At 35.0% G+C, this 208,789-nt stretch overlaps 31 protein-coding genes, 4 non-coding genes and 1 pseudogene across 52 annotated transcripts; 19 read left to right on the plus strand and 17 right to left on the minus strand.

The window, feature by feature from the left end:
• The first annotated feature begins 859 nt into the window (after positions 1–859).
• Positions 860–4,217, plus strand: IBR5 (indole-3-butyric acid response 5). The gene is made up of 5 exons (XM_022292282.2): positions 860–1,729; positions 2,466–2,565; positions 2,848–2,905; positions 3,086–3,192; positions 3,646–4,217. The coding sequence occupies exons 1-5, from the start codon at positions 1,493–1,495 to the stop codon at positions 3,960–3,962; spliced, it is 819 nt and encodes a 272-aa protein (XP_022147974.1). The 5' UTR covers positions 860–1,492; the 3' UTR covers positions 3,963–4,217.
• A 6,354-nt stretch (positions 4,218–10,571) lies between these two features.
• Positions 10,572–14,010, plus strand: LOC111016676 (GDSL esterase/lipase At2g42990). Of its 3 annotated transcripts, none has more exons than XR_002602205.2 (4): positions 10,572–11,317; positions 12,053–12,542; positions 13,471–13,577; positions 13,675–13,813. XR_002602205.2 is itself a non-coding variant. In XM_022292141.2 (4 exons), exons 1-3 carry the CDS (start codon positions 10,946–10,948, stop codon positions 13,479–13,481), a joined length of 873 nt encoding a protein of 290 aa, XP_022147833.1. In that variant the 5' UTR covers positions 10,572–10,945; the 3' UTR covers positions 13,482–13,519; positions 13,675–13,811. The 3 variants fall into 3 exon arrangements, 2 of the variants coding, with proteins under 2 accessions (XP_022147833.1, XP_022147832.1); XM_022292141.2 differs by having other exon boundaries at positions 13,471–13,519; positions 13,675–13,811; XM_022292140.2 differs by lacking the exon at positions 13,471–13,577 and having other exon boundaries at positions 10,575–11,317; positions 13,675–14,010.
• A 2,894-nt stretch (positions 14,011–16,904) lies between these two features.
• LOC111016682 (GDSL esterase/lipase At2g04570) lies at positions 16,905–19,202 on the plus strand. The gene is made up of 3 exons (XM_022292148.2): positions 16,905–17,326; positions 17,919–18,408; positions 18,500–19,202. The coding sequence occupies exons 1-3, from the start codon at positions 16,952–16,954 to the stop codon at positions 18,691–18,693; spliced, it is 1,059 nt and encodes a 352-aa protein (XP_022147840.1). The 5' UTR covers positions 16,905–16,951; the 3' UTR covers positions 18,694–19,202.
• Positions 19,203–21,035: 1,833 nt separating this feature from the next.
• Positions 21,036–22,098, minus strand: LOC148211606 (ethylene-responsive transcription factor 3-like). Its single transcript, XM_088123499.1, has one exon. It carries the CDS (start codon positions 21,826–21,828, stop codon positions 21,190–21,192), a length of 639 nt encoding a protein of 212 aa, XP_087979625.1. The 5' UTR covers positions 21,829–22,098; the 3' UTR covers positions 21,036–21,189.
• A 7,861-nt stretch (positions 22,099–29,959) lies between these two features.
• Positions 29,960–36,463, plus strand: AGO6 (Argonaute family protein). 2 transcript variants are annotated; one of them, XM_088123507.1, is made up of 24 exons: positions 29,960–30,151; positions 30,273–30,303; positions 30,640–30,878; positions 30,987–31,192; positions 31,278–31,499; positions 31,587–31,723; positions 31,826–31,923; positions 32,022–32,119; positions 32,214–32,379; positions 32,480–32,596; positions 32,675–32,782; positions 32,884–32,946; positions 33,063–33,176; positions 33,325–33,493; positions 33,735–33,847; positions 33,936–34,073; positions 34,160–34,290; positions 34,554–34,619; positions 34,716–34,779; positions 35,125–35,236; positions 35,317–35,390; positions 35,562–35,656; positions 35,758–35,789; positions 35,893–36,463. In XM_088123507.1, the coding sequence occupies exons 3-24, from the start codon at positions 30,660–30,662 to the stop codon at positions 36,066–36,068; spliced, it is 2,718 nt and encodes a 905-aa protein (XP_087979633.1). In that variant the 5' UTR covers positions 29,960–30,151; positions 30,273–30,303; positions 30,640–30,659; the 3' UTR covers positions 36,069–36,463. The 2 variants fall into 2 exon arrangements, with proteins under 2 accessions (XP_087979633.1, XP_022147942.1); XM_022292250.2 differs by lacking the exon at positions 30,273–30,303 and having other exon boundaries at positions 29,962–30,151.
• A 5,567-nt stretch (positions 36,464–42,030) lies between these two features.
• Positions 42,031–44,701, plus strand: LOC111016668 (inositol diphosphatase DSP4). Of its 2 annotated transcripts, XM_022292131.2 has the most exons (6): positions 42,031–42,491; positions 42,592–42,685; positions 43,239–43,328; positions 43,934–43,991; positions 44,098–44,141; positions 44,230–44,701. In XM_022292131.2, the coding sequence occupies exons 1-6, from the start codon at positions 42,235–42,237 to the stop codon at positions 44,413–44,415; spliced, it is 729 nt and encodes a 242-aa protein (XP_022147823.2). In that variant the 5' UTR covers positions 42,031–42,234; the 3' UTR covers positions 44,416–44,701. The 2 variants fall into 2 exon arrangements, with proteins under 2 accessions (XP_022147823.2, XP_087979634.1); XM_088123508.1 differs by lacking the exon at positions 43,239–43,328.
• Positions 44,702–44,954: 253 nt separating this feature from the next.
• LOC111016812 (1-aminocyclopropane-1-carboxylate oxidase 1) lies at positions 44,955–46,543 on the minus strand. The gene is made up of 4 exons (XM_022292332.2): positions 46,367–46,543; positions 46,023–46,249; positions 45,585–45,918; positions 44,955–45,470 (listed from the first exon to the last, which is right to left on the minus strand). The coding sequence occupies exons 1-4, from the start codon at positions 46,469–46,471 to the stop codon at positions 45,183–45,185; spliced, it is 954 nt and encodes a 317-aa protein (XP_022148024.1). The 5' UTR covers positions 46,472–46,543; the 3' UTR covers positions 44,955–45,182.
• Positions 46,544–52,952: 6,409 nt separating this feature from the next.
• LOC111016686 (uncharacterized) lies at positions 52,953–53,850 on the minus strand. The gene is made up of 2 exons (XM_088123076.1): positions 53,710–53,850; positions 52,953–53,591 (listed from the first exon to the last, which is right to left on the minus strand). Exon 2 carries the CDS (start codon positions 53,519–53,521, stop codon positions 53,021–53,023), a length of 501 nt encoding a protein of 166 aa, XP_087979202.1. The 5' UTR covers positions 53,522–53,591; positions 53,710–53,850; the 3' UTR covers positions 52,953–53,020.
• Positions 53,730–63,236, minus strand: LOC111016816 (uncharacterized). Of its 6 annotated transcripts, none has more exons than XM_088123073.1 (14): positions 62,989–63,235; positions 62,279–62,916; positions 61,731–61,894; positions 61,276–61,336; positions 60,066–60,131; positions 59,708–59,796; positions 59,218–59,281; positions 58,648–58,860; positions 58,039–58,104; positions 57,447–57,526; positions 57,241–57,368; positions 55,420–55,462; positions 54,662–55,178; positions 53,730–53,867 (listed from the first exon to the last, which is right to left on the minus strand). In XM_088123073.1, the coding sequence occupies exons 1-11, from the start codon at positions 63,128–63,130 to the stop codon at positions 57,254–57,256; spliced, it is 1,698 nt and encodes a 565-aa protein (XP_087979199.1). In that variant the 5' UTR covers positions 63,131–63,235; the 3' UTR covers positions 53,730–53,867; positions 54,662–55,178; positions 55,420–55,462; positions 57,241–57,253. The 6 variants fall into 6 exon arrangements, with proteins under 6 accessions (XP_087979199.1, XP_087979198.1, XP_087979197.1 ...); XM_088123072.1 differs by having other exon boundaries at positions 53,746–53,883; XM_088123071.1 differs by lacking the exon at positions 53,730–53,867 and adding an exon at positions 54,003–54,139.
• A 2,289-nt stretch (positions 63,237–65,525) lies between these two features.
• On the plus strand, positions 65,526–68,514 carry LOC111016837 (ARM repeat superfamily protein). Its single transcript, XM_022292375.2, has 2 exons — positions 65,526–67,707; positions 68,064–68,514. Exon 1 carries the CDS (start codon positions 65,965–65,967, stop codon positions 67,675–67,677), a length of 1,713 nt encoding a protein of 570 aa, XP_022148067.1. The 5' UTR covers positions 65,526–65,964; the 3' UTR covers positions 67,678–67,707; positions 68,064–68,514.
• Positions 68,515–70,810: 2,296 nt separating this feature from the next.
• On the minus strand, positions 70,811–73,081 carry LOC111016670 (ENTH/ANTH/VHS superfamily protein). Its single transcript, XM_022292133.2, has one exon. It carries the CDS (start codon positions 72,968–72,970, stop codon positions 71,102–71,104), a length of 1,869 nt encoding a protein of 622 aa, XP_022147825.2. The 5' UTR covers positions 72,971–73,081; the 3' UTR covers positions 70,811–71,101.
• Positions 73,082–76,520: 3,439 nt separating this feature from the next.
• Positions 76,521–78,835, minus strand: LOC148211607 (O-Glycosyl hydrolases family 17 protein). Its single transcript, XM_088123068.1, has 3 exons — positions 78,632–78,835; positions 77,212–78,543; positions 76,521–76,691 (listed from the first exon to the last, which is right to left on the minus strand). The coding sequence occupies exons 1-3, from the start codon at positions 78,690–78,692 to the stop codon at positions 76,657–76,659; spliced, it is 1,428 nt and encodes a 475-aa protein (XP_087979194.1). The 5' UTR covers positions 78,693–78,835; the 3' UTR covers positions 76,521–76,656.
• A 178-nt stretch (positions 78,836–79,013) lies between these two features.
• On the plus strand, positions 79,014–82,696 carry LOC111016840 (small ubiquitin-related modifier 1). 2 transcript variants are annotated; one of them, XM_088123069.1, is made up of 4 exons: positions 79,014–80,033; positions 81,290–81,409; positions 81,493–81,642; positions 81,727–82,696. In XM_088123069.1, the coding sequence occupies exons 2-4, from the start codon at positions 81,329–81,331 to the stop codon at positions 81,805–81,807; spliced, it is 312 nt and encodes a 103-aa protein (XP_087979195.1). In that variant the 5' UTR covers positions 79,014–80,033; positions 81,290–81,328; the 3' UTR covers positions 81,808–82,696. The 2 variants fall into 2 exon arrangements, with proteins under 2 accessions (XP_087979195.1, XP_022148070.1); XM_022292378.2 differs by lacking the exon at positions 79,014–80,033 and having other exon boundaries at positions 80,762–81,409.
• On the plus strand, positions 82,239–82,306 carry LOC148211608 (small nucleolar RNA U49). The gene has a single exon (XR_015790615.1). It is a non-coding gene; the product is annotated as a small nucleolar RNA U49 (small nucleolar RNA).
• LOC148211609 (small nucleolar RNA snoR2/U65) lies at positions 82,500–82,640 on the plus strand. Its single transcript, XR_015790614.1, has one exon. It is a non-coding gene; the product is annotated as a small nucleolar RNA snoR2/U65 (small nucleolar RNA).
• A 65-nt stretch (positions 82,697–82,761) lies between the features above and the next one.
• Positions 82,762–82,847, plus strand: LOC148211610 (small nucleolar RNA snoR77Y). Its single transcript, XR_015790632.1, has one exon. It is a non-coding gene; the product is annotated as a small nucleolar RNA snoR77Y (small nucleolar RNA).
• A 1,067-nt stretch (positions 82,848–83,914) lies between these two features.
• LOC111016817 (Nodulin MtN21 /EamA-like transporter family protein) lies at positions 83,915–89,066 on the minus strand. The gene is made up of 10 exons (XM_022292337.2): positions 88,771–89,066; positions 88,015–88,168; positions 87,628–87,802; positions 86,791–86,906; positions 86,086–86,145; positions 85,499–85,646; positions 84,850–84,916; positions 84,495–84,566; positions 84,357–84,422; positions 83,915–84,271 (listed from the first exon to the last, which is right to left on the minus strand). Exons 1-10 carry the CDS (start codon positions 88,948–88,950, stop codon positions 84,140–84,142), a joined length of 1,170 nt encoding a protein of 389 aa, XP_022148029.1. The 5' UTR covers positions 88,951–89,066; the 3' UTR covers positions 83,915–84,139.
• A 7,822-nt stretch (positions 89,067–96,888) lies between these two features.
• GH9B8 (glycosyl hydrolase 9B8) lies at positions 96,889–100,186 on the plus strand. The gene is made up of 5 exons (XM_022292376.2): positions 96,889–97,296; positions 97,387–97,599; positions 97,700–97,900; positions 97,990–98,244; positions 99,224–100,186. Exons 1-5 carry the CDS (start codon positions 97,033–97,035, stop codon positions 99,896–99,898), a joined length of 1,608 nt encoding a protein of 535 aa, XP_022148068.1. The 5' UTR covers positions 96,889–97,032; the 3' UTR covers positions 99,899–100,186.
• A 144-nt stretch (positions 100,187–100,330) lies between these two features.
• On the plus strand, positions 100,331–102,127 carry LOC111016774 (PLASMODESMATA CALLOSE-BINDING PROTEIN 5). The gene is made up of 3 exons (XM_022292288.2): positions 100,331–101,540; positions 101,644–101,671; positions 101,835–102,127. The coding sequence occupies exons 1-3, from the start codon at positions 101,204–101,206 to the stop codon at positions 101,998–102,000; spliced, it is 531 nt and encodes a 176-aa protein (XP_022147980.1). The 5' UTR covers positions 100,331–101,203; the 3' UTR covers positions 102,001–102,127.
• Positions 102,128–103,212: 1,085 nt separating this feature from the next.
• On the minus strand, positions 103,213–104,261 carry LOC111016798 (E3 ubiquitin-protein ligase ATL41-like). Its single transcript, XM_022292319.2, has one exon. It carries the CDS (start codon positions 104,025–104,027, stop codon positions 103,332–103,334), a length of 696 nt encoding a protein of 231 aa, XP_022148011.1. The 5' UTR covers positions 104,028–104,261; the 3' UTR covers positions 103,213–103,331.
• Positions 104,262–107,669: 3,408 nt separating this feature from the next.
• Positions 107,670–107,820, minus strand: LOC148211611 (U4 spliceosomal RNA). The gene has a single exon (XR_015790610.1). It is a non-coding gene; the product is annotated as a U4 spliceosomal RNA (small nuclear RNA).
• Positions 107,821–108,592: 772 nt separating this feature from the next.
• LOC111016780 (transcription factor TCP10-like) lies at positions 108,593–109,719 on the minus strand. Its single transcript, XM_022292293.2, has one exon. It carries the CDS (start codon positions 109,401–109,403, stop codon positions 108,723–108,725), a length of 681 nt encoding a protein of 226 aa, XP_022147985.1. The 5' UTR covers positions 109,404–109,719; the 3' UTR covers positions 108,593–108,722.
• Positions 109,720–125,744: 16,025 nt separating this feature from the next.
• On the plus strand, positions 125,745–130,146 carry LOC111016699 (transcription factor GTE4). Of its 2 annotated transcripts, XM_022292171.2 has the most exons (6): positions 125,749–125,904; positions 125,993–128,165; positions 128,252–128,297; positions 128,391–128,498; positions 128,628–128,698; positions 129,455–130,146. In XM_022292171.2, the coding sequence occupies exons 2-5, from the start codon at positions 126,243–126,245 to the stop codon at positions 128,675–128,677; spliced, it is 2,127 nt and encodes a 708-aa protein (XP_022147863.1). In that variant the 5' UTR covers positions 125,749–125,904; positions 125,993–126,242; the 3' UTR covers positions 128,678–128,698; positions 129,455–130,146. The 2 variants fall into 2 exon arrangements, with proteins under 2 accessions (XP_022147862.1, XP_022147863.1); XM_022292170.2 differs by having other exon boundaries at positions 125,745–128,165.
• A 66-nt stretch (positions 130,147–130,212) lies between these two features.
• On the plus strand, positions 130,213–133,947 carry LOC111016701 (diiron containing four-helix bundle family ferritin protein, putative (Protein of unknown function DUF455)). Of its 3 annotated transcripts, none has more exons than XM_088123287.1 (7): positions 130,213–130,633; positions 130,823–131,064; positions 131,142–131,238; positions 132,787–132,970; positions 133,137–133,296; positions 133,423–133,492; positions 133,590–133,947. In XM_088123287.1, the coding sequence occupies exons 1-7, from the start codon at positions 130,214–130,216 to the stop codon at positions 133,653–133,655; spliced, it is 1,239 nt and encodes a 412-aa protein (XP_087979413.1). In that variant the 5' UTR covers position 130,213; the 3' UTR covers positions 133,656–133,947. The 3 variants fall into 3 exon arrangements, 2 of the variants coding, with proteins under 2 accessions (XP_087979413.1, XP_022147864.1); XM_022292172.2 differs by having other exon boundaries at positions 133,215–133,296; XR_015790479.1 differs by lacking the exon at positions 133,590–133,947 and having other exon boundaries at positions 133,133–133,296; positions 133,423–133,490.
• Positions 133,948–135,133: 1,186 nt separating this feature from the next.
• Positions 135,134–135,932, plus strand: LOC111016720 (signaling peptide TAXIMIN 1). The gene is made up of 2 exons (XM_022292203.2): positions 135,134–135,427; positions 135,570–135,932. Exons 1-2 carry the CDS (start codon positions 135,321–135,323, stop codon positions 135,691–135,693), a joined length of 231 nt encoding a protein of 76 aa, XP_022147895.1. The 5' UTR covers positions 135,134–135,320; the 3' UTR covers positions 135,694–135,932.
• A 117-nt stretch (positions 135,933–136,049) lies between these two features.
• Positions 136,050–137,331, minus strand: LOC111016719 (phospholipase A1-IIgamma). The gene is made up of 2 exons (XM_022292202.2): positions 136,747–137,331; positions 136,050–136,667 (listed from the first exon to the last, which is right to left on the minus strand). Exons 1-2 carry the CDS (start codon positions 137,329–137,331, stop codon positions 136,050–136,052), a joined length of 1,203 nt encoding a protein of 400 aa, XP_022147894.1.
• On the plus strand, positions 136,572–140,227 carry LOC111016718 (protein trichome birefringence-like 42). Of its 2 annotated transcripts, none has more exons than XM_088123286.1 (4): positions 136,572–138,939; positions 139,076–139,253; positions 139,340–139,524; positions 139,683–140,227. In XM_088123286.1, exons 1-4 carry the CDS (start codon positions 138,512–138,514, stop codon positions 140,161–140,163), a joined length of 1,272 nt encoding a protein of 423 aa, XP_087979412.1. In that variant the 5' UTR covers positions 136,572–138,511; the 3' UTR covers positions 140,164–140,227. The 2 variants fall into 2 exon arrangements, with proteins under 2 accessions (XP_087979412.1, XP_022147893.1); XM_022292201.2 differs by having other exon boundaries at positions 139,076–139,250.
• A 276-nt stretch (positions 140,228–140,503) lies between these two features.
• Positions 140,504–143,577, plus strand: LOC111016717 (ABC transporter G family member 10 pseudogene; annotated as a pseudogene).
• Positions 143,578–145,553: 1,976 nt separating this feature from the next.
• On the plus strand, positions 145,554–150,446 carry LOC111016733 (ketol-acid reductoisomerase). Its single transcript, XM_022292229.2, has 10 exons — positions 145,554–145,874; positions 146,127–146,219; positions 147,764–147,829; positions 147,992–148,132; positions 148,452–148,679; positions 148,753–148,870; positions 148,957–149,096; positions 149,178–149,345; positions 149,527–149,682; positions 149,792–150,446. Exons 1-10 carry the CDS (start codon positions 145,587–145,589, stop codon positions 150,158–150,160), a joined length of 1,767 nt encoding a protein of 588 aa, XP_022147921.1. The 5' UTR covers positions 145,554–145,586; the 3' UTR covers positions 150,161–150,446.
• Positions 150,447–155,461: 5,015 nt separating this feature from the next.
• LOC111016672 (inactive TPR repeat-containing thioredoxin TTL3) lies at positions 155,462–159,420 on the plus strand. The gene is made up of 7 exons (XM_088122768.1): positions 155,462–156,925; positions 157,462–157,654; positions 157,735–157,916; positions 158,001–158,334; positions 158,436–158,640; positions 158,787–158,890; positions 159,018–159,420. The coding sequence occupies exons 1-7, from the start codon at positions 155,940–155,942 to the stop codon at positions 159,216–159,218; spliced, it is 2,205 nt and encodes a 734-aa protein (XP_087978894.1). The 5' UTR covers positions 155,462–155,939; the 3' UTR covers positions 159,219–159,420.
• Positions 159,421–161,447: 2,027 nt separating this feature from the next.
• Positions 161,448–169,008, minus strand: LOC111016659 (bifunctional riboflavin kinase/FMN phosphatase). Of its 3 annotated transcripts, none has more exons than XM_088122769.1 (11): positions 168,846–168,986; positions 166,092–166,668; positions 165,813–166,002; positions 165,609–165,739; positions 164,687–164,756; positions 163,987–164,052; positions 163,218–163,369; positions 163,045–163,122; positions 162,552–162,691; positions 162,335–162,427; positions 161,448–161,887 (listed from the first exon to the last, which is right to left on the minus strand). In XM_088122769.1, exons 2-11 carry the CDS (start codon positions 166,165–166,167, stop codon positions 161,753–161,755), a joined length of 1,131 nt encoding a protein of 376 aa, XP_087978895.1. In that variant the 5' UTR covers positions 166,168–166,668; positions 168,846–168,986; the 3' UTR covers positions 161,448–161,752. The 3 variants fall into 3 exon arrangements, with proteins under 3 accessions (XP_087978895.1, XP_022147813.1, XP_022147812.1); XM_022292121.2 differs by having other exon boundaries at positions 166,092–166,679; positions 168,846–168,980; XM_022292120.2 differs by lacking the exon at positions 166,092–166,668 and having other exon boundaries at positions 168,846–169,008.
• Positions 168,975–172,287, minus strand: LOC111016660 (general regulatory factor 9). Of its 2 annotated transcripts, none has more exons than XM_022292123.2 (7): positions 172,092–172,287; positions 171,192–171,498; positions 171,021–171,108; positions 170,354–170,463; positions 170,108–170,256; positions 169,449–169,501; positions 168,975–169,372 (listed from the first exon to the last, which is right to left on the minus strand). In XM_022292123.2, exons 1-7 carry the CDS (start codon positions 172,162–172,164, stop codon positions 169,370–169,372), a joined length of 783 nt encoding a protein of 260 aa, XP_022147815.1. In that variant the 5' UTR covers positions 172,165–172,287; the 3' UTR covers positions 168,975–169,369. The 2 variants fall into 2 exon arrangements, with proteins under 2 accessions (XP_022147815.1, XP_022147814.1); XM_022292122.2 differs by having other exon boundaries at positions 169,449–169,504; positions 172,092–172,286.
• Positions 172,288–174,458: 2,171 nt separating this feature from the next.
• Positions 174,459–175,986, minus strand: LOC111016803 (Heavy metal transport/detoxification superfamily protein). The gene is made up of 3 exons (XM_022292325.2): positions 175,739–175,986; positions 175,584–175,659; positions 174,459–174,911 (listed from the first exon to the last, which is right to left on the minus strand). The coding sequence occupies exons 1-3, from the start codon at positions 175,742–175,744 to the stop codon at positions 174,553–174,555; spliced, it is 441 nt and encodes a 146-aa protein (XP_022148017.1). The 5' UTR covers positions 175,745–175,986; the 3' UTR covers positions 174,459–174,552.
• Positions 175,987–176,448: 462 nt separating this feature from the next.
• On the minus strand, positions 176,449–181,664 carry LOC111016801 (phosphoenolpyruvate carboxylase 2). The gene is made up of 11 exons (XM_088122770.1): positions 181,445–181,664; positions 181,095–181,286; positions 180,503–180,891; positions 180,308–180,392; positions 179,955–180,177; positions 179,685–179,788; positions 179,400–179,487; positions 179,040–179,194; positions 177,627–178,625; positions 177,032–177,418; positions 176,449–176,945 (listed from the first exon to the last, which is right to left on the minus strand). The coding sequence occupies exons 2-11, from the start codon at positions 181,263–181,265 to the stop codon at positions 176,649–176,651; spliced, it is 2,898 nt and encodes a 965-aa protein (XP_087978896.1). The 5' UTR covers positions 181,266–181,286; positions 181,445–181,664; the 3' UTR covers positions 176,449–176,648.
• A 3,694-nt stretch (positions 181,665–185,358) lies between these two features.
• LOC148211612 (phosphoenolpyruvate carboxylase 2-like) lies at positions 185,359–190,866 on the minus strand. The gene is made up of 11 exons (XM_088122771.1): positions 190,646–190,866; positions 190,301–190,492; positions 189,708–190,096; positions 189,513–189,597; positions 189,148–189,370; positions 188,890–188,993; positions 188,607–188,694; positions 188,247–188,401; positions 186,902–187,900; positions 186,309–186,695; positions 185,359–186,221 (listed from the first exon to the last, which is right to left on the minus strand). Exons 2-11 carry the CDS (start codon positions 190,469–190,471, stop codon positions 185,925–185,927), a joined length of 2,898 nt encoding a protein of 965 aa, XP_087978897.1. The 5' UTR covers positions 190,472–190,492; positions 190,646–190,866; the 3' UTR covers positions 185,359–185,924.
• A 3,561-nt stretch (positions 190,867–194,427) lies between these two features.
• On the minus strand, positions 194,428–199,805 carry LOC111016802 (phosphoenolpyruvate carboxylase 2-like). The gene is made up of 11 exons (XM_088122839.1): positions 199,589–199,805; positions 199,216–199,407; positions 198,624–199,012; positions 198,373–198,457; positions 198,023–198,245; positions 197,798–197,901; positions 197,512–197,599; positions 197,152–197,306; positions 195,733–196,731; positions 195,140–195,526; positions 194,428–195,052 (listed from the first exon to the last, which is right to left on the minus strand). The coding sequence occupies exons 2-11, from the start codon at positions 199,384–199,386 to the stop codon at positions 194,756–194,758; spliced, it is 2,898 nt and encodes a 965-aa protein (XP_087978965.1). The 5' UTR covers positions 199,387–199,407; positions 199,589–199,805; the 3' UTR covers positions 194,428–194,755.
• Positions 199,806–208,789: the final 8,984 nt, after the last annotated feature.

Raw genomic sequence — 208,789 nt, forward strand, 5'->3', positions numbered from 1 at the left:
TCGATTTCCAATCATTTCCGACCCCTATTTAATTCTCCATTCTTGTGAAATTGATCAGGGAAGAGATTCCTCACAGGGGATTCGCAGGATCGGGTTTCATGGATAATTTTTTCTCATTTATTTTTTTAATTTTTAAAACTATTTCTCAATTAAATAATTTTTTAAAAATAATTTTCTTATTGATTGCTTAATTTTTCAGGATAAAACTTCATTTACCTGGTTTAATCATTTCTCACACACATCCAGATTACCATTTAGGTAATGGAAAAAATTTGTATTTTTCTACTTAGTATATATATAAATATATATTTAAAAAAAATTGTGATGGAGTGAGGAATGGTGAACGGGAAATAGGAAATGCATTTTCCATCCCCGTTCCTGTTAAGGCCACCTCATGGGGATTCTTCATCCTATTTAGGACGGTCCTAGCGGGACCGTTGCGACGGGAAAATGAAATGAGAATGACAGACGGGAAAATGAAATGAGAATGACATAAATCTCGAACTTGGATAAGTAACTTTTTTCTATCTAATTCTCTTGGCCGGAAGTTCATCCAACAGTTGCTCTTCAGATTCCCCAACTTTTAGATGAATCTCAGACGTCTTTTTTTTTTTCCTTTTGGGTTCAAATAAATGGAATATTTATTTAAACTATGAAGCTTCCAAAATTGACACAAATGAACAGCCTAGAAAGAACAATCACCACAGGCGTATAAATGACGTTTCAAAAAAATAATAATAATAATCATCACTACAGCGGGGCCCATCGACGTGGAACAACATGATTGGTAACTCATCACACGTAAAAGTTGGATAAACCTCACCGCTATTGCAAGGAAAAGATTAGCCAAAAAGACGATTTTTTTCCTTCCAATTACGCAAATCCAAGCTTCGGTTAATCCGTATTATTATCTATCAGATCAACATGAAAGAATAATGTTTTTATTAAGATTATGAGCAGTGAAGAAAAAAAGGGTTTGTTTTTAATTTTATGGAGTTATCAGTTATCACATGTCCAACCCATCTGGGGGAATCTTTGAAGAAACCCTGCGTTTTGTGATGTCATAAGTGTTCTGCATCTGGCGATTTATATATACTAGCTGTAGCTGTTAATCCCCCCTTCGGACTATGGCTTTTGGTTGCAAGAACCGCGGTGTCAGAGCCAGAAAAACACAGGCATCCACCAGAGCCAGATACCCAATTTCTCTCACGCAAGAAGCTTCCCGGTAACGCCCTTCTGCAATCGGCGCCTCTCTCTGCTCTGCCTGCGCAACCGCTTTCTCTTTTTCCCTTTTCTTTTTTTACCCACATAACCCATCACTGAGCCGCTTTATTTTGTCTCTATTTCGCTGGGAATTGGTTTGGGATTTTTGTCCGATTGTGATTGTGTTCTGGGTTGGGGGCTTTCTGTTTCATCGCCCGTGTGTGTCTCTTTTTTGGTGATTTGGAAGGTTTTTCTCATCTGGGTCAGAGCTCAATCGCGGCCCTAGGCTATGAGGAAGAGGGAAAGAGAGAACCCTTGTGGGGTTTGTGGACACTATCACAAATACGAAGAAGGGGAAGTCTGTGGGATTTGTGGTCATCGGGTTCCCGCTACATCCGAGAAAACGTCGTTGCAAGTCAGCGCGTTTCCTTCTGAGATCCTGCCAGAATTTCTTTATTTGGGAAGCTATGATAACGCTTCACGCTCTGAACTTTTGAAGACTCAGGGAATCTCCCGCGTTCTTAACGTATGCTTATTTCTTCCTTCTCTGTCTCTTCAGATTTTTGCCCCCCTTTTTGAATCATGAAACTATAATTGATCCAGACTTAGTAGTTCGCTACTACTTTAACTCCCTTTCCAGTTGAAAGATTTAAGCGTTTTGGATTGTTCTGTAATCTGGATGTTTAATATCTATTCAACTAAAACTGCGGACATATATTTATCAAGTAAACTCTGCCGAGTTTGGGGGTTTGGGAGCGACAATCGGCCTTCGGATTGCTTGTTCTTGTTCTTTTCTAACTGAATTTCTCATTTGGATCTTATGGGGCAGTTGACCATTGAAGTAAAACATTTTTGCAGGACTGTTGTCTGCTTCATTTTTTTCTAATTGTTTTAGCTTCATTGTGTAGTTTATTTTTGTTTATGGTGGTACAGTTCCTGTTGAAAATTCTTTGATGGGCATAGGTTTTTTTCGATTGATGTAGCAATCTTTTGCGTTGAATAAATCTCAACTCCATGATGAAGAAGCTTTTCTATACATGTCAATTTGTTGAAATAGGATTGCTTTTCTTTACTAGACCTCAAATGGAGAATATATATCAAGTGCCACTCCCACGGTTATTGCTTTCTTATTTCGTGGAAGTCTGGCTCATTACTTATACGAACTATTAAGTATTATACATCGATATCACTTGCATTGAAATGTATTAGGTGCTGTGGAAGTATATGTCTGACATTCGGTTTTCCCCTCTCTATGTTTGCAGACTGTGCCTGCTTGTCAAAATCTCTACAAGAACTCCTTCACTTATCACTGCCTCCAATATGATAAGACCTTACCTTTTGATGACGCAGTCGAATTTCTAGGTGCCTTTTCTATATCTTCTCTAAAATGAAAATTTGCTAATTCATTTTTTAGGTTAGTCCATGTCTTGCAATGGTTTTGTCCAGTTGTGGTTTTTTGTATGGAAAGGTGGATGCTGAAAATAGTCTTCTAATAGCTGGATTATAGGTTATTACTTTAATGTAATGTGATATTGCTCATCCAATGAACAAATTTGCTTTTAGTTAAGAACTTGATATTAGAAGATTTCTGTCATTCACTGAGTGCAGAAGTGTAACCTGCTCGATGTTGCTTATGATTTGCAGAGCAATGCGAAAGGGACAAGGCTCGTGTTCTGGTGCATTGCATGTCAGGAAAGAACAGGTTTGAGTTATTCACATTTGTTATCCTCTCCCCCTGTCATAGATAAAGCTGGGTCTCTGCAATTGTCTACGTAAGCAATGGACATGGGATCAAAGAACAAAAAATGGTCATATGAGAGAAGTGTACCGTTCAGGAACTGTTTAACTATCCTCTCTGATAGATTAAACTTATTTCTCATAGGTCTCCAGCTATTGTAATAGCATTCTTGATGAAATGCAAGGGTTGGAGACTTGCTCAGAGTTACCAGTGGGTGAAAGAGCGGAGGCCACCCGTTGACTTAACTGAGGGTATGTATATCATGCATTATCCAGAAGTTCCTTTGTCTGCTTTTCAAATAAGATAACATCGCTTTGTCATCAATTCTTAAGGCATGCGTTTACACTTTCTACTTAAGGCTGAAAGTGCTCATTTGCTATACATTTTTACCAAATGGGTTGGAAGAAAATGAACCACATAGCCATTTCTTCAGGTCTGTTCATCTCATAATATGATTTGTTCATGAAATAATGAATACGCACATCATTTGGGGTTTTCTTGGAAGCCATATCCATCTTTTGGCCAAATAACTTGTTTGAACTGATTAATTCTCCTCTCCGTTTCATTCAAATTTGTTCGATTGGTTGGTATAATCTCCTCGATGATACATTCTTTTTGTATTTTAATATGTTGTGGTTTGTTTGGGAATGTTTTCATCCGCAAATAATGTATTCTGACTTGACATTTCTTGCCGGTAAAAATAGCCGTGTATCAGCAGTTGCAAGAGTATGAACAGAAGGTCTTTGGATCAACAGAAAATTGCATCCCAAACTTGCCAATTTTCCCTCCTGTTGGTCTGCCTTCTTTTAGCTTCGGCTTCCCAAAGAGCAGCGACCCAGTTCCCATAACTCCATTCAACAGCATCGGTGCCACATCGATCTTTTCCCGCCCTACCGTAGACGTACCTTCCCACGAGTTCACGTTCGGAGCTGGCCAGACTCAAAACAGTTTCTCTGGAAGCCCTTTCAGCGCCAATCCAAGGAACTCGACAAGCAGCAACATCCAAATGGACAGTGCTTAACGTAAAAACTCCCAAGCGGTCACCATCTCAATAGTTTTGCAAGATCCATCCATAGTTTTTTTTTCCCTAAAAAATTGCCAACAAGTTTGTGAGTTGTGATGAGTCTTACTGAATTTGAGGGGTGAAAGTGTGAAACTGTAGGTCTGTATGATTAATGGGTGTGGGTTTACATTACTCTTTGGGTTTGTACCTCAAGTGCAGTGAGATATTGCTGGACTCATCACTGATCTTATACAATGTCACAAAATATCAGCAGCTCTCTCTCTCTCTCTCTTACCATTTTTAGATGATTGTTTTGTGGTTGTCTTTTTGCCATGATGGGTATTTGTTTGATTTAGAGAAGAGAGAGAAGAGAGAGACAGGTGATGCAGTTGTTAGAATTGCTTTATACAGAATGTGGAAACAGAACACAGAACAGGGCCTTCTTTTGCAACTGCAACTTCAAGTTGTGTTCTATTCTGTTATCACTTTTTATTTATGGGAATGTTCAGAACTCTTCCTCTCTGCTTACATTCTTGCAGCCTTTTCTACACTGCAACTTCAAGTTCTGGTCTATTCTGAAAGCTTTTGCACGCCCAAGGCTGTGGCTCTGGCCCTGGCTGTGGAGCCAATAAATCTCTTTAAACTTCCTAGTTTTTGGTAGGTTAGAGTTACAATTTTTATCTCTGGATTTTTAGAGTGTCACTAAATTTTTAAACGTGTGTCTTTAAATTTTAAATTTTGGAGTGTCTAATAGGTCATTTATTTATATTTTTTTAAATAAAATGTCTAACTTATTAGACATAGAATTGAAAGTTGAAAGATCTACTCAACAACTTTCATAGGATTCTATTAGCACATAATTGAATACTAAGTTTAGAAATTGTTAAAATGTTATTTTGATCCATGTATTTTCAACTGTGATTTATTTTAGTTGTACTTTTAAAATATTTGTTTTGGTCTATGTGATTATTTTGGTCGTTATTTTCGAAATTTTAACACGAATTTTACATAAAACAAAAATATTTTAATATAAAATTATGTGTACATTTCAAGAAATATATTAGGAGTAGTGTTGTATTGAAATTGTGATAGAGAAAAATGAGATTAAAAATAAAATTAAAAAACCAAAATAGTCACTTTTTAAAAGTATAAAGATCAAAACAGTACAGGAATTAAAATGAACTAAAATTGAGAATACATAGACCAAAATGAATATTTTAAAAGTACATGATCAAAATAAACTTAAGTTTGTAGATGGATTAAAATAGTGCTTCAACCTTTAGAGATCTATTGAACTTATTAAACTTTTTGTATGGTGGAGATATTTATTAGACATAATGCTAAAAATTATAGATAAAAACTTAGAGAATCAAATTTTGACTCTTGCTTAGAAAAAATAATAGCCTCTTGTGCACGCCTTCTCTTATTTTTGTTGGGGCTTGTTTGGTATTTTCTTTCTTTCTTTTTTCTTTTTCAATGGTCTAAAGTTTCCATTTCTCTCACAATTTCAAAATTCTTTCGCAAAAGAGAATCTTTTTTATCTCTCTCTCTCTCTCTCTCTTTTTTTTTTTTTAGAAATGGTTCTAAATTCAATGAATGCTTAAAGGGTACGTTTGGTTTGACAGTATTCTTCTTTATTATTATTATCTTTTTAGAATTGTACTTATGCAGTTTTTTTTTTCTTTTTTAAAATTTAGTTAAAGAAATTGTTGGTAATGAATTGGGGCTTAAATTATATAATTTTTTTTTTATAGCAAAGCCTTATTTATGCTCTTCAAATGTTGAATTATGATCCAAAACAAAAGATATTTATGTTAAAAACATTTTATTATTAAAAAAAAATAAATAATGTATTTATGTTTGAGAATGAGAAGTTACCAGAATTGTGAGGTGACAAGTCCAGATTATGAAATGTGATATGACATTAAAAACATATTCCACGTGGAGAAATTGTTGAAAATGAGTCAATGACTTTGGTCGATCTCAATTAACTTTATTGAGAAATTTTCACTCTTACCTTATCCAAGGAGCTATACCAAATCAATTTATTATAAAAGATTAATTCAACTAATCTAACAATCATATAATTAAAAACATCATATTCCACCTCACTTTTTTTAAATTAAAAAAACTGAATTTATCCTAAATTGTTTTTAATGAATTAAGATTCTTATTTCTATATATATATATAGCTTACAATTAGGAGGTGCTGATTCAACAAGCGACTTTGAGTCCTTATCAAGAAGCTGCTATTTTTAAGGAAGATTAAAAAAACCAAATTTAAAAATTTTTGTGCTGAGACTTAATATTATCCTAGAACATGAGTTTAAGGGTCTATTTGATAACGTAGTTTTTTCTTTGTATTTTATGTTTTTAGTGTTGTGTTTCTAAAAAAATTGAAAATGTATATTAGAGAGAGAAATTTACGTAGAGTTGAGATGAAAGTTAGTAATTTAAGGTTCGGTAACATTACTATTTTCTTTCTTATTTTTTAAGAAACTTTGTTTCTTGTTCCCTTTTTTGGAACATTTTATATAGAACTTTTTGAAACAATCCAAACTAATTTTTCTTTTCTTATTTCCATTTTCAATTTGTTCCAAAATATAAATAAAATGATTATTTTATAAAGTTGCAAACATGCAATATATTTTCCTTCAAATTAAAAAAAGAAATAGGAACATTTTCAAACAGAGCCTTAATATTTCCGACAAGGGAAGGGAAGGATCGGCTGTGTCTTTTGAGACTATGTAATCGATTTCAAAATTGAAAACTATAATGTGGATATGTGAACTCAACTAAGACATGAAGGGAGGTTTGTTGAAGCAATGTTTGATAGTAGAATACAAGCTGAGGAAAAGAAAGTTGAATTTGGGGCCAGAAATCGGCAGAAAACAGAGAGATTTAAATCAATGGCCTAAGATTGTGACTTTGCTGGAAATGGGTTCTTCGGGAGTGAGATTATTCTGCATTCCCATAGTGACGGCATCGGCCTCCGCCGCCACCGTGGACTCCGACTGCGACAGCGACATCGACATCGACAGTCTGTCGACGGCGGTGGCGGCGGGTTTGAAGGTGTCGTCGAAGTCGTCGTTGAAGAAGGCCACGTGGTCTATGTGGTTGCAGTGGTCCCCTCTGTCGGAGTACCCGCCGGGGCAGAACGGCTCCACCGCATGCCCCACCGCGTGGATCCCGAAGTGCTCGGAATCCGCCCGGCCCACGGTGGCCGAGCATGTCAATACCAAAATCGTCGCCGCCCACAGGAATCTCCGAATTGCCATGCCCGCCGATTCGATTCAGATTTCAGATTGGGGAATCACAAATTGGGAAGCAGTTTTTAAAACTGGTTTCTGTGTTTTCTGTTTTGCTATTAATGGGGAGTGAAGGCCTGGTCTTAAGCCCCAATCCCCAATGCTACCCCATATTTAGTGTTTCCTTGTTTACCATTTTGGTCTTTGATTTTAGACCCTAATTAATTAAAGTTGAAAGTATCCTACCCAAGATAATATTTAAACCTAAGAATTATTAGTTCAAAAATCTCAAACTGAAATATTCTATTGGTAATAACCCTCCAACATAACAATGCATGATTTGTACTTTGGAGTTAAATGGCGGCTGCGAGGTTCGATCTCCAATCCTCATATTCGTTGTACTTAAAAAATGTTTGTTTGTTTCACTGTCATTTAAAAAAAAATAATATTTCATGCTTAATTTTCGACATGCATAGTGATAAAAATAATAATCCACTTTTTTCTATCATACATAGAATTGTCATTTTCTTCCCTTTTGAAACCCCTTTAGTTACAGTCATAAGACAAATTTTTTGTATCCTATATCATTGGAATTAATTTAGTAATTAATTCAGATGTGCCTAACAAATTAAATAGCAGTTATATACTTGGGTCATTTAATAAGTATATAAGTGGTTTTGATTACGAGTCTGCTAATCAATAGAAACCAAACCATTAATCTTAAGAAATTATAGAAACCTATGATTAACATATAAATATATAGTTATGGTCCCTAATACTCAATGTCATTTAGGACCATAACTTCTTGCATATCATACTCAATCTATCTAATGATTTAAGGTAATTTTAATATATATATATATATATATATGTATATATATTTTGATTTTCTTCTCTACAGATCAATTGTTTTGATTATTCTTGAATTGTGTACAGTCCTTTATTTTAGAATGACTATTCACATGCTATTTGAATAGCCTTCGATTTTCAACCAATAATACTAATAATACTAACAACATATAATGTGGATTAACCATTCAACTATAAAGTCAATGCCAAAAACCTAATTATGTTGCCAATTTATTAGGCCACGCTCTACAAAATGATGAATACCAAACGAAACATTAATATTAAATACCTAACTACAACTACAACTACAACTACAACATATTTTTTATATTTTTTTATCACAATAAATAAATTTTCTAAACATGTGATTGTGATCCCTACCTAGCTGAACTGAATCTCCATTAATTAAGCCACAATACTTTCTTCTTTTTTTTTACCATTTTAGTTTGTATTTTTGTTAATATATTTTAATTTCATTTTCATCTCTGTATTTTTAAATAAGTTATTTATTGTCTTTGTTTTTTCTTTATTAAAGTTTACAATTGTCCCATCATTTTTTTTTTTGAGAGGCGAGCAAGTTTTACCATTAATAGAATAAAATAATATTTATGATGGTAGGTAAATAAAAGAACAATATTTTTTATTAATAGGGCCAACCTAGCTTGAGCCTAACTAATTGTTAAAGGCATGAATCCTGTGTGTTTGAAGTCCAACTTTCATTCTATACGGTGTCGTACTAAAACAAATATTTTTAATACGAGAATTTTAGTGCAACAGAAATAATTCTATGGGATCGATTCCAGGTAAGATCGGTTCAGGATCATGGGATCCTTTTCTATCGGATAGGAAGGGCTGTTGCACAAAATGTACTTCTAAGTAATTGTTCTATAGATCAATTATCGAGATATATGAAGAAAAGAAATTATGTAACGAAGGGGGTTCGAACTTGGAACAAGTCTAAAAAAATAATATCACTATCGGCAGTGGACAATATTTTTTAATATTTCACTCTTTTTCTTTTCGTGACCAATTTTGAAAATAAATAAAATGTTTAAATACTATTTTGATTTTTTTGCTTTCCACTTAGTTCAAAATGGACAATATAATCATGGGCGGCAAAGTGAAATATTGTTTAATATTTCAATTTTTTTCTTTTCCAGACCAATTTTGAAAATAAATAAAATTTTTAAATACTATTTGATTTTTGTACTTCCGACTACTTTCAAAATATCTATTTTTGTATCTATAGTTTCAACTTTTGTTTATTTAGCGCATGTACTCTCGTCAAACCATCTACTTTGGTCTATGTACTTTTAAAAAGGGATTATTCGATTTCCTATTTACAAAATTATAACATAAATGTGATACACAATATAAATCTTTTTTAATATAAATTTATTACTATATTTCAAGAAATTGAATGAGTCAAAGTGTCATATACGAATTTTAATCTATATAAATTAGATAAATATGAAAATGAAAAAAATCAAAACAATCATTTTTAAAAATACAAAAACGACTCAAATTAACGTTTCAAAACTAAGGGACTGGCATTTGATAGTATATGCACTAAACCCAAAATATAGTATTTAAAAGTTTAAAAGAAATAAATGTAGTTCACTAGGTTCTAGAAGTTGATTGCTTACCCAATTGAGAAGTCACAAACTTTTTTTTCCTTACCTTTTCTTAAGATTACCTTTCTTTGTTGTGCACATAATAATGTCTATGATTTTTTAGGCATATTTACTATTCCAACAAACATGACCAAAGAAGAGGACCAAAAAATTACACGTGTACTGATTTCTTTGCCCCTCTTAAATGAGATTTGGGACTCTTTTCGAGGTTGGAAAAGTAGGTTGTTTCATAAGAAGCTTTTTAAAATAATTATTCCAAAAATCTAATTTTATCCAATATTTTCTCATAAAAAACCAAATGTGTATTAAATGAAGGGGTTTGGCCGTATCTAAAACTTTTTATTATAGTAATTACACCCAAGTCAAGTTATGATGGGTACAGTTCAATTGTAAATTTTTTTTTAAGTTTATAAAATAATTATTCATATCGTTAATTTGTGATTTTCTTTTTTTCTTTTTTTTTTCAAAACGAGTATAATTTAGTGGTAATTGTGATATATATCTCCAATTAAGAGAGTGTAAGTTCAATCCCCTATCCTCGCATGTTCTGTTAAAAAAATTATTGGATCATTTTTCCAACTAAATATATGATCATCCACCTAAAAAATGGAAAAATTATTTGACAGGGCACGAAATAATGCGGCTAATAATTTTGCATATTAACGAGAGAGAATTTAACTATAACTTTGAACTTTTATCTCGTGTAGATATAGATTTTGAACATAAATCTAATCTGGAGGGAAAACCCAAAAATTAATGGAATCATATAAACACAAAAATTAACGTAATTCCCACCAAACAATAACCCCTTGCCTATGTACGAGTATAGGAATAGTGTCTATACGCCCAAAGATGGAAAGATTGGAAATATCGAAGGACCGTCGACACCTAAAAAAAATTGACTCCCATCATAAATCCAATCCAACAAAATCATATATTTTTTTCTCCTCCCACTTTGTTGCTTTATTCATAATTCCGGCCGCCGTCGCCGGCGGCGGTGGTCATAACTGAAAAAGCCACCACATGGCTAACCAACCCTGAACCAAAGTGTATAATAACATTGGCCTTTGCATGTAAATTTGTTGGACCAACCGCCATCAAAATGCTCATTGAATTCCCACCAAACCACGCATCGATCTCTCCACAATTTATATCAAAATTTAACCCCAATTCATCTCACAATTTTTGCTTTACTCTCTCCATCCTCTTCCATTTTCTCTAAATATCATTTTTTTTTCCCAAGAACTGTCCTTTTTTTATAATTTAAATAATGGGTTCCTTCCATTTCCTCGTTAACCCATTATTGGTTATTCTAATCTTCACATTGGCATCCAAAACCGGAGCAAAAGTTCCGGCCATTATTGTGTTTGGAGACTCCTCTGTGGATTCCGGCAATAACAATGTGGTTAAGACGGTGTTGAAAAGCAATTTCAGGCCTTATGGCCGGGACTTCGTCGGTGGTCAGGCCACCGGAAGGTTCTCCAACGGCCGCGTTCCGCCGGACTTTATTTCTGAAGCTTTTGGTCTAAAATCAACCATACCGGCTTACTTGGACCCCGGTTATACCATTGCCGACTTCGCCACCGGAGTTTGCTTCGCCTCCGCCGGAACTGGCTTCGACAACTCCACTTCCGATGTTTTAGTAAGTCTGTTTAATTTCTAAACTTTCAAGCCAATAAACTTGAAATTTTGTTGATATTTAAAATATGAAAATACTTAAACTTTTGAATAATTTTGTTTCATTGTTTGATATCTAAAAGAGAAAAATACTAAAATAAATATTTTTTATAAAATTAATATCAATTTTCTAACCGTGATAAGGACAATATTTAATCCAAGAGTCAAATATTTTCCTTTAAAATATATTATTGCTTGAAGAAGAATTTGTGGTTTTGGACGAGTTCAAGTATTTGACAGTGCAAGTGTTAAAATGATAGAGATAGTGTGAACTATTAGATGCCTATTAGATATAATATTTAAATTAATATCTTTGTTAAGTTAAATTTTAAGAGTATATTTAATAGATCGAACGTTTAATAGATCTTTGAACTCTTAATATCAATCTTTTATCAAAATTTCTCATTAATTTAACAGTTTTTTAAATTTTCAATTTTATGTCTAATAGCTAGCTTCTTGACTTATTAAATACCTTTAAAGTATATAAATCTATTAAACACAAAATTCAAAAATCTCATGATTGTGCATCTTTTGAGCTCACCCATTTTGACTTGATCTCATATTGACGTTCGTTTGAGCTTTTGGGCTTTGACATATATCAATATTTATGGGTTCCATCTCAATCATCTTTTAATACGTGATCGAGAATTCAATAATGTTGATGTATAACGAGGATTCTGTTATTTATGAAACCGAGCAGAATGTGATACCTCTATGGAGGGAAGTGGAGTTTTTCAAGGACTATCAAAACAAGCTAAGAGCCTATATGGGCAATGAGAAAGCAAATGAAGTGATAAGAGAAGCTCTATATTTGGTAAGTTTAGGAACAAACGACTTCTTGGAAAATTACTACACAATTCCTCGGCGGAGACTCCAATTTACGATCCAACAGTACGAGGATTTCCTGCTCGAACTGGCCGGGAAGTTCATCGGAGAACTTTACGGGCTCGGCGCGAGAAAAATATCGTTTACCGGGCTTCCTCCGATGGGGTGTTTGCCGCTGGAGAGAGCAACCAATGTCATGGGAAATTTTGGGTGCGTAGAGAAATACAACGCTGTGGCTTTGGAATTCAATAGGAAGTTGGAGGGATTCGTGGGGGCATTGAATATGCAGCTCCCAGGCCTTACAATGCTCTTTGCAAATCCTTTTCCCATTTTTTATCAGATCATCAGCCAGCCTTACTTATACGGTATGAAATTAAACATCTTATCTTTCAGCTTTGTGCTTCTTTTTTTCATTTTTGCGTTTAAATTTTCTCCGTTCTTGATTTCTTTTAAATAAATCATTTATGGTTCTATATCAAAATAAATTGAGAATGAGAAGAAGTAACACCATGTAGTTTACAAACAAGATCAGAGATGTTCGTTTAAATTTGTTAGACTCTAAATATATCTTATCAATATTCGTTTAGTGACATATCCTCTCAATAAACCAAGGCTTAGGAACATTGTTAAATTACGTCCCTTGATCTTTTTAATGTGGGATATTTAAAAAAAAAAAAAGATGAGGTTTCACCCACTTTTAGCATAGTAGACCCCATTTCCTATATTTTTGAGTTCTAGATAATAATTTTGTTAAGGATCACACGTAATAAGAGGCCTAACCAGTTTATAATATAAGTGAGATACTTCTCTAATTGTCAATTAGTTTTGAGTTGGAACTCATAAATATTAATATGATATCATAACCCAAAAGTTCAAACTCGAAAAAATGAGATCTGGGACAAGATTGGTGGATCCAAAAGAGGCAACTATCTTAAGGAGCATGTTAAGGATCGAAAGATAAAGTACCTAACAAGGATTTAAAATATAAGTAGACTGGTCCGTCGAAAATATTTAGATGTTGGCGACTCATGAGGATAGTACAAAAAATATGTGAAAGTTGGTTGGGTAGGAGAACCAAACGGTAGGTGTCTGGGGCTTTGGTTGTCTGCATTCTGTGCGTAGTTAGCTCATTGAAGGTTTGGTCATAATCATTAATATATCTCTACGCCATCTTTAAGACACTGCCAACCCTCCCCATCTTTCTCTCTCTACATTTTTTACTCTTTTTAGAGTAAAAGTTCTAAAAAGTTCTGGATTGTTTCTCAAAAAGGTTTTGATTTTGTTTCTTACCAGGTGAATATTAAAATTGACCCAGGAATTTTTTGGGTAACATAATACTCAGGTGAATTGGCAAAATTTTGAACCAGAAATTTGGGGCACTAAAAGATAAAATGTTTGGGGTAGAAATTTCAATATTTCATCTCTCGAGGGATTAATATTAAAATATAAAGGACTAAAACATATATTTAACTAATATCGGACACGATAAATGGGCAGGATTTGAAGTGGCTGGAAAGGCATGCTGTGCAACTGGGACATTTGAGATGAGCTATCTGTGCAACCAAGAAAACCCATTTACTTGCATGGATGCAAACAAATATGTGTTTTGGGATGCCTTTCATCCCACTCAGAAGACCAACCAAATTATTGTCAATGATTTGCTTAGAATTCTTCTCCCTATGTTTCGATGAACGTTCGAATCTCCACTATGTCGTATTCTAGAAAAAATTACGCACTGTATTTATTTTGAATCTTTGATTCTCCCACCTCTTTTGCTTTTTTGCCTGTATTTTGTCATTAATAATTTATCTTATTCTTTTGTTGTTTGTTTCACCATTTGAGAAATCATTGGAAGTTATTGTTAAGATATAAATTAATGTTAGATATATGTGAGCTTGAAAAGAGTATTTATATCCGTGTAATTGTGTTATTAAATATCCGTTGGCGTGTTGATATTTTCATCAACATTTCCATCTATCTATAGCTTCGACATTAATACGACGAGGTAAATTGACATTTCTATAATATTACAAAAAATTGATAAAATATGAAAAATATCAATAAAATATCACTAATATAAATAGAATATTAATATTAATCATTTTAAACTTATTTAGAAGGGTGAAATATTTATTTGTTTATTTATATATTTTTTACAATATTTTTAATTTTTATAATTTTTTAAAAAATATATCCATCAACAACAAATTTATCCATATTTCCATCAATATTTTCATAAAATTGAGATCTCGATATTTAAGACCTTGTTTATTTTTAAGAATATTTCTGTCTTATATACATGGAAACATTCCACTTAATTTAAATACTATTGCTTTTGTATTATATGTCATCTTTATTTAAAATTGCTAGTATCGTTTAAAAGTCTAATTTGTTATGGCGGTCCTTGTGGGTGTTGTTGTTAGATGTGTGTAACGGGGAATAATATCGATCAACAAGAAAGAAATTGAGTTCAAAGTAAATGTTCCATGTTACCTAGGATATGTTCTAGTCTTGCACTAGTGTCTTCACCGTGTAAGTGTGAAGATGTCTTTCGAGTTAAAATTCTTTCACTGCCATGACAAATATGTAGGTACAGATGACGATCATTTCTATAATTATTTATTAGTTAGATATGTGATTGAACGATAGAAATATGTCTTTCAAACTTTTTTTGGTACAACATGTGAAAATGAAGATTCGAACTCATCATCTTTTAATAAGAGACCAAATTGACTTTTAAATTATAAAGTAGTTGCAACGATATAATCATTCCGACTAAAATCACTGTTAGATGTTAATTATTGCTGAGTTAAACTAATGTGGGCCGATGGTACCAATTTGGAAGTAATATTTGGGATGATTAATTTTAACAAAGAAATGAGCTGTGAAAGAATATGAGGGAGCTAAAAGTGGGTTCATTAAATTAAATGGCCGCAAATTTTAGGTCAACAATAAAAGCTGCCCTTGTGAGGGAAAGTGAACCCTCTGCAGAGGCACCCTACCCTTAAAAGTTTGGGCCACACCCTATTGCCATGCTATAGTATCAAAGCCCATTTAGCAAATTTCATTATATTACTCAATAATTTTTAAATAATTATTCATGTCATTGCAAATAACGTACTTCCAATAATAATATTTGCATGTGATTTAAATGATTATAACAACACATTGTTCATAAATCATGTCCAATCATAAACCCATCAAATCCCTAATAAAATAAAATGTCACTCTATGACTTAAATAGTTTTTTAAACTCGAACCAATTAAAATTTATCTGTTACAGTTCAAGAACGTTTTTATTATCGAAGGGATAATATTTTTTCATTAATACGAGACTTTTCCGGTGAAACTCAGAAGTTTACCGAAGTGCTGGGAGGATATTTTTGTTAGTAGTGTAAAAGGATAGTGATGGGGGTAATAAAGGAAAGCAATCACGGAGGGCGATATGATCTCCACCTCCTTTTCTGTTGATGTCCGACATCCATAATATTGTCGTTGTCTTGGGCGGTTCCAACCACATAAAATTAACTCCCCAGATTTCTTCTTATGTTTCATTACGACGTGTCGAATTAGGTGGGTGGGAAGGCAAATGAAAGTGATGCTCTGTTTTTAGTTTTAGTTTTGCCAACCTTCATAAAATCAAGCCTTTATTAGGGCTTTTGGTTTTCTAGAAACCCACCTACATAATGCCTTTTCCTCAACTCTTTGGGCTAAAAAAAATAAATAAATAAAAAATTGAAAAATCATATCCACCTACTCAAATAATGATTCACATTTTAATTCCGTGGGAATTAAGTGCTGTAATTAATATTTTTTTCAAAATTAAATTATAATTTTTGGATAACTAACCAATAAATCATACAAGGTTGAATTTAAGAAATTAACTAAAATCATGTCATGTCAAACTCAACTATAGAAATAGTTTGACACTTGCTACAAAATGAAAGTTCAAATTTAACAACACAAAAGGTCGTCCGGTGTAATTGGAAGAATCAATACGTTCAAAAGTAGTCTCATTCAAACCATCTTCAAACAAATGAATACTTCTTTTTTTTTAGTTCAAATAGAGCTACTAACGATGACAACGGTGGCGATGGCGACGTTGGAGCTAGCGGAAAAATCGAAAGGAAGAGAGAAGAAGTGCCTACGGAAAAATTGAAGAAAGAAAGAAAATGAGGAGGAAGAATCGAGGGGTTGTGAAATTAGGGCAACTTTTCTCGACGTACGTATCTCATCGACATAGTTTCTAAAATGCATCGTTTCATTTTTGTCGAAAATTTTAATGGTCAAAATCTCGCTTTTCTACGAACTTTTGGTGACGATAGAAGGAATCGTCGCTAAATGTTGCGTCGCCAAAAATTCCATAAAAAAAAAAATGTAGTGTTATAGTTTGAGCTATGTTGATGTCAGTAAAACTTGTCTAATTTAAAGTATCAATTTCACTACTTATTCAAACGTAGAGTTCAAATTGTACCATTTATTCCCGTATAGAGTCTAAATCTACAAAATTAAAAATTTGGCTTAAATGAAATTAGAGAAAATTTACGAAGTCAATCAAGAATACAAATATAAAGTCCTTGAATGTGTATGATCCCATTAAATGTTTGTTAGAAGCAATTAAAACTCCCCCAACAACTTCTCTAGCTTCACTTCAAACTCTCATTTATTTTTCCCCAACCACATTTATTTATTGCATTGCCACTGCCTCCCCTCCTCTGCTTAAATCCTCTGTTTTTTGACTCACAAAATCACATAACCAAAGTTAAGTTAAGTTATGGCATACATGTTCTTCCTATGCATTCTTACAACTCACCTTCTCTTGGCACCGGAGGTGGTGGTGGGAGCGGAGGCGAAGGTTTCGGCGATCATCGTCTTCGGGGACTCGTCAGTGGATGCTGGGAACAACAACTTCATCCCGACGATAGCCCGAAGCAACTTCCAGCCGTACGGGCGCGACTTCACCGGCGGGAAGGCGACGGGGAGATTCTCCAATGGGAGAATTCCTACAGACTTCATTTCTGAGGCATTTGGGCTGAAGCCAATTGTGCCTGCTTATTTGGACCCTTCTTATAACATCTCAGATTTGGCGACAGGGGTCACTTTTGCTTCTGCTGGAACTGGCTATGATAATGCCACTTCAGATGTTCTGGTAAACTTTATTTTATGTCTCTGTTTCAGATCCTTAATTTGGTCCACTTTGACCACTCAGCTTTCAAAATAATGGTTTCCCCTCCCTTTCGCTTTTAGTTTTATGTTTTAAAAAACGATGTTTGTTCATAATTTTTTCGGTATATTTTTACATTAGCTGACTTAGTAACTTTTAATTTGGTCGAGGACAACGGAACTTCTCCCTAATAGCTTTACTTTTGGTTTCAACCAGAAAGTCTGATTCAATAGAGATGTCTCTCTAACATTTATATCGGTGATTTTTTTTCATTTTAACTTTGGTCGCGTTACAACACAGTTTATACTTTTTTGAAAAAAAAATAATCATTCTCATCTTACTATTAGTTTTGTCTCCTAATATTTTACTTTAGAAAAAATTTATACTGTAATATGTATATCCACTCTCATTTATTATTTATTATCTAAGAGTTCAACAATATGAAAAAATTATTTATGGTAGAAAATTTATAGAACAAAGGAAATACGTATTATGAGAGTGTTATAAATTTTCTCTAACACAAGCACTCTTAATATAGAAGTCTAATATGAGATGGAAACATTATGTAATGTTGCAGTCTGTGATACCATTATGGAAACAACTTGAAAATTACAAAGAGTATCAAACGAAGCTCAGGGAATATCAAGGCCCGACTAAAGCAAACGAGACTATAACAGAAGCTCTATATGTGATGAGTTTAGGAACCAACGACTTTTTGGAGAATTACTACACAATGCCAGGTCGTTCCTCACAGTACAACCTCCAACAATACGAGGACTTTCTCACCGGGATTGCGGGCGGGTTTATCGAGAAGCTCCACAGCCTCGGCGCTCGGAAAATCTCCCTCGGCGGGTTGCCGCCTATGGGGTGCTTGCCGTTGGAAAGAGCAACAAATGTTTTTAGAGGCGATAACTGTGTGGAGAGCTACAACATTTTGGCTGTTGAATTCAATAACAAACTTAAGGCCTTGACGGAGAAACTCAACGGGGAGCTTCCTGGGATCAAGTTGGTGTTTTCGAATCCGTATTACATTCTTATGCACATGATCAGAAAGCCTTCAGTCTACGGTAATAAACTTAAAGTTGATAATCTTATATCATTGTTCTTGACAAGAAAGAATTTGAAATTGGAAAATGGGGTTTTTTGGGCTTGTGACAGGGTTTGAGGTGACGTCCACGGCGTGTTGCGCAACAGGGATGTTTGAGATGGGTTATGCCTGCAATCGGGATAGCTTGTTCACTTGCTCTGACGCAAACAAGTACATCTTTTGGGACTCATTTCATCCGACTCAAAAGACGAACCAAATCGTCTCTAGTTATGTGGTCAAGAATGCACTCGCGTCGTTTCTTTGATTCATCCATTTATCAAAGTCTTAAGCATCGACCTCTTTTTGGATAAAGTTTCGGAGGTTTTGGAAACTTATTAGAAAAATAAAAGATGATTTGAAACTTATTCAAATGATGGTTGTAGAAAGGTAAATAAAAGAAGTCATTTTAAGAGACATATTTGATCATAATTAACTAAGACTTTGATCAAATGTGTATTTTAAAGATATGATTTTTATATCTTTCTAACATAATAATTCTATCATTGAATAAGTTTCAAAAGACTTATATTGTTCTAATAAATTTCGAAAGCTACCAATATTTACCAAAAATCACCTCTCTAGAATAGTAACTTATCAAATAGTATAAGTTTGTACTATATATATTATAATAAGTTAATATTTTATATATATATATATAAGCTGTTTAGCTAAAAGCTAGCCCAAGAGCTTGATTGGATTTGTTTATCAATCCTTCACCCATTGGGCTCAAGAATTTTGATTAGTAATAAATTCCAAGCCTTGATATTTATGATATGGATGTGAGGACTTATTTGTTCATCTATTAATATTTTGAATATTAAAAAAGAACAACAAAGTTGAAAGCAAAAAATAAATTGACAATGTTTTTTCTTTTTCTTTTTCTTTTTTTTTTTTGTAAAATATTGGTTTTGTTTTATAACACAAGACAACTAAAGGTGAAAGGCAAAACCAATAATTTTTAGGTCGGGGAGAAATTTCAATTTGTGATTATATTTAAAATATATTAAATTTGAAGTGACTTGTACTCATATTTAAGTCAACGAACGCAAAACAAAACAGAGAGAAAAAGATAAGGAAAAAAATATATTATTCATACTCGTTCTCAACGTGGTTTAATGGTTTCAAACGATCATACATAAGAGTGATACATACGTTATTCGCTTTTGTACATGATCATTTGCTATAGATAAACTTAACTTCAAGATAATATTATTAATAATTAATTAATGCAAAAATGTAAAATAAACCTTCCCTTTAAATGCAATAAATATAACCATTGATTACTTGATTGTTACAACAATTAATCACCTATCACCTCTAAGTAATCAAGTTCGAAAATGAATATCTTCAAATTGGTCTATCTTCAATTAAACGGTTAGTCGACCTAATCTAATTTAATTATTTTAATGAATATTTCTAATCAAGCTATATAAGAGTAAAATACCAAGATTTTATAAAATAATTACAACGTAAAATTAGATCATATTTTTGTACCAAGGGAAGAATAATATCCAGACAATAACTTCTTTCCATAGGTACTTCCTTTATCAAAGGAAAATTATTAAACTGAAAAAAAAATAATAAAAAAGGGCAATATGATTTAATTTGAATTTGAATTTCAAAACTGAGGATCATACTTTTTTACCACAACTTCTTCAATCGATCAATAATAATTATTTTGAAAATATTTTACCAAATTTGGTTTTAGAGCCAAAACAAAATGCTAAACATAATCATCTTACAACAACCCAATTAGAAATTTTGAACACTCGAAGCCAACATGTTTCCAAAACTGATCAAGAAAAATGAATAATTAAGGAATTTTAAGATTGAAAACTAATCTTAATGCTCAAAAAACATCCAACTTGGAAGACCCAAATTCAAAAGGTAAACAAAAACATGAAAGGTAAAAGTAATATATTCTCCTCCTTTTTTGGGCGGCTTTAGAGCAACCCCATATGAAGAACAATTTGAATTGGGCTGAAAAATCCACTTGATCTGCTTCCTTCTAAATTCGTACAGACATTTGAAGAAATCTAAAAAATTATGATCATCTGTATCCAGTCCAATCGAAATGGTGGCCATGCTTAATAGGGCATTTGATTTCTGGTAAAGTTTGAACATGAAATGATGATTAATTAATGCCTCTAACATGCGCCAAAGTGATAAAAGTTGACTACGACTACCATAATTATGTACCTTGGAAGCAATAATCCCATGGAGGAAAACGGGTTACAGAGAGATCTATAGAGAAAAGTCGTGTAGAACAAGAGAATCCAAGGGAAGTTTGGAAGAAGAACTTTAATTTTGTAGACTCCCAAAGTAGAGAGGAATTTGAAATCACTCATTAATTCAAAGCCCTATGAGTTAATTGAATATGGTGAAGTGAAGAATGGATTTTCGTAATAGGATTTGATTGAAGAGATGAGAGATTATGAGTTGTTTTTCTAATGCAATGAACAGTTATTTCATATGGTTAAGCAGAGAATCAGATCAAAATGGAAAACCCTTCCCCTTTTTTCTTTAACAACACAGAAACACAAAGTAAGATTCAGAGCTCCGTGTTGGCAAAATTCAGATGCTACTCTACCACCATAAACTAAGAAATTAAGGAGTGGAGAAGCAAATTTTCTCATTCAACAAGCAGGTTGAGACAAAGTTTCCATTTAATTCTGCTCAGTCGAGAAAATAAGATAGATAATGGAAGAGGCGTGGGAGAAAAATAACCCGTTTGATATTTGTGATTAGAAGCAGAACATTATCAGAAACACAGAGCAGTGGCTTGAAGATCATCACCGGATAAATCGACGTCGTGCGGCGGCAGTGGAGGAGGTAGGTTCAGATCGAACGGCAACACTCTGCGGATTGAAGAGGTTCGTGCATATTCCTCACTGTCATCAACAACCGAGGACGATGAATCACAGTCGCTGTGGCAATCGTCGGGGGAGACCGGCGGCAGGGACTTCCGATGGAGCTTTGGAACGGACGGAGCCGGAATGGAAACCCTAGGCCCGCTGAAAGACTCCACGGTGGAACTCAAACTGCTCGATGTAGGTCTATTGACCGAAATGTTGCTAATCTTGCAGAGTCCGCCGGAGTCGTGAAACTCCTGCGAGAATGGGATTTGGTGATGAACAGAGATCGCCGATGGATGCAGAGGGAAGTTCGTTTTAGCCTTCGGGCCGCGGAGAGAGAGAGCGGCAGCGTCGTAAGCTCGGGCGGCATCCTCCGCCGTATCGAAGGTGCCGAGCCAGACGCGAGTCTTCTTCCAGGGATCTCTAATCTCGGCGGCGTACCGGCCCCATGGCCGCTTCCGAACGCCTCTGAATCGCACTTCTTTAACTGGTCCATGAGTCGTCTGCCCAGCCGTCGGTGGATCTGTGGCCCTGCCCCGCCGCATGGATGAAGAAGACGAAGAGGAAAACGGTGGTGTTTGGGGAAAAGAATCTTTGAGATTTTCGGAGATGGTAGACAAATGCAAGGGATTTTTGCAGAGTTTGATTATTTCAGCTACCACCTCCTCCGGGAGAATTGTTACCGCCGGCGCCGGAGCTCCATTTCCGTGCGGGAGGAATTTTCTTCTCTGCTCTCAACGGCTTCCCGATTCCTCTTTCTTCTTCCTCCCTCTCAGATTCGCTTGAGGTCCGTTTCCTTGCCTTGCTTTTTTATTATTAATTGTTTTTTTTTTTTTGGATAAGAGCTACCGGAAGAAATTCGAGAAAATACCAGAATACCCTTCACCTTTCCCTTTTTCTCCCTCTTATCCGATCAAAAGGTCTACAATTTTCAATTTTTATGTGCATTTTAAACCATTGGGATTATTTCAAAAGAGAGAAAAAAAAAACATTGAGATGAAGAAATAAATATTAAAATATAAGTTTCAACCTAAACCCTAAAATTATGAGTTTGATTTAAATTTTTTTTATTTAGTCCATTTGTGCTTGAAGTTGTTAGATATACTTCTTAATTTTTCAAGTCGGTCAATTCTTAAAAATTTAAAAATTACGTGGTAGGTTTGGCTTAGGTATTAACTAACATCATTCATTAAAATGACTTATTATACATAAAATTGTAAATTTGTCCGTCTATTCTAATATTTTTAATGTGTTAAAATTTTCCAGACAAAATTAATTTTGCAGGCTATCAAATAAATGTTTACAAAATTTGAGGATTAAACTTATAATTTGATCAACATAAATGAGTTAATGGGAAATTTTGATAACTAAAATAATCAATGACCTAAATTTAATTATATTTGAAATTCCATTCCATGTCATTCCAGTGCTATTCCTATTATTGGTTTTCCTTTTTTTGTTAATTATGAAACTACTTAATAATTTTTAATAATTAATAATAATTGAAGAGTTCTTAATATTATAATTTAAATAATTATGTTGAATATGATTCAATGGCTCTTGAATATATTTTTATATAATATATGTCAAACAATAATCATATTAAACTACTAATTAGTTTAATTGTTTATTTATTTTTTAATGCAATGAGAGAGTATTTACCTAAACTAGTAACTTCTGTATTTGCTATCAAAATAAATATTTAGTTCCATGCTTTATTGCTGTGGATTCATTTTGATTAAATATGGTTCAATAATAATTTAATATTTTGTTGAATATGACTCAATAACTATAATGTTATATTTATAAAGTTTTTTAAAAATGCTATACTTTATAAAATTTTAAAAAGCTTTTTTAATATAATATTAAACACTTAATGACAATTAAAGTTGTATTGTTAATTAGGAATTAATGTGTGGAAATTTCATTTTTTATTGGTGGGGTTTGCAATCATGTTTTGCCTTTAATGATGCGATTAGTTGCATAATGTGATTATTGTTTTTGTCAATTCAAAATCATTCATACCCTTTGGCAAATAGTTTTGTGAAAACCCTTTTTTCCATTTTACATATATATAATTTTTACAAGTTTTGTCTACTTTCGGAATATTCTTGGGTATATGACTTGGATCTCATAATTAAAAAAATAGAATTAATTATCCTACTTAAAAAATATAGTGAAATGTATCCTTTTAAATGTTACTACGCTTGTATTCAACTCTCGATTGTATTTGTTGTTATATACCATCATGGGCTTATTATAGGATATTAAATTTTCATCGACAAATTAATTAACACATTTCCATCTACATTTTAATATGTCATGAATTCGACATCTACATACAAGGTAAATCAACATTTCCACATTATAAAAAAAAAAGGTAAATATTCAAATACCAACAAAATATCACTAATATAGATATAATATTAATATTAATAATTTATAACTTATATATAAATGGTGAAGGCTTATTTATAAATTTTTGTATTTTTATAACATGTCCATTGACTTCAACATTTTATCGATTTTCCATAAAATTGAGACAACAACTTCGACATTTAAATGCTTAATAAACGTGGAAAATCTATTGTCGAACGGATATAATCATACTACCTCTGCCAATATACAATAAGTTACCACAAGTTAAAATGTTTAATTATAAGTTGGTTTATGAACTTTATAATCATGACTATGAAGTCCATAAACTTGAAAAAGTTCAACTAACACGTTAATAAACTTTCAATGTTATGTCTATTGTCTACTAAGTCAATATCATTAACTCCAATTTTATATAGAATATGGTAATTGTATTTATTAAGGATTATGAAATGTGACATGACAAATGCGACAAATGCGAATGAATTTCTAGTATGTAAGTTTAGATGAAATTAAGAATTAAATTATCTTTATTTTTTTAGTACAATAAATGTGGGTGGAGATTTGAACTCGTGACTTATTAATTAGAGACATGTGTCGATTTTAAACTATGAAATTTTTAATACCAAGATATTCTAAAAAGAGCAAATTATATTTTATGAATTAAATTCACAGCTAATCTTTTTATAATGCTTTGTAAAGCACAATAGAGAATAAATTATCTTTTTTTGGGGGGAAAATAATAAAATGATTTAACTACTTTGGTCAAATATTACCTTTATTTTTTTCCCCACTGTTGCGAATGGGGCCACGTGCCCATCAGTCAGCTGACAGCTACGTAGCAGGTCAGGAGGGTGACAGCCAATGCAAAATCAACACGTCACCAGTGGCCTAAACCCAGCCTTTCGAGTGGGCAGCAGCACTAAACTTTTATGCCCCCTCGCCACCTTTTCTTTTGAAAACAATGAATCATACGCCAACGCCCCTAGATAATGTGAATACCTAATTTGGATAAATAATTTTAACTTTCAACCCGAGATGGGAGAGATATATGTCAATTACAATTATGCTCGTTTTGACAAATAATTTTAATTATTTATCGTGCAACGTTCCATGTACTACTTTTAATTAAAGCAGATTTGATATTTAATTTTTCTTTTTTTCCTTTTTTTTTTTTTTTGAAAAAAACATGGTAGCATTTTGTTGGTTCTTTTTGTTATCTTCATTTATTAAAAACTCAGATTTACACGAAGATATTATTTTAAAAATTGTTGTGCAATTTTTTATATGTGATATTTAGGGAAAATATACATTTTTACTCTAAACTTGCGGGTGGATCAATTTTAACTTTAAGATTTTAATTTCACCAACGTGTCTCTTAAACTTATATAAGTATTGTCATCTTTATTTTAATCAGTTTGAATAAATGTCGTAATTTTTAGCTTCTTATAAACTTTTGTTAGAATTGTTTAAAAAATATTCTCAAGTTTGTTGAATAAACTATATAAAACACATGTTGGGATAGAAAATTGATAAGAATTCAAAGAAAAACGACATTAGAACTACTCTTTAATTTTATTTTTTTTAGATTTGTGAGTTTTGAGAGAGTTATTTAGTTATAAAAATATTCGGATGCATTAATTATATTTATTTTGTGCAAAACTCAAATTTTATTGAAATTCTACAAATTTTGTGAGATTTTACATTATTTTTTGTGTTAAAATTGGTTGTGAATTAGCGTGTGAACGGTTGAATGAAAATTGATATACCTTGTAAAGTTGATGGATAAAAATTGGTATTTATCCTAAATGTTTTGAACTTATACAATGATGTTTCATTTGCATTTCTTAAATTGAAAGACTTATATTATCGCTTTCAAAACATATATACAATTTCGTAAACATATCAATAAGAATAATATACGAGAAATAAAAAAACAAGTATTAAACACTCGCCTTTATTACAAATTGAGAACAAAATATCATGAAGCGAGAATGGTAAAATTAAACCCTCTAATTAAATATAGGTATGTAGATGTGGAATAATTTGCATAGTTATTTGGAGACTATATAGTAAAAGGAATGGGAATTTTTGAAGCATGTTCATGTTCATTGCATTTGTTGATGGGAGGTTAGAGATGGGTCGCGTATTGGCCAATTTTAATTTGTTAGTTATTTTTCATACCGCAACACGAACATGAACCTCTGCATGTGACTTTGCACATCATCTTTTCAATCGCACTCACATTCTGATTCTCAAATTCTCTGCCAAGTGTCAAATTACAGCCCTCTAATAATTTCAAATCAAAATATCACAAGTTTTAAATTTCCTAGAAATTTATAAGATTAATTGAGCTCTTTGAGGGAAGAGATTTAAGAATCATTGGTTTTCCAAAATCACCGTCCAAATAATTTTTTTATCATAGTTGGTAAATTAGAAAATTGATTTTAGAAATGTTTAAAATCACTTTAAATTGATTTTTAAGGGTTGATTTTGGAAAATCAATTAACTTAAATCTCTTTTTTCAAAATAGTAATTTTATATTTTCGTAAAATTAATTTTTTAATTTGCCAAACATGATTAAAAAAAATTGGAGTGATTTTGACAATGACAAGAGTATTTTTGACATGCTAAAATCACTCTAAGGTGTGTTTGGAAGTGACAGTAGAATTAGTGATTTAAGAATGATCGATTTCTCCAAAATCACCCCCTCGTGATATCTTAAAAATCAATCTGATGTGATTTTATGTTTTCCTAAAATCAATTTAAAAAGATTTTAAATTTTCTTAAAACAAATTTTTTAATTTGTCAAACATGAAAAATGAAACGTTAAAGCTTTCAAGTCAATAAACAAGGGGAGTGTTAAAATCAAAATTTACCCATTGACTTCTTGATAAGGTGTATACTTGTTTTTACACGAACTTCCAATTTTATCAAGTTGTACCTTGATCTTGGACATATGTTGTGATATTTACTGGAGTGTTTTAATATTTACCTTAAATTTTAATAATTATTACAACTTTTACCATTTGATAGATTTTAGGTTTGGAAAACCATTAAAAACGATTCAATTAATTCCAAAATATATGGCAAGTATGAAATTGATTGAATTTAAGAAAAAACAACATCATAGTTGTTTTTGGTGTTGTTAATTAAATTTATGAGTTCCTATAAAGTTAATCTATGCTTAATTAGGTTGGTTTCCATTGAAATTTGTGAGTTTTTTTATGTTGTTATTTTGTTAATTAAAATTAATAGATGAATTATAATCGAAGATAAAGATAAAATTGTAATACTCGTCTAAGATCCAATGTAATGAAACTGAAAAAATCCAGATGAAAATCAATTCCTTACAAAATTTATTTGTTTTTTCCCCAATATTTTGCATGGGTGTGACTCTTATTCAACCTAATAATTAAAAAAATAGGCTTAAAATTATATCTTACTTTTATTCATAAATTCCAACCATTATTTTAATTTAGTTTACGAATTTTCAAATGTTATATTTTAAACGTTGCACATAATTTTATTTTTTACAAAGGACACACAATTTTATTTTATTCACTCTTATATATATGCATATATATTATATAGAACCTAGTAGTTTAATATATATATATATATATATATAATAAACTAGTCTAAAGAATTTAATAGGTAACAATTTACTTAAAATTTAAAATAGTTGCAACAATTGAGTGTATTGTGTGAAAAACGCATTTGATATGTAGTTAGATGTTTGACGTGTATGATTATATGAATCACATGTGTACAAAGATAAAAGGTCATGGAAATGTAAATGAGATGGCGGGCTGATGGAATCGATGCAATCATGTCAAAATTTAAGACACAATAGAATCGATGCAATCATGTCAAATATACGTTGTTGTGTTAAATACTATAGTGTCATACGTGTTAAAATATGTGAACTAAATCATTATAAGTTAAGGTTTAGAGATTAATTGTTACAAAATTTCAACTACAACGATTAAGTCAACATACAAAGTTCATAGACTAAATGTTACAAAATTCAAAGTGTGGTGCCAAAATTCAAGTTGCATACATATCCAAATGAGGTTGACGAATGTGATTCTTCCAAGCATGATAGACCTATGAAATGGAGCTAAATACCGATGTGGTGCTCAACCAAATGCACTTTAAAATTTAGGTCATAACTCATTTTGCGAAAGCTAAGTGGAGAGCAAGTAGTTGATGCAAGAAATTTGCATACATCTGTGAAGGAGTTCACTCCTCCTTTTAGAGGGGAGCGACCTACTATGCTTCCAATGGATTCTAGACGAGCGGTCGGACAGGTGATTCTTAGTTGACTTTGAGGATATTATGCAGTGCTATACCACAGGTGTTGCTTGCTAGCTGTCATGCCCATTGTTTGCCACGTGGCCTTCTTCCCCTAGCAAGCCCACATATCCTCCGTGGGGTTCGTTCACGTGTATGCTCTATTTTCACCCGTAACATAGAGAATAAAGAATATTAAATGATCATTACAATATATAAACGATAAACTATGACAATTGAATAAATATATACTGATATTCAAGTACTAAATTGTTATAAATCTTAGATAGGGATGACAACAGGGCACGACGAGGTCGAGGGCCATTCCCATCTCCGCCTCGTCCGTGAAATTTTGAGGGTGGGGATTCTCCGATATATATTTTCTAAATTTTATTTTTATTTTTATTGTTCGGAGAAAGATTTATAAATATTTAAAATTTTTAAAAGATATAATTTTTTTTAATAGAATAGTGTAAAATTTAATTAAATACCATTACAATGATTTAAAAATTATAAAAATATTTATAAAAAGTGATATATATAAGCATTATCATATATAAAAATATAAAAGTTAATAAAATATTATACGGGGTGGGACGGGATGGGGATTGGGGCTGGGAGATCTCACCATTGTCGTTCCGTATTCAGTCAACTCGTAGATTCTTTGACTCAATCAGATCGAATACCCGTAGAAATTACATATTTTTTTTACCAACCCTATTTAGATTATAAGAACTAAATCAAGTTTATGGACCACGACATTATTCGAACAAAAATACAACTACCAAGTACCAACTATGTTTTTATTATTGCTTTTAAGTAAATCATTTAACTTATGCATGCCACCGATACGTTGTTGTTTGTTTATTGGTGAAGAAACATTTGGACGAATAGTTCTTTAAAATTAAATTACATGCATTAGTTACGGCGTTAGTTTTCAAGCAAATTATTTTATTTTATTATTCTTTTTTATTCAATAATCAAATTACGATAAAACTTAAAAATAGTATAAAGTTTATTTAAAACAAAATTAAAATGATCACATGATAATTGCTCTGCACCTTCCATAACTGGTGCGCCGTCGCGTTTGCCTCACATCGGGTGAAGACAAATTTTAGTAAGATCAGCATTTTCTTCCTTCAATAGGCTTGCAACCTCAAGGGAATCCGTTTCAAGATAAATCTCAAATCCATTTGCATTATGCAAATTCCAAAGTCCGCCTTAGATTGTCACTATTTAGTTGTCATGTAAAGTTCTAAATAATTAAGAAAGTTGATTTCCATAAATATGTGAGTTATTAATGAAAATTTACGTAAATGAGTTTCGTTATTAAACTAGGAGATTATATGGTAAAATAATCATATTAAGAAAAGAGCATGAGATTAGATGTGAAAATGAGAATTGACCGGTTGATATTTGAAGTGGGTTCTCTTTGTATTCTTAAATTTATAGCAAATTACGTGAAAGATGTTTTGGGTCCTGGACAATATTCTTCGAGAGACGAAGACGATTCTTTGGCTCGAAAGCTCGATTGATTTTGATGAGTAAAAATGGGTGAATTTGGTTCAAAAAATGACCCAATGATTTAGGCTAAAAACAACTAAAATCGTATAAATAAATATCAATACAACATTTGTACGAAAACTGTGAACTCAAATAGAAAATCTAAAAATTAACATTTATGGAAAAAAAAATACCAACATTATGAATTAAAATTTAAATATTTGAAAGTTTAGATATTGATAGATAGAATAAGTTAGAAAATTTTCGCCCAAATTTTGTTTTGGGTACAACAAAAGTAATCCTACACAGGGACTACAGAAACACGAAAATCATCACCGTTGGATCATTTTACCGTGAAGCCCAAAGCGTAAATCCATCCGTTAAAAGGGCATCAGAGTCATAGCCCTTCAGATATACGGTGATGATGCGCATCAAATCCGTAGCATACGGAAATATCCGATCTGCGCGAGCGTAGACTGCTGCTCCTCCGATTCACAGCATTTGGAAAATATAAATCAAAAAAGGCTCCAAAATCTTTTTCCTTTCATAAAAAACACAGACTGTTTCCTTTTCCCTCTCACTCGCGCGCTTCCTCCTCTGACGCCACAGGCAGAGGACAGCGCCGGGCCATTCTGCTCATCTCTCGCCCAATTTTCTCTCTGAAAACCCTAAACGAAGCCCCGCTTTCTTCAGGTTACTCTGCTTCCTCTATTTTTTGTTTTTTTGATTGCTCTGTCTTCTCTGTTACTGCTATGGCATGCTTCTGTTTGACTTTGTTTTGACGCTTTTCTTTGCCTGCCGGTCTTCGTATTAGGCGGTAGCGATCCAGCTGCGGAGTTTCAGTGGTTTGTTCTTTGTGTATTTTGCTGCATTGTTCTCGAATGCGAAGGATATGTCCTTTTTTCATGCAGTACAGGACTGCGATTGTGTTTTTTTTTTTTTTTGTTTCTTTTCTGGTCGAATGTTTTGGTTTGTTAGATGGCTCTTTTGTTGTTGTATCGATTGATCAAACTCGGTTATCGCCATAGCGAGTTCTATTTCGTTTGAAACGCCCTAAAATTTGTTTGACTCGAGATGTTATAGCATTGTGAAGTTTAACAAGGCCATTGTGCGTACTCTATAAGTTATCGTACATTCATCCACTTGATTTTATTTAAATCCCTGTGCGTTTACTGCTCCAGGTTTCTTTTACATATAAAAGATGGTTAACATTACTAATGCCGGAGGGAATAGCGAGGCCTCACCTTTGCCTCTGGGGCCACCAGTACCTCCTAATATGAAGCTAGAAAAAGCTGTGCCTCCCAAGTATTCCATAATGAGTAGACGTGGTGTTGGAAGTAAAGGGAGACGCATACCTTTGCTCACTAACCACTTTAAAGTATCTGTTAATGCTCCGGATTTGATTTTCTACCAATATAGTGTATGCATTTTTACGATTTTTTTTCTTATTACATGCCTTATATTTTTTTGCCGCCACTCAGTTGGGCTTCACTTGGTGTTGTAGACTTAATATTGACTTTGGCTATAGGTTTCAATTAGTTATGAAGATAACAGACCTGTTGAAGGAAAGGGGATTGGGCGGAAACTGATGGATCAGCTCTATCAAACTTACTCTGCTGAACTTGCTAATAGAAGGTTTGCGTATGATGGAGAAAAAACTCTTTTCTCCATAGGTCCGCTGCCTCAAAACAAACTTGAGTTCACAGTGGTGCTTGAGGGATCATATGCAAAACTGTATGTCCATGTATCATTTCATATTCCTACTAAATACTTGTATTCTTTTCCTGCGTGGTATGACTTATAGTTACTTATATGACAGAGAGACTGGAAGCTCTGGTGGCAATGGGAGTCCAAATGGGATTGGGAAGAGGTCGAAGCGTAGTTTTCAGTTGAAGACTTTTAAGGTTGAGCTAAGTTTTGCTACAAAAATTCCGATGAAATCCATTTTTACTGCCCTAAAGGGATCAGAGGTTGATAATGGTAGCACTCAGGATGCATTGAGAGTGCTTGACATTATCCTGAGGCAGCAAGCAGCAAACCGGTAATTGGTGTCTACTGTGTCCCAACCCCTAACTCATATCTTCTGTTTGTTAACTATTATCTTGACAAAGTCCCGTTGATTATGCAGGGGATGTCTTTTGGTAAGGCAGTCATTCTTTCATGATGACTCAAGGAACTTTGTTGATGTTGGAGGTGGGGTCACTGGGGTACGAGGATTCCATTCCAGCTTCCGATTGGCACAGGATGGATTATCTTTGAATATGGGTAATATTTTAAATTTGTTTTTGTTAGTCTTTCGATTTATATTAGTCTTTGTATGTTATATACCATTCATCACCAATATGGCATCCTTTATATCATTTGCAGATGTTTCTACCACAATGATCCTGAAACCTGGACCGGTGATTGACTTCCTAATAGCCAATCAGAATGTACGTGAACCACGTTATATTGATTGGGCGAAGGTACATAACTGACAAGTACATTATTCAGTTTTTTATTTTGGTGCTGCACCTATTTTCTCTCTGACATCTCTTTTATCATTGTTTCTGGTATTCTTCAGGCCAAAAGAATGTTGAAAAATTTGAGGGTCAAGGCAAGACATCGGAACATGGAATTTAAAATCATTGGTTTAAGTGAAAAGCCTTGTAACCAACAATTGTATGTCATTGCTGCACGAAACAATTTTGAAGGAGAATTTCTACTACCTTTTGTTATTGATAGCTTCTAACCTTCATGTTTGCTTTTGTCCTAGCTTTTCCATGAAACTGAAGAATAACAGCAGTACAGACGAACAGATGGTTGATATTACTGTGCATGAGTATTTTGTTAGACATTGCGGCATCGAATTGACTTATTCTGCTTATCTGCCCTGTCTAGATGTTGGGAAACCTAAACGGCCGAATTATTTGCCCTTAGAGGTTCGGAAAAAATGTTGTGCTTAAAAGTAATTATTGCTCTTTCATGATGATTGTATTTTAAAGGCTTTTAACGTTATTTCTTCTTTTTGGGCTCTTTTAGTTGTGTTCTCTTGTTTCACTTCAACGGTACACAAAAGCTTTGTCTTCAATACAAAGAGCATCATTGGTAGAGAAATCAAGGCAGAAGCCTCAGGAAAAAATAAGAATTGTCACCGATGTAAGTTTTACTCAAAATCTGAATTCATATAAGCTTAATTTTTAATACGCGTTGATTTACAAAGATGTTATCTGGTAGGCTTTGAAAAATTATCGATATGATGAGGATCCAGTGCTAGCTCAATGTGTGCTAAAGATAGATAAACAACTGACACAGCTTGAAGGACGTGTACTTGAATCTCCAAAGGTGACTAATTGACTATGCTTTGGTGGATGAGAGATTTTCAGGGTCATCCTTGTTTCAACAATCTTTTGTTCTGCCTTAATGACTTCAGTTCTGATTTTCAGTTGAAGGTTGGTAAAAGTGATGATTGTATCCCTCGTAATGGACGATGGAACTTTAATAACAAGGTAAACCTGTGTAATTATAGACAGAAATGCGATATTATTAGAAGTACATGAATTACTTTCATTAATCTTATGGTTGTTTTCGTATTTGATGTAGCACAATTTCTTTCCTTTTGCAGACACTTCTGAACCCCACTCGCATTGACCGCTGGGTTGTGGTCAATTTCTCTGCACGCTGTGATACTAGCTTCATATCACGTGAACTTATCAATTGTGGAAGAAATAAAGGCATTGTAGGTTTAGTACACCATGCATTATGTTATTGCATCAAATATCGATCGTTTATATTGCTCTTATATATGCATATACTGCATGCCTTGACCAAATAATTCTTTTTATGGCTTTGTCTTATTGGACTCTCGTACATGTGTATATTTGCAGCATATTGAAAGACCATGTACATTGATCGAGGAAGACCAGCATTCTAGAAGGGCCAGCCCTGTTGATAGGGTCGAGAATATGTTCGAACAGATTATAACAAAGCTGCCTGACAAACCACCATCTTTTATTCTTTGTGTTCTCCCAGAAAAGAAAAATTCAAATATTTATGGTCTGCATTTTCTTTCCCACTCCCTAACTATTTAATTTCTTCACATTCTTCACATTCTTCACATTCATTCATTATGTTTTCATTTAGGCTGTTACATTGGAAAAGGAACCTGGAAGAAGTGTCCATGTGACTTGGGCACTGCTAACTCTGCATTTTGCGCTCATTTAATTTTTTAAGTTATATTTTGTTAGATTGTTCTTGCTTAAGCAATTCATCCTCTCTTTGTTTTGCATTGTAAAAGGACCTTGGAAGAAGAAGTGTCTATGTGACTTTGGGATCGCTACACAGTGCATTTCTCCAACTAAAATTAATGATCAGTATATTACTAATGTACTTCTTAAGATTAACTCTAAGGTAAAAGTTAAATTTTATGCAGTCTCTATTCAGAGAATGATTTTTTATGTTAGGTTCCTTTTGCTTATGCATTTTACTTTATTTTTAGCTCGGTGGTATAAACTCATTGTTGGCTATAGAGCATGCATCTTGTGTTCCATTGATCAAAGATACTCCAACGTTGATCTTGGGAATGGATGTCTCCCATGGGTCTCCTGGACGATCAGATGTTCCATCAATTGCTGCAGTAACAAAACTTTTTGTTTCTTGTTATCTGATGTTAACTTATTTAGCTGGACAATTGGTGGTTAGTATTGATTTTGGATCTCTTAGGTTGTTGGATCCAGATCCTGGCCTTTAATATCACGGTACAGAGCAGCAGTAAGGACCCAGTCGCCTAAGGTGGAAATGATTGATGGATTATTTAAGCCTCTGGAAGGTGACCAGGATGATGGTATCATTAGGTATTTGTCATTTACAATTAACAACTTTCAGCTGGAAGACTTTCAATGTTCTTTTTGTTTACTGAATTTGCACCATACCTTATTTTTGTAACTTAAAGTATCTTAGAATTTTCAATCATAAATCTCAGAGAGGTCTACTGAATTTTTTGGTTAAATTTATCATACTGTTTTGTCTTAGTTTCTGTAATAATACCCCTTATACAAGTTCTAGGTATAGTGGGAAATATTTTACTAATAAGATACTCTCGTCTCTTCTGATTCAGGGAATTGCTTTTGGATTTCTATAGTACTAGCAATGGGCGCAAGCCAACTCAGATCATTTTATTTAGGTAAAACCTTGATGGTTGAATTGTTAGTTGATAATCACGTCTGTCCATTTCGTTTTTTGACTCCCACCCTTACTGTGATTTTAATTTTATTCTCAGAGACGGTGTTAGTGAATCCCAATTTAATCAAGTTTTGAACATTGAGTTGGATCAAATAGTCAAGGTACTTCAAACCTTCAGCTATATTCCCTAATACCTCTGAACTTCACCGTCTATTATATTTATAATTTAATCAAGGTATGGCCCATCATGCTTTTTGTTTATGCATCTTATCATGTTACTAAGATGATCTACGGAAGAAATATTTTCTATAGTTTTTAAACTCATAGTTCTTTTAATGACATTATCTTAAGTGCGCTGAAAAGTGAAAACTTCCAAGAACATTGATGACATTTTAGTCACTGTTTGAAGTTAGCAACCTTTTCACCATGGGCATGTAATGAATTTGGTTATCCTTGGATTAATTGTCATGGTAATTCCAGATAATGAGATGATCATTCCACTGCAGGCTTATCAACATCTTGGTGAGGCTAATGTTCCCAAGTTCACAGTTATTGTGGGGCAAAAAAATCACCATACAAAGTTTTTTCAAGCTGGTGCCCCTGAAAATGTTCCACCTGGTCTGTTACTATTATTCGCTTTTTAATTTGTTCATTAACATTCACTTCATTCCAGTGGTGCTGATGCGCTATTTCTCTAGGAACGGTTGTTGACACCAAAGTTGTACATCCAAGAAATTATGACTTCTACATGTGTGCTCATGCAGGAATGATCGTAAGTTTTTCATTATCAGTAGTAATATGTTGCAATATGTAAATAACAATAACCCCTACTCATTATATGGTTTGTTCTTTATAAGTGAAGGCGTTCCCGCAAGTAGCTAAGGTAAGCAAAGCTCTGCTATTTTATTTTTATTTCTAATTTTGGCTGTTGTACTAATAACAGGGCACATCAAGGCCGGCACACTATCATGTCTTGGTCGATGAAATCGGTTTTTCTCCTGATGATCTTCAAAATCTTATTCATTCGCTATCATATGTGTAAGTATAAAATTCTTAGTATTTTACCATCGCTTTTATAAAATTTCTCATTGCAAGTCATTAATATAGTGTATTTTTACGGATCTTGATATTTTCTACAGGTATCAAAGGAGCACAACTGCACTCTCAATCGGTAATTTGGTTATTCGTGATTTATTTTTTGAAATTCTCAACTCAATCTAACCTTTACTCCCCTTTCGTGATCCAACTGTTACTCATTCCCATTCATTTTTCAGTTGCACCAATATGTTATGCGCACCTTGCTGCGTCGCAGATGAGCCAGTTTATTAAGTTTGAGGATCTATCAGAAACCTCTTCAGAACGAGGAACCGTTACCTCCGCAGGAAGTCTTTCGATTCCAGAGCTTCCACGGTTGGACAAAAAAGTTGCTGGTTCTATGTTTTTCTGCTGAGGCGGTGTTTATTCTCAACTTCAGGTACATATGGCTTATTTTTTAGTAGCCTAGGATATTTTGTGTAGACACAGCAGCAAATCAGGAGCAAATATATATAGGAAACCAACTTAGAAGCTGGTAGCACGATGAGATAGAGATAGGTCAATAGAGAAACGTATATAGCAGTAATCTTCCAAATCTGAATTTTGTGGACAAGATGCTCACTGACGTTGCTGGGTAGCATTCTTGTCCCGTTAGATTAGTCACATAGATTATTATCTTAATTTTGACTATAATAGCACACTTGTTTTCCTGGGTAGGCCTATTTTTTGAGTTGACTTGTGTATTTGAGAACCCGCTCTGCTACTTACAATCCTAATTTTACTTCTTTTTAAAGCAATTTTCTGCTAGAATTCATAAGTTGCATTTTTCTCTTTTTTTTGGGAGTTCAACACCATGTGGGAGTGAGAATTCGAACTTTTGATTTTTTAGTCATGTCATAACCAGTCAAGTTATGCTCATGCTGGCAATTTTCATAGCCTTTTAGATGTCTTATGGGTTTGCTTTCAGATTTTAATAGCCCACAAAATTCAACTATATAGAAGGTTTTAAAATTCAACAAACTAGCTATTTTATGGGGTATTTGGCTGGAAATGAATCATAGATAGTTTAGGGGTGGAAAAGTCTGTGGACTATGTTCGGGATATCGTTAGATTTAATACTTCGTTATGTGGCTTGATTTCTAAGCCCCTTTGTAATTATCATTCTTTTGGATTGAAGTCTTTTTCTTTAGGGGGCGTTCTATATGCTCTTTCTGCAGGCTGTTTTTGTAGTTATTGTATCTTTTTTCATTATTCTCAATGAAAGTGTCGTTTCTTGTAAAAAAAATCAACAAACTATTCATGATTTGAGTTTTGGTAAGAGCCTGAGGCAACAATTTCTGTTGGGCAATTTGTTTGTCCAAATAATGGTCAATTGGGAAGCGTAAATTATTGGTTTCTTGACTAACATTTGCCTCCACCACAATTTTCCTGGTATGTCTGCAACCACCTCCAAGTCGCCATCTGCTTGTATGTACGGAGAATGGCGTGATGAGCATTCAATTGCCATTCTCCATATAATTTTGATTAGGCTTCTGTACAAGCTGTCTACTTGAGATTCTTCAATTTTTTTAGGGCGTTACATCCCAAGTATTGTTTTCCATTTATATATATTTTTAAGAGAGTTTGAAATGCTATAACTATTGAACTAAGTTGGAATTGATTAGGTTTACTAATTACTATAGTGCTTATAATTTTAAAATGTCATTTTATCATTTCTTTAGGTCCTTAAAAAGGATGTCTTTGCCATTCGCCAAATTTGTATAGTTGTAACGAAAGTCTAACTTGATTCTCGAGAGCGTTGAAGCTTTACATAATAAGGTATAGGATGATTTTGGGTCTTAGGAAAAGATCTGAACTTGGTAAGATGTATCATTTTTTACCTTTTAAATTTATTGAATTTCACTTTAAACTTTGATAAGTTGTGTATTTTTTACCTCGAATTTTAATAAGTGTAGCAATTTTAACTCTCTAATAAAGTTTTCATTTGAAAATTTGTTGAAAAATGTAGTTACATACATGCCAAATTAATTATGAAACATATAGGTTTGAATTGATGAGATTAAGATCTAATGTTTCATTTTTGTTTTGTTGAAATTTGTAAGTTTTGCTAGTCTTATTCCATGATTAATTTTGTGCAAGATATGATTTTTATTAAATTGGTAAGTTTTTAGAGTTTTTTACATTAGTTTCTTTCTTTGGGATCAAAATTAGTGAGGGAATTAGTGGAAATTGAATAGAAGTTAAAAATTACAATATTTTTCTAAGTTTAAGTTTAATCGGATGAAATTGAAAGTATAGAGATAAAAAACGATTTTTTCTAAAATTTTTGTACAACTTTGTTACCTTTTTGGTGGAGTTTCTATTCTATAGAAGCGATTTCTTGAAACGATTCCAACGGGGTTAAAATTGTACTTATCAATTTCTTGTGTTTCTTTAACTTTAACTTTAACCTCTGATCAAAGATGTTTTTAAGGTTAATAGTGTGTGATAAAAAGTACCTTTTTTTTTTTTTGTTTTTATCATACTTTGAATTCAGTCCAAATTATGTGTTGAACATTTGATAAAGATTCTGAATGATGGTTGTAAAGCTGGACACGAGGAGTTGGTTATTTTCTTTAAAAACCCTCTTTAAATTCTCAAACCAATGCATCTTAGTAGCCTTAGTCGTACGTTTTTCTTAACACGGATGAGATTCGCCCAAACTATTGCCATTTTTACTCGACTTTGAGAAGAAAAAAGGGTTAAATTTATAAATTTGATTTCCAGGTTGAAGTTTAAGTTTCAATTTGGTTTTTATAATTTTAAAAGTTTTAATCTATTGGTTCGAGCCAAATTAGAAACTTTGGATTCATTGTTGGATAAATTAATGATGGAGAGACTAAATTGATATTAAACCAGCTAATCTGACATATAATTCAAGAGGTTGTGAGTTTCAATGTTTCGGTCTCTACATGTTGTTATATATAAAAAAATTAAATTTAGACTGATAACGATTAAATCAAAGACCAACTTGAATTATATGATCAAATTATAATTTAATCAAATATGTTGTTGAACGGTTGCTCATTTGCTTTGACTATTATATGCTCAAGAAAACCTTATCCATTTATTTAATGAGACTCCCATTGACGTTGGGGGAGATGAAAAAACTTATAATTTGAAGTCCAAATCCAATTTCAAACTTACCGGCTGGCAAAACTCAATTTGGTTAAAAAGTCATATTTTGGCCAAATATCTTGATTTGTCTATGAACACAAAAACGTAAAGAACTCTCTAATCTCTGTACAAAACTTGCAAGCAAATACATTTTCACATCAATACATATTGTAATCGTGCTACAGTAGTGATAATTATAATAACAATCTGCTTCCACCTAAAAAGTTTGACCTTTTACCTCACTTTCAATAGTTTCAATGGGTTTGATTTTGTAACTGTGGATTAAGTCATCTATTTTTTCTCTAATTTAGATAATGGATACCTGCTAATTTTAACTTATAGGTCACGGAGTTTGAGTACAATATTGTGGGAGTGGGGGTTCGAATTCGTGACCTTTTGCTCAGAGATAAGTGCCTTAACCATTTGAGCTATATTTGATTTGGTTACATGATATGCACCATGGTTACATAATAGACTTAGACGAATCGTGGCGTATATGTTAAATTGGGGTAAATGATAATATTAGACACAATTGAAAGTTTAGAAATCTTTTTAAAGTAGGAAAATTAAATAGAGGAATATATTAAAATTATTTTAAATTATATTAACTAAATAAACACATGAATATAAAGTTCTGGTATCAAACTTATAATTCAACATCTAGTTCTTTTCTTTGAATTACAAAACACTAATATTATATAAGTTCATCCTAACAATTCAAAGATATTTTTTCTAAAATGAATTAGTTATATAGTCAATTATTGTTGGCACTTTAATTTCCAACCAACAATTTTGACCATCTTTTTCCATATTCTCTCTTTCAAACCTTGTTAGAGAGAGAAGAGAGAGTGTTTAAAAAATTATAAATCTTTAAAGTCCAAAATTACCATCTTATGATATATATGTTTAAATAAAAAATTAACATTAATTTTCTAGGTTTAGTTGTTCTATTTTGTTCACATAGATTAATAGTTTTATGAACATATTAGATTTTGAGACATGCTCGAATAAAACCAGACAGACAAAGTTCAAGCTAGTACTAGGTGTACTACTCCATTTACGACAATATAAACATTGAATGCGACATGTCGGACTACAACCCCTATTATACATAGATAAAATAAGATCTAAAAAGAGAAAAATTAAAGAGGGTAAATAGGTAATGTGCAAATTCCAACCTCATTTTCGTACCCACCCTTCCTAGATGTAGAAATATAAGAAGGAAATGCCTTCTCCATCGAAAGAAGTGATATTTTTCGTTGATACAACATAAAAAATTTACCAGATTTACTTATGTAGAGGCAATCAGGAAAGCCGCATAAATAAATATATAACCTACAAAAAAGTGGGCCAATCCAACCAATCTTGGACAATGGAAAGAGCCACAAGTTTATATCTCCATCGAATCAAATTAGCCGAAGGTGTGCGTTCGGATTTGAACTCCACTAGCCAAACCTTCCTTGAAATATCAAAAAGTAAAATCATGCAAATTTAGGTCTAAGATTAAAATAGATTTTTTTTGTCGCGGTGTGTTTTTAATCATGTGACCTTTGTACTCTTAAAAAGTAACATTTTTAGTCCTTGTATGTTTAGTCCTAACAAAAAAATTATGTACGCAATGAAAAGTGAAATAAACTGATACTTTTTTTTGGCAAAACTAACGAACATGTATTATTAAAGATAAAAATAATATAATATTATTTAATATTATCACGTCATTAAAAACCAATAATCTTAAAATGGTTTTGAATGATTCAATTGTTTAAAAATGTACCTAAGTTAAGTTGGTCCAAACACCCACCGTTAATTTTTTATTTAAAAAAAAGTGAAAAAATTCAGACCAAACAGATTCTTTCTTCCACAAATCACAACATTGGATGCTTTTAAAATAAAAATAAAAAAGTGGGTGCATGCAATAATAATAATAATATAAAATAAATAAAAATATGTCCTTTTCCAATATAAACCACATCTTCAACTGACAAATCAGAATCAGAGAATTATAATTATAATTATAATCTGCATACCAATTATTTTATCACAAAATGTTGAAGAAAAAGACACATTTATAATTTAAACAAAACCAAAGACGAGGCGCAAAGCCCTCGCACTCTCATCATTAAGCGACAACGTACTGCCACTTTTTTGTCTCAGCATATTCCTGAGAATGTCCATTTCCAACTATTCCCCAAACTTCATTTCTCAAACCCTAAAACCCATCCCCTTCTTTTATTAACTTTTTCGGTTTGGATTTTTCCTTTTCACGAGTCAAGATCGAAACGTCAATAAATATTCTGTAGATGATGATTCAAAGGAGCCGTTGAAATAATCTCAAACCTCATAATTTCTCAACTCACTCCAATATCTGCACGATACCTCTATAGACAGTAGAGTTGAACAAATCTAAATTCAACTCGATGATGTCCAGTAAACATGATAGAAGATATGTTTTTTTTTTATTGGATGAATAACTGGTGGGGTTTCCACTATTGTTTATAATTGGTCCAACTATGATTATACCATTGAAAAATTACACATAAATAGAATTTTTTTTTTCTTGCAATTCTTTATTTTGTATCGCATCAATATATTTAGGAATGCTTTAGAAAAACCTTTAGAGGATTCTAATTAAATTAATTTGTCATGTTTTATATATATTATATTACTTGTTAATCTCTAACTATAATAATCTACGAGAGTTGTTTTATCAACTCAATGATAATTGGTACATACTATTTTCTTCGAGGTCAGAGATTCGATTCCCATATCCTAAATTGTTGTATTAAAAAAAACAATTAAAATATCAACAACTTTTCATATAGGTTAAATGTTGGAATTTCCACTCTCCTAGGTTTTAATGTTAATATATAAATATATGGTCGGTAAATCTAGCTCAATATTATTTTATGTATTTTTTCTAACACAACATGTGGAGTGGGAGATCGAACTTACAATCCTAGAGATATATGTCAATTACCATTGAATTATGCTCTTTTGGTATACTTTATGTATTTTTCTCTCCTACACTTTTTTTTTCCTTTTTGACGGATTCTCATACGCATTGAAACTTTAATAGTGGTTCGTGAAAGATGATTACGGATCAGTCAATACCTAAATATTATTTATTATAAAGTTTATATATATATAAAAATTTGATGAATATTATTTTTAAAATTTGAAAAAGATGAGAGTTTTGCAGTATAAAAAGAGGGGTTAAGAAGTGGCAATTCCCGATATAACCACCTTACTTGGTCCACCCATTCGCTCTTTTTCAACTGTCGAAAGAGTTTCCGAATAAAGTGAAATAAAAAGTGTTGCCGGAATCGGAAGAACAAACCCGAATCCCACCGCCGCCGCCGCCCCAATCTCTCCTCCGATTCCGATCTCCATTCTTCCACTTCACTTTATTCCTCTTTCACTCCGCCATGACACTCGACCACCTCTCCGTCTCCGGCCAGATATGCAGTTCCATCGAAGCCGATGATTCCGACCACCGCCATCCTTCTATTCCTCCGGCGCCTCTCGGTGACGTCGTCAATGGAGGCGACTGCGACGACGCTGGAGACGACCTCTTCGTTCCTCCCCTCAACTTCGCCGTCGTTGACAATGGCATTTTCCGCTCCGGCTTCCCCGACTCTTCCAACTTCTCCTTCTTGCACACCTTAGGCCTCCGTTCTATCATGTAAACAGTTTCTACTTAATCGCTGTTTGTTTGCTTTCGTTGTTCTGTTTCTCTGTCGATGATTTTAGGTGAACTGATTGTTTCTTGACGGATATTGTAGATGTCTTTGTCCGGAGCCGTATCCTGAGGACAGCATGGATTTCCTCAAGTCCAACGGGATCCGATTGTTTCAATTCGGAATTGAAGGTACTAAGGTTTGTTCTCTTGTTCTCATTTTCAACCTAATTTCATGGAAGTTTTACATCACCTACGTATCGTTGTTGGAGAGATATAGTTTTTGTCTGTATGTCTATGACTCTGATTTCTTAATGAAGGCTAACGCTCTTCTATCCTCTCGACGGATTTTCTGTTTCTTACTCTTGATTTGTTGTTTTGTGATGCTTCCTACCGTTTCTTCAGTGATTTTTATTCTTGGCGTGTTATGTCAAATGTCAATTCTCAATTCTCAGGGGACGCTTCTTTTAAAGTGATTTTGAGATTGTGCTTTAATTTGTAAGCATATGGACTTACATGTGGTTCGATTTTGGTAAATTTGTATATAAGTGAAAATAATTAATATGCAAGCATTTGATGCTGAGACTCCCACTGATTATGGCCATTCCATGTTCTTTGAGCCATAGTTTCATCCGCACTCCAAAGGACTTTAAGATTACTTTACTTCTTAGTTTGACTGATTTGACCGTTTCTTTGCCTATGGCAACTATTTGGGGCTTTAGCTAACAAAATCTAGTTCTGTAAATTGTCTAGGCCGGTTCAGACAAGGCTGATGCATATGTAAACTTGATTCTCGAGTGTATGAGGAATTTGGATATGAGCGCTGAGCATATGTACTATTTGGTATGAAATTTGATCTGACTAGTATTATCCCAGTATTACTCAAATGGCTCAATACTTACTAGTGGTTCTAATATTAGATTTTCTCAACGTATTGAACTCAAATTTGTTTAACTCAATTAAACAATGGCCAATAGCACATATGAACACACACAAACGAAAGGAGAAGAATAAAAACAGAGAAGGAGAAAAGATTTGGTTGTTTGATTATCATCGCCATGGGCTACTACTCATGCGGTGGTAAGTAACTAGACAAGTACATATTTTGAAGAAGTAATTTCTTTTCTGGGAACAACACTTGATCATGAACTTCTACATTTCGTAGCTCCCATGTTCATTTGACTGAGAAGTAGGATGAAATTGCTTTCTTTTTCTGACTTCCCATATTCAATTCTCAATTGAATGCTTATCGTTGACTAACTCCCATAGAAAACATAACATTTTGGATATTTAATCAAAGTTGAATATTTTACATAAATTTAGAATCAACTGCCTGGTGGCAATTATCATGTAGCTGATTGTCAAACACTGTAACAAGAGCAGAATTCAATTGATTGATAGTACTCTAAAAGAACACTGATCACTTCTGTTGTTGAAATTAAATGCAGGAGCCTTTTGTGAACATTCCAGACGATTCAATTCGTGAAGCACTTAAAGTTATTCTTGGTACCGACTATACTTCACAGTTTACATCTTCAATAAGGCCGAATTAGATCTTTAAATTGAATACTTTCGATTGAGCTCACTCGGGCTTTATTTTCTCACCTTGTAGATGTGAGGAATCGTCCAGTTTTAATCCATTGCAAACGAGGGAAGGTATGTATATAATACAAACATGTCCTCTTCTACCATGCCTATGCTTTTACCGAGCTTCTATCTACTCAACTTGTTCCTCACTCTTCAGCATCGAACTGGTTGCGTTGTGGGATGCTTCAGAAAGTTGCAGAAATGGTGCCTAACGTCAGTCTTTGACGAGTACCAGCGATTCGCCGCTGCCAAGGCAAGAATTTCAGATCAGAGGTTCATTGAACGATTCGATGTTTCTGGCCTGAAGCATCTGCCATCATCATTTTCATGTTCCAAAAGGTAATTGCCTGTCCTGTATGGCTGCTGCGAACTCCGAGGATGTTCATTAATGGAAGAAGATGCCCAATAAACTCGAGCAGATGATGAATGATTCTGAAATTGTTTTCAGTGGTCAATTAGTTGCCATTTATTAGGCCTCACATTTCTTTCAAGTGATTACTCCCCTCTTGTATTTGTATATTTACTACTCTCAAACTCATAAATCCACCAGCTGGGATTCACCACAATCATATGTATTAGATTTCAAGAAGATGAAAGTTGTTCAAAGTTATAATCCTTTTTTAGCTTTATTTCTGGTCCTAAAGAAGTTTTATGTGCAATTGTATATTAGATCTGATAAAAAAGAAGAAAGAAAGATTTGCCTTTTTAAACATCTTCAAAAGAAAAGAAAAGCATTCCATTATGCTTAATTTTTTACTCCATTTCCCACTTGTTAGAAAAAAGGGCCAATCTAAAAGCTATATCCAACTTCTGGCTACAAAATTTTCTTTTTGGAGAAAATATAGTAAAGTAAGTAAACTATAGATCACTACTGAAACTCCATTGGACCCTTGAAACTGAAAGTGAATTTAATTATATAGAGAAAATGGAAACACATCACTTTTGCTACAAACATATTCTACTTCTGCAAACTTGCTTTTTAACTTATCATTAAATTAATAACATTAACCTATAGTTCAGTCACTCACAACCCACTTAAAAAGGCAACCAAACCTTTCAATATATTTATTTGTTAAAAAAAGTGGGTGTCTTTATTTTGGTTTCTCTATTTTATGCTGTTGCCATTGGACCCAAATTGGCATTGGCTTTCATGGCTTCAAATCTTGGCTCCTTGGCCTCAAACTTGACGCCTAAGTACAGCTTCATGTAATCTTCAAACACAAACTTGGGATACACTCCATTCTTCTCCTCAGCCTCTTTCTCCACCAGCGCTGGCGCCGGGAAGATCACGGCGTCGCTCCCGGGATTGTAGAACGAAGCTATCGACATTCGGCCGGTTCCGTTCGCTTGAGTTATGACTCTATGCATCACACTTTTGTATCTTCCGTTTGTGATCACCTGCAAAGTTTTACGTTTCAACTTTTTTGTATAATATAATCTTTCCATTTTGAAAATTTAGGAAGTTAAGAGTACTCCTCTACTGGGTTGATTTGGTTTTGATGATGTACTTACCTCAAGCTGATCCCCAAGGTTGACTACGATGGCATGGCGCATTGGGGGCACGTCGATCCAGTTGCCATCTTTGAGGAGCTGTAGGCCACTGACCTTGTCGTCTTGGAAGAGGAGGATGATGCCACCGGCGTCGGTGTGGGCTCGGAGACCTTTGATCAGCTCCGGCTTCGGACACGGTGGGTAATTGCTCACCTTTGTGCCAAATGTTGGACCTTGTGATCCATAGAAAGCCTTCTTCAGATAGCCTTTCTCCAACCCAAGATTCTCGCATAGCATGTCCAATAGCTCCTCAGCAAGTTTCTCCAACAACTTGGCAAATTCCTTCATAACTTTCCTGCACATATCATGCACAAGACATTAGTAAAGAGTGACACGCGACACCTCATGTCTAAAATAGATAATATCATCGTAGAAATATGAAGAGGTTCGTTGTCTTACCTGTACTCGTCGTCGAGATCGGGGATCTCGGAGATGTTTGATTGAGGAAGATGGCGCAAGAAAAAGGTACTCTCCCAATCCATATCATTAACTTCAGCCTGTGCAGCCTCTAAGCCCTTGCTTGCCACCGTCTCCTTGAACCTCTCTTCCATACATTTCTTGTAGTGATCTCTCGTCATCTTCTCCACTCTGTCCAAAAACTCATGTGGGATCCCATGGTTCACCACCTGCAATCAAATCAAACCCACGAACCCAAATTAAACCTCCCATCACAATCAATTACGCGGCTTCGACATCAAACATCTCTAATATTTGTTCTAAAAGTTGTAAGTTCGAATCTTCACCTCAAAAAAACCCCAGTTTCGACATGCGTCTTCAATTTGCTCCAAAATCTTGGGCCTAGCATCGCCATTGATGCTGTCCAAGTTGATGACTGGAAAAATGGCCATTTTTTTTTTTTGGAGATATGGGGAAAGAAAGTACTTTGCTTTGGTTTTTTGGTGGGTGGGTGTGTTGGATCAAGTATAATGGAGGGGTATTTATAGGGAAGAGTTTTGGATTTAAGGAGTGGAAGGAGGGAAGAAATTGATGATTTTTATTTTATTTTATTTATTTATTTTTATATATTTATGAAAAAAGTGATAAATAATGGCATGGGGCCCATTTGGTCTTGGCTTTAGCTGGTCGAAGAGTGTACTAAATTCCTCTTTGGTGGGGAAGGGCCCACTTTGATGGCTTTTTCATCTCTTTTGTTAGACCAAAAATGGAGGGTATGGCTGCTGCCCTCCCAATGCCAATGCCTCCCATGCCCTCATTCCTTGCATCTTCCATTTATTCCATCAAATAAAAATGCCACCTTTTTTTTAAATACATTACTTCCACATTTCTCATACGAAACCTCAATATTTTTCCTTTTCTTTTTTCCTTCGTCTTTAGGATGTTTCGTGTCGAATGAGATGACGAAGACTCAACTTATGATCTAGAGGGATATAATTATCTAACTACTTGAATCTTGAGTCGCGTGTAGATTAATCTATTTTAATTATATTTAAGATATGTTTTCTTGAATAAAGGGGTTTTTTTGGATTTTGATTATACTTTTGAGTTAGGTTCGTTGGAAGGATAAGTGAGGATGCTTTTTTTTAATACAATAAATTGGGATATGAGGGATTCGAACCTCCAACCTCAAGGGAATGAATAAATGACAATTATCGCTGAGTTTTGCTCATTGTTGATGGATGAAATATGCTTTTGATGTGAAATCTTACCTTAATCCTATGTTTGTTTGTTTTGGAATATCATATCACAATTATAAGAGTGAGTGAGGATTCGAACCTAGCTACCACTGCTTAATATAGAAGAGGTAAAAATGTCCTAACCACTAAATAATACTTATGTTGACCTAGATCTTTAATACCATGAGAGTGGCCAAATAATTGTACACTTGTGCCTTTTTTAAAATTGAAGGTGGAATCTCTCACCCGATATTGTTAAATTGACAAAAAAAAAAAAGGGTGTCATCAGAATGAGTTTGACAACATTCTTCTTGTTGGGTTTCGGCAAAATATTAAAATTGAATTTTGCCACACATCGGAAAGATACAAGTAGAGAGTGTACTCACCAAGTAGTAGAAGTTATCCCACATCGGAAAGATACAAGGAGGAGGTATGTTCTAACTACTATAAAAGGAGCTCATGAGTTTGAGTTTAATCTTTAATCATGGTATACTAACTCTAGTTAACTGAGCAGTATTTGCTTTAAAAAGGTTTTTTTTTGGTATAATTGGGGTTAAGAAGAGAAATTTGTGTGATTCTCGGATTTGGAGTTTTCTACGTATTTTACCAACTTCATCATAGAATGGAGAATGAAATCCATTCTCATCCTCAAATTTAGGTACATCCCATCACAAAAATTTTATTTTCTTTCAACTTATTTTGTGGGTCTCACAACAATTTTTACTTGATTGATCTCTAGTAGTTCATGAACAAACATAAATATATGCATGTGTTTTCTCTTCATACATCATTACAATAAGACTTCTGTTTCCAAACTTATTTTCTTTGGCGTGATCATTTAGGAGTCTTAAATGTCAGCGTTTCTATTTTGGCAATGGAATGTTTGTTAGTCCAATATATCATACCGCTTATGGATATCAAACATGTCTTATCACTTCCAAAAACATCTGAAAAAAAGTGAGCCTTTCTTCTCAAATTACTTATAATTATTCCACACCCAAGACTCAACACAATGCCACATCTCCTTTAGATGAAAAATTTACTTCATTTTCACCCGTCTCCGACCTCTACGTAGCTTAGTCGTTCGAACACTTGTACTTTCTCTGAGTTGAAATACTATTCTGATTCTTGTACTTTCCGCTTTCGCTCATTTCGGTCTTTGTACGCTCCCAACGTCCATTTTAGCCTCTTAACTTTATGCTTCTGTCTAGTTTATCCCCTGTTCATTTTGGTCTTTTAAAAAAATGATCATTTTGTTCAAAAATCTATTAATTAGACACAATTCAAAAAATTCATAGACTAAACTTGTAATTTAACAAACAAAAAATACAAATCAGTCGCCCACATCTAATTCTCTTACAAACAACAACTCAACTAAAAATTACATTTTTAAACATTACAAGGTCAATTACATCATTACAGTAATAGTAAAACGAGTAATTTTGAAAAAATAGATTTAAGTAAATTGATTTTCTAAAATCACAGTACAAATGAAACCTAAAAAATCAATTTAAAGTGATAAATACTATTATTTTTACAATGGTAAAAGTGATTTTTTGATCGTGCTAAAATCACTCTCAAACACACCTTACGTGATATATACTATTATTTTTCATGAGATCGAAAGTTGAAGTCCGATAGTAATGGGATGAAACTCAATGAAAGGAAAGTGAAAAGATAATAGAGGCATTATTAAACCTTTACAAGTATATATGGTCTAGCCATGGTGCGGCAGCTGGGCCACGCCCTGAGGCCTTCTGAGTGCGGTTCTCGTCATCACGCATGCCAAATCTTTGATCCCAACTCCCTACAAAACCCTTACATTTATACACCATTCTTCTTTTTCCAAACATTCTCTCTCTCTCTCTCTCAACCTTTTCTATTTTCAAAATCCTTCAAGATTTTGTGGCATTTTGTCTTTAAACTTGTTCTTTGATCCAAAAAACCCGTCATCAAAGATAGTTAAATGGCTAATCAACTCGTCAAGACATTACTTAACTTCGAAGAAGGAATAGTAATTCAATAACATCTTATCTTAAAACTTTAATCAAATAGTTATTGATTTTATTTGGGTTAAAATACTATTTTGGTCTCTGTACTTCCAACCTTGGTTCATTTTAGTCTCCGTACTTTGAAAATGTTTATTTTGGATCATGTATTTCAAACTTTGCCTCATTTTAGTCCCTGTATTTTTAAAATGTTCATTTTGGTCCTCATACTTTCAAAAAGTGATCGTTTTAGTCCCTATTTGCAAACTTTTAACACAAATTTTACACCTAACGAAAATTATCTAGTATAAAGTAATATTTACATTTTAAGAAATATATTGATTTTAGTGTCTTGTTGAAATTGTGATAGAAAAAATGAGATAGAATAAAATTAACGGACCAAAATGAACCAAAGCTAACCTTTTATTTGTTATCTTAATGGATAGATTTTATAATTTTGTTGCAAATTTTTTTGGGTCTTTCCAACAAACTAAAAAGAAACTAGCTTTGATATTGATAAAGACACTATTGTTTATGAAATTGAAAAAGTTTCCTATTGCATCATTGTTGATTAGTAGGTTGATTAGCAGGTGATAAATGTGATTCTGCAGTATAATATATAGTTTGGAAGGATGAAATGTATCTAAAGTTTCTTATTATTAAATTCCCTTTTCATAACTATTTATCCACATTGATCTCACCGTTGACATTCAACATATGAAAAATTGGTTTTTTCCCAGAGATTCAATGCTTCTGAGTTTGGTTAATCAAATTTAATGTATTATCATATCCTCAAATAGTTTTGATTTCTAATGGCTGCTGATGGCCAAAGTCTAATTTTATATGAAATTTTTCTTGGCTATATTTGGCTGCAAGAATAGATTTATTCTCGTTACAAAATCATGATCCGTGTAAATTAATTCAAGTGACAACTTGAGTATATATTTTAACTTAACGTACATCATCCACGAAAGTGAATGTAAAGAAATATCATCAAATTACGAGTCTTTTTCTTTTTAGTACAACATGTGGGGGCGGGGATTTGAATTTAAGTGTCTTAACCCATTGAACTATATTCAGGTTGATATCAAATTATGAGTCTCGGACAAAGGCTTTCATGATGTCGGCTTTTGAAGATAACAAACACAACTTTATGAGGAAAGGTCATCCATCAAGAAGAAGAAAAAGGGGTTGTCAAGAGTGAAGGCCTTTCCTTTGTATGGTATGGTGGGATGGGATCTCTTTGTTACTTTGAACCTATCACACTTGAAAAGGCCACTAGTTGGAGGAGGCAATGTCTAGTCATTCTGAAATCGAAAGCAAATCTCTTTTGACATAAAAGAGAGAGCGTTTTAGATTTGAACTCGTTTTCGTGAGGAAATTTCGCGACGAAAGTAACAATTACGAAGTCGTTCATAAATTTTTAGGCAAAGACAGAACAGTTATTGACATTTAGTGTATTGGGTACTGTCTAAATGTAAATTTAGGCATGGATTTAAGTGTCTAAAATTAAGAGAGAATTACTCTTCCCCTGTATAATTATTGTTGACTTTAGGAGAAGAAATTTGCATTAGAGATTAATAAATTGGTTGAAAAATGTTGAAGTATAATCAATGAGGAAGGAAACTGAAGGAGAGCCTTTTTGACTTGAGATTTTAGAAGATTTGGGTTGTGATGATGACTAAAGAGGGATTATTGCCCCTAATAATATTGGACTAGATACATGGGGGTTTGATTAAATTGTTTATCTATGTCTTAATACATGTCTCTTTTCAGAATTTATAAAGTTTGCATTTGAAATGTCACATAATGAGCCATATTTTGATTGTTCACTAAAAGGTGTTTGTAATTTTATCGCATTCTCCGCTTTAAGAAAGAGACTAGTTTTAAATTCTAATTATATAGGGCCAGTTTAATAACCATTTTGGTTTTGGGTTTTTCTTGTTTTTAGTTTTAGGTATAAACCCTATTAATTATTTAAAAAACTGAATCGGGGACGGGGACAGGTTTGAGACATGCATTTCCTACTTTTGGTGTCCGACGTGGAAATTTTTGTCATCCTCTAACTTAGAGACATGAAAATACAAGTTTAGAGAGACATAAATAAGTTTTTGGAAGATAAACTTTAGAGAGATAAATAGAAGGATTTAGAAAAAAATTGTGAAATAAAAGTTAAAAACAAAAAGAGAAAAATTTTAGAGAAAAAATAAAATAAAATCGACAGGAAAAGATATGTTAAAGGAAAAAAAAAAGAATTATAAAGAAAGAGAAAAATGATAGTGGAAACAAATTCAGAGATAAAAACAAGATTCAAAATAATTTTTAGAGAAAATAAATAAATACAGAGGTAAATAATAGTTGCTGTGAAAGAAAATTGAACGATAAAATAAGATATAATTTTCAGAGAAAAAAATAGATTATGAAGAAAAAGAAAAGTTATAAAAGACAAAATTTTATAGAGAAAAAAGTTAGTAAAAATATTAAATTTTTAGAGAGAGAAATGAAAGTGATCGTTAGAAAAAAAAAGTAAAAAATAAAAATACAGAAAATTTTGGATTGAAAATTTTAGAGATAGAAAAATAAATTTTGTAGAGAGAAATTTATAATAAAAAAAAGTGTTAGAGTGAGAAATAAATTTTTTAGAGATAAATATGATAAAGAAAAAAAATTGAGTATTAGAAGAAAAATTCAGATTTTGGAAAACATAAATATGTTTTTGAAAACTATTTGTTTTTTGTTTTCAAAATTTACATAGAATTTTAAAATGATTTTTGAAAAACAAAAAGTAGAAAATTGAATTGGTTATCAAACAAGCTTATTTTTAAAAAATCAAAAACCAAAAAATGTACGATCATTTTCTCTTTAAGAGTTGGATTACATGAATGACTTCTAATTTGAATTAAGAATGTTTGTCCAAAGAAAGTGATGAATAATCGTTCGAATAAACTATTAAATTTAATAAAAATGGCAAATGGTTAGCCTACCAACCTTTCTAGCCGAAGAGCCTTATTATGTTAACTATAACATTTCTACATTCGAGAGGGTTTAGAACGTAACTTAATCAACCTAACTCGTAATGAACTTTTAAAGATTTTAAATTCAAATAATAAGAAAGAGTCCATCTTTATTATAATCCTATTATCTAATATAAATATATTAAATTAATATATAAATTATATAAATATTCGTAAAGACATTTTTTTATCCTTCCTACGAATAAAACTTACAAAACAGTCTTATAATTTTTCATACGAAACAAACGTAGTCACCTAAAGATGTCAGACATCTAATATTTCAGATATGAAATTTGAAGTATCTAAAATTGTTGAAGCAAACGGTTCTTTAGAATGTAAGATCGACTTGCTATCCGATCTAACTCATAATGAGCTTCAAAGTTATTAAATTCACGTAATAAGAAAGAGCCCATCTTTAAAACAAGGCCTTCAAAGATAGATCATAGATCCAATCTCTGACAACTATTATTTACCTAATAGGAGAGATCTCTTTATTTCCCTTAAAATCCTCATTTTTGTCATTTTAAGATCATAAAATTATCTTTCTTTAATTATGTTAGATTCCAATAATTATATTGTTTAGAGAAAAATAAAAATGAAACTTTTTTGCCTGAATGCATATTTGAATCATGCAATTTCATTACCACGTGCTGCTTTATGCTTTCTTCCATAATTCCAGAAAAACACAAAACAAAAGAAAACAAAAATCACATTGAAATAATAATTTAGGGAAACGAGATTGAAATTTGTTTTTAAAAATCTTAAAAAATATCAAGAATCTCAATGATCGAACGGTTGCAAATAGGACACGTGCCTCTGTTGAGCCATAATTCCCTAGAACATACCCTACAGAAGGCGTGTCCACAGGGAATAAAAGCCGCGCCTTTACTCCTCTCCATGCACACGCAGCACATCCAATCCACACCGTTATTCTCCCCCTCCTTTCTTTTTGTCTTCCAATCCACACCGTCCATTTCTTCGAACAATCTCATCAACGATTTCACATCGCCGGCGCCGGCGGGGCCCCCTTCATCGCCCCGCAAATTTCGCTCCGCCGCCAGGGCCATGGCCAGGTTCATGCCGGAAGCTGCAGAGCTCCGAGCCGCGTCCTCTCTGCGGCTGCTCCCATGGCGGCTCAAGCCTTCAATCATCGTCAAAGTCGACGATGTTGGACTCCATGAACCCCCACAGCACCCCATTCCCTTCAATCCCAGCCGTTGCTTCAAACTGGTCCATCTCCGCCCTCGATTTGGCCGGTCCATTTCTCTCTTCCTCCCACTTTTCCGGCCAAGTTTCCTCAAGCCGACCTCGCCGTACTGACACTAAGGAATTCTGGTGAAGTGATTAAAAGGAAAAAATAATTTCAGACCAAAGAAGCAGAAAGATCAAGAAAGAAAATAGTGGGTTTTCTGGTAAGAAGAATCACATGTTACAGAGAGAATGATCTTACTAAACCAGTTCTGGGTTTTGTAGATCTTCAGGATCAGAGGTGCAACTCCATTAACTGAGATGAGGAATGTCCGCCATGGCCGAGTGGTGGTGAAGGAGAGAGAAACTGGGAAGCAGAACGAAGGGCCATGACATTTCCATTCACTCCATAGCCAATATCTGAAGAAGTTTGGCTCTAAAGAAAGTTGATCAAAGACTTTGAGGTTGGCATAAGAGAGAGTAAAGCAATAAACTGTGGGTGCATCAATCTCAATCTATATGGAATAGGGGACCCGCCATGGTTGATTGCTCTGTTGACAATTGACATCTCTCTCTCTCTCCAATCTCTATCTATCACAAAGACTTCAGGTAGGTTGGAAAGTAACTAATTCAAAATAGTGCCTCTATCACTACGTAGGCGGGAAACCGAAGACCCATTAACTCTTCTAAACCTGTAAAGCATAGAAGTAATGTAATATGTATGGTTCTAATGCACATACATAGTTTTCTTCAACAACCCACCATCCAAAAACTGTTTCTCAAGCCCACAAAACAATTACTTTCTGCATTGAGAGTAAATAAAGATAGTCTTTGGGGTGAGTTTGAGAGAGGCAGGCTCTATACTATATACATGAACACATGAGAGTTGAGTGGATCATCTCCCATTTCTAAGAATTAAAACCTGCATAATCTCAAATCTTCTAGCATTAAGTGACACGATCTCGACATTATAAGTGGTTTTATTTGATAAAATCATATACTCATATAAAGAGAAGAGATGTTCCCTACAGAACAAGATAGCTCATATGAATTTGAAACGGTCAAAAATGAAATCGACACTCTTTAAAGTCTAGGGCCCGTTATTTGAGAACTCCTGCGGTTCTACTTTTCTACTTTTAGAAGCTCTTGGTATATCTGAGGGAAGATGCATAAAGTAAAGCCAAAGGAAAAATGCAAAGGGAGGAGGCCAGTACCTTTTAATTGAGGCCATTGTGCAAGCTAGCTCCTCCTAACCATAATCATGGCAATTTTCTGCTGCTTTGCGGCGAGTGTTAATTAAGTGAAAAAGAGAGAAAAAGCCAACAAATCCGGCACGTTTCTTCTCCTTCCTACTTAATTTGAGTGGTTTCCGACCCTCCTTTCGTCCAAAAAGTTGAAATTGGATATAGTGAAACAAAGATGAACAGTGAATCCAACAAAGCTGTCTTTACACTTTCTTTCAATTAATTTCATTTCTATGAGTAGAAAATGTATGTTCAATTCAGCCCTTTTGATCTTTACCTATCCCTCTCCCCCCCCCCCCCCCCCCCCAAAAAAAAAGCCTACTTTTCTCTTATTATGTCCCCATTATAGATCTGTCTACAAATAATTTTATCTACGATTCTAAAAATTCTTGAATACACAGAAGTTTTATGTAAAAACCTTCCACTTCTAAAATGGAATACGAACTCCACACTTTAGTATCACAGCTGCGCCTGCAAGCTCCTGTTCCTGCAATAAAACCAAATTTTCAACGGTCATTACAAATGAAAGTGATGGTACTAAGGAAATACAATTGGCACCAATGAAGGAACATAGATGACTAATTTTCATCCTTCAAATACATCACAGATTAAATCATGGACAATATATACTACTGTAGAACCGGTCTTGGTTTTGATAAGAGGGAAGGAAGACTATAATTAGAGAAAGATCACACGCCATAGGAGAAATCAAGGAAGGAGGCTCTAACCTTATATTGAAATTGTTGAGTCAGTCCCTAAATCTACCCATGCCTGTGTGCCAAAAAAAAACTAAGAATTACTAAGAAAAATAGCTTGCCCCGATAGGAAAGTTTGAGTAATATTTTATACAGTACAGTGACAAATGCTTCACATTATTCAATACTCCATTTCCACATAATACAACAAGTGAAAAACTACGATGGCTTCTACAAATTCACGAAATTTTTAGCTCCCATATGCATACAATTCAAATTTGTTAAGAATCAATCAAGGCGAAGCAATGTGTTCAAACTGCATGCATGATCATAGATGGGTGAGTCAAACTCCACTAGAGGTAAAACATAGTAGGTTTCAAGGCATGTGCATGCAAATCAGCTGTACGTGACAATATGTTAATGAATTCCATCACCGAACACACACGTCAATCTCTCTTTAAATATTAAGTTGCTTCCAACCAAAACTAAGTCATTTCTTCGTCAATCTCTCTTTAAATAACTGACTTGCAAATAAGGGAATGAAGTATTTTACTGTTTCAGGTAATACAATTATGTTCGGTATTATACTATTTTGTAGTACTAAATCTACCAAGGATAGTCGTGGAATTGATAATCAGGTTTTTGTAATAAAGCATTTTTTTTTGCTTATCACTGTGAAGATTTTCCTGCAAGACTTTTCTCTTTGGATTTCTATCATCAAAAGCAAATATGGAATTCTAAAAGTAGTGATCGAGATTCCAAGGTTATAAGTTCTAACCTCCCTTTTGTTGATCTAATGAACAAGGGGCAAGTTGTAAATCTAGGCAGACATAATTGAGATTGTGGGTTCAAACCAAGGTGACGTTTAGCTAAGATATTAAATATCCTACAAGTTCCACAATTATATATATTTAGGATCATGTGGTTACCCTGTAAAATTAGTCAGGTATCATAAGGTAGTCCAAACATTCACTTTTACGAAATTTTTTTTGGGGGGGGGGGGGGGGGGAAATTCAGTTCAAGAAAACAGTTTGGATTAAGATCTCTTCTTCTCAATTCTTATTTCCTCATTTCTCTCTTTCAAACATAACCCATATTTCTTCTTTGTTTCTCTTCCTTTTGCAAGCTGGAACCTACATTTCATAAGAAAATGATGCCATTGAGTGAGAGCTTGAGAGGTGAAATACTAATACCTCAGAAAAATAATCCTACATGTTCTGGGATATAATCTTTGTGGTAGAAGACCTTGTTCTATTGATATGAAGCCGAGGTTTTCTGTGTAAAACTATATCAACTGTCTTTTTGATGCACCTTCGCATCTTGTCTTTTGAGGGTTTTGACATTGTGTAAATGAGGTGTGACATAAAAGATAAACTTTTCCTTGCATTTTTTTATGATCAGGAGACGAAGCTTTGCTCCCCTACACAGAGGCAACTTTTCCTAGCATTTTTGCTTTAAGAGGTTCAAACACTGGTGATATCTTGCAACAAAGGTATTCATTATCTCCTTCCGGGTTTTCCTATCGTGAAGCTGATTGTGAATCTTTCGTTCTCATTATTTAGTTTTCTATTTTTATTATTTTGCAAGGTAGCTGTGGTTTAAATTGATATTTAAGTTAGATGCTCATTAGGTTTCCTTGAATGTTACTTTCCTACTGAGTTGAGATGTTTTTTGTCAATGGTCTCAAAGAAAAGTCAAAGATGAAGATATGAACACTAGGGCAAGGTTGAGAGTTCAACTCAATCATTATTTTGCTTACTATGGTAATTCTTGTTAAGAAGTCCTGGAAATCTCCAGTCAATTAACTTCACCAATAATATTAAACTAAAAGAATTACAAATTCAAAATATTCACCTTGTTACATGGTCTATTTATATCCCACTTCTAGCATCAGATGGCGATAGCTACGTCCACGTATAATTCTTTGCGAGAGATACAGAAGACGATGCCTTGAACTTAGTTGAAATTGCTGTTGGACAAGCCTGAAGAAAAATGGAAATTTGCATATCTCATATTATTGATTCTCACTTTCGTATGTTAAATAATAAAGGTTCACTTACCATCGCACTAGACATCTTTGAATCCCTCTAGATATTGGCCGCATGAAGGATGGATCCCGTTGAGCATAAAGCAAACCGACCTGCAAGAGGTGAGAAATATCACATGGGGTAACAAAAGGAGTGTCAATTCAACGTTGTGTACTAGATATCAGCTGAAACATAACATGGATAATTAACTGAGTCCTATTCTAATGCAGTTTGGTTTTACCAAATATATGATAGAAAAGCTAGTAGCTGAGTAACTCTGGCTTTCTCACTAATTTTTGAAGAGCCATTGTTAGCACAGACAACCCCACTGAATTAAGATGTCGAAAAACTCACATGAACAGAAAGAAATTTTGTACTAGATCAAGATTAATCATTTAAAAACAATTTTAGAAAGGGTAAAAATAATAAATATTCAAGTAAAATATAATTTTCCAAACTAAAGAAAAAAAAAGATACCATACCATGCAAAAAGTGGGACTCTGACTGCATTAAAATCGTCAAGAACTTATGTGAAACAAAAAAATTACGTAGATAACCATACGAATTCTAAATATGACAGACACCCCGAATAAGGGAAAAAAAACATTAATGGATGAAGACTAACCTCAACCAAGGCAACAGCAGAAGGATCATCAAAGATCTCAAGGCTGCAGTCAGCAAGATAGTTAACCTAATGATAAGGGGTGAAATTTTGATGAGAGATAAAAACCAAACTAATGATTTTAGCCCAGATGACACTTGAAAGAAGAAAGACAAAAATTATTCTAACCATGCCCAAGTTATTTTCAGTTATACTTATACAAGGCATCCCACCTGTTACAAAATATTACAATAACTCCTTGAGACAGTCAAGTTTTGAATAAATTTTCTCGCTGTTCTCTTATCTTCTATTCCTTATTGCCACTTAGATTAAGAATTTATCTTTTATAATAAATAAATCTGAAATTCTCAATTAATTCTTTGTAAATTTACATTAAAATTGTTTTAATCCATAAAATTTTAAAATACAAACATAAGAAACTAAATATAAAATTTTGCAATAGTCGGATAAAAGATGGTAGCAAAGAACCATGGATAAAGTTATTATAGACCTGCTAAGTTGAAAGTACCTCCTCTCTGATGAATGATTACATGTAACATGATTCAAGGGTCACGTAACACAAGAGGAAGCATTCACAACTAACAATTTTTGCTCAAAGACATGGATAGTTACCCCAAATTCTGCATCCACGAGACATTGCACAAAATCCATCAGCTGAATCTTTGCCCAGTCCAAGCTCAAGCGTGGATCATTACTTTTAGGAGGATGCCTCCAAGGTGCACCAAAGCGCAATCTATCTTTCGAAACCAGTCCATTTCGTGCATCAACAGCAAATGCTTGCAGGAGTGCTAATGCTCTATCCATGGCAGGATTTACCACTGTCACCTTAAAATAAAGAAACTTAGGTAGAAGGTAGCTAAACTAAGCTATGTGCAATAAATGATACAAGAAAACACCTCCAAACATTCATATGGGATTATTATAACCGGACACTAATGCATTCTTTGTCTGGCTAGATCAAACCCAGAAGATGAAAGTGGAATAATGCATAATATCAAGCTATTGACAGAAATTTTAACTCAATCAATATACCTTTCAGCCATACAAACTATAAGATATCTATTTATTATCTATTAATAAAGAAATCATGGAGAGACGATAATCAGAATGTAGCAAGTGAACAAGTCAGTTAACTGATAAACAGTTAACAGATAGTAGGCAAGCCTGTCTTCACAAACTTACTTGCAAGTATGCCAAGTATGCATCCACTATATCCTCGATTGTGCCAAAATTATGATCCGTTGCCCTATAGCCAAAAAGGAAAGTATGCTGATGATCAAATTTTATAAGAATCAACTTTCCATTTGCTCTGAATCTAAGAGACTCCTTAAAAGCAGGGAAATGAATCATTTTTAAAAAGTTCTAGTGGGTTCTACCAAGGACATACTTCTTAAAATAATTAATTTTCAAATATACAATGTATTGAAAAATCAAGCTATTAGATATTGTAGAACTTTTGGACATTTCAGTTAACTTTCTGGTATGAGGATGCGTAACACAAAGATGAATACAATGTTACTAACTGTGCAACACGTACAGTAAATGGGTAGTTTAACCCTTCATATTACAATATCACTCAAATAAAGCTCACCTCATCATCTACAAGGCCCAAAGCCAATAAAGATTTTAGTCATTGCAGTAACGAGAACAAAATAAATCATGTCACTCTTACGTTCTTTTATAAAAATTGCCTTGTTTCAGAGCATAAAGCTCAAATAAATGTCGAGGGTTTGGACCAAGCACCTCCGCAATCAGCTTCCACTACAATTTAGAGAGAGAAAAAATGTAGTGTATGAATGATTGTAATTCAAGGTAGTACAGAAGTAAACGTATGCTAATATGAACGTTTGCCAGTGAAATGAAAAAGAACTGCAAATGCCAAGAGCAGACAGGCTTTTTATAACAGTCTTTTCTCATACATTCACGATTCATCTTCTGCTGCCTTTTTTTTTAAAAAATTTAACTTTTGGAATTCAATTAGAGCTCTCCCAAGAACTGATTTCTATAGGATTTAACTGGCAGTTGCTTACCTCCGCATTGCTGAAATAATCAGGAACCATATGTAGTTTAGCCTCTTGATAAGTCCATCCAAAAGTCTGTAGCTCAAACGAACTAGAAAGGGTGAGATACATAATGATTAATATACAATAACAAATTTCTAAGCATTCATATACTTGATTAATTAAAGAAGAAGATCATGAAGGAAAACACACAAGTTTCCTCTTTCTCTGTATTATTAATTAAAGAAGAACATCAATTTCCTTTGTATGTATCCAAGTATTACTAATCTCAAATGCTTAAATTATATCCACACACATGCTCAAATTTCATTTTGATTATCGAGACTCAGCAACTAGACCTTGTTAATCTTGAACTGAACAAGAAATGATCACTCAGAGTTTCCAAATTGGGATCTCACGCTTAGGTACCACATTAAATTACCCATTGATCTTTAAAATTGAGCTCTTAAAGGCCACTTTATTCAGTTAAAAATTCTTAACAAGATATAATACGCAGATTTAAACTTTTTTTTTTCTTTTTGATAAGAAACTGCGCTTTCATTAAGAGAAATGAAAATAGATACAAAACAAGGAGGGCATACAAAAACCAGTCTTGCAATAGAGAACCCCTTAAAAAAAGGGCTCCAATCCAAATGAATGAGACCTAACTGATAATTACAAAAGGCCTTAGTGACCAACCCCCATAAAGAAGTATTAAACCTAATGATATCCCAAACATAATCCACAGTTTTCTCCACCCCCTAAACAGTCTATTGTTCCTCTCTAGTCAGAGACCCCATAGAGTAGTAAAACGGCCCCTGTCACGAAAAGGGGGAATAACAGCACTTCCTCCAAAGCCTAAACCTAGTTCTTAACAAGATATAATATGTAGAAATTTAAACATTTGATCTTGTACTTCACCGTATTAACTTGTCAATTTGTCATCAACACCAAAAGCCTAAACTAGGATGCTAGGTTAAACTATTTCATTTGTAAAACAATTTAGCACATAGGACTGAGTGGAAATGGCTGGGAGTCTAAAAGAATAGTGAGCATCTTTCATTTAGGAAGTTATACCCAAAGCAGACGGAAGGTATTCAAAAACCAATTATTCTTATAGATAATTAATCGACAATGTTGAGCAACTAATGCAAATAGCAAAAGTCTGGGAGAGAGGGAAAAATTATATAAATATAGAAACACAGACAAAATAGTGTGACCTTTGCTACAAACATAGTACCTCACGCGAGATAAATATGTCTGGAAATCCAAAATCCATGTATGCGCGATATGAATAGTAGCTGCTCAAGAGAGAGAAGAAGGATATGTGATGGAAAAGATACCAAGTAAAACATATGAGTCTGAAGGGTGATTGAAACATATATAAATCTAAAATATAGCTACGTAAGAAAGCCAAATAATATCGAAATATATTAGACGACCAGAAAGAAAGACCACCAGCAAAGATTACTGCAATATGCTAAGACTTAATCTCAAATTAAATCACTTGATTACACTTTGATCAGCTTTTTCAAATAATTCAATGATATAAAATGCAAGGAATAGAAATATTATAGAGCAGACACACGGCTATTATTATTGTATGAGTGGGCATCAGACATTGACATTTTCTAAAGTTCTTTCGATTGAAGCAGTATATATGAGAGAATACAAGGGTATCCCAAATAACCTTACCTATCCGACGTTACGAGTATAACAGGAAGACATCTTTCATTTGCCCCTAGAGCAATCATTCTCCACACCAGACTGTCATGATACATTGAGCCACAGACTGATGAATCATCATCTGACACGCTTGCATTTCGTAAGACTTCTATGTTGTTAATAATTAGTTTTGGCTGCCAAGAGCGGAACAATGAGTTACATTCCAATTCCCATACGCATTTCATGCTTATCATCAAAAACACCATGATGGCATTGTAAAATAATACATAGTTCAATGCCTTGTAGACACATGAATAATGAGCAGTGAAAGAATGTAAGATCCCTTGAAGATAAAACTGAGACAATCTGGGTTAACTCCCTTTAGAAGATTCGAGTGTTAGAAATAAATGCCTCTTCGGTCAATAAAACAAAATGAATTGGAGTTAATAGCATATATTTGGTCACCCTTCCCCGTCCCAGTCCCTCCCAGAATTTTCTCGGGAACGATCATTCTCTTTATTCAGATACTGATGATCGTTAAACTACTTCAGCACTCGAACTAATTTAATTATGTTTACCTGAAAATGATCAATTTCAGCTGCTTGTGACAGCAACTCTATCAACAAACAAGGCCAATCGGTACAGGAATGTGCCAGCGACGGCGAGAAACCACGCATCCGATTCAAATCAGCAATGGCATTAGCTCGCCACCCTTGCTGAATTTTGATCACCTCCTTAGCTAGTCTCAGCGCCACAAACGCCTCTCTAAAATAAGAAGCCTCCTCAATCGATAAACTCCTCCCTTCGTCGCCCAGGCCTAAAACCCCATCGACCTCAGCGGCATTACATCGAGCAGATAGTGCAAAAACTGCTTGATCCCACAGAGCCGAGCTTGACGCTCTGCGCGAAACTACACTTTTCGATGCATTATCCCCCTGAAGTACGCGGCGAAGGGCGGTATTCAGGCCGTGCCACTTGTTCATGGTGGCGAATATTTGATGGGAGGTTATACCGCCTAGTTTTACGCCCTTTTCGGCCATCGATTCGAGGCAACTCTCGAGTTTAATTCTGCAATTAGACAATGATGGCGACGGACAATTCGACCACGACGCCCACGGAAACGACTGACCATAGACTGGGTGATGATCTTCGATAGTTTCAGCAAAATCCACATATCCAGATAAGTGGGGGCATTTGTTCCAATCGGGGAGAAGACCTGAGAAACATCAGGAATCGTCAGACTAACAAATCGACATAAATTTTGCAGGAAAAGGCATTAGAACAGTACGCTCGAGAATGAGAGTGGTTTTGCCGACGCCTCTGGGGCCATGGAGGATCAGAGGTTGAGGAACGCGGTGGTGCTGTGAATGGTTGTTGAGGACCGTTTCGAGCAAGGGCCTTGGTATAATTCTCCAAGCTTTATGCACCATTTTTGGTGGGCGGAGCGTTTCTCAGCTAGCTTGCTTCTTGCAGAGCGGGGAGTGATGGAGGTGGAAGAAGGGTTTAGGAGAGGGATAGACATTTCTTTTTTACTTAAGTTCGTTCATTATTGAATTAGATTAGTAAATTGGAACAATTTTGTCGAAAACGGAAACATTAGCCCGTTTTTAATAAATTACCGCTGGAAATAAACAGTTAATTTTGTTACATAAGGTTATTTTAAAAATAAATCACGATATATTACAATTTGGTTATCAATTAGGTTGGTTGAAGATGATGTCACGCGGCATTCAGAATCAATCGGGAAGTGTCACTTCTTTCTTACTTGATAGTGGAGCTTCTATTCACCAATGCAGACTAAAAGTGCTCAATATTTTTATTGCTAGTTTGATATGGATTTAGGTTAATTTTTCTCTCTGCTCTCCAAGTTTGACTCCTCCCACACAGGGGCGACTCGAGAATTTGTGATATGGATCAATCAAGGCTCCTACGGTCTTTTGATGGGTTAGTAGATCTACGAAAAGTTTGACAACATTCTCAAAGATTGGCGTTCTTTATTCCTATTCAACAACTCCCTTTTGGAAAAGGTGATGTATATTGACCAGGTTTACCATATTTCCAAATGATCTCCGGCAATTGATCAAGCTCTCTGATGTGCTCTTCAACAATTCTATGAAAGTCAAGCTTCTCGGTCTTTTAATCTCTCATAGGCGATGAATCAGCAATGTACTGGATCCATCCGGTCCGAAATCCAATGAACAGGTAGTTAACCCTCTTTTTTTAGTGATTGCCATACAGAGACAAGTTCGCGAATACTCATCGTTTACGTCATGGACTACCAGGACTCGGAGTATTACCTGCAATGACTATGACCGATTCAGGAAGAATGTGATGAGTTCATATTCTCCATATTCGACTATAAAGCAGATAGCGACGATGCAAAAAAATAAAAATAAAAAATTTACCTCGTTCGTGCTCCCGTATTTCCTGCTGCCATCGTCTTCGGCTACCTTGCTAGGATCTCCAGATCGAATAATTTGTTTACAAGACGCTTTTAGAGGTCTTGTTTTCTTGGATTCCATCCTTTTACCTTTCTAAAAAAAAAAAAATACAATAAAATAAAAGAGGAATTCTTTCTTTGTATCCTCTACATAGCTCGTCGTTGGACCTTCGCAAGTGCGCTCTGCGAGCAGTCGAGCAGCATACTGAGATCATCTCGAGTTACTATATCCCTGAAGCGAAATCCTGATTAGACCCTTGTTCGCCGTTACTGGAAGGTACTCGACTCATTCTAGAAAAGCCAGGGCGATTACCTTGGCTAAAAAAGAATGAATATCAATCAATGCTTGCCCGCATGCGAGCTTCCTTACTATTGGATCGTGAACTGGCTCGAAGCATTATGAGATGCCCCGAAAGGCATCCTTTCCTTATTTGTTGGGTTGGTTCACGCGCTCACAAACGAGTAGACAAAATTAGATGTAGCCTTTCTCATTCCTTAGAGAGTAAGAGGGCTAAGGGGACGACAAAGAATGTCACCCATGCTTACTTCAGATATAGATCGGAACTTGGAGCGATAAGAACGAAAGCCCTACCCATTGCTACACCTACTGGCACTTCAAAAGGCCTAGATTCTACGCTACCGAAACCTTTTTTAGGTTGGGTGGAAGCACCATAAGCTACAAGCTCCCCATCAACCACCTCGGTTCGAGGTTTTTAGTGCTTGGATGAAAGTCGTTTTCCAAAGCTAGCATAGCTCAGCGGTAACTGACATATATCTCTAACCATTGGTTGGAGTTCGATCCCTCATCCTATATATTACAATTTGATCATGGAGTATATATATAAAAACCAAAATTTCATAAAGAACACTAACAAAGAGAGAGAGCACCAGCATCAATCATAGAGGATTTGATTGGATTATGTCGTATAAGGAGTGTGCAAGTGTCAATTTATTGTGCTTCAAATTTTGTTGGTTTTTAGTCGTCGAAATCTTATAATTGCCCCAATATTCTCATTGGTTTATTTAGATGAAAATATGATGATGCATGTTCATCCAATCAAGATCGAACTAGAATTAGAGTCATCATTTTCAATCCTATCGGAATACAATCGCTGCCTTAACTCGGGTTGCGAGGTTTTATGCTCTCGTGCAATTTGAACTCCTGACAATTTTTGATGGGGCGCAAAGGATGGGTTTAAATCCTAAATCAAAATCTTTTTGGCATTGTTCTCGTGCAATCAATCTTGTTTGTAGAAGAGAGATCTCACTTGAAAGGAAGATTTTGGTGTTGGATATTTTTTCGGTTGGCTTAATCTTTTAATTTCATATATTTTGAGCATATTTCTAGGCAAAGAAGTAAGGTGGCTGACTTTAAGGTTGCTAATTTTAGTCAATATGACTTTATCTCCTATTATTTAATTGTATGTTGTGTTGTGGAAAATGATTGGAACAGTGACACGTGACAGAAGGAAGCAAAAACTGGGCTAGATAGTCCGGCCCAGATGGCCCAATAATAAAGGCCCATTTGAAGTTCCATGATCTTCTCCGCGTGACCACCGCAGTTTCTTCAACTGCCACAGCTTGTCAGCTTCTCTCGCTCTCTCTCTCCTCATCGTTGATCGTGTTTTCTTTTTGATTCGGCCAACAAACGCTTTTTCTGTAATCGTTTTTTGTGTCAGAGGCAGAGGCACTTCGATTTTCCCCTCCCTCCTTTCTCTTCCTTTTTTTCCTTTCCCACCAAGCAATCCTCTCCCATGTTCTCAGTTTCCCAGCCGCGTTTCACTGCTTTCTAGGGTTTAATCCCGATCAAAATCCCTCTCGTAAATGCCTCCGACCACCGCCGGACCGCCGCCCTCCACCTCCTCCTCCCAAGCCCTTCTCGACCTCATCATACACATTGTCTCCCTCCTCCTCCTCTCCTCCCTCAATGTCCGCTCCTTCGTTGGCCGCTGGCAGCTTCTCCATTCCAAGCTCTCGACTCTCCACTCTGCTCTCTCTGAAATCTCCGATTCCCCCCACTGGTCCGAGAATCCCCTTGTTCATACCATTCTCCCCTCCCTCCTCTCCACGCTTCAGCGGCTCAAGTCTTTGTCCGCCCAATGCTCCGACTCTGCCTTCTCCGGCGGCAAGCTTCATATGCAGAGCGACTTGGATATGGCCTCGGCTTCTCTCTCTAACCAACTCAACGACCTCGATTTGTTACTCAGATCTGGGGTTCTCTACCAATCGAACGCGCTAGTGCTGTCCCAGCCGGCTCCCGGTTCGAATAAAGACGATACGGAGTTTTTCATCAGAGATCTTTTCACGCGGCTGCAAATCGGGGGGACGGAGTTCAAGAAGAAGGCTCTGGAATCTCTGGTTCAGCTTCTGAACCAGGATGAGAAGTCTGCGGGTTTAGTTGCCAAAGAGGGGAACGTTGGGTATTTGGTTCACTTGCTCGATTTCAACGCTCAGCCGTCTGTGCGAGAGCTAGCGGCTTCTGCGGTTTCAGTTCTCTCCACGGCGAGCGATGAATCGAGGAAAAGAGTGTTCGAAGAAGGAGGATTAGGGCCATTGTTGAGGATTCTTGAAACAGGATCAATGCATCTGAAGGAAAAAGCCGCCGCCGCCGTCGAAGCCATTACCATTGACCCGGAAAATGCTTGGGCGGTTTCCGCTTACGGAGGCGTAGCGATCTTGATCGAGGCCTGCCGATCAGGCACCCCACCGGTGCAGGCTCCAGCGGTCGGTGCGATTAGGAATGTCACGGCGGTGGAAGATATCAAAACCTCTCTCGTCGAGGAAGGGGCGGTTCCAGTATTGTTACAGTTGCTAGTTTCAAGCACGATGGCGACTCAAGAAAAGGCAGCAATCTGTATAGCAGTATTGGCCTCCTCCGGTGATTATTTCCGATCACTGATAATCCAAGAACGAGGATTACCTAGATTATTACATTTGATCCACGACTCACCGAGTTCAGATACGATCGAAAACGCGTTGCGAGCCCTAAGTTCTCTCTCGGTTTCCGATTCAGTTGCTCGGATTCTATCGTCTTCAACATTATTCGTAATGAAACTCGGCGAATTGGTGAAGCACGGAAACCTAATGCTGCAGCAAATCGCCGCTTCTCTGCTCGCTAATTTATCAATCAGCGACGGGAATAAGCGAGCTATTTGGAGTTGTATGGCTTCCTTGGTGAAGCTAATGGAGATGCCGAAGCCGGCCGGAGTTCAGGAGGTGGCGGTGCAAGCCCTTGCGTCACTCTTGACCGTCCGATCAAATCGGAAGGAGTTGATGAGGGACGAGAAGAGCGTGATGAGATTGATGCAGATGCTAGATCCGAGAAACGAGGTCGTCGTTAAGACGTTTCCGATAGCGATCGTCTCGGCAGTACTCGCCGGAGGAAGCAACGGTTGCCGGAAGCGACTTATAGATGCCGGAGCTTACCAGAACCTACAGAAGCTCTCCGATATGAACGTCGTCGGAGCTAAAAAGGCGTTGCAGCGGCTCACCGGCAATCGGCTGAGAAGCATCTTCAGCAGGACCTGGAGGGAATAACGCAAAAGAAACTAACCCCCGCCGTCAAAGGTAAGATTAGTTCAAGGGTAAAATCGGAAACACGCTATAGTATCAGGTGTTGACCCTTCGCTTTAATCCGTTCTCTGAGATTGACCCGGGAGTATCGTTAGGTAGAAAGTCAATGATGCCCCTAATGTGACTGGCCCAGTGCCAGTCACCGGTAGGGAAACAAACACGACGTCGTATCAGAATCGCCCATCAAACCTGTGGGGACCACTGAATGCCAGTGGACCATGACACATAATTTAGTCGTAGTAATTATGATAGTACTTAAGACGACAGGCATTGCCTCGTTCTTCCTTTTTTTTTTTTTGGAATAATAAGGTAATTATCAAATTTATTTAATTTATAAACTGTATTTTCAGGAATCTGGAGGAGTTCGTTTGGATTTTTCTAACCGCTGAAGACTGAGAGAAGAAGTTACAACTACACATGACCAAACCCAACCGTATACTCCAACAACTATTTATTTTCAACTCCGTAGTATATTGTCGTTTTTTATTAATATTTTTACCCTTCTGTTAATGTTTAGACAAAAAGGGGAAAAAAAAAGGAGGAAAGAAAGAAAAGCACGGATGCGGGTTTTAGGGAGTATCCTGGTATGCTTTTTTGCTTATATTATTAATTTAATTTCACTGATGAGGGATATAAGTGAGATGTCTCATGCCCATGATTGTCATTTTGTTTGATTGTGTAAATTTCAGGTGAGTTTCTTTATTATTTTATTGAAAAAAAAAAGAAGAAAGTTATGTAATGGGAAGAATTTATTTTTATTATTTAGGAAGTTAGTGAAAAGAGTGGAGGTGGTTTTGTGTATACTTTTTTGACCAACAAATGTGTCGGATTGTGAATGATCCGAATCCTTTTGTTTTCTTCTGTTTGGCTGGCTGGAGTTTGGCTTGTGAATGGGTTGTATTCTGTCTGATTCTGTATGTTTCTGTTTCATAATTCATCATCCATTAGTCTAGGGCTGGCAATGCAGAGCCAGATCTGAAGTGGGTAATGATGGAGGAGGAAAATTTGAGATTTAGAAGAGAAGGGCCGTTTTCCATCAGATATGGGATGGTGGGGCCTTGTGGTTTCTTCATGCCTGTTTATTGATACGATTGATAATTCCAAAAACGAGCTCAACCCCACTAGTTAGTTATAGGTAGGGATCTTCTTTATAACTTTGAGGGCAATCTTGTAGTGAGAGGGGAAGAAAGCTTGGGGTTCACTCAGGCTGGCAATCCCATGTGAGGGGGAAGTAATCAATTATGGGCGTAGATTGGAAGTTCTTAGGGGTAAGAAGTTGAGGCATGAGACGTGAGAAATGTTTTTCCATGTGATTTCTGATTCGGAGTGAGAAAATATGATTGAGAATATTGGAAAAGGGAAGAAGAGAGAGAGGAAGGCACGGCGAAGATGTAGGAGAAAAAAACAGGGAAAATGTGGTGAGGGTCCCAAAATAAAGTGCTGAGCTTTGCGGGTGGAATAGTGACCGGAAAATACTTCACTCCTTAATCGTGGGGAGTAATTTTGTCCTCACTACTGTTAAAAATATTTGACAACCAAGAAAGAAAAATGCAATAACATAGATTTTTTATAAAAAATAATGAGTTGTCAATTTTTTAATGATGGTAAGACAATTCTTGATCCTCACTGTCAAGATTGTATTTTTCACAGTGATCTTATTCAGAGTGACCTTAGGAGAGAATTTTCAGAGGGAGAGTGGGGCCATGCTTCTGCCTGCCAGTTGCTATTTATGCCACTTTTGGGATAATCCAATTATCTCTGTGTGTGAGTCTGTCTGTTTGGTTGGTATTTGGGATGAAAAAGGGAGAGAAGGAAATGAAGTGGCTTTTGTTATTGAGGGGGTTTTCCCGTGATATCCATGAATATAAAGCTAGTCATGAGCTAGCTGTAAAGCTTCCTTATCTTCCCTTTTTTCACTCTCTCTCCCATGAGGCAGCAGTTTGTGCACTCTTCTTTCTACTTTACCATTGGCTTCTTCTAAATACTGCAACTTCTCTGTATTTTGAGTTACTCCACTGGTTTTGAAACTATTTTCTAATTTTTTACACTTCATTTTAGCTTGATCCGTGTAGTTTTAGTTTCAAGTGGGTTCTTATGAGTTGTACTAAAGAAGAAATAAAAGTTGGTTCTTATGATTTGGTTAAATCTCCATTTTTTAAACTTTCATGCTGTTAGTTAACTATGACTATATCAAAATGTAGATAGTAATTTAGTATCTCTAGCTCTGTTCCTCCTACTTTTATACTCTAATGAAATGTTGTTTATTAGATCAAAGAAAAAAGAAAATTATTGAAGGCTATATGTCAGTTTAAATAAAAGATTGATCTGAGTTGGTTTTTGTCAATTTAGTACGTAGATTTTACTATATTTTCATCGACTTGGATACATTAGTCGAAACGTCAATTTTATTTTTATTTTAATTTTTGTTAAGAAAATGTAAAATTCTAACCCACTTAAACACCTCCATCCTTAGTTTTCAATGTTCGTTACACCTTCCCCACTCTACTAGATCAATTTCTAGTAGATTGCTTCTAAATTGGGGAAAAAATAATTTCCACTCCCAAACACCATTCTAACCTAGGATTTCTTGCCATGTTTGAGGTGGGAAACATTTCTCTAGCTTAAAAAAGAAAAGCTTAATAATAATATATTTTTTTTATTTTGTTTTTAGTCTAAGTCACTTTTAGGATTATATTTAATTTTACTCGACATTAAATTGAAAATTTAGGGACCTAAACAACTAAAAGTTTAGATATTTGCACATACAAAATCTTTAATTATTCAAACTCTTTCACACGTGTAAATAATCGTGTCACTTGAGTAGGAAAGAGCTCTCAGTTTAGTTTAACTTTAGTAGGAAAGAGCTCTTAGTTCAGTTTAGTAGAACGTAAATTTGATGATGTTGTAGGTTCAAATTTAATTTTTTAAGCATGACTGCATGATAGAACGAAATTATGGAAAAAAAGTATAAAAACAATGAAATAACTTCACTAACTTGAATTTAAACTCCAACTCTTCGAAGTAAACATTCCTACTAAACATAAAATTTAATGTCACAAGTTCATAAATAAACTAGACGGTCTTAAAAGAGTAGAAGTATCCCAAAGTGAAGTTTGAATTAACTTATTTTGTTAACCCTTTTCTAGTGTAGGTTTAAGGAATAAAAATCGCACTCCTTTAGAAACTCAAGACTACATTTTGCCAAAAACAGAAAATGTGTACCCAAAAAAATCTTACAAAGATGTAAGAGGCAGTTTTTGAGTGGGAGCCCTTATTTTTTTTTTTTTCCAATAGCCAAATAAATCATCAAATTTGAATCGAAAGCAAAGTTTTCGAGGCTATTTACAAAATTACACCCGAAGTTTCCCATTTTGCCCTCCCAAAAAACTCACGCTAAATGCTTCGCTATAATCTTGTTTTGCTGCTCCTTCCACAATTTCTGCTGCTCCAACAAACTTTCTTCGTTCATCGTCTTCCCATCAAAACTCCGATCGTTTCCCTTTTCACTGCTACGCCATGAAACTGCAAATGGATCGTCTTCCCCGGCCGGATTGAATGAAAACAGATTGCTCTCCTTCGTTGAGTTCGCAACAACCGTCTCCGTCGAGCCCCATGCCTCAAAATTCAGATTATTCGCCGGACAAAATGGCACCGTTTCTGCGCGGAAAGTTGGGGCTACGGCCACGGCGACCGTCTCCTCCTTGAAATTCTGCGCCCGAAATGTCGGAGCGATTTCCGTCTCTGGACTGGAGAATTCTGCTGTGAACGTCGGCGGAACTGCGAATAAATCGTCTGCACCTTGAAGGAACGGGTTGTTGTACTGCTGCTGCGGCGAGATGGATTTCACGAACTCGTCGTCTCCGATGGACGGCGCGAAGAAATCCGGCCACTCTTGAGGCGGCGGCTCCGTTGCGGACTCCGCCAGAACGAGTTCCCAATCGCCTAATCTCCCACTCGGAGCGCCAAAATGGAGCTGCTCTTGATAGGGCTTTACGTTTTCTTGTGGTCCGTCGTCGAAGAACGCAAAATTAGGGGTCAGATTCTGTTCGTTCTCGTTTCCGTTCATGCTCGCGGAATCCCCAAACTGAGATTGCTTCTCCGATTGATAATCGGAATAGCTTTCTCCGTCTTGCTCCACCGAATTAGTCGGACTCGCCCAGCTCCCCGTCGCGCTCATAATATCCCCCATCGAATTTCTATCCGACGATTCCGATTGTTCGAGATCATCGCTGAGTATAGAGGGAATGGAGTCCTTGGCCGGGAGAAACACCTGCGGCGGCGGCGAGCGGTTGCCGTGACAGGGGAACGAAGCTTGATCTTTCAAAAACTCCTGCAATGTCTCAATCAGTTCATCGGATGGCTGCTGAACGCTGGGATACTCGGAGGTTCTCCCAACTCCGATGTTCTTACACAAATCGTAAAACGAACCAAGCTCCTCAAATTGCTTGGCCGCCTTAACGCAAGCCTGAAACGCATTGACGCAGGATTGGTACTGCAAATGGAAGAAGCTGTCGAGGAGGAGAGCGAGGCCGTCGGAGATGTCCCGGTAGAGGTCGAAGCTCTCGTGGACGACGGCGTGGAGGGTATAGAGGACCAAGCGGTTGGATTTGGCGGGTCCGGTGGGCCTGGTTGCAATGGCCCTGTCGAGCAATTTCTGCCAGTGGGAGATCCGATCGATCAACATGGCGGGCTTCATATCGCGAATGGGCTCGTTGATGCGGCGATTGGGCGGTGGTCCATGGTGGCTGTGGGACTTGCGGTTGGTGAAGCGCTTCTGGAGCTTGCCGGTGAGGAAGCAGTCGAGGCGCTCGTCGAGATAGAGAGCGAAGGTGCGGACGAAGGCGGTGTAGTCCCAGGGGCTGGAATTGGAGTCGTCGCGGAAGTTGGAGAGGTTGAGGATCTTGGCGCCGCGCTTCATGGCGTGGAGGACCTCGCGGGGGAAATAGGGGTCGCCGTCCTGGAAGATTCTGAGGACGAGGTTGAGGGATTTGAGGGCGACGATCCAGTTGCGGGTCTTGGTGATGCGTTTGGCGATGGCGGAGGCGCAGGCCGGGGCGTACGATTTGCTGGAGGCGATCAGGCTCAGGATTTCGGAGACGTAGCGGTTGTCGAGAGGGACGTCGTCGTGGGTGGTGGCTTTCAGGACGGCCACTTCGAGGGTGGTGGCGGCCGGGTTGGCTCCGGAGGACACTTTCGCGAGGCTGATGCTGGTTTGGTCTTTCACGGCGTCGATGGCCTTGCGGAACTTGCTGGGCATCGTGGAATTTGGAATTTGGAAATGGTTAATCTTTTTGGTTTGTTTTGGATTAAAGATTAAGCTCAAGGCTAAGGCCTCTAAGGAAATGGAAAAGGAAAATGGAAATGAAAATGGGAGTTGGTTTGTTTGTTTTGGAACTGAACGGTAGTGGGTTTGAGTTCGTGGGTGTGGAGAGGAGGATGGTTCGGGAAAATGGGAGCGTTGACTGAGTCGTTTTGTTTTGATTCTGAGCAATTTGGGAGCGCCCGGTTCGGCCGGTGGAGTCCAACCACGCCTTCTGCCGCTGCCTCAAAAAATTAGGTACCTTCAATTTCTCTTCTTTTTTACTTTTTTAAAATTAATTATATATATCTATATATGCATGTATGTTGGTAGTCTTTATTTTATTTTGGTTTTGAGTTTACAGATTTTAATAAATAAACGTAACCATTTCTGTTGCTGCTTCTAACAAATGGATAATGTGGTTTTTTAAAGTGTGTTGGTGTGGGAGTCGCATGAGTTGGCTATGGGGAGGTTTTTTTATTTTCTCCCTTAAGTTTAACAAAGAGTATCAAGTATCGAGTGGGCGGAGGTTAGGCTAGGTGCATAAAATAATATCAACAACTACAATAATGATTTATTTTAACTTTAGGCCACGTAACATTTTTATTTTGTTTGATATTTTATAATAGGAAAAACTGAATCGTGCTTGGTAGTTCTTTCTTGTTTTTGAAAAAATTAAATACTTGTAACCCTTTTTTTTTCTTTTTTTTCTGCTTCTTGTTGTCTAGCAAAGTGTTTATATGAAAATTAAAATTTTAAATCAAATATTCAAAATTTTTATGTTGTATTTATTTGTTTGATATTTATTGTATTTTCTATAAAGCAAAAATATAAAATAATGTTGGAGTGAACATTATTGTGTAGGGAGGGAATGTATTTTAATTTTTATTAAAAGCTTTCTTTTGTTATACTATAAATCGCATGCAAGGAAGTAAAACAAAAGGCCAAAGTTGTTAATGACCAAGGTTCTAGAAAGTTGGTCTTTTGGGGTAGGGCAAATGGGAGGGTCGAAAATGCCGAGTAATGGGAGTACGTTTAAACAGAAACAATGACAGATAAATAGCATATCAATTTCTCATTAAAAGAAGAGAATATAAATAAATTGTGGAACAAATTGTGAAAGTTCTCATAAAGCTCTAGTAATAATGTATTGGGAAATGACGGTTTACAAGTTAAAATATCTTATTCTATTGTTAAAAATTGAAGGTTCAATTCTTCATCTAAACTAAAAGATAAAAAAAATAAAGATAATGAAGAATGTCTTCAAATCTTGATCTACAAAATTATATTATATTTGAGTTCTAATGCTTTTTTTAAATGATTGTTTAGTGTTTTTTTTTTCTTAGTACAACATGTGGGGGTGTGGGAGATCGAACTCACAACTTCTTGGTTGGAGATATATACCAATTATCGAGCTATGCTCGTTTTAACGATTGTTTAGTGCTTAAATTCAAATAAGTGTATTTTTTTCTTTTATAGAAAAATGCACTTTAATTAATAGAAGAAAGTGCCATTTGGAAACAAATAAGAAGTGTCATCCTCTAAAGCTTTTAAAAGCCTGGAGGGAAAATCAAAAGGCCAGATAAATGTGGCTGAATGATGAAGACCAAATTTTGCCAGGCTTGTTGCTTTCTCGAGGGAGGTGATTGAAAGAAGTATGAAAATATATGTTTTACTGTATTTACTAATTAAATTGAAAAACTTATACCAACTGTAATGGGTCAAATGAAGCTCAATTTGCAAAAGAAATATGAAGGAGTTGGAGAAAAGAAGTTTGTAATCAAGGCTAGAGTAAAGCCTTTTGAAATGACCAGAATGGGTCAGACTCAGTCCAAAAGGGCTAGACATGACCCATGGACTGAGCCTAGATCGAGCTATGGGTCGTGCTTTAGGTCATGTTCTTGGCCGAGCTCCATGCTACACCCAGCTCACAAGAGCCCAGGTCCCCCGACCTAAAATCCACGTTAGAGAATAAGTCAAATAAAAAAGAATAAGTCCATAGATTGAGTCGAGCAATCTTGGTTTTCCTCTTGATTTTGAAAATTCCAAATATGTTATAGAAATCTCTAGTTTTGTGCCTTTATAAATAGGAGAAGCATATTTGAGGCATCGACGCCGATGGAAAAAAATTGTAGGAAAGGAATTTAAGAAGACGTGAGTTAGGAGATGAGATAATTGAAAATGAGAAAGGATCCATTTCCTATATTTCTAGTTGACCCTCTAAGTCTAAACCATAAGCTACATGGATCTCATAGTCAAAATAGTGTTATAAGGTAGGGCCATACATTTTCCATATAAAAGCAAATAAAGCATCATTACATGGTGATGAAGGAAGGAGGCAACAAGAATCTCTCTGCTTCTGAGAATACCCACCCATCACATTCACAGCTGCAGCCACACCTTCTCACCTTTCATCTCCCCCTTCATTACATATTTTTCTTTAAAAAAAAAAAAATGGAGCATTGTGCCTGCCCAAAGTCCAGACCCGATGGATATCAAGAATTTTTAGTATTAAATTTACTCGAATATTCAAACTTAGGATCAAGAGGAGGAGTCGAGTCCCATACAAAATTTTTGTAGAGTTCCAATTTATTATCAAGATTGGATCTTAGTTTGTTCATAATCTCTCCCATCTTTTCATATCAATCCTAACTTATGTTGATGCATTAGAGAAAGCTGAGAAATCTAGGCTCAAACAATGGTACTATCTTTTCTGAAAATACCCAAAAAAAGGATGGATTTAACAGATGGAAGGGAATATTGGTGGACCAGTAGCAATAGCAGGACAGGAATTTTTTGGTAACATCACTCAAAATCTCAAACTCATTATCTTTTGTTATATATATATTCCTCTTTTTAGTGATTGTGCCATGTGATCATTCATTCATATTTTTCTTCAGTCCTTTCCTCTGAACATCCCAAATCATGTGCCCATAATTTTGGGTACTATGTTTCCAACTCTACTCATTTTCACCTCACCATCAATAACTAATGGATTTTCTTGAATCAATCTCTTTGTTATGTTCCCAATTATCAAAAAAATGTGTCAAACTTTGGGGCTAGGGACTTGTTCTGGATTATGCTTTGGCAATGATGAATAGAAGAATAAACTAAAATAAGTGCTGCCATGGGTGGCCCCTTATGGCCACATGGTGCAACAAATTCAACAGGAGTCAAATTCTTAAACACCATTGTCCTTTCACATGGAAATATTTTATTTTATTGTATTCTACGACACATATATAAATATATATATTAATATAATGGCTATACTATAGGGAACATGCAATAGATTCTCTTGTACATTGAATACAGAGACAAATTATGTCTCATCCCACTTGCTCCAGGGCAGTGTGTGTTTTCTCCCATTACCAAAAAGAAGTTAAATTTTTATATAGGTTTTATAAAAATAGTAATTAAGAGAACTATGGCTGGCTTTAAAATTACTAGCAATAATCAATTTGAGATAGTCTAGCAAAGAAGAACATGTTAATTACAGATAAACAAGTTTAACTTAATCCCCATCCATTAATCATCCATCATCCAAGCAATTGGATTACAAAAAATTTCTCCCATACTCTAAAAACAAACTTAAAAGGTAACCTCTTTTCTTAGATTAGATTCTCCTTCCCCATCTCCTCTCTTCAATACCCTGTTGGGAACTCGCAGTTGCCATACTCTGCAAAAAAGCCATCAAAAAGAAAAGAAAAAAAACAACCCTTTTCAGAAACTCTCTCAAAGGAATAAGAATAACCAAAAAAAAAAAGAAACCAAAAGCTCAAATTCTCTTGAGTTTTTGTCTTCTCATTGAGAGAAAAAGAGGATAAAAGATCCTCTTTTTTTTCTCTCAGCTGATTCAGGAATCAAGTTTCAATCCCATGAGGGAAAAAAATATGCATTTTCCCCTTTCACCACAGTAAATAGATAAAATTCACACCAACCCCATTTTTTTTAAATTGGAGTTTCCCAAAAGGGGTGCCACGTCAGCAAGATTAGATTCCTTTTTCATGGTGCCCGGCATGTGGGCCGTGAATTTTGACTTCTTACTGAGCTGGCGTGCAGCTCCATCATTCATTGTTCCATGACCTCGTGGACCACGCCGGCTCATTTTAGCGTCAAAATGCGGGGCGGGTCTATTCGGGTCGGATCCTCTAACGTACGCCTTACCCGAAAACAAGGAGAAATTATAGAGTACTTACTAGGTGGTTGCGTGACAACGTACGCCGCCCCTCCGAAGTAGCACGTGCCGATCTTGCGGCCGTTCTTCTGATAATAAGAATTGAAGGCGTACGATGCGTGGGCCTCCAGCGTGTTCGGATTGTAACACGTGGCATCCGGCTGGATCGGACGGCAGTCCGCCCCTCCTTCCCCACACGCGTAATCTAGACTCGCCTGCAGTTTCTCTTTTCCGGCCTCACCACTCGCCACGCACCACGTGTTCCCCGTTTGACTTTTCGACACGCCTCCGTCGCCGCTCACCGGCGCCATGTGGCCGCCGTCTCCGCCGGCTGCTGGCGCCGGCGACGGCTTGTCGTGGTAGTCCTTCAGCCCGTCGGTGGTGAACGGAATGTCGTAAACTTTCTCCTCGTTAGGGTAAAATAGGCCGTAGTTTCTTTCGGAGGCGGGGCCGGTCTTTTTGTTCTCGTTGAATAGGGCAAATAAATAGACGGTCAGATCTGCTTTAGGCCTTAGCGGGGTTCCGCCGCCGCTCAGAATCCGACGGACGAGATTCCCGTTGTAGGCCGCGGCGTTCTCCAAGCTCGCGCCGATCTCGTTCTCGTCACCCTTCGACGGCCATCCGGTCTCCGTAACCACCATTTTAATGTCGTCGTATTTGAGAGCCGACATCGCGGCAAAAACGGCGTCGATTTGGGCGTCGAAAAGGCTGAAGTACCGGTAGCCGCTGCCGGAATCCACCACGCCGGGGTTGTCGCGGAAAAGTGCGTAGTCTAAGGAAATGACGTCGGAGTTGGACTCGTAGGCGAAGAACGGGTATGCGTTTACCATGAGGTAGGAGCCGGTTTGGCGGAGGAAGTCCAGCATTGGCCGGAAAACGGTCTCGACGAGCTCCGGCCGGAAGGAGCCGGCGGAGGAAGGGTAGGAGTTTTGCAAGGCGCTCAATGCGATGGGGGAAGAGACTTTAATGGCGGAGTGGAGGTTGTACTTGACGAGGGCTTGGTGAATGTTCTTCATGGCCGGAACAAGAAACGACGTCGTGTTGTGGGGGTCGACGAAGACTTCGTTTCCGACGGCAATGGCTTCGATTTCAGTGGAAGGGTAGTAGGCGGCGACGTTCTTCTCGACCCAGGAGTAGGCGAAGGTGAGGCGTTTGGCGGCGGCGAAGAGGAGCTCGTTGGGCAAATCGACGGTGACCTTAATGCCGGAGCCGGAGAGAGCCCGTAGGACGGCCGGATCGGTGTCGTAAACTTTGACCCTGTGGAGGCCGTGGGATTTGAGGAGCTTAACGACCTTAACGGCGGAAGGGAGGTTGTTGGCGATTCTGCCATAGTTGATTCCAATGGAACCACCATCTGTAGCAAAAAGAACACCGCATTATTGATTAAACCCAGGATTCTGCTGGGAAAAAAACAGAGCAGAGTTTGGATTTTGAAGAATTACCTGAAAATGGGGAGAGGCAGAGGAGGAAGATGAGGAAGGGGAGAGGAGTTAGAGGGTCCATGAGTGTTCCGTTCCTCCGGGAGAAGCCAAAAGCTGTGTCTCAGCTTCTGCTGCAAATAAAAATTGTGGGTGAAAAGAGAGAACTCAGAACAGAGCGTGGGTGCGACTGTGAGTGGTGGATTGAGAGAAAGAGGGTGCGTCTTTTATTAATGGGAGATATCCAGGGGTGGACCCCACGCAAATAACATAAGAATAGAGATTATGTGGATTAAATACATGTCTTTAATTCCAACAATACTCTACTGCTTACGGGCTACAGTCGTTAAGACTACCATTACAAATAATAAGGGATAGGTACTCCCAACGCACAATTTTTAGTCTGAAATATACTTTCATTGAGTTATGTTTAGGTTAATTAGTGTGTTGATGTAAGATTCTGAACTATCGAAGTTGACTACGTGGCAACTGGCCCAACTAACAAGGTACTAACTCATTCAATGTAGGACTAACAAAAAAAAAACAAACACTTCAACACTCAAGTAAGTATAGGGACGAGCTCAAGTAGGTTGTTCTCGAAGCATAATTACATACGTGTCATAAAAAGGGACACGTCCGTTATGACCGTTATCATAAAGCGGTTGGATGGTTACAAACTGTCGGGTTATAGATCGACAATGACTGAGGTCCGCTTTTCATCTTTCCATATGGATTACCTTATAATTTCTACCACGAGTGAGCATAGAAGCTTGGTGGTAGATGACCTTAGTAGATCGGCGATAGGAGAGCTAAATAGTTAGACCATATCTCACTACGTAGTAGGTCATATTTTTGCCGCGAACATAGTGATAGACACTCAATGATTTAAATGTATAAATTTGATAAACAAGATTTTAAAAATTTAAAACTTTATTTTAAAATATCGATGAACAAAATTTAATTGATCAAACCTATAAACCATTGCTACAATCTAGCCAGCATAAATGTAGCTAACCGGTTAAAGACACTTAAAATCTTTTTTATAATTTAAATTTCTCATCCTAAAAAATTATATAATTCATGTAAGGGCAGGGCAACAGCAAGGAGTAACGTTATAAAATCGTGGTCTTGGATCTGGACCGTTGAATCTGGTGACGCCTGATGACCAGAAAACGGACGACCAGGATCCCCGATCCACAACCAAATCATACGGGCACCTTTTCAGCAACTAATGGCCCCACCAAAACTCGACCGTTTCGTGGTACTGATAAAATCTGTCATTTTAATAGTGTGCAGCGCCACTGCATCGCTCTCCATGTGGCGTCGACGTCCATGGCTTCCACGTGGCAGAGTGTCATAAATTTATGCTGCGATCGGACGTGGTCCACTCCAGTAAATGGGACTCGTAAACCAGCGAATCATTAAGGTAATAATTCTTACCTCTTTTTTTCCCCTTATTGGCCCATTTTTTATGGTTGGTTGGGAAATATTAAATTATTGAGTAAATTAACTTGCTCGTATTTTAAGAATAATTTTCTTGTATTTATTGGAAATTTTGACATCCTAGAGAGAATTTTTACTTTAATCCCATAATTATCTTCATCACCAAACAGATTGCACTATCAACTTTTTACATTTTAAAATTTCTCACATAATTAAACAAACACACACATGCTTATGGATAGTCTTGGTGTCCCTTTTTCATTAAAGGAAAATAGTCAAATGTCCAATAAATGGTTGGCCTAATATACCCCTACCCATAACACTAAAACTACCATTTATAGGCCACTCTTATCTTAGGTTTCAACGTATATATGTCATGTCATGTCACGCTTCCAATTTTTTTTTTCTTTTGTCTTTTATGATATGTGAGGATTGGAATTTGAACTCACAATCGTTTCATTGGAAATAGATGTTTGAATGAATAAAGCTATGCCCATATTAGCCACCATCAAAATATTTATTAATAAATATGTTTTTTAAAAGTATCAAAAAAGTACATATATTTACAAAGTAAATTTACTATTAATTTAAATCTTATTTTGGTCATACTTTTAATATTATATATATATATATATATATATATATATATATATGTGGTCCCTATACGTGCAAAAAAAAATATTATAACTATTTTGACTGAGTTGTTTTAATTTTTATATATTTTTTCAATCATAATTTTAGCACAGAATTTACCAATCATACAATTTTTTGAAATATTGTCATATTTGTTGTATTTAAAATATCTGTTCGCAATAAAATATATTAGGATTTTGCATAACAGGAACCAAATTAAGCAGTTTTGAAAAGTATAGAGGAAAAAAAAAGGCTGAAAGAGTAAATCCCAACGGATGCCTTGAAATGATTGGAATAGACCGAAAATTGGATATAAAACAGTTGCTATATTGCATTATTTATATATATAATTTAAAAAATAGACAGAAGTCTGTGTGTTGGAAAATGTATGGCCCAATGGACCATCGACAGGCCCATGAAGAAATGAAACAAAGTTGGAAGCCCAAAGGCCCAGGAATCAAACCGGTGGCAGTACGACACGTCGTAAAGCCTGGCAGTGCCGCCTGCAACCCAACCTAACGCCTGAAAATTGAAGTCAAATACACAGAACGAACAGTCACACTTTTCCAATGAATGCATCTTCTTAAAACTCCAGTTTCTTCTCAGAACAACGCGAGATTGAAAATTTGAAGATCGAGAAGAAGAATGTCGAAACGAGAAGAGAGTACCCGAAAACCCGAGTCAGAACCCGACCCCGAGTATGTCAACATCAAGGTCAATGGACAGGTTCTGTTTCCGTCCCCCAATCCTCGTGAACACTGGAGATCTCTAGTCTCGTTTGTGATTCTGTCTCTGTTCTTGATTCATAGGATGGGAGCGAAGTTTATTTCAGGGTTCGAAAGAAAACCCAACTGAAGAAGCTCATGGCATCGTACTGTCAACGACAAGGCCAGGATCAACGAATAGTTGCTTTTCTGCTCGACGGCCATCACATCACCGGAAACCAGACCCCGGAGCAGGTATTTTCCGATCTCCCCTTTTGGGCTTTAGTTTTTTGTGAAGTTTTGTGGATGATTTTTGCTGATTTTCGTGTCGGTTTTCAGCTGGAGCTGAAGGATGGAGATGAAATTGATGCGATGAATCACCACGGCGGTGGCGGCGGAGCGAACTGCGGTTTCCTCTGAAAATGGCGTCCGGTCCGAGCCTCCGGCGAGGTGGTTTTTGCGTTTTGGTTAAAGAAGACGATGTTTCAGCCGCACGTCTAATTATATCTTCTTTTTGTAAAAATAATAACTTCTCACGTGTGTTTAATTTGGGCTTTTTAATTGGATCCGTTTGCTCATTTTCTTCTGTAGGCCCAAATCACCGAAGCCCGGCCTTCTTAAGAACATCATAAAATTAGGGTTACAAATTCGCCGCCCCTAAACGCTAAACTCTCGGCCCCGTTGGCTCCATAAATATCGACCTTCCCATTCGACTTCTTCACCATTCTGTAGTTAATTTGTCTGTGGCTGTGGCTTCTCTCGTTTCTATAGAAGTAGTTTGATTTTGATTTGGAGTATGATTAAAGGATTTTAGGGTTTTGTTTTTGAAGTTCGCCGGCGATTTCGATTTGTTCCAATGAGGAAGCTCTCCCAAAATTGATAGGAAGTGCCGTATGACACTCCAAACAGCAGCGAGATTCCGGCGACTCGGCTGTGTTCCCATCCGCCGGTGAAATTCGCCGCCGGTTCGTCTCTACCCGGAGCTGTCTGGTTCTGTTGGGTTTTGCCGGTCGGGAATCGCACCGTTTTCGTGGTTTCTCCTGTGTGGTTGATTTGAAACGGGTCTCTGAGGATTTTTCATGAATTTCTTCTTCTTCTTGTGTGGTCTCTTCGGTTCGATGCCACGTCGTTGGTAGCTCAAGAGCTGTGACCTTCGATGCTATGATTGAACCAAAAACGAATTTTCACATCTTGATAGGAATCTGTGGATCTCTTTTCGTAGGTTTACAGAGCCGTTTTGTGTGATTACATCTTAAAATTATCATTTTAATCGACTTTTAATCCTAAAACACATTCTATTCTGTTTCTATTTTCCGGAGTTCAAAGTTATAATTCCTTTAGTAGAAAGGAAAAAAAAATTTAGTTTTAGTTGAAATGCCAATGAGGATTTTGATCTTTTAGTTGGAATTACCGACTGATTTTCTCTTGATGTCAAATAGACTGGCTATCTGAGGCTTTCAACATTTCTACTTTTACTTTTTTTTTGTTCTTTCGTTATGTTTTGTTCATGATTTAATTTATTTTCTTTGATTTTTCTCTTTCCACCAATAATGGTAGGCTGTCCCTCCCATTAAATTTTGATGGGTTACACAAATATTATACAAAGCATAAAAAATGGTTAAGATTCAAGGCATTGCCATATTATATGCTAAAAAAAATTCAAACAATATTGCATAGGAATGTTTGGAAGCCGAAAGGCCTAGGAATCGATCGTAACATAAAGGCTTGGAAATTGAAATCAAGTGCAGAAAACATGGTTGTCTAATGATGGTATCTTTCTTTAAACCTAGATTTTTCTTGGATTACAGAAGGTCTTAAATTTGTGATTGATAAGAGACGATATTGTCGAAACAAGACTATACCACCCAAGAACTCGAACAAGGACATGAAAATGTCACTAAAGTAACGTAGGTTGAATGCATTGAAAATCGCACTTTTAAATTCAATTGTGTTTTCTTTTGAACTCTGATAAATACTTTTCTTTCATTAAAGAACAAAGGATAGCATCAAAGATTAGAACTCTTAAAACTTGTTCGAAGGTGGGACGGAAACTGTAATTGCTCGTCAACTTTAAATGTTGACATGTAGCTTTTTACTTTGATTTGGGCTTTGAATCAAAGAATTCTCTGGTTTGTAGATTAAGAGCCTGTTTGTACTTGATTTAATCAAATGATTGTTAATGAAAATTAATTTTGAGATAGTGATTTTTGTATAATTGTTTAAGCAATTGTTTACAGTGATTTTTATACGACTGAAAATGATATTGAATTTTTAACCTTTACAGTTTAAACAGAGAATATGATAAAATTTTTAGAGCGAAAAAACTTAAAAAAAGAAAAAGAAAAAGAAAATCTGATTGAGAGCCAGGGGACAAATTATTTTATTTTATTTTTTAATTTAGAGTAACCATCGAAATTTTAAAGGAAAAAGATGAGAGAGAATGAACAAAATTAAAAAAGGCAGTTTGGGTTTCAGTTGCATAAACAAGCTGTTCTGAAAATAAGCTGAAGAGTATGAAGGAAAGAAGTAACTATAAAAAATAATGATCATACTAACACATTGGAAATTGCTTACAAATTACTACCAAACGGTTCCAGTGTGCAAAATCCTATTTAACTCGAAAAAAACATCATTAACAAAAATGCACACCATGAATCCGTGATGGAAAAAAAATATTCATAAAATAAAAAAAATTACAACCAAAAAATGGAAAGACTTTGGCTTCCTTGCGAACACTGTAAAATTGTACATGTTACTCAATTTCTTTATCAGGACCGACGTAGAAAGTCCAACACATAGAGATCAAAATGAGTACAATTCCAACTAATCGACCGACAGGAGCCACTCTCAATACGCCAATAAGCCACAATTGCACAAGTGCAGCCTGGAATACAAATATTTTCATAATTTAAAGCAACCAACAACATAAAAAAAAGCCATCCATAAACAGAGAAAACTAGTAAAAATACCTCTAAAAACCGAACGTTAGCAACTTTGTTGGTTTTCTCAAGTTGAAGTCCACGAGCCCAACACACCTTCAGTTGAGGATAAAATGTCAGCTGTTTATAAACGCCATTGATATTAATAGCTGGAGGGTTTAGAATTACCTCGGCCAAAAAAGCAACTAAACCAAGCACTAGCATCACTAAAAATGAATTTAAACTTGGCAGCACCAGATCCTGCATCAACATGAAACTGAAAATTTAGACATCGTTGCCACCACAATAAGAGAACATCAGACCCCAACCAATAGTTTGTAAAGTTAAGAATAATCTTAATAGTTGATTAGTCATAGCTGCCGTCAATAGGTTTAACCCTCCTTCAGAATTTGTGTTTGTTACTGTGATGATTCATGAAAATAATTCACGGTTCAATATCTAATGCATCTTTACATTCCAGAGAAGGTATAAAGCTCGCTATAAGTGAAAGTTAATGATCGTGAAGTCCATACAGTCTACTCACCTCATAGATAACTGTACATATTCCAGTGACAGGACAAGCCAGCATGCCGAAAAAGAAAACTGTAACACTGCAAGGTAAAGAAGAGGATTTCCTCAAGGCCATCAGAAGCAAGTACTCACAATAATCAGAAAGGAAAACTTAGGATTATTTATTTTCACATTTTCCTTCAATCTAGACATGGTCAAAACTAAAATGAGTCACCACAGAAAACCCCCAAGCAACCTATCCCCATTGGAGAACGTCTAAAGTTAGGGTTACACGTGCTATTTCCATTGCATTTCTGCAATCTTCACAAAGTTCAACACTTCTTTGTTCCCAGTAGGATGAACTAATTCAATCTTGTGGGATATGAAAAACAGTTAGGGGCATACAGTTTTCTCAAGGCTAGGTTGTGCTGATTCCAATTAGAAGAATCCCCAAGATTGATACAAGTGTCGTAGTAAAGTCTTGAGAAAAAAAAAAAAGTAAAGATCCTAGTCATTCAATTTTCCGGATTTAGTGTTGAGTTCTTTTAACCTGAAATTTGTATAAAAGAAGGCGTGTAAAAAAAGAATGGCAAAAGTTATTGACATGAGAAGAAGCAAAATTGCATGTATAATAAATGCCTCTCTCTATACTAAATATGCAGAAGGAAAGTTAATAATCTTACACGGGTTGATCAGATGCTTTTGCACCAGCCCTTATAAGGCAGTAGGTAATGCCACCAGCTATTGATGCAACAAAACCAAATAATGCTGCATATAAATAGTGACTTCCCAGAGCTGGTTTTGTGCTTTCTTTCCCAGCTTTAGTTAACCCTTCAAATAAGGCAACGCAATAATTATAGAGTAAGAGAAACTGCAACTGGTTCCATTACATCAAGGTTCAAGCTAAAGGCAACCGCAAGTTTTGATGAATATTTACCTGCCTTATGGAAGATATTTCAGATGGGAAAAATAAAAGTAAAAACAATTAAACAAAGATACATAATAGTTGCACTAGATTGCATGTTCTGAAACAACATGAACCAGACGAATGTTCAATACGAAGGAAATATAAAAACAGGATTGACAGTATTAGTTGCTTAAACAGATTTTGAAAATATATGAACGTGTGTTGACTGTTGAGTTTCAGATAAAAATTAAGATCCTGAAGCCTGTTTTCTATGTTCCATTCATTATCCCAGAGGAGAGGAAAAAAAAATCCTCAGACATGAAAGAAAGTCCAAATCAAGGGTAAGTTAACTCACTTCGGTACCTTGAATAGTGAATATTTCTTGGAAAATAAGTAGAACACCAAAGAAACTGCAAGCAAGACCTGAAAGGAGAAAGGGTAATCAGAAAGTAATCACCCGTTGCCTTGACAAAATGCATATCATACATTTTTAATATTAAATTGAAAGAAAGAAGCCAAATAGATTAGCTAGCATCTATAGCATATGAAAAGAATGAGAAATGCAAATAACAAAGATCCAACCATGAATGTTCAGACAACCATGTGTTAGAGAGAGACAATCACGTTAATAATTTTTTTTATAACCAAGGTATTGGAGACCACAGTCACTAATCCTTAAGAGGATTTGTTCACCCCAGGCCAGCTCCAAGAGACTAAGGATTTTATTAAGTCTTTAACTTAGAGGATTAAACCTAGAACCTAGGAGGGTATCTTGAAACATCCCAAGCCAACTGAATTTTGTTAAATGCATGAAAAGTTTGCACATAGTACTGTAAGCTTATAACCTAACACGGTCTAGAAGATCAGTAAAGATATGAATTTCAAGATAATCAAACTCATATAGGGAGAAGGAACCAAAGCTGGGTTCATTTTCATATCAATCTCATCAGCAGCATCAATGGAATAATTCAAATATCATGCAAGGTTAGAATACTGATTAATGTGTAACGTTTTCACATCGTGATGCATTTGTTGGAGGGAGAAGTTGAAAATCCATCTAATGCATACCGCCAAAATCTGAAATTTTCAACTTTTCATGCAAAATAATTCTCGACATAATTGAAGCCAGGATGGGAGTTGTAAAGCTTAATACAACTGTCTGAGACAAAGGCAACCTTTGAATGCTGAAATGAAAAACAAATCAAATAACAGTTAATATTTGATAAAGCTCCAGAGCTCAAAAACAAAAGGCTAGAATAGCAAATCAACTTAAAATGGTTGCCAAAATGGAGATAAATTTAATGAATAAAATCCAAATAACTATGAATTAGATAGGTACACAGTAATACTAATTAGATACGAAGAATTCATTTAAACCATGTTTTGAACAAGGCCATAAGTTATGGGATGTCAGATAGTGTTAGATTAGAGAGTATTAATAAGTGGGCAATATTTCACGAATGTAATAAAACTGCATGAAATCATTTTAAGCTAAAAAATAAAATAAATTATCCAATTGGTAGTCCAAATTCCAAGACCATACGATGTAGCCATTAAATCAGAAACTTGACCAAAAAATAGACATTAATTCACAGCATATAAAATGACGTCTTGGAACCTATTACAGAATTGGAGTAAATTTATAAAAATCATATGAGAGAGTATTTTACTTTTGGTAGTAAACAAAATGTTATATTAATCAACAAAGAGATACAAAAAAGAGGAGGGGTTAAGACGTACTTCATTGCTCATAAAAATCTCCTCAAAACTCAATATCTCAAAAAAACTCCATTGCTATTTTTAACACAAAGATACCAAATTCTATTATTCAAAACAATTTTTTAAATATCCACAATATTAATTGAGCTTTATTTGCAATTAAAATGCAGGACTAAAGTCACATACCTGTAAATAAAACTCAACATTGAGAGAAGTCCTGTTAGGGCACGAGAAACCAAAAGCTTCCTAACATGTGTCTGTCCAAATATTGGTTGCTCACTCCTCCTCAACCACAAATACGATAGTATGGTAATAATTGTACATCTTGTAAAAGCCATTTCAAGAATTGGCATAGACTGAGCTGCCAATACAAGTTGAAATTTAAGTAAAAATAACAATACTAAAACTCAGCCAGCAAGCAGAACATAATGGGCCTAAGATCTACACGCAAACAAAAATCTATGAACTATTTCAAGAAACAGGAAACGGCGGTTTTCTTACGCTGTAAAGTACCACATTTTGTTGTAATATAGAAACATTTCAAAACTAAGTCAGGAGAAAATTTTTACCAACCAGAAAAAACATCCGTCAAAACTTCCATGGTGAAGTAGAATATGGAAGATAGAGAAGCACACAGCAGACCAGAGTATCTTGATCCACCCCAAATCCAAATAATGGATTGGGACAGTGGTGACACCTCATTATCATGGATTTTATTCACCTGCTCCTGGAAAAATATATAAAACAATAATTGTCATAATACTTGAAACATATTCATTACTGTAAGAAATGCAACCATTAAGTGACAAAAAAGAGTTGGGGGGAAAATGACCAAGACGACTTGAGGGGCCTTATTCATGCAAATACTTCAATTAACAATAACTTGTTCCAATCCAAGACATCAAGTAACGACTGGAACGGGGTGCATAAGCTCTCAAGAGACCTTTAAACGATTATGCATCAAACTAAGTAGATTTGAGCCTGTTGAACTCTTTACCCCGAAGTTAAGAAAAGTAAAATACCAGCTAAACTTCGACACCTAAATGTAATCTCCTTGCATTGCAGACTAACCTAACACTACTTCAAAATCAATCGCGGAAAAGAAAATCTCTAACGTAATATCATAGATGATCCAAAGAACAAATGTGATCAACTAAAACAGTATAACATATGCAGAAAAATAAGATAGAGACGAAGTTAATTAAGAAATCACATGCCGATACATCGAAATGTTGAATTTCTACATCTCTGAAACCAAAATTAGCAAGCACCAACGGAGGAACACATGATTAGAATTATGGAAGGAGCAGCAAGAAAAGTGAATTTTACCATAGGTTTTCTTCGAGGATAAGAGATGGTGAAGATGTTGATCTTGGGCTTTTCAGCTTGGGTCAACAGAGGAGCAATCTCCTCCAAGATCGGACCCCCGTCAGCCATTGACGGAGGCTCATCCCGCACGATGAGCTCCACCAAATTATCTGTTGCACCGTCGATCATCTCGGACGCCATTCTTTGGATTCGACGGAACGGAGATGGAAAATTTTGAAGAAATTACAGATGCAGAGTTCGGACGTCGAGAGCGACGAATAAAACCCACCACATGAACGGACAGCTTCAATTTTTCTGGCTTGTCTTCGTTTCTTCCCCTTTTCTCTCGATAATTGCAAAAAACTCCTCGTTTTTTAACTTAATTAATTTTAATTTTATGGATAATTTCAAAGTACACCCTTAAAAATAACGAAACCGATTAGAGGCACAAATTACATGTTTCTACGTACATTTTCGACCAAAACAAACAGTATTTAATTTTTAATCATAGAAAACATGAAAAAATATTAATGTTAAATCAATAAAATTCATAGTCACGTTTAATTTCAAAATTATTTATTTACCAAGTATAAAAATATTTATTATATTTGTTCTGGACCTCAAATATATAAAAATATATAAAACTACATCCTACTATATTGTTTAGTAAATTTGTAAACTAATTTATTTTTATAATACTTACAATTTTGACAAATTATATTATTATGGTCAAGATTTATATCTCTAATTTCAGAAAATTAGTTTATGGTTTAATCCATTAAATTATATTTAAGTTGACAATCATATCAAAATTTTTTAATATGTATAAAAAAAATCTTCAAAATCATTTGAAACTAATATATCATTTACATTGGCTCCCTGCCTTTAGTTCTTTTAGCTAAACAGATAAATCACCTCAACTTGCTATATTTCATACTTGGTCTTATTCACCCCAACTCACTAACAATTAATTAGGAAATTTTGTTTAGGAAATTGTACACAGTAACATCACATGATTTAAACTTTCAGCAATAACTTTGTTGGAGGCGATTTTTTCATTGGCCACGTGTCCACCTTTGATAGCTCAAATTCTAAGTAATATGTAAGCAAGGTGACTCATATTTAAGTAACAATGAAATCTCGAACTTTTGAAAAGATCGAGTCGAACTACTAGCTAGAGACGGTTGAGACTCATGGTTCTTCCCTAGCTAGCCGACTTTTATGTCATATTTCAACCATCCGAGATATCAGCCAAGGCGACCAACATAACATACATTGGTCGCCTTAGTCATTATTAGAGTCTACTTATGTTAGTTTTAGTAGGTGCAAACATCTAACAGAATCAAAACGACAACATGCCACAATTCTCGGAGTTGTCGGAGAGCTGTTGGAAGCATATTGGACATCCTGTCGAAAACCCAACCTATGAATATAGACATATCCCACCTCGTTTTCAGGTACGTAAAGCTATATTCTCTCTCGAATTTAAACCAAACGAGTACTAACTTGAACGTCATAGTGCTAACTCTATTTCATAGGTCTCTTACTTACACTCACTTCAGCTTGTCTTGTCGTTATCGAACTTTGCGACTCTAGATCAATTTTCAAATCAAATAAACTTAGTCATATCGATGTACTAAATAATAGTTAGCTCGACTAGGTGAGATTGAGTAGCGGCTTATTTGTAAAAGGTGATACCACTTCATCATAACTATAAAATTTACGGTTTGGTTATATTTCATGAGATCAAGTAGTTACTGGTTCTACTAACTTTATGGCCAAAAGCTTACTCCTTTCACTTGAGACTAAGCAGTAGATTTGTCAAATCATGTGAAATCATTTAATAATATTTTAGAGTAACTTTAAAATACATTTAATAAAAAATTAAAAGGTACTTACTACCCCAAATTCTTAATTATTAAAAAATCATTTAAAAACACTTTTAAAATCTGTGACATCGAATATCAAAGTGATATATAATTAAGCACTTGATTAAAAAATGCTTCTAATCAACTCTTTCATTTTTTTTTTTTGAAATTACCTATTTTAAAAGTACTCACAAACAATGTTTACATAGTTATGCAGTTAATCGTCTAAGAGGTAAACAAATAATAATTGATTGAATACTCTTACAAAATGTGACATGAGAAATAATTCAACCTGCCAAATAGATACACCTCACCAAATGAGTGAGGTAAAATAAACTAAAGTATTTGACATTAAATTACCATCTAAATTGAGGGTAACTATAACTAAGGTCACATCGATTCAACTATCGTTAATTAGTTAGAGGTTAGACCAGATCACTCGTCAATTCATAATGACCGATGCAAGAAAGATCATATCACTAATGTTGTGACATTTATGATATATTTGTGACATATTATCTAGATAGACCTACGAGTAACTATAATAATTTCACTCCTCTTATAAACATCAAGAAGCAAAGTAGGCACACTCAATATTACACTAACTTGACATTTTGTTGTTATTTCAAATGACCTAACTTGAACAAAGTAAATTTGTCTCTATTCATAATTTTACAATGAATAGTCTTGTAGAATATTAGCTTCTACTAATTAACATTGTAACAAAAGAATAATAAGTTGATACAATTTCGTTTATGTATGTCGATAGATTGTAGAATAAAGCAGTACTCAATTCTCTAGTGACATCCAAAGAGATGTATTTGTGAGGAACCCTCCTCCACTCGTTTTATAAGGGATATTTCTATTTTGTAATTTTGATGTATCTTCTTATTCAAAATAAAAAGAAGAGAACTATTCATTCCCCATAATATATATAATATTTATTGAATAAACATAAATTATGTATATAAATTGACACCATATCTTTATTCAACTTCATAAAGATTTAATTGCTTACAAAACTTCGTATGTTGCATTAAACCAAAAAAGTCTTTGTCGTACTTTAATTTGAAGATCTCTAACAATTAAATCAACAGGCATTTAATTAGTCTAAGCATGTGTTAGTAGACAACTTTATTGACTAATATCCCACAAAAAATATTATTTTCCACTCCATTTATCATTTCTATTACTTTTTAGAAAAGACAAAAAAAAAAAAAAAAGACTAAAGTGGGGTTACGTAGAAATTTGCCACATATTTTATTTTGACTTAAAAAGTTGATCAAAATCTCTTTTATTGACTCTTTTTAGGTCTATTGTAACATGCAAATTATATAATAAAAAAATTTATCAAAGAAAAAATTATATAATCAAATTAGTGGTTTAAGTTTTTTGCACCAATTATATATTCCAATTCATTGAATATGTATTCTTCATTAAACAAAATCATGAAATTTGTGCTAAAATATAATCTGTCCCAATAAAAACACAATTTTTGAAAAATCTGTAGATAGTTGAATTAGTCATAATTAAAGGGATGAAATTCCATTAAATGTGACTACCTTCTAAATACATATGTTTATATGCACAACAGTGTATTTCAGATTGCAGCTCGAACTCGGCCTCCGGACCGATCTGAATACTTGGGCGGACCTGCACAAAAAGGTGAGCACTCCGACGATCAAGTCAGTATAGGTCGGATTCCCAGTTTAGTTCGAGGTCAGAAAAAATCGTCGTACCTGATCGTGGAGTGAGGTCCTCTACTTATGGGTGGTAGTCCCGCTAATCTCGCGACGGTTACACCCGGTAATCTCGGGACCGTCGGTTACACCCGGTAATCTCGGGACCGACGGTTACACCCGATAATCACGCCGCTGACAGTAGCTCACATCGGCCCCTACCGAGCTTCCCGGTAGGTCGGACCTCGGCCAGGTTCACCTCGGCCCTCATACTTAGCATCTGTCAATGCTAGTGGTGGTGATCTCGACAGTCCGAACTGGGCATGACTGATGAGTCATCTTGGAGCACCAATAGGAGTCATCCACGTGTCCAGGGTATTCTCTTCCCCAAACAACATAGACTCTAATATTTAAAGAAAACCTCATAATCACCCCAAGACCAAAAATATCAAAATCCATAAATTGCCATCAATAGTTGTGCAAAATTGGAAGAATAAATCAAGTAAATAAGCTAATAGTGACACAATAAACAAAAAGAGCATAGAAATCTTGGAATAAATCAATACATAAATAGACTCCAAAATTTAATAAATTAATTGGCCATAATTAAAAAGGATAAAAGTTAATGTGGCTGCCTTCTAAATAAAATAGACTCCAAAATTAATTTAAAGAAAACCCATAATTATCCCAAGACTAGAAATATCAAAATCCATAATTTGCCATCAATAATTGAACAAAATTGAGAGAAGAAAACAAATAAATAAGCTAACAATGGTAGCAATAAATAAAGTAGCCATGACCAAAAGAAATAACTCTTCCATAAATAATTAAGCAAAATTGCATCCTCCAAAACAATAAAGCCAAATTCAGGCACCCCCAATAAATATAATTTTAGTAGAATTTCCTTTTTTTTTTCTTTTTTTTTTCTTGTGGGAAAAGTGGCATGATTTTGAAAATTTGGAATTGATGGAGAGAAATAAATTTGAAAAGAAAGGGAGGGGGGAAAGGAGAATATGAAAGTAAATACAATAAATAATAAAATTAAAATGTTGGAATTATAACCGCCGAGGTGTCGGCCGGGCAGGTGGGGCCCAGAACGATTGGTGGTTTAACTTTGAGGGTCCCGCCACCGTGAATACAGCAGCTGAACCAGGAACCGCCGGTGGCCCTTCCCCTCACCACCGACAATTCCTCAATATTTTCTACCCACGTTATTTTACTGTCTTGCCCCTTCAAAAAAGTAAAATAATAATAATAATAAAACTAATTAATTGTAGTGTATCCGGATCCGGATCCATCCAATCTTTTGACTTGTATTTTACTCTCTGTTGACGTATGAAGAATCGGGTCGGATTTCGGATTCAACCGTCTTTTGTACATATATAACTGTCCCAAAGTTTTTTTTTTTAATAAAATTATTATTTATTTTTCAAGACTGTTTCGTATGGTATCTCTCTCTTTAAAAAAATAATAAATGCTTTATCGCACGCTATGTTTTTAAAATGGTTTTTAAAAGTACTCTATTACGATTTATTTTTCCAACACTAGATTACATTTTTAATGTTTTATAATTAACCAATATATTGGTTTAGCTTGGCTTTCATTTTCTATTTTCGGTGCGATGAAAATGTGGCAATGGAAACTTTTGACCTTACGAAAATGAGTAGTGTTTATTATAAGTTTATGTGTAAAAAGATTGCCTACGGTTTCTAATTTGACTATAACTTAACTATTTATATTTACCATTCTTCATATTAATGTTATTGTTTATCTTTACCGTTCTTTATAATATAAAATCAACTAAGGAAGCTATTAAAAACACTAATTAAATTTGTAATAAATTTGTAACTTTGATAAAGTGTTTATAGAAAAATAATTTTTTATTTAATAATCATTTTTAAGTCATCCTAAATACATAATAAAATGATAGCGAGTTAGGTGTTTGAGTTTTTTAAATGCATCAATTATATTGTTACTAATGAGGAAAAAAGAGCTATAACTATATAAGTAAAGTGAATGTTTGTGAAAGTTAGAGACTAAAATATATATATAATGTTAAATAATAAGCCTCTTACTATCTATTATCTAACTTTAAATCCAAGCTCTAACTCATATACTTTTTACTTTTATTTTTTATTTAAAAATTATCATATTGGGATTTTTTTTTGGTTACTTATATACTCAACATCTTTGACCTTTTAATTGATACAAAACTATGTTGGCATTTTAAAATAAAATAAATATAAATTTTGAGATATTAAAAAAGAAAAATAATAATAAAGAAATAAAGGAAATAATAAATATAATTTGAGAGGTGGAAAATAATTGGAATATATTATACTAAAGCGATCAGATACAATAATAGTAGTTGGAATTATTGTTCTCTGTCTGATCTTTTTTTAGTTCATAGTTGGAATTATTTTTATTTGAATATTGTAATTTTAAGTATTGTAGTTGCAAGTTACAACGACGTGATTTTGTAATAAAATAGAAACGGAAGCGTTTTGGTAACGCAAGGGTTGAAGGCTATTTTTGCAAAAGTTGGTTTTGGTATTTAATATAATTATATAATTAACAAATAAATGCGTGACAAATTCCTTAATTGGAGGTGATGATGATCATATCATATGATGTACGCATCCGATTGCCGTAATCAATACCGCTCATGCCCATCTTGCCTCTTTCTTTTTACTTGTGGGCCCAGTTCTTTTTTTTTCTAATTTAATTTAATTTCCCCTTTTCCCTCCCTCAATGTGCATTTAAATTGAATATATAAAAGCGACAAATAAATATCATTATCTATCACGTGAAATAATGCAAATGTAAATCATATTCAATTATTATTATTCTTTTCTCATATTATTAAATTATATTTATTTTGAAATCTTAACCGCCAGTCTATGCAGTGTTAGAAGAGATTTACGTTAGTATATATTTTATATTTTTCATCCCATGTTTAATAATTAAAATATGTCTAAACATCTAAAAAATTCAGGAAAAAGTAATATATATATATATATATATATATATTAGAGATTTACGTTAATATATATTTTCACCCATGTTTAATAATTAAAATATGTTTAAACATCTAAAAAATTCAGGAAAAAGTAAAAAAAAAAAAATGTTTTAGTTCAAAATATAGAAATAAGAATTTGAATTCACGACCTTTTAGTTGTAGATTGATATCTTAACTTGTTGAGTTATCATCAAGTTGACATAACATTTTTTTAATTCAACAAATGTAAGGTAAAATTGGAATATTCAATATATTTGACGAAAAGATGATGAATTCGAATCCTCACCCCTACAAATTACAAATTATCCGCTCTGATACCATCTTAAGAATGAACAAACCACCACTCAACTCAAAAGCTTAAGCTTATGGGTTGGGTAAATTTAATTCATTTATTGGATATCTAATACTCCTCTCACTTGTGGGCTTGGAAAACAACATGAAGACCCAACAAGTGGAAATCAATATAAAATAGGGAGGAAATATGGGTTAATATATTGTGCAAGAACTGATTGATTAAGAGAAGCCGAGGAATTGCTCATCGGAGCAGTTGGATTGATATATTCATCGTCCGCCATTAGAGGGCAAGAAACGAAGAACACAAAAAAATGGGTAACGGGTGGCGAAATGAATAACTGCCAGGTTAGGTGAAGGAAGTGCACTCTCCCAAAAGCTCGTAATAGGTTAGGTTAGCTTTGATACCATTAAAAATGAATAAACTACCACTCAACCCAAAAGCTTAATCTGATAGGTTGGGTAAATTTAATTCATTTATATGGATTCTAACGGTATTGAGAAGAACATCAATGCAATTTATAGCCAAAGTGAACATAGTTCAGCGATAATTGAAATTGCAATTTAGGGTCAAAGTGAGCATAACTTAACATTAATTGACATATATCTCCAACCGACCAAGAGGTTGTGAGTTCGATCTCTACCGTAGTGTTATACTAAAAAAACGTCAATCCAATTTATATGTTATAAAAATACATACTGAATAAGCTAAGAGTAAAATAGCTAAAATCAAGAAATCTCTTTGCCTCAGAGGAACAAGTAAATATATAATAATTCTAATATATATATATATATATATATAATATTTTATCCAAAAAATGTAAATATATAATATATTTTACTTTATAAGCAGAATGTATTTATTTTTTTTGAAGAATTATCCGTACCAATTAGACCCCAAATAGTCCGCCAAAATTTAAGAGACATCGGGAGAAAACGGAAGGGTCTGAAATGGTAATATGCGAAGATTTGAAAGGGTGAAAGCGACATTTCGACGAAAATAACCAACAAAGCAGTCAAAGTTATGGAGGTAGGTAAGTTCTAACATAGAAACACTGATACTGATACCATTTTCATCATTTAACATCCCGGAAATTGTCGACTCCAGATAATACCCCTCGCAAAAATCACGCCTCTGTTCTATTGTTTGTTATTTGAAACCCCAAAAAAGAAAATAATAATAATAATTCGTTTTTTAACTCACGTGAGATTCACGTGCCAATGCATTGGCCATGACCGAACCCAATTAAACCAACAACCGGAGGCATACTTCGTCAGGTTTAAAGTGTGAGAAAGCGAGTGGAGGGAGAGAGAGAGAGAGAGAGAGAGAGAGAGAGAGAGAGAAGCTCACTTTTTCTCTCTCCAATTTCGCTCCTAAAAAGCAAATTTCAACGGCAAAGGGGGAACTGACTCGGCTCCGCCTATAATGGAGGAGGAGACGACGGCGACGACGACACAATGCCGCCGCCAAGTCGGAGCTCCGAAACCGCTGAGGTTTTCAGGCAAATGCCGCCTCCTGATCTTCTTCTCCTTTTCCGTTACATGGACCTTGGCCGGAGCTTTCGATTACGCCGACGCTCTCTCCAAGAGCCTCCTCTACTTCGAGTCTCAGCGATCGGGGAGACTGCCGTACAACCAGCGCGTCACCTGGCGAGACCATTCCGGCCTCACCGACGGCCTGGAGCAAGGAGTGAGTTATATCTTCGAAATCTGTTTACGCCTTCGGCTGCTCTGTTTTCATTTATTAACCTAACCGATTGGGGCTTTTTGGTGTGTTTAGGTGGATTTGGTCGGAGGATATTACGACGCCGGCGATCACGTGAAGTTCGGCCTCCCAATGGCCTTCACCGTAACGATGCTATCGTGGAGTGTGATCGAGTACCGCCGAGAAATTGAAGCAGCCGGCGAATTGGAGCACGCTCTCGAAGCCATTAAATGGGGGACCGATTACTTCATCAAAGCCCACACTAGCCCTAATGTGCTGTGGGCAGAGGTGAATCTCATTACCAATTATACATCATAATCGTCAACATAATCATTTCATTATCGCTCATTAATCAGAATTAGAATCACATTGGTGAAAATGTACACAGGTGGGAGACGGAGACACGGACCACTACTGCTGGCAGAGGCCGGAGGACATGACGACGTCGCGGCAAGCGTACAAAATCGACGAGAGCAGCCCGGGGTCAGATCTCGCGGGAGAGACGGCGGCAGCGATGGCGGCGGCCTCGATTGTGTTCAGGAAAACGAACCGGCATTACTCGCACCTGCTCCTCCACCACGCGCAGCAGGTAAGAGAGAGAGATTTGGTTAGAGAATGAATTAAGCAGTTGAGTTTTGGTTAGAGATTAAGAAACTGATTATTGTGATGGTGAATTAGTTGTTCGAGTTCGGGGAGAAGTTCAGAGGGAAATATGACGGAAGCGTGGGGATAGTGAAGAACTACTACGCGTCGGTGAGTGGGTATAAGGACGAGCTGCTGTGGGGTGCGCTGTGGCTGTATGAGGCCACCGACAATGAGCAGTATTTGGAGTACGTTGTTAAGAAGGCTCACTGCTTCGGTGGCATTGGCTGGGCCATTTCCGAGTTCAGCTGGGACGTCAAGTACGCTGGCGTCCAACTCATCGCTTCCAAGGTAAAAAAAAAACTTCCAAACCCAACCCATTTCTTTAATGCTTTCCCAGATTACTTACATAAACTTACACATGGATAATCTTATTGGGATACGCCACATTTCGGAGTTTGTACAAAGTTGTTTCTACTCATTATTTAGATCCCACCACAACTTTTAGCCCTTTAGAATATGATGATGCATCAATTAGGTAAATTTTAAATTCTTTTGAGTATGTTTATGAATTTTTAGATTGTATCTCTTTTGTATCCAATAATTCTCCATAGTAAATAAAACATCTATTACTACTTCAAATATGAATGGTTTGATATTCCATCCTAAAAGAAAAAAGAAATGAGTATGTATAAAATCATGTGAATTTGGGTTTGATAGGGAGGGATTAGAGATTCGAGGTGTTATAATTTAGTGGGGGGAGTGGGATCTTTTTTTGAGGATTTTGTTTGTGATCGAGTCTTGAGATGGAATGATAAATGGCAGAAGCGAAGGGAAAGGGAAAGGGAAGATTTGTGTGTGTGGCTTTTTTCACGTTAGAGATGGAGTGGCCCCTAATTAAAGGACCCATTGGACAGCAGGGGTAAAAGTTTTAGACTACGGGTCATGTTGGATGGAACACAAGGCCACGTGCTTCCGTTACCACACCAATTAATTCCCTCTCCCTATTCCAACCCCGCCACGTGTCCCTTTTAACATCCTTTACTCTTTATTCTTTAATTGCCCCTCTCTTCAATTTTCTCTATCTTTTAATCTTTCCCAATTTTATTTTCAGTTTAAATACTATTCTAAAGTCAACAAGTGAAATAAAATTTCTATTAATTTTTAAAAAATTTGTTTGATGAATTTTTGTTCCCTGATTTCTCATTTCAGTTCTTACTTTAACACGTTAATTATCATGTGTATAAGCTCATTTGAAAATTCTTAAAAAGAGAGTAAAGCAGTAATTTTTGTTGTTATTGTTCTGATTATTATTTTTCTCCGGTTGTAGGTTCTTATGGAAGGGAGGCATAAAAATGGGGATGAAGCTAAAATCCTGAAGCAGTACCAATCAAAAGCAGAGTACTACCTGTGCACAATCCTCAACAAGAACAACGGCAGCAACGTGGAGCGAACTCCGGCGGGGCTATTATTCGTCCGCCAATGGAACAACATGCAATACGTCTCCACGGCGTCGTTTCTTCTCACCGTCTACTCCGACTACCTCCGCCGGTCAAACCACCGCCTCAATTGCCCCGGCGGGACGGTCGAGGCCGGAGATCTCTTCGCCCTCGCAAAACAGCAAACGGATTACATTCTCGGCGCCAACCCCCAAAACATGAGCTATTTGGTCGGATTCGGCCCCAAATTCCCGACTAGGGTTCATCACAGAGGGGCGTCGATCGAGTCGTACAGAGAAAACAAGGCGTTTATTGGGTGCACGCAGGGCTACGACAACTGGTACGGACGCCAGGATCCGAACCCGAACGTCCTCGTCGGGGCGGTGGTCGGCGGTCCCGATTGCGAAGATAATTTTGCAGATGAGAGAGGGAATTATATGCAGACCGAGGCCTGCACATACAATACGGCGCCGTTGGTCGGCGTTTTTGCCAAATTGTCGCAGTTAGATGATTCGGAGTCGGATCCGGGTCAAACCCAAGACCCGCTCCTACATGCTTCCTATTGAAACAACAGGTAACACAAAAAATATATATATATATAAATATGTGTTTATAAATGTGTGTGGGATGGGATTTAATTTTCTCTGAAAATGAAAAAGGAAGAAAGGAAAAAGAGAGAGAATGTTATTGGGTGGCTAAATCTAAGGAGACGTAGCCCCAGCTTTTGTGTAGCTTTCATTTATTTGATATAATTTATACACTAAAGGTAAAGTTCACATCTCGTGGCTTTATTTCCCTCTTCCATCCTCTCTCTTATTCTTCTTATATATTTGAATAATATCTTCATTTATTCCTTTTTGTGCTTTATAATATAAATTATGTTAACATTTTTTGTTTCACTATGATGTATTTAGATGTCATGTATGATGCTTGATTAGTTATTTAAGACAAGAGGGATATGTCTGTCTTTTCTAATTAAAAGTCTTTTATTAGGTTCAAGAATTGGTTAAAAAATGTTGCCCACCCCAAGTTAATCACAAAATTATCCATTTAAGATTAAGAAATATGAATTCACTACTTTTTTGTTGGAGATATATGTCTTAATCAAGTGAGTTAGTTCGTTCGATTGAAAATTTGAATTTAATGGCTAATCTTTCTGTAGACTTATTTTTATAAGCTTATTTGTTTCTCATTGGACGTTTTTTTTAGTACAACGAATATGATTGATTGAAAGGTAAGAAATTATATTGAATTAATTCTTAGTCCACAATTCATAATGGTTTATGATATGGATGGACTTTTCTTTTACCATATTTTTTAATTATTGGGCCTGTTGTAACTTGAATATTTCGGGTCCACAAGTGATTGGGCTATATTAGTGGTAGCCCATGCGGAACTTGGCCCAAATACAGTCCGCTGTTCGTGCGCCGGCCAGCTTATTTCTCAAAAGCTTACCTGCAAATTCAAGTTAACTCTACATTCCTAAATCGCCAAATTTCTAAATAATAAGTTTATAGAGCTTAAAATGAAGATTGGTAATGATTTTAAATAAGCATTATTACAACTAAATAAAGTTATTCTTTGTTTTATATTTTTTTAGTATTAATAATCAAACATATATGGTAAATTAGTTTAATTTTTCTGAGGCCAGAATGACCCAAATTCGCAGTCACAGTAAAATGCGACGGTAAAACGTAAAAGTAAAAAACCGAGAGGAACCTGTAAATACGTCATCTTCTTCAACCCCCATTCCTCTTTCCATTTCTTCATTCGCTCTTCAGTCTTCTCCATCTCTGCAACGGTCACTTCAACGGCTACATTTTTTTTCTCTCTCTCTGCTCCCTCCATTTTTCCCGATCTTGCCTTCCGAAATGCCGATCTTCAAATTCGGCCGCTGTATGCTCTTCCTCCTCCTGATTCCCCTCTGCCACGCGGCGCCGTCGATCAGAGATCAAGGCGGCGCGACGGAGCTCTGGTGCGTGGCCAAGAACAACGCCGACGACGCCTCTCTGCAGTCGGCCCTCGACTGGGCGTGCGGCGCCGGCGGCGCCGACTGCTCCCCAATCCAGGCCGGCGGGCCCTGCTACGACTCCTCTGACGTCCAGCACATGGCCTCCTTCGCCTTCAACGATTACTTCCTCAAGCACGGCGTGACCGACGACAGCTGCTTCTTCCAAAACGCCGCCGCTCTCACCTCCCTAAACCCTAGTCAGTATAATCTTTCAAATTTCTCGATTCAATCTCTTCTTTCGCTCAAATTCATCCCAGATCTAAAAGCTCGAGTTTGATTTTGATGTTTCTTGTGTTTCAGGCTATGGAAATTGCAAATTCCCTTCCAGGTAAATTCGTCGATCGATCTTTAAAACCCTGATTCGATTTGGAGCTTAATTAAATTTAATTTCCAAATCAAGAAATAAACACGTGGGTCACGGTGACTCACCAATGAATCTGCAACCCTTTTTCGAGCTTAATGGGTTTTGATTTCTCTCATTTATGGCGCAGTTTGTTGAGAAATGGAAACTTTTCGAGCCAAACTACAGCGGTAGGGTTGGGGCCAAGCGAAGACATAAGCGGGTCGGATCTCAATGCGGGCCGGGTACGGGTTTTGCATATGGTAATCGGGTATTTGTTTTTCATAATTATATTTCAAAGAGGAAATTTCCTCTAGTTTTCTTGTGTTTTTTGTTTGATTATCATCTCATATTCCATTGGTGGGTGTGGTCTGTATTAGTATTTGAGTTTTTCTTTTCATTAGCCTAATATTGGGGTTATTGGCTCCCTTAATTCTTTTTTGATATGCACAAATTTTGAAATTGAAAATCAGATAAGAATTTGTTATTAATGGAAAAAAAACTGGATGAGATATAAGATACAGTACAGATTTGAGGTGAGTTTTAGTTATAATTGTGGGCTTTGTATAATTAATTTTTTTTTAAATTAAGGTTTAATAATAATCATAGGATATGACTTGGGAAAACAAAAGAAAATCAGATCTTGAGGCTGGCAGCTGCTGCTGCATGAAGGGCAGATCAAAAGAGCATGTGTCATTTCTAAATTCTGACTTTTAGTTATATTTTACTCCGTTCTTAATTCTTAAACTTTCAAAATAACTATTTTAGACAATATAGTCAAGCGAACAATAATAAGCATGTATCATTTAAAACTCATTAATTTTAATTAATGTCAAATAGGTTAGGGAACGGTTAGACACGAGATTGAAGTTTAAGGTCCTATGGGATACTATTCACATGAGATTTTCCAAAAAATAAAATAAAATAAAAATAAAAAAGGGAAAATTTTATCATGCATACTAAATATAGTTTTTATTGTTAAAAGACTCGTTGAAACTCTTCAACTTATAACTTGTTGCTATAAATATTGTTACTATTATTAGAATAAAATAATAGTAATAGGTCAATTAGTACAGACATTTATCTTCTGCTAAAAAATAGTAAACTCGACATATATTTCTAATTTAGAAGTCTGTGAATTCAATATTCTGTCCGGGTTGTTGTACTATAAAATAAATAATAAATAAAACAATAATGAATTAAAAAATCCAAAATCTTTGAAATGGACCGCCGAAGAGTTTGAGAATCAAAAGTAGTCACATCACATGGGAGGATATGAATTATGATTAAATATAAAAATAAATTAATGGTCTACCAAACTCAAATACACACACAATTTCTCTTCCAAGTTAGAAATTTCTCAGCTTTTATTTTCAACGTCCCATACCAGTCTATATTTCCTATTTATTTAATATATTAAAAATAATTGAAATTGACTTAGAAATAAAACAAAATTTCCAGACCAGACTTGCACAATTTTCTAAATCATCAAATACAACCAAAAAAAAAAATCTTTGTATTTAATTGAGTATCAGTAAATATTTGTATTTAATTCAATTCTTTCTTTTACACTCTAGTGACAAATCAAGAGTACTTTTAAGTGAGGAAGAAGAGAAAGAAAAAAAATTAATAGATTTTACATTAATATTTACTGCCTCTCCAAGTCTCGAACGTCGTCGTTTCTATTTTCTTGTACGCAACGTTGAATTGTCCGCGAAGACCTTTCTCTACTAAGCATCCGTCTAAACGAACTCAATCGCGAACCCGACCCATTAACGGCCTCCACCGCCGGCACCGACCCACCGGCCGGAGCTTCTCTGGGTTCCGGCTGGGGCCGCGGCGCCGCCTCCGTCCGGCAAATTGGGCAGGTCGAATGCGACCCGAACCACTTGTCGATACATTCCGAGTGGAAAATATGTTTACAATTCGGCAAAATTCTCGCCGTCTCGCCGTCCTCCACCGCGCTCAGACACACGGCGCACTCCACGGCGGCGCCGGCCGGGTCCTGATTTTCCGGCAGCTTGAAAACGATCGCCGGCAGCGACGCCATGACAATCGGGTCGAGGCCCGACCGCCGCGGCGGCGGCGGCGGGTCGTGGGCGTCCATGAGGGCGATAATACCGAGGCGGCGCATGAGGTTCCGCCGCCGCGCCTGGCGGCGGAGGGCGTATCTGGCGTAAATGTGGAGGGCAATGACGAGAACGACGACGAGAGAGAGGGAAACGATGGCGGTGAGCATGATTTTGTTGTTTAAACCGTAAGCGTTCCGGCGAGGGTGGGGTTGGACGGGGATGAAGAAAGAGTCGCCGTCGAACGACGGATGGGCGGAGGAGGAGGAGGACATGGGCTCTGCTTTTCGTGAGAGAAGATGATGAATTTGTGAGGGGGTTTTTCAGAGAATTGAAATTTGAAGGTAATATAATGGGTTTTTTTTTTATTTGAATTTCTGATTTTGTGAGTGTGAAAGAGAAGATTAAGAAAGGGAAGAATTTTGTTGGCAGAAATAAGAAACTTGCGAAGAACAAGCTCTGTTTTTCCATTTCTTTTTTCTCTGTTTTTCAATTGAGTTGACTGTTGAATGTTGACTTCTTCACGTCCCTTGCCCATTTCTCATACGTTCTCCTCCTCTCTATCTTTTAAGTTTTTACGTGTAAAACAGGGAAAGGTAGAAAAATAGATATTAGAAAAATGAGACTTTATCTTTTCAAAAAAGAAAAGTAATAAAATGTTTAATTATAAGTTTAATTTTAAACTTTCAAATGAATCTTTTACAATATAAATGGACTATTATTCTCATAGTTAATTGATTTTGAGATGAAATCTCAGGAATATTAATACGTATTAGAGTCCAACAAGTTCAAACGAACATCCCATTTAAAAATAGGATCCGACCAAGATCAATGAGTTAAAAGAGCACCATCTTGATTGGTACGTTCTAAAATTTCGCCAAAAATGTTTAGTAGGTTAATAAATTTTGATTTTTTGTTTAATGGGTCTTATAAAATTATAAAATTATAAAAATATTTAAATTGAAATTGAAATTTAAGAAACTCTTAAAAAGAAGTTGGATGAACTATTAGACACAATGTTAAAAATTTAAGGACTTGTTAGATTTAATTATGAAAGTTTAAGGACTTAATTTGTATTTTAAAATTTATTTTACATGAGATAGTAGTTAATAGGTCAAATTAACATTTTGATATTTTATGTTCTCGATTTACTTAGTTCTTTACGGTTTGAGATCAGTTTCGAATTGATTCTCATAAATTTAGAAGTTCGAATTTTGTATTTATAGTTTGCTCAAAATTTACTCTATTCATTGTGTTATTTGAGATGTTGTCTAGAGCACAGTTCAAATATAGTTGTATGATATAATAATATGTTTTGAGGCTTACCACTTCTTTGTTTATTATTCAATAATTCTACCCACGAGACTCTAATAATCACTTATAAAGGACAAATGATCCTCAATATTTTCACAATGATATGTTATTATCCGATTTTGACATAAATCCTTCAAACTTTTATTTTGTTTTAGATAAAATGTCTCGTCCGAATAGAGATATTTTCTAAAACTTATATACCATTGGAAAAATTAAGGAAATCCCAATTCATAATTATTCTAAAATAAAAGCCATAAAATTCCATAACAATCCAGATCAAGAATTTAAACATGGAAAAAAGAGATTAGAATTGCTTGGATAGATTGACCATGAACTACCGTGAAACTTTGGTTTGTGATCTTCTTCAACCATGCAACCCATACCAAATATGGACAAAATCCCATAATTCCCTAGGATTAATGGACTACTTTCTACTAGCAAACTACACCACTAAATGGAAAGTCATGGACGCATAATCAAGATCACTCGTATACCCATTAAATAATCTAAATATAATTGCTCTTTTAATTTATTACCCTTATATGAATTAATTATTAAATTAATTCCAACGGAAAATATTGGAAACTGGTGCAATTATTGGAAATAAAAGCTATATATATATATATTATTTAGTAATTGCTTGGCGTTTGTCTTTCAAAAACAAGAAAGTTGAAAATTGGTTTACTTGAAATGTCTGAGTTTGGTATATAAGTAAAAGAAGACCATTAATTTCAATGTCCGTTTGTGGTTTGTTTACTAAAAACACTCTTGAAAACTTAGTCATGGCCATGTTTAAAAAAATTAAATTTAAAAAAGTAAAATTAAATAGCATGGAAATTATTGCAAGGTATTTATTTAAAATTAAAACAAAAACAGAGATAGAGAAAAACGAGATTATAAAATGAAAAAGACAGATAACAACTGGAAGCAGAACCGACTTTGGGTGTTTTTTCTTTGAATTTATTCCAATTTGTCAATGGTATTATGTAATAATATAATATAATAGCAATCCATTTAATATATAATAAAGAATTAAATAATTTAACAATTTTAAAAAATTGCGTGAGAGAGAGAGAGAGAAAAAAGGAATCCGTTGATTCTGCTTTCTTGTTTTCCACATTGCAATAATTTCCAGATTAGGTTATATTACGAATCACGATATTTAATTTTGACTAACATTACACTTCTGATTAGTTTTTATTTCAATCTCCATATACGAAATGGACTGAATTACAAGAGTCCCAGCCAATTGAGTTTACCCCCGCTTAAGGATGCCCTCGTCAAATATAAGTCTTTCTCTTTATTTTCATCAATTTTGATACTGACTAAAGTATCGGAATGTATGTTTACAATTCATTGCATTAGCTCACCCTTTTCTGTGTGTAGATTATGTTTGATCTAGTCATATGAGTCAAGGTTGTTGGGAAATAAATGCCAAAATTGAAATCAGGGGTAAAAATGTTGTGTTGTGGGCGGAACCACCACTTTGAAAGCAAAATCAACACGACTTTGGTACTAAATCGTTTTACTGTGTTGGTATGTTCCCCAAAGTTAAAACAATCTCTAACTCAGATGTGCACTCTCATCGAAATGGGAGTGGAATAAATCTCATGCTCAATTTAAGGTAAGGTAGTGAAAAGATGGAAAACAATAGAATGGAGGGATAGAATACGAGAGAAATGGATAAATTGGGATCATTTGAATTGGCATGAATGATCGAGTGGCTCAAAATAGGATTTGAAATTTAAAAAATAAAAAGGAAAAATTTTGGGCCACCCAATATCCTTGACCGCTTCATTCTCTTACCAACTTCCACGACCTACGTTTAAACATTCACGTATCTTGAATTTTTCCAATTCAATTGTCATTTTTAACAAAAATTTCGTCTTTTCCCTCTTTGCAATCCATCCACCTGGTTTAATTAACTTCACCATTTGCATTAACAATGGCAATCATTTAATATGTCAATTTAATAACTAACTAATATTATTTAAGAATTATATAATATGCTTATTTTAAATATCTTTGAGTATTTAATCATGAGTGTCAAGCATATTAGAATCCTTATAAACAAAAATTTTTAGTTTATTGGGATTTTTTTTTGAGTGCATAAGACTGACCAAATATGAACAATTTTAAAATGAGAGGAATCTTTCCCTTCGAAGTTTAATGATAAGATGTATCTAAAAAAGAGTTTATTGTTAAGATAAAAAGAATAATTAAAAATCAGGTACATTATAAATTGTAAAATAATAATTATACAAAATTTATAAAACATATGCTAATAAATATTTGGTTGAATGTCCAAAAGAAAAAATATATATATTTGGTTGAATGTTCAAAAGAAAATATATATATATATTTGGTTGAGAAATATCACTAGTTTGTACAAATTTCAATGCTTGAAGTATTGATGTTAAAATTTCCAGACCTTTGCGTATACTCACTCTAATTTTTTAATAATCAAAAAGTTAAAAAAAAATACTATGAAAAATATCAATTTACATTGATCTAACTTAAGAAAAATATTAAACCAAATAAAAGATTAAAATATATAATATATAATATATATATATTAAATGATTAGGAGTATGGGATTGTAGGGCTTTACCCCGAAGGGAGCCCTTCCAGAAATTCTCTTGGGCCTGGGCCAAACCCAGGCCAAAGAGGGGGTTTGGAAATAGTTTTCAACCAGCAATTGACGCGCCTCGGTTAGAACCTCACTAGCTGCGTCATTGCCCCAAGCGCAAAGATGAATTTTCCTCTCCATCGCACCTGCCTTTTATAGGCGCTCGCGTGGCATCCGCTTTCGATCGCTTCCGATGTGGGACAAAAACGTACACCGGCTTCTAAAGCTGAATGGGAACGCACGGCACTGCACTGCACTTCCCTTTCTTTTGAATTTTGCATCACACGTTACTGAAAATGCCCCAAACTTTCAACTCAACTCCTTTCCAGGAATTTTACTGTAGGCTCATGAAATTCTTGTTCAGCCATTGACTTCAAGATGAGGATATTATCTCTTCGAATTTCTTTCCCGTGATCAAAGAGTGTTGGGATGAGATAGCTTGCCTCATCGTAGAAGAAAATAATGTCATTTAGTTTCGAGATTGTTCGTTATATATATATTTTTACAAAATGTCAGGGAGTACATTCGAACTCACAACTTATTAGTGAGAGGTATAGCCAATTACCGCTGACCTATGTTCGCTTTGACAAATTAAGAAATAAATTAAAAACAATATTAAACAAGTTTTAATCATCTTCTTAAGCCTGGTTGCTCGTGAAATCTATAATTCATCTTATTCTCCTTTATATTGGCAATAATTGAACTTATAATCAATTTTGTTTTCTATTAACAAAAATCAACATTAATAAATCATAGGTTATAATGCAATCAAACATCCTTATATTACTTTTCAACAGGAGAACAAGTAAATTTAAACCAATATAAGTTTAGTCAATATTTATTCTTCTCTTCAAGTTGGAAATTTAAATCTCATCTTACAAGTATAAGACACACAAATTTAAATTAATAAATACTCTCAAATAAATTCGGATTTATCTATTACATCAGCCATAAATCATAATCATTTCATTCGTAAATTAAAATTGAACATTAAAAAAAAAAAAAATGATCAAGCGCGAGAATCAAATCAAATCTGGGCGATAGTTCGGAGTAGACGAGTGGCTCCCCGAAACGACGCCGTCTTCTCTCCCTTCACCTCCAATCCGCGACGGCGTACGGAACTCCGACGATGCATCAAATCGGCCGCCGGAAACGGTTGATTCGGATGAGTCCTCTGATAGCTCCAACCACGAATCGGCACCGAATGGGGTCCCCTCTGAGAAAACGCCGCCGCTGCTTCCGAGTTTTGACCTAACAACGGCTGCTGCAGCCACAATCCGGCGTCCTCTCCCGGAATCGAATCTGCCGGCGAAGAGTCATGAAAATTATGGAGGGAGAGGCGGAGATTTTCCGGCGGATCGGTGGGGCTCAAGATCAAATCCACCGGATAGCCCTGGAAATTGATGGAAGTGGTAGCAGAGGTCGCGGATTGCATCTGAAGCTGGGAATCGGAGTCTGTTATAGAATTGGGGGGAAGCTCGGCGAGGTTATCAATGGCGAATTTGGCCTTGTTGATGAGCCAATCGACGGCCCTACTGGGGCGATCGTAGCCGAGTCGGTCCTGGAGGTCGTAGAATCGGATGGCGGTGTGGGCGGACAATCGGAGGCGGCGGTCGCGGGGGCCTTTGGCAGTGGAGACCTTGCTGTGGCGGTCCTTCCGAGCGGTGGCGCCGGAGCGGAGGATGTGGCCGCCGGCGCCGGTCTTCATTGTGTTGTTGTGTTGGCCTTGGGTTGGAATCGGCGCCCAAATTGGGGAAGCTTTATGTTTTTGTTTTTGAGGTGTGATTCCTTATCTCATCGTTGACACAAAAAGATGGAAACATCAGAATCATGAGGGACCAGTGGTAGAAATTAATGTGGAAGTTCTTGAAGAACAACAACAATCGTAGCTTCAGCTTTGAATGGACAGATTATACTGATACACCTGCAAATTAAGTGGAGATTTTTTCCGATATTTTTTGTACTGATGAAGTATAAACTATAGGGATTGTTTTTCTTCGGCAATACAAGGGTTTGGGATTCTAACTTTAATCTTTTTGTTCGTTTATCTAGTTAAGCTCTGTTCGTCACAGATTTACTATAGGTCGAAGAGCTCAAACCCCTTAAAATTGTGACGTTCGAGTGTAGAAGACGAGGTACAAAGTATGGTTAAGAATTAATAGTCACAACTTATACTAACAAGGTGCACTTATACTAACAAGGTGCACTTTCTCTTGAAAGACCGATGCAATTAAGGTCAAATTCGAATTCCAAATCCTAGACTTGAGCATTTTAGATATAATAACATGGTGATTTTTGTGACCTCTAAATTCCAAGTTAAAGTTAAAATTTGGAATGGAGAACATATTTCCCTCTAAAGTTTACTTTTTGGAATATCTTTCAATTACCAAATTTGTAGTTTCAATGGTTTGTTTTCCAATAACTTTATAATCAATATATTTGTGATGGAGTCGGATTGTATAATTGGTTTATAATTAAGTTAGTTCTCAATTTTGCAGTATTAGCAATCAAAATCAACTAAAACAATTCCAAGTCTAAAACAAATTTAGGCTAACATATAGTCGACGTCCTTGATGTTTAAACTTATTAGATAGTTCCAAGTTCACTTGGGCTAAAAGGACGTCGTCTTATTCATACAAGAAGGGCGAGAGATCGAATTGAAACTCTGTTCGACGAGAAGGTCGTTTCGAGCTACTAACATTTATGGATGCTTATCACTTGAGAAGTATCGTCCTCACAAACGACGCTAATTGAAGGGCTAAAGTCAAAATTGTTTGGAACTATCTAATGAGTTTAAACATCAAAGACATCGAATTTTATTTTAGCCTAAATTTGTCTCATAGATTAAAATATAGCGGAATGACCTTCTTATTGAATAGAGTAAGCATCCATAACGAGTGAACCAAGGCTTCTCATTTTAAATTTCTTTAGTTGTTTGAGTTTACCAACTGTTGGGTGTTTGTAAAGGAGTTCAAATAAAGTCCTACATTTGTGAGTGAAGAGGATGATCATGGATATATAAATAAAGACAATTATCTCAATTGATATTAGTGTTTTTGATGGAACCAAAAGCAAAACCGTGAAAACTATGCCAAAAACGGACAATAGCATACCACTGTAGAGATACTCAGAATAAGACAGTGTTGTCTTTTACACAAACTCACTTAAATAATATTTTATTTATTTTTCTGCGATGCTATTTAAATGCCTATCTATTCCTAATATCAATATCGATTTTGTGGGGTAGTAATTGGAGGTCACAAAGTTGTACTTAAATTTTTTTTTTTTTTTTTTGAAATCAAAACATACTCAAATAAAAACGAAATTACAAAAGCGAATCTAGACGTTCTGGATCTAAAGCCATTGTGATCTATGCCAGCTACCCATCAAAAAGTGCCCTACGGAATTCCCTTTTCTTTTTGTAAAGTTATAAGTCGCATGCAATCTGGTTGCGACAAGAATTTTCGCATACTCAATAATCGATCCCGTCTTTGGTAGGTCTTCTTCATCTCGAGAAAAAAGATTGAAGATACGCAAAAGAATCGGTTTCCAACTGGATCGGTTAAATCCGGCTTCCATCGCTACATTCCCCTGATATTTCGTAGCCGATGTTAGAACTTGGCCTCTATGGTCCCTTATAATGATTCCCAACCTTACATTAAAATCAATCGAAGAAAAAGAAGTACCATTGTTTAATTTAAAGATCCCCTTTTCTGAAGGACACCAAGTAGTGTGATTATGATATTGACGTTTTTGTAAATATTATAGTAAACTTTGATTAACAACTTAACCAATTAAATTATGTTTAGATTAATATTCAATTTAATTAAAGTAAAACAATATCCACGAAAGTAAAATTAATGACAATTCCAAGGATCGAATAAGAAATAGAATAAACTTCAGGGTGAAAAGTTTTCACTCAGTTCTCCCACGTGATTCCCTTCACGAGACAGACGCCGGGGATTTTTGGCGAAGTCGACGTGGCTTTCCGAATCATGCTGAGTTGGCATGTCCCAATTGGACTAAAAAAGAGTCAAATCCCGCAATTTTTCTTTTTAATTCAATTTTGGCTCCAAAATCAAAATCGCGGATTTCAAAATCTCCCTCTCCCTCCCCCTCCCTCCATTTCCAGTTCCGCCATTAAAATTCCAACTCCTCAAAAATTTCAGATCCAAATTCCAGACACACAGAACAAAAGAAAAAAACTTCAAATGATTTCCATTTCAATTCCCACCAAAACTCACCCATCAGCCAATATTATAAACCCATCACCATCCCCTCTCCTCAATCACCACCGCCCATTCAAATCCGATTCTCCCCCAAACCAATCCCGATCCTCCACCTTCTTCAATGGAGTTCGCCGCCGTCCGATCTCACTCTGGCAAGGAGAATCTCCCGCCGTTTTCTCAGAAGCCGTTTCCCCCAAATGCGAAGAAATCCACTAGAAGGAGATTGAATCGGAAGCCGCTCGCCGATATTACCTATTTGTTCGAGAACACTGTTCAATTCGGTTCGATTTTGGTTCAGGATCGATGGATCTCCTCTGAATCGGCTTGTTCTCTGTCGAATTCGAGGAAAAGGAAGGCTGCCGATGAAATTTGTTCTGCAACTGCTAAATCGCTTAGAATGGGATTCAGATAACTGCTTGAATTTCATCGGCTCTTTTCATTTTATTCTTTTACAGAAAATCATCCCCTCGTTGATTTGTTCGATGATAGGTTTACAGAAAGAAATTATGATCTTATTCTGCCATATATTTGGGTTAGTTCTTCGAATTAGAGCAAATTTTGATCCATCATTGTTTATCATCTCTGATTGGTGGATTTAGACGCACTTATAAGATCGATCTGAGATTGACATATATGCATATTTAAGTTCAAAGATTTAAATTATCGTAAAGTTTTTGAGCCATGAAACAATTAATTGTTATTTCTTCAAGAATTAATTCATTGGGCAATTATTCTGGTGTTAAATTTCAGTCAAAAACTACTTAAACAGAGTAGTGAAAAAAAGAAGAGGAAACGATCATTTTAGTTCCTATGCTTTAATCTTTATTTTAATTTCGATTTTATGTCTTTAGAGTTTGTTTACAATTCTGGACTTTAGTTAATACTTCACAAATTGATCTTGCCATGAACCTTTCTTTGATTAACACTTTGCAAATTGTTCTTGTTTTACATGTCTTGTTAAGAATGATAATGAAAATGAAAGTAAATCAAATTGAAATTGAAGTTTATTAGAGTTACGTTAAGATATTATTATTAAGTTTATTATCATTTTTAATCAGTAAAAATGTAGTAAGTTTGAAATATATCTTATCAATAGGTTTTGTTTTTGATCTATAAAAATGAATTTTGTTCAGTGATTAAGACATTTTATTTTTTTATAGATGGGAAATTTAATTTATCGTCTTTCTATTTGTTGTATTTGAAAAAAAATCATTCAATTATAAATATGCAGTAATTTAAATGTTTTTGTCATTGAACTTAAAAGAAAATAATTTCATTTTGATTGATGTGTTTTCCTATGTTATATAACAATATTAAAATTTTTAAAGTTTTATCATTTTAATTTTTTAACTTCAAAAAATTGATTTTAATGTATAGACTTTAAAAAGGTGATTATTTTGATCAAGACAAGTATTTTGTTTGATACATAAATAATAATTAACATTGCTACGTGTATATGTACTAACACTGTTGATAGGAGCATGTATTTGAGTTATATAAATTGATATTCCAAGGAAAGTTTAAAGTCTAAAATAGTAGTATATATCAAAATAATTATGTTTTAAGATTTGAAAAACGAAAAATAAAGATTTTAAAAGTTGAAATAGTTATTTTCCAAAGTTGAGAGATATTAGAACGTACATTTTAAAAATTTAGGTCATTGACGATTTTATTTTTAGTTTTAGTTTCATGTTTTAAAAATTATGCTGTTTTCCATTTTTCTTAAAAATATATTTGAATTTTTAATAAACTTTTTAAAAACAAAAACAAGTTTTTGGAAACTATGAGTATGTTTATATTTTTGGGTGCAAATTTGACATATTAATAAAATGTTTGACTTCAACGTCAGAAAGGCCAGCCCTGCGCAGCTACTGCCAATTATTTTATCCATAGTGCTCTCTTTGCTTATCCAATTCCATATTAATTAATTATTCTCTTTTAAAAAATAAAACATTACGTAACCTAAACTTTCAGTGGTGAGCCTAATCTTCTTGATTACAAATATAAACATAATTCAACCATTAAAATATCTATTTTTCTGTAAATCATAATATTTATCCTAAATTTACTGACCGTTGTACCTAAAAAAAATAATCCTCTTGACTTTTTGCTGCAGTTTATTGAATGTTTTTTTTTAAAAAAATAGAAGAAATAAAGAAAAAAGATAATAAAAATTCTTAGTTTATATTTTATTAATATGGGGAGGGTATTTTTAAAGAGAGCTTAGTAAGCCATTACTCACGTTGACATTAATTAATCAAATATAGTACACCACATTAAGAAATCTTGTCGTATTTTTCAGTCAATCAATTATCTTTATGTCTTCCATTGCCATTTTATAATAGGAGATCCAGAACCTTCTTCAAATTCATACGATCTTGTGAAAAATAGAACTAAAATTCCTTCACCCCCTTGCTCATTTAACCACAAATCTAAATTTCATTTAACAACTTCTTTTAATACCAGCATAAACATAATTTAATAGTAAAAATATATCTGACTCTTTTTCTTGAACTTGAAAGTTTAAATCACTCCATAAGAGTTGGGTTGAGTCTCAGGTTCAATCTTTAAAAAATTGAGTCAACCCAACCTAACCCAAATTTATGCATATATGTGTATTTTTCTTAATTATATATATATATAATAATATATTTATTTTCAATGCCAACCGTCAATTTAGTGTTAATCATAGCCCTTCATTTAAGGTTTTCATATTATATTCTTTCATTTTGTATCTTAATCTCAACCATCCATTAGGTTTTAATCCTAACTCCCCATTACCGTCGTGATAACTAAAAAAAAAAACAAATCGACAACCAAACCAACACAACCTGAAAATATTGGGTTGGGTTGGGTTGACCATCCATTCAAGAACAGGATCGGAGGGATCAAAAACTGCTAATTCGTATAGGGTCATTGAACCGGCCCAACCAGCAACTACCGACGGTTCCTACATATGACCAACTCAAAAATTCGAAGTGGTCTCGTAACCTCCTCCTAACCTCGTAACTTTACTTTTAATTTGACACAAAATCGGAGATAATTATTTACCCGAGCTTTTATTTATACTCCTTATCATGGGAGGCCCATTTAATATCTTGATAAGTATTGAAAAGAGATATGAAACTTAGCACTGCGCCGGCAAGCACTGAACTAAAAAGTACTTTTAGACGTCACATATATATATATATATATATATATATATTATATGTACTTTGCTGCTGCACGTTGGTGAAGTGGAGTATGAGCAAAAAGTGAATAAACCCCTAACACATTATTTTATATACCCGTGGCCCTTAATACCTCCTAAGGAACACTTAGAATCTTCAGAGGCCAAATTTACTCAAATTGGGCCATCCCCTCCCTCGTCATTACAGTACGGTATTTTCCGAAAACCTCGTATAAAACTGAGGAATACTTGTCTCCTTCGCAACAAGGAGCAATCTCGTTCTTAATCCCATTAAATATTTGACGATTAACGTAGATAAATACAAAAAAACAGAAATTTTTTATAAAAGTTAACTAGTTGTCAAATTTTCAACAGTAGTAAGGATAAGATTAAATCCTCACCGTTAAAGAGCTAAATATTTTTCTATAAAAATATGGACAAAATCTTAAGTGTTTATATTATCTTCTTACTAGTTTATTTTCTTTCTCTTTCTTTGTAGATTAATCTCTCTTAGTTGTCAAATTTTTAATGATACTAATTATCCCGGGACATCCTTTTTAACACATGAGCTGAAAATTTACTGTCCAGGTTGACCAATTTTACCCTTTGAACATCCTTTTAAATGTCATGATGTGTATTGTTTGGTGGAATTGAAGATTATTCAAATTTCTAATATTTGAGAATGGTTGATTAGTAATATAATGCATTATCCAATTGAGTTAATTTTTAATGTAATGAAAAAAGGTGTTGAGGTTTAAGTATATATAAGGGAAGGAGAGGGATTCCAAGTCGGAGAGTCACTGACTGAGAAAAAAAGGGTTTTTGGAGGTTTTAAGGTTGTTTTTTACCTAAAAATTACTCCGAGTTGTTCTATCAAAGTCATTCTTTTTAATGGCAAATACCAAATTATCGTGGAGGTGGCTTTGTGTTATGTTGGTTCTTCTGTTGTCCTCCGCCGTGTCGGAATCCCGGGTTCTCGGAGTGGAAAGGCCGATGCTCGTGGCACTCCAGCAGCTGCAAGAGAAGCTGCTGCTTCGGGGGAACAGCGGTGCAGCGTCGGCGGTGAAGGCTGTGGCGGCCGGAAAATCTTATGCGGCGTCGAAGCGGTCTAGCCCCGGTGGACCTGACCCGAGACACCATTGAGGAAATTTCACAGTGCAGCTTCTTCCAATCAGCTTTATCCATTTTCATTTACATGCAGAGAGACGACAATTATCGTTGCCGTTTTTAGTTAATTCCGTTGCTTTGTTTTTGTGTTAGTTGTGTGTGTCTTTGTTTTAATGAGTTTTACCTTTTTCTTTTTCCTTTGAGATTCCAACTTTTGAACTACTAGAAAAAGCTGTCTTATCCGCTTCAAATTAGTGCTAATTAATGAATTTTGTGGTAATTATCAATGAATCCTTAAGTCTGTTGGGATTTTCAAACACATTAAATGCTATATTTAATAGTCAACTTATCTGTTGTAATAAAAGAACATTACGACATTAAATAGATATAGATAATTTAACCAGTTAAATTATGTTAACGGACTAAATAATAATTTAAGACGACAAGGAGAAATTAATTAGCATAACAAACAAAATACATAAAACTTTTTTGAATTAATATAAAATCCGCTATCATATAAAAAAAATCTTATAGGGATATAATTGACGATAAATGGATCTAAAAATATAATTTATATGCATGAAGAAAAATAGTGATGAAATTAAAATTTTAAAAAAAATTAAACTAAATTGTAAAATTATCTAATTAGGGACTAAATACAAATTAACCCTACAAGCTTTTATTATTTACGATATTTTTGGATATGATTATTCATTATGGATTAAATACGATCAACGATGATAAAATATAAGGTAATCTAATTCATATATGAATATCTCAATACTCCTCCTATGAACTTGGAAAATTGCACAAGATCCAACAATGCAGGGTTATTTGAATATACAAGATCGATCTTCCAAAACCATGTTAAGGATGAATAGACTATTACTCAGTTCAAAAGTTTAATGGATTGAGTAAATTTCCTTTATTCACATGACACAAACAAAATGCAGACATGAGAAAATCATTTTTCTATGAATATGAAATCTACTGAACTAATACCACACGTCAATGAGCATACAAGTAAAGGTTAACTTGGTCAAAGCAACTACTAAATATTTCTTTGTCAGAGGTTCGAAATCTCCTACCCCTGTTGAGTTAAAAAAAAGAAAAAAAACTACTAATATCTTATCGACCTCTAATTGCAGTTCAAAACAACTCTATTTTTCTTAGTACAACAATACATAGAGTCGAGATTTTTTTAATCGAGAATATATATCTTAATTCGTTGAACTATGTCCAGATTGAGCAATTGAAAACTATATTAAATTAATACCGTCCATGACCATTTATAGGTAGATTTAAACTTTATGTTTTCAGGTTTTGGTTAATTTTGTGTCCAATTAACGACTCTTTGGAATATTTAAGGAAAGAGGGCCGCGCAATTGGTGTGGGAAAATGTGGCTTTTCGTGGGAAGGAATCTATAAGACTACATTATATAACAAAGAAAAATTAGCACAAAACATATTATATATATAATCCCATGTGCACATCTGATTCATTTTCTACATATAAATACCTCTATTTTATTATTTTAAATCAGAAAATTATTCACACATCAGAATCCTTGTCGTCCCCTCTACCTTTTTTTCTTTTAATCTTTTTTTTTTTTGCTTCTTTTTACTTATTCTCAAATACTAAATAATCCTCCGCGCTCTGCATACCTCTCAAAACATCTTGTAATAGTATGATATACTATTCGCCTTAAACTTAAATTTATGTGATTTTACTTTGAAGCATCAATAACTTGTCACCTTGTGACCAGCCTGAAGATCAGACAATGATCAACTCGATCGTAGAAAATAATAATGGAAGCGACATAAGTAATTAGTGGATTTGGATCACGGATATAAAGTTAGCATACCCAATAGAAATATGGTTCTAATTAAGTACTTATACAACTTATATGGTGTGATCTTTTCCATTTCTAATCAATTTGGATTATATTCGTATCAAAAAAATGTTTACAGGTTGCAATTTAATTTTAAGAGTAAATGGGACAGACCCACGTAAAATTACTCCCTAAATACCTCGATTCATGTTTAAAATATTGTTTCGACCCTATCGAATAATTTGTCAAGGGAGAAGAGAGAGGTGATTTAAGATGAAGCTACAAAGGATGATCTCTTACTTTTAGGATATTCTAAACAACTCTCACTCTTTGAAATCCAAAAGTTGGTGTCATCCCATGTTGTTCAAAACACAAAAGTGAGACCAAGAGACAAAAAAGAAACCCTAAGACAAATTTTCTGACTCACCATTTACACTCCCCACTACTACTCTAGCTCACTTCTTAATTCCCCAAAAAACTCAAAATTCATTTTCAAAACCCCTTCTATTCTCTCCTATAAATACCTCAAAAAACCCCACCTTTAATCACCAAACAACTTCCCACTTCTTCTTCACATGCAACTTATTTTCCTATTGAAATCAATCACATTATTTCCAATGGCCAGCCGTGGTTTTAACCCAAAACTTGCTCCATTGGTGGCAGTCCTTTTCATGCTCATGCTTGTCTCAGCCGTGGCCGGCCGCCATGCACCGCCGCCGCCACTGTCGGAGGCCACCCAAATCAGCAGCAGCATTATAATGCTGCGTAAATTGGGTTATAGCAAAACCCAAATGGAGCATTTTAGACGACTTTATTCAAATTCCATCGACAGATACACACCCGGAGGGCCTGATTCTCAGCACCATTCTCAGCCCCCTCGCCTTCCATAGATGCCTTTCTCTCATGTTCTTCGTTTCATGTTCTTAGTTCAAATGGTTTTCTCTGGAAAAAACGATTATGAGGTGTGTTTTTTTTTTTTCGTTTCGGGTGGATTTGAACTTCTAATGTGTAATGATCCTGATCAATTCAACTATGTTCAAGTCGATAAGTGGGTTATTAATATAAGATAAATTATGGTTTCTTTTGATGAAATTAAGGAAATGATAGACATCCTATCAGGTCACTATCCAACATATATATTTATATTATTCATGTAGTTGGGTGTAATGAAAAGTCTTTTTTCTTGTCTGCTTTATAATATATTATCTCTTTTTGGTTGAAATTTGGAGTTTGTTTAGATCATAGCTATTTAAATTAGACTTCCAGCAATGTCTCTCACTGTTAGTTTGACATTGTTGTACCTGTCAAATTGAGCATTTCAAGTATATTAAATAATATTTTTTTCACTTTTAAAGCGGTTTGTGATATTAATTTATACGAGACGTCCAACAAATGAAAATCATAATAAATGAGGAGGAAATAATAACGTAGAAGACCGCTCTAATACTATATTAAGAATGAATAAATCACTACTCAATCCAAAAGCTCAAGCGGATTAGTTAAGTAAATTTAATTCATATGATGGATATCTAACATCGGTTAATGATATATATTTGGAACCTCTTTAACAATAGTTATAGTTACGATTAAAAATTCTCGATATGTCACTCAATGTTTGAACGGAACTTTAAAAAATACGAAAAGAAAGTAATAATATAATAGTTTTTTTTTTCTTTTTTCTTTAGTGCACTGTTGGCAGTTGTTTAAATGTTGATAATTTGGTTAAGATTTAAATTTTATTTTGGAGCATAAACACATATGATCATTTCATTCTTTATCTTTTTAACTTTCAAAATATTAACTTTGGTCCAATTTTATCAATTCATTCTATTTTAGTTGACGAAATTTTAAAATATTTATTTTAGATATGTATAAATTTTTAGAAAAATAATTATCTAGTCCAATTCTTACCAATATTTTATTTTTTAACAAATGCAAAATCCTAGTTGGAGTATACGTGTTAACATGTAGGCATATAATGGAGCCACGTATAAATTGATTATGTTGAGGAGAGTAGTATTGAGTAAGCAAAATGTTAGGAGGAAAAATAATAAGAAGAAATTAAAATAGAGAAAGTTTTAGGAATTGGAATTATTATTCTTTTAAGGTCAAAGATAAAAAGGGACTTTTAAAAACTGTAGGAACAAAATTATAATAAATCTAAAATTCATCAAAGATTAAAATGATTAATACCTTTGGTTAAATATAAGTGAGAACTTTTACATAAATATTTATCGTAACACAGTGTGCATTTTTTAAATTTTCAAGAAGAATGATTAATGGATCTTGTAGTGATTTTAGCTAAATATTTTCGGTTAAATTTTAATCATTCCTAATTAACATTAAGATCTAATAGTTGTAAATATAATGTCTGTGCTATAAAAAGAAAAGCATGATAAAATTTAAACTAATGTCTAATGTTAACAATTTATTACAATAAAGGTTCTCAAAAAAAAAAAAAAAAGAAAAAGAAAAGAAACACTTATTACAATCAAAATTAAGAATAAATTTCTTTTTATAAACTAAGCCGCCGCCGGTGCATTAATTACAGAATCTCCTTTTGTATATAAAAGATTAACCAATTTGAATATTAAAATACCATTATGGTTGTTAACTTATTATTAACAGAACACTCCACAATCCATTAATCAATATTACCAATGAAGTTTGTGATTGAAAATTTCCAAATTATTAGAAAATAAAACTTTGACTTTACTCTCTCTCTCTCTCTCTCTATATATATATATATATATATATAATTGATGTTAAACAGAAATGGGTCTTTGAGAGCCAGTGGTTTAGAAGAAAAAATTTATAGTAATACGAGAGTATCATACTTGATTTTCAATACATTACTAATGTGGCAAGCAGTAAATAGAAGAAAGTATGTACTTTTGTAGTACTAGAAATTTTTTCTTCACAGTAAGAAGGTTTATTTTAATTTAAACCGCTAATAAATACTTAAACTAACCATAGTGATCATAGAGACGTGCATATTTTGAGTCAGATTTGTGTATATATACATCTTTAGAAGGCGAAAGGTTACGTAGCTTGTAAAAGAAATATATCTAAAAAAACCAACTAGAAAATAGAGAAATATGTTACTAAGTGCCAAGTACAAAAAGACTATAAACAAAGTAAGGATAATCTATAAGATATCCTACAAACTGATTAAATTTATTCGAACCTATTAGTATCACAATAGAAGGTCGTGTGTTCGAATCTGTAATTTTTTTTTGAAATTTATTTTAAAGTAGAGAAATCTGAATCTTCATGTAAGGTTAAAATGTATATTAATATCCTTATTTATTTATTTCATACCATATAATTTTTATATGCGTTTCTAATTCATTTAAGATTAAAAAAAGTGAAGAAGATACGGCACTAAATTAAATCTAATAAACCAAAGAGGCCCAAAATGTGGGGGATGATTATTTGATGGGTGAAAAGAAATTTGGTTCATTTTGGAAGGATTTGGTCCACAATTTGTCTCTATTATACCCATCAATCAACATCAATGTCATTTTCTTAATGTGTACCAAAACTTTTCCAAGTGTAATTGTGAAAAGTTTCAAATCTTTTTACCCTCAAATTATTCAAACATGGGAGATTTGACTTTGTTTTTGTTTTCTCCCCCATTTTAACTCAATTTTAGTTTGATCTCTATGATTTAGAAATTTTAATTTGTCTTTTTGCAATTTGATTGAATCTTATAAATGATATATAATCCTTTTTTTTAACCAAATTTAAAATCTTACCAAAATAGTCAATGGAAAAATATCAGTATTTGGTTCTATACTTTCAGTTTTGGTTCCTTTTATATTTTTAAAATGTTTGTTTTGGTCTCTGTACTTTCTTATTTGGTTCATTTTAGTCCCTGTACTTTTGAAAAGTGATCATTTTATTTTAAATCTCATTTTTTCTATCACAATTTCAACACCACATTATAATCAATACATTTCTTATAACGTAAACATTACTTTATACTAAATAGTTTACGTTATGTGTAAAATTTGTGTTAAAATCTTGCGAAGAGAAACTAAAATGATCACTTTTTAAAGGTACAGGGATAAAAATGAATATTTTCAAAATAGAGAGATTAAAATAAACCAAGGCTAAAAATAAATAAATGACCAAAATAGAGGACTATCAAACCAGCTAGGCACTTATCTATTATACTATGGAATCACCAATGCAAGAAAAAGGTTCTCAATTGAATCTTATTGACAATAGAATTATGATTTAAGGAAATTATAAAAAGAAAAAAAAGACACCAAAGGAGGGCAGCTAGCTGGCTAGCTTAGCAAAGTGACAAATAATTTATTTATTTTACTTTAAAGTCATTTCATTAATTTAATACATTTGGGTTGTCCAATATATTCTTTTGACTAGGCACCAGCTTCCATTTTAAGTTAATTGGTCAATAGATTCCCACCTAAAATAGTAATTGGATATTAAGAAATAGTTGCCTTTTTTAATTTCCTTTTTTAGAAGGAAAAATAATAAAAAGCAAAAGGTTTTGTTCTTTTTGTAGCATCCAAGCAAAACCGGTTCTTGTCTTGTCCCATTTGCATTTGCATTTGCCACTCTAAAGTCTAAGGTGATGTTTTTCATAGGATTTCCATTAGGGATTTGACCAAAGTTTTATCTAACTATACTCAGTTTGGTTTTCTAAAATTATAAGAGAAATTAGCACATAACATGAACACAATTTCTGTCTATTTTAGTTCCTGAATTTTAAAATTTATAAACATTTGTGTATTGAAACTTTCAAAATATCTATACTAGTCTATAAATTTTTTAAAAAATAATAATAAATATTTTAATAATAATTATTATTATCATCATCTTACTTCCCGTCTATCTATGATTTAGTCTAATTATGTGACTCAAATATATAACGCTGAGTTCAACTAATTAATATTTTAAATAAAAACAAAATATTGATAAAAATGAGAATAGCTATACTTTTAGAGGTTTAGTCTAAGGATTCATGATATAATTTAAATTTTTTAGAAATATTATATTTTGATTTAGAATAACATGGGATTCGTTTTTTTTTTTTTTTCTTTTTCAGAATACATAAAATCAATTTAATATTTCATGATTTCTTGTTTTGAATTGACATAATGAATTTAGTATAATTAACGGTTTACAATACCATTTGAATAAAAAATTTAGTAACACACATTTCTTTTAAGTATATAATAATAGATTCTTCCATTCTTTCAAAAGCATTAAGATACGAAATTAAAAAAAAAAAGAGAAAAAAAAAGATCTACTAGTTGATTCAATTGGGATATGGTTTTGGCATTTTGTCCCTTTAAATTATAAAAGATCTTGATGATTAAGCCGTTTGACCTAATAACCCATTACTAATTATATTTTCGTACGGACAAAAATTAGCACTAATCCTATCCCTATTATAACCTTAAAAGTTGCACATTGTGACGAGACCACGACTAATTTTAAGGAAAATTTTATACTAAGATTTGAAATAAAATAATATATCACTTAATAACGTACCATAATTTAAAAGTATTGATCTATCAATTTTTAATTGTTAGATAGCACAGTTGATCAAGTGATTTGATATTTATACACGACTTATGAGTATTTTTTTTCTCTTTTAAACTAATTTATCTTCTTTAATTTCAAAGTATACTGGATGTTTGAGTTAGAATATGTTAAATTTGTGTCATTTATTGTTAAGAAATTGAGTCTATTTGTTAATTGTGTGAGGTTGCTGCAAATAATTTGTTAATCATACCAATTACATAAATCTAAACCAAAACTTCTATGAAATAAAATTTTAATAAATCACATTTCTATAAATCCAAGATTTTTTTTTTCCATGTATAACTCATTTATTTGCATGATCCAAACACAAAATACATGAACTCAAATTTTACAAATATAGTGTTTTAAAAATATCAACTTAGTAAGGGTTTCTCTAATTCCTCCTAAAGTTTGGTCCTAATTCATATCTTTTTTTTGTGTGTAACATATTGGGGAGGGGATTCAAACTTACAACCTCTTATTTGGAGGTATATGTCAATTACCACTAAGTTATGCTCGTTTTGGCGTCTTAATTCATATCTTTTTATCATGAAGAATACTGTTGATTTTCTAATGTGGGTCATTATTCATAGGGGTAAATAGAATTAGTCGGATTTACTTAATGTCGGCCCTCTTAATTATTATATATATTAATATTAGTTCAACGTACGTTATTTTGGAAAAAAAAAATTAATAAATTAAGATTAAATATGATTGTTCATTTCTTAACTTTTATCCTTTATTCTATTAATATGTTACAAGTTTCATTTAATGACTAGTTTTATATCTTTAAAGTTAAACTTTTATCAAATATTCTATTTTGATCTTGTTATATAAAAAAAGTTATATTTTGATTCTTAAATTTTAAATGAAAATTCATTATACTTAGTTGTTGTCATTACTATTTTCCTTTTGTAATAATTTAATGTAATATGTTTTGAACAAATACTTTAGATATTGGGTTAAAAGCTCAATACGAATTGTTGCAAAAAAAATTAATAAAAAATTGATGGTAAGATTTTTTTTTTTTTACGTAAAATTAAGAAAATATTAAAGTGATAGCGATAGCGTCATTAAAAAAAATTAAGACAAAAATAGAATATTAGAAAATTAAAAGACAAAAAAAAAACATAGAAAATTTGGACCAAATCTAAAACAAAGAATTTGGATCTTAAATTTGAGACTCGGCCCAACGGCTCTTGACAACGGATTGGATCATTAGGGCGAAAATTGTAATAAATGAATGGGCCAAATACAAGAGACATCAACCCACTAATCAGAACAATATAACATGACCATTTTGTCCATTGAGGTCTTTAATAACAAGCTAATAGTGGACCCAATCTCTTAAATTAGTCGCTCATTTAAGGGGTATTTTTGTACTTCAATAATTCTCGACCACTCGCTTTTAAACGATAACGAAGCATCAAATTGACCTTTTTTTAGTTCAACAATTGCTGGTCAAACTTTGAAATGCCTGAAGCAAACATGCTCTGTGTACGAGTATGTGAAGATCATCTTTCATAACTTTCCATGGATATTTTTGATACGATGGAAGATGACCGACTCTTCGATTGAATGAAGGGGAATAAATATCTTATTTACTTAATTAGATTCGAGTTGTCTGTCATCCTCTTTAATCCTAAAAGTGTATAATTCGGTTTGAGTTTATTTTTGGACAGAATCCATAGAACCAAATTAAACATATTAGATTTGAAAAAAATGTTCAAACTAGAGAATTATATGAACCGACAAGAATAGTTCAAATTGATCGAACTGACTCGAACGTAACGGGACCCTACTCCCCTCCCCCACCTTGAAACGACATGTCGTTCCGGGGCCTAGGAGGCAAAACCTTCGCGTTTGATTTTTCCCATACGGTGGGAAACTAAAATAACGTGGAAGCCGCGCGAATGGGCAAACTCTTCAAATTTTAGAAACGAAACTGCCCGCCATAAACCGACTTAATCGATCCCCACGCGCGTCAACGACACTCGCTCGATTCCGCCCTCGTGTACTGGAGCGTGTGGCACAGTTTCCAAAGGTCGCGTGAGTCTTAGTCCCCCCCAACTATAGTGATACTTCACGGGCACGACTTTTCTGTTACCACTCATACGCGCGAGTTTTATTTCTTTTGAGCCGACGAACCCCGCAGTCGCCGTACACCTGTTAACATAAAAAGATAGAGAGAGAAAGTCTTTTCTTTCTAGAGAGAGAAAGTGTGTGGTCGTGGAGAGTGCAAGATCCGGTCGCACACACAACAGAAGGAGGAAAAATTCGAGCTCCAAACTCGAAACCCTACTGTTCATTTCTGTAAGCTGAAGCTCGCCCCCTTCTTCTTCTTTTTCTTGTTCTTCTTCACTTTTATCTGCATGTTCCATGCGATTTCTTGGTTTTGCAGCCGTGTATTAGGGTTTTGATCGGAGAAACCTAGCCTTGTTGTTGGCGCCCTAGAGATTAGGGTTTTCTTTCGCTGTCTTGCTGTAATTTTTCCGTCATTTGGGAGAATTGGGGGTTGCCCTGTTTTGTTACGGCAGACAAAGCTCTATTTGGGGTGTTTTATCTTTTTCGGAAAAGGTTCAGCTGGGGTGTTTTGGCTTTGTTTTCTTTTTGGGGAATAGGGTATTTAGGGTTTTGGTTGAGTTTCATGTATGGCTTCGGGACCTACAGTTGGTGAGGGAGGTGGGGGTGACGGTGTTCGAGAGAAACAGAGGTACGTGGAGAGTAAGGTGTACACTAGAAAGGCCTTCAAAGGCCCCAGGAAGATCAACAACAATAACACAAATTCAATTGCCGATGTAACCCCCTCCACGACCTCTGCCCTTGAGAACAAAGACGACAACGATAATAACCGGAGTAAGGAATGCACTACTGCCCCAACCACCACTACCACCACCAACGACAACGACAACAACAATACCAACACCAATAGTAACGTTAACCATGATAATGATAACAATTTGGCTCAGCCTCTTCCCCGTACCACAGTGACAGAGGAGAAGAATTCGATTCAGCAGCAGCTTATTTCGAAATTGGATGCAGCCTCCGACGATTCCTCATGCCTTAACCGTCAGCAGGTTGCAGTGCAGAGCACTCAGGACGAACCCTCAGGAGCTGCAGTGCAGAGCACTCGAGACGAACCCTCAGGAGCTGCAGTGCAGAGCACTCGAGACGAACCCTCAGGAGCTGCGGTGCAGAGCACTCGTGACGAACCCTCAGGAGCTGCAGTGCAGAGCACTCGGGACCAACCCTCAGGTAATGGGGTCATGGAAATGGCTGTGGAAAATCAAAATAACAATAATTTGGCGTCAAGGTCTAAGCAGGAGATGCGAGAACTTCGGCATAAACTTGAGAATGAGCTTCAGGTGGTAAGAAATGTGTTGAAAAGAATTGAGGAAAAACAGGGCCAGTTAAGTGAGTCTAGTAATGTTCATGGTTCAGCTAATGAAGTGATGGGTAAGATTGTTGGAGAGAAACCGATTCACACTGAGGTTGCTGCCATTCATGTGCCTCGTGAGCCTTCCAGGCCTCTAAATCAATTGAGTATATCAGTGTTGGAGAACAGTCAGGGTGTGAGTGATTATGTGGAGAAGGAGAAAAGAACTCCTAAAGCTAACCAGTTTTATCGAAATTCAGAATTCATACTTGGAAAAGATAAGTTCCCACCAGCTGAGAGTAATAAGAAGGCAAAAATGAATATAAAGAAGCCCGGTGGAGGAGAAATCACTCATGGTTTTGGGCTGGGTTCCAAGTTTTTTAAGAGCTGCAGTTCACTTCTGGATAAATTGATTAAGCACAAGTATGGTTGGGTGTTTGATGCCCCTGTCGATGTGGAGGGTCTTGGTTTGCAGGATTACTATACCATTATTAAGCATCCAATGGACCTGGGAACGGTAAAATCTAGGCTTAACAAAAACTGGTACAAGTCGCCTAAAGAATTTGCTGAGGATGTGAGACTTACATTTCTTAATGCTATGACATATAATCCCAAAGGACAAGATGTCTACGTAATGGCAGAGCAATTGCTGACAATATTTGAGGATAGGTGGGTTATTATAGAGTCAGACTATAATCAAGAGATGAGGTTTGGACTGGACTATGGAGCTGCTCTTTCCACCCCTACTTCCCGGAAGGCTCGTCTTCCACCACCACCTCCTCTTGACATGAGACGGATATTGGAAAGGTCAGAATCCACCACATATCGTCTTGATTCCAAGAATAAGCCTTTGAGCTCTACTCCCTCAGGTAGGACACCTGCTCCAAAGAAGCCGAAGGCAAAAGATCCTCACAAAAGGGACATGACTTATGAGGAGAAGCAAAGGCTCAGTAGTAACCTTCAGAACTTACCTTCTGAAAAGTTGGATGCCATTGTACAAATAATTAAGAAGCGAAATTCAGAACTGTTTCAACATGATGAAGAAATTGAAGTGGATATTGATAGCGTAGATGCTGAGACACTCTGGGAGCTTGATAGGTTTGTGACAAACTACAAAAAGAGTTTGAGCAAGAACAAGAGAAAAGCTGAGCTTGCACTTCAAGTGAAAGCAGACGATGAACACAATATTCCACGAAAGGTAAAGCTATGAATAAGATTTTTGATGTATATTTTGTCATTGGGCTGTAATGTACTAAAGATGGATCCTGTTATTTTCTTTTATAGATCCAGGCCCCTGTTGTGGTGGAGGTCCCAAAGGAAACTAAAGCAGGTGGAGAAATCGTTGCATCAAGTTTTTTATTCTTATTTGGTTAGTTTTATGTATTTTATTTATTTAAAATCAAAAATTTTGATTTGTACACAGATGAAAATGTGGTTTCATCTTCAGTGCCCGTTCAAGGACAGGGCAATAGTAGGAGTAGATCAAGTAGTTCAAGCAGTTCTAGCAGTGATTCTGGATCTTCTTCTAGTGGTATCTCTATTTTGTTTTTTTTTTCTTATTGTTTTTTTCCATCTGAAGTTATGATAATTACTCCACTTCTGGCATCTTAATTGTGCATTTTTGTTGAAGCTATATTCCTATTTTTTGGATATATTGCAGATTCTGATAGTGAAAGTTCTTCAGCATCTGGATCTGATACTGGGTCTTAAAGGGCTTCAAATATTCTTCAGGTCGTGCTGTCTAATTAATTTGAATCTCTCTTTTAAATAATATTTTTGGAATGTGTTGTTATTCCTCTGATAAATTCTTGGTTTCTGGATCCCTTCTTCACCTGCATTTTTTAGTTGTATAATCTAATCTTGGTGTAGTTGAGTTCAATCTCAGTCAGGGTTGATATATTTATCTGTTCTATAGATTAATCAGACCAGAAGACACTTAGTTCAACTCTAGGAGGTGAATTGAGGTTACTATATAAAATATGTAAAAAATGTTCGTTCTGGCCACTTGTCTGCTAAGAAAATTGTGTTGTCCTCATTAAACGTTTCTTGAGGCTATAGATCTTAAATGCTTATTCACGTTGAATTTTTAGTTTTTAGTTTTAAATAAATTTATTATTGACTATTGAGTCTGTTATGAACGAACCAAATTGATTAGAACTTTTTCAAAAATAGACTGTTGTCATCATTGAACTCGTTGAATTTTAAAGATTGTCACAGTTTGCTCTTAGTGACATTAGAAAGGTGACAGAACGATTTTAATCAAGCTGCTGTTATGTTGATAACTTCAGATGATGAAGTAGAGACTACATAAAATTTGAAACCTTGAGTTCATGAATTTGCACATGATCATGGAAAAAGATTAAGATCTATATATTATCACTCTAGTTTACCAATTATCTTTGCGCCTGGGAATAAGCATGTGATTGGCAAATTTTACAATTATCTTGACGAAAGCGTTCTTATACGCTGTTTGGTTTCTTTGTACAGATGTCAAATTTTTTGAAGTCGTTACTTCAGGTGGAACCCTCCTCAGCTTTTCTGATTAAATTCCAAATCAGTGTCTTGCACGGGTTGGAAAAGGCTTGAAGGCGCCATTCATGTTCAGCCATTGGCAAGCTTAGCTTTTGATGTTTATTGGAAATAGGGCTTGCACTACGTACCCCCATGTAGCCAATCCCAATTATTCTGCCCCAAATTTGTATAATATTGGTAATACAAGTAGTAATCTGATAATCGATTAGTCCCTCCTGCGTAGCACCTGTACATTGCTAACTAAATTGCTACCATCTATTATTTTGAGCACAGATCCCCCATCTATTAGAGTTTGTAAACCAAGTGTCAGTAATAACCAAACAGGGGCTGGATTTCGATTATGTTTACCATGGAGTTTGGTTGGTAGCTTCGACGATTCCTCGAGCTTCGAATGGAAGAAGATTGTGGGTCGCTGCCATATTGTAATTGCAAGTGGTGCTGGCGCTGGCTATGTCGCCGCTGCTGCTGCTTGTGTTTTTAGTTGTAAAGGATGAAGAGAAAATATGATTTTGATCATTTTGTGTAAGTTTAATGGAGTTACCCTTTTGTACTTGTATTGAGTTTGTGGGAGAATGAATTTGGCGACTTTGTTGGCCATGCAAAATTGTTACATGAATTTCTGAGGTCATTCGCGTTTTGTTTCTCAATCTCAATGTGGCGTATATTTTCTGAGGTCGCCAAAAATATCAGCACCACCACGCAAAATAAGGAACGATGCAGCGTCTTCAACCAAAATCTTTCCATCTCCGCTGTTTTTTCTGTTGCGATCTCCATTCTCAAAGCGTCAAGATAAAGTCATCGCATTCTTCGTATTCGTCTTCTTCTTTGAAATACGCGCCTTGGTCTGGTCTCGAAGCTTGGAGGGAGAGCCCTCTCAACGAGAGTCGATTTTGGGGGCTCAATGGACCCGAGCCTCAGCCTGTGGTTGAATCATCTACTGGATTTCTCCATGACGGTCGAATTGAATCGGCTTCGTCTCTTGCGGAGCTCGGCGCGTTGGTTCTCTCTACCAGTGACCCTTTGAGCAAGTCCAGGCTCTCTCATCTTGCTTTCTCCAGGTGGTCTCAGAAACGTCTCCCCATTGGTGTTTCCGAAGCTCCTCCTCCTCCTTCGCGTCCTCCTGAGCCGAAATTGGTTCGTTTTTTTATGTTATATTCCGGCGGATGCATTTCTTTACCTGTTTTTATAAGAAATTTTTACTCTGTTTATTTGAACTTGCTCGGGGTGATGAATTTGGTCATGCTTCGATTTCATTTCACCACCTTCAAGAAGAAATGTTATTTCAAGAATGGTTTGTGAAGTTGTCTCGGTTACAAAATCCAGGTCTCCCCGAAGGAAATTCCGGCTCCTAAGAACTCGGGGTTGCCTCTGAATGCTTATATGCTACACAATCTTGCTCATGTGGAGCTTAATGCAATTGATTTGGCGTGGGATACTGTTGTTCGATTTTCTCCCTTCAGTGAAGTTCTCGGGGAGGGGTTTTTTGCCGACTTTGCTCATGTTGCTGATGATGAGAGCCGCCATTTTACATGGTGTTCACAGAGACTTGCTGAACTTGGATTCAAGTGAGGAGACCATAAACCTTTGGCGTGTAATAGTTGATATTTATTCGTTATACTCACCTTGATTACATTGGCACAAGATATGGAGATATGGCTGCTCATAATTTGCTTTGGCGGGAGTGTGAGAAATCATCAGATAATGTGGCTGCGCGCTTGGCAGCAATACCGCTTGTCCAGGTAAACTTGTGTCCATGCTTGTGGTTACTTGTTCGTTTTTTTTTTGTACAATGCTTGAAATCCTTGAATCTGCCATTATTCTTCTTTTGATAATCTAGAATTTAATACGTGAATGTGGAAGGTTTTAACAGTACTTAGGAGAATGAAATTTTCTTTGGCTGGGTCCTCCTTTTGTAATATGCAAATGGTGTAGTATTAAAATACTTTCTTTGCACTCGATTAAAACACGAGCTCAACTACATTACACATTTACCTTCTCCCTTAGCTGGTGTATGTAGGGAGGAGCTATGGCTATTAAATTTTTTCTTTGGTGAATTTTGTGAACATTTGGAGAGTTTTTTAAGCATCTTTAGTTCGTATAAGTTTTCCCTTCCTGATTTGAGAGATTTCTTGACTTTTTGCTTTTACAATGTTTGGTCAATTCTAAATTCTTCAAGGAAGTTAGATATGTAGATGGAACATGTTGGTTAAGAAAGACCTTTGATTATCATGGATGGTTTGTTGGCATTACCATCTTGTGTAATGAAGGGGTAAGAAGGAACCATCATGGCCTCGTGGTCAATAAGGGCCAATGTAAATAGTAAAGAACTTAAAAATGAACGAGGTCAAACCATGGTAGCCTATCTAGGATTTAATATATCCTACGACAATCAAATATAGTCGGAGTAGACAATTGTCCTATAAGAGTACTCGAGGAATGCACAAGTTGGCTAAGACACTCACGGATATTAAAAAAAAAGGGTAAGAAGGAAGACTATTGTCCCCTGAGGGTGAAACAATAGGAATGTAAAACTTTTTGGGAGCATTTTGGTGAATCCAAAGGGAGGGATAATGAAGAAAATCAGAGGTTAAGAGGTGAAAAAATCAAGGGGAACAGTAAATTTTCGGAAAAGGAAATAAAAATATCCTTTGCCCAGGGGTGAGCAAAGGAATTCAGAGGCTCGGGGGTCAAAATTTTGATGAATGGGATAAAGGAGTATTGGATCAAAGCCATAAAGGAAGAAAAGAAAGGGAGAGGTTTAGAAAAGGAGAGAGAATTTGCGGATATGGAGTGGGAGGGACATTACCACTGTACTAAACTGTATTTATATGATGATCGACAGTTGACACTCACTCTTCTATTGAAGCACGAGGTAATAGATTGTTGTATGTCAACCCTGTTCCTTGCCGATAACACTTTCTTCAGATGTTCCAGTAAGGCTTTGTTCAGATGTTAGTGCAAAATCGTGAAGCCAGTAAGAGAAGATAACGGTACATTTAATAATAGACCACCAATATTTGTTTTCTCATTAAAGTTCACAGGTAACAGATTAGAAGCAGTGGGAAATGAAGAGAAGAGGTGAGTTTTAGGGAGTTAGGATAGGATATGAGGAGATGGGCAAATTTTGGAGTACAGATTTGGGAGTGTACCAAGCCTCTTGAAGAGCTTGGGAACTTGTATTTCTTTTGTCTTTTTTAATAAAAAGCATATTATCTTCTTCTGGTTCCCGTCACTTAACTTTTCTCATATAAAAAATGCATATATGTACTTAATATCACATTCTGTAGGAGGCAAGAGGACTTGATGCTGGGCCTCGACTGGTGAAGAAATTAATTGGCTTCGGGGATCATAGAACATCTGATATTGTAGCTAGAATTGCCGATGAAGAAGTTGCACATGTAGCTGTCGGTGTCTACTGGTTTATCCTAGTCTGTCAGAAAATGGAGCGTGCTCCATGCTCCACTTTTAAAGGTTCATATCCACCATTCTTTCATTTAAATAATACAAGTCATAAAGGCCGCAATGTTAGATTTTTCTCTGGAAGAATTTCAGTACTCAGCATAGTACTTACTCTCTCCATTCACACAATTCTTCTGTTGGACCCCACATCATTTGTAAATTATGCCGACGTAGCTAGAACAAATGAGAGCAGAACGACGGTATTGGAAAATTTTCCAGTTTTTCTCCGATAACATCTTTGGTGGTATCAATGCAGAGTTGTTAAAAGAATACAATGTGGAACTAAAAGGGCCTTTCAATTATTCAGCTCGAGATGAAGCTGGCCTTCCACGTGATTGGTATGAAAACTTCCAATCTTGGTTTATAGTTCAATTTTTCTCAACCCAACTTTTGCTCAGTCGTTTCTCCAGCTATTAATTTTTATGACATATATAGTAATATATACTGCTGCCTGTTCTTTATAGGTATGACATATCAAACACAAACGTGCAGGATGAGACAAGTCGAGGTGCTAAAAATGAACAGCTATCTGTGGTACATAGCCTCCTTAATCTTACTATGAGAACCACGTATAAGTGTCTGTGTTTCATTTTTTTCATTAGTGAATATTTGGTATCACATGTTATTTCAGGTTTATGATAGGCTTGCTACTGTAATATCCATGGAGAGTAAAAACTCGAGTTTGCATTCAGAATGAGTTGTGTGATCAGCCATCATAATCCGGGTTATTGGAATGTACATCGCCATCGCTGTTATTGCATGCTGCATGGCTAAGAATCGATAACGTTTAATGGTACTGGATTACAGTTTCATATGGTTAGCTTCCTGTTTTATCTGTCATCAAGATCAAGAGCTGAATTCATCCCCATACTGATTTAGACCTGCTGCTTTAGAATCTCTAAAGCATCATTTTTGGTCCAACTTTGGAAGTTTTGGTTAGAAACATTTGAAAAGGTGAAAATAAGCACAACTTAGAAACTCTTGGATAACTATTATGTTTTTAGTTTTCTACTTTTTAATATTATGCATACTCCCCTTCCTCTCAATTTCTTTAAAATACTTTCGTCATTCTTACAAACACATTTGAATTGGCAGTCAAATTCCAAAAGCAAGACAAGTTTTTTCTAAAACCACCTTTTTTAGTTTTAAAATTTGACCTAGATTTTGATAACATTTTTAAAAAAAATCAAAGAAACACAAGCTAAATTTTCAAAAACATAAATGAAAAATAAAATAGTTATAGAAAAGGTTCCTTCAATTTTATGGAAGTGAATTAATCTACTTGCCTTTGGTTCCATGATGGATATTTTTACGTACTTTTTTCAATATACATGTCGAAATTTTCTTCTCGAGGTAGTTTTCTTATACTTCAATTTTTATATGCCAAATACGATATATTGAAGCACTAATTTCACGACGAGCATCGAAGTTTGACAGTCTCATGCGAACATTCACCAAACACTACAAATCTATGAAATGGAGGAAACCAAAATGATGTTGAAGAGTTGTGATTTTTGTTGGTTACTCAAAATTTCCAAGAAGACGACTTGCGTTTGCAATCACATAAGACTCCTTTTGATTTGCGACCAATCAATTTTGAAGCCCCCCAGTTTGGAATTCTCTCTCGGATAAAATTAATGTCCTTTTTCAACCACTAGACAAGTATTTCGAGACAACCAATAAAAAAGAGTCTCCTTTCTAACAAGTATTTCAAATCAACATTAATTTTTTCTGTTTTTCTTTTTAATCTCAGTTTTCACCCCGTTTGAGGGATAATTGATTTTGACTCTCTTTCTTACAATGCAAAAACTTGTCCAAATATTCCTTCATGGTGGTCACCGACATTAAAAATTAATTTTTATATATTTTCCAACATCAAATGTTGTAGGATTAAACCATAGTTGAACCGTGGATATAAAAGAAAGAAAGAAAAAAAAAACATACCCAAATGTTCCTAAAACAAAAGTCAGTGTGGATCGTGTTCTTCATTTTTTACTCGAATCAAATGGACGATTCCAACCACAAGATAAAGTACCAATGATATAGAAATGAAAAGATTTGGGAAATACAAATTTCAATATAAAAAAGCAATTTTTATTGGGAAAACAAACCTTTCCGTCGTCTTTCAGGTCTTTGCTTTGTGCAAAAGTCATATAAGATAAGCCGCTGTTATACTCCTTGACCCGATTGCTTCGCTGTACAATTCAATTTTGTCCAATCCCTCGAATAAAATAAACATAAAGTGTCAAGAATCTGGAACAAACATAAACCAATTGAAAACAATCACACAACTCTCAGCATCTTCTTCTCTAATCTTGAGCAGAAGGATTCGATCACCGCCAAGGGAGAAATTACCAACAAGATGTGCTGCGATGGCGATTGTCGCCCACTGGGCTTCCTGCTTGGCTTGCCTTTTGCTTTCCTTTCTCTTCTCCTCTCCATCGTCGGCGTACTTGTCTGGATTGTCGGGTAAATTTCTCCAAAACCCACAAAATTTTGGCTTCTGGGTGTTCGTAATTCGGGTTTTTCCCCCTCCCAAATCCGTTCTACTTTTCATTTATTAATCGATTCGTGAGTCGTAACTGTTTTCTCTTTGGAATTTTGTGCGCAGATTGATGCTTACTTGCATATGTCCCTGTTGTTTGTGCTTGACGGTGATAGTGGAGCTCGCCTTGGAGCTGATCAAAGCCCCGATTCACGTCATGGAGTGGTTCACTTCCCAAATTCCATGTTGATTGTTCATATTTTTCGACGAGGAAAGTGGTGAAGCATTATAGTTTGTAATTAATTATCTTGTTTCTGTAAAATTTGCATCTGATATGAACACTTAGTATGGGTTTTCCCCGTCGCTGATTGATTCTGTTCGTCTTTTCATGAATTTTTTTTGTTAGTCTCAGTGAAATAGGCTTCCACTCGATTGTTTACTGCCTTATGAATAAATCAATATAGAATCGGAGTTCTCTCTTTTACATAATCTCTGGATGCAAATTTTATTCCCAATAAGTTGGTTTTCTGATTTCTGAGGCAACTAGAACAGAAATCTATGTATACATTGTATTTTTTTTCCACTCCAAAAGGGCAGAAACAGTGCTTAACGCTTATCATCATCATCATCTTTCTCATGGTCTTCAAGCTTCCAAAAGCCATCAACTTGTTGTACCATTCCTTTGTTTTGGGCACACCACCATGAGGAAGGCACCAGATACTCATCCTTGAGAGCATCCAAAAATTTGTTCACTCGTGCTATGTCCCTCTTCACTTCCAAACGAAAACCACCTTTGTTTCCCTGTGTTCCTGCCACCCCATGAAGATAAACCTCTAAAGAATGCCAGCTCTTGAAGTCTCCAGGGCTCTTCAAGTATTTCGACTTTCGGGTGTCGATTACCAGCTCCTCTCCGACATCCACGTAACCCAACAGAGGGTAATCTGGTACTACGTCGGCTGTGTTCCGAGTTCGCAGGAGATGAAGACTCTTCATGGAATTACAGCACTTTCTGAAGTTATAGTCTCCTACATGTGGACTGGCAAACAAGAAAGCTGTAACAAGGCAGAGTTTCTGGGGTTGTTTTTTCAGCTTATTTATCCCATTTGCAATAATGTCTGCTGCATTCAGGGTTCCAAGGGCAGCACCTAAACTGTGTCCTGTTATAGTTATACTGATCTCTTCATCTTGATATTCTTCCACTAGCCTCACAAGTTCAGATAGAACCTGAAAAATTAGAACATAGAATGTAGTTGGTGATATCAGTTATTGGGAAAATGATATAAATGGAAGTGTTGAAATTCACCTGATGCCTTGCGCTGTTCGGGTTATACGGTGATCGAGAATCTTTAGAAGTGTAAATGGAAAGCCAGCCTTTGTGAACCATAGAATCATTAGCTTCTCCAAATAGTCTTGAGGCAGGAACCAGAGGAAAATCAAAGTCGTTTACCCATTCCAATGCTTGTATTGTTCCTCGCCAAGCAATTACAATGTCCCTCCTTCCCAACATGCTCTTTCCCTCATCCGTTGCAACTGCGATGTACCCCATCCAATTGGACTCTTTGTTCCAAGCTTCCCTCGACAGAGACTTCACTAAAAACGCTTCTGAAACTTCAATCTCTGAAGTTGCATAGAAGAATTTGGTGATATTGAACTTGTATGGATTGGCTATGGCTAAACCAACTCTGGAGAAGAGATCCTTCCTTGCATAATGGCTGTCCCCGGCGAATTTTGACACCTTCTCCGAATTGAAACTGTCATATGTTGCCTGAGCCATATCTCCATAGTGAAGAATGCATTGCCGAAGATCGACATCCAAAGGGTCCAAGAGGTTCTTCCAGTTATCCTCCCCATTGAGCGACCTCCATCTTCTAGCTATATTACCTATCATTTTCTAAAAAATCCCACTCTCTCAAGTTGAAAATGGCTTCTTATTCTGTGTTGATTTCTGATGAATACAGATAACAATATGGCTAAAAAGTGTGTTTCGGTAGGTAATAAAAAGTTGGGCACCAAAAACGCCATGTTCCCTTTCAGATCATCATTTTCGTCATCTTTTATCAGTAGGTAGCTAACATGCTAGAATTAGGTCAGTGATTGAATTTTCATGCTCTCACCTGGAACTTGCAGATGCACATGAACTTGAAATTAGCTAAAAAGTTGTATGATCCTTCCCCTTCAGCCTTCTTTACATATGACGGTTGGCCTGTAATAATGACATCGGCAATATAAATTAACATGTGAAGTTAAATTTGTTGTTTAAATATTGACAATAACAGATGTTTGAGAAAAAAATTTCAAATTTCATGCTTCGGATTATATGTTTGATCATAGTATCCATATTCTTTTCTATGTTTGTTTCGCTAATACGATTTAAATGCATGATCATCGAGGAACTTATGCTAATTGTTTATACATTTCATAAATTCAGATACTCTCTTTAAATTCATGGATTTGTCGACTGTTTCTTGAACAATGTACCAGACTTTCCTGCCAAAAAGTTGAAGATGAATCACCCCTTTCAGCTGTTTCTTAAAAGAAAGTCAAAGATGCTGCATAGTATGATTAGTTGACTCTAAGCCTGATGAAGCAAGTAATAAATCATGCTTTTGAAGACAATTACTTAACATTTGTTGTATCTAACTCTGCACCCACCACACCAGAGACTGGAGTTAAGGAGATAAGCTTTACCTAAATCTTGATCTATTTGCTGCTGCTTGAGCAGTTGCTATTCAAGTGGTTTTAGTCAACCACTCTACTACTACTTTCTCTGAATCTCTCAAAGATAATTTGTTTCATTTTCTGATTTTGACATAATTTCTAGCACACTGAGTATTTAAAAATGACCATTATCAAAACCTTTGGTTCCAAATTTCACCTAAAAGTGACTTGCCCCACCAACATTTCTCAAGTGGGATGCAAATTCTCAAAGGGTATTCAGGCATTTTTTGACTAAAACTTGCCCACTTCTTACAAACTTCTAGTGGCTCAATATACTTGCCTCGTACTCCTGACCAACTCCCAAAATAACGTAGTTTCTCATTGCTTGTGAGAAGTAGAGGTATCAAGCAATGGACAACAGCTTCCCCATTAATCAGAGATGGAAGCTTTGCACATTTACAAGCTTGACGAGCATCATTATCCTAGTGTTATTGCTTGGTCAAGACCATGGGACCCTGAACTTTTTGACTTTTCGAAGCTCGACCTCGACCTCGACCTCGTCGGTGGCATCATCATTCAATCTCGTAGACTCTTATGTTGCAGCTAACATTCAGTTGCGGTCCAATGATTCTTCACTTCTAAGTGAGGATGATAAGCATGAGAAGAAAAGCTGCAACATCTTTGATGGCAAATGGGTTTATGATCCTAAGGCAAGTCCTCTCTATGATCAAACAAAGTGTCCATTTCTTAGTGACCAAGTTAGCTGCCGAAGGAACGGCCGACACGATTCCGACTATGAGAAGTTGAACTGGGAAGCCACTGGGTGCAAGATTCCCAGGTGAGCATAAAGATCAGCTCTTCATTTCAATCTCTCTTCTATTTCCATTTCATTTTGATCCAGCACCCATTCATTGTCGCGCCAAATCAGCTACTAATAGTGGTACTAAAGTTAATTAATACCATAAACTTTGAAGGTTTAATAGCAAAGACATGTTAGAGAAACTCAGAGGAAAGAGAGTGATCATAGTTGGGGACTCACTTAACAGAAACCAATGGGAATCTCTTGCTTGTCTTCTCTACTCTGCTTTACCTCCCTCACAGGTCCATGTTGATGTAAAAATTGGCAGCTACAAAGTCTTCAGAGCAAAGGCAGTGAGCTGAGCTTTTCCATGTACATCTTCTTGTACTTTCAGATATCATAATGTCTTTGAAGTAACGATATCTGATACAAACCTCAGGATTACAACTGTTCTGTGGAGTTTTTCTGGAGCCCGTTTCTGGTGGAACTAAAAGTCGACCAGGAAAATGGTGCCAGAATACTGAAGCTTGACAAACTCTCGGCTATGTCGCATAAGTGGCGTGGTGCACATATTATGGTGTTCAACACTGGTCATTGGTGGGTGCATCAGGGGAAGTTACAGGCGTAAGTACTTTTGAAAATTATGTTACATAATAAGAGCGCACACTAATATGACTTACTTGAGCAATCAGAGCTCAAGTATTTAAGCTTTTGATATTGAACAGATTTCATCTCTGAGAAACCAAGAAGTAAAGTGATTCAATAATAGGTGAATTTTGCAGGTGGGACTACTTTCATTATGATGGGAAGATGGTAGAAACAATGGAGATGGAGTTGGCACTTGAGGCAGCCATGAAAACCTGGTCAAATTGGATTGATCAGAATGTGGATACCAATAAAACCATGGTTTTCTTTAGAAGTATATCACCAGAACATAAGGGGAAGCAGTGGTGCTACAATGAAACCCAACCCATCTCAGATGAGTCCTACCAAGCGATTTTCCCTGAGCCATTAATTGAAGTTGTTGAGAGAACAATACAGAGAATGAAAACCCCGGTACGGTATTTGAACATAACAAAGCTATCCCAGTATCGAAGAGATGCGCATCCATCGGTTTATGCAAAAAAGCTAGGCAAGCTATCCCTAGCAATGAAACAGAGAAAAGAAGAGATCATTGCTGATTGCAGCCATTGGTGTTTGCCTGGTTTGCCTGATACTTGGAACAGGCTCTTGTATACTAACATTGTATCAAACTTCTCCTAATAGTACTTGTGAAACCATTGTTATCCATGACTGGAGGTTGAGACTTGAGAGTGGAGATTCATCACTATGCCTCTTCACTAGTTTTAACTACTTTTCGCCAGCTTCTGTGGCCAGAAAACCTTTTGTTTTCACAATGTCAATTTCAGACAGCATTCGACTTCAAGTAAAACATATCATTGTCAATCACAATTTCAAGATCAGGACTGATTCAATCACGAAATTCTTCACATTTCCAATCAAGACTTCTAACTGATAGTTATAAAAGGCGAAAAAACTGTCTGAGATGGTAACATCCGTTCAACAAGGAGGTCCATCTGAATCTTTTTGCAAATCGAAAATTGATTTCTCTTCCTAGTAATTCCAGTGTGTTGACAAGTTTACTTCTTCAGTTCAGTGTTTGTTGCTAGAAAATTTGGTGATCTCATGGACGTACAGCCCCACTTTTCTCCACCACAATGCAGTTACACCACCTTTCATTGTATTTCTGCCAAATTTGACTCGGGCAACTGGCCCAAATATATCACTGTGACGTTGATTCCACATCAAAGCTGCCATCTTTGGAGAGACTGCAACCATGTTAAATCATCTACAAAGCAGCAATGTATTATGAGAATATCTGTCTGAAATGCCAAAAAAACAAGTTTTGACCTTTTCCGACTCCTCCACGAAGAATGTTGGCAAGAAGACACTTCTTACCTTACCACTATTAAATGAGACAACGTAAGACATAAATGCATTACTCATATTTATGATTAAGATTGAAGCTGCATGACCAAGTGTTGAAAGCTTCCCTTCACATGGGGTTGAGCAAAATTGTTCTGAAGTTCTTTTACTGAGTCAAAAATCTCACCTGAAAAGCATTGAGTACCTCTTCAGCTTGATGAAACTACCATGCAGTAGAAAAAGGCAACTTCCTAATGAAGTAACTGCCCCATCCAGCCTTATTTAGAGGTCGTTGAACCAAAATGCTTCCCATGCTGTTTAAATGACTCAAGCCCACAGCTTAGAAAAAAGGCAACTTCTTAAAATATGCTTCTGCTATAAGAGCTATTTCTAAGCAGACCTTCTTGCTTGAATTCTTTACAATTCCTACCTTTGACGTGCTATAACTCTCCCTTTTGTATTTTCAATGGGATTGCCGATCAAGACAGCTAACTTCAGTTGCCAGGATACCTCGTATAGAATCAAGACCAAGGACATTTCTTATAGACTACCTTGCCAAATGAACAATTTCGGTTGTGGGTTCTGCAGAGGAAGGCAAAAAGATTCCTACATTTTGAAGAATGTAAACTGTGAAGCTGGGCCAGGAGAGATCACAGCCATTGCTGGTCCTAGTGGGGCTGGAAAGACGACATTGTTGGACATTCTTGCAGGCATGATCCCGCTTAGCAAAGTCTGTGGCCACGTCCTCGTGAACGAAATGGAGATGAATGCGAAGCATTTTCGAAGAATCTCTGGCTACGTCATCCAAGAGGATGATCTTTTTCCTCTTCTTACAGTAGAAGAGACCCTTATGTTCAGCGCTCGTTTGAGGCTGTTTGGTGAGATCAACAAGGTCAAAGCCAGAGTGAGGGAGATAATTAAGGAGCTTGGTCTCGAGCATGTCGCTAACGTAAGAGTTGGTGATGCATCAAGCCGAGGCATTTCAGGAGGCGAAAAGCGAGGAGTTTTGATTGGGGTTGAATTGGTTCACGACCCTGCTGTTCTTTTGTTAGATGAACCAACTTCAGGACTTGATTCTACCTCGGCTCTTCAAGTAGCCTTGCTTCTAAAAGCCATGGCCACAAATCAAGGCAAAACCATTGTTCTCACCATCCACCAACCTGGCTTCCGTATTCTTGAACTTTTTGATCAAATTCTGCTGCTAGCCAAAGGGAATGTTCTTCACCAAGGCTCCCTCGACCTCCTCGAGCAGCGACTCCGACAATCAGGTCATTCCATTCCTAGACATGTAAACGTAGTCGAATTCGCCATTGAAATCACAGAAGCCCTCAAAGTCGACACCGAAGAAGAGACCGAAGTCGAAAACAACAAGAAAACAAAGCCAAATCCGGGTAATCTTGAAGAACATAGCAACAATCCCATCTTCATAAACACAATAGCTAATGAAATTCTAATCCTGAGCCAGAGATTCTGCATCAACGTATTCCGAACAAAGCAACTCTTCTTCTCAAGAACAATACAAGCAATGCTAATCGGGTTTGTACTAGGAACAATTTTCACAAACAGCCCCGATTCAAAGAACCTAAAATTACAAACCCAACTGGGATTTTTCGCCTTCACCGTCGCATTCTTAATGTCAGCCTCAACAGAAGGTCTACCAATTTACCTACAGCAGAGGAGAATTCTAATGAGAGAAACTTCAAGAGGAGCTTACAGAGTATGTTCTTACGTTATAGCAGATACCCTCGTTTTCCTGCCTTTCCTGCTAACAGTAGCTCTTCTCTACGCCATTCCAGTTTACTGGTTGGTCGGATTGAAGAGGGAAATTCTAGGGTTCCTCTATTTTTCCCTCGTCGCTTGGATCGTTGTCTTGATGGCGAATTCGGTCATCGCCTGCTTCAGCGCTCTGGTGCCCAACTTCGTAATCGGAACTTCTCTGGTTGGAACTGTTGTTGGGTCTTCGTTTCTGTTCTCTGGGTATTTCATTTCGAGAGAGGAAATCCCCAAATACTGGATTTTCATGCATTACTTGAGCTTGTTCAAGTACCCATTTGAATGCTTTGTGATAAACGAGTACGGAGGAGAGGGAGAGAAGAGGAGGTGTTTGATCAAAGAAGAGGGAATTTGCATTCTGTACGGCTACGAGTTCTTGAGGAACAGAGGTCTTAGAGAGTCACAGAAATGGAGTCATTTGGGTATTATGTTGAGCTTCGTTCTGGGTTACAGAGTGCTCTGTTTTCTCGTTCTGTGGTATAGATCTCGGACGGCAAGAAAATGAAGCTTTAAATTGGTTTGATTCAAGTTCATCAATGGTGTATCTTAAGAAACTTCTGCAGTTCATTCCATTCTCCATGTTTATGTATGATGAAAGACGCGAAAAAGAGAAGAATGAAACAGATACATGTTTGATATTTCTTATGAATTCCTTCATATGGGAATTTTTGACGAACAGTTCGATGCTTCAACTCTTTCGTTGGATTGTGGAGATGAAAATTTTGACGCCATCACACGTCAAGATTCGTTCTTATGGGATTTCTAAAGAACGGAGTTCCGACGGTTTTAGTTTCAGAAATTTGCCGTTTTTAAGCGAAGTATGCAAAGCTCAAAAGTTTCTAGTTCTAAGTCAATTTTATTCAAAATTTTCAAATTCCGCCGTGAGCGGTGGCAACATAACGAGCAACCTAGGTCAAACTATACTGCTGCATAAAGATAAAGATTCAATTTTTAATCTGTTGGTGATAATAATTAATATATGCTGAATGGAACCATATTCATGCTATTTGTTGATAATTTTTAAAATAATTTAATTCAATTTTAACTCTCGACTATGTTGAACAACATGAACCTAGTTTAGTGTTAATTGATATATATTCGAGATCAGAAAGAAAATTAAAAAACGATACTATTTTTCTTATTATTATTTTTTGATATCCGTGAGTATCCGAACCAACTTGCACGAACTTCGACTAATGTCACGGGACAACCGCCTAACCTTGATGTCGAAAAAGAAGTGGTAATTACTAATTCTTAAGGTAAATGACCATCATGGTAAAATGATACTATTATTTCTTACACAAATTTTATTTATTAATTATCTAATAAATTATTATTATTATCATTATTATTTGAGAATAAGATAACTTTATTACGAACTAACCAAACCCATTACAGGATGCAAAAGTGAAAGAAGCTATCTTATGGACTGCCTCGTTTGCAGATCGAGCGTGTGTGAAGGAAGAGAATCTGGGTAAATTTCTTGGCCAAAGAATAAATATCTTCAACCCACACACTTGTTTCGCAATGATTACATATTCTTCTACACTTATACGATTGAGGTACCCCTAAACACTACGGGAAGCTGCTGCTATGATTTTCCCTTGATTATTTCTACCACCAACACCTACTCTAGTTCTTGCATGGTTCTTCTTACCGACAGTGTCTACATTAAACTTAACCCAGCCTACCGGTAAAGGTGACCACAGGTTTTCAACAGAATGAGGGGGGTTTATATTGCTACCAGCACGAGGTGAACCATGACTGGTTTTGAACTCCTTCACATCGGTAAGAATCAAATCACTTATGATCTTAACATCCATAATTTATTTGTGGACTCTGACCGCATTTCGATCATTCCAGATTGCCCAAACTCGAGTTCCAACCAACTCAAAATCTGACTTACAAAGCGTCTCCATCAAATATATCAATCTTGCTTGGACAGAATTTCCAAAATAGCCTGAGGTAACAAACTGTGCCATATAGTAAAAGAATATGATCTGAAGTTTCAACATGCTTTCTACCTATTAGTCAAAACGGATTTGCATCAATCCCTTTCTTTGCTAGATTCCCCAAAGTAGACACACACTCAGTAAACCCTCTCCAAGAAGCATCTTTACTTTAGGCGGAATTTTAATTGTCCAAACAAAATTCCACCATTTTTCGTATTATTGGTAGGTTAAAAAATACATTTAGTCCATGTACTCTCACTAAAGTAACAATTTAGTCCCTAAATTTTTGTTTGTAATGATTTAGTCTCTATACTTACACTAAAGTAACAATTTAGTATCTAAACTTTAACTTGTAATGATTTAATCCTTTAGTTCAGAATTTGTAATAATTTAGTTCTTATTGTAAATTTTTTTATTATAATTAAGTGTTAAATTTTATCATATAACAATTTAATATTTCTAGTTACAAACATATTTCGTCTCTTTTTGGTTTATCTATCTATATATATAAGAAACTTAACAAAAAAAAATTTAAGGTAAGGACTAAATCGTTACCAACTTAAATTACAATGGTTAAATTGTTATATATTAAAGTTCAAGGACTAAATTGTTGCAAACTTAAGTTGAGGGACTAAAAGTGATTTTTAACCGAATTATTATTATTATTATTATTTTGAAATGAATCTGATAAGTTATAACCTAAAAAATAAACACTATTAAATGCTCATTATTCCAAGGTTGAAATCAATGTTGAATAATATATTATTTAATTTAATTTTTGAAACAATTGTATTTCTGTATTCGAACTGTAACTTTTATTTCATTTTTGTGGTATAATTGACATATGCTATACTCTGATAACTTTTTACATATTACTTTATTGATATTTTATCATTTCACGAAACGTAAAGTTGACACGTGGATGGTGGATATTTTACGCGAGACTTACGATCGTTAGAATGCGCAGCTTCAGGCCCTATTAAAACCCTGTAATCTCCACTTTGTTGCTCATCCCCACTTCTCGCTGACTCATCAATGGCGGCCGCCACATCTTTCTCCCCCGCTATCTCAGCCTCATCATCCAAAACCCTAAAGAAGGCTGCTCTCAAGCCCCCGGCTCCGGCCAGCTTAGGGTTCTTGTCGTCATCTTCTTCCATGGGATCGAAGGCTCTCAAGGCTGTTGGCGTCAGTGGTGCTAATGCCGACGGCTCGGCTCTTGGTGCTCGCATGGTGTCCGTGCCTGCGATTAAGCCCTTAACTTCGCTCGATTTTGACACATCTGTCTTCAAGAAGGAGAAAGTCAATCTCGCCGGCCACGACGAGGTTTTTAGTCTGTTGTTCATTTGTTTGTTACTGGATTATTGAGTGTTATATGGCGTTGGGGGAAGTGAGTTGAGAGTGAGTGTGAATAGGTTAACGTGCATTCATCTCCTAAGATCTGCATGCGTTTTCTTAACATATCTGGAACGTTCTGCTTTGGGGTCTTGAAGTATGGCATTTCTTGACGGAAATGTTTTTGGATTGGGAATTAGAGTTCAGTTGTACCATTTCTTATTGTTTGCCTTCGGCTTGCAGTATATTGTGAGAGGAGGTAGGGATCTTTTTCCCTTGCTGCCGGAAGCATTCAAGGGGATCAAGCAAATTGGTGTCATTGGCTGGGGTTCTCAGGTAATGTTATCTCACACGGCGTCTTTCTTCCGCAATTTTATATTTGTCATTTTTTGTTGCCTCCATATTTTGATGGTAAATAACAGTCCAATGGGTTGAGTAAATTGCTACGCTATATATATATATATATTTTTTTTTAATTTGAAATCATAAACCGCACATTTGGAAATCGTTTGTTTTACCTTAAGAGTTTATTTTTCTGTTAATACTAATAGTAAAAAATTGATGTGATATTTTACGTAATGAAGGATAAACTGGAAAACTATATTTTAAACTTTCAGCCTGCTTGCTTAGATTATCTTTGTCACGTAAGCATCTCCATTGTTATTTGCTAAAATGTTATGCGATAAAAATTAAAATGTGTAATTTCCTACGGACTAGTGGCGAGTCAACTAAGTGACAAACAGGGTACTAAAAATTTCATTTTTATAACGTAACTTTTTCAGATGTGTTAAGGAGATTATAGTTTTGAATTTTTTTGATAAATTTAGCTGATGCGTGCATCTTAATGTAGCGTGTGAGTATGGTCTAGTTCAATAAAAAAAATTTCCTGAGAAAACGAGATTATAGTATTGTTTAATTGACAGTGTTGTTGAGGTGAGCCCAGGTGCTCTCCTATGGTCTGGTGAGGTGAGACCTCAGCGCCTTGAAGGTGTCCATGGCAAACACCTTCAACGGGGCCATGCGCCATTTAGTGCCATCTCCATTAAGCAAGGCGAGTGACTTAGATGGGTACAAAGGGTTGTCTTAAAAAGGAAAAAAAGGGTTAAAGTTAGAATAATAAAAGGAAGAGTCGAAAAATGAAGAAAAAGAATGAGAATGAGAAGAAGTGACAGAATTGAAGAAGAAAGAGAAAAATAATTAGAAGAGACAGAAGAGGAAGAAGGAAAAAAAAGGGTGATGGCTGCTGCATGCAGCATTTTTTCTCCATGTTAGACAGATGACGATTCTCTTATAAATAAAAGTCTCGCAGTATTTTCCATGATTAACAGATGGCAGGAAGTTGTATTGGTGGCCAGGAGGTCGTATCTAAAGTTTTGTTTAATCTTTAGTCGTAACACTATCTTTTTTTAACCATATTAAAAAAAAAATCTCTATTATCTTTTTTCCTGAAAATCTCTACTTTTTCCTAATTATTATTTAAGTAAATTTTAATATAAATATTAAATAGTTTTGTCAATAAACTGAAGTATTTGTTTTTTACCTATACTTATTATGGATAATACTTATTTAGTATTTTATTAGGTGCATCTTGCTTCACTTAGGCGATGCCTTTTTGTCACCTCTCATCTTGAGGTGATTAGAAGACTTGCTGCCATAAGGTGCGCCTTGCGCTTTGAAAACATTGATTTTTGAGAGACATTCAGATGCATCTGAATGTAGCATGTGAATATAGCTCTAGTTCAATGAAACTTTTTCTTGAGAAAAGCATTCTGGATCTTTACTTTTTTCTCAGGAAGACAGAAATTTTTCTGAGCCTTTTTTATTGATCCTGTAGTGTACTGACCATAGTTTTATGCATGTGCATTCATTTGTTGGATCAGGGACCTGCACAGGCTCAGAATTTGAGGGACTCGCTTGCTGAAGCTAAGTCTGATATTGTGGTTAAGGTGATTTTACTTTTTCGTACATTACAATTTACTCATAAATCTATTGTACATGATTCTTCATTGGAGTGTTTATTTCCTATTGCATTGTAGGTTGTTATGTCGTATTATTGATTAATCACCTGTATAAACGTGTCTTTTCCATGTTGATTTTTGTTTATGCAGATTGGGCTGAGGAAGGGCTCCCGTTCTTTTGCAGAAGCTCGTGCAGCTGGTTTCTCTGAAGAGAATGGGACTTTGGGTGATATCTATGAAACTGTTTCGGGAAGTGATCTTGTCTTGCTTCTGATTTCTGATTCTGCACAGGTCAGTTAGTCAAATTATCTGTACTCTGTTGCTTCTGGAACTATTAGGCTGGAATCAGAGTGTCTGCGCTGGAGTTTCTATAAACTGCTTGTGATAGTAAATATAGATGTATGCTTGGTTGCCTCTATCCTTCTGATATTGAGGACATAATTCTCCCTATATATGTGTGTATCCTTCAATGTAAACTTTCAATTATGGGCAAACTGATGACAACTTTTTCATGGTATATGCATTATATTACCTACTTCTTTCCCTTATGCTTGCCTTCTTTCATGTTTTTGATAAACTGTGAAGTTCTTAATGTTGTTTTACTTTGCAGGCTGATAATTATGAAAAAATATTCTCTCACATGAAACCAAACAGCATTCTTGGGCTTTCCCATGGGTTTCTTCTTGGGCATTTGCAGTCATTGGGGCTTGATTTCCCTAAGAATTTTAGCGTGATTGCTGTTTGTCCAAAGGGGATGGGTCCATCTGTGAGGAGACTTTACGTTCAAGGAAAAGAGATAAATGGTGCAGGAATTAATTCTAGTTTTGCAGTTCACCAGGTAATCTCGCATTCTTCACTTTAAGGTGGATATTTATCAATATACTTGGTTGTTAATTACATACAGTGTACAGGATGTTGATGGTAGAGCCACAGATGTTGCGTTGGGATGGTCTGTTGCCCTTGGCTCTCCATTCACATTTGCTACGTCTCTAGAGCAAGAATACAAGAGTGACATCTTTGGCGAGCGAGGTAAACTCACTCTACTTCTTGACTTCTTGTACCAGTTAAATCTGCATAAATTCTGAATACCCAACTTCTGCTGCTGTGGTCAACAGGCATTCTACTTGGTGCTGTTCATGGAATTGTGGAGTCCTTGTTTAGAAGGTACACTGAAAATGGAATGGCTGAAGAGCTGGCTTATAAGAACACTGTTGAATCCATAACAGGGATTATATCAAAGACCATTTCCACTAAGGTTGTATCTGCTGGCTAGATTTAACTGCAGTAACATTCACACTTGCTTCTTTATTAATGGCTGTTTGTTTTTTATGTGTAGGGAATGTTGGCGGTGTACAATTCTTTCTCTCCTGATGAGAAAAAGGAATTTGAGAAAGCATATAGTGCATCATATTATCCCTGTATGGATATTCTCTACGAATGTTATGAAGATGTAGCTAGTGGAAGTGAGATTCGCAGTGTTGTGCTTGCTGGACGGCGATTTTACGTATGTTGACATTCCTTTTTTTTTTTTCATCGCAGCAATAATATCTGATGAAATCAATAGTTTGTTGTTTAAACGAGCTATTTTACATTGATCTTTTTAGTTCTAGTTGGATAATTGTCGTACTGCTTGTTATACTTCACAACCTTATCTGCTTTTTGTTGGGTTTTTTTTCACATTATAGGAAAAGGAAGGTTTACCAGCTTTCCCAATGGGGAAAATTGACCAAACCCGAATGTGGAAGGTCGGTGAACGTGTCCGCCAAGTACGTCCTGCAGGTGACCTTGGCCCGCTACATCCTTTCACTGCTGGTGTATATGTGGCATTGATGATGGCGCAGGTATGAGATTTCCCTCCTAAACCTTAAACTTTATTCCAGTGCAACTTAAGTGTTCATCAAAATAAAGCAGCTGTCTAACGCATACTTCATGTCAAACTTCTATTTCCAGATTGAGATACTGAGGAAAAAGGGACACTCTTACTCTGAAATCATCAATGAAAGCGTGATCGAATCAGTGGACTCTCTGAACCCATTCATGCATGCTCGTGGGGTTTCATTTATGGTCGACAACTGCTCCACAACCGCACGATTGGGATCACGAAAATGGGCTCCACGTTTTGATTACATTGTCACCCAACAAGCCCTGGTCGCCATCGACAACGGTTCAGCTGTTAACCAGGACCTCATCAGCAACTTCCTGTCTGACCCAGTTCATGGAGCAATTGAAACATGCGCCCAGTTGAGACCTACCGTCGACATTTCTGTTCCACCTGATGCCGATTTTGTTCGCCCAGAGCTTCGTCAGTCTGGCAACTAGAAACTGCCAACAATAGGAGGCCCTTGAATTGAGTTGGTCGATCTCGTCGAAGGAACTGCTGTATGTATCTTTGAATATGTAGCGTTATTTCGATTTTCTTCAAGGTCTAAGTTTAATATCTATGGTAAGTAGTATCAAACTTATGTTACTGAGCTGAGTAGTAGTTAATAAGTTATGTTCTAAAATTGCTGTGGTCATTTTGTTTAAGCTGTTGCTGTGTACACTTGCGGGATCACATCAGAGAACTCTCAGTTGCTACATTTATGTCATCTTAGATTTATCTTCATCATAACTTCCACTCTTGGTACCAGCTTCCCATCCTTTCCGATTCATTCATCACTTCAAAAAAATGTGCTTGGCTTGGAATTTAGGGCATTACGTGGGTTAAATCGGTTTGGTTTGGTTTTTTCATCAAATCAGCCGAACTGGTTAGTTCGGTTGAATGCAAATGGTTACTTGATTAGGTTCAGTTTCTTCCTCCTCCGTTGAGTTTAATGAGCCAAATAAAACTCAAATCCTGCAGCATTAATGGAGATAGAAACTTGGAATTGAAACCCAAGTCAATTTCAGTTGTATCACAATCAACCAGCTCTTGCTCTGACGAATATATCAATTTTCTAGCTGTTTATAAACTCAGAATATGCTTTCATGGTTGCCACGAAAATGATGAATTGGAGCTTCACTTGATGGCCCTACAAGCATGGTATTTCATAGATGTCGTAAGCATTGTTGTCCTACTACACTAACAACAGAGGAACTACGAGTAGTTCGGAGAGACAGAGAGGAGGCTCTTTCATACCCTGTGAAGTTTCACTATTGGGTGGGTAAAAGCTTTGGTCAAGGCTTTGGACTCTTCATTCATCATTCATAACGCGTTGAAACATGGACAGAAAAATCATATAAAATTTTAAATTTGGACTAAAATGATCATCTTTTTCCATATTTTGAAAATATAAATACCAAAATAGTATTTTAACCTTTTCTTTATCTAAGGCTCAGATTTTTTTTTTCTTGAAAGAGTTTTTCATGTAAATTGTAAGTTTAATATTCTTATATTCTTCACATTTTGCCGTCTATATTATGTTGTTTGGTAACAAAAGGCTTAAATGATAAATAATATGAATTACATTTGTCTAATTTTCTCAACTTTATAGTAAGCTAACATTATTGAAATGAGCTATATTGACCACAATTATTGAGAAAATGTTAGAGAGAATCATAATGTATTTATCCCGTATTGATAATTGCTATATTTTTGTTCCACTCAAAGACATGACAAACTTAATTATAAGCTAAACACCAATATAATTTGGGACATGGGAGAGATAAATCAATCAAGTATATAAGGAAGAATAATAATCTTTTAGAATTAATCAAGATTATGGAGCATTGGATCCCATATTAACATGACTAATGCAATCTTATAATAATCATATAATAAGGTAGATATATCATAGCATCATACCATATAATGTATACATTAGAAAAAGTACAAACAATTTTTATTTAATTATTTGATTTTATATATGTTGACAATGGTGAGGCTCACGTTGGGGCTTAGTACTTAGCATTATCTTCCCATTTTTGACATTTGAATTGAAAACTTTATTATATATTGCAATTTATTAAGGTGTGGTGCACTGGAATGTGCTCTAGGCTATGGTAAATTATATATAAATATATATATTGTAATGAGGGAAGAATGAATGATTTGCATCTATAGAATTGTTAAATAAATAGGGAAAATTGTAATTGGCCCACAACTTTATTTGAATAAAAAAGAGGGCTCTGATTTGAGGCATAAAGGGCTAATAAATAAAGCCTAGAGCTAACTGTCCTCATTAAGTAGCACAACTTTTCTTTATTTGTATATTTTTTTAACTTTTAAAAAAATTTTATTCTCATTTTCCCCAAAATTTCATCTAAATTTGGATTACACATCCACATTTTAATGAAACATGTTGAAATTTCTGTTCCACACATTAATATGAATATACCAATGTTTTGTACACCTAGACATAGGTTGAGAGAAGATCCTCAATCTCATCAAATGTGGCTTAATTTGTCTTCTTTACCTTTTTTTTTTTTCACTTATATATTTCCTTCTTTATCAGGAGTCCAAGATATTCAAAACTCAAACCGCTCAATGACTTGTAAACGTCACAAATCCTCGATATCAAAAGAGATTTCTTCAAATCTCCCAAATAACAAATGCACAACTTAATTGAGAGAAAACTGCCTTCTAAAGAAATACGATCTGATTTGTCGTCTTTTTCTTCTTCTTGAAAGACCCAGAATGCTAAAAGACGAGGAGAATAAACCAAGCTGCTATTTGACTTGAAAACATTGAAAATAATTTTCAATATCGAGAGATCACAAATTCTTCAAGTAACTGACCTTCAAATGTTTGAGAATAATTACTATAGAGTCGTAATAAACCAGCTTTCATGTTCGAGAATACCTATATTTGTAATGTCATCTTTGCAAGACCTTAGTGTTTGAGGTTGGGTAAGTTAAAAGAATAGACCTTTTTTAGGGAAAGGAATCAGATTCTTACTCCAATTTTGTGTCCCTAAAGATAAGGACACTATCATTATTTCGGCAATCTAGAGAGAGAAAGAAGACCCAATCACTTACCTTTGACCAATGGAATGCCCTTTGAAATTCCTATGGTTGTCAAGTCTAGATCAAACTTTATTTTGTTAGAAAGAAAAAAAATATTTTTTAAATTCTCTTCAGCAGAAATAATATTTGTTGTGGCATTTAAGTCCTTTGAGGCTATCTATGATTGTGTAATATTGCTCATCCTTAAAAATATTTTCATTTGTATTTAAAATGTAATTTCTAGTTAGACTTCCATTAAACCTAAACTATATAATTAGTTTTTGATCATTGAAATGTTGGTATAATTTTATATTCTTTTAAAATGGAGGTTTGTTTGGGTTTGACGATTTTAAATATCGATACCTACAAAAATGTCAAGATCTCAATTTTATGGAAATATATATTTCTAGAAAATTCTTAAAAATAAAAGATTCATAAAAATATTTAAATGAACAAATAAGTCGATATTCATATTATTAATATTGGGACTACATTAATACTATTTTGTCTCGTATGTATCACATTCATGGTTAACATGAACTTAGTTCAGTGGTAATTGACATCTTTCTGATCAAGAGGTTATGAATTCGGATTTTCAATTCCTAGAAAAATATATCACATCTGTAAATGTATAGAAACATTGATGAAATGTGAGGTGTTAGATAGAAATTTAACAAGAAGAATGAGATGAACTTTGTTCGGGATAAGTTTATGTTTGTAGGTGTAGCCAAACAGGGGGATATCTTGGCTACAGTGCTAACGGCGCGAAAAGGCAAATTGTTTCGGCGCCTGACGTGCTTAGCTGGAAGGTGTTGGCATGCTCTTATGGTTTTGTTGACTCTTTTACCCTTGGCCCATGCTCTTCCAAATGACATCTCTACCCTTACCTATTTTGTTTTCTTCTTTTTTTTTATTTGAATCTCAACTCTATCTCATTTTTATCTCTATATTTTTATATAGACATTTAAAATTTCAAAATATCTATTTTAATTTTTGACTTAAAAATAAAAATTATTTTAGTCATCGTTATATTGTCTTCTCACGTACTATCTATTTGCTCGATGCTCACTTATAATTAATGTGGCTTGAGTACATGCTTCATATTAGCATGTTTATACACCTATTTGAAGCTACACCATTAATTTGTAAGATTAAACAAATTTAAGGACCAAAGTGAATAAACATTTTGAAATTCAGGGTACAAAATAAAATAAGTTGGAAAGTTCTTGACCAAAAAATATACGTTTTGAAAGCTGTTATATGAACTAAAACACGATTGACAAAAATAGGAGGTTCTGCAGAGCTCTTAAGTTAAAAATAACACCAAAAGAATCAAAATAAAACAAATTTGAAAGTTTATAGACCAAAATGAGACCTAAACCTTATTTTTAATACTTTGACCTCCTTATTTTCTTTTAAAATATTACCTGGGAGTGAAATTTTGAATTGAGGACTTTTAAATAAGGCAGAGATACCTGAAACATAATCTTTTGTTTTTTTTTAATCTAAACATTTACACATCGCAATTTAAGATGGAAAAAGTATATAATGCAAACAATACCAGAACTAAGTGAATGCCCGCCCTAAATTCAGTTTACACAATGTTACACAATTATGTCATTAGTCATTTAAGTTATACGACTTTGCATTCCTAAGAAAATAGAACGGGTTCAAAATATTTCTGGACCTAACTTAATCTAAATAATAACAAAAGATACTCACGATTATGAATTTAAACGGTTATGATCTTAAAATTTGTCGTCTTCTCACTTTTTTATTTGTCACAATATTACATTATAGAGAATATAACAAGATCAAAAAGACCTTCCATTTCTAAAGATTGAGTTATGGTCAATTTAACTAAAATCTCTTAAATGAGAAGGGTATTATGGTAATTGAAAGAGGCAATTTTAGTCATAGAAAGCCTAAGAATCTAGCTTGAATTAAGCACTGTAAAAAGTGAAATGAGTTGATTTGGGTAAATCCACGTAAGCATCATTTACTACACAGGAAAGAAAAAGACATTCTGACGTCAGCCCCAAGGACCATGCCAGCTCAATTCCATCAATCCCATACCTTCCCACTTTATATTTTAATTATTATTAATTTTTCAAAAGATACAAAATAAAAACTTGGCGTAAAATCTACATATATATTACATATAATAAATTATCCGAAATTCCCTATTCATCTTTTTTTTTTTAAGTAATTAGAAAAGTTTACGCGTTTTTAATTTCCTTTCATTAAGAAAAAAAATTAACCAAACGGAATAAAATCTAGACCATAGCTATACATTTTAATTTCAAATGAAATCATTCATCAGGAAATAATAGACATCAAATTTATAAGCTAGATTAGGGAGTAGTAACATAACTAAACATTAAGGATATAATTTCTTGGATAAGATCAAAACGTAACCATAAACACACATTTTAGTTGTCTTCCCATATGGGCTCAACGTTGTTAATCTTTTTCTTGAAAAAGATTCATTTTTTCCCGGTAAATCATTGGAAATCGATGGAACCCATTTAAGCAAATTGAAATTGGGTGAAGAAAAAAAGAATGATTTGAAATTATACACGAATAACAGTCTGGTAGAAGGAGTAGAGTGAGAAAATGAATGAAATGTACAAGGGGGAGAGAGAAATATGATAAAATAAGAGAATGTAGGCGCATATATATATATATAGATGTGATATAGAATGGTTGAAAATGGTGATTCTTAAGTAAACGGGTAGCCGTAGCGACGAAGAGAGAGAGAGAGAGAGAGAGGAGGAAGCGGCCGCTCGTGAAGCTGCAGAGTAAAGAAGGAAAGACAATTCGAAGAAAAAGATCGAAATCTGAAAATAAATTTTAACAAAAATAGTCGAACGATTTTCTCTTTGTAGATTCATTCTTTGCTTCCTTCTTTAATTTCACGGGATCCCCATCTTCTTCTTCTTCTTCTTCTTCTTCTTCTTCTTCTTATCCTTTACTCCCATGTCTTTCTCACGCCCCTTCTGTTTTTCTGTTTCTCTGTTTTCTTTCTGTAACCATTTTTCTCTTATTTCTTGCTCTATACTATTCGGCTCCCACATTTTTCAATAACGGGGATAACCCCAAATTCCAGAAGCAGGTTCTGTTTCTTTTTCTTATGATAATTGTATCTTTGTTTTGGTTGTAATCTGTATAGTAAATGTCTCATACTGGGAAATCGATTCAAGAAATGGGTTATGATTCTTTACCTGGGCGGTTTCGCGACGCGTTTAACTTGGGCGATAACAAGCCTGATGTGAAAGAGCACGATCTGAGTTCACCGGTTTCGCCATTGATGATGACTCGGAGCTCGGTTACTGGTGACAATGGCTATGGGATTGGGGGAGCAAACACTTCTAGCAGCAGTTCAAGTTCCTCCGGCTCTGTTACTGGCAAAACTAACAATACCCAAATGGGTAAAAGATCAGAGGGGAAATCAAACAATCATTCAGGGGAGCTCTCGGTATCGTCGGAGACGAGCCCAAGTGGCTCCGATGGCCACCGATCCGCCGCCGCATTGCGGAGTTCGAGACCGGGTCACAGAAGGTCGTTTTCGGCCGGATCCCCATTAATCTACTCGGGGAAAAGCTTCACCAGTACGAGCAATGGAGTGAGTACCAACGGAATCAACTCAGTCTCGTCGAGCCCTAGCAGCAATGTGTTTCCGAGCGGCAACATTTGCCCCACCGGGAAAGTTCTGAAGGCCAACATTGCGCACAGAAACCCTAATCGAACCGACACGTTGGGCTCCGGCACGGGGAATTATGGCCACGGCAGCATTATTCGCGGCGGCGGCGCCAAAGTGGGTAGTCCGGGAAATTTCGCTGAAGGGAATGTTGGGTCTGGGAATTTACAATTTGCCGGTGAAACTATGATGGTTAAAAAGGCAATGGTGAGCTCCGATCCAGAGGAGGTCAAAAGGGCAGCGAATGAATTGTATAGAAGGGGGAATTTCATAGAAGCTTTGTCGTTGTATGATCGGGCAATTTCCTTATTCCCGGAAAATGCAGCTTACCGGAGCAATCGGGCAGCGGCGTTGACGGCGCTTGGTCGGCTCGGGGAGGCGGTGAGGGAGTGTGAGGAAGCTGTGAGACTCGATCTCGGTTACGGGAGGGCGCACCAGAGGCTTGCTGCTCTTTATCTCCGGTGAGTGTTTCGATTTTTGTTCAAACTGGAGCTTCTGTTTGATGCTTGGTTACTACGAATTCTGAGGAGTTGATTTTTTAATTAGTTTCTTGTAAGATGATTTGATTGGCCTATGTTGTTGAGATCCGCATGGTTTCTGTGATCGGTATCAGTGCTGTTTGCTTCAAGTTTTAGGAATATGAGTAGATTCATATTTAATATGTGGTACTTGTTTCTTCATATGTTTCTTCATTCCTTTGGCACTTGCTTTGTCAACATGTTTCCTTAGATTGGTGAACGACATTTGAATTCTACTTCTTGAAATGTCAATGCCCCAGTCTGCAGAAGCAGCTATCTTCAATGGGTTGTGATAATTCCTCGGTAGTCTTTTGTGTTATAATCTGTAAAAATGGTTTAGTTCGGGGATATTTCCATGCTTCAAGATCTTTACTTAGTTGCCACAAGAGTTCTGGGATTTTTTTAAGTAAATGCAGTTTCTGGTTTCATTTGTGGTCTGAACTGTGTAAAACATAACTGTTGACCGACATGTTTTCCAGTTTCGGGCAGGTAGAGAAATCCCGGAGTCATCTCCTTTTCTCAGGACAGCCAGATCAGTACGAGTTGCAGAAGTTGAAGTTGCTTGAGAAGATCTTGAATCAGTGTGCAGATGCCCGAAAAGCCAGTGATTGGAAGTGTGTTCTAAAGGAATCTGAAGCAGCAATAGCAGCTGGAGCAGATTTCTCTCCGCAGGTAAAACTCATGGATATATTAGTTTATATGTAACATATGTTTTCAGACCTACTGAAGTTTATTTGAAATGCAATATAAAGCTTGTCGCGTGTAAAGCCGAAGCCCTTTTGAAGCTCCATCAGCTTGAAGATGCAGACTCCAGCCTATCAAACATTCCCAAGTTGGAAACTCCTGCTTCATGCTCCCAAACCAAGTTCTTTGGTATGCTTGCAGAAGCTTATGTGTTCTATGTTCGTGCCATGGTCGATATGGCATTGGGAAGGTAATACATTATTGAAAAAATAATATTAGTTAAGAGTTTAATGGTTACCTTTTAGGTGAATAAGGGCTTATTTGCTGCTTGCAGGTTTGATAATGCAGTTCTGGCAGCTGAGAGGGCTGTAAAGATTGACTTCAATAATCTTGAAGTTGCAAAGTTGTTGAGTAATGTGAAAATGGTGGCAAGAGCTCGGTCTCGGGGTTTCGATCTTTTTAGCTCTGGAAGATACACTGAAGCCTGCACAGCATATGGCGAGGGCCTCAAGTATGATAGTTCGAACCATGTTCTTTATTGCAATAGAGCGGTATGTTGGGCCAAGATTGGACTTTGGGAACAATCTGTTGAGGACTGCAACCAAGCCCTCAAGATCCAACCCAACTACAGGAAAGCCCTTCTTCGCAGAGCCGCTTCAAATGCAAAGGTGAAAAGGGTGCTAGATACTCTTCTTTATCCTTGTCATGGGAAATTGTTTTTTCTTAACTTCTGACAAGTGTTTTCGTGTTCTCTCGTGGGACATTTTAGCTTGAAAGATGGGAAGACGCGGTGAAGGATCTAGAGTTTTTGAGGAGAGAGCTTCCTGGAGACAATGAGGTTGCTGAATCTCTTCACCAAGCACAGATTGCATTGAAGAGATCTCGTGGAGAGGTAGTTAATCATGGAATAGTCAGCGGTGAGGTAGAGGAAGTTTCTACCCTCGATAAACTGAAAGCTGCAATATCATCAACTGGTTAGTTTGTTTCCCAATTACTGTTTGACAATCTTTTGTATCCGTCTTTAAACATCATTTCATTTGGTTTTCGCCACCTTCGAGTAATGCAAGTTATGTCTCCACGATTACTCCTGTCCCGTCTGAAGGAAAACTTGAACTTTCAGGTGTTTCAGTGGTTCATTTCAAAGTTTCCAACGACATATGCGACGAAACATCAACATTCATGAATATGCTATGCATCCGCTACCCTTCTGTTAAGTTCATAAAGGTATTCGTTAATTCGATCATCTTCATTACAATGACACACCTCATGGCAGTATGATGAATTGGTTGTGCATACAGTTATGTTGGACGATTTAGAATCTATACTGATTCAAGTTGATGTTTATATGAAGGTGGACGTGGAGGAGAGTGTGACCATAGCGAAGGCCGAAGGCATAAGAACTGTTCCAGCATTCAAGATTTACAAGAACGGGGAGAAGCTGATCGAAATGATCCGCCCGAGCCACCAGTTTCTGGAGGACTCAGTGAGAAATTGTATTCTCCAACAAACACTCCCGGCACCGTCTCATGGGCCAAACCTCTACAACGTTTGATGGTAACTCTTTTCATACAAAAAAGTTAGTAATTTTTACCTGTAACATAATCAACTACATAATTGTTTCCTAGAATTCTAGGCAGAGGAGCCCTCAGAGACTAAAAGTTTCTTACTTCACATTTGCGGAAATTTATTTCTTTCATTTGTAATATTCAAGCATATTCTTCCTTATTATTTGAATCCCATTTATTTTTGGCCTATATGCCTTTTTTCCCCATGGTCTCAACTCAAATTCTGTACATATGTAATTATTTTGTCCCTTTGGTTAAATCTTGGACATGATTGGTTTTACCTTTTCCTTGAAATGATTGGCTGAATAGGTAACATTTTGGCATGGTTAGCATAAAATATTGGCAAAATTCAAAGTCTTTTGCCCAGATTTTCCCAACCATTGCCCAAAGTACAGACACTGCCCTGCCATTGTTGAACGCTTCTCCTTGTCTGGTTCTATATTTTCCATGTAAACCAAACAATGTTACTCTTTTTAGATGTATCAAAGTCCTAGAAAAAAAAAATCCTGGAATCTCTGTTACACTAGTGAAATCCCCCACTTTCTGAAACCCAACAGTTAAATTGTAAACTTAGCCCTCGAAGTTTGAGCATTGTCTCAAATTTAGCTCATGAACTTTGAAGAGTTTCAATTACATCCTTAAATTTTGGATTACGATAGACTACAACCAACTGTTGACAGCAACGAAAATTCCAAGAAAAGCCTAAACTTTTTGTTGCCTGCCCTGGAAACTGAAAACTGTGCTCATTTTTACCTCAAAACCCAGACTGATGTTTGTGGTGTTAGATCAGATGAGTTTCAGATCAGAACCGACACAAAGAGCTGCAGTTTCTTCTCATCTTGTGTGTTAAAACACTCTGTCCTGTGCCATCCACTGAAATATCTCTGTACAAATGCTCTACTGGTACTGCTACTGCTAAATTGACAATGTTATGTTATGTCATGGACCATGGTGGTGTACTTGTTGACCAATGCCTATGATTTTTTCTGTTTTTTCTTATGATCTATTTATGTGCACCTCGAATAATAACGGGTCAACCGTCTGACCTTACTACATTTGATTGATAAGGAAACCTTAAGAATTTCTCTTGAGATATTAATGACCACCGTAGTTTGAACTCATTTTAGGTTGACATGTTTTTCCTTCTAAGTTTGCACCTGGCAAAATTGGGAAGGCCAGGCCAGAGGTGTGGGACATGGAGAAATGGGCCCATAATGGGCTGGGCCATGGGCCATGGGCTTTGCGGGTTTGCAGGTAGGGCATCTTTTTGTTGAGTTGATATGACAGGTAAGGAGTGGGTAATGGGTAGGGCCCATCTGCCACTTCAAAATGTTGGAAATTTTGGTGAAGAGGGAAATGGCACTGCCTTGTCCTCTAATGGGGAGAGAGTAGAGAGCAAAGATTTTTGGAAAATGACGTCGTTTTGAGGATTCTGGTTCAGGGAACCTGCTGGTGCTGGAGTTCTGGTTTTCATTGTTAATGCACCGCCAAATCAACCGTCGGCCCCGAGGTCACGTGCCCTAATGATTTCTGTATGTGTATTGCCCCTTAGTTGTCTTTTTTTTTTTTTTAACAATTAAAAAATATATATACACTTGTTTTCTTAATTTAAAAAAATTAGAAGTATGAAATAGTAACCAGAATATAGGATTTAATTAAATAGTTTATAGGTTATCTTTATTAGTTTTATAGAATTTTTTTTTTTCTATTCAGTATTTTTGTTTCTTGATATCCAGATATAGATGATACTTTAAAAAAATTAAATAAATAATAATAATAATAATATATAGATGAAAATAGATAAAAATGTTCTCTTTTTACTTTTAAAGAAATTATTTAAATTTTCTTCAACTATGTAAAAAGAAACCATCGTTCTGATGAAGAAAAAAAAAATTCTACCAAATATTTCAAATTTCAATCTATGATATTATTTTTGGTGTATATATAATAATCTTGCTATTGAACAAACTAAAACAATAACAATGTTATAAATATGAATTTTTATTGATATTATACATTTCCATAACATTTAGGGGAACCAAAAAAAAAAGTAGGTATACTTTGAAAGCAATTATAAATATATGGTAGGTCAAATCGTGCGTGGAAAACACGATTTCGTTTAAAATTAAAAGGAATTGAAAATTTCAATGGAAAAATTTGCAAACCAAATCTAAGAATCTAAAGAAGTGATTTTTCGAGCATGAGTCACTGGAGAATAGGGCAAGTTTAGATATTTTTCACTATTCTAAATGTAAAAGTCTTGTCAAACTGTTCACTTGCGAGTATGTACTTCGCAAGGCTTCATTTTGATATATCAACTATTCATATTTGAACAATCTACTTGGAAAGGAAACAAGGGTTTAGTAACAACAAAAACATTATTTGAGGCCATTGATGACACATTACTGCAAACCAACAGCGTCCTCTCCATGAATAAAATGAGCAATTTCAATGGAATCACCAATGAACTAGAATGATAGATTCAAAGAACCAGAGTGAAATCTGGTAGACTTCACACTAACTATTCATTCAGACCAGAAGTTGCTTCTGTAGAAAGAGATGTGCAAGAATGGTTGACAAACATAGGTAGGTTGAGCGACGTGTTTGCGATATACTTGAACTCCTCGATCTCTTTTGCATCCACGGTTGAAGGATCCTATAAATATATGCCCGTTAAAATGTCGCACCGAAACATAAGTAAAAGATATCATTTACGAGCATCTAACCCTTTTCTCCACAATTTAATCCAAGATTCAACTTAGTTTTTTATGTAGCAGGTGAAGGAAAGAGATTTGTAGAAGATATTATGAATAAGCACTTGGTTCCATCAAATGAATTGTGTGCCAGATATGATCAACAATAACAGATTTCATAAATTTGAATTTTTGAAATGAAGCCAACAAACAACAGCAAAGGCAGAGTTTCATAGTTTCAAATGTGAGGTTGTAGAAGAATAGGCTCATGATTCCAGTGAAGAAATTTAGAAGTTTAAAAGCAATTAGGCAGTAGGCTGGTGCTACACTCATTGACAGAATGTATAATACCGCCATCACATTTTATGTGTCCTGTTACTCATTTTGTAGGGCTTTGTTCTATTATTTACCTTGCTATTCAATCTACAGATGTAGCCCACAAGCAGGAGTTGAATCTGCTGCTCAAATACTTTGCTATCACATTCATCCACTGACCATAGTTTCTGCCAAAAGTGAGGCAAGTTATTCAATATTGAATGGGGTTATCATAATTGGAGGCCCAACTCAGGAATCAACTCTAAGAAATAAAACTATCTCAAATATATGAAGGAAATGAATGTAAAGTACCCAAAGTCTTTTCCTTTTCGTACAGGAACAACATTTCCATCCGATGTTAACCACAACTTTGATAGTCCAAGCTGTAGCATTGACAGCGCCAGCCCAACCAAAGAATGTTCCAAAAACTTGGTCAGGCAATGATGCATCCTCTGAAATCATGCATTAAACTCATCATGATCTACAACATTCTGAAAAATCAAACCAACACATGAACTTATTCAGATCCCCTGGTCAAACTGATGCTGTCAAATTGTACTAATTTTGCCACCCCTTTTCAGAACCCCAGTAGCATTGAAAAGCAGTAAAAAGTCAGTTAGAAATTGATATTTGGACTTCAATTATAGCCAAGGGGGACCAAATTACATCCATGAAGATACTGGACATTGAAAATATGGAATTTGAAGTTTGAAATTTGAATGGTTGTAGAAAGGTTGTCCGTAATGATGATTTATTAAACTGTGTATTCGTTACAAGAAAGGCAGAGAAGTACAAACTCACACACCTGAGATTTCACTCGTAGACCCATTAACATATCGAGAGCATAGATATATTGGATCAATCGGTAAGGCTCTACCTACCCCTGAAATCAGCAGGTAATAAACTTGAGACAGTCAATTAGGAAATTAAAAGACTGTTGAAAAAAAAAGAATACAAGAAAAATAAAGAGATTCATACAGTCTTCAAATGGGGGAAGACCCCACAGCTCAGGCTGAAATTCTAGTAAAGAATGAAGCACTTTATCTGCTAGGGAAGAACACTCAACTTCCCCATGGGAGGGGACTGCTACAACCTTCATCTTGGCAGCCATAGCTGCTTTCACGCCAACCCTGTTGGAATGTATCTTGTTCAGAGAAAGGAAAAAGTTGGAGGTGCAGAAAGAGAGATATCCTAGGCAGCAGATGCCATACTGACTAACCCCAAAAGGCAAGGATGCCTAATAAATCGTACGGATTCAGGCATCTTTTTATTAGGTAGGACCTGAGATCAGATCATTAATTAATCAAACGAGTCTATTGATTCCTATAGCATGCGGTAATGTTGTTGTTCTTGTCTTTCTTCCCTTAAAGGTTAGGAAGCAAGCTTTTATTCAGTCATTTTAAAAGCTGGCTTAATATGAATGGCTGACGTGAAAAGATCTGCTAAATTGAATTGCTAACATTTTGAACGTTAAAAAAGTGATAACCAGTTATTTTCCTGGAAAATTTTGCCTGCAAACGCAGATGGTGGTTGAAAGTGTCATCAAGTTGGTTCCACTCAACGAAAATAAAAGCAAGAGCAAAGGGGCATGGGGTTGCTAGAAATAAGATAGTGTTGTGTCATCAACTCTTGCTGCAGAGTACAGGGAGGAAATAAAAGTTAGCTGCAAGACTTATTACAAAATCTGATAACCTAGAGATAATTTTTATCTATTTAAAATTTCTAGTCAAGAGAAAAACAAACTTACAAGGAATCTTCAATGACCAAGCAATGAGAAGTATCTACGCCCATCCTCTTTGCTGCCTCTTCAAATCTGAAAAAATAACGTTTAGGGGAAACAGTTTAGAAGAAGATACTGTCAAGGCCTTCCAGTTTAAGTAACATCAATCATATAGCCTAACGATAGAGGGAAATCAGTTGAAAAGTTAATTAGGAGAAGTAGTTTGCCATTGTTAACTAACGAGGATACCTTTAGATCAACAGTTTATTGAAGCCCTGAAAAAAATTTTCGTTATATTTTCTTCATTTTATAAGGCTACATAAGCTTAGGTGGGAAGGTATTTTCAACTTTTACCTGTTAATCAATTCAAAGTTCCAAAGAATTTTCTTTCCTTTTGACTCATTTCTCTCGTTCTTCATGGCTTTGGCTTAATCCATCACCCATTGCATCAAAGATAAATTCTAGATTAATTTACTTGTTTTCATTTCCTTCAGCATTTGGGTTTTGCAGATTTCGATAATCATCAAGGCAATACTATTAAATCTGTATGGCTTGCATTTCAGAATTCAACAATTGGACGTAAAGAAGGTCCTTAGACTTCCATTTCCACATGACCAAGAGCGAGGTTTTTAATAAGCCCTGAGTTCATGTCATGAAAAAACCCAACAGACAACAAATGAGACAGATTTTAGTCTTCACCAAGATGGTTCATGCAAAAAAGCCTTACAGATAAGGAGCAGGCTTCCCTTCAATAACTTGGTCACTGCCAAGAATCACAGAAAACCATTCCTTCCAACCTGCACACAAGAACATATAATGCAATCACGAAAACAAAATATGGGGACAAGTTGGACAGTATCAAAAGGCCAAATGTTGCACATGGTACTGGACAATAATAGGATGTAGTGTAACGAGAGAATATGGAGAACTAAATAAAAGACAAAAAAATGCCATAAAGTAAGGAAGCCAAAGCAAGCAATTAGTGCAAATCCCACTAGTCGACGCATAGAATATGGTTCAACTCCAATGACCAATAGGGAGTAGGAAGGCTTTGCACTACTTCCCAAGTTCTTCCATATAAAAGTTAGGATAGCTGAAGAAAGCTGTCAGATAGTTACTATTTCTGGGAAGTATGAAAACAACAATTGCTATAATTACTCAAAATTAGCATATGATCTGTTCAACACATCATAGACAACCTCAAAACAAAACAAAAGAATGATAGAGAGAGAGATAGAGTACTGTTCCAAAATAATTGCATGTGTTGTTACATATACATGTGCTTTTCTGAAAAGCAATCAGGAGAATATGACCCTACCCTACAATGCAGGAGTTTAATCATCATAAAATTGGGAAAAGGGGGACAAAGGAGTATGCTAAACCCCAGACGAAGCAAATCATGTGCATCCACTAAAGAACCAATTATTAAGTGTACCGATCCTTTGGCTGTGTGTGTTGTATTCGCCTGTCTATATTTGCAAGACCTCTTCAATTAATACCCAGATAATAAAATTCTAAAGTAACTGATTCTTCATTTGCAGCACAATACCTTTATCAAATAAAATAAAAAAACCTACCCTGCACCAGAAGAGATTGCAAAGCAAGTGGACGAAAAGAGCAATTAACTAAGTATATGAAGAAGAAATTACCTCTCATACAAGAGATTTTGGCGTAGATATATTCATTTAATGAGTTTGAAGCGAGCGCAAATGGCACCTTGTGAGAGTAAAGATGTTTGATAAGACGGTCAGCACCAGGAAGTGCTTTAACAGAAGGCCATCTGAAGAGTATTTCAACAGTTAAAGAAACAAAAAATTACAGAAACAAACAAAAGATAAGAGCCGGAGTCTCACTTTTCCCTGTACATTGGGGTAATTTCTTGAATAAATTGGTCTGGTGTCAATGGAAGGCCATAATCCCTAACGATTGCAGCTGCAGATTCTTTCTGGGTCCTGCCCAATCTCTTCTCCTCTTCCCTCTTCTTGTCCAAAACCTTTCCATATTTTGCCAAGAAGTCATTCACCACGTCCTTTGTCGCCCTCTCTGCGCATAATAGAACAGTAATCTGCATTCTCATACGACCATTACGTGAAAATAAGAAAATACCTAAACAATTAGAAGAAACTACAGACCAGTGTCCAAAAGGGTTCCATCGAGGTCGAGAATCACAGCAGAAACTCTGCTAGGTTCAGACTCAAAGGAACTCATCCGCAACCGAAGGTGATAAATCGTAATTTGAATCTACTAGTGAATGGAAGAGATTATAGTATAAGCCGGATTTGAAATGAGAAGGGGGACACTGTTATAAACCTTGAGGTTCATCCCTGGCTAGTGGCGAGGGATCAATACCCATGATTGGAGTTGGGATTCCAACCCCGAATCAGAATTCAATTAATAGCGTAAAGAAATTCCACGCAGATTGAGTTGACAGAGAAAGAACGATCATGTTAGGCAAGTTGGGAGGAAATTGGTTAGAAATTCTGGTTTTTTCCGCTTTACTCTGTTCTTCGTGGAGATTGAATAACGACAAAGGACAAAAATGGTGGATTTGAACGATTATTTGATGCTTCCAATGCTTGGGTTATTCCAACTGCCAAATCTCGTTCGATTGGAATCTGTATGTTTAGCAGTTTCTGCATTCTCGAACTTCGGAGAATGTTGAGCAAGCTTCATGATCACGGAGAGAATATTCACAGTATCTTCGAAATTCTGTTATTCACCTAATTTCAAAAATTAAAAATGATTTTGATTTTTTTAAAATTTTATTTTATTACAATGAATGATTTTAGAAATCGTGGTGTTCATGAGAACAGGAATGATTTGAATTAAATTTAATCGATCATTGATCCTTCCCGATAAGTTATTGTCTCACCAATTAACTAATCAGATCAGAGTCCTCTTTTGAAATGGTTCCAGTTCTATAAAATCTAATCATTTGACAATTCAACAAAAAGTTTGAGTATCTGGAGAAATTAATTCAACTCAGAGTTGAGCTTTCTTCCTACTCATCTTTTTTTATTTTTTATTTTTGTACTTAAATCAAGGCATATCATAATAGGACAGTCCTATTCGAAACTATCATATGTCTAAAGCAATATCTAAATAATTTTAAAAATCATATGTCTAAAGCAATATCTAAATAATTTTAAAAGTTTTTCATGATTTTGTCTGTGTCCATAAACAAATAAAAATATTTCGACTTGTTTAGAACATGTCCAAATCATACTACGAAGCACCCGTACTAAAAAAAATCTGATCTTCTTAACGAAAGAAAATAAGACATGATTTAAAAATCACAATTTTAGATTTTTTATTTCAAGAGATAACAAGTAAAAAGATCCCTTCAAATCCAGTAGAAAGAAACGGGACTTGTTCCTGCTTTTCTTTCTTTTAAAAGCATCTACATATTGAATATTTAAATATATCAATTATTTATTAGCTAGTAATTTAATCTTGATTGATTGATTTTTTTTCCCCAATTCATCAACAATGAGTGGAATGGGTGGAATGGATATTTGTGTTTTAATTGCATTTGATTTAATAAACCGTCATTGTCAGTGGGAATGAATTTTAAAGAGAGATGGAGAGAATTTGAAAAACTCATAATTATCAATATTCTTCTATAACTTTGTTTACTTTTCAATTAAAAAAATCTTATAAATTTGACTTGGGTCAAAACATTAAAAACAAAGTGCAGGTTTAAATTCTCACTAGTATTTTTCAAATTAAAAAAATCCTTAATATATATTTAGTTTCATAACAAAAGTTTTTATTTTATAACATTTTTGGGAGTGAATTAAGTTTGTTTGTCATACACGGGTCAATAAATCTAATGAATTAATTTACGCCACGCATGAATGAAACAGAGATCCATCCTTCACTTTTTCTTCTATTACCAAATGGTATTCTTAAACAATGCAAATAAATAAATAAAATCCAGCATCATTAACACGAAAAATATATTTATCAAAATTCATTTTATTCACAAAAAAAGAAAGAAAAAAGAGTGTCAAGGTTGTTCAATAGGATACGGTGTCGTGTTGCTATAGAACTAAGATTTAATGCGTGCAGTGGTATGGTGAGCACAAAGGAATGATTCCACAGTTTATTGCGATCTAAATGGGCCAATGCAGCAACAAGGTGGGGCTCATCTTAGAAATATTGTCACATTAATCAAAATAATGCTCTCACTCACATCCAGTACAGAATGTTGTAAGCATTTTTTTACATTCCTGTTCCCATCATCACACATAATACCATTATATCATCACTTCATATTCCTAAATAATTCTCATTCTTCTCAAATTTTAAACATTTAATTTGATTACACAAAATATAAAAAGGCTTAAATCCCATGGAAGAAATAAAGAGGATGCTCAAAATAGTTCCTGTTAATTTAGTATATATTTCCATAAATAGGCTAAATGTATGTTTCTTTTTAATTTAGTCTCTATTATTTAAAAAATTTTACATAGCCTTTTATATTTTAAAATTTTTCATTTTAGCCTCTATTATTAATGATGTTAAAATTGGACCGAGATAAACTTACATCAGGTAGTGTGCTTAGTGAATTCATGAAAGCCTAGAAGCAAAAAAAAAAAAAAGAAAGAAAAAAAAAATCAACACTTCTACTGATTTCTTTAAAATTTGAAACTTCTCTCTAATATAACCTCTTCCCTCTCAATTTCCACTAATTCACCAAGTATTTTGGTAGGTAAGTTGACCTTCAACCGATTTTAAAATTTACAAATGAGAGATTATATTGAAAAATATTAAAACGCAAGATTAAATTGAAACTTTTTAAACGATGAGAACCTCACTCAAACAGGACTAAAATATATATCTCACCATTAAAAAATTAAAAGATAATGAAGAAGAATAATCACCAGGTTGAACTGTAGATAGATTCTGTTGCAACTTTGAAAGGGGGACTTTTTGCATTCGTCGATCTGGCAGTTGTAGTTCCCTGTACTCAAATTCTATTTCATCAGTAGAAAGAAAGAGAGAGCAAGAGGGAAGAGGCAAAGTTATATTTATAAGACTTGACATAGAACATATATAATGCTTCAACAGAAACCCTCCATCTGGGCAATGGCATTTTTCATCTGAACAGGATGGATAAAACACCTTAACAATCAAGTCATTCCCCCGACTACAACCTATCGACCATCACTGAGAAGGGAAAGCTTGTGCAATTGCAGATTAGACCAAACAAGTCCAGACATCATACTCAAAAATAAACCACACAATAATGGGCATCAGAAAAAAGGGAAGAGGAGAAAAAAAGAGAGAGAAGAACAAAGGGAAGATAATAAAAGGAACCCTCCTTATGCTAAACACTAAGGGCAATTATCAAGTCACATCCATCATCTCCAGAGTACTGATTGTGCCACTTAAGATGCTATCCGCTTCACTGCAGCAAATGAAGAATGGTTACGTATACTTCAAAAATGACTGACTAACAGCAACAAACGGTTTGAGCTACTCACCTCGGCATCATCACCACCAGAAACCTTGGTAGTGCCGTTGATCTTTTGGGCATCTTCTGTAGCAATGAGGAATCGCGTGTCAATAAAGAGAGAGACGAGAGATAAGAGGAAATCTAACGAGATGATGATGTTTATAATGAACTTTGTGGTAAAAATTAAGGTTAACTAATTTGGCCACACTCAGAGATTAAAAAAATGACCAAGTCACTGCTATCATCCCAAGACAGAGCAAGGAGAATCCTTCAATCAAGGACATACTGGCTATGGCTGCAGTTCTCAAGTAGATGTACAAATTCCAATTGCTCATATCTTATGATAACAGCTTATCTTCCTTTTATCAGAAATTATAGCATGTAGCAACTCGTTCTCATCGTTATCTGAATGCTTAAGATATCCTAAGTTCTTTCACATTGGCCTTCTCCTTAAGCACCCCAACAAAGAATTAAACCACAACTATAAGGCCAGTCCTAGGTCATAAAGACGTGGTTATTAATCTATATTAAATCTTCAACCACATCTATCTTTTTTCTTCCTATCCATTATCCAGTTTTCATTTGTATCAGCAATGCTCAAATTATTACATAGTTCGCATGGAAATCCTTTGGCCAAGCTTTTAAAACCACGACACAGGAGAAGCCCAACGAAGAGTGTGACATTACCTCCATCTTCTGGGATGTCAGAAGTCCATAATGTCAGGTTGTCCCTAAGAAGCTGCATGATTAAGGTGCTATCTTTGTATGACTCCTCATTGAGGGTGTCGAGTTCAGAGATGGCTTCATCAAAGGCTTGCTTTGCCAGGTGGCAAGCCCTAAACAAAGAAAAAAAAATGTAGCTACCAACATCAACTGAGCTCCGAAGAGGACAAATTTACACTAGGTTCACTGATAATATTACATTAACCAGACCTTTCAGGTGAATTCAAGATTTCATAGTAGAAGACGGAGAAATTTAATGCCAAACCCAGGCGGATAGGGTGTGTAGGAGGTAACTCAGATTCGGCTGAGCTGGTTGCAGCCTGTTACAAACAAGGTAAAAGCAAGACAGATGTAAAAACTAGTAAATGAATAGACTGAAGAGAAATACAGAGTCCTATAGAATTTCTCAATTACAATGTTTGAGAAGATAATTCCAAGTAGTCCAATCAAAAACCTTCTGGCAAATAATTTGATGTAAACCTTATTGTGAACAAGTTTTACCAGGGTAAAGAGAATTCATTGTTTTATCTGCTTCTACAATTAGAAAAGGGAAGGCAGTACTAGAAACAAAGCAAATATCAAATGCCAGTTTCCTGCCAAAGTAATTGAAGCATGTAATTTTCTCAATTATCATCCAGTCTACTGCTATGAGAATATATTATATAGGCCAAGAAAAAATGTGAAAATATAGATATTTAGCTAAAGAATACATACTTATTCAGTATATTATAAGGGACAATGCAAACAATCAACACAATCTAGAAAGAGACAAGAGAGTCAAGCATGACATATGTTTAAAATAGAGAAGAATATAACAGGATAAAGAGTAGAAGGACATGATTCATATGAAAAAATAAGGAAAAAATTATATGCCCACCTCATATGCTTTCATTGATTGATCAGCTGCATCTTTCTTTTCATTACCAGACTTAAATTCTGCTAGGTAACGATAATAATCTCCTTTCCTGCAATGAAGGATGATTCAATATCACCAGTGTCCAGTAGTCATGCACCTAAGCATTAATACATAAGCTAGAAGTATACTCACATCTTATAATAGAACACTGTCGATTCCCCAGCTGAAGCTGAGGGAATCAGGTGCTCATCAATCACAGTCATGATGTCAGTACAAATACCAGAGAGCTCTGATTCAACCTTCTGTCTGTATTCCTTGATGCGTTTTGCATTTGCTTCATTTCCTTTAGCTTCTTCCTTCTGCTCTATCGATGATAGAATCCTCCATGAGGCTCTCCGTGCACCAACCACATTCTTGTATCCAACAGAGAGCAAGTTTCTTTCCTCGACTGTCAGTTCAACATCAAGCTTTGCGACATTCTTCATTGCATCCACCATTTCTATTACAAAAGGGATGAGCAACGTAAATAAAAATCAGCATCACCATTTATCATCCAAAACCAACCACAATCAGAGTTTGACTGTCGAGACAACTTCAATTTGGTTTGCGCTTACAGATAAAATGATGTCCACAAGTTGTCTGTGTGAGAGTGAAGTATTAGCTACTCGAGTGACGATCAAAAAACTTTGTAAAAAAAGTGTTTTCTATTAAATCGAACAGATCAGACAGAACTCAATATCAAACTACAGATCAAGAGAAAAATATGGCGCGAGGAGCAAAACTAAAGAAATGTAGCAGAATGTTAGACAAAGTAAATTTCCACAGTTCTCAAACAGATCGTGTAAACGAAGAAACATAACAACACTCAAAAGGACATACTGCGGACACATTATACACAGAAGCAAGCGATCGTACTTCAAATCCCACAAAAGGCATAAATACAGAGGACAAGCAAAATTAAACATATCACACAAACAAAGAGAAATGCGATCTAATCAGAGAGCCAAAAGTTTAAAAAAAAAAAAATCAAATAACAAAGCATCAGAAAACAAATCAAACGGAAATCGTAAAAGACAAGAAGATGCCACAAACCATCATAACGCTCGGCCTGCTCGGCGAGCTTGGCGATGTAAACGAAGTTCTCGCGGTCTTTAGAGGAAGCCATGGCCGATCTGAGACCAAAGAATTAGGGTTTGCTATACAGTGTGGGTTTTTTGGTGGTTCTGGCTCGGAAAGAGAGAGGCAGAGTCAGACCCACAGAATTGAAGAAACCAACAATATCAGAAGAATATCACCTTCAAATTGCTTTTATGGTTAATTTAATTATTATATATTTTTATTACTGTTATTATTATTATTATTATGTCTTTTTATTTTTTTTGTGAAAACTATTATTATTATGTCTTTACAGTTTACTCTTTATATTTGTTCTTCTTCGCTGTTCAAAAAGATTCTGGTCTCCGGAAATTGACATATAAATTAGCCGCGTATTAGAGATAATTCGCTGAAATTTCTCTCCAATCGCCGCGTGCCACGTACACCATAATAATTTCTTGCTATAGAAAAATCCTTGCCGCTCTCACGAATCAACAGCTGCCACGTTTCATAGACCACCAATTGCCTATCGACGGTCTTAAATTTTACAGCACCACCACCCCAATTTTAATGCTTATTATAAATTATAAAATAAATAAAAAGAATGTTAACTTACCTGCTCTTATTGTAAACTTTAAAGGCAATTTTTCAAAAAATGCCCTCGTAATTTATTAAAATTCCACGACTATCCCTGAAAAATAATTGCTTGTTTGTTAGTCATTTAAGATTCCCAAGTTTTCCTGACTTCTTAAAATGGATAAATATTTAAATTCAACATCAAGACTACCTTAGTTTTAATAAATCGTTTTTTTATTCACTTAATTATCGTATTTGTCATATAGTTATCATAAATATATATAGTTAAAACGATAAAATTTCTATAAAAATGGAATAGATTTGAACAAACACGTTATAATAATTATTTTTTTCTTTGATGACACGCAAAAATGTCTCACAAGGTACAATTGAACAAAAATCTGGTGATGATTTCTAAGCCCTAAAGTTTAGTTGGTCGTAGGTTGCAGTCAAGGTCCAACTTCATAAATGCTGGGCCCGCTTGGGGTTAGGGGTACGACCCAATAATGTTTAATTGGTCCTTCTTTCTAATAAAATTTGAGAAAAAATATCGATTTTTAATTATAAGAAAAAAACTTTCAATTTCATCCTATTACATAATTGTTGTAATTTTATTTAATTTCACTTACTCACCTACTCATTTGAACAAAAATTAGTGTAAACATTCACTAATTTTAATAAAATTAAGCTTGGAACAAAATTAAATTGTATCAAATTTGAATGATTCTCCCGGCATTCACAAATTTCTTCCAATTTTCGTTTTTCTTTGAAACCATATCAATTTTGTACTGGTCACATATGTTTTTTAATCCATTTGATGCATGTAAGAATTCTTTTTTTATGATTCTTCATATAAAAACTTATCATAGGGTAAAAATTGCAAAAACAAGCTGAATGTTGCAATATTAATTTAAATTTATAGTACAATTATAAGGTAAAAAAAACTTATCGCAGGGTAAAAATTACAAAAACAAGTTGAATGTTGCAACGCTAATTTAAATTTATGGTGCAATTTCAAGGGAAATTTTATTGATATTGTCAAGTTGAAGGCAAAAATTGATATTTTTTTTTCTAAATTTTACAATATATTAAACTACAAATATAGTTCCTATGGGTTGTTGGGAATTATTTTCTTTAAAAATGAGTTTAAATTGAAACTAAATCTAAATAGTAGACATAAAATCTAAATTCAGGAGGCAAACTACACAGTTGTAAGCTTAAATAACATTTTTTGTCTCTTTACTCTCGTTGACCTAACAATTTACTTTTGATCTCTCTTTTCTCATTAAAATCACACATCTTTTATAGCTTAAGTTTAACAATTAAGTATTTAACAATTGAGTTTTTTAAGTTTAAAAAATTGTAAGAATTTTAATCTCTGTTGTAAAAAATCTCATCAAAATTAAGTGACGAATGACGATTATTATTATATAAAAATTTATAATTTGTTGTAATTTCTAGTAAATACATCTAATTCCTCATAAGTTTATCGATTACACAGGTAAGGAACGTATCAAATCTTAAAAATATTTTTTTCTCAAGACTAGACCTTTACAAATTTAAACTACATGGATTAAATTGTTACCTGTTAAATTTCATTGATTAAATTGTTATATTTTGAATAAATAATTATTAATTTAATTTATGGACTAAAACGGATTAAAGTGTATTTTTATTGTAATCAAACAAAAATTTGCTTTCTCAACAAAAGAAAAAAATCAAAATTTGAAAATTGAAGTGGTACTATATATTACTACTGTAAAAGAAATTAAACGAAAATCAGAAAGGGAGAGAGAAGCAAATAAAATTACATAAGTAAAATAGAAAAAAAAAAAAGGATTAAATTCGTAAACGGAGATTAAAAAGGAGTAATTATCAGTTATCACATAATGGAGCAATTATTAACATTGTCGTCACTGAACATGGAACCGGTCTGGCGGCCGAAGATGTTGGAATGTGTGGAGTAGTTATGATGGTGGGCCTGATCATGATTATCGTACCCATGTTTGTAATAGTTGTAAGAAGATGTGGGCTGGGGCCCATAGAAATTTTGGATCGGCCCATTTAACTGGTGCTGCGGGTAGGGATCACTGCAGTTATCGTGCTCCGGGTTATAGGGTAACTGCCACAGCTCTGCCCGCCGCCCCGACTTGCGGACCGCCTTCAGCACCATCTTCTGATCCGCCCATCCGGTCACCGTCACCTTCTGTAACGACATGTCGATTTCCACGTTGTCCACCCCTAAGTCCAATCCAACAACAAAATTATACAAATTTGTCTACATAATTATTTTCTAAATGTTTTTCTTACAAATAAATAAAATTCCCTTAAAAAAAAAAACTAGTTTTCTAAGTGAACTCCAATTACTATTTTTTAAAAATGATTTTGTTTTTCAAAACAACCCCTTCATTGAACAAATAGGTCTCGTGGGCCACACCAGTAGAAAAATCATTTTTCCAAAAATTGAGATGGAATTTAAAAAAGTTATGAGAAAATAACTTCTAATCTAAGGGACTCTCCCGCAACAAAATAAGCAATTTCATTTGATTCTTTATAAACCTGTATAAAGTGAATTGAGATGAAAGATGATACATCATGGATATAATGTCATGAATCACAGTAGTATCGATGAATCCCAATAGTTATAAAAATAATTGAAGTTGTTATTTTCTAAATAATTATAAATTTTTAGGTTTGTAGAGTAAACTCTGCAGAAGAAATTAGGGAAAAAAAAGAGAAGAGATTCTTGAAGGAAAAAAAATTATTAAGAAAATACAAGAATGACACCCCCACGAACTTTATTCAGTTGCCTATAAGTTATATTCACCGACGAGAGATTCATTAGATTCCAAATAAAAAGATATTTTTTTGGGACGTTGGTGAATCTTAATCCATATGAAGTAGCTTTCTAACCTTTTAAATTTTGGAGTGAAGTTCGGACTTTGCTTTCGCAACCGGGGCAATCCATATGGACTCGGAGCTCCAAAGTCTACAAGAGTTAACACGGTTAGATTACGAGGAAAAAAAAAAACAAATAGCTACTAAAAGAGAGATCCAAGGCTGCCTACCGTCATGTTATAATTGATTTCTGAAGGGGAAAACGAAGGAAAATGAACTCTCAAAGGCCAAATATCTCTTTTGAAGTTTAGAAAAATATGTATGAGAAGCAAAGCCAGAGGTTGAGTTTATATAATAATGGCCAATGTTTGCTTCTGAAGTGTGGAGAAAAATTAAACTGTCCCATCTTTTTTATTTTCTAAGTTTATGAATTCCAGTCACCGACCTTTTATTTTTCTATACTTCCTTAAAGGGAGAGATTTAAATAGAGTGAAAATTAAGCAGTCTCTTCAATAAGTTGTCTCCTTCAAATTGTTTAAACTTCTGCATTATGATTTTCCTATCTTAATTTTTAGATTATAGACAAACAATTGAGGACTGATTAAAACTGATTAATTCTTAAACTTTATGAACAATGGGTTGACTTAATTATGGATGTTATTATTTATTGATCATATTGTATCGTTGAATAAGCTGGAATAACATGGGCAAATGGACGCACATGACACAGCGGCTTTAGTGGATCATGTTGCCATTTTCTGGTTTACATTTGTCTTCAGAAAAAAGAAAGAATGAAGGCTTTTTGGAAGAACTTTGGCATTTATATGGATCATTTCGAAAAACAACCAATTAGCTATTTTCTCAATGTCATTAGATCTCGGGAATTCAGTGATTCTTTCACTTTGTATAGAAAAGGAGGAGCCGAAACACATATCAGATGGAAAAGAAAAAAAAAAAACTGATACTCAGATACATTTTAAACTATAACAAAACCAGAAGTTCTTGTTGCATAAGTTATTGCGAAGACTAAGGCTAAGAGACTAAGAGACTAATTAGAGGCTGGCATAAGAGCTCAGCAGCACAACGAATATACATGTAGAAAAACAAGGGCAGACGTAGCACCGACACGGTATTGCCTCTTTAACCGGTGTTCTGCATACCGGCAGCGATACCCTTCATCGTTAGGATAAGAGTGTCTTCCAAACCAGGTGCGTACTCGCTCTTCGGGTTGAGCTTCACAAGTTCTGCAGCAGGTTTGCTTGATTCAAGGTATTCCTTTGAGAGGTGAGGCCTGACTTTCACGTTGTAGTTGGGATCACGGATCCGCTTCAATGTATATGCTTGGCAAACGTTAAGGGTGGTTATGTATGAATCACGAAGACGGAGTCGCTGCCTCAAGTAAGGGTCTCCTTCGAGAAGATCCTTGTGCTTAGCTACCTGAAAATTTAACATCAAACTGCTTAGTTGTTTGCAAAAGCTTCAATATTTGAAAAGTGTTTTAGAAGAAAGCATATGGACAGTGCCTGAAGGAGAAGGTCCTTAGTTTCTTCATAGTTAGCTCTCAACCGCTCTCCGAACGACCATAGATCTTCTGACACGAGAAGCTTGTCATACAGAGCAGCAATTCCTGGGTCTCCTTTGGCAAACACCATTTCAACTAAGTCAATAGTGACTCTAAAGAAAGGCCACTGACTGTACATCTCTTGCAGCATATGAAGATTCTTCACATCCTTCTCAATTATACATTTAAATGCTGCTCCAAAACCAAGCCAAACTGGTAGATGAAACCTTGTTTGTGTCCAAGCAAAGATCCATGGAATTGCACGCAGTGATTCGATGCCTCCACTCGGCTTCCTCTTTGATGGACGACTTCCAATATTCATTCGACCGTACTCTAACTCTGGAGTTGCCTGCATATTTAAAAAAATGAAAAAGGGTTAATTTATGAATATGATCCGTCAAACTGACAAAACAATTAACTGAGTATTGAAACCGTAAGGAAGCCAGTCGGCTTGAAAATAGGCTCCTAAAATAAACATAAGGCAAGAATATTGTCTTGCAAAGTCATAGATAATCAATCGTAATCTGTTGATAAATTGTATGGCTAAGAATACATACGAGGCGGAAGTATTCAACAAAACGAGGTTCCTGGAAAACAATGGAGCGATATTTTTCGGTAGCAACAACTGCCATAGCATCCATGAGAGCACGCCACTCTGGCTTTGGAGAAACAGGTGGATTCATGCCATGCTCAAGCGTTGCAGCAGTAAAACGCTGAAGTGTTCTAAAGCACAAGTGCTCTTCTCCAAAAGATTGTTCAATGACCTCGCCTTGAACTGTGACACGTAGTGAACCGTGGATTGTATCAGGGGGCTGAGATAATATAGCAAGGTGGGTAGGACCCCCTCCCCTACCAACTGTTCCTCCTCGGCCATGAAACATTGTAAGCTTAACTCCATATTGTTTAGCCACATTGATGAGTTCTTCTTGGGCCTTATAAAGCTGCCATGCAGCAGAGAGACGACCAGCATCCTTTCCTGAATCTGAGTACCCGATCATGACTTCTTGCTTACCATCAATGCGGTTTCTATACCAATCGATTGAAAAGAGACGAGCCATAGCAGAAGGAGCAGCCTCAAGATCAGCAAGTTTTTCAAATAATGGGACAACCCTCAGTGGCTTCCTCACATGACTTTCACGCTGTAAAAGCTCAACAGCAAGCACGTCAGATGGAGCTGTTGCCATTGAGATAATATAAGCACCAAAGTTATCTGAAGGAAGCTCTGCAATGACATTGAAGGTGTCCAGAACATCAGCAATTTCTTCGGTCTTTGGAAGATCAGGACCAAAAAGAGGGCGTTTTCCACTGAGTTCGGATAGTAGCCATTCTTGTTTTTGTTCTTCGGACCATTCTTTGTATGAACCAATGTCCAAGTAGTTAGTGATAGCATCAATGACATCAGCGTGCCTTTCTGATTCTTGTCGGATATCCAGTCTGACAAGTGAAAGCCCAAATGTAGAAACTTGCCGTAAGAAATCTAGAAGGCTCCCATCAGCAATTGACCTATCGCCACAAGCGCAGAGTGACCTGTAGCAGAGCTCGAGGGGCTCCAGGAACTATGGAGAAAAATAAAACAAGTCAGAACTAGAAAAAGAAAGGAAAAGAAAAAGCACTAAGACTATTCACACTTTATATGCTGCTATTCTATTTAAAAGGTATGTCTTTGATTATCATGCATTTAACTTTTCAAGAAAATTTACGGTGATCAAAAGCTTCCATACAATTTCCAACTAACAAACGTGGCCTACGTGTTGGTTCAAAATGAACTCATTACTATTAAATTTTAGAAGATGTCAATGTCAATTTAAAGTTTAAACCTGACTATAATATAATATTTTTGAATTGACAAAATAAAGAATTTATAGATCATTTTGCTCGATACCGTAAATTTAAAAATACGTAAGTGGTTCTCTTGATATTTAAATCGTTAGATCAGAAATTTAAGACATTTTTTTAGTGTGAAGAAAAACCTGCTCAACATCAGTGAAAGTAGAATCTTCGGGAATTTCAGAGATTCCACTGGTTAATAAGTGACGAGCACGCTCACGTGTATTATATAACTTGTCTCGTACATCCCCAAGAATAACACGGTAGGGCTCATTTGGAGGAATTTGTTTCCAAAACTCTGCATCCAGAAAGCGTGTAAAGCCACTCAAGGTCAATGAACTAATGATGATAAATATTAGTCCAATCAAAGCCATGCTAAGAAATATTGGAGCATGTAGTCAATTTTTTGTAACATATTAGAACATACTTTAAAGTTTCAGATGATGAGATCGAAACCAAAACCTAAAAATGTGGTTCAATTTATAAAACCAAATCTTATATACCTATGTAGTGCTTTGCATCTTTTCTTGAGGACCGATGAAGTTCTTCAGCCCGACTCTGTAATTCATTACTGCATCTCCACATAGATAACTGGCAAACAGGGGAATTGAAAAGTAAATAGAGGAAAGCACATGAGTGAAAAATAGTGAAAACAAAAAATTAACATACAAAAATCTGCTAGGATGTACTTCTCCAAACATGAATATTAAACAAGAAAACTTTATCTGATCCTGAAAATATGAACTTAATTTGGAACTTGAAATTGTATTTGCTTATTTTATTTATACCTCAAACATAAGATCCTCTATCTGGGAAAAATACAAGTTAGCAGCCATCATTCTAGCCAATAAGCAGACATCCCTTGTTACTTCTGGTGTAACCCTGGGGTTTCCTGGAGCCAATATATGCATTAGAAGCTATAATTACATCTTTTAGTGAGGAACATATCTGACAGCGAGAGTGCAGAGAACTAAAAAAGGTTTGATTCAGCATGCACTGCTAATTAATGGTCTAATAAAATAATGACGTGATATAAGTCTTTGCTGTGATAAACATACCATCGCGATCCCCACCCATCCAGGATGAAAACTGAATAAGAGGAGCATTATAAGGAACGCGTTCATCAATTCCGATGTTCTTCAAGGCAGTATCCACTCGACGCAAGAATTTAGGTACACCTTTCCAGATTGTCTCGTGGAAGTAGCTCATTCCAGCTCTCATCTCATCTTGTGGTGTTGGAGGTGTTCGTCGGATTTCATCGGTACGAAATGCAGCTTGAATCTGCATGAGAAGAGACCAATAAGATTCCAGAAATAACTTCCTCAAGGAATAATCTGCCTACTTAAGTTCCTAATTGACTAATGACCATTAGATATATGGAAACAATCTCCTGATTACAGCATGGACATACCTCCCGTTGCAGAGCTTCATCAAGTTCCTGCTTGTCATCAGGAGTAATGTCTTTTGCATACAACTGCGTCAAGCAATTTCTTATCCTGGAAAGATATATACAATCAAGAGCAATATTAGAAAAAACAAATGATGTCCATGTTCTGACAAACTCAAATTGTTCTCTTCTTGCAAGTTCAAAGGGGAAGGAACGAACCTGGCATGCTTTTGAAGCAAAGATCTGCGGACAGACTGAGTAGGATGGGCTGTAAAGACCAAATCCACAGTCTGATTTTTTAAAGCATCAAATACTTCTTGAGGAGACTTGTTCAACTGCAGAAGCCTCTTGAAGGTTTCTTCAATATCTGACTCAGTTGTAGCATTGGCCTCATCAGCAAAGCCACCTTTCTTTAACTTTATCCTCCTCCGATAGGCAATCTGAACTTCCTCGGCCAAATTGGCTAAATTAAGCATATGGGAAAAGGATTTTGCAACAACAATAGAATCCCCAGGATCCAAACTCGTTAAGGCATTCCCAAGTTCCTCTAATTTCCGAGGGTCGTGCTTCCTCTCATACTCGGCTGAGAATTCATAGCACTCTTGAACCTAGTCCACCACATCACAAAATCAGAAATAAGAACTCTTTTCTTTGACTTCCTAATCACATTCTACAATTAATGCAGTAACATTATGATTGAATTTCAACATGTTCATATAAACCCACACAGCCAACTCTATTGTAAGTTAACTAAACTCAATCAAACAGAAATCGGAATGTAAACACAAAATAAAGTAAACGAGCATATTACAGTTTCTCTGAGATCCTCCCCGTGCAAATCCTGAAGAATATCCAGAAAGCGATCGAGCAACAAAGCATCATATTCCACCAGCTTATCATCCTCCGACACCTTACTCGGTGCAAGAAGTCTCAATTGAGCATCAATGGAAGCCATTTTCTCCAAGTTCTTAGGCGCCGCCATTTAGTTCTCCGCTGCTTCGTCCTTTATTCACAAATCCAACCACCCAAATCACGAATCAGCACAATGTAACCGAATAAGAAAACATTAAAACCAAAGGGGAAAAGAAAAAAGCAAAAAAAGTGAGAGCCCGTGATGATCGACAGTACAAATCATACAAATTCTGGAAGAAGATCCCTCACCTCACGCTTCCAAAAGAAAGAGCTACTGATCTTGGCACGAGAAAGAGGCGGAAAAGACGAAGACCTTCGAAAGCCGAAAATCACGAGCAGAGCAGAGAAAACAAACTGACAAAAGTGAGTGAAGAGTTTCAGCGAGACTCTTGTTTGTAGCTCCCAATTTATAGACGAAGAAGAAGTCTTTTCCTTCTCCTCTTCGATTTCGTTTTCCTTTTCCTTTTTGGTTTCCGTTTTCAATTTTTCCTACTACAATTCGAATTATTTCAATTAGCATTAACGACATCCACTATTTTTTTTTTAACAGTAAAATTCATTATTATTTTTTTCGTAAAAAAAAAAAAAAGATTTTGTTTCCCTTTTCTTTTCTTTTTCAAAAATTAGTTTTGTTTAGTAAATGCAGTCAACACAATACACAGTTGACAGGTGACGGGTGACCTGGCACTGAACTTTTTTTTTAATTATTATTTTCTATGTTTATTAGAAATGTGCCTAGAATTGTGACACGTATTATTTGCTATAACTTGGTACCGAATATGCGGATTATTAGTGGTTTATGCTCCAGGAATTTTATTGTGGAGATGATTGAGTAATTTTGGGCTAAATATACCAACTCATTTCTATTTTTTTAACTAATTTTTAATTTTGTCATTAACCTTTTAAAAGGTTGAATTCAATTTTCTAGTTGTTATAATAAAAACTAAAAATTCTTAATTTCTCAACCAAAAATAAAAATAAAAATTCTTAATTAAATTTTTTTGAAAAATTATTATTATAATAATAATATATTTAAACACGTTTACATGTGACTAGGATATTAATTCATCTATCTTTTTTTTAGTAGAACATGTAGGGTGGGAGATTGAACCTCTTGATTAAGATACAACTCGCTCTCAATAAAATCTGTTTATTCTAAATGGCATGTTCGATTATACAAACATGCTAACAAAATAATAATTTAAGGACACCAATGATTAACATATTTTAATTAAAAAATTACAATTTTTCCATTGAGAATTTTAAAAGATTAATAACTAAATTGAGGAAAAAAACTTAAAAGACAGAGGACCTTTAATATATTTAACTGTAATTTTATAGCCAGACTAGTGGAAAGGTAGTAAAGAACAGCCATCTCTTGTACCCAAAAAAAAAAAGAAAAAAGAAAAAAAAAGGTCATCACTCCTAATTGAAAAAAGGATGATTTGTTCTTTTTCTTTTTATTTTTTAAATCTACACCATATGTATATTTATAAAAGTAGATTACAATAAATTATTATTTTGATAGTGATAGTAAATTACAAATAAAGGAAAAGATTTAAAATTATAATCCATATAATGAGGCATTAATTATCTAACCCTCAAAATGGTGTAAAATATTTTTCTAAAAAAATATATAATTTCAGTGCAATTATAGTACCAACATCCTAGCACAAAATTATAATACTTTAAAAGTGGGACCAAACTAATATTTAATTTATCGAATCAACTTAATTTTAACCATTTTTATTTAACTTTCGTTTTGCCTCTTTATTAAACATGATATTCAAAACAGACTAAGCATCAAAATTTTGGATATCCTTTCATTGAACCAAAAATAATGCAAGAAAAAGAAAAAGTCCTATATATACTTCTATCATGTGTTGGAGATTCTATTCCTTGATGCATATAAATAACAAAGCTTTTACATAATATAATTCCTTTTTGCTTAATGCTTAGTATTAGTGGTAGGTAAATAAATGAGTGCGTATTAAGCCTTTTTCATTTCTTTAATGGGTGCTTTTTTGAATTTTTATATATTAATAATTGCATCTCATATTCCTAATTTGTTTCTATCCATTATTTTATCGATACTTTATAGATAATTCAAATCTACTCTTACTTTGATATTCGATCAATAATCATATAAACTCCATTTATCATTATAATTTATTATAAGTTTGAACAATATCTTTTTATTGATAGCTAGGAATACCTTAGATAAATATTTAAATTAAATTAACTTACGCTTAGTTCGAAAAGGGACAATAAAGTTATACAAAGGAAAAGAAAAGGAAATTTTGTTTATTCTCTTAACAATAAATTAGATTTTTTCAAAGAATTAAAGGATATATGGTAATCATGAACCATAGAGATTTTCATTATTAAATGAAAAAAAAAAAACATTTAGTTGGCTCCTTATTGATTTTTTAATTGAGATCTTGCAAGAACTACTCAATTTAACTAAGTTTTTTTTAAGTTTTTTTTTAAGTACAACATGTTGGATAGAGTATTAAACTCACAATCTCTTAATTGGAAATATATGTCAATTACCGTTGAGATATGCTCGCTTTGGTCAATCTAACTAAATTATAACAACTAATAACTCATATTATTTACCTTCATTGCATATGCTCTAAATATGTTAATTATTATCCGATAATAATTAATATTATGTGATGGATATTGTTTGTTAGTATTATCGATTTTATTCTCGATGTTACATTATAATTCATTATCAAACATTAAAATATTACCAACTAATTAGTTAGAGTTAGTAGTAAAATAAAAAGTTTTTAAAAAATACGGAGCTTGAAAATTAAAATAGTATCTTTTTTTTTCTTTATTTGAAAAGAAAATACCCATATTAATTGATGCTTGCCTTTTTTTTTTTTTTCCTTTCTTAGAAAATACTTCGTATAATTGGTATTTTATGTGGTGATTGAAGACGAGTGTGAGTCCAAAAAGAGCCAATGGCCTTCCATCATTTCAAGGGCCAGTTTAATATTTTCCATTTTTTAATATATTTTCCTTCAAAATTTTCATGAAGAGTTAGCTTTTAATCATCTGAAGAGGCAAAATGAATTTATGGACATGGTTTGCTTTTTTGCAATTATCGAGTTGGTACAAAAAAGAAAAAAATGGTGGATTTTTTTTAGTACAACATGCAGAGAATCGAATTCACAACTTTTTGATTTGAGGATACATGTCAATTACCGTTGAACTATGCTCGATTTGACTGGTGAATTTTTATTCTTATATCTCAACAGATTTATATTGTTATTATTATTTTGATAAGAGTCTCAAATGTACATTAATGTTACAATTCAATTACCAAAAAAATAAAAAAAAAATTTAATTTAGGTAAGCCAACTAGCTATATTTTTCTTTATTGATTAATGTTATTCAAAGGGGGAAAAAACAGTCGACGAAATAAGTTTTTTTTTACAGTCAATAAAGTATGACTTATATGTTACTTTTAATCATGGATGAATGGGTTTGTGATTGTACTGGAAAAAGAAAAATTGGTTTAATGATTGGAAATAATTCCCAATAATCAAAAAGTTATTATGTGATGGTTGTTAATTAGGGACCAACCAATACTTCCAATATTTCTACAGTACAGTATTATATACTTTAAATATAAATCCTCGTATATATACTTATGATCTAATCGAAGTTCATTTAGTGCAAGAATCATATAAGAATTCATTTATAAAATAGGTAACCATCGTGAGATTTGAATTCATTTACTCTCAATTTACAAGTCCCTTTAGACCAATGAGTCATGATTAATTTTTATCTCATTTATTTCAATAATAATTTTAATATGACAATTCTTTCCCTAAATTCTTGAAACGTAGCTACAAATTTGTATTAAAAGATTTTCATTGTATATAAAATGTGCGTTAAATTTTTTTAAATAGATATCAAATTGGTCACTTTAGTACTATTAAAAAAAACATATGTTTTGAATATAAGAACTAAAATAAACAAAAGTTGAATATATAAATATTAGAATGATATTTTGAAAGTACGAGAATTAAAATGTATTGAATCAAAAAAATATAATACATAAACTAAAACACTATTTAAATCTATTTTTTGTGGGAAAAATGGATGGTTTATTATTATTAATATTTTTTAGCTAGGGAGAAAAATGATAGGCTGAATACCTTAAACAACACGAATTTATAACGTGATTACAACTAATCAGATAAGCCGATTGACTCACATTGACACATACTAAGTTGACTACAATTTCTCCTGGCTCGAGTTTCAAGTCAAACAATTAAAGAACTATTGCACGGAACCATACATTTTTAAATTCAATAATTTGCATATTATAAAAATAAAACAGTGTTTTAAATTAATCAAATATAATTTTTAAAATGTCTCGATCTCACTGATAAATTTGAAGAGACAGACCACCACCCACCTCCGCCGGCGAACTCCGCAGCCTCGCCAAGGTATGCAGCGTCACCATTGCTTTCATTTCTTACTCTTCCAGAATCTCCAACGGAATCCCAAGGCTTGCCGCTCTCCTCCCCATTCTCGACGTACGAGATCCCACCACTTCCCACCTTTTTGGGCCGCTGCGGGGCTAACTTCCGGCAATGATCACGGACGAGGTGATGTATAATTACTTTGCATGTGTCCTGTCAGTAGCACAACAGTAATACACGTAGAAAAACGAGCGTAGACGTAGCACCGACACAGCATTGCCTCTTTAACCGGTGTTCTGCATACCGGCAGCGATACCCTTCATCGTTAGGATAAGGGTGTCTTCCAAACCAGGCGCGTACTCGCTCTTCAGGTTGAGCTTCACAAGTTCTGCAGCAGGTTTGCTTGATTCAAGATATTCCCTTGAAAGGTGAGGCCTGACTTTCACGTTGTAGTTGGGATCACGGATCCGCTTCAATGTATACGCTTGGCAAACGTTAAGGGTGGTTATGTACGAATCACGAAGACGGAGTCGCTGCCTCAAGTATGGGTCTCCTTCCAGAATATTCTTGTGCTTAGCTACCTGAAAATTTAACATCAAACTGCTTAGTTGCTTGCAAAAGCTTCTAATTTCTGAAATATGATTTTCAAGAAAGCATATGGACAATACCTGAAGGAGAAGGTCCTTAGTTTCTTCATAGTTAGCCCTCAACCGCTCTCCGAACGACCATAGATCTTCCGACACGAGAAGCTTGTCATACAGAGCAGCAATTCCTGGGTCTCCTTTGGCAAACACCATTTCAACTAAGTCAATAGTGACTCTAAAGAAAGGCCACTGACGGTACATCTGTTGCAGCATATGGAGATTCTTCACATCCTTCTCAATTATATATTTAAATGCTGCTCCAAAACCGAGCCAAACTGGTAGATGAAACCTTGTCTGTGTCCAAGCAAAGATCCATGGAATTGCACGCAGTGATTCGATGCCTCCACTTGGCTTCCTCTTTGATGGACGACTTCCAATATTCATTCGACCATATTCTAACTCTGGAGTTGCCTGCATATTTAAAGAAATGAAAAATCGTTAATTTCTGAACACGATCCGTCAAACTGATAAAAGAATTAACTGAATACTGAAACCGTAAGAAAGCCAGTCAGCTTGCAAATAAGCTCCTAAAACAAACACAAGGCAAGCATATTGTCTCGCAAAGTCATATTAACCAACCATGATTATTCATAAATTGTATGGCTAAGAATACTTACAAGGCGGAAGTATTCAACAAAACGGGGTTCCTGGAAAACTATGGAGCGATATTTTTCAGTAGCAACAACTGCCATAGCATCCATGAGAGCACGCCACTCTGGCTTTGGAGAAATAGGTGGATTCATGCCGTGTTCAAGCGTTGCAGCAGTAAAACGTTGAAGTGTTCTAAAGCACAGGTGCTCCTCTCCAAAAGATTGTTCAATGACCTCACCTTGAACTGTGACACGTAGTGAACCATGAATTGTATCGGGAGGTTGAGATAATATAGCAAGGTGGGTAGGTCCCCCTCCCCTGCCAACTGTTCCTCCTCGACCATGGAACATTGTGAGCTTCACTCCATATTGTTTAGCCACTTTAATGAGTTCTTCTTGGGCCTTGTATAGCTGCCACGCAGCAGAGAGACGACCAGCGTCCTTTCCTGAATCTGAGTACCCAATCATGACTTCTTGCTTACCATCAATGCGGTTTCTGTACCAGTCGATTGAAAAGAGACGAGCCATAGCAGAAGGAGCAGCCTCAAGATCAGCAAGTTTTTCAAATAATGGTACAACCCTCAATGGCTTCCTTACATGACATTCACGTTGTAAAAGCTCAACAGCAAGCACGTCAGATGGAGCTGTTGCCATTGAGATAATATAAGCACCAAAGTTATCTGAAGGAAGCTCTGCAATGACATTGAAGGTGTCCAGAACATCAGCAATTTCTTCTGTCTTTGGAAGATCAGGGCCAAAAAGAGGGCGTTTTCCATTGAGTTCGGATAGTAACCATTCTTGTTTTTGTTCTTCGGACCATTCTTTGTATGATCCAATGTCCAAGTAATTAGTGATAGCATCGATGACATCAGCATGCCTTTCTGATTCTTGCCGGATATCAAGTCTCACAAGTGACAGTCCAAATGTAGAAACTTGCCGTAAGAAATCTAGAAGGCTCCCATCAGCAATTGATCTATCGCCACAAGCACAGAGTGACCTGTAGCAGAGCTCGAGAGGCTCCAGGAACTATGGAGAAAAATAAAACATGTCAGAACTAGAAGAGAGGGAAAGAAAAAAGCACCAAGATTATTTCACACTTTATATGCTACCATTCTATTAGAAGCCATGACTTTGGTTAGCATGCATTTAACTTGTCAAGAAAATTTATGGTGATAAAAAACTTCCATGTTAATTTAAACCAACATTCTTACTCACTGTGACTATTATATGGTATATTTGAATCGACAAAATAAATAATTTTTAGATCATTCTGCTAGAGTACAATAAAATTTAAAAATACTAAAGAGATTGCTCTTGACATTTTTAATTGTAAGCTCGGAAATTTAAGACATTTTTTAATGTTGGGGAAAACCTGCACAACGTCGGTGAAAGTATAATCTTCGGGAATTTCAGAGATTCCACTGGTTAATAAATGACGAGCACGCTCACGTGTGTTGTACAACTTGTCTCGTACATCCCCAAGAATAACACGGTAGGGTTCGTTTGGAGGAATTTGTTTCCAAAACTCTGCATCCAGAAAGTGTGTAAAGCCACTCAAGGTCAATGAACTTATGATGATAAATATTAGTCCAATCAAAGCCATGCCAAGAAATATGGAAGCATGTAGTCAATTTTTTGTAGCATATTAGAACATACTTTTTAAACTTTCAGATGATGAAATATAAACCAAAACCTAAAATGTGGTTCAATTTAGAAACAAAATCTTATATACCTATGTAGTGCTTTGCATCTTTTCTTGAGGACCGATGAAGTTCTTCGGCCCGACTCTGTAACTCATTACTGCATCTCCACATAGATAACTAGCGAAAAGAGAAATTGAAAGGTAAATAAAGGAAACCACGAGTGAAAAATAGTGAAAACAAAAAATAATGGAACAACACACTAAAATCTGCTAGAAAGTACTTCTCCAAACGAATATTAAACAAGAAAACTTTATTTGATCCTGAAACTATGAACTTGATTTGGGACTTGAAATTGTATTTGCTTATTTATACCTCAAACATAAGATCCTCTATCTGGGAAAAATACGATTTAGCAGCCATCATTCTAGCCAATAAGCAGACATCCCTTGTTACTTCTGGTGTAACCCTGGGGTTTCCTGCAGCCAATATATGTATTAGAAGCTATAATTACATCTTTTAGCGAGGAACATATCTGACAGCGAGAGTGCAGAGAACTAAAAAAAAGTTTGATTCGGAGTGCATTGTAAATGAATGGTCTAACAAAAGGATGAACTGCTGTGATAGACATACCATCACGATCCCCACCCATCCAGGATGAAAACTGAATAAGAGGAGCATTATAAGGAACGCGTTCATCAATTCCAATGTTCTTCAAGGCAGTATCCACTCGACGCAAGAATTCAGGTACACCTTTCCAGATTGTCTCGTGGAAGTAGCTCATTCCAGCTCTCATCTCATCTTGTGGTGTTGGAGGTGTTCGTCGGATTTCATCGGTACGAAATGCAGCTTGAATCTGCACGAGAAGAGACCAATAAGATTGCAGAAATAACTTCCTCAAGGAATAATCTGCCTACTTATGTAAGCGTCAAGTTCCTACATTGACTAATGACCATTAAGTATAAGGAAACAATCTCCTGATTACAGCATGGACATACCTCCCGTTGCAGAGCTTCATCAAGTTCCTGCTTGTCATCAGGAGTAATGTCTTTTGCATACAACTGCGTCAAGAAATTTCTTATCCTGGAAAGATATATACAATCAAGAGCAATATTAGAAAAAACAAATGATGTCCATGTTCTGACAAACTCAAATTGTTCTCTTCTTGCAAGTTCAAAGGGGAAGGAACGAACCTGGCATGCTTTTGAAGCAAAGATCTGCGGACAGACTGAGTAGGATGGGCTGTAAAGACCAAATCCACAGTCTGATTTTTTAAAGCATCAAATACTTCTTGAGGAGACTTGTTCAACTGCAGAAGCCTCTTGAAGGTTTCTTCAATATCTGACTCAGTTGTAGCATTGGCCTCATCAGCAAAGCCACCTTTCTTTAACTTTATCCTCCTCCGATAGGCAATCTGAACTTCCTCGGCCAAATTGGCTAAATTAAGCATATGGGAAAAGGATTTTGCAACAACAATAGAATCCCCAGGATCCAAACTCGTTAAGGCATTCCCAAGTTCCTCTAATTTCCGAGGGTCGTGCTTCCTCTCATACTCGGCTGAGAATTCATAGCACTCTTGAACCTAGTCCACCAACATCACAAAATCAGAAATAAGAACTCTTTTCTTTGACTTCCTAATCACATTCTACAATTAATGCAGTAACATTATGATTGAATTTCAACATGTTCATATAAACCCACACAGCCAACTCTATTGTAAGTTAACTAAACTCAATCAAACAGAAATCGGAATGTAAACACAAAATAAAGTAAACGAGCATATTACAGTTTCTCTGAGATCCTCCCCGTGCAAATCCTGAAGAATATCCAGAAAGCGATCGAGCAACAAAGCATCATATTCCACCAGCTTATCATCCTCCGACACCTTACTCGGTGCAAGAAGTCTCAATTGAGCATCAATGGAAGCCATTTTCTCCAAGTTCTTGGGCGCCGCCATTTAGTTCTCCACTGCTTCGTCCTTTATTCACAAACCCAACCACCCGAATCAGCACAATGTAACCGAATAAGAAGACATTAAAACTAAAGGGGAAAAGAAAAAGCAAAAAAGTGAGAGCTCGTGATGATCGACAGTACAAATCATACAAATTCCCAATGGTAGAAGATCCCTCACCTCACGCTTCCGAAAGAAAGAGCTACTGATCTTGGCACGAGAAAGGGGCGGAAAAGACGAATACCTTCGAAAGCCGAAAATCACGAGTAGAGCAGAACAGAGAAAACAAACTGACAGAAGTAATGTGATTCGGGAGAGACTCTTGTTTGTAGCTCCCAATTTATAGACGAAGAAGAAGCATTATCCTTCTCGTCTTCGTTTTCCTTTTCCTTTTCCTTTTCAGTTTTCGCTTTCAATTTTTCGTACAACAATTCTAGTTATTTCAATCAGCATTAACGACATCCACTATTTTTTTTAACAATATACTTTTATATTTTTTTTCGTAAAAACGGCTTTTGTTTCCTTTTTATTTTCCTTTTCTAAAATTGGTTTTGTTTAGTAAATGCAGTCAACACAATAGCAGAGATTGATTGGCCAATTTTATGTAGGTCAATTATACCCGATCATTTTTAAATTTTATAAGTAATTTTCAGTTTCCTCATTAATCTTTAAAAAATTTTATTTTTATCTTTTATGCACAATTAAAATTTGATGCCAAAGGTTTATTCATTATCAAATTAACGTTTTAATTTTTTTTAGATACATTTTAATATATTTTAACATATACACACGTCAATACAGTACTGCAATTCATATCATCCATAATCAAAATTCAACTCGTCTATCAACAAAATACATTTATTTGAAATGACATCCCACATGTAAAAAATGTGAACAAAATAATAATTTAATAACATACCAACTGTCTATAAACATAATTTAGAAATAAAAAAGAAATTAATTACTTATAGAGAATTTAAGTGTAAATTGAGAATTAAAAAAAAACAATAACTAAGTTGAAATCATTAGAGTCTTAAGGAAATGGGTCATCACTCTCTAAATTGAAAAAAGGTGAATTTATTTGGTTTCTTTTTTACTTTCTAATTTTTAAATTTATTTTTTTAAATCCAGATCATGATTTTTATATATAAGAGTATATTTTCATAAATTATTATGTTATGGTAATTGTAAATTACAAATAAGGAAAAGTTTATATCTGACCTATGAGTATTGTTCAGATTGGTGTAAAATATTTTTCTAAAATAAAAATATAATTTCAATACAATTATAATACCAACATTATGACACATAATAGATCAAAATTTAAAAGTGGGAGAAAACTAAACTTTAATTTATCAAATCAATTTGAAGTAAAAAAGAAACGAATCAATTTAATTTTAATTATTCTTATTTGACTCTCTTTTTCCCTCCTTATTAAGTATGATATTCAAAACATTCAAATTCATATCGAATTAAGCATCAAAATTTTGGATATCCTTCCATGGAACAAAAAATAGTGCAAGAAAAATAATAAGTCTGATATATATTTCTATCACGTGTTGGAGATTCTATTATTCTTTGATGTATTTAAATAACAAAGCTTTTACATAATATAATTACATAACATAATATAATTCTTTTTACATATGTTATTTTATCTATACTTTATAAATAACTCAAATCTACTGCCACTTTGATATTTGTTCAATAATGGGTATAAACTTAATTTATCATTATAATTTGTTATAAGCTAAAACAATAGGTTTTTACTGAAGAGTACTTTAGATAAATTTTAAAAACAAATTCATTTAGGCTTAAATTCGAAAAAGGACAATAATATTATATAGACGAAAAGAAAAGAAGAAAAGATACTTATTTATTCTCTTAGCAATAATTGCATGATTTTTTCAGTCAACATGAACTTATCTCAGCGACAATTGACATTATCTCTAAGCAAGAAATCATTAGTTCTAAATTTCTCACCTCACTTGATGTATAAAAAAAAGATTTTTTTAAAGGATTAATAGTAATTAGTGAACTATAGAGATTATTTTTCATATATTAAATGAAAAAAAGGTAAATTGTGACCGCATTACATGTTTTTACATAAGCTCTTAATATCTAAAGTATAATTTGATAAAAAAAATTTTAGTATAAAAAATTGGGGGAAAACAATGAAATCGATTTTATTCTCGATGTTACAATATAATTCATTATCAAACATTAAAATATTACCAACTAATTAGTTATAGTTTTTTTTTTCAGAGGGACTAATTAGTTATAGTTGATAGTAAAATAAAAAGTAAAAAAAAAAAGATACGGAGCTTGAAAATTAGAATAGTATCTTTTTTTTTCTTTATTTGGAAAGAAATACCCATATTAATTAATGCTAATTACCTTTTTTTCTATTTTCTAAGAAAATACTACGTATAAATTTAGAATTGATATTTTATGTGGTGATTGAAGATGAGCGTGAGTCTAAAAAGAGCCAATGGCAATGGGCCTTCCATCATTTCAAGGGGCAGTTTATATATATATATATATAAATTTTAATGTTTTCCTTCAAATTTTTCATGAAGTGTTAGCTTTTAATCGACTGGAGAGGCAAAATGAATTTATGGACATGGTTTGCTTTCTGCATTATCTAGTTGGTACCAAAAAAAATAAAAAATGGTGGATTTTTCTTCTCAAATTCGATTAACGAAATCAATTCATTTTCATTGATCATGTTTTGAAAAAATTTAATTGATTTAAGTTAGGTACGACCAATTAACTATATTCTTCTGTTGTTGATTAATGTTATTGAAAAAAAAACAGTCAAGTAGATTTTTTTGACAGTCAATAAAGTAGGACTTATATGTCACTTTTAATCTTGGATGAATTGGTTTGTGATTGGAAATAATTCCAAATAATCAAAAAAGTTATTATAGCAATGAATTGGTTTAAATTATGTTACTATCATTTTAAAGTTTTCATATCTAACTCTTAAGTTTTTAAGTGGTCTAAAAAAATATCATAATTCAGAGGTGGAGTTCATGACCAATCCCTACAATATTTTTACAAATGACACGCTATTATCGATGCTCTATTTTTGCTTTCACATGTTATCCTTCATAAATCATATATTCATGTTCTAATCTTTATCTAGTCCAATGTGAGACTTTAATCGCATTTTTAAAGATGATATTAATTCCCACTAACATTTTCAAGTCTTTTTCTCTTTTATGATAATTAATTAAAGAAGCTCATATTTTTGTTCAGTGGTTATGGGAGGGAATGTAAAGAAGAATAGTCATATCAATTCCATTTTGATTTTAAGAGAAAAACTAACAAACAACTTTTTTTTTCCTTTAGATAGTTTAGAACAACGGTTTAAATATTATTTTGGTCCATCAACTTTTGATTTTGATTCATGTTGGTTTATGTATCTTCAAAACATTTGTACTTTCAATTTTTTAGTTCTGTCCATTTTGATCCCCCTACTTTTAAAAAGTGATTATTTTGGTTACTTCATTCAATTTTTATCTTATTTATTTTGGTCATAATTTTAACATAGTATGAAATCCAATTTTTAGTAACCAACAACTCTAACTCTTAATTTCTGAATTTTTTTTTCTATTTCTAGAAACCACTTCACTCATTTCTTGATATCAAAGTATGAGTACTAAAATAAACAAAAAGTTGAATATACCAGACTAAAATGATCATATTATAAATATAGGTACTAAAAATGAACCAAATCATAAAATAGAATACATATATTAAAATAGTATTTAAATCTTTTTTAGGAAAAATGAATGGTTTATTTATTTATTCTTTCTTTGCAAGGGAAAATAATTGATATGTTGAATACCTTAGACAACACGAACTATAACATGATTACAACTTATCAGATACGCCAATTGACTTGTATTCGACCCATACTAAGTTGACTAAAAGAACTAGTGCCTTGCACAGAACCATTCATTTTCAAATTAAATAATTTGCATATTATAAAAATAAAACAATTTTTTACATAAATCAAATAAAATTATTAAAATGTCTCAATCTCAATATTAAATTTGCATAGACGAACGACCACCCATCTCCGCCGCTGGCAACCAAATGGACGGCGAACTCAACAGCCTCGCCAAAGTAAGGACCATCGCCATTGCTTTCATTTCTTACTCTTTACTTTGTAGCTTCCAGAATCCCCAACGGAATCCCAAGGCTTGCCACTCTCCTCCCTGTTCTCGCCGTATTCCTCTTTAAGCGTAGACGTAGACGTAGCACCGACAAGCCATTGCCTCTTTAACCGGTGTTCTGCATACCAGCAGCGATACCCTTCATTGTTAGGATAAGGGTGTCTTCCAAACCAGGCGCATACTCACTCTTTGGGTTGAGCTTCACAAGTTCTGCAGCAGGTTTGCTTGATTCAAGATATTCCCTTGAAAGGTGAGGCCTGACTTTCACGTTGTAGTTGGGATCACGGATCCGCTTCAATGTATACGCTTGGCAAACGTTAAGGGTGGTTATGTACGAATCACGAAGACGGAGTCGCTGCCTCAAGTATGGGTCTCCTTCCAGAATATTCTTGTGCTTAGCTACCTGAAAATTTAACATCAAACTGCTTAGTTGCTTGCAAAAGCTTCTAATTTCTGAAATATGATTTTCAAGAAAGCATATGGACAATACCTGAAGGAGAAGGTCCTTAGTTTCTTCATAGTTAGCCCTCAACCGCTCTCCGAACGACCATAGATCTTCCGACACGAGAAGCTTGTCATACAGAGCAGCAATTCCTGGGTCTCCTTTGGCAAACACCATTTCAACTAAGTCAATAGTGACTCTAAAGAAAGGCCACTGACGGTACATCTGTTGCAGCATATGGAGATTCTTCACATCCTTCTCAATTATATATTTAAATGCTGCTCCAAAACCGAGCCAAACTGGTAGATGAAACCTTGTCTGTGTCCAAGCAAAGATCCATGGAATTGCACGCAGTGATTCGATGCCTCCACTTGGCTTCCTCTTTGATGGACGACTTCCAATATTCATTCGACCATATTCTAACTCTGGAGTTGCCTGCATATTTAAAGAAATGAAAAATCGTTAATTTCTGAACACGATCCGTCAAACTGATAAAAGAATTAACTGAATACTGAAACCGTAAGAAAGCCAGTCAGCTTGCAAATAAGCTCCTAAAACAAACACAAGGCAAGCATATTGTCTCGCAAAGTCATATTAACCAACCATGATTATTCATAAATTGTATGGCTAAGAATACTTACAAGGCGGAAGTATTCAACAAAACGGGGTTCCTGGAAAACTATGGAGCGATATTTTTCAGTAGCAACAACTGCCATAGCATCCATGAGAGCACGCCACTCTGGCTTTGGAGAAATAGGTGGATTCATGCCGTGTTCAAGCGTTGCAGCAGTAAAACGTTGAAGTGTTCTAAAGCACAGGTGCTCCTCTCCAAAAGATTGTTCAATGACCTCACCTTGAACTGTGACACGTAGTGAACCATGAATTGTATCGGGAGGTTGAGATAATATAGCAAGGTGGGTAGGTCCCCCTCCCCTGCCAACTGTTCCTCCTCGACCATGGAACATTGTGAGCTTCACTCCATATTGTTTAGCCACTTTAATGAGTTCTTCTTGGGCCTTGTATAGCTGCCACGCAGCAGAGAGACGGCCAGCGTCCTTTCCTGAATCTGAGTATCCGATCATGACTTCTTGCTTACCATTAATGCGGTTTCTGTACCAGTCGATTGAAAAGAGCCGAGCCATAGCAGAAGGAGCAGCCTCAAGATCATCAAGTTTTTCAAATAATGGGACAACCCTCAATGGCTTCCTCACATGACATTCACGCTGTAAAAGCTCAACAGCAAGCACGTCAGATGGAGTTGTTGCCATCGAGATAATATAAGCACCAAAGTTATATGAAGGAAGCTCGGCAATGACATTGAAGGTGTCCAGAACATCAGCAATTTCTTCTGTCTTTGGAAGATCAGGGCCAAAAAGAGGGCGTTTTCCATTGAGTTCGGATAGTAACCATTCTTGTTTTTGTTCTTCGGACCATTCTTTGTATGAACCAATGTCCAAGTAATTAGTGATAGCATCGATGACATCAGTATGCCTTTCTGATTCTTGCCGGATATCAAGTCTCACAAGTGACAGCCCAAATGTTGAAACTTGCCGTAAGAAATCTAGAAGGCTCCCATCAGCAATTGACCTATCGCCACAAGCACAGAGTGACCTGTAGCAGAGCTCGAGAGGCTCCAGGAACTATGGAGAAAAATAAAACATGTCAGAACTAGAAGAGAGGGAAAGAAAAAAGCACCAAGATTATTTCACACTTTATATGCTACTATTCTATTAGAAGCCATGACTTTGGTTAGCATGCATTTAACTTGTCAAGAAAATTTATGGTGATAAAAAACTTCCATAAAATTTCCAGCTAACAAATGTGGCCTACGTGTTGGTTCAAAATGAACTCATTACTATCAAATTCTAGAAGATGTTCATTTAAACCAACATTCTTGTTCACTGTGACTATCATATGATATATTTGAATCGACAAAATAAATAATTTTTAGATAATTCTACTGGAGTACAATAAAATTTAAAAATACTCAAGTGATTGCTCTTGACATTTTAAATTGTAAGCTTGGAAATTTAAGACATTTTTTTAGTGTTGGAAAAAACCTGCTCAACATCGGTGAAAGTAGAATTTTCGGGAATGTCAGAGATTCCACTGGTTAATAAATGACGAGCACGCTCACGTGTGTTGTATAACTTGTCTCGTACATCCCCAAGAATAACACGGTAAGGTTCGTTTGGAGGAATTTGTTTCCAAAACTCTGCACCCAGAAAGTGTGTAAAGCCACTCAAGGTCAATGAACTTATGATGATAAATATTAGTCCAATCAAAGCCATGCCAAGAAATATGGAAGCATGTAGTCAATTTTTTGTACCATGTTAGAACATACTTTTTAAACTTTCAGATGATGAAATCTAAACCAAAACCTAAAATGTGGTTCAATTTAGAAACAAAATCTTATATACCTATGTAGTGCTTTGCATCTTTTCTTGAGGACTGATGAAGTTCTTCAGCCCGACTCTGTAACTCATTACTGCATCTCCACATAGATAACTGGCGAAAAGAGGAATTGAAAAGTAAATAAAGGAAAGCACGAGTGAAAAATAGTGAAAACAAAAAATAATGGAACAACATACTAAAATCTGCTAGAAAGTACTTCTACAAACATGAATATTAAACAAGAAAACTTTATTTGATCCTGAAACTTATGAACTTGATTTGGAACTTGAAATTGTATTTGCTTATTTATACCTCAAACATAAGATCCTCTATCTGGGAAAAATACAAGTTAGCAGCCATCATTCTAGCCAATAAGCAGACATCCCTTGTTACTTCTGGTGTAACCCTGGGGTTTCCTGCAGCCAATATATGCATTAGAAGCATAAACTAAAAAAAAAAAGTTTGATTCAGAATGCACTATTAATGAATAGTCTAACAAAAGTATGACGTGAAAAGTCTTTATTGTTATAAACATACCATCACGATCCCCACCCATCCAGGATGAAAACTGAATAAGAGGAGCATTATAAGGAACGCGTTCATCAATTCCAATGTTCTTCAAGGCAGTATCCACTCGACGCAAGAATTTAGGTACACCTTTCCAGATTGTCTCGTGGAAGTAGCTCATTCCAGCTCTCATCTCATCTTGTGGTGTTGGAGGTGTTCGTCGGATTTCATCGGTACGAAATGCAGCTTGAATCTGCACGAGAAGAGACCAATAAGATTCCAGAAATAACTTCCTCAAGGAATAATCTGTCTGCTTAAGTTCCTACATTGACTAATGACCATTACAAGGAAAAAATTTCCTTATTACAGCATGGACATACCTCTCGTTGCAGAGCTTCATCGAGTTCCTGCTTGTCATCAGGAGTAATGTCGTTTGCATACAACTGCGTCAAGCAATTTCTTATCCTGGAAAGATATATAAATCAGGAGCAATATTAGAAAAAACAAATGATTACCTGTCCTGACAATCTCAAATTTTTATCTTCTTGCAGAGTATTCAAATGAAAAAAACTAGAGCTGTTCCTAACCGATTGTCTCTCTTTCTTGCAAGTTCAAAGGGGAAGGAACGAACCTGGCATGCTTTTGAAGCAAAGATCTGCGGACAGACTGAGTAGGATGGGCTGTAAAGACCAAATCCACAGTCTGATTTTTTAAAGCATCAAATACTTCTTGAGGAGACTTGTTCAACTGCAGAAGCCTCTTGAAGGTTTCTTCAATATCTGACTCAGTTGTAGCATTGGCCTCATCAGCAAAGCCACCTTTCTTTAACTTTATCCTCCTCCGATAGGCAATCTGAACTTCCTCGGCCAAATTGGCTAAATTAAGCATATGGGAAAAGGATTTTGCAACAACAATAGAATCCCCAGGATCCAAACTCGTTAAGGCATTCCCAAGTTCCTCCAATTTCCGAGGGTCGTGCTTCCTCTCATACTCGGCTGAGAATTCATAGCACTCTTGAACCTAGTCCACCACATCACAAAATCAGAAATAAGAACTCTTTTCTTTGACTTCCTAATCACATTCTACAATTAATGCAGTAACATTATGATTGAATTTCAACATGTTCATATAAACCCACACAGCCAACTCTATTGTAAGTTAATTAAACTCAATCAAACAGAAATCGGAATGTAAACACAAAATAAAGTAAACGAGCATATTACAGTTTCTCTGAGATCCTCCCCGTGCAAATCCTGAAGAATATCCAGAAAGCGATCGAGCAACAAAGCATCATATTCCACCAGCTTATCATCCTCCGACACCTTACTCGGTGCAAGAAGTCTCAATTGAGCATCAATGGAAGCCATTTTCTCCAAGTTCTTAGGCGCCGCCATTTAGTTCTCCGCTGCTTCGTCCTTTATTCACAAATCCAACCACCCAAATCACGAATCAGCAATCGCGAAATACACAAAACACAATGTAACCAAATACGGAAACATTAAAACCAAATGGGAAAAGAAAAACGCAAAAAAGTGAGAGCCCGTGATGATCGACAGTACAAATCATACAAATTCCCAATGTAAGAAGATCCCTCACCTCACGCTTCAGAAAGAAAGAGATACTGATCTCGGCACGAGAAAGCGGCAGAAAAGAAGAAGACCTTCGAAAGCCGAAAATCACAAGCAGAGCAGAGAAAACAAACTGACAAAAGTGATTTCGAGAGCTTGAGCAAGAATCTTGTTTGTATCTCCCAATTTATAGACGAAGAATAAGCCTTTTCCTTCTCTGTCTTAGATTTCGTTTTCGTTTTCCTTTTCGGTTTTCGCTTTCAATTTCTCCTGTAGAAGACTCTTCTTTGTGGCACGTAGCAGTTGCTTTTAATTGAAAACGAATATGCGGATTAATGCCGTTCTTGATTGGGTAATTTTAGGCCAATTATACTATACTAAAACACTTTTTAAAATTTTCAATTTCGTCATAAATCTTTTAAAACTATATTATTAAAATTTCAGAGATCTAGTCATCACTCTGAAAGTTGATTTTGGATGGACGCCAATATTTTTCAGTGGAATATTAGGCAGAGCCACTATTTTATCTATTTTTATAAAATATTGATTAAAAAGTTTTTAGAGTTTTTTAAAATACGTGTAATTTAATTACTGCTGTTGCATATAGTCCATGAAGCATGCGCGCATGCATGTGCCATTTTGTTTTGGCACTCAGTTATATATATCAAATCCCAACTCTAACGGCGCCCACGGGTTTTGTTCAAGTGCCAACAAAGCACCCTATTATATAATATATATGGACTTTTCTTTAACATATTTGATTCGTACAGTCGTACATCCTTTTTTTTTTTCTTTTTTAAATTCTTAACAACTCAATTATGTCGTATAATATTAAGTAAATGCTCTTGACGTGGCCACTTATTTCATTCCACGTTCTTCAGTGGGGCCCGCCCTATTCGACTGCGTGGGAAATACAAAATCCAAGTAAGTCACTACATATTTTCTTTTTGCCTGTCAGCGATGAAAGAACTACTCAATTTTTTTAAATAGTGGTCGCAAATAGTTTGATCTAATGCTTTATTTCTGATGTAGTTGATCTACTACATAATTAATTTCGTGTTTTCTACTCTCGATTTTTTTAAGGTTTTTTCTTTCTCCCCTAAAGCAACATGTAAACAAACTGTACATAGAGAAAAGGAGGGATAGTGTTTGAAAAGAATGAACTCAAACAGACGAATTTAATTTAGGGTGAATCAAATTTAAAAGAAAAATCAAACCACTTAAAAAAAAGTAAAAAGTTTTAAATTTCTTCTCTAAATTTCTAAGAAGCTTGCAAATATTTTTTTTATATATATATTTTTCCATTTTAGGTAACTTTAACTCCTTTAATTTTTTTTGTTTTGTTAATTTATAGTATGTATTAAGCTTATTATCAACCAATTTCAACCTTCGCCAATTTCAACATTACCTACTAGAATGATATAATTGAAAAGCCTTAGAATATAAAGAACTAAATGAATATTTATTAATGAAGACTAAATTAAAAAAATTATGTCCATACATTACGAACTAATCTATTAAAAAGTATATTTAGTATGTTGATTAGAAATCCTTCCAATTAATTATATTAAAGCTCAACTTTTTAGGTTTCAGCTGTATTATTTATTCTTACGAACTAACTTTCACCTAAAAAAACATTACCATATTTTCTCTCTCTGTTTAATTATTTTAATTTTAATATTAATCTCTGTAATAAAATAGGCGAGTGAGACGAGATAGAATCTAAAGTAACTTAGAGACAGTAGATGAACTGGTTGACCCAATGGGCCGTCTTGTAGAAAATATTTTGGGCTTCCAACCAAATAGCCGCGAAGCCCAAATGGTTACAGTAGGCCCTTGTCCATCTTTATTTTGGGCCGTCTCATGCCATCTTTATAATCGACATGTCATCAGAGTCAGACGATGAGGCGACTATCCCATCGAATCTGGTTGTGACAAATAATATATGTACGGATTTACGAAAATTTACCCCAAACATAAAATTTAATGGCGGAAGTCGGAACGAATCTGACCGTCAGGCACGGTAGAAGTATGTTAGAAATTGATCAGTAGATCCGATGATACAATTTAATTAACGAAAATAAAAATATTTTCAAAAAAATAATAATTACGAGACTCAATCCTTTATCTTTGGGACGACAAAGACATGAATGGTCTAGATACTACTTAATATTCCGATCCAACAGGTATTTGAATACTTTTTTTTAGAGGAAAAGACTATTGGAAAGGATAGTTTCTAAGAACTTTCCTAGTAAGACTTAATTAGGGTTAGTTATAAGTCTAAACTCAATTTAGTATCAAATGTCAAATTAAACATTTTAATTCTTCATTAAATAATCAATATTATTTAATTTTTTATGAACTTATTGTTTGTTGCAGGTAGAAGTCAACTAATCAGAAGGAGCCTAGTAAATTTCAATTATCAAGAATTGATTAGTTAAACTTTTTAGTTAACCACTCTTACAATTAACTCCAGAGTTATTTACTATTGTGATGTCCACAAATATAACCATAACTATTCATCTGATCATTATAAAATGATTTATGGTTTCAGTAAGGTAAAATTTTTGTCACGCTCTTCACTCCTTAAGTTCCACCGATTCTTTAATGGATAGTATTCCATGATCTTGTTAATCTTTCTTGGATATAAAAATGGCGGATATCCTATTATTCAAGCTCCAAGTCAAATTATCTTTTTTTAGAAATTAACTCTGGTCGAAAGTTTTTACCGTGACCGTCTGGATGGAATCGACAAGGTAACTATATTATATTATTATATTTTTACTTTTTATGAAGCAGAGAGGTATCGACGTGATTGAAATGTCCTGAATTTGTCTAAATATTAAAGGACAAAAATTAGATTTGGATTATTAGATTGATTCACTGCCCTATTTTTTTCTTCCTTTCATCTCCATCACCATCACTTTTTCGGTTAAAAGTTATTTTAATGGGGCGGCTAATTTTCCCAGTTTTATCATTCGTCTGGATGCACGAAAAAAATAATAATAATAAATATTATTTTTGTGTCTAAATATTTAAACTTTTTTTCTTTCTTGTCACTCGACCCTTTCGTAATTTATTTTTAATAATGGGTTAAATTTATGATTTGGATAGAAATAAAGATACAAATCTACATCAACGTGGCGTAGTTTACTTAAATAAAATATCAATAATCAATGGGTATTTGGTCTAGTGGTATGATTTTTGCTTCGGATTCGAAAGGTCAACTCACCACACTCCATATTCTATTTTTTCTAATATATATATATATCAGTAACACTTTTTAACTAATTAAAAAAGCACTCATTATTCAAATAAGAAAAATACACCTTCAAAGGTTTTTGTAGGGAGATATAACAAATGGTCTCTTAGAGAGACAATTTCGAGTTGGATCAAATGTTAAAAGCTCTCTACATTATAATTTCTAATACATTACTGAGATAAATAAGAGAAGAGTTTCGAACTGATCCCTATAGTTTCAAGTTTCTAACACATCGATGAGATAAACAAGAAAATGAGTCAAGTTCCAAACAACTTTCATTCTTAAAGAATACCCACATTCACACATTTTTGTAGAGAGATGTTAAACAAAGAAGATCAATCTCTCCTAGAGAAACGTTAGTCGAGTTAGATGAAACGTTCAAGGCTTCCAATGTCATAAGTTTTTAACACATCAACGAGATAAACAAAAGAAAGGTCTGAGTTTGAACAAACGAAAAGATACAAAGAGAAACAAGTCCAAATTACCATCAAAATTTTAACACGTTATCGAGATAAACAAGAGAAGAGTCCTTCTGAGTTCGAACCATAAAAAGAAAATTAAAACATCTTCAACACAGTTACGTTAGAGATTCATTTTGCAAAAGGAAACCCTAATTTAATGGTGATAATGTTGCAGTGTGTGGAGATGAAGTTTCAAAGGGAGGAGAAAAGAAAACCCTAGAGAGTAAGAGGAAGAAGACAAGAGAAAGCAAGAAAAGAGAGGATTGATTTGATTGAATGGGTCTTTGTTGAGGGGAGATGGAGATCAATTGAAAAGGGTAGGCAGAGATTTGTGGGGTACCCTGTCCTTCCACCAACTTCACCCAAATGGCCTTCAAATTAAGGCCAATAGTCCCTATATATTCCCATTTTCTGACAACCCCCAAAAATATTTATATATATATATCAACTGTTTCTGTGCAAGTGCCACGTCATCTTCTTGACTCTCGGCTTCTGTTTTCTATGGTTGTAGAGATGGCAGCAAAGGAGGCTTTTCAAAAGGTTTTGATTTTCATTTTGTACTTCCATTTTAATTTGTCACTGTTTATGTTGAATTCTAATCTATCTTGAGAATGGAATTGAATCGGATGTGGCTGAGCTATTTGGAGCTGAGTTAAGCGAGGAAAGACCTGTATAATAGGAAATAGACACTTTGACACTCAAACTGGTAAAAAGCCAATCTAAATTTTCTCAAGACGAAGAATTAGAATGTGTGTACCCGAGTCTTAGAGTGACGTTCCATTTATAAAGTATCAGATGACGGTCTCATGTAAGTTGTTTGAAAATTTGTTACGCGGTTACAGACAGTTGGAGTCATTATCATGGCGCATGGCTTCCCTTCAACCATAAATGGTTAGACCAAGTTATCGAGTTACCTTTGGTCGAGTTGCATAGGTCGACGGCTGAATGTTTACGAGATAATTAAATAGAAAATTTTGAAAAGTATTTTTAATGGGTTGAAAATAATACTTTTATCCTCCTAAAATTCATCCCATGATTTTGAAATCCACTTTTATACTCTCCTAAAAGTAAGCAAATTCATTCTATAAGATCACATTAGGAGTTATGAAAGAAAAATATTAGGAGAATTGACTCTCTCTTTGTTATTTGCACTAGTATATATATGATCAATATATCAATCTATGTCTAAACAATCTTTTTATTGGAGTATGCTGCTTTTGATTCTTGTTAGACGGAGATAACTTAAGTTTACTATATACTTTTATTCGATATCTCACAGACTTCATTTACATGATCAAATTCACGAGATTTTTATTTACAAAATTAAGTCTAGGATGCATATACATCTAAGATATATTAATTAACACTTGTTAACTAGATCGAAATGATGTTCATTTTCTCGATACTCTTTATATGATATATGGGGATAATTGTTGGGAAAATAACAAGCATTTGTCAGCCTTCTTTTCCTGTATAGGAAGATTCACACAAGTGGGAGAAGGATTTATAATTGAAACTCTTGTAGTGAGGTTTGTAAAAGATATTTTGAGTAAGCTCCAAGGCATTTCTTATACAAAATATGAAATTATTTTTTGAAGTACTTGAAAACCGAGAAAATCTTTTAATTAATAAAATTAATTTTCTGATTACCATTTCTAATTAATTTCATTAAAACGAAAAACGTTTTTCTTCTTCTTTTCAACATTTTTCCTTCTTCAAAAATCAGATTGAGATTTGTGATTCTTTCTTCTAAGCTATCTATCGATTCTAATCCTCTCTGAGGAGGGGTTAACTCTCTGAGGAGGGGTTAACTGACTTACAAGTTACAATCACTTGGAGACTTAAATTTTTTCATTCATTACACTAATTTCAATTCTGTTTTTAGTGGTAGTTAGGGATGAAGATTCGAACTCATGATCTCTTAATTACCTTATCAATTGAGCTATACTCAAACATGTCTCGCATAATTGTCGTAGTGTGAAGTTTCCAATTATAATTGTAATATATGACACGTTTTGATGTCACCTAAACAACAAACATGTCTCGCATAATTGTCGTATATTTTCATCAACTTCTCTTGTGAGATGATTGTGTGAAGAAGATGTCGAATATTATTCGAAAGAAAATCGAGGATGCTCGTTTCTTTTCTCTCTATTTTTTTTTCCTCACAAAGAATCTTCTGTGTCCTTAATTAAACCCTTTAGAAACACAGTCGTTTTCGATCAGTGTTCAAAATAATATGTGTACTCCGAATACCATCGAGTAAATTAAGGAAGAATCTGCCAACCACCCATCTTCAAAGGGATTTGCAGCTTCAACCACAAACATTTTTGCCCTCTTTTTCACTACGTTTATTATGGCCTTTTTGATGCCCAATTTCTATGGTTCTTGAAGTACATGCATACACTATTCATATTCATAAAATATTTATTTGATAGATTGATTTGATATAACATGTTTTTCACAACGTTAATTAACTTCTTTCTTAAATATTGTGTCCTTAATTACATGATTTGGTAGTTTTTAACATACAAAAATAAGAATCATATAGTTAATTTATATCTTTTCAGTTAATATTATTGGGTATATTGTATTGGTATTAGGTCATTTGAATCAAATTAAAAGTAAATGCGCGACCAACATTTATACCTAAAGTAGATAATATCATACTATTATCAAAATGTGAAGAGTTCGTTGTCCCATCAATTTTCAATTATTAATTATAATATAAGTGTGAATATAAGTTAAAACAATAACACGAAGTTTCCATACGACAATTGTAATACTTGCAAATTTTTCTAGAAACATGCGATACACGAATCCTAGTTGATATATAAGAAAGTGACTTTTTTCTTATTTTACTCGAAAAGATAGGCTACATGCATGGTACATTTTTTTTTTAATTTTTAAATTACATTCATAGTAGCATTAATTACCTTTGGATATTTCACTGAAGCTTGTTTAAACTTTATCGGTCGAGTCATTTAACTAATGATAACAGGAAGAAACTCATAAAAATTGTGTAGAAATGTTGGAACAACAAAATCAATTTCTTTTCTTTTTTAGTTTGTATATCTACTTTTTTTCCCCCAAAATATAGATAAATATAACATGAAAATTTTGAAAATTTTCATATAAAACTTTTGTTTTTTAATTAAAAATTTTCGAAAATAAAAATAAGAATATGTTTGTTTTGTTTCAATAAAAAATAAAATAAAATAAAAACAAGAAACATGAATCTTACTCAAAACTTAAAAGCGCTCCAAATATCAACTTTAATTTTCGCTACTGATTTTTTATTTTCAAGTCTTCAAGCAGAAGTAAAGGACTGATTAAATGAAAATAAAGAACTGACGAATGAGTGATTAAAAGTTTAAAACGTTTTTCTTAGTGCGGCGGCTTGGGGAAATTTTCTTGTCGAATTTCAATTCATGATCGTCAAAAGTGATGGGCGAGGAATTCGGAATAATCGGGCATTGCATTCGTGGAAAATACTTGATCTCGACACCAATCACGTTTCATCCAAAGTCCACCGTGTAGACATTCATACACTGCTCTATCATAATTCTCACTCGATGACATCCAGGACGACGCTACTTGTTTTGAATTTTTACCAATTTTATGGACAAGAAAAAATTTTAGTTTCTCTGATTTGAATCTCAGAAATGTGAATTGTCTTTTAAAATTTGAAATTTTCTCATCTAAGGAATTCAAACAAAAAAAGAGATCCGGGGTTTAGATATAAGTACATGAGATTCAAGGTACGTTATAAAACTCTTGTTTTTACTATGTTTCATATAAATCGATTTTGACTTAAGCACCAAAGTGTATACACACCACGCCGGTGTATAATTTTTCTATTTTGCAGTTTTCGTCTAATAATTTTGATAGGTCAAATTTACGTATTAACAACCAATTTTCTTATAAAAAATTATTTTTTTGTTGATATATTTCTATTTCATTTGGTAGATAAATGGATCTCACTAAAATTAATTTGACTAACTAGCTAGTATCGGTGCAGTGGTCAGAAATCATTTCTTTTTTCTTTTTGTTAGAAATCATTTATTAACCTTTGCGTTTAACTTAATTTCAAAAATTTTATTCCATTGAGCATTTTTATGGGTGGGGTTTGGGGTTTTTTTTTTTTTTTCCATGGACAAGCAAATTGGTGTTTATATAGCATAATTTAATTTTTAGATATCTTATGGTCATTGCCTTATTTTTTGTTTTCAGATTTCAAAAGTGTTTCTGAAAATAAGTGGAAAAATAAATAAATAAAGCAAAGATATATGTTAAATTATAAAGTAATTTCTATCCAAACGAGTATAATTCAACGGTAATTAAAGAGGTTATAAGTTCGATTCCCACCCCACATGGTACTAATAAAAATTATAAAATAATTTCTAATTCTATAACCTTAGTTTTTTCAAAAACATAAAATTGAATAAAACCATTACCAAACCAAAGTTAGAGATTAATTTCTTTTCCACAAAAAATAATTAGAGAGAGAGAGAGAGAGAGAGAGAGAGAGAGAGAGAGAGAGAGAGTATGATTACTTTAGTGAAAAATATTGTACAATTAGTCTATTGTGAATAATGGGAAATTGACTTAGCATGCATATATATATCTAAAGGACATTGGTAGTATTATAAGGGGCTTTGGAGGATGATATATCAAAAACAGCACCCCATTTGTTTTTTAGCTTCGTGACACCAGATATGTATAGTAGACGAGAAAATCACCCGTTTAATCGAGCACGGTGTTATCAACGACAAATTTTAGTACTACTCTCATAAATCAATCTATATATATTTTCCAATTTTAAACTTTAATCTAATCTATCTCTAAGCCAAGCCGAGCATATAGCTTAAGTGGTATAGCCACCTACCTCATGTATAAAATTTATATTTCAAGGGCGGTGTGACGTTCTTATATATTTGTTGGTTTCAATCTTATATAACTTTTATTTTGTACTTAGTATGTTTTGGTCCCTTAAATTTTTAGTTTTTTTTTTTAACTTTGTACGAGAAGTGATTGTAAAATAAGAAAGTTTAGATTTTCGTGTAATGACGAGTGACAGACAAGATCGAGACTTTAAGATTGTAAAATAAAAAAATTTGAATTGGAAAATAAGAGATCACTATCATGCAAAGCAAGATTGTAAAAAAAAAAAAAAAAAAAGTTTAGATTTTGGTGTAATGACCAGTGACATACAAAATCGAGACTTTAAGATTTTAAAATAAGAAAATTTGAATGCAGAAATAAGAGATCGCTATCATGCAAAAACAAGATCGTAAAAAAAGAGAGTTTTGGATGTTCAAATAATAGTGAAAGACTAAGAAGATGACATTAATAGAAGCACCAAAAAATTTGGTGGGAAAGTCCTCTACCGGAGATGGCGTAGTGGCAGGACTTTATAACTTATGGTATCACCTGATAATGAGTTTCAATTTTAAGATACATCGCATAAGTCACACGGCATCGATTTCAAGAAATTAAAATAAAA

The sequence above is a fragment of the Momordica charantia genome, assembly GCF_013281855.1.
Source record: "Momordica charantia cultivar OHB3-1 chromosome 4 unlocalized genomic scaffold, Mcharantia_2.0 BLBB01000004.1, whole genome shotgun sequence".
Lineage (NCBI taxonomy): Eukaryota > Viridiplantae > Streptophyta > Magnoliopsida > Cucurbitales > Cucurbitaceae > Momordica > Momordica charantia.

Bases quoted from the DNA above. Each gene is read 5' to 3' on its own strand.
- LOC148211612 (XM_088122771.1), bottom strand. From the start codon at position 190,471: ATGGCGGCGCCCAAGAACTTGGAGAAAATGGCTTCCATTGATGCTCAA. The intron at 188,695-188,889 runs GTATAAATAAGC...TCTTTTCGCTAG, and splicing joins TAGAGGATCTTATGTTTGAG to TTATCTATGTGGAGATGCAG. The intron at 188,402-188,606 runs GTATATAAGATT...TTCTGGATGCAG, and splicing joins AGATGCAAAGCACTACATAG to AGTTTTGGAAACAAATTCCT.
- LOC111016798 (XM_022292319.2), bottom strand. From the start codon at position 104,027: ATGTCCTCCTCCTCCTCCGCCCATCCGTCGTTCGACGGCGACTCTTTC.
- GH9B8 (XM_022292376.2), top strand. From the start codon at position 97,033: ATGGAGGAGGAGACGACGGCGACGACGACACAATGCCGCCGCCAAGTC. The intron at 97,600-97,699 runs GTGAATCTCATT...AAATGTACACAG, and splicing joins CTAATGTGCTGTGGGCAGAG to GTGGGAGACGGAGACACGGA. The intron at 97,901-97,989 runs GTAAGAGAGAGA...ATGGTGAATTAG, and splicing joins TCCTCCACCACGCGCAGCAG to TTGTTCGAGTTCGGGGAGAA.
- LOC111016660 (XM_022292122.2), bottom strand. From the start codon at position 172,164: ATGGCTTCCTCTAAAGACCGCGAGAACTTCGTTTACATCGCCAAGCTC. The intron at 170,257-170,353 runs GTCTGGTTAATG...TTCTTTGTTTAG, and splicing joins ATCTTGAATTCACCTGAAAG to GGCTTGCCACCTGGCAAAGC. The intron at 169,505-170,107 runs GTAATGTCACAC...TCATTGCTACAG, and splicing joins TGACATCCCAGAAGATGGAG to AAGATGCCCAAAAGATCAAC.
- IBR5 (XM_022292282.2), top strand. From the start codon at position 1,493: ATGAGGAAGAGGGAAAGAGAGAACCCTTGTGGGGTTTGTGGACACTAT. The intron at 2,906-3,085 runs GTTTGAGTTATT...TATTTCTCATAG, and splicing joins TGCATGTCAGGAAAGAACAG to GTCTCCAGCTATTGTAATAG. The intron at 3,193-3,645 runs GTATGTATATCA...CGGTAAAAATAG, and splicing joins ACCCGTTGACTTAACTGAGG to CCGTGTATCAGCAGTTGCAA.
- AGO6 (XM_088123507.1), top strand. From the start codon at position 30,660: ATGGTTAACATTACTAATGCCGGAGGGAATAGCGAGGCCTCACCTTTG. The intron at 31,724-31,825 runs GTAATATTTTAA...TATCATTTGCAG, and splicing joins TGGATTATCTTTGAATATGG to ATGTTTCTACCACAATGATC. The intron at 33,494-33,734 runs GTCTGCATTTTC...GCATTGTAAAAG, and splicing joins GAAAAATTCAAATATTTATG to GACCTTGGAAGAAGAAGTGT.
- LOC111016837 (XM_022292375.2), top strand. From the start codon at position 65,965: ATGCCTCCGACCACCGCCGGACCGCCGCCCTCCACCTCCTCCTCCCAA.
- LOC111016802 (XM_088122839.1), bottom strand. From the start codon at position 199,386: ATGGCGGCGCCTAAGAACTTGGAGAAAATGGCTTCCATTGATGCTCAA. The intron at 196,732-197,151 runs GTTTTTTCCAAC...TTTTCTCCATAG, and splicing joins CTTTCACCGATGTTGAGCAG to TTCCTGGAGCCTCTCGAGCT. The intron at 195,527-195,732 runs GTAAGTATTCTT...TTAAATATGCAG, and splicing joins TTGTTGAATACTTCCGCCTT to GCAACTCCAGAGTTAGAATA.
- LOC148211607 (XM_088123068.1), bottom strand. From the start codon at position 78,692: ATGGACCCTCTAACTCCTCTCCCCTTCCTCATCTTCCTCCTCTGCCTC. The intron at 78,544-78,631 runs GTAATTCTTCAA...TTTTTGCTACAG, and splicing joins CTGCCTCTCCCCATTTTCAG to ATGGTGGTTCCATTGGAATC. The intron at 76,692-77,211 runs GTAAGTACTCTA...GCTTTTTTGCAG, and splicing joins CGTTGTCACGCAACCACCTA to AGTATGGCAACTGCGAGTTC.
- LOC111016733 (XM_022292229.2), top strand. From the start codon at position 145,587: ATGGCGGCCGCCACATCTTTCTCCCCCGCTATCTCAGCCTCATCATCC. The intron at 148,871-148,956 runs GTAAACTCACTC...TGTGGTCAACAG, and splicing joins TGACATCTTTGGCGAGCGAG to GCATTCTACTTGGTGCTGTT. The intron at 149,097-149,177 runs GTTGTATCTGCT...TTTTATGTGTAG, and splicing joins CAAAGACCATTTCCACTAAG to GGAATGTTGGCGGTGTACAA.
- LOC111016780 (XM_022292293.2), bottom strand. From the start codon at position 109,403: ATGAAGACCGGCGCCGGCGGCCACATCCTCCGCTCCGGCGCCACCGCT.
- LOC111016682 (XM_022292148.2), top strand. From the start codon at position 16,952: ATGGCATACATGTTCTTCCTATGCATTCTTACAACTCACCTTCTCTTG. The intron at 17,327-17,918 runs GTAAACTTTATT...GTAATGTTGCAG, and splicing joins ATGCCACTTCAGATGTTCTG to TCTGTGATACCATTATGGAA. The intron at 18,409-18,499 runs GTAATAAACTTA...GGCTTGTGACAG, and splicing joins CAGAAAGCCTTCAGTCTACG to GGTTTGAGGTGACGTCCACG.
- LOC111016817 (XM_022292337.2), bottom strand. From the start codon at position 88,950: ATGGCGTCCGAGATGATCGACGGTGCAACAGATAATTTGGTGGAGCTC. The intron at 85,647-86,085 runs GTACCGAAGTGA...CCTTATTTGAAG, and splicing joins AGAAATATTCACTATTCAAG to GGTTAACTAAAGCTGGGAAA. The intron at 84,423-84,494 runs GTAATTCTAAAC...CCTCAACTGAAG, and splicing joins TAGTTGCTTTTTTGGCCGAG to GTGTGTTGGGCTCGTGGACT.
- LOC111016801 (XM_088122770.1), bottom strand. From the start codon at position 181,265: ATGGCGGCGCCTAAGAACTTGGAGAAAATGGCTTCCATTGATGCTCAA. The intron at 179,195-179,399 runs GTATATAAGATT...TTCTGGATGCAG, and splicing joins AGATGCAAAGCACTACATAG to AGTTTTGGAAACAAATTCCT. The intron at 178,626-179,039 runs GTTTTTCTTCAC...TTTTCTCCATAG, and splicing joins CTTTCACTGATGTTGAGCAG to TTCCTGGAGCCCCTCGAGCT.
- LOC148211606 (XM_088123499.1), bottom strand. From the start codon at position 21,828: ATGCGGCGGGGCAGGGCCACAGATCCACCGACGGCTGGGCAGACGACT.
- LOC111016701 (XM_088123287.1), top strand. From the start codon at position 130,214: ATGCAGCGTCTTCAACCAAAATCTTTCCATCTCCGCTGTTTTTTCTGT. The intron at 131,065-131,141 runs GTGAGGAGACCA...CATTGGCACAAG, and splicing joins CTTGCTGAACTTGGATTCAA to ATATGGAGATATGGCTGCTC. The intron at 133,297-133,422 runs GTATGAAAACTT...TGTTCTTTATAG, and splicing joins GCTGGCCTTCCACGTGATTG to GTATGACATATCAAACACAA.
- LOC111016840 (XM_088123069.1), top strand. From the start codon at position 81,329: ATGTCGAAACGAGAAGAGAGTACCCGAAAACCCGAGTCAGAACCCGAC. The intron at 81,410-81,492 runs GTTCTGTTTCCG...CTTGATTCATAG, and splicing joins ACATCAAGGTCAATGGACAG to GATGGGAGCGAAGTTTATTT. The intron at 81,643-81,726 runs GTATTTTCCGAT...GTCGGTTTTCAG, and splicing joins GAAACCAGACCCCGGAGCAG to CTGGAGCTGAAGGATGGAGA.
- LOC111016816 (XM_088123073.1), bottom strand. From the start codon at position 63,130: ATGGTGCATAAAGCTTGGAGAATTATACCAAGGCCCTTGCTCGAAACG. The intron at 60,132-61,275 runs GTACTATGTTTG...TTTGAGCTACAG, and splicing joins ACATATTTATCTCGCGTGAG to ACTTTTGGATGGACTTATCA. The intron at 58,861-59,217 runs GTAAGTTTGTGA...CTTTATTTTAAG, and splicing joins CATACTTGGCATACTTGCAA to GTGACAGTGGTAAATCCTGC.
- LOC111016668 (XM_022292131.2), top strand. From the start codon at position 42,235: ATGACACTCGACCACCTCTCCGTCTCCGGCCAGATATGCAGTTCCATC. The intron at 42,492-42,591 runs GTAAACAGTTTC...CGGATATTGTAG, and splicing joins TTAGGCCTCCGTTCTATCAT to ATGTCTTTGTCCGGAGCCGT. The intron at 42,686-43,238 runs GTTTGTTCTCTT...TAAATTGTCTAG, and splicing joins TCGGAATTGAAGGTACTAAG to GCCGGTTCAGACAAGGCTGA.
- LOC111016803 (XM_022292325.2), bottom strand. The intron at 174,912-175,583 runs GTTAGAAAGCTA...GATTGGACTTAG, and splicing joins TTCACTCCAAAATTTAAAAG to GGGTGGACAACGTGGAAATC.
- LOC111016720 (XM_022292203.2), top strand. From the start codon at position 135,321: ATGTGCTGCGATGGCGATTGTCGCCCACTGGGCTTCCTGCTTGGCTTG. The intron at 135,428-135,569 runs GTAAATTTCTCC...TTTTGTGCGCAG, and splicing joins GTACTTGTCTGGATTGTCGG to ATTGATGCTTACTTGCATAT.
- LOC111016676 (XM_022292140.2), top strand. From the start codon at position 10,946: ATGGGTTCCTTCCATTTCCTCGTTAACCCATTATTGGTTATTCTAATC. The intron at 11,318-12,052 runs GTAAGTCTGTTT...GAAACCGAGCAG, and splicing joins ACTCCACTTCCGATGTTTTA to AATGTGATACCTCTATGGAG. The intron at 12,543-13,674 runs GTATGAAATTAA...ATAAATGGGCAG, and splicing joins CAGCCAGCCTTACTTATACG to GATTTGAAGTGGCTGGAAAG.
- LOC111016670 (XM_022292133.2), bottom strand. From the start codon at position 72,970: ATGCCCAGCAAGTTCCGCAAGGCCATCGACGCCGTGAAAGACCAAACC.
- LOC111016672 (XM_088122768.1), top strand. From the start codon at position 155,940: ATGTCTCATACTGGGAAATCGATTCAAGAAATGGGTTATGATTCTTTA. The intron at 157,655-157,734 runs GTAAAACTCATG...TGCAATATAAAG, and splicing joins GAGCAGATTTCTCTCCGCAG to CTTGTCGCGTGTAAAGCCGA. The intron at 158,335-158,435 runs GTGAAAAGGGTG...GGGACATTTTAG, and splicing joins GAGCCGCTTCAAATGCAAAG to CTTGAAAGATGGGAAGACGC.
- LOC111016686 (XM_088123076.1), bottom strand. From the start codon at position 53,521: ATGGACCGGCCAAATCGAGGGCGGAGATGGACCAGTTTGAAGCAACGG.
- LOC111016774 (XM_022292288.2), top strand. From the start codon at position 101,204: ATGCCGATCTTCAAATTCGGCCGCTGTATGCTCTTCCTCCTCCTGATT. The intron at 101,541-101,643 runs GTCAGTATAATC...CTTGTGTTTCAG, and splicing joins TCTCACCTCCCTAAACCCTA to GCTATGGAAATTGCAAATTC. The intron at 101,672-101,834 runs GTAAATTCGTCG...TTTATGGCGCAG, and splicing joins AATTGCAAATTCCCTTCCAG to TTTGTTGAGAAATGGAAACT.
- LOC111016718 (XM_088123286.1), top strand. From the start codon at position 138,512: ATGGACAACAGCTTCCCCATTAATCAGAGATGGAAGCTTTGCACATTT. The intron at 138,940-139,075 runs GTGAGCATAAAG...TAAACTTTGAAG, and splicing joins ACTGGGTGCAAGATTCCCAG to GTTTAATAGCAAAGACATGT. The intron at 139,254-139,339 runs GTGAGCTGAGCT...TACAAACCTCAG, and splicing joins AAGTCTTCAGAGCAAAGGCA to GATTACAACTGTTCTGTGGA.
- LOC111016812 (XM_022292332.2), bottom strand. From the start codon at position 46,471: ATGGCCATTTTTCCAGTCATCAACTTGGACAGCATCAATGGCGATGCT. The intron at 46,250-46,366 runs GTGAAGATTCGA...ATTTGATTGCAG, and splicing joins GAAACTGGGGTTTTTTTGAG to GTGGTGAACCATGGGATCCC. The intron at 45,471-45,584 runs GTAAGTACATCA...AAAACTTTGCAG, and splicing joins ACCTTGGGGATCAGCTTGAG to GTGATCACAAACGGAAGATA.
- LOC111016699 (XM_022292170.2), top strand. From the start codon at position 126,243: ATGGCTTCGGGACCTACAGTTGGTGAGGGAGGTGGGGGTGACGGTGTT. The intron at 128,298-128,390 runs GTGGAGAAATCG...ATTTGTACACAG, and splicing joins CCCAAAGGAAACTAAAGCAG to ATGAAAATGTGGTTTCATCT. The intron at 128,499-128,627 runs GTATCTCTATTT...GATATATTGCAG, and splicing joins TTCTGGATCTTCTTCTAGTG to ATTCTGATAGTGAAAGTTCT.
- LOC111016719 (XM_022292202.2), bottom strand. From the start codon at position 137,331: ATGATAGGTAATATAGCTAGAAGATGGAGGTCGCTCAATGGGGAGGAT. The intron at 136,668-136,746 runs GTGAATTTCAAC...CTAATTTTTCAG, and splicing joins CGAACAGCGCAAGGCATCAG to GTTCTATCTGAACTTGTGAG.
- LOC111016659 (XM_022292120.2), bottom strand. From the start codon at position 169,008: ATGTCAAGTCTTATAAATATAACTTTGCCTCTTCCCTCTTGCTCTCTC. The intron at 165,740-165,812 runs GTGAGACTCCGG...AATACTCTTCAG, and splicing joins ACCCCAATGTACAGGGAAAA to ATGGCCTTCTGTTAAAGCAC. The intron at 163,370-163,986 runs GTAAGTTTGTTT...ACATTCCAACAG, and splicing joins TTGGTCATTGAAGATTCCTT to GGTTGGCGTGAAAGCAGCTA.